At 38.2% G+C, this 288358-nt stretch overlaps 3 protein-coding genes and 1 long non-coding RNA gene across 13 annotated transcripts; 3 read left to right on the plus strand and 1 right to left on the minus strand.

Moving 5' to 3' along the window:
* The first annotated feature begins 244 nt into the window (after positions 1-244).
* JADE1 (jade family PHD finger 1) lies at positions 245-104865 on the plus strand. Of its 7 annotated transcripts, none has more exons than XM_056489091.1 (11): positions 245-263; positions 74779-74856; positions 86332-86414; positions 89786-89943; positions 92608-92795; positions 94626-94837; positions 95506-95673; positions 96197-96313; positions 98562-99092; positions 100640-100757; positions 101273-104865. In XM_056489091.1, the coding sequence occupies exons 2-11, from the start codon at positions 74805-74807 to the stop codon at positions 102172-102174; spliced, it is 2529 nt and encodes an 842-aa protein (XP_056345066.1). In that variant the 5' UTR covers positions 245-263; positions 74779-74804; the 3' UTR covers positions 102175-104865. The 7 variants fall into 7 exon arrangements, with proteins under 7 accessions (XP_056345066.1, XP_056345062.1, XP_056345063.1 ...); XM_056489087.1 differs by lacking the exon at positions 245-263 and adding an exon at positions 62667-65656; XM_056489088.1 differs by lacking the exon at positions 245-263 and adding an exon at positions 62667-65445.
* Positions 104866-107150: 2285 nt separating this feature from the next.
* On the minus strand, positions 107151-135318 carry SCLT1 (sodium channel and clathrin linker 1). Its single transcript, XM_056489095.1, has 21 exons — positions 134925-135318; positions 134240-134307; positions 133535-133587; positions 132612-132681; positions 131711-131766; positions 131246-131378; positions 130424-130546; positions 128681-128725; positions 127170-127240; positions 124646-124736; positions 124384-124475; positions 123588-123765; positions 122543-122641; positions 121963-122034; positions 121231-121305; positions 120598-120743; positions 120122-120314; positions 118576-118772; positions 110500-110578; positions 109303-109398; positions 107151-107407 (listed from the first exon to the last, which is right to left on the minus strand). Exons 1-21 carry the CDS (start codon positions 135316-135318, stop codon positions 107345-107347), a joined length of 2394 nt encoding a protein of 797 aa, XP_056345070.1. The 3' UTR covers positions 107151-107344.
* Positions 135242-144364, plus strand: C4H4orf33 (chromosome 4 C4orf33 homolog). Of its 4 annotated transcripts, none has more exons than XM_056489098.1 (6): positions 135242-135338; positions 136136-136325; positions 137681-137741; positions 137931-137982; positions 138086-138285; positions 139413-144364. In XM_056489098.1, exons 2-6 carry the CDS (start codon positions 136145-136147, stop codon positions 139510-139512), a joined length of 594 nt encoding a protein of 197 aa, XP_056345073.1. In that variant the 5' UTR covers positions 135242-135338; positions 136136-136144; the 3' UTR covers positions 139513-144364. The 4 variants fall into 4 exon arrangements, with proteins under 4 accessions (XP_056345073.1, XP_056345074.1, XP_056345071.1 ...); XM_056489099.1 differs by lacking the exon at positions 135242-135338 and adding an exon at positions 135465-135555; XM_056489096.1 differs by lacking the exon at positions 135242-135338 and adding an exon at positions 135479-135560.
* A 45746-nt stretch (positions 144365-190110) lies between these two features.
* Positions 190111-192401, plus strand: LOC130252485 (uncharacterized). Its single transcript, XR_008840371.1, has 3 exons — positions 190111-190961; positions 191452-191575; positions 192204-192401. It is a non-coding gene; the product is annotated as an uncharacterized LOC130252485 (long non-coding RNA).
* Positions 192402-288358: the final 95957 nt, after the last annotated feature.

Consider the following 288358-nt stretch of genomic DNA (forward strand, 5'->3'; position numbering starts at 1 on the left):
CTCTTGACCTTATTGCTGCATCTGAACAACTGATGGGAGGTACCTCATACCTTAAAATTTGTGGGTGCATACTGAATGTCAGCAGAACTCTTCTGGACAGAATGAAAATGTAACTGAAAGCATTTTCCTCTTGTTTCCAGGCTGAATTTGAAACCAACCTTTTATTCCTGCCTTAGCCATGCACTGAAAGAACATCTCATACCGCTCCTTCCATCTTGCTGTTGTGAATTAAGTTGCTTTTAGAAGTGATTGCTCTCGTGCAGGTAGGCACTTGTGTACCCCACATGTGTAGTCATTACAGACCATTCTCCTTGACTTGGTTGTAAAACTACTCCAATTCACATATATACTAAGGCTGTAGTTCTTCCAGTTTTATGAATACGCCTAAAATCTATTCATGTGAACATTCCCATTGATTTTTTAATATAATGTGAAACAGGCATGTGCAAAAATTGGAACTGAATTATTACTTTGTCCTCAGAGGATTAAAACCTTTAGAAATGTCTGTTTCGTTCCAAATGAGACATAAGATCCTGATTTACACCTTCATTATTCTATACATTGCAAGACAAAGGTATTTAAACAATAATATTGTACAATAATAAAATAAACAATATAATATTTTAAATAATATTATTTCCTCTAACATATAATGGTGGACTCTCATACTAAGTGGCCCACAGCTGTTGGATTAATATAGGTAAGGATTTTTAATTTATGTTTTAAATTATATAGCCCAGGATGGGCTGTTCATTTTTTATACATGTATATATGTGTGTGTGAGTGTATGAAGATTTGGATTGTAGTCAAAACTATATAAGAAATATTGCTTGTGTGGAAATTCTGAATGACCTCCTACAGTCATCATCATGCAGGCATTTTCCTTGTTTAATATCTACTACCCCTCGATGATATTTCCTGTAGGTAACTATTTCTGGCTCACATCACACTCAAAAATATTCCCTCTACAGCATGTCATCCACTAAGATTCATTTTAAATGAGGTAGTCACTATCCTCATCTAATGAATGATACAGTTCTTTGGCCAGTACAGTTTAAAAATTTGGAGGATTTATAGTTCAGCTGTCTGAACATAATACAAGATTTTTGACAGCGAAATAAGCATTTGAAATTCAAATTTTATAAATGGGTTCTTTAAAACTATTTGATGTTAAATCCCACTGAAAAAGAACTTTATTACACAAGTGGCTGTAAGACTTTTGAATGCTGTCTGTATTTATACCACACCAACGCAAGAGAAATTATCATTACTTACCAAAGAAATAAGCTCTCTTCTTTCTAGTTGGATTATATTTGAATCCTAAAAAATTTTTACAAAAGGTGAAGATGAAAGCAAAGGTCAGTGAAAGATTTAGTCCTGAAATAGTTGAAATGTGGTTTGTGGGATAAATGTTTTTTTATATTGACTGCATGTCAGCTTTGTATTAGATGTGAGCATGACAATAACTAATAAAACAATTTCCCTTCTTATATAAAAAAACAGATATTGCTGTTTGACCCATGCAAGGGTGGTGTTATTTAGTAACGTGGTGCTTCTCGTATACCTCATTCAAGGCACTTCAAGGCAAGTGCCTGTGTTGGTTGATTAGCCTTCCTAGAACACTCCAAAATTGCTGGAGGAAGAGATTTCTACCACCTAGAGGGCAATTCAGAAGAAGGATTCACCACAGGGAACAGAATTACTCTTCTAATGAGTCCCTCTCACCCTGCTGATGCACAGAATACCAACAGCATCCAAGTTCTTACTTTATTGTATAAACAGAAAAAAAGAATGACGTCAGGAATAAAAACCAACCAGGATAACTCTATAAGCTTCTAGTATGACACATGCAAAATAAGGGCACTTAAGGCCAAAATTAGAAACCTGAAAATGCCTGCTTATGTGGTACCAATTTCTAGGCTCAAAGTGTGCCAGGAATCTGGTGATACATCACCATTCATGTCTGGAACTGCTTGGGAAGTGATAGTGCTGGAGAGGCAGTGCACATTGTGCCTCAATGTGATCCACCTACAGAAACTAGATGTTCTCTCTCTTATAAGACAAATTCTTTTCTTTTCCTCTATTTTCATGTCAAGACTATTATTAATGATTTTAGTGGTTAAAACCATGGTTAAAAAGCACAGGCATAAAAAAATTTGAAGCTTTTACAGTTTGAAATTACCACTATGATTGCAATAGATGCTGCTCAGTAACAGAAGGAGGAAATAGTTCTCACCTGAAGCAATTGTATAATGTCATAAGATACAAAACCTGGTTTAGTTCAGAACAGCAGAAAAAGTTTAATCAGACTCAAGGAATTGGCAATGTCAGTGCTGTATTTATTCCATCACTGCAGCACAGGCTTGAAGTTTCTAGTGGAACTAAATTTTAAAAAAATATCATTATACTAATTTTTTTCACTTTTTTCTTTATTCCTAAGTGACATTAAAACAAGGCAAAAGCTAAGGAATTGTGTTTGCAGACTCAACAAATTGTATTTATCATTGGCAAAGGAAGAGTTAGGTTGTAACAGATGTCTTATCATTTATTTTATTTAATAATATCCAATAATAAAGAAATGCAGACAAGCCTGAGTGTTTAGAGATAGGACATCAGAAGATGCGTATACAACATGCTTGTTGAACAACTGGCCATTAATCAGAGCCTACATTAATTCCAGAAAGTGCACACAAGTGATATTCCTTGGCTCCATTTTCAAAGCTGCATTTGAAAAGTTATGCACACTAATTCTATAACAATTACAGGATTTGTGTTGCCAATGCAAGGATAGCTTTGAAAATGCAACCATAATGGTCCAATGCAGCAGTCAAAGTAATCCCTGGCCTTTTACCCTCTGAGAAATTTTGCAAAAAATTTTGTCACTAAACTAAAAATATATCCGATACTCTGGGGAATCCTCACATGAACATTCTCTTTCTGGCTGGAGGGATGTAAAATCATTAGGGAAATGGAGGAAAAAGAGCAGTTATTGAAGGAACCCAAGTCTGCTTCTTAACCTGTCTGAAAATCCCCAGTTTCCTCACCTTTCTACAAAAGTGTTATTCTAGAATGGTTTGGTTTGTAAGGGACCTTCAAAGTTCATCTAGTCCAACAGCAGGGACATCTTCCACTGTGCTCAGAGCTCCATCCAACCTGACCTTGAATATCTCCAGGGATGGGGCATCCACCACCTGTCTGGGGAGCCTGTGCCATTGTTTCATCATGATCATATGAAAAATGTCTTCCTTATATCTAGTCTGAATCTACTCTCTTTTAGTACAAAATCATTAATTAACGCTTGAGCTATTGCAACAGGTCCCACTAAGAAGGTTGTGACCTCAGAGAAGAGAAGTGAGTGGTGACTTTGAGTCCTGTATGATTTAAACTGATACAGATTTAAAGTTATAAAAGTAAATATACTAGTTTACTCTCTGTTGCCTGACAAGGTGTTGTCTGTTCTCCTGCAATTCCTATTGCCAGAGAATAAGACCTTTGGAAATTTTCAGAACTGGCATTTTTCCTTTTCTCCCTAGAATATGAGCTGCATGCAAATCTTACATGTGAATAGGAAGCTAAGTGAAATTCAGTAATTCATACAGAGGAGTAGCAAATGTGATCTTTTCATTCAGAACTCCTGTTGACTTCACAAAAATGCGAGGTGTGCATCTTTTTCACAGGAGGAAAATCAATCCCCTGTGTTTAAAATCTGTTGGACTGAGTGGATGTTGGTGATTTTTGTCTCATAATGAAAGCTGTCGATTTCTGAGGATATTGGTTTTCAGTCTTATGGTTCAGAGCAGGGTTATTGGTTGTTATTATTATTTTGACACCTAATTTAAAGAAGGACATATTTAATATATCTCCAGGATAACAATGTCTAAATGTTGCAGACAAAAAAATCAGTGTTGTTGCAAGTGTGAATAAAACTGCAATAATGTTTTTATTTCAAATAAATCAAGCACGAAGTCTTCTTAGCATTGTTAAAAAAGAAAATGGCCTAATAATCAAATACAACAAAAGATATTAAATATCCAATATCCAGATACCTCTAAGTTAAAAGAAGGGAGAGAGAATTTCCAAGAGAAGGATTTTATGAAAAAGGAAACAATGTTGTGCACTAATGAGGTTTTAAAAAATGTGGATAAGGATTTTTTTGAGGAAATGGCCAAGAGGTGGCAGCACACCCTGCACTGCTGAGTGCCTGGAGCCCTCAGAGCTACACAGTGCTCTTTCCCCAGGGCTCAGCAGCCACTTTGCTTCAAATGCGCCCAATAAGATGATGTCCTTAGAAAATAAATCCTTTTGTGGCTACATTTAGATTTTCTAGAATTTCACAGGAGCACCTGAAATTAAATATTTTAATAGGTCTGAAAATACTTTTTTGACACTCTGGGCTGCTGGTTCTTGCTGTAGACTCACATGGCATGTTGCTGTACCACAGAAGTCAGACATATATGCTTGTGGCTTAATTGGCATCAGTCTGGATCCATAACAAAATTTAACCAGATTAAGACTTGCTTGATCCTTCTGCTCAAGAAAACCCTCAAGAAAACTGAGGATACAGCTCATGTAGAATCATCTTATGTTTAGAAAAGTATCTGCGGGGCACCATTCAAAACATTGGTTCTTTATGCCCAGAGGAGTCACACAGTAATGGAAGTAAACCTGCAGATGTTAAGATGGGAACAGCTGTGGTTCTTTCCTGTGGCCATTATCCTCCCACAATCTTCAGACAAAGCCCAGCCAGTCCTGGACCCCTTTCTCATGCTTGAAAACAACATCTGAAGGATCCTTGCTATCAGCAGTGGGTAATTCAGCATATGGTGAGACATGGTAATAGTTCAGTTCAAAATGTACATGATACAGTTGCTGGCTCCTGCAGTGCCAGGATTGTATCTGTGGCACTCAACTTTGCTGTGCTCCGTCACAGCCTGCACAGTCTGGCTCTGAGCATAACAGCACCCCTATTGCCTTTTTCTTCTTCCCTTTCCCTTTGGCTTTCTCATAGGGCTGGGTTGATATTCTCCCTGTGGTTGTGTTTCTCTAGTGGAAATGTTCACCCTCCCTGCTCTGTGGCCAAAAGCAGTGCTGCTTTTCCCAAGGAAGAACACTGAGCCACCACACATTTGGTGGAAGTGGAGGCTTGTATGCCCTAGAAGGCAGTTCAGGGGATAAGGAGTTCAGTGAGAGGGCAGTGGGGCAGGGAGAGGAGCTCCTCCATCTCAGGAAATCCTCTGTAGTGATCTAAGCCCAAAAAGCACATTCTTAGCTGCATCTCCTCATTGATTGCTATCAGGGTTACAAAGGACACCGGTGATATTCTCTGCTGCTACTGCCTATCATGGTGCAGATTATTGCTTTCATTGCCAAGAAGATGGGTTTATCTTACTGAGAACTGCAGTTCTTTCCACATATACCCTTTATACCCAGAACATAAAAAACATGACAAGAGTTTCTCTGAAAAACTGTTAAATTTAGCTGTTTGGGCAAATATTACGGCCACTAGCCATAATATTACGTAATATTACGGCCACTAAGCCATTGGTTATTATCTTCAGTCAGAGGAAGGCTTTGTTCTTGTTCTGATGTTGAACTGGTTTAGTGGCTTGCAGTGCTGAAAGGGTCAACTCAATTTCCCCTTTCTCCTGGCCACATATTCTGGTTTGCTTCCTTGTTACTGATTGTGTATATTTGGTCCTATTATAATCTAGTTCCACTCACGAAACCGGAGAAAACTTGCCTAGCAAAAAAAGTGAATCATTCTCTGTGATTTGGAGGGAGCTGAAGCAGGAAGAAAGGAATGAATGAAAAAAGCAAGACAGCCCCTTCAGGTAGCAGAATGATGTTGTATTGGCTCAGAAAAGATAAAGAAGGGTCATTAGTAAGGTTTATTTTGCAAAAATAGGTAATTAATGAGCACCAAGGTATGCTGCCAGTGAAGTAACTAAACTCAGCTTTTTGAAAATACATGTAAGCTAAATGTGCAGGCCTGCCAGACACTGGTTTCCCCCATTAAAGCCAAATTAGGAAACTGTTTTTTTTCCCTAAATGGGTTGTTTCCATGTGTCTTGTGCTTAAATTGCCTGCCTCCTCAGATCTGTCAATATAGTGTTATTTAGGAAGTACAGTAAACTGGATCACTGAAATGACCTTTCTTAAAAATCTGTTTTGTGACTGGGAATGAAAGTCAGGGAAGAAGAGCAGGATCTTAATCTTGGGATGATACTATATTCTCATACTGACTCAAGCCAAACCAAGCATTTTCACCTTCATGCGCATCTCAAAATGTTTCACTGATGAAATAGAACCAGGTACAATAATGGCTGTACTAAACCTGGAGGCCTATAATGCTATTTTCTCATCTTTTTCCTGTTTTCTGCGTGTTGTGCATTAACAGTGTTTTTGTGTTACAATAACTGTGTATTGATTTATTTATTTGCAGCATTATGAAGTGTTCTGAACTCTGTTACTGGTGTTCTCAGGCAGCAGCAATCCTCTTTTTACAAAAAGTACCTACTCCAGTGCCAGTTTGCAGGGGTGTGTCTGCAGCCTAAATAGAGAGAGGCAGCAGTTGCTACCAGCCATTATTTTTGACATGACAATATCTCTTTCATTTCTGGCTCTCTGCTGTGGAAAATCCTAAAAATCTGTAATCTCTAAACCATACTTATTGAGGTGTCAAGGAAAATATTTCTATGATCAGCAGCAGACCCAAGGTAGTTAATCATCTGAGTGACTCTCTGAAGTAGATTGAGATGATGTAAATGAAGAAATTGTTTTCTGGTTTCCTTCTTCTTGGCTGAGACCAGCTACTTCCTTCTCCTAATAATAACTGAGATAATTATTAACTCAAAGGAACTTTCCCTTTTGTATGAGAGAACATTTTGGTATCTCCTATTGTCTACATGTATTCCTGTATTTACCCTTAATGCAACTTTACTCCTATTGCCTTCCTTCCTCCCTCCCTCCCCAGTACAGACAGGTTTGGAGCTTCTTTTGGAGGTTTTGTGCTCATGATCTTACACAAAATACCAAGCACACTCCACTGGATAAGACATAATTTCATTTAAACATAAAATTCCTCCCTAAATTCACACTATGAGAAGGCGTGATCAGTCACCTTTCCTAAGTCTTAAAGTGCCTAAAAGTAGGATTCTTAAACCTATTGTTGAACCTCCATAGGCATGAATCCTTCTGACAATCAAACAAAAATTAAACAAATTTAAAATAGGAAGAAATATTGCTTCTGCTCAGTTGTCATGTCTGTAGATGTTTGATAACTCCATGTTAGATTCTGTAAGAATTTGATGCTGATATACCTTTAAAATTAGATATTTCTAAAGGCATTTTGAAGTTATTATAACTTAAATAAGATTAGCTTCATCAATGACACATTAAGAACACATTTGAATATATTATTTCTATCTTAATGCTCTGTTTTGAAGTGTTACGGCTCTGCCATTTTCTTAAAAGTCTGCCATCCTCTGACTATCAACAGTGAGCAGTCAGGACTGTTATCAAATATTTAAAAAAACATGGAAAATGCAAAGTAAAATCTATATCGAGAGCAGTGATTAATACTGATTAATACTGATGATGGCCCCAGTTTGATCCTCTTATACCTGACAGTGTAGAATTTGCAATATTTTCCTGAACAAACAGACAGAATTGCTCATCTGCTTTCCTGAATTAGTTTAAGGAAGCATTTTAAAAGGTGTACTGTGATATTAAAGGCCATTTTTAATGCATGGTCGAGTTTTCCCTTGCCTGTGCTCGGAGGCACATAGATACTTGGGAAATCACTCTGTGATGATTCTTCTGAATTATGTGTAGCCCAAATCGGATGCAGAGCTGATGAAAGAGTACAGGATGTGTTAGCAGTCCTGCTTTGAGCCATGCTTATAAGTAAATAATATTAATCCCTTCAGAGCAATGTACTACCAAATTATTAAAGCTGGTTCCTGAGGAAACCTAGGCTATGGTGCTTAATAAAAATGTCATATTCCTTGAGTTATTAGTTCCTCCCACACTACTGAGAATAATTTTGAGCTTTTCTACTCTATCCAAGAATTTGTATCTTGTTAGGAAAATGAAGCCATAGTACTATCCAGACGTTAGCTGTTACTTCAGATGTGCTGTGACAGCAGAGCTTGTAGGAAACCCTTGGGAATACAAAGGGGATTTCTGAATGCCTCAGGTGAAAGAGGATTCTATGTTAAAGAAATAGTCCAAAGTGAGTTAACTCCAGAATCTGATTTTTCATGCCTGATTTTGCAGTTCAGCTTAAAAACACAACTATGTTATAAAGCAATATTAATCGTTTCTCTAAGAACTCTCATATCTGCATTTCCATATTACCCCCACGTGGTTATTGAAACAAAAGAAAACAAAAAGAACAAGGCTAGCTGCTCAGCTGGCAAAAAAACTGCTTCAATTGAGATTAGTGAACTAGTGAACTAGTTTGTATCTGTGGAGAAACTAGCCTACAGGTGTTAACAAGAATAATGAAATAATGTAATCACATAAATTTTCCATGGTGATTTTCTGTTTTTCTGTGTAACTAAGTGTAGGGAAGTGCAAAGAATTAAATTATATTTGTAGATTAACATATACCATTTTTAGGTGAAAATTAAACCTGTTATTCAAAAGTAATTAAGAGACAATAAATATGCAAATTCAGTGAAATGCTTCAGACAGATTATTTTTATAGATTTCCATTTTAATGGTGGTTTCTGCAATAATTACCAAATTGTTTATGCAGGTCATTTTTATGTGCGATTGCTCAGCAATTCCTGTTAGGTAGTTTTGCTTTCATTAATGCATGCTCTTTGAGTCACTAAGTCTTTACATTCTCCCTACAGATTAATATTTCTTTATTTTTAATTGAAAGGTGACAATTTTTCTAATATTTCCTGTCTCGAATTTTAACACATATGCTTTTCTCATGAAATACCTTCTACATCATTAATATTTTATGGTAGTCAGAAGAAATTAATTTAGAATAGAGCTTGACAGGACAGTGTTTCTTTCATGTGTCTGTCATAGTTAGGGGAAAATATCTATCTATGTGTGTGTCTATCTGTCTACTTATTTAAGCATAATCCACACATAGAAAAGTATAAAAAAATCTGCTCAGATAAAGTTCTTATCAGTGACATGCTGAAATAAAAAACATCCTCAGTGAGCAAAAATATCTAGGCCTGTATTCAACCATGCACTGAGGCACTCACCTAAATGTAAGTGCATCTATAAATTTATTCTGCTGTTCAAAACTCATGTTTGATTTTGAGCATGTATATCAGGGCTTTGGGAGATTAGAGCTTTGGCATTGTGTATTCCCATGGAAATCTCAGCACTGAAGTTCATCCTAACTTTGAGAAACACTACAGATAACACTCTCAGATACAATGTGAGAATCTGTCTGCTTGCCTGTGTGTAATACTTGTAAGTCATGAAAATAAAACAGGACTTACTCCAAACATTGAGGGCATCATTTTGCCACTAGTATAAGTAGTTTAAATTTACAGATGTCATGGCTTCTTTCAATAAAAATGCCAGATATCAATTTCTAAGGGATAAAATTTCATCTACTTCTTCATCACAAATAATTCTACCACACTTGTACAAGAACTCTTGGTGTTGTCTCTGTTATCAACAAATATAAAACAGCATAAAGCTGAGTTAGTTTTCTTACCATGCCCACAAAAAAATACATCTCAACGACTGATTGGAGGTACAGAGTCCACTGCTGGTGGCCCTGATCTCTAGAGCAAAGATTCCAGGTTCTACATAAATCTCAGAGCACCCAGAAAAGACCACTGAATTTAGAGCTTGCTTTTTGTGTGGAAATCTTGCTCTCTCTGCCGTATGGTTTGTGAGACAATCATGGTTGGGTTTTGTGCTTCCCCTGTTTTCTCCCCTCACTCTTGAAGTATTACTGTGTTTGTGGTTATTTGCATCTTAAGTGTCAACATTTTCAGGTCAGATACTTGGAACTCTGCTTTCCTGGAGTAAATTTGCTCATAACACAGTAGTCTTCCTCCCTTATGTTTGCACAAACTTCAATGGAATTAACACGTCTATAATCCTGTTCAGTGTGTAGCACCAAAAAGTGAAGAACTCTCTAGTGGGTTTAAGACACCTAACCATTTGGTAAATTAGACAGGATTTTTTAAACATTCAGGAAAAGCTTTTTCCATTAAAATATCTTCAATTTTCCTTTTGCAGTCTGAACTCTGCAATGCTTAGTTAATTGTAAGCCTGTTACTTTCACTGTCAGATAATAGCTGTCAGCATCTTTAATGGACTGCCTGAAACAAGCAGTGTTTTAGACATATTGGTAGTTTTCAGCATTAAATTAAATTTTGTTTGATTCTAACAGCCGAACCTGACTTTCCTGAATTGTGCCAAGGAGAAGGAATCTGCTATTTGTTTTGTAACCCACATAAAATTCTTATGATTAAGAAGATAAATGTCCATTCCCACAGATTAGTGCAAAACCCTTTCTAACTTTTATAAGAGATTTTTCTCTCAGGTAGCTACTTAAGATTATATTGAAGTTACCCACAATCTCAGCTAAATATACTGAGCTCCTGTAACTGGTAGATAGAAAATTTTTATAATAATAATTAAAAAAAGAAGCTAGAGGAATATAATTTCTCTGCTTCCAAAAGACCAACAATGAATACTCCCAACAATCTGTTCAGTAATGTGTAAAACCTTGGTAGAAATAGATTTTTTTAAAAGATGGAGAAGCTAATTTTCTGTTCCTTTTGGTTCTGAGTGTCTTTTTATATTAATCATAACTTTCAGAATTTGATGTTCTACACTGAAATTCCTTTCTTGGTGACTAACCTAATTCTTGCATTAGCCCAGAATAGTGCAACTAAGCATATCAACTTGAGAGACAGGGTAAAACATTGGTGCTTAAGAAATACAGATTCTGAAACACACAGATATACCAAAGGCCATATTTTCTTTTGGCTGAAGTGCTTAAGCACAGGATAGGCTTAGATTTATCACTTAGATTTACAGACAGCATAAAACAGTATTTTGTGTCATGAAAGCTCTTCACTATAAGATTAGTTTGCAACAAATGGGTGTTTGCCTGCTGAACTGTGAAAAAATGATGAAGAAAGCATTCTTTTTCTCCATCAAAATTAATCAAAAATTGAAGCATTATTTAGGGGTTAGGATGATTCATAAACCTGCTTTATGGGACAGGATGTTTGGCTGAGGTAATTAGGCATCGGGTTTTGGGCACAAAGTGCGGTAGCCTTGCTGCTTGCCTACTGTAATTGTAAACTTCCTGATCAAAAGCAGTCTTTCCAAGGACAGTATTTAATATACTTTCTTGAGCTGTCAATCACTCCTTTGTAGGATATAAGGGCAGAATTTCTTTTGATTTTATTTAGAAATCACCCCCTTATTAGAAATATGGGTCTTGGTAGTCTGAGGAATTTCTGAAGAAAGTATAATTACTGAGAATTCACCTATATAATTATTTAAAAATAAATAGCTACATTAAGAAATAAATAATCCTCTTATGAGAAGGAAAGTGGTGAATCAGTGCTGACTGACAAATTCCAAAGAAGCAATGTCAGACAATTTGTGACCTGGTGACTGACAGCTGCTCTGTGATCTGGATGGGGACAGAACTTTTAATGTCTCAAATACTGAGTACTTTGTCTTTTCAGCCATCTGCCTTATCTACCTTTTAACCACCCATTTCTCTTGTAAAGGAATTAATCAATCCAAACTTCTTGCAGTGACATTATTGAGATCTACTTAGGTTGACCTCTTCATGATGGTTATGTTGAGCTATGTTGTTCAATTTCAAACATTAATCAGCATCAGGGAGTGCTCTTAAAGCCCATATGCATAGTATTTCTGAAGGTCTCTCATCTTTTATAAGGAAATTACTAATCTACCTTAATTTAAAATGTTCCTTAAAGCACAGTTTCTGCAAAGCTTACCTTTGCAAATGATACCTTCAGTTTTAGTTTTCACTAGTACATCTCACTTACTATCACTGTTACACTAATAACCAAAAAATCCCCAAACCATCCTCTAATGGTTTCTGTTTGTGAATGAATTCTGGAAAATGAAGATACTTGGAGAGGTTAAAGAAGGCAAATGCTCTTGTCTACCTCACACAATGAAGAATGAAGATAATTGCATTAAACAAACTGTGATAGGTAGGACAATTAAAGAGACAGATCATGACGTTCTATAAAAGCTCAGTGACAAAGCCTAAAAATTTGTCATGAAATTTCCATTTATGTGTTTATCCAAGTAAACCTACAACTAATACTGTTGAGGTGCTGATGAAATTGATGAGAAGGGATCCTTTAAAAATAAGTTCAGATGAAACAAAAACCCCTTTCATTTGCAACAAGTGAATTGCATAGGGCTTGAAAATGAATTCTCTCAATTTAGAATCAGGTTTTTTCCTCTTCTAAAAAAACCTTCAAGATTTTAGTTGTAACCTTCTGTGACAGCTGCCTGTAATGTAATAACAGAAGGATTAACTGAGGACTGCATCTGTACTCACAGTGTCATTCTCCCTTATTGATTTGTAATCTAAAATATCTAATCCAGAATCTGTAGTTGGTAGTGTGCTTTGAGGGCTCTCCTCACTTCCAGGGTTGGATTCAGATGTAGAGGAGATTTTGTTTCCCATATTTTATAAGAGAGCAAAGTCCAGATGTGGATGCAACTGCCACTAAGGTCCTGAAGGGATGACATTATTTTCCTTAAAATTAAACTGAGAATCGGAAGTGTTGTTGGAAATCATTTGGCAATTCACATATGGAGTTGTCTAAGTGATGATTGCCTCTTACACTGATGTCTTATAAGAAAGATTGCTCTTGGGTTTTAGGTAAAAGAAACTTTCGAGATACATAACTGGAAGAAAAAAGAAAATAAGGATAGCTGAGAGTGCTGGGTAGCATAATCATTGTGAAGTATAAGCCTGGAATAATTTATTTAAAGTGTTTCTATTAATGAAGCCCTGGGAAAATCACCTTAATCTTGTAATCCAGCATTGCTTTCACTCTCATAGTATTTTCTCTTCTTTTAAAGACTATGTATATTTCATTTGCCAGTGATAACATAATAAGGCCACATGGAAATCCTATAAAGATTGGAGAGAAAAAAAAACTCTCATGAGAAGCAAAACAGATGCAAAGCTATAACCTTGCACCTGGAAGTCTTTCACATGGCAGTTGTGTGCATTCCCAACCACTCCGTAAGGACAGAAACAACAAAAGCAGCTGATAATGTGATTGTGAGGAATGTGTTGACCATAGTGATGACAGGGTGATACATTTACCCTCAAGAGCAGGAGTGCACCTGTGAAATATTAGACTGTGCTTTTTTGCTAGATCAGTTTAGAAATATTTAGGAGTAAGCTACAAGATGGAAGGAGAGAGAAGTTAAAAGAAGCTGGGAAGAGACATTTGGGAAAAGCAGAGTGTGCTTTCAGAACAGCTTATCACAGAGCTTTGGATGCTTTTTCCAGTCTCATTAAGAATAGATCCTATGGAGGCAAATGTCTATCAATGCAGCTAATTAAATACACTAGAATTAGTAAACAAGGAGAGAAAATTCCTGGTTTATAATGAAAGTACAGAAATTAACATGCAATTAGTGATGTGTATTTGAGAAAGTGAAAGGGAATGTTTCAGAAAGCTGATTTGATTGCACTGACTGTATTTCTAATTTATGTTTGATGTTAACACACCAAATGGCACAGAAAACATGACATGCGAGGAGAGCATCAAAACTGAAATTACTGTTGGTTTGGTATCTTCTGGGTTTCCTGAATTCTTGGCATTTTTTATTCCAAACTCATAAATAAAAAATGTTTGTGATTATATTTAAAGGAAACTCTGCATGCTAGTATTGCTGATTCCAAATGATCCTTTTCCATTTTGGAGTTCTCCTGTGGGATGAAAGAAAGATGGTGTACTTGTGGGTTTGTTTGTTGTTTAGGGTTTAGGGTTTGGTGTTTTTTGGGGGTTTTTTGATACTGTTTAATGCTGTCGTATGGAAAACTTAGCAAACCTTAAGCTGCCTTGTAAGTGATACCTGTGGATCAAGATGGGAAGATTCTTCCCAGCTAGCTGCTGTTGTGTCTGGGAGATGCTGAAATACATTGGTCAATTTACCTACTTTAATGTTTTGTTGAAGCTGGATGAAAATGTGTTATCTTATACAAAGGCTGATAAAAATAATGTAATGCCATCTGTATAAAATAGAGAGTGTGCCTTATGCAGGCTTGTGAACAGATGCTAGCTGACATGTTTTAGCCAAAAACTATGAAATTAATGATAAGATTTCCTGGGAAAAATATACTTCTGTGAGTATTTGAGGAAAGCATTTCTGAGCTTAAAATGTCCTCACAGTCGGTTGGATGAGGGCTGATTTGGCCTGCTGCTGAGGAGAAGTAGGTTGTTCACTGGCAGTACCTAAAAGAAAAGGCAAATGCTGAATACAGAGTTTAATGCTGAAGAAAATAACTGTCAGGAGCTCAGAGCCCAGCTTTCTAGTGTGAGGAAAAGGATACCAGGAGGCAGAAACAGTAGGGCACCTGGATGCAGAGTACATTTTTGGAGATGATAGATGAAATTTTCTAAATCTAACTGTTGGAATCAACCTTAGGAAGAGAAAACTGCCTGGAAAATGAATTAATATTTTGGCAGTCCGTCCAACATTACTTTGCTAGAGAAGAGGAGGAAATCAATACTAAATATATTTAGGAGTACATTATGCTGAGTTATGCTGACCTCATTAAATATATCACTAACAAATGGCTATGGTACAGTAAGTAGCAGGACAAAGTTGGAATCCTAGTCTGCTGAAGCTTTCTTTAATGTCAAAGACATGAAGTAACTCCTTCAGGATAGGGCTCAGTAAAGTTTAGCAGAGATTCTGAAGCTGGTTAGCTAGATCAGCTGCTGTCAGCTGAAGAAAGGAAAATAAACTAATTGAAATCTCAGCACAGCAGGAGTTTAGTAAATGTCAAATTTCCCAAGAGTCCTCCTGAATTTGCTAAAATGGGTCTGGTCACACTCTTCAAAATAATGGAGTAACGTGGTGAAAAATACTCTGAGACTCGCTGACCTTGTGCCTTCTGGGTATGGGATGGTCTGGAATAAAATCTCCCCTGGAATGACAGTCAAGTGGTAAACTGTGAGGTTTCTGTGAGCTGAGAGGGAAACTGCAAGTATTTGCAGGACAGTCATTCTGCAGGGTCTTGAGCAGTGTTATTGAGGGGAATTAAACCCCTCAGACTGAGGAATTCAACAGTTCCATGTTTTTTCTGAGTACGGCCTGGTAAGGCTCCTCGAGCTACTAGGTCATACTCATTTAAAAAGGTTCTCAGTTTCTCCTAATAAAAATAAAATGTGAAAAATATTGCAGTAGGAATTTATAATGATCTAACCTGTTTGAAAAGTTATACATGCGTATATGATAATAAACAAAACATTATTAGTCTAGTTTCTTAGGAAATGAGACTGAGATTGTAATTGCTGGTGCTTATCCCTCCCCTAATAATTTTTGAAGCCATTCTTGAATTGTGTTATTTCATTTCTTTCACTCAATTTCAGCCAAAGCTGATGATGGAGATCAGTCTTTAAGCCACTTGATTTCTACAAGCTTCATGAAAATATAATCCATCTCTCCTTTCCAGCTATCTATCAGTGCTCTCATTAGGACAGTGAGTGTCAGTTCAGCCCTTATCTGTTACCAGATAATCTGTAGGTGGCAGCAATGGTATGAATTGCCCTGATTGCTTCTGTCAGTTCAGTGTTTTTGTGGGCATGGGAGAATCCAGTGTGAGAGCTAAAGCTGCAGGAAGTCAGTCTTTTCTAATTCTGCTGTTCATATTTCAAATCAGTTTCACTTCAGGCACTAGTAAGAAGAAGCCATAAAGGTGATTAATATTTTGTAATGAAGCTATTGGCACCTAATAAGATATTCACTTCTGTAGATTCCTTACTAAAACTATTTAAAAACTTGAAGGTAAATGTGACATTCAATTTTGAATACATGCATTTGGATGCTAGGTCCTTTGTCTAAATGAATTAATTAGTATTGATTGATCAATTGCCTTCCAAAGAGATAATCAAGGAGTAATCTTGTTAAAGACAAATGGACTACTTAGCATGACTCAAAATGTCAAAGGGCCAAATCTCGGTGTGAGAGTGGAGAATAACCTTGTGGTTACATTGGGACTGTTAAAATGAGAAAGGCAAGAGGGACTCATTCCAAAAAGGAAGTGAGTTTTTTCCTAGATCTCTAAATCAGAGGAGCCTGCAGCTGGCTGATCCAACTTGGCTTTAAAAGACAGTGCAGAAGGGAGAGACTGTGCAGATAGGGGAGAGGATTAGGCCCATTTTGGTATTGTGCAACAAGAAGAGATAAGGTCACTTAAACTAAAGCTTATAACTGATTCCTCGTGTTAGTTTTCAAAGCGAAAATATTGTAAAAGGTTTTTAGCAAATGTTGGAATTAACTACATGGATAATTCCTAATAATGATTATGAATCAGCTTTGAAAAGGGTATTGCAAACTTTGTGTTTGAATATTTCATAATTGTCAGCTAAAAGTTTATGATATTAAGATGCAAACAGCATTTGGAAAATGTGCTGCTTCATATTATATTAGCACTATTAAAAATCTCCTAGATCTGACTACCAGCTGTGTGTTTATTCCATTTCTTTTCTGGGTTATCTTAATTTCCTTTTAAAGTACTAGATACAAAAGATAGTATCTGTAAGCATTGGACTCCAGATCTTCAAAGGCTTTTTTTTTAAGTGTCATAATTTCTACTGCTATAAATAGTAATAAACTTATGTTCAAACATACAGAAGACAGTGGAAAGAATGCTTTGTGAAACATCAATACTCTTGGTTCTCTTTAAGATACTCTTCCAGTCCCTGGAGTTCCATGGTACCATTTTCTAAAAGAGTATTTTGAACAGTGCACAGAAACCTACTGGACTTGGTGTGTGACCAGCTGCTAAGGAGACTAAACTCTAGAGTAGGAAACTCCTGGATCCTGGGAGCCTTTAGGCCTGGCAATAAGAGTGACCTGTGAATAAGAAGGACTGCAAGGTACCTTTTCAGTCCTCCTGGTAATGGAGGTAGTGCCTTCTGCAGACACATCACTGTTTGTTTATAGCTTGCTTGGTGTTTTCTCTTGCTCACTTTGTCAGGGGTAGAATATAGACAAGGACTCCTACATTAAGCAACAATTGCTGAGTGCCCAGGACATAATTCTCTACACACTTTAAAGTGCTACTTCAGAACTAGAACACTAGAATAAATAGTTTTTCAGTGTGCATACAGGGGCAGCTGCTGTGCTTCTTTCTTACTCCTAACTTGTTTGTCCTTTGCTTAGTAATATTTACTGGTGCTAGACTGATCCATTTTATAGGGATAGGCTGTAAACAGTTCTGCTAAAACAAAAATCTCTACCAAATGGTTTAAAAAAAAATATTTTAAGTTATCTTTTGAGTTATAGAAACCTAGGATGTACTTTATGACAATTTAATTTCAAACTGACTTGTATTTTTCGTTATCAGTGATGAAAAAATTAAAAATTCTAGCTTTTGCATTTATCAAGGTTCCATGTTTGTTGAACTCTGTGGCTTAATGGTTGATAATTTTGTATTTTTGAAGAAACATCTGTGACAAACCAGCTGGAGCTTATAAATTCATTCTTTGATAACTCATCCTACATATGTTCTGACGCTACGGTTAATCTCCTCTTCACCCTGATATACCAAGCTTTGTTTTTAAGCCTAGGCAACACATTGTACACTGATCTGCAAGGATTTCCAAGCAATATGGCAGACTAAAACACCTTACATTTAAGATTATTGTATAATATACATGCACATGTGTCATGGTTTAGGAATGGTGGTCTCCAATTTAGTACTCCCACTAAAAACCACACGCTGCTCCCCCATAGCTTCCAGTTAGAGACATGAAAAGCAAAGATCATGGGCTGAGATAAGAATAATTTACTGAGAACAACAGTGAGAAATGAACAGTAACGACAACAATAATAATAACAACAGGTATAAGAAAAGAAATGTTTCACATGGGGACACCCCTCTGATAACAGAAATACAGGATGACTTCCTCTGCCACATTTGTTTTCTCAAATGAATGGATCCCTTTCTTACTGGATAGAGTCTTTTTCCCTTGCTCCCAGCAATGGTGTGAGGTGGTACAGAATATCCTCTGTGTCCTGGCCATGCCCTCTCCTGGCTATTGCTAAAATTAACCCTGTCCTGGCTGAAATTATGGCACCATGACAAAAGTGCGGAATGACATAAATGTATTGCAAGGCTTAAAAAACCACAAATGTCTTTTGGAATATACAGAAGAGGGGTTTTGTTCGGTTTTTCTTTTTTGTCTTTGGTTCGTTGGTTGGTTTTTTGTTTGTTTTTTTTTTTTTTTGTGAAATGTTTTTCACAAAGCTTTCATTTCTATGCTCCAATGTCTACATTTGAGGTTGTCATCTTTCAGAAACTTGTATACAAAGTTTACCTAGGAATGCAGAATAAAGTATTCCACCTGCTTCATTTCCAAACCTCTGTTTCATAGAGTGGAAGCTCAGGATTATGCGTCGGTCATATGCTGGTACTTGAAGCATCAAAATTTATGTGGCTGAGGAATTGGTCCGAGTAGGCACATTTCATACAGACGACATCTTTTGTTACTGCTGTGCCAGGGGTTGGCATAATAAGGTTAAGCTTTCCCCTTTGACATGATCTGCACTGAGTATCAAGTCTGTTCTCAAGCAAGGGATTGTGCATAAATACTGTAGGACATTCAGACTCTGGCTGAGGTCTGTGTTTCAAACACAAGTTAATGCATGTGAAGTGGTCCCTTTCTTGTGGCATCAATGCTGAGGGATCCCTAATGATCAAACTGTTGTTCTTTGTGTCTTGATAAATACTTAGGACACACACAGCAACAGCAGTAACAGACAACCTGTGGCTTGGAGTTCAGATCTTGGCCAAGAAAGATTTTGGACTTATATGAACATCTAAATTACTGAGCTATTGAGCATGTTTCTTTCCAGGAATTCCAAGATGTAAGGATATCTTCGTTTTTCACCATTAAGAGCTTATTTGTAAAATCTTTGTGAACAGTCTTTTGTTTGTGATGTGTGTCTGTGTTTGTTTGGTTTGGTTTTTGTTTGTCCTTCTGAATTGTAAGTGAATGTTACATTGTTCAGCCTATGCCTCTGTCGTGATCTGCTTACCCTTACTTGTTCCAGGTGTTCAGGCTTTGGGATATCTGTGCAGTTGTCAGCTGGAGGTACAAAGACTGATCCTGAACTGACTGATAAGATTGACTCTAAGTGGTGACTTTGAGGGGATGGTCTAGGCTATATTAGCTGTGTCTTCCAGGACAGCATTCCTCTGATGTAAAATATATCTCCTGAATGTGTTTTTGTGAGCTGAATGATGATTTGCACAGAATGAACAGAGAATGTAGCTTTCAGGGTTCTCATGTGGCCTGTTTTTATCCATGTAGTTTTGTTCCTTCCTCCTGTTAAGACAACTTATATTTTCTGGATTTTAGGCAAGTGGCTCTAACACGGGATGTGCCAAAGCATACTGAAAAATTAGTCAGTGATTCTTGTCATTGATTTGGTTGGGATGAACTTGAAAGGTTTGATGGCTTTTTAGGCTCAGACAAATCTGCAAAGAAATATGAATTATATCTGGTGATGAATCTTTGTTTTTCTTCTATTACTGGCTGTAAGTGATTGTACTTGGCTGCCACCTTAGTGACCAAGGGCATGGCATTGAGCAAAATAGAATGAAGTGGCTTTGATTTGTTTCCAGATGTAAATGAAGTGTGTGCTTGTTTCTGGGCACAGCCTGATTAATCAGTGCATTGACTGGGATTCAAAAGAATGTGAGTTTTATTAGTGACTTTTCCAGCATCAAGTACAATGGCCCTGGCAGGTGAATTGGCTTTCTTTTGTAGATTGAAAAATTGAGACTTGGAGAAGCAAGTGACAATTACATCCTTTCTGTAAGCTATAAAAGTAAATCTGAGCTACATAAATATTTATAAAATAAGTGAAAATGACTGTTGATATTACCATAACATTTCCATCTCAAATTGTTCCAGAGTTCATAATGCAAGGATTTAAAACAGTTTTATTCCAGAGCTGCTTTTTGTGCTTTGTAGTGGTAGAGATCCCTTTCTTCTTTCCATCCTCTATCTGTGTCTTAAATACTATCCCTCAGACCCCTCCAAAAAATTCGGGTTGAGGTGGTATTTAGTTCTGATCTTTCCAGTAGATATCAGCTCCTTTTTTCACCTGTTGCCAGGATGCTTTTGTTTGTGTTTGTGTACGTGTGTGTGTTTTGAATCAGCAGTGTTTTCTTCTGAAGTGAGCTCTGCCATGAGTGAGATTTATGGCAACTTGTCCATTCCTTATGTATCAGTGTTACTCTGTGAGCTCCCAGCATCTCTGTCAGAGGAGGAACAGCTTCTCAGAGCAAGCCCACAGTATTATCTTTGAACATATGTTCTCTATTAAGTGAGATGAGGAAGTCACTTAATTTTCCTTCCATGTGGAGGTTAAAATGGAGGGCTTGTCTAAAAACAGATTGTTCTAAATTGGGGGTTTATTTGAACAGTATGTCAACATTATTAACTTGAAAATATATACTAAATTGATAGGTTTCCTTCAATTACCTCATCTTGAAGGCTGTTCTCAAAAAACAAGCAAGCAGTTCAAAAGTGATTTAATCTGCTTGAAATTGAGAAAGTCAGATGAAAGCATACAACACTTCTGTTTTAACGAGTGCTAGATAAACTATGTAATGTCTTTGGCCCATTTTACTTCTCCCTATTCAGAAGTAATAATAAATTTTTTTAAATTGTAGGTATCCAGGTTCTAGGGTTAACCTAGATGTGCTAACATTGTCCTAAGCTTTGGGCACAGACAACGCACTGGGTTGCAGAGGGAACAGCTTTTAGCCCTGACCATTTTGCAACAGGTTGCAAAGAGGGAATAACTTTTACCTCTGACCATTTTGCAACAGGTTATGTGACTGGGATCCTGGATCTCACGCTGTCACCTGGCTGCACTGACAGATGTGTAAGGTGGCAGTGTGAATGCTACATATGTGAAATGCATTACACAAATATCTATAAGACTCCCTTGCTTTTAGACCTTTTTTTGAAGATTTTAATGATGTTGTATATGCCAAGAAAGCCCACTTTCTTTAGCATTCCACATAATCATAGGCATTTCAGCAGCATTCACTCAGCAGTACTTATGTATGTGCCACCCTTTCAGACTCAAGAGCTAAAATTAGGGGCCTTCTATAATACCCTATTGCAAAGGAGAATCTGGGAATTTCTAGGGAAATTGCACTGTTAATGAGAAACATGTGCCAAGCCTGACTTTTTCAACACAGCACATAAACTGAGACAGTTTCACCATTTGGACCTTTAAAACTCTTTCTTTAAATAATCTATTTTAAGAATACACTTGTTTGTAAAACAAATGGAGAGCTCTGCTATTGAGTTCTGGTATGGACATGAGTGTCTACCCAGAGTTTCACCTGGAAGGAAACAGCTCCTTTACTGACCCATTCTGGTCAAGAACAAGTGCTGCCATAGCAGGAATTGATGATCATCCTGACCTAATTCACTGTTTCAGCTCTTGATAGTGTATGAAAGAAATACGACATTTTTGCATCTTCCAAACTGCTCATTTTCACCCTCTCCAGTGACTATATCCAGAAACATCAGCATACAGAAGCTGTGCTTTCTGACAAAATGAATGTAGGATGTCACTGTTCTAGGCAGGCACTAGCTGTCTGGTGAAGGAACAATGCAAATGTACCAGTCTTCGTCCTTTTACTTCAAAAAACAAAAACAGGACATCTTGACTTACATGAATATTGTGGTTTGAGTAGCTTCTGCAGAAGTTGATTAATCTGTTTTCTATTATTTCAAATACTACATCCAGTATATTATTGAATCTGCACCCTATTGTTAAAAAGATAGCTTTATTGTTGTACAAATGAATTAGAGTATAGCAATGAATCTAGCTGAGATTCCTAAGCATTTAGGCAAAGAATTCTAGTGATGGTGCATCATATAATCCTGGTTTGTCATGTAAGGTACAGACACCTTCGCAAGTGGAAGAGACTGCAGAGTGTTTCCTTCATCATTTGTTACTATGCAGAGCACACAGTGTGAGTGACTTCCTTAACTGCAGCTAAAGGATTCTGAGTATAAAGCTGTGATTGGCTTTGGGGATAGTGGTTTGGATACATAGGAATTCTGGACACTGTTATAAAACCTGGCAATTTTTATTTATTGTTATTTTTTGGGAAAAAATAGCTTGGCCAGTGAAGGGCTGGCACTGGGCTCATCTAATATCATTGACAGTGTATCTGGCCTGATAATGTGCAGAACACATCTAAAGTGCTTAAACTGCTGAACAGGGAATTGTTTAGAGATTATAGTTGGATGAATAAAAGGAAATTCTTCAAAATGCCTCTGGATTTTTGTGGTGCTGCATTCAATTTAAACAAATATGCTTAGAAATCCTGAGAGCCTGTGATCCTAATGTCAGTGGAAAAGAATTCACTAAAGCCAGGGCATCTTCTTTGCTTGAAACTGCTTTGGGATCTAGAAGGTGCAGAATTTGGGCTTGAATTAGCAGTTAAACAACATGTGACATGTCACAGACGTGCTTACAGTCCTGCTTACCAGGGTGTTGTGTTTCCAATAGGAAGCCATAAACTCACATCTCCTTCCCATATGCACAGTAAATGGGAATGTCTTTTCATCTTGCCAATTATTTTTCTTGCTTGGGGTTGGGCTACTCATCTTCAGCACCTCCTTGTTAGTCTGTGTGATTCATCAGTTTGCATTGTCCTGTTTTATGTGGCAGCTTGTCATTAAAGATCCCAGTGAGTGTCACTCAGTACCAACCCACCAGCCTCTGTTCTACATCCAAATTGCAGCTGAGCAGTCACAGCCTCCTTCACTCTGAAGTGTGAAGGAGCTGGGTGGCATCAAGCTTTTCCTCTTTATTCTTCTATCATTGCTTTGTAGTAGTTATGTCTCCCTCAAATGTTGCCACTCTGTATCCAGTAATTCACTCCTTGCTAAAAGTATGCAGAAAAACTGAGATGGAATCAACTGCTATGTTTGCTTATTTTCCTGTCTTAGGATTTATTGTTGGTAGCTTCATGCTATATAACACATGAAAATAAAGACAGATTTGTGTCTCAAAGAGCTTATTATGCTCCTTCTGCAGAAATGATTCACTGGGAAATCCTTTTGGTGTCTGCCTTTATCTGTGTTCTGGAAGTTGGTACATAAATTTAAACACAGAAATGTAAAAAAGAAATTACCATTGCAAGCAGAACTGAATCTATGAAAGTCTTTGTAACTTTACATGTGTACAGCTATGATGAATGTAAACTTATTTTGTTGTAAAATGAAGGCTCATCTTATGGCACATGCTGTATTATGCTTTTGTTAAAAACATTTATGCATGTGTTTGCTTCCCAAGCAGCAGAGTTGTAGCTAAAGACCACCTGATTAAAAGCCTTCATCCTGCAATTCCCAGTATTAGGATAAATCATAGAGCATTGTTTATATGACTCCTTGTGTTTCCCTGCCATGTATCCTCACATGCAGATGTTTTTAATAATTTATTGCTAATAGTGAGTATGTCTTAAAGTTTTCTATACTCATTTTTTGGCATTTGGTATGTTTAAACTTTGCCATTGTAGAATGGGGATGATTATGTACCTTGAGAGAAAAGAAACATCCTTAGGATAATTTTTGATTTGTTTTCTCTGCTTATGCAACAGCCTTTTGCTGTTGTAGAGAAAGGCAGAAACCTTTCACTGGACAAAATTTCTGCCTTGTGTTTCTGTATTAATAATGCAAGCAGAAGATACATGCCAAGTGTATTGGTTTTGTGTGACAAAGCCCTAAAAAAAGACCAGTGGAGAGCTCCTGGAAGCTTCCCCCATGTCCAACAGGCACTGCCAGCCAAGATGGACCCAAGGCCAAGCCCATCAGTGATGATGGTAGTGCCTCTGGGATAACAGATTTAAGGAAAGGAAAAAAGAAACCCTGTGAAACAGCAGCTGCAGCTGGACAGAGGAGGAGGAATGTGTGAGAGGAACAGCTCTGCAGACACCAAGGTCAATGCAGAAGGAGGAGCAGGATTTACTGCAGGCAGCAGAGGTGGTATTCCCCCTTCAAGCCACAGGAAGAGTAGCAGCATGAGAAAAAGTACTGACACACTGTGGGGCAGAGCTGGTTTGCTTAAGAACCAAGACAAAAGGGAAGTGATTTAGCTGTAACTCCATACCTGAAATCCTTTGTGTATTGGAAAGGGTTCCTTATCAAGAGCTTCAAAGGGAAAAGGCACAGGGAGTCAGATTTTTCAATTGTGTTAAGTGACTATAGGTACAGTGGTGCTGAATGGATGAAAAACTAACTGTATGTAGTTAACTGGTCTGAGCCATTTGGAGAGCTGGTTGAGAAGATATTTTTGAATGAGTAGTAGGGGAAGGATAAGGAAGATAGTTTGGAATACAAAATTCTGATTTTTTTTGCCCTGCTCCTTTTATTTGGAAAATAACTGTAGGCAACTGGTAAGAAGCCCTAGCTGAAAGCTTGATTTAAGGAAGGATTTTCAAAGTTGCTTCTCTTCAGAATAGGAAGCTAGCCAAAACACTTTTAACTGCTCTTACAGGAAGGGGAAAGACTGATGCCCAAGTAATGTTTTTCTTCAGCAGTTGCTCAAATTAGCAAGAACAAAAATCACCCTTCTTCAGGGTAATGGAAAGTCAAAATTAATGCTCAACACTTCTGTAAGTGTTCTGTGCCCTTTTGGCAGAAAATGGCTTTGTTGAGGTGGTGTGTGCATGTGTGTGTGTGTATGTGGGGTGGTGATGTTCCATTTTGTTTTCTCTACCACCATCTGAGTCAAGTAGGAACTATTTCTGACTTTCTGACTTCACAGCTGCTGCTCTTCTTCCTAGTGTGTTCAAAATAAGTTGTGAAGACTTTTAATGTCATACAGTGCAAAAAGGCTCCTAAATGCTAGAGGATCTTAACCTTCTCTCTTACCTATCAGTCCAAATGAATGTATGAACACATACCTGAGCTCCTTGTTGAAATTAATCTTAAAACCCTAAAAAAGGCAGAATCTAATTGTTTAAATTCCTGACTTCCAAAGAGATACTTGAGTATTTTATAAATAAGGTTTTGTTATGAAAAACAGCTGAAATGTCCTTGTGAGCTGTTTCTGGCATCCTTGAGAATTGAATTCTAAACTTTGAGCTTTCTTTTCTCTAGAGCTTGAAAAAGAAACAAAAAGTTATGTGAGTAAACCAACAGCACGTCTAGGATGGATCCATAGAGATAAGCAGGCTCAGAGTTAATGGTCTGCAGTTCTTCCAAATAAATAGTGCTCCCAAATGTGGACCACATTTAAAAAGCACTATCTGATTTTAGTAAATCCTGGAGCACTGTGTATAGCAGGAAATGTTGTATTGTGCTGAGGGATTAGAATTTAGGATTCTCCTGGATTTTGATGTTTTCAGAGCTACTCAATTGCCTTCATTAGTGCTTTCCTTTTCCAAATGCTTCCACAGCAGCAGGAACATGCCAGAGCCTCTCTTGTTTTTGCTGGTACAAGTAGTAACCTGATTCTGTCCTTACTCACTAAGGTGCTTTATTGTTGCAGTTCATGTGTTTTAATAAAAATCCCTTATAGTAAGCAATAAACTACCTAAGCTTCTGACTTATCTTCTTGTCAGTCCCTTCCTGGGCACAGGGAGGAGGTTGAGGAAGAAGGGTTTAAGTATACCTGCAGTCATACAGCAGCAGCATATAAAATGCTGCCAGCTGCAACAGATGTGCCTTACACCTGCTAAGCCCTTGCTAGCAAGCTGGCTTGGTACCCTCTGGTTGTGTAGCAGTCAGGAGTACAGTTTGATCACATTCTAATTTCAGCTTTAGGCAATCTCAGTTTTTATGAATGATATTTATTAAGTGAATGTCCTGATCAAACTGAGCATCCTGTTGTCTTTGCAGAGCAAAAGTCTCTGGTATCCAGACTTGTGACATGAAAGACAGAAAACCATTATGAGTGTAAATGTTTTGTGTATTCTACATTTGGAAACTATGTGAATTCTATATGTACTTCTTCAAACATCTGTACATATGTGTCCAACTCTCTATTCCCAGAAGAGTAAGGGACAATTGTTCTGCTCCATAATTTTTTTTTCTTGTTAGACTTCAGAGTGTTTGAGAATTAGTGGCAAAAGTCAAATAGGAAACACCACATAAAACTGTAGAAATGTCATCAGTAAATAATTGGCTGCTAGGACAGAGGAAAATAGATGAGATAAAATACGGATAGATCTGAGAAAATAACATGGAAAGGTGGAGGGAAGCACTTCTATGTGAAATTATCATACTGAATATCTTTGGATCATCTCATTTTTGAAGAAAACATCTGTGATACAATTTCACACTTATGACATTTTCTTCTATCTTTCAAACTGTTCTTAATTCCTCACTGCAAAAGGGAAGTTTCTTATTAGATGGAGTGAATTTAATTAATGCTTGTCTTTCATGAGAGCAGCCTGAGGTGTACTGCAAAAACAGAGCAGCCTCATCCAATTCAGCAGACCTACCGTGTGACCAGCTGCCAGAAGTTGGACTAGGGAGTCAAAGGGAAAGGCTTGTAATCAATTTAGAAAAGCATATAGCTGGGCAGGGAGAGAAGTGTTTCATTTTTAATTTCTACATGGTGATTTGAAGGACACAGAGATGATTCACGTGAAGGGAATTGATTTTTTTTTGCCCCCCTCTTCTAAACCTAAGTGAGCGGAGTTTAAAACTGTTGAAGGATTTTCTGTGAGATGTTCACGCAGCTCTGGTGGTGACAGTATCTTGGCTTCAGTTCTGAATTTTGTTCTAAATTTAGGATTCCTCTTTGCCTCTCTCTCGGAAATGTAGTTGTTCCCTTCCCTGCTTGGTATCAATAACAGTCTGCCTCCCTTTTAGCATTATTTCTGGACTCAGTAGTTGCACAGTGTGTGAATCTCTTTATATCTTCTGTGACTATCACCATGTTGTGGACATACATTCCTTTCGCTTTCACAGAAGCAATTTACAATAGATGAGTCCTTGTTGACATTTCTGGGCATGCAGAGAAAAGTTGAATCACAACAGTCTCAGCTCTGAATCAAAGAAATGTTGTCCTTACCACCTCCTACCACATTCTGGAAACTGTTTTGTTTGAGTTATCCATGTTTCCTATATTTTCGTGGTCAAAAGTAAACAAAAACCAAGTAGAAACCTGTCAGGAGGTCATGTCTGAAGGACAGATTGTTATTATTTTTAATTTCTGTAGTCTCCTATTAACATGTTGCTACAGATTTATATGTAGCTGCACCAGCACCAGCAGCATTCCTATTGTGTGAAATGGCTTGTCTGACTTCAAAAATTATGAAGAGACAGCAGGCAGAAAGACAATAGATTAGCCAGAGTGTCTACAGATGTTTTTAATCTGATGCTGTTATTTATACAGTGTCATAGGTATGCATGTTGTTTTATAGATACATAAAACCATGAGAGTTTCCTGTCCTGAGAGGCTTAGAACATGCAGGATTGTAAATTAAATCCTGCAAGATTTCTGGTCATCCTCTTCAGTGCCCAGTGTGTATAGCTAATAACAAATGCAATATGGAACATCTCCACCTCTCACTGACTGCATGTGTAAGGACAAGAAACACATGACAGAACTGGTAATGGATCTTCAGGGCCTTTAACAGAGAATTCCAGTGTATGAACAGAGTTAGGGTTTGCTTTTGTCCAGTTAGTTGCTGTGGAGGAGCTCAAAAACATTTCCAGTGTTTGTTTCAGCTGTGTGTGTCTTCATGTGGAGCACTGCAGGGTGAATTTAAGAACTGTGGAGAGGAGAGACAGCTGAATAATTTCCTTACTAATGAAATGAGATGACCATTTCAGAAGCCTATTCATAAGTGGGTTTTAAGGTCACAAAGTTATAAACCAATTACATACTTTTTACTATCATTTCACAGCTTCTGGTCTGATAGAATTCATACCTTCAGAATATGTCTGATGGAGATTTGTGCACTTTGCACTTCAGTCTTCCTTCTTTGTGCCATGAAATGTTGACTGGAAAATTTGACTGTGGAATTTATTCTTCCTTCAATCTAAGTTCTATGTCAGGAGTGCAATCAGAGCAGTGATTTTATGGCCTCTACTACGTGTTTAGGAAAATCTTGACTCCTGATAGATAAGGATAATTTTTCTAGTCCTGAATTCTGACCCTTAGAAGGGGCAGTATTGACCTAATTCTCTTGTTTTAGGCACAATTCCCATTTTTCTACTTGGAAGTGATTTATGTTCTTCAGAATGTCTCCATATGATACAGACCTTGAATTTTTTCAGTTATTTTTTGATTTGTGGAGGTCATAAAAATAATTGCCTGATATCTTTGACTATATAAATACCTCTCCTGCCCACCTTCACTTTTATTTTCCTTCTCCCATTCCTCATTTTCAAGATTTGAAAACAACTGTAGGACAGAGGGAAATGGGGAAAAAAATCTGGAAACTGGAAGCTCAGAAAATAGTTAAGTGGGGGTTTTCCTTGCTATAAAATTATTGGGCAGAAGCCAGGTGCACGAGAGCTAGAGAAGAGGAATTGCAGAAGTTGTTTCTCTGTGTGTTGTAGTCTGGAGGAGGAAAAACGAGTGGAGCTAAAACAGGGCACGACTCCAGGGAGAGAGCCTTTTATGACAGCTTTCTGAGAGAGTGGAAACTAGGAGAAAAGATGGCCAGAAGAATGTGCATGAAACATGTTTGTTTTACTTAGCTCAAACTGCTTCTTAAAAAATGTAAGCTAAGTTAATTAGCACTTGCAAAATGCTACTCGAAGTTGCCGAAATGCTTCCTGTCTTTGGGCTAGTTCATTTAGAAATAGCCAGTTCCAGGACGAGACTGCCAAATTTCTAACCCTGACTGAAAAAAAAACCAACAACCAAATAACCTGAGTTAATGGGCTCATAGCCATCTGAAACACCTCTGTGCCTCCCCTCCAAAACTCAGAGCACTTCTGATATTCACTTCCTCATTTCACACTGCAACAGGCAGCACCTCCTTAGGGCTGGGGAAAGCAAGGCTGTGAAGGGGACGGGACAGAAGACTGTAAAATCCTGAGTGCCATGGAAAAGGTGACTGAGGAGCAAGCAACCATGCTTCCTCATAACCCAAGGCTTGGAGGAGCCTCAAGTGATGCCGAGGCAGTGGCAAGCTGGAAATGTTGCAGAATGATGATCCTGGGGCACTTGTTGTTATGTGGTAGTACACATGCTTTTAGATAGGTTTGGACTCAGAAGTGATGAGGCAAATGAAATCTCATGAGGGTGTTTTGAAGGCAAAAATGTCTTCTCAGTTGCAGAAGGTACCTGAAAAACCAAGGGATATGTTGGCGTAGTATCGCTTTGTGCTCGCCCTCCTCTTGTGCTCTTCTTTATCAGATATTTGCTATGGCTGTTGTCACAGAGAGTCTGGCTAAGTGAGGCTATTCACATGGAACAGCAGGTCATAGGCAGCAAATATAATCTGAAATAATCACTTTAGGACAGTACAGATTTGCTTTTGGGTTCTCTTAGAGGGTGTAAATACTTTGGATGCTATTTGAATACAGTTGAATAGCAAAGTGGTTTTGCCTTTTAGAGCTTTCCTTCTTTTAAGCTGAAAGAGAGTAATTGCTAAAATCTAAGGCTATTCAGGCAAAATTTCATTGCTGAAAAGAAGGTTTATGCATGCAAATCTGCATGGTACACATGTTTGATTTGATGTCTAAGTAAGTTTCAAATATGTATCCAAATGTTAAGATGCTGGCAGAGATTCAACCAGGCTAATATCAAACTTCAGCTGTTGCTTCAACACACTGGATATGTATTTTGACTAATTTATGTTTGGTTCTAACAGTGGCAAACTGTGTTGCCCTAACTGTGGATTCAGAAAAAGCTGTAGTAGGTTTTTTTTTTCCTTCTGTTGTTTTGTTGTTCCAGAAAACAGTGAAGTTACTGTGAAGGCTCTGGTCTCCTTAAAAATTTTTTTTTTTTTTTATTTTTTAACATCTTTTTCTTTGGCTTTAGATTTATGGGTTTTGAGCATAAAATAGGGCCATTGAGTATGTTCATCTCTGGACTTGATTTTTGTGTTGACATCAGTAGTTTACTATACAGTGAAATACTTGACTGTGCCCATGTTGTTTTAAGATAGGGCTTGGACTAACATGACTTCTGCAAATGTAAATCGTGATGGTCACACCACATAACTTCATTTCAGGGGTTCCTTTTTCTTTAGGCTAGTGGAGAGAAAGATTACTGTAGAAATCCTGTGAACCATCTCTGAGAGGAGATTGAAATGGGACTATCCTCTCAGAAGTGTCTCATCTTACTTTGTATGTATAAGCACTTCTGCAGGAATATCACAAAATACTTCTTTCCTTTTAAAAATAAAATTCAAAATCCCATTGAGTAGGAAACTAGGTAGTAATTGGAGGCTTTTAGTGAAAATCTTTGTACTGTATAACTAAATTGTACACCATTGTAGCAGATTGCAGTTCTGCACCATAGTTCAGCTAACATTTGCATGAAGTTCACAGAATTGGAAATGTGTGTAAAATAAGAGTTTCTTCTTTTTCTTAATGGGAAGAGAGGAGGAAAATGTCCTAAAATATTTCTCATCAGGCACAGTAATCTTAAATCATTTGAATCTAAAATTAAAATCTGTCCTGGTTCTGCCCAGGGAATATTAAATTGGAGAATATCTTCCTAAACCATGAAAAAATCCTACAAGCCAGTGGGAAGGAAGGGAGATTATGAAATATACAAAACAAAATTTGAAGCACTAGGAGATTAGAACAGTGAAAATTGGAAGTCTCTGTGGTGTCTAATCTTTGCAGATTTGTTTCCATTCCTGGAACTGCAGAGAATGCCTTGACCGAAGACCACGATTAAGAGAAATGTAGATTCAGAAGGCATGTGGCTCACCACTTCCCCCAGGAAAGCTTAGTATCAGTAGAGGAAAAAAAAAAGATATTTCAATTGTATTTTGGAATAGAACATTCTGTTCTGTGATACAGTGCTGTGAAACCATGGTATCATGATAATCTGGGCTGGTGTTTAGTCTGCACTCTGCTGAAGACTCCCTTCTGTGTGAGAGAGAGTTCAAAACAAGTAGCTCCCATAATTTTGTGTCTTTAAAAAAACCAAGCAATTTGTGTTGTGGTTCATTGCTGTAAAGTAAGGAAAAAGATATGGAATGAATCCCTGAAAACTCAGGGTAATCAAAATGTCTGCCTTGCTAAATATTCACATCTATGATCTTAATGTCCAAGCCATTAGTAGCCATGGGAATTTCAGGTAGATACTCCAGACTAACATATGTTGTTTAGTTGTTTGCCTTTAAATGGCAAAATGGAAGAGCATGAGGGATTCCAAAATCAGGAACACATAAATCTGTTACATAGGACAAGTCATGGGTCAGATCCATGCATATTCTGAGGGTGACCACTGCTGATCTGAGGAATGGAGTGTAAAATCCAGTACATCTGTGAGAGTTGGTTTTTTGAGGGGGCAGGAGAGTGGGAAAAAGTGAAGAAGCAATGAGAGAGAACCTCTGTGAAATGGGTGTTAAATTATGTACACATATCACAGTATCAAGGTGCTGTGGGAGCAGCTTCATTTTAATAGGATTTGATACAGGGATGGCATCAGGGCTTGTGGCAGGCACACTTAGACTTCTTCCTTCCATATGTTTTCCGGGTGCTTTTTAGAGATTGTAGGTGTTTTCTGCAATTCAATTAAAGTTTTTTACGATTTCTTCATCATTACATATAGTCAGGGTAATGTTGAGGTGCCTTCTACCTGGAATTGCTTACCCTGGCACAAAGGAAATGCAATAGTAGTAGGAAGAAAAAGAGAAGAAAAGATTTAATCAATTTACTTGGTAAATGCTGTCTTCCATTAGTTCAAACAATTACTGAAGAGAGCAATTAAATGCCCACATATCCATGGCCAGTGTAGAGTCTTGTCTGTCCAGTTCTTCCTTTTGGGATTCCAAAATTTATGCTAGGCTTTGTCAATTAATATCTTTCTAGTGAGTGTGACAATTGCAACTGTTATTTCAAGAGAGAATGTCCCATAGCTATACATTGTTAATTCTCTTGTCCCAAATGGTCTCCCAAAGGGAACATGAAGTTAAAGGTGCACATCCATGACTGGAGAACAAACACTTTAGTATATTAATGTCAATAAACTGAAAGAAAGGCATGAGTAATCCATAAGACATGGAATTCACATTACTTATTGAGGTAGCTTTCTTTCCCAAAGTCTTCACAAAATCTTTGACATTATTCAGTATGTCTGCTAACACAGACAGGGTTGCAAAATTAAGTGCTTGAAAGTTAAAAAGTGACCAGATGACCTTAAACTGTCATCAGCGTTTGTGTTCTTTTCACAGATTTTGATAAATTGTACTTCTGAACTTTGGCTACAAATGTTGTACACTTCAAGTATACTATAGAAGAATGCTTCTTCCTTGTCAAATCTGGTAGGGTGGCTTTAATCCATGGCCTAATTCTAGGATAAACTTTCTCCAAAATCTACATAAATAAATATAAGGAAACACCACAAAGAGTGGACTTCTTCTACATCTGTAATTAAATAGTAAATCACAGGAGAACATTTCTGGTGTTTGATAAAAGAAGTGATGTTTAGCAGACTGATTATTACTGCTGTTTGTCAATAATACTATGTTCAATTTTTAGTTCAGCAAATCTGGATAAGAGACTGTGGTGCTAATTTGAGTTGAGTATTACTTGAATCATCAAAGGTGTTCTAAAACCAAATGAAGCTCAACAAATGGCTAAGTCTTGCTTATATATGGAGCAGGGAGGAGTGAGAGAAAACCTATCCACCTAATTATGAATTCATTGTTGTCCTCTTGCACAACTGCACATCAGGATGGAAAGCTTTAATTCATTTGTTAAACTGTCCTCTCAGTTACGGGGGAAAATGAGCTGCATGCAGTTCCCTAAAGCAGTATGTAGCATGAATTATTTACCCAAAGAATAACTCTGGCTCTACATTGTGCACACTGACAAAACTCTCAGTGCTGGATATTGCTGCTTATGGAATCACACTGCCTTTTGTGCAGCAACATGTGGTATTTTTCTCCAGCTCTACTGTTAAACTTAGTTATCAAACAAAACAATACCATGACCACATGAACAGACCAAGTAACTTTGTGACCAGCAGGTCCATAGCTAATGCAACAAATGTTTAGATCAAATGTGTTTCCAGCCTGCTCTGGTCAGACCTGTTGCTATGTCAGCCCTTTGAGCCTGTATTGGGCACCAAACAAGGCTGTTGTGGTGTAGGAATGGTATTCTCCAATTTAGTGCTCCCACTGAAACACTACTAATCACATGCCCCTTGCTCACTCCCTGTCTTTCCCCCCCTGAGGTGGAATGGAGAGGAGAATTGGAGTCAGGAAAAGCAAAGATCATTGGTTAAGATAGGCACAATTTACTGAAAACAGCAATGAAATAAGAAACAAACAGGAGCAGCAACAATTTTAATAACAAAGTCTAAAAGATGGGCAAACAATTCATATACGAGTGCTCACCACAGCCTCTCTGGTTGCCAAAACTAGAACAGTTTGATTTACAAGAAGATACTTTGGTTATTATAGATTTTAATTTCAATTTTTAAAATATTTCATATTAGTTTAGTCTTACCAACAAGAGTACTGAAATAACAGACCCAGGGAGAAATGACTGTGATGCAATTACAAAGGTTTTGCATCCATTTTCCCACTCTGTCCTCAGATCTGAGACATCTGGGTGAAGATAACCTGAAGAGGACATCTCTGTCACCTTATGCACTCTGTCATAATTGTCATGTGTTTAAATTATGTGGTATTTTTTTCACAAACTTTTATGTTGTGATTCGTGGATGGTTTGGAGAATGTTTTCCATAGGAGGAGTTTGTTCATCTTAAGTTGTCTTGCAGATGTGATGAATGCTGCCTTGTGTCTTCAAAGCACAGACAAATCTGAGGAATAAAGGAAGTTAGATTAACTAAATCAGATGATTTGATCTACTCAGGTATGTAAGTTAATCAAGTCACTCCACCAGTAGCAGAGTAGACCCTGGTTTCTTACAGGTGCCTGAGTAGCTGGAGTTTTTTGGTGTCTGGCAAGGTCTGAGATCCAGCTGATGCCTTTTTGCAGATAGGATGATTTCAACCCTGCTGCTATGTGGGCATTTTTGCCTGTCTAGGAAGGCTGGAACAAAAGTTACAGCCTTTCTCTCTGTTGAAATGTTAAGACTCTCTCTTCTCAGCTTAACTACATAGTATCGTAATGCTTGATGAAAATCACTGTCTTTGAAGAAATTATTTTATTAATTCAGAAATTACTGGTGAGAGAGAGAGAGAAGGATCATTTATTTGGGAAGTCTTGCTATAAAAAGTTATAAGGTAGTGAAGATCAAAGATAACTTTTTAGTGCAGTCTTACAAAATAATTATGTTTTTCTTCATCCCTTTATAATATAGGGAAATTCAAAATGATTAGGCATGTTTTGGGCCTGTTTTTGTTTGGTCTTTTGTTTTGGTTTGGGTTTTTTTTTGTTCTAGGTTTTGGTTCTGGTCTTTTTTTAAATTGTAGGTCACCTTTAAAATACATTGCTTTGCGTACACTGGAAGCTATAGCATCCATCAGGATATTCTTGTGATATGAAAATTGCATACTTTCATTCTTTTCATAAGGTGAAGGAAAATGGCTTTCCTTTTTCTAAGTGTCACACAGGCATTTTTTCTTGCATGTTACTTTGAAAAGGTCTTCCTTATTTGTCTTGAGCATTTTCCACTTTTTAAATAAATACTCGAAGAATTTTAATTGAACTGAATCAGTTCCAAATGACAAAAAAACTCCCAAAAATCCCAAAAACAACCCTCTTTAACTCTAAGCTCTTCTAAATGCTTCCCAAAATATGTAGCTCTGAATTAAAATCAGGACAAGGAAATGTACAATAGGGAGAGGGAAAGCCAGGGAAATAGCACCTCTCAATTTGTGTAAAGTAAATTAATTAGTGTAGTATGTAAGATAAGAGGGAAAGGCAAGTTCTTCCCTTTGACACTGGAACCTCAGGATAGAAACATCCTAAGGAGGAACTTTGTCTCAATTAATGCTGATAATTAATGCTCAAATTTTGCTGTTTCTTAGAAATTTATCTCCTCCTGTCTTGCATTAATCTTTCACTGAAATTTTGCTTCAGTAGGACTTTTAAGAATAAAGAGGGAATAAAAAACATTTCTTTTTTTTTTTTTTTTTTTTTTAGTTATAGTGTATCTGAAATAGCAACAATTATGCAACAGAAAACCCAATCTCAGTAATATGAATAACTGAATGAAGGCATTCTTAACACTGCTGAACTTAATTGCCATGTAAGAGCCTAATGTTAGCCAATTCCAATTTCTTCATCCAGCAAAAAGGATATATGCAGCTTTGTGTGGGAAGAGAATATAGAAACAGCCTAATTTATCTTGCAGTAGGAAAACCTGACTAGAAGTTGATTATGTCAGTCAATGCTAATGTTTCTGTTTCTGAAGACTAACTGTGAGCAAGAAATGATAGTGCAGAACCTAATTTGAAATCCAGTTTCCCTTTGTTGCCCCTTCATTTGTAGAAAGTGATGCTGTGCTGTGGACCTGTACTGAGTTTACTTCAACAGTTGGTTGCAGTGATTTGCATTAGATGGAGAGGTAACAGACTCCAGGATATTTCATCCATACATGATTCATAGGATTATATCTATTCTGGCTTCTTGATAGCATGTGACTTATAGGGAGCACTCCTGTGAAATTCTCTTTACAATTGTTGGAGAGTAGCATAAGCTGCTGCTTCCAGCCAATCCCATCTCTTGGCTGTCAGCTCTCCATTCCTTTCATCTCTAAACCCAAATTTTCCCAGCTTCTCTTTAGTGGTGAGTGCCTCTAAGAAACAATTTTTCTCAGTAAGAATTCCAGTGATAATTTGTAGTGACTTGTCTTGACTGAAAGGAGTTGGGGGAAATAACAGTTGTACCGTTTGCTTCACTCTTTCAAATATTAGCAGGGGAATTTTAAGGATGGCATGCACTGGATCAATACTTTATGTAGACTTCAGGCACATGCTGTTTGGTGCACATTTATATTACATAAGGTATAACATGCTTCCATCACATAGAAATAGATAACAGGGCAGACTTGCTCCATTTCCTGACAGGACACAAAACCAATAGAGATGTATGAGAGTCAAGGCTATAATTATATACATGAGGGTTTTCTTCAGACCCAAATACCTGAGAGCCTGTACTGATTCTGTTCCTGCTCTATCTATTCTGTGTCTATGTGCTCTCCATTCCTTGGCCTCCAGATCTATCAGTTTGTTTCTTTTCATAAAATTGACTCTGAATTTTTTTGATAGACAGTTAGCAAATATGCAAGTCTGTGAAACTGCACATTACAAATGAATGCAGATGGCTTTTTAGGTTTCTTTTTATCCAAGATTTATACATTGAAACAAAGTTAATATCCTTGCCATTGCTTATCATCATGAATAGTCTGCAGAAGACATTGTAAAATACTTTACATCACAAAACATTATGTGTCAGCTTTCATATTTTTTGCTTGGTACCAGGAAGTATTTGTTCTGTTGCCATGTTTTCTACATATTTTCCATGTTGGCATAATCCTATTAATCCCATGATACAGATATGAGCATCTTGGATCAATATAAACTGTATTTTTTTTTCTCTTTTTCATATCATGCTATGCAAAATGAAAATCAGAAGACTGAAAATAAAAGCAGTGGGGAGCTGTTGACAGACAAATAAAAGAAAGCATTTTTAGGTGATCCAGGTTGTATCAAAGAGGCCAAAACTTGGTGTGCAATTAAAAGCAATCATCTGAATTTTTTCCCCACTAAAGAAAGAGCTTGCTCTTAAAAATTACAGACTCATGCCTCACAATTAAAATAAAACAATTTAATTTCATCCTTAGATAATTCTGTCTTGGTTGTTAGTCATGTTTCTAATGTAATTGGTAGAACCCTCAGTCTTGTCAACTTTCAAAATCTTTTAATACAGTAGGAAAGCAGCTGACTCTTTCTGGAAGTAGGTAACTGAGTATTTGACCTATATGATCTTTACTGTACTCTTTGCATTAAAAAAAGCTGATTTTCATTTAGTTACTGAGGAATACCAGATGCAGAGCTTTGGTATGGTGAATGTCTTTAAAGAAAGGATGTCTCTAAGTTCAGAGTTTGGTTCTTTACTTCCACCTACCAAAACAGACAAGACCTTCTTACAGATCCTCATATAATTGTTTTTCAGGCATGCATTGTCTGCTTTCCACAAGTAAGAAGTACTGAGTAAATTTCTTCATTGGAACCACTTTTCCCTACAAGAATGAAAAATGGAGAATTTATTCATAGAGAATTCAAAATAGAGGTTTTCATTTTGAGCAAAACTCATAGTCTCAAGTATAATCATGGGAGGATGTAAGAAAATTGGTCAAACTCACTTATGTGAAGCTGCCCATTGTGACAACTGTTTTTCGTCAGTCTTGGAATATGTGTAAAGCAAACCAATGACATGGAATATTGTTCAGCTTGTAGAGTTTGAAGCTGTCACAGGTGTATGCTTGAGTGAGACCTTAAGAACACAAAGAACAGTAGGAGATCTCCTCCTAGGCTTTTTATTTCTCTCACACCTGCTGCTAACACCATCAAGTTCATTCCAGAGTAAATTGTTGTACAAGAGACACTCTTTTGCTTGTTTTTAGCAGGATCCCAGAAGTTCAGGCTGTCTTGGCAACAAAAATAATCTGGATATAGGTGAGATGGCTCAAGAATAAGGTGGTTAGATGTCTAGGAGCTATGCTGTGAGTTTGGAGGAGTTTGCAATACCAAATAGGAAGAAAATGAGAGTTGGAATCCTTGTTTAAAAATGATGTGTGCTTTTTAAACTTTCTTTCAAATATGCTTGAGTCTCATATTTCCCAACAGATATGGAGATCTTATGGCATATTTATATATAGACTTGCAGTTCTGGTTTTGTGTTACCACCAGAGACAAGGTTGCTGCAAACAGTGTTGGCAGAGAACCGGGTTGTAAAACAGAGAAGGCTCCTTTTCAGAAATTTAACCAAAATGAAGTAAAGCTGAGCAATTCTAATGAAGAGAACTTGTGAAAAGACTTGTAGAATTTTTATATTTCTTGGAATGATGCTAACAGGAAGGCTCCTAGATCATTCTAGAGCTTTCTCTGCCTTCCTCTGTGCAACTCATTGCTACTAAAGCTGTATTAAAGGAGTTATTTGAAACTAGTTCTGATTTAAGGAACAGACAAAGCTAAGATCCTTTTAAAAACATTTAATATTTGACAGACCATTTTGAGTATATACCTTATTTGGGGATTATAACTTGTAATTTATTTTTGCACATGGTATACTAAGTTTTTGTGAATTCATCACCAGTGAAGATGTGCATCATTGCACATTTAAGTCCAGTGGCTGGTGGTGCTGCTTTATTTTAGAGATTCTGATGCTTATTCCAAGTAAAAAAACAAATTCTGTGTTTTGTCAGCACTGGATATTTAAAGGTATCTTTGTTGGATTGTGGAAACTCAATTTTTATATAACTTAGTTTATCTTCTTTGGTTTGTAATGTTATGAAAGCCAGCATGTTTAATGGGGAGCACTCATACATTTGTCTGTATCTATTCTTTTTTCAGGGGTTTGTATTCAGGTACACAGTGCTGTTGTTTTCTCAGTCACACCCTTGCTCCTTTTGGGCTTACTATGCAAATAATTGTAAGAATGGGGCTTATACTTGATGTGAAGTGTATCCTTCCAGGTTAATTGTTAAAAAGAATTCAGCATGAGCAACATAAAATCCAGCATAATTCTGAATGAGAGTACCTACATGAGGATTTAGTAGTTTAAGTATTTTATTAGATTAATTTGGATTTCTGAGTGTACTTAGGTAATTGAGCTTTCCAACATATGCTATGAAATAATTTCCTGCTGATTTCAGTACTGTGTTGTAACTTGAAGATGTTTTTACTTTTTATTTCTTCTGCCCCTTAACCATACTACCAAATAAATTTTGATACTGTTGATGCTTCTCAAATCACTCCCATGTGAAACCTCTTAGCCACTGTATTTTAGTAGGGCAGAGATATTAATAAGCTTCAGCAATTTTGGTTTCCTCAAAATTTGTCTTAATGCTGCAAGTTCCTCTAAAATTTTGTTTCTTTATCAGAATGCCCTAAGTTTGCCACTGCAACAACTCAGCTGGGGTGTAAATGCTTTGACTGTACTGAAAAGTTGCTTTTATAAAATTTCTCTCTCCTCAGATGCTGTTAGCTAATGGGTAGCACCTGGGAGTGTTGTTGAACAGATATGCTCCTCGATTTTTGGTGGCTGTTTTCAGTTAGTGTTGACATGGCACAAAGGACATGACAAACGAGGTCTTTTTTTGTGCTTTTTGTGCTTTTGCATGCCAGTGCCCAAGGTAATGATTGGTAGGTTTCTAGAGGTTCAGCCAATTGTTTGGCTGCGATTCAAGGACTTCAGTGATGTGTTTTGGAAACACATTTCTCTAGCAGGCACGTGCTGAAAACAATCTCTTTCCCAGTACTGGTGCAGGGAAAGGAAATGAGTCACAGTGGCTTATTCTACAGATCTACTTACATCTAAGTTCTGCTGTGCTGGTTCATGCACAGGACTGTTCACAGAAGCATCTTTTGGCTTCTTTTTAAAAAAATCAACACATTTTCCCAAAGAATAGGGCTCTTTTGTTTATTTGTGCTCTGTATAAGCTTATGAGGGAACAAATGTACACATACTCTTTCCTGACAGCCAGGGCAGGTTGTCCCCAAAGAGGCAAACAGCTGAGCTAAAGACTGTAGCTGACACAGGAGAGCCACTGATGTGACAGCACCGTGGCTGTTAATGACAGGTTTACTGCTATTCTTGCTGCCCTGAAGGATTTTTTTGCTGAAGGTAGGAATACAGTGCAGGCAGTGAGAATTAGAGGGCTGCTGGTTCAGATTGCTGGCTTTGCTTGTAATACTGCTTGGCACAGCTTGTAAGGAGATCTTTTGTATAACCTGAAGTTTGTCTCTGTCAGCTCAGCTGCAACTCCCTTGTCTCTGCTGCAGTTCTTTATTTGGTACATGAAGAGCAGAGATTTGAATTATGGGAAGGAGGGGAGGGAGGGATGTGAGGCCTGGGGCAGGTGGAGTGAACTTGGTGCCAGCAACAAGGAATTATTATCCAGGTTTAATAATCTGAAATATTAGAGAAGTAGCCACTGCATCAGGTTCCAGAGAAAGGAAAAAAGGGTTGGCTTGAGACGTTTTTGAGCCACCAGACATATATTCAAAATGCCTTCAAAACATTGACTCCAATGCTCATTTGCTTCAGACTTTAAAATGTGGCTGTGGATGGGGGCTGGATGGGGGCTCTGGTTTGACTTGCAGAAGCAAAGGTTTATCTGTAAGCAGTGCTTTTTTTGGTGAGCTGTAATTTTCAAAAACTAATCCTTGAGGGACTGCCAGTGGAGAATTTGTTCAAAAGCCTTGGAGCAAAAGCTTTAAATGAATTGCAAAAAGAAGGAAGCCTTTTGATGTTTAAAGAAGTTTGTCAACATGCTCTCAATGTGTCAGGATGTGTGTCTCTCCTCCTTACCCTGCCTCTTGTTGAATGTCCTGTTGCTTGATCTTGTAAAATAATGCTGGGCTGTGCCTAGGACTAGGAATAAAGTTGGTTCTTCTGGGATAAAACATTTGTTTTTGTAAAAAGGTATATTCACATAAGAACAAAGAAGAAAATCTAAAAAAAGTCCTATGATAGCAGCTTTTGTGTATGAAAAGTGCTTAAAGGAATAACCAAGAACAAACTCCTTTTGTTGAGCCTGCTGAGAGGTGCCAAAAGAAAGCTGGAGATGAAGGGAGGAATATGAAGAAAACTTATTTTATGTTACATTTCTGTCAAGTTAAACCACCTATGACACTGAATGCAACTTGTCAGTTTGAATGTTGTAACAGACCAAACAGCAAAGCTACACTTGGGAGAGACAATATTCTAAATGGCATTTGCAAGGGCAGTCCCTTAAGCTCACAAGTTTTATACACATGCACACAGCTATCCAAGAGTGTCACAGTGGGCTTCTTGTTCGTGAGCAACCAGGAAGAAGTTTTAATTTTCTTTTTTCCCCTGTTCTGCTGGTGGTGCCACCTGAGAAAGTCTCTGGTCCTGCAGTGACCTCTTCTCCAGACAGGCTTTGACCATGGCATGGTACAAGTGTTTCCATTAAATTGAGCCAGACCCTTTGATCTCACAGGACCCAGATCCTGCTACTTTTCATGGAGGCAGTCCCTACTCATATTAGTCCTCATATTGGGGGACACAAAACATGTTCTGTTTTGCACACAAGTCCTGCTTTGTTGGTGTAGACCACTCCCTTAGCCTTCTTTCTCATCTCCTGCAGCTTCTCAGAATGGCCATGAGCCACACGTTCAGGGGTGTTATGGACTGAAAAACTATTGTTACCAGAATATGAATATCTATTTATAAAACAATTAAAGACAGTTGGATGCCCAAAACATTTGAATTTCAATTGGAAATATTCAGTCTTGTTAACTGAATGTAATATTTTGCCAGATTTCTTTTAAATGACAGAATGATAAAAGAACTCAACCTGTTTTCAAATGGCTGCATATTAATAGCTTTGAGCAGGTGCTGTGGAAATCAAGGGAGTCTGTGAAATTTCAGAATGCCCCCTCCTCCCATTGAAAGCTTATTTCTAAAAAGTGCACATGTCTTTAGTCTGATGTAGCAAATGTGTGAGACTATGATCTGTTTGTACTTCTGCTGTTTTGAGATTGGTATTTTTGTAAGGATTCATCTTGCATCTGTCTCAAGTGGAAATTCCACAAAAGCTTAGTCAAAGGACCTCTAAACCATACAATTTTAGGGTCCCCAAAGTGCAAAAACAGTTTGCATAATGCTTCCAGGAAGAAAAACACCAAAAAACAAGAAAAAGCCCTAATGTCTCTGAAATGTCTTTTGTCACCTGACCTGCAATTGCTCCAAAAAGCTGGCACAGAAAACTACAAAACTGCTTTTCATCTGCAGTTACAGACTGATAGATATTCTTTGTGGCTGACAGTAGGCAGTGAGGCATAATTCTTTTTTTTTTTTTTTTTTCCCTATGGCTGTTTAGCACAGTAAGTAAATTTAGGTCAGACTCTCAGTCATTTGATCATATGCCTGGAGATGTAATACATTTTGTCTAAAAGCCAGGGGAAATAGTCATTTAACCAAGTAATTGTTTCATTTCTTTAAGTGACTAATTTGATAGACAAGGCACAGTTCACAGGAAAACAATAGATCCTACAATAGGATGTTCTTAGGCTGACCTTTCTGCCCAGCTGGATACCAGTGGGGTTTGCTGGCATGGAGATGTTTGCCAGCTTGAGGGAAGGGTTTCAGCATCATACCTGCAATACAGTTACACAGTGCAGTGCATTGCATCATGTGTCTACTACAAATAATTTGCCTCTCTCTTTTTCTGCCACAAGGTTTCTGAAGTAGGGTACAAAGGAAGAACATTTAGTTAAAAGAAAAGCAAACAGTTTGCTTTACCTTAGTTTCAGAAGAGCAGGGTCTTGTGTATTTTTCACCCTTCTTGATCCTGAGCACCAAATTCAGCACTTTATTGCACAGCTAAAACAGCAGGTGGATTTAAAATGAAGGGACAGCTGTAAGGATGAGCTGCTGTATAAGCAGATTATAAAATATTCGGTTTGTAGAGGTGGAACTTATCTACCCTCAGTAAGGAACTCTCTGCTGGTTGTCGTTTGACAAGTTCAGCCATCATCTCTTGAAGATAAATGTTGGTATTGCCATTGTAGCTCTGATTAATTCCACATTGGCCTCTTTATCATCATGGTTTTGTCTCTTTGGAAAGGTTTAGTTTATAATGGAAATATATTTTGCTGGTCTACTTTAATCATTATAAACCGCCTATACTTGTAGTTTAGTGCTGTCAGCTGAGCATTTCTAATTATTCAGTACATCATGTTCTTCTCCAGTGACACAATTCCTTTCCATTCGGTGATGACCCAGGAGCGAATCTGCATTTATCTCTAAACCAAAAACCACCCGAATTATTGCTAAATTGCATACTTTTATATTCAGATTCAACTGAAAAAAGACCTTCCACTGCAATTTTTAATTTAGATGTGGAAAATAAGGCTGCACAGCTAGCTTTGCAAATTATTGTAGACATTTGTTCAGGCAGAGTAAGTGTTCTTGCTGTTTATACTTTTATATCATTGATGTGCCACCTTGAGGGAAGGTCTTTATTGATCTGGGATGAAAGTAAGTGGCAATTATCTTTTATTTTCTTCTTTCTTTAGACCATAGTATGTGCAGGATTTTGTCAAGTATATACCAGAAAATAAGCATATTTAAAATTATTAATCCAAAGACAGAAAAAAAAAAAAAAGTAATGTGTAAAATTCAGCTTCCAAAATCTTTGTTTTTAAACTCAAAATTTATTTCACTGTTAATTGTATTCCTTTCTTTCACTGCACTTTCACTTCATACAGGTTCTTAATGCTGTTGCTTTAAAAAACCTATTTTATGCTTCCTTTCTTTTGTAATTCATGAAGGTGTCATGATCCTATGTGTTAATTTGCCCATGGTTCCAAGTTGTGTGTTAGACTGCCTGTTTTATCTTCCTGCCTGGTCAAATCCAAAAAGTTGAGCAAATGGGATGTTCTGTGCAAGTGACTGCTGGGCAAGTGTGATTTGTATGTGCTATGCACCTCTGAAAATAAGGGAACTTTTTAATTTAGGCACCAGAATGGATTTTTTTATTTCTTTCCAACTAAATGTTTAGAAATTAAGTGTCCAGCTCTGTTTCTGATACACTTGAGGAATAGTTTTACACACAGGCTTCTCTGGAGAGTCTTCTCCCTCACGTTTCCTATTATTAACATCCAAATCACTGCTTTTGGAAGTGAGCATGGAGCCAATTTTATGATCTCTCACCAGGGTCCTCTTAGTCTCCTCCCAGCTAGGGAGAACAAATGGGCCTTTTAGTGTGCCCTAGAAATCAATAAACTAGAACTAGTTTGTAGAGGGTGGGGAGACAAGTCCCGGCTGGAGATGACAGCAGAGAGAGCACACCTCAGTGGCATTCCTGCTCTAGTGCTCAGCTGCTCACAGTCTGGTACAAAGAAGTTGTTGTTTGATTTGGTTTTGTAGATGCATGCTTTTCCCAAATACTTGTAAGGCAAATTTCCCAAATACTTTAATTGGCAAAAATAAGTGCCTTAAACACTGTGGCCAGAAGAGGTTGAAAAAAAGGATGAAAAATGTATTTGAAAAGAAATGGGATGCTGATGCTACCACACTTTGTGGGTGTTTTTTGAATTGGGCATATAGTAGTTCATCTGCAAGGGAGAAACTGTAGCTGAGAGCTGCAGGATGTAACCTCTGCCAGTCTAATGGCAGAGAAAAACTCTGATTAGGTTGAAGCTGTTACCATATTTCTGGTTTGGGGCAGAAATCCATTGGCTCCTTCTTTTCTACCCTTTAGATGCAAGTTTAAAATTCAATACAATATCACAATTTTCTCCCATTTTGTAATTTATTTACAAAGTTGCAAGGATTAAAGAAAGAAGGAAATGAATGTGCTAAAATTTATTGTGTGGATGTTACTGGAAGAAAAGACAAAAAGTGTGAAAGTAAAGCAATATTCCTATATCCTTAAAGGAGATGAAAGAGAGAGAAAGGCAGTAAAGTAGCTTAACAATAAAGACCATGTCCAAAGCAAATGTGTTTACTCTTAACAGCTGAGATTGATTAGGCAAGAGTAAATTACTTTGTTGCTTTACAAGCAAACAATGATAAGAACATACATCTGCTTTAAAATGGCACAGTTACAGTTCTGGTGTTAGACAGATTTCCTCTGAGCTCTGGAGTTATCAGATCAGGCCTTGAGGATGCTGCTGAGAGCACGAGAACAGGTCAGGGCAGGACAGGCTTGTCTTAGGCAAACAGATGTCAGATGGCTTTGTAAAACAAGGCTTTTCCATTTTGTGTCTGGCCAATGGTACCACAAGGGCTCTGCCAAACTTCTGGGGTGAATAGTTTTGAGGTGAGGTGTTTTTGAGTTTTGTTTTCCTTTTGAAAGAGAATTCCCTTCTATGTTTGTTTCCTAATAATGTCAGAAGTTCAAAATTTACAAGCTCTGGGGTCTAAGGACTTTTTCATTTCCTTTAAGTGTGAGTAACAGAGATGTTACACCCATACCACATACACAAAAGATATTTGCATCATATTATGTTAACATAAAGTTTTAGATGTCTCTTGAGAGCAAAGACAAAAGGCCTTGCTTGCATACTCATTTTTATATTGAAGTACATCTGCATTGAGATATTCTTCTTCTTCTACATAGTGTCTATATTTTCTCCAGAAAATTCTTTAGAAATTACAAGTTCTCAAGTACTGGGGTTTGCATTTGCAGAAAGAAAGGATTTCCATAGAGGTAAACCCATTTCTACCAGCAGCAATAATGTATTTTCAGGCTTTGCCTACCTGTGACAGATGAACCACCTACTGTGAAATCCCAAGGGAGGCAGGCTGTTGCTGTGGGGCATTTAAGGACAGGGTTCACTGTACTCATTTGTTCATGACTGACTATCTGGTTTGTTTAGTGATAAGACTAAGACTCTCTGTAGACTAGAAACTGTCTCTACTAGTGAATAAACAAAAGAAACCCATTTCTGGCAGTCAAGACAGAGCCATAATGTTCCAGATGGCTCACACTATTTGAAATAACTCTAATATTAAATAGATACAGTGTTTAAAAAACTGTTAATCCCTCGTAGTGCTTTTTGTTCCCTTATCTCTTATTTTTATTAAAAAAAATATTTGATGAAGACAATTGCTAGGGAAAAAATAGTAAAAATATGTGACATTTGACTCCCAAAGCTTAGGAGGCTGCAGAATAAACCAGACTTCGTGATAATTACTGGAAGGAACAACACCATTCTAATGTTTGTAAATTATACAGGCTTGTCTTTATAAGTGTGTGTGCTTCTCTTACAGTCCCATACCTTTTCCTGTGTGGTGTTCTAAACAATTTTTCAGATGCAGCTTAGTAGACATGCAGCATCTTAAGATAAAAAACTGCATTTTGCCAGATACAGTCTTCCTAAGTATGAACTGCAAATATGAATTTTCCCTTTAACAGTTATTCAGCAAGAAAGACAAACAATTAGGAACATGATGCAGATGACTGGGCAACTTACAATAACAATAGTAAAGTCCCAGGCAGTGCTGGAAGCAATGTATTTGCAAAGAAATTTATAGATTCCCAAATTAAGTGTAGGTAAGCAAATGAGAGAGTGCAGGAGAGCCAAAAGGTTAATTTGATTGATTCTTTAATTTTCCTTCAGAAAAAGGAAACCTGGGACTCGCTTAGGTCAGTGGAGAAGGTGTATTATTTAAAGTGAGCTGCTGGGAAAAGGAATTAAAACCACAGTCAATCTCTCCTTGGCTTGCAACAGAACTTGGAAAATACTGGTTTGAAACTAATTGTAGCTAGAAGTAGAGTCTATCAAAAATTAGCTCACTGAATTCGAGTGAACATGACTCTAAATTCTGGACAAAATAATAAGGTAAGGCTCATTTAGCATATTTTGGCCTGCACTGTGCTGGTTATGTAAATTACATTAGACCCCAAAATGATGATGAGCAGGGGATACCAGGCCACAGTGAGTTCTAGCTGATTGCATGAATACCATGATTTATTGGCATGAAAAGTAGCAGTGACCACAGCTTAGTGAACAGCAGTTAAAAAACTCCCTGTGGGACCAACATCAGTTAGAACTGACCTTGGGTACAGTTACAGTATCTCAAGGACACTGAAATTTATGTAAGCTTTTCAGCTTTATTAAGAGAATTATATTTTATTTGTATGTGTGTGTGTGTGTGTGTTCTTATTAGCTGCTGAATTGCAACTCACTGATTTCATTTTCCAGAGGCTCCTAAATCCAGTAGTAAGATCAGTAGTGCTTTGCAATTAAAGGTTTTCTCTGGTGTGCTGTGCACAAGAGCTATAGCCAATAATGTAGTTTTGGGAAGATTTGTACTTGGCAGGGAAATTCTATGGGGATGGTCCTTCTTTGCTCTTTTTCCAGAACCCCGTGCCCTTGGAAAGCTTTGGAGCATTTCCGTATGTGTATGTGGTGTGACTATGTAGGTCAAACATTGCACGTGACCCTTCCTTGCTCAACACCACAAAACTGAGGATGTACCTTAGACTTCACAGTCCTTAGGATTTACAGTGATTGATTTTAATTGTTTTATAATGAAACTTCAAGATGTTTTTTTCCCAAAAAGGGGGAAATAATCTTAATTTTTGTCTAAAATATGTATCCACAGGCAGCAATTTTACAGGTTTGCTTACACTCCCTAATACATTCACTTCAACCCTGACTCCAAGAACAAAGCAAAAAACTAACTTGTTCCACCCCCCTCCCCCAAACATTTGCAGGCATTTTTTTATTCTGGAAGCATGTGAAACTCCAAGAAATGGATATCCTATTTATCCAATGACTGGTACAAAGGGAGTGTAATCCTTAATTTAAGGCTTTACCTATTTTCAATAGAAACCATGATTTTTACATCAGATTATGTGTCTATTTAATCCTTAGACTATGAAGTTAAACAAGGATTTAGACACCTGTGGTGATGGGGAGGAGGGATGTTTCCTGGCTGGGCAACTGGTGTAGTTCATTTAGTGGTGGATAAAAACGTTTGTAGATGTCAAATACTGGGTTTTCCAGATCTGAGTACAAGAAAATAATTACACATTTGTAAATAAAAACAGAAGACAGAAAATACCTGGCCAAGGTTTAGAACAGTAATGGGAAGACTTAAACTGTGTCTATATTAGCAGCTGGATTTTAAATAAGAGTATGATTTTAAAGTGAAGCCCTTGATTGTCCCAATTTACTGCATATGTATTCAGGTCTCAAAGGGATCTAGAAACAACTAGATTCCTCTAGGAGGGATTTGACCTGGAAGTTCAGGTCCAAATATGCTCCAGTGTTGGAGTTCATTAGGGTCTCTCCTTCAGTTTGGGGTTTGCCACCATGAGGTTATCTTGGAAAACTAAATACGGAAGTGTCAAGATGAGGATCTCAAATGCTGATGGCTCTCACAGCATCCTGAAGAAACCTTCCTCATTCATCTGTACCTGTTTGGAATTGAAATCCTTTTCCTTCTGTAGCTGCCCATCTTTTTCCTTCTGTCTTCCCTTGCCAAATTCCTATTTTTCTTTGTTTCCACTTTGTATGATGCCTTCTCTACTTTGTTCACCACCTTCTGCCAAGTTTATAGTTGCCTGTTTTACCCCACGAAATACAGAAACCTGTAGCTTTGGGGGTCCCCAAAGACCTGACAGTCTTTGAACTGTGCAAGAATTGAGATTTTAGTGTCATCAGATATATCTGCTGTTGACCTGAAAGTCATTAATCTCATAATGGTTGTTGAAAGAGGATACTGGCAAGCAATGAGGAATTCAACGAGCTAAAAAATGAAGGTAGAGCCCTTTAAAGGCTCAAGAACAAGATGTAGAAGAGTCCAGAGAGTGGCAATTCTGGAGTTTGCTCCAGGATCCCAGTTCCAAATAGAAGGCTTCTGCAAGGACAGGCCAAGAAATACCTCCTTGTATGTTTCCAGCCAGTCCTGGAGTCAGTGACCCTTTGTGCCAGGGCCCTGAATCCCAGCCCCACAAAGTGAGCTACTTTATGTTGCTCTAGGAACAGCAGGAAATCAAGGCCTGACCTTTCTGGTAGGCTTACAGCTTTGGGCTCAGAGCCACGAGGAAGCTGTGCACTACTGCTCTGTTACCTTTGAAACACCTCTCTCAGAGCCATCAGCTGTGGAAAAATTCCTGCATGGAACAGCTATCTCAGAAATCCCTTCTCCAGTCCTTACTCTGAGTGAGTACCTAGCTTAGCCCCAGTATCAAGGAGCTGTGTTTAAAGCACAGCTTTCTGAGGCTCCTGTGTTGAGAGCCTCTAATGCAGCCCCCTTCTCACACTCACTGCCAGGATTTGCCTGCTCACAGAGCAGTAACTTTGTGGAGCTTGTCCCTGACCCACAAACACAAGATGAAGTACCAGTTTTCTGACATACAAAGCAGTTATTGGCTGAGGTGCTGATGGATTGCAGTAACCCTTCTCTCCTCTGCATGTCTCAACATCAGGAGTTGCTGTGTCACCCATACTGCGTCAGCCCCTGAAGGGGAGCCACAAGGATGTGGCCATCTGTAATTGTGACAGAATTCTGCAGAAATGCTGTGCAGGACAGAGTCATCCCCCTTGTTTCAGGAGGGTGGGAGCTGTGTTAGTTCCTAGTTTCAGTAAAGAGCTCACAGACAGGATAAATTGTAAGTCTCTTGGGGTGGGAAAGAGAGAAAGGGCTGTTGTGTGCAGTGCAGCTGAGCACCCATACAGCAGCTCACTTGGTTCCTCCCTCAGTAGGATGAGGGAGAGATTAGGAAGACCAAAAACAAACAAAAAAAATTTGGAATAAGATAAAGACAGCCTCATAAGTTAATTCCATCCCAGACAGACCCAGTACAAGAGTCCAGTGTAACAGGGGGTCCTGTAGCACATCCTGTGGTACCCATGGGTACCCAAGTGCTGCAAATGATCCTCTCTTTTCATTGTGCCTCTCTGCATTCATAAAGGAGGTTAATGTGGTGCTGAAGTACTTGTAAGAAGTGAGAAGACAGAGGGTGCTTGGAGAGACCTTTGGTTTGTGAAGCCCTGAAGGATAACTGCCCCTCAGAAAGTTTAGAGCAGTTTTGTGAAGATGCTTTGGCCCTCCTAAACCAAGGATGGAGATACGAGGTGTTTCAGCACCAATCTCATAGAGCTGCTGAACAGCTCACTTTAGGCTGAGAAATGATGAGAAATAACTTAAAAGCCAAGGTTCTCGCCCTCAGTCTTTTAAGCCATTTATTCTTCTTCCTCCAACTTGTTTTTTTTTTTTTTTTTTTTTTTTTTTTTTTTTTTTTTTTTGCAAAGAGCATCATCCTATTTCTGTATCTAAATACTCAGAAATGGATCTGTTGTGACTTGCGAAAATTACTCCAGTTTTAATTGAAAATCTCCATCCCACATCATGACTGTTCTCTTAATGAAGCAGCTGCGCAGATGTTGGGATCCCATTTATACTGACAGACTTTACCAAAGGGTGGGGGCCACTCTCAGTTTCCATTCTCAGGTTTGGTGTGACAGGTGTTGCTGTGTACTAGTGTACTAGATGCATCCTGAATTCCCTGATTCAGTACAGGCCATGAGCTGTACTTTCAAGGCTGTGATCGTGTCAGTGTTTTTACGGTAACAGGATTTGAGCAGTCACTATTTGCATGGAAGATGCCCTTGGAAAAACCAAAAGTGCTGAAGGAAGGTGGCCTGAATTTCTCGACGCTGGTGTCTCCTTGCCACTCAGTACTGCATCTGTGGTGTAGTTGGGAGGAGATATCCAAGTTCCTATCTTTTAAATGTCAGACTTTATTAAACTAGATGTGGTAATGCAATACCATAGTGACATTTACCACCAGCAAGGAGTGTTAGTCTGGGCATCCTAGCAGGCAAGAGATGAACTTTGAAAACTTGCCTCTTCAGGAGGTGCCAGTGACAACACACATGCTGATACTCCCATTGCAGCACTGATCTGTGCTAGGATAACATGAGCACACAGTAGCTTTCATAGCTATCGTTTGTTCTGTAGTCACAGAAGCAAATTTAAACCACAAATCCAGAGCTGACAAAATATTTAAAGTTAGAAACAATGCCAGTAAATCCAACTGTCTTTCCATGTGGCACTGTAGCTTCTTAGACAGCTCTGTGGGAGTGTTTCTGTCTCGTCCTGCTGGGTTTGGAGGTATGTTTGGGACAGAGATAGGATGTTTGCAGCTGAAAGGAAAAAGGGGTAGGGCTGGCTGTGTTGTCAGCCTTCAGAAATAAAACTGTGGGCATGGCAGAGGATCCAGAACTGTGCAGAGAAATCTAGGTAGAACTAGTAACTCTCCAGAACCTGAAGGAAGGAAGTATGTCCCCATGGGCTGAAACTGGCCTATCTGGAGAGATGCTTAAGAGAAACAGCCTATTTTAAAGAGAACTGACTTCCAAGAAAACCTAATTAATTTGAGCCATATGCAAGTACTCAGAATTCCTGGATATAATGAAATAAAAAGACTATTCCGTATTTCTCCTGTCTAAATATCAAGGATCAGTTATTAACAAATGACCCCTGCATCCGTGACTTTGATTTTTGCACACACTGAATCTTGAAATGCAGGCGTTTGCACACCTAATATCTAATTGATGCTTGAGTGATGGTGCACTCCTGAAATTAAAAGCAGAATCTATTTCTCATTCTTCTTGAGACAATCTAGACCTGTATAGAGATATGAAGTTCACTTAAGTACTCAGAGTCTGTATTTTAAAATATCAGGGTCCTAGTGCTACAACTTCTTTCAAAGGAAAAAAGTCTAAGAAATGCAACTTTTTATTCCAACTGTACTTTTTTTCTACCACTGTCCCATTTAAATTTCCTTAAAGTGCTTTAATACTAAATGGACATTTAGTATTAAATGGTCCTAAATGGTTACTCTACAGTTAGCAGGCTTTGTAATATTCCTGAAAAGCTACTAAGTTATTAAATCAAGGAGAGCTTTTAAGGATAAAACCCTAATGGAAAACATGCTGTTTCTCTATCCTTTTCTTCCCTAGTATTCTTCCATGGTTTTCTTAAATGGTTTCTCCCTCAAATATTTCTGCTGATCATCACAGGGTGCATATATGTTAATATGCTAGTTCTAAATTAAACTAAAACAAAAGGCAGGCAGCAGGACCATATATTTATAGTGCTTTAACTGCTATTGGTCATTCAGTGCAGGGCAGAGCCAGTATAAAGCATTTCTCCTTCTCTCCAGTAACATCTGTAAGCATGAGGTTTTAATTTGCACCTACACCTGTTTTGCTATTTAGACTTGCTCTAAGTGTGCTACATAACTTGCTAATCAAAGTATAGCCTTAATTATGCTGTATTCTTATCCACCTAAAATAAAAATACTAGAAGTGTGGTGTGAGTCCTAAAAATAGGCTTATGTATTTGCATTTTGGTGCTGTTTACAACAAAATAACATTTCCTACAGAAAAATGCAGGTCATCAATACAGTAGTTTGGTGTCTTAGTCTTTAAAGGATCTGTTTAATCCTGGTGTTTTCAGAGGCATATGACAGAATTTTAGTAGAAAATTCTCTTGATGGTTACCAGAGTGAAATAGATCTTATTTTTGCCACTAAAATAACCTCAAGGGGCTCTTATCTGTATAGAAGGAACACATTTCTGAAGTGCAGGAGGACTATCTCCTAATGCTGATGACTTTAATGGAAATGTACTTGCAGACCTGAATTTCACTCACTGGCATCATAAAACTCCCAGAGAGTTTTTCCAGAGAAAATCAGTCCTGTTTATTTGGGCTGTTTGTTTACATATGGTGTTTTTTTTTCCTTCTAAACAGTAAGAATATGGATAGCATGACACTGCTACAGCTCAAACCATGACATGGATGCTTTCAAAAAATGTGCCATTGTGGTTATCCTCTGAATGTTTGTTACTAACCAAAAAAACCAAAATTGATTCCTGCTGGTTTCTGTCTGTTTCTGCAGATGGCTTTTACAAGGAGATAGGCCTAAAGTATAAATAAACATCAGTATTTACCGATAAATTAGCAAACTCAATTTACTTTGTGAATTCTCTTTAATTCTCACCAAGTGTACAAATAATTGAGAAAATGCACTCTGAGAAATGCCAGCCTTATGAAGCAAAGGATAAGGTCACTTCAGCATTACTTCTATGAAGAGTTCCACGGCAGAAGTAGTGGTCAAACCAAAACCCTAAGCATTCTGTCAGGTAAACAGGTAATGGCTCAGCTGGCAGGTGAAGGAACATGAAGGCTTTGGTGAGTAATATCATGAATAGAAATCTGGATTTACAGTCTTTTGCCAGCTGAATTTGGGATGGTGAAAACAAGCACACTGAGAAGTGAGGAAAAGCTAATCCTTGGTGTGCCTTCTGTTTCAGAAAGCAGCTCTGTGTAGAATAGGGATAATTGTGTACTCAGAGGACTTTAATCTTACTCTTTTAGACTCTTCAGAGAATTAGATTGGAACCCACGTGAATGTATTTAGAATTTAAGAGACTTTTAAAAGCTAAATCTGAAAACTGCTTGTGGTTGCTAAAATAAGATATTTGCAAGCGATATGTTGCACACAGAGTTAAGGATCAGTTTGCTTCAGTAACCATGTGCTCCCTGAAAAAAAATGAGCTGGAAATTGGAGTGTCCTGAGGCACAGATGTAGAAAACAGCCTATTTTGGGGAAAGTTAGTGTTGGTTGATTTGGAACAGAATTGGGCTATGGTAAATTGCATGAAAAAGTGACTGATAGAGAGTTAGTGATGCTCTGGACATGTACCAAAGATGCCAAAGACAGAGAGAATACTTGAGCCTGATCCATCCAAGCAAGCCTAGACTCCCTAGACTGTGATGCTTTTGAGTGCTTTTGCAAGAGAATCCAAGTGCCAGGGCAGTTACTGGGAGGAATAGCTGCCAGGAATGGAAACAAAATAAAGGATATCCAAGAGGAACAGGAGAAGAGGAAATAAGTATTAAAGTGGAAGAAAAGGCTCAGGATATGTTCTCCTCAATTCACAGAAGAATTTTGAAGGGGAAACTTTGTATTGACTGCAGCAGAGTAACCTTTAAGGGAATATATAAGCTATTCTGGCAGACAGAGCTAGCCTGTGATTTCTGGTGAACAGATACTTTGAAAAGTGTCTACTTTCACCATGTAGATTATAAATATTTTGGTGAAATATGGTTATGCTTTAATTTCCTATTCCTAGGAAGGGATGGCTCATCAGATTTTGGGTTTAAGCTTGTGCACTTTCCAGTGCCTTGAAGTAAGAAACCAAATTGCAGATTGTTTTCTTAGATAGTTGGAGCTTGATATATCTTACAAGCAGTTTTCTCCTGAAAATGTTATTACTATGGTCTGTTTCAAGGGAATTCTTCAGTTTACTGCCTTTGCTGTTTATCAGAGGACTTTCTGTTCATTCAAGAAAGGTTTACTGTAATTATGGCATAGATTTGAACCTTGAAGTAAAACCACAATAAGGGTCTGGAGGATATTGAGTGAAAGAGTTCTTTTAGTTGTGTAGGATTTGTTTGATTTATTTGACCTTTCATTCAAAGTACAAATGCTGGTATCAATAAGTGGAGAAGGGCTTTGACCTTGTATCATGGGACATATTTAAGATTTCACAGAGTACTCCAAGAAGACTCTAAAAATCATGTCTCAAAATTGAGTTAAAAAATAAAAAAGTGTTTTAAAGCAGCATTTTATGTCTGCTTTCTTTCAGATCTGCTACTGTAATACTAGAACAGAAGAATTAGTCATTCCTAAGTCTGGCACTTAAAACATCAAAGAATAAGTTTGCTTCTCCCTATGAAATGTGGCAGTCAGCAGTTCTTCCAGTGATAAAAAAATAAGAAAAAAATGTTAGGAAGTGAGGACATTCCAAACTCAGGATCACATATTCTGCACACCACTAAGGGACACATTGTGGCTTATCATTTAGCACCAAATAGCTGTGGAATTGCTCTTGTGTATGTTTCCTTCTGATTTGGGCACATTTTGGGTTGGTTTGTTTTTTTTAATTTTTTTTTTTTTTCCTGTATGTAAAGATAGAAGATATGTCCTGTGCTCCTCAAATGTCCTTTGTACAGGAAAAAAAGAATGCCAAAAATGTATTTTTTTGTTAGTTTTTTGGTTTTTGTTGTTTTTTTTTAAATCTAAATAGAGCACCACAACTATCAGTAATTATTTTTGAAAGATGATTTTGAATCACCATGAAAAATCAGTATCTTTTAAAATTAACAGAAACGTGTATACATTTTAAATAAATGACTGTGGTGATATTTTACTCATTGCTTCTGTTGTCTGAGTGACACAAAATATACATATGCACACAATAGGCACAACATGGTTCAAGGACTGAATATATGTTCATTCCTGCACATGCTTATAAAGTTCTTCTCTTGGAGTTGTTTCACTAATTTCAATTCAATAGAAGTCTCTTGATTTCTGCTAGTGAGATTCCTGCTTTCATCCTTTTATGATTGTCTTTGCCACTGAAAGAAAATTGTGAGTGCTTCTGAATGCAAAAGCAGCAAATTGCTGGTGACACAGCCATTGGTTGCCCTGGGAGTACTTGCCGCATCCTTCAGTTTAATTTGCTTAATATATGTAATTAATTAGGCAACTGCAAAATGATAGAAATGTATTTGTGGATTCAGCCTCTGCAAATTAGTGATAAACAATTTGATACTGCAGGACGTTAGTGCTTTCTCTGTGGGACTAATGATGTCTAATGCCTCAGCACTCATTTGTGGAGCTCATCATGTTTACCTATTAAAATGAAGTCATTACATTTTGCTGTAGAAATCTTAGAATGCTTTTGGTACTACATGATGTGAATTTGGCTGTGAATTTCTGATCATGAATAGCACCTGAATCCAGATGGGCAAGACTCTGTCCACTAAAAGAAGTATTTTCCATAAAGGCAAAAAGAGGTCTCCTGAAGGGTGGAGATCATTTAAAATGCTTGGACTGAATAGCTGGAAGGTGTCTGCAGAGAGCTTTAGTGCAGCAGGTGCTGTGCCCACATTGTGTGCAGCTGGGCAGCTGCACATGCAGCTCCTGAGCCTGCCTGCACAAATGATAAATCTTTTGTACGTGAAAAGCTGTAGAAAAAACAAAAACAAAGGAGGCTCAACTGAAAGAATTTTCAAAATTAAGCTCAAGACCAAGCCTTCCATATTTTCTGTACAGAACCCTTGTTGTTTTTCTTCCCTTAGACTATTTAGGGGAAAGTGATAATTTAGCTAGAGTCCAGGCACATGGTTATGAATGTCATCTGTACCCAAGAGATAAGTGACATAACCTTGGTGCAAAGAAAAAAAAAATAAAAATTGCAACTTCATTTGTTTGCAAAAGTGGTTTTTTTTCCTTGAGGAAGTTCTTGTGGTTTTTTTCTTGTCAAGCAGCATAAGAAACTTAGGAACTTAATCATAGAATCAGGAGGGTTGGAAAAAACCTTTAGGATCATTGAGTCCAGTCAGGATGGCAATCAGATGGGACTCTGCTGGGATAAGCCTTTTAGAGCCTAGGGTCTTGTTTTAACTTGCTCCACCTGCCAAATCTATTACAAAATGGATTATTTGTTTATTTCTGCTAGCTGTGGCCTAAATATACAGGAGATTTTCCTGTGTATGACATGAAATGATTTCTCAATAAGGAACTGTAACATGAACATAGTGGAATTATTAATAGAGATTAGAGTACAAAAAAGTTAAGATATTCTAGCTGGTGTCCTATGTATGTAGTAAGTGAACAAAAGTGTTATTTTTCACAGGGTTGAAAGTGTCTGTTTTTCTGCTGTGAAGTGTGAACAGGGTTAGGATCAGCAAACACCTTGTTAAGCAGGATTTCATTTGGTGCTTACGTTGGAAATGACATGCAGCTTTTAAACCCTTTGTCAACTAATTCCTCACTGGATGTTGAGGTTGAGATGGTGGTGTTCAATCAGGGCACGATGTGTTGTGTGTGATACATCAGTTTATTAAGCAGTATCATACAGCTGGAATGGCTGTATAGAATTCTCTGTAATTATAAAACATAGGCCTGGGGAAAAGCCTAGCTCCACAAATGCTAATGGCATAAACACCCATTCACAAAGAAAAGAAACTTTCAAATCATGCTTTTGGTTTCAATGCTTGCCTACAAACTGCAAGTACATAGAAATAATTTTTAAAGTAAGACAAGTATCATTGTCTTCTTTCCTTAGCTGGGCTTGGAGACCTCCAGGCTTTGAGATACTTGTGAAAACAGAGCATGTGTGTGGAGCAGCAAAGGATTTTGTGTGTACGTTGTAGCTTGATGTTCTGGACTGCTATTTTTAATGGAGAAAAAAAAAATAGAATTCAGGATATTAGAGGGTCTTTGGCCACTTTAAGGGGATTTAAAACATTTAACCAGGTGATGTTAATTGCATTCTGAAGGACAACCAGCTTAGTTGGCTCCCTCACTGGGGCCAGTATTTTTAATACTTATTCCCTTCACCTGTACTGCTGGGGCTCACACAACCAGTCATCTTGGGCTCTCTTTACTTTGTCCGAAGTGGGGGACCTTTTTGCTTTCCCTAATTTCCTTCACTAAAGTCAAACTCCTGCCAACAAGTGATCTAAGATCTCTAAACCTTGTGTCAGGCACTACTGAGTGCACTATACTCACAATATTTTATTAAGGAAGGTGTGTAGGATGCTTACTTTCTTTAGAAAGAGAGACACCCCAAAGAACCCACAGGAGCAGCTCTTGCAGAAGATAAATATGTAAAGAAAAATAGAGACAAATTGAAGCGCTAGGCTACTGTCAACTTCCTGGGAGAAGAAAAATGCCTTTGATCTCTCTGTGGGCCTGTCCAGCCTGTCAGTCAATATGTGCTTTATTACACACGTCATCTAACCAAAGCTACACACCAGAGTGCCAGTACACTTTGTACTCTGGCATGGGGCTGGCTGCTCTGGGGCTGGCACTCTTTCAGCCTTCCCTGAACTTATCTTCTGTAAACTTTGTGTGCTGTGGCCTAACACTCTACCTTAAGTAGCTGGGCCCTTTCCCAAAAGAGATCTCAGGCTCTGTGGGCTCACCTTTAGCTTTAGCTGGGGGCAGAGATGCTGCTATGGCTGGATGAGTACTTGAGGAGCTCAGTAGGCTGGAACTGGGGTTTTGGCAGTTATGTAAGGATTTGTGTGCCCACAGCAGGATGTCCCTTCAGGGACACCACAGCACAGGCAGCTGGCACATTTACTTTGTCCCAGTTCTTACTCTTCCACATGAAGAAAGTAACCTGCCTCACATTGTCAGAGACATGAATGTGTGATGGTTTAAAAGCATGTCCTGGATGAAAGACAGAGAGAATCTTCTCTGACTTGTGCAATTTGAGGAGCAAACATGAGTGTTTACTCTGTGCCAAAATCTGCCCACATAAGCAGATCTTTTTTTCTTTTTTTAAAATGTTTTTCTGGAAGGTCAGAAACTATTTTTTGTTGTATTTTGGGTTTTGTTTTTTGTGGTTTTTTTTTTGTTTTTTTTTTTTTTTGTTTGTTTTTTGGCTTAGCAAAGCAAAGTTCACAGAAACCAGAGTAAAGATCTGTTTTCCAATTTTTCTTCATTCTTCCTGTTGTGCTTAGTTAAATGTAACTGTGTCAGTCTCACCTTTAAGCAAAGATGATGTAACTTCTAAATAAGCAATAAACTTCTTTGTCCATTAAAAAAAAAAAGTAACCTCAGAATTATGGGTATAAATGGCATGAAATTACTCGAGGGCTATTTACATCCTGAGCCCTGAAAATTAACCGTGCAACTGTTTGGGGTTCTGCCTCTGGACATCCTCATGCTCAAAAACTGTGTCACCTCCTTTAACTTAACTTAAACTGTGCCACCTCACTGCTCCTGTGGAGCCTGGAGCAGAAAATTGGTGTTAGACACATTCAGTGTGCAAATGCAGTGTTAAGGGTGGCTTCCCCCTCGTACTGTGTGTGTTTCAAACAGCACTGAAGGATTAGTCTGCTCTAACGTGTTAGGGCTGAATCATGAATTCGAGTCTCTGCTTTGCCAGAGGCAGTTTTTATTTGTATCTCTTTACAATTATGTCTCAGTATCTTATTTGCAAAAGAGATAATAATTCTCTCCCTGATAAAGGTACTGCTTATGTTGGGGGATTTTTCCCTGGGTGTGTATTCCTGATAAGCTCTCAGCAAAGTGCAAGTGTAACGGTGAGAACTGTGTTGGTTTGGGTCTGTGTTAATGACACTGTCAGCTCGGGCCAGTTTCTGCAAGGTTATGTGGCCCATGGCTATATGGCATAAACTGCCCTCTTTATCCCTATAGCTCCCCACCTCTTTGTGGGGGTGAGAGAGGGAGGGAGCTTAGATAAGGGTCAGCCTTCCCCTATTCTGTAAACATTCTTTCATGCTGAATATTCCAAAACTCTTGTTCCGAGTCCTGTTTGATACTGTCAAACCTCTGAACATAAACAGGAGTGAAATCTAAGTCCATGATGTAGCTTTTGTAACATTGATGTTGATTAAAACATCCCAAACTGTTTTTTGTGATTATTTACACAGTGGAGCTTGTAGAAAAGCTCAGCAATCAATAGTGCCACAAGAAAAAGATATTTAGTTTCGTTTTCTCAATAATTTTAACTTGTTAAACACTGAATAAATTAATTTCTATAAATATAATTGGTAAAGTAAAATAGCTGAAATAAACAACAGCTGTCTATTTGACTAGGATTTAATTTATCTAGTAGTTATCACTTCTTTACACCCTTTTATTTTGTCTATTACTGAGCTAAATTACTAATAGTCGAAGCAGGTTTCAGGACAACTGCATCTGAAATCAGTGGACCTCTGACTATTTAAGGAGAGAATTTGCCCTTTGTTGAAATCATGATTGCCACATCCCTTAAGAGGGATTTCAAGCATGGAAATGGAGGAGAGGAGCTTATTTATACCTATTGAGGGCAAACAGAATACCTCCTATGCATTGTAATTTATGGCTAATTGTCCTAGATTTGCTTTTTGCCATGGAGGATGCAGGATTTCTTGGCCCTTGTGGCAGACCTCAGTTTCATGGCCTACAAAGAGCTTTGAATGCAATGAACTGTGAGTCATTGCATTTGGAAGAAGTTGTCCCAGGAGACACCACAAATAGAAGTGACACCCTGGCAATTCCATCAAGTACCAAAGGGAACCCAAAAGGAAGGTTACTTCCAGGGCTTCTGCTCTTTGTAGACATGTTATCACAAACTGCTCAGAGCAATTGGAACAGCTGATCTTTTTTTTTTTTTTTTTTTTAGTTAATATTTTTCTGATTCCTAAAGATCCAGAGTTGCAAATTTTTTTTCAAAGTCATTTTGGCACTAAGTTGTTACTGAAAAAAAAAATTTGATTTTTTTTGTACTTCCATGATAAATTGGTACTACTACTCCACTTCTAGCAACCAGTTATCAGGTTGCACTCTGCAATCAGAAAATCTGTAATCAGATTCTTTTGAACTCTTCCACAAGTCTTGTCACAGCACCTTTCTTTCACTACGTGATTTCTGCCTGCACAAACACAATTTAAAGTTGAAGTTCATGTAGATTAGCTGTTGTAATGTTGCTTGATGAGCTGCCAGATAGGCACGTGTAGATACTTCAGCTGAGATTTGATCTGTTGCTGCTAAACTCTCACTTGCCTGAGGTTTTCATAATCCTTAGGGCATTACCTCGGCTGCTAATTACTTCTCTCATCATGTACAAAATTGTGTTATTTCCCTTAAAGGTGATGCATCATCCTCATGCAGCTTAACTTGCAGACCTGCAAGTCTGTTTCCAGTTGCTCCATTAAGTTTCTTGTTCTACTGGTTTCCTCTCCGCTTCTGCTTTTCAATTACAATAATTTGGAAACATGATTTCAGTACCTATACTTCTAGATTTTTTGATGTAGTTATGTTTACCTTTTGGGCATCCCTGTCCCTTCTTCCTTTTCAGATGAATGCACAATGTCAGCAGTTGCATATCCATGCAGAGATTGTGTCTGATTTAAAAAAAATTTTACGATATCTATGTGCAAAATGTCATGGAGGTATACTTTGTACTGTGTTCTGCGCTGTGGATCAGGCCAAAGGAGAGGATATGGTTTAATCATTAGAAACCTTGGACTGAGAGGCATTACTTCAGGTTTCTATTCTTGGTTTTAATGCTGACTTAACATGTGACTTGTGTGAGTGATATAACCTTTGCATGCCCCTGTTTACCCACAGATAAAATTAGTGTTATAATCTCTACTTCTCAAATTTTGTCATTAAAAAGAGTACACTGGTCTGTCTGCACAGCCCTACACAAGCCCTGTCTGAAACCTGCTAAATATAAAGCTCAGCTCTGAGGAATCATTATAATTCCTTTCCATCCTCATCCTTCACTGGTACAGCTTCTCCTTCCTGGGGTACTGGCCCATAACACCCAGTTAGTGATCTCTCACAAATTCATCTCAATAAGCCAAAGGAATGATAAACCAGAAGAATGAGGTTTGTGAGCACAAGAGAAATCACATCTTTGGTGTACAGCCTATGAATAAACAAATCACTCTCACAGCAATCCTGGTAGCTGTAAACCTCAGCTTCAGAGTCAAAGGCAATAATTTACTACCTGAGCTTAGCCTTTTTGACCTGCCTAATCCAGACCCATCAAATTTTGGTAGTAGTAGATAATGGGAAGGATAAAAAAGCCAGAGGACCAATGAGTGGGGGGGTTCTGTGTGTAACTTTGTGAAGCAATCAGGTGTCACGTTGCCATAAATGATGTATTTGGGCTGGACAAAACTACGTTCCTCTATGGCCCGTACAGGACCTGTGTTTGAGTAAGTTTTATTTCTGCAGGAGTTAAAAATATTGCACCTATGCAACTTGTAAGTGGTATAGATTTACATATGCATAAGTCAAAAATCTCTTTTTTCCCCTTGCTTGTGTGATTGGACCAGCTAGAGACAAAATGGACCTCAAAAAGAATTGGTCCAACTGTGCATCTGTCTTATGGCTCTGCTCTATAAAATACCTCTCACAGGAGATATGAAAGCTCTCTGGAAAATCCCTCTCTTTAAGTACAATCTAGTGTTGACAGTGCTGATTTGGATCTGTACTGTTCTTCTCCTTAAGTTTCTAATCTTCAAAATAAAAAAAGATAAAATGGAAGTTCCTGAAAGCTGGAGCCAAAAGAGCAGAAGAACAGTTTTGAGTTTTAAGTGATACTCTTGGGCTAAATTTATCAGTGAGGAGAAACAGCTTTGTTAGCTCCACCTTCATGTGTGAGGACTGCATGAATTAGTGGAAAAGATTTCAATTGGAAAAGGAGTATTATCAAAATAAAAAAAAAGGAGGAAGGGAGGGAGGGAGGGAGGGAGGGAGGAAGGAAGGAAGGAAGGAAGGAAGGAAGGAAGGAAGGAAGGAAGGAAGGAAGGAAGGAAGGAAGGAAGGAAGGAAGGAAGGAAGGAAGGAAGGAAGGAAGGAAGGAAGGAAGGAAGGAAGGAATTTTATTAGCCATTGCTACAGCAACAGACTTCCACAAAAGGGTAGAAATGAGTGCTGAAAAGCCACATAGTATTTTCTTGAATTTGTGCATCTGCTAAAACATTACCAATCCAAGAGGGATTATTAAGAAACTAATCAAACAACAAAAAAATTAAAATAAAGTTTAATATATGATTTGATGAAACAACTTGCAGAAGGGACTAGAAGTTCTGTATGCTAGCACAAAGCCTAACTCTAAGCCTGATACATATTCTCTGAGTGTTCCTGGAATAAATGATAACACTGATAGAAAGATAAGTGATAGAGGTACAGAGCCTTATGACATTATTTATTATAACAAAGTGCCTGCTTTGCTGAGAAGGTAAATACCTATTAGAGACAAAGGGTGATGTTAAAACTTCTACTGACTCTACTTAACAGCAGAATTTTCCTTGTCACCTTCACATTTAGACAGTGCAGGTAGCAGAATACTATTCTCTCTTGTTTGACCATAGAGATTCTGGTATACAACTTCATACCTGTAGTGCTGAAGTAGTAACCTTTCCTTTTTGTTTTCCAATCACTTCCAAAATTATTCTTCCAGCTGCTAGCCCTCTGATTTTTTTTTAATATTTCCTTTTAAAACATAGAAGTGTATTATTCCAGAGGAGTCTCTGTGGATACACTGTACTCAGAGACAAAATAGCATCTTTGTTCCAGTTGTGTTACCTTCTTGTAAAGACTGGGCTAGCTGCTTGTGGAGCACAGAGGACTCACATTCAGGGAGTTTTCTGCAGTAATGGAGATAGTTGGTATTTTTTAAAACACAGCCTATCATTCATGGTACCATGAAAACATTCATGTTATCTTAAATGCGAAAATGATCATGCTATCTTAAAGGTACAGCCTCACATGGCTTCCAAGAGAAATGCTTCCTAAAATACAAGTGTAATATAAACTTGGCTACAGATGTAGAGGAAAACTAATTACAGGAAAACAAAGATACTTCCTCAAATCCTAGGAGCTTGAGACAGGAAAGTTTCTGTCATTCCTCTTGAGAAATTAGAGCCCATTCACATTTAAGCTCTTCTCAGAAGCTTGTTCTGAACTTCTTGGAAAGAATTCAGGAAAGTGGAACAAATTGCATTTCTTGTGGTTCTTGAGTCTTTTACAATGTACAATATTATTTAAAATTATTTAGAAGAAAAATCATCATATTAACCCAGAAGTAGTGCATACCTCTGTATAATAAATACCAATTGACAGTAGTTTGGCTAACGATGATTACTTTTTATGAACTTAAGAGAAGTAGTCCCTGAGCTCCTGAGGGGCCTGCAGAGCACTGAGGGGAAAAAAAACCAACTCTGAGCTATTCTGGGGTTTTTGCCATAGCACAGCAACAGGTATATGCTGTTTAGGAAACACAGAACATCTAAATCTCCAGTCAGTATTGAAAATTAACTCCCCTGGAAGTTCAGGGGTAATGTGACAGGGGTGTGTCAGTAAGTTTATTATAATTATCAGGTACTATGATGGGGTGTGTTGCATGGATCATCATGAATGTTCCTAATTAGGCTGCTGATGTACAGAAAGCTATGCTAACAGGTATTTTTACAGGTCTGGATGCCAAAGCAAGTGTAGGATAAAAGTAGGGAATGCGTGACTTTTTGTATTTTCATGTAGTAGAAAATAAGGGAATCAAAGTCTTAGGCTCTAAAATCTGAAGGAGCTTCAGGGTGTTCTGTGAATAGAACCACGACTGTCTGATTTCCACAGTGAAAGAGTATCTCCAGAGGGGGGAGGATGTTTTTGTAGTAAAGTACAACTTTTTAGGATGTGCAGATTCAATGTAAGTACTGTTTCATTATTGGGTAGGTGGGTGGGCGAGACGGCAGAATAAATTACTCGGTTTGCACGGATGAGTAACGACCCAATTCCTCTGCTGAACTAAGGTGTGATTCTTTGGCAGACTGATATCACTGTGGAGGCTGCATTAATTTGTATTTGCATACTATGGGGATTACTTTGCACAGATCGCCTTAATTCTGTGTCTGAGCTTAAGCTCAATCTTCTCTGCGGTGTTTATTACCTCAGACTATATCTGCTCAGGAATTCTGCTCAAAAGGGGGAGTTTTTCACTCAGAGAGCACAGGTGTATGGAGTGAGGTAAAGCGATTTATGTAGAAAAATAAGGAAATCTGCATTCAAACACGCTTTTTAGGTAATGGGAAGTTTAGTGTGTCATTTGGTGCCAATTTAAGATAATTTCCTCTCCTGCTAGAGAGATGTGAACTGAACCGCAGATTGTGTTGGCTCTTTCTAGTCTTTGAGAAGTATCAAAGTTAACGAGCCAGAGGGATAACGCTGGGGGCTGAGAATAGGGAGCGTGCAGTTTTATTCTTGCCCCGGCAATTACGCGCTACGCATGTGGCCACAGCGTTTAACTCCTGGTACCCTCAGTTTCTCTGCTTGACAAATAGTGACTCATGCGTTCTGCACGGGGAGCCAGTGCAGCGCTAGAATTCCTGCTTGCGAAATCGGCTTAAATCTTTTGGAGAGAAGCGTTAATGGTTGCAGGGTAAGGCCAGCAGTGCCGCGGGCGGGATGCGGGTGCAGACACGTATCATTTCCCAGCTGCCAGCCGCACGGCGTTGCCTGCCATCTGCATTTTGCAGCCCGCCGGAACCCGGGCGGGAGCCGGGCGGCCGCGCTCCCCCGGGGCTCTGCGGGGAGGCGAGGGGCGGCGGGAGCGCCGCGCCGTGCGGCCGGGCCCGCCAAGAGTTAACGGCGGCTCCCCCGGGGCCGCGCCGCCGCCTCCCCACCCCGGCGCTGCATTATTATTATTATTGCTCCCCCCTTCCCTCGCCTTCCAGTTTTGGCAGGGGATTAAAGCAGCTCCCCCCTGTGGCAGCAGTGACCCAGAAACGAGTTTGATTCACGGAGTCCTTCCTCCATAACAAGTACAAACGTCAGTCAGAGGGAATCTGTGTGTGTGTGAGAGTGTGTGTGTGTGTGTGTGTGTGTGTGTGTGTGTGTGAGCGCGTGTGTGGCGCAGCCAGCCGCTCTCCGTGCCCGCTGCCCGGCGCCGCGCCGAACTCATGCGGCGGCCCCGAGCCCTCCGCGCAGGGGGAGCCCGGCCGCGCCGCCCGCCCTCGCCGCCGCCGCGCCGCCGCCAGCAGGTAACCGTGCCCGCCGCAGCGCCAGCCGCGGAGCCGCCAGCACAGCCATATTTGATGGGGTTTTTTTGTCGCTCCGGAGGCGGCGGGAGAGCAGTTTCGTGCCGAAGGTCGCTGCCTAGTGGAAATAAGATAGTACGTCATTAACATGGCGCCAAGAGCCGCGCCGCTCGGTACGGGGCGAGGGGAGGCGGCCGAGTTGCGGCTCCGCTATCCCACAAGCAACTTGTGCGGGGCTGGGGCGGGCGGAGGCGGGAGGGGAGGCAGCGCTGCCGCCCGGCGCGGCCGGTGCCGGCTCCGGCTCCCTTTTTGTTCCGCTGCGGGCAAGCGGGGAAAGCGCAGCTCTCCAGGTGCATCGGCCAAGCGAGCCACCGGTGTTCCGTGCCGTGCCTTGCTTTGCCGTGCCGCCGGCCCTGCGCCCCAGGCGTCGCTGCAGGCTGCGCCGCGGGGGCAGCGCCGGGTATCGCCCGCCGCGGAAAGTAGGAAGCGTTGGAGCAACTTGGTAGCCAGATGGCAATGGCAGAGCGCAAGTCCTGCTAAGATACTGATGTGTAGGAAGGGGGTGGGGGAGAGTCATGGCCACTGTGTGTCACCGTGTTATCCAGATGCCCACGAGACCCGTCGCTTCTCGCCGCGGGCGAGGAGCGGTGTGCGTGGGAGAGGAGGTGTTCGGTGTGCAGGAGCACCTTTGGTTCCCCCCCCATTTACCCCCCACCCCCAGTCGCACTTGGATTTAGTTTGTGGGGGGGGAAAAAAATGCTTGGAAAACATAAAAACTGCTCATCGGTGAAATTAAACAGAAGTTGCTGTTGGGAGCGGGAGAGCCGCAGCCGGTCAGCCGCCCGCTGGATGGGCACCGGTGGGTGCTCGGCTGGAGCCGCGGAGCGCCGGGCTGTCAGAGCTGGCCCTGTCCCCCCAGGCGGGCGCGGCGTGTCTCCTGCCGGAGAACAACTTGCCCGAGCCCCGAAGTGCACGTGTTTGAGAGTGGGAAAAGGCGGGGAAATGTGTGCGGCGCGGGGCGGCATCGGGGCAGCGGCCGGCAGGTGCACGGCGACCCCGCCGCGCCCGGCCCCCGCCCCGGCTCCGGCTGCGGGAGTGAAGCGGGAGCGGGGCGGGGGGCGCGCAGCCAACTTGGGCAGGACGCGGGGGGAACTCGGCCCCCTCCCGCCACTCGTGCCCGGCGCAGGCCGAGGGGCGAATCCGCGTGGCCGGGCCGGAGTTTGTGGGCGAGGGAGGGGAAAGGCGGCCGGCGGTGTCGGGGCGCGAACGCAACATCAGAGGGGGAGCGGCGGCGAGCGCCCCAACTCGCTCGGGCAGCAGTCGGGGCAGCTCCGCGGTTTGCCTCTTGCCTGCTCCGCTGCCTGGCGAGCGGGACGGAGCGGGGCTGCGGCGTTTCTGTGTAACGGGCCGCTCTCCCCGGGGAGGTGAGTGCGGCTCCAGCCATCATTCCACTTGTTCCTGTTAGACAAAGCCACCCTGCCCGGCCCTGGGCTCGCGCAGTCGCCTGCTCCCAGGAGAATTTTGGTTGTGATTTTTTTTTTTCTTTTTTTGGGTGGGGGGTGGACGTTTTGTTGTTTCGGTTTTATTTGTGGGATTTTTTTTATTATTATTTGCTTTTCCCTTCCCGTTCGCGCCCGCCCGTTCGTTCCCGATAGGATGATTTTGGGAAGGGTGGAGGCAAAGGGTGTTTGTTTGTTTGCACCGCCTGCTGGTTGGTTTCCTGTGACAAGAGGTGATAACACAGTTTCCAGAACTGTCTGGGAGTGGGAGGAGAGACGGACACAGAAAATGAGCTCGTCTCCGAGCTGCCGCTCGATCCGCCGTCCCGTCCACCCCCTACGCGGCAGCGCGGCCACGGGGGCGGGCGGGGAAGGTGCCGTGGCCGTTTTCGGCAGTGACAGGGCTCGGAGGGAGAGGCGGCGGAGCCGGGGGCACCAAGTTTGATTTGCAGCCGTGGCCGAGCGGATTGGTGCGGCCGGCGGCGGGGAGGAGCGGCAGCCGGGAGGGAGGAGAAGGAGGGGGCGAGCCGGGCTGCTTCCCATGGAAGCCGGCGGCCGTGCGGCTGGCCGGGAAGGTGCCACCCCCGCGGGGGAGGTGTAGCCCGGCGGCGCCCGGGCCGGGAGGTTGCTCCGTGACCTCAGCCGGCCGTGCCCCGGCGGCTGCCGCGAACCCGCGGGCGCGGTGCGGGGCCGGAGCCGAGATGGGATCGCTGCGGAAGGAGGATGAGGAGAGCCGCCCTGAGCGGCACCCGGCCGGGCTGGAGCTGGCGGTGGGCGTGAGTGCCGCTGTGGAAGTGACTCCCGAAGGCTCGGCTCTCACCCTGCGGGGAGGTGGCTCCGATCCCGCAGCCGTGGGCGCGGCGGCCGGGGCTCAGCGCACCTGCGAGCAGCGCCTGCAGCTGGCCAACTTCTCTCGGCTCTCTCCGGCTCCCCGGCTGATGGCCTTTTCTGAGAAAGTTTATTAGGTTCACCCGCAGGTGAGAGCCGGGGCATCCTCAGATCCTTCAGCCCCCACAGTAAAACAGGCTGTGGGTGACTGGGCTGAGTGGGTGCACGTAGCTGTGAAGGAGTATCCAAAATTCCAGTGGGATTTAGCAACACATTGTAGTTCATGTTTTAATGTCAAAGGTTGAAGATGCTTTTATGCCAGCCCCATTTTTTAGAGAAAAATTTAGCTGTTATTTGGAATAATTTCCTTTTTAAGCAAGTGCTGCCTTTTAACTGAGTCAGAAGCTGCCCACACTCACAAACCTAAACCCTTCATAAAAGTTATGCCAAAATATGCTTGTTATGATTCTATTTCTAGAGGTTTCTCACACTCAGTGGGATATTGTTGAAACAGCAAGGATTGTATGTTTTAGTGGCAGGAATTTCCCTCTGGCTTCAGATACCACTTGCTCCCTACTTTTGTGCTATATTTAATACATATGTCTAAATAAAATAATAATAATAATAAACTCCCCTTTCCTCTCACAGCTGCAGATTTCCCCTACAGCTTCTCTGGTTTCATTCCCAATTCACAGAACCTAGTAAAAAAAAAAACTTGCAGTCTTTCCTCAAATGTTTTCTCCATGTGGTTAGTACTGCTGCTTCGTGCTCCTGTTTTCAGCTGGAGATGACCAAGCTGGTACCATTTCCTAGGTGGAAGAGATGAACTGCAATAGGTGCAGGTTGGGTTGCATTAATTCATAGAGCCCAGTTTATGCATGGCTCAAGATTTTGGATGGCCAGTTTCACTCACTCCCACAGTTTGGGAATAATTTGCTGCCACTGCTCAGGTAGTAAGTTAACATTATGAGCTGTCTTGCACAGGTGCATAAATGAGCATGTGGGTTCCTGAGAAGTGTTGGGTTGATACAGCCAAATTGTCCTTCTCTCTTGCCTTGTGAGATTTTGAATAAGTATGCTGAATTGGGTAGAAATATTCCTTGTGGAGAACACTGTTGGCCTTGTTTGGCCAAGTAGTTTGTGTCGTGAGACTTGGAGGTTTTTTTTCCTCCAGGTTGAACGTTTGTGGCTTTTTGCACTGTGAATGGTGCTCCATAATACTGGAATATTTCATATCAGAACTCTCCTTGTATCTTTGTGACTATAAGATGTTGCTGTGAAAGCTTTTATGGAGTTTTAAAGTTTTAGGTGGATTTTAATAATGCATCTTGTTTCTGATGTGCTTCCTTGTTTGTTTGTTTGTTTTAGGCCTAGGGTAAAAGCAAAAAAGCTTCTGATGTCAGGTGTCAGTGAAGAAGATGTGGTGTTAAAAATAAGCTATTTTAAAAGATCCCAGTAATAGAAGCCAAATGTCTCCATCTTCTCTCCATTTTTATTAAGCAGTGTCACACTTCACTTCCATTTGTACAATAGGTGTTCTGAAGCAATTTCTTGTGTACTAGAGATAATGAGGTCTTCGTTTCATTGCAGTTAGTGGGTTACTTTCAGGAAAAGCCAGTTTTTCAGTTTGTCTTCAGGGTGTACATCTGTCATAACTCTGCTTTCTTCCCATTCTGTCTTTGCAGCTGTTCAGTGCAGTTTGTTATAGTGACACCCGTTAACATGGTTACAGTTAATTGTCTGTCAGAGTTTGAATTATACACTCTTTTACCCAGGGGTTTATACAGCCCTTGAAAATACTTCAGTAAGAATTGTGCTGTGGAAAACCTTTGACCTGAGGATGTAGATTTTTCCATGTATAATTTTTTTTTTACAATCTGGTTCTGTTTAGCTATTTGCATAACAAGGACTGACACACTTTACATCTTTCTCTTTGATTATCTCTCTACTTGAGGTCAAACTGAGTGAAGAACTATGTGGGGTTTTTGACTGTGCACGTGGTATGTGGCACATGGGTGTATGTGTGTGTATGCTGTTGTCCTAGTTTCATGGGGTAGTGTCTGGATTTCTGCTCTTTGCATTTTTTACACTCTTATCAGTGCAACTCCTGGGACTCCTGTGTGGGAGAAAAAAAGAAAGGTCTTGACATCACTGTCCAGTGGGGTCTTTGGGTTTTGTTGGTAATTTATCTCTTGGAGAGGTAAGGATGGAGTAGCATGGTAATGAACACTGCTGAAAATAGTGAATTTACTGTACTGTGTCTGGTTGCTGAGTCTAACCTATTGCACTGCGTCTGTCATCAAATACTGGGAGGCAAATCTACCTATGTATGCCTACCTGCAACTAGTTATTTGTGTAAATTTAGATGCTTGTTGCTCAGCTCCACAAGGATATGTAAATTCAAATGCTGTTTTGTAGCCTGACATTGATTATATTGGATTATTGTCTAGTCATTTCATTTGCACAGCATCTACAAGTATTTTGAAAAAGACTTCCCACACTCTCCAAAATACAAAAGCCAGTTGCAGGTGGTGTAATTTTACCTTCAAAAACAATTTGAGCTAAGGCATCATCAAAGTCCAGCATTGCAATCTTATGTTTAAAGTTTGTATCTAACCAGTGAGTAAAACCAAGAGTTTAACTTCCAGAGCAAGCACAACTAAAAAGGATGGAAAAGCGACTGGTGATGTGTTTGTGGAAAACAGAGCAGCACAGTAGGGTGTGTTGCAAGCTGTACTTGGCCTCACCAGTGCTGCCCTGGTGTGGCCAGCTCATCTGGGGGTGACTGGGGATATGAAGGCATGGTCTCTGTCCCATTTGTGCCATTTATCATGGTGGTGTGGTTGCATGAAGCTTGGATGCTTTGCTGCCTGTGGAACTGGAGTAACATTGCCAGCAGAGTTGTGGCTGTTTCTCGAAAGCTGGCAGTATCTGAGCCCAGTTTGATTCCTCCCCAATAAATGGGTAAATGTTATACTGGAGTGCTCAGGGGAAGACGTGATCAGCATGCCATGTTTGGTCTGACTGATTTCTGAAAGGATGGTTTTAACAAAAGGAAACAGTTGTCTTTTGAGGAAATGAAACGGAAAGTTTATATACAAAAGTTGCTGACTTATTAAGAATTCACAGGAGTCACTGAGAACTGATAGGTAGTGTGGCTTGATGATGCAGCCTTTGTCATCTTAGGGTTGTTGGACTCTGTGGCAGCTTTTGAAGTGCTGGGCTTTCTCTTCAGGTGAAAATTGTGTTGGGCAAACTCCCTTTTGGGGCTGGTGTAAAAATTTGGGGAAAAACAGGTGTAGAAATGCTGGATAGAAGGTCTCACTCACAAGCACTACTGGCTGACTGTGCCCTTGCTTCAGAGCACCATTTGTTCTGCGAAGGGCTTTGGGAGTGGTGCATGTGTGGGTGCAGTGGATGTTTTGTGGAAACTTCTGGGCTGGACAGCAATTACGTGATTGCATGCACTTGGGAATTGAGCTCAGTCATCTGGGTGTCTCTTCCTGCCCTGCAAGTGTTGCAGGCTGGGGTGCATTGCTTTTACTCCTGGTATGAAAGCTGGCCTCAAATGTTTTACTGTTTTTATGCTTACATGTGAATTCTCTTTGCTTACAGTTATAGTGATTGTAGTGTATGCCTGCTGGAGCAAAGAAAACTTGCAGTATCAGTCTGCATCTAACCATCACTATCCATAACCCATGTTTATTTTTAATGTGGACTTTTTAACGTGTTTCTTGTGTGACTTTGAGTCACCCACCACCTGACAGAAACCAGTAGCCTTTGAGGCAGAGGCACTGGGATACCCTTAAAACCAGAAGCATTTCAATCTGCATGGTTATAAGTCTTACTAGCTGCTCCAGTGTTATCTCTAGAACATGTGTTCTGAGCTGTGGATATGAGCATCTGGTGGCAGCAGTTAAAAATTATTTTAGAGGTTGGAAAAAGCTGTTCTTCTAATGATGAAAGTTCCAGGGGGTTAATCTTACGGGGTATGAGTCTTGCTCTAAGAAGCCAAATGCAGTTTTTATATCTGTGATTTAGCTCCCTATTAATTCAGGTTAGGTTCAAATATGGGAAAGTGAGATCTGAGTTTTAACCTTTTTTCCCCACCCCAAAATGGATCTAGAAAACAATCTCACAGGAGCTTCACCAAATGGGATATTCTTTTAATGTTACTGTTGAGAGCACAAGCTTTTCAGTGTGGCCAACTTCAGATGCCTGACTAGAGTGGACAAGGAAATTAGCTACTTTATTTAATACTCTTACTCAGGAAAGTCGCTTCTGCTCCGGCTTATTTCCTGAAAACCTCTGGAGAGTGCTTTAACTGGGAGGTGTGATTACCACTCTTTCCTTCAAACAGCAACCATAAAAGAGATGTTCAGTTTGTTTTTTAGAAATATTTGGTAGGAGGACAAAGGTTCCATCTCTTTCCTTATTTTTTTGAACTTGCAGGAAGTTTGTTAGAAGAACAACTGAAAATGCATTTGTCCAGAAGATGTGAAGGAGCAGAATTCCAAAGTTTCTTGTTTATTGCAAGTTCACAGGAATGTCTTAGTGTACATACACTCTGTTATTTTGGTTAACAGTGTATTATGCTTTTCAGACCATGTGGGAAATAAACCAGGAAGTGAGAATTTTGACCAGGAATATACAAATTACACTTAGGACAATTTTCCTGTATTTTCTTCCAAATTTTCTTTCCTTTGCTTATGAGAGATTTTTGCTAAATGAACATCTTCTTTTACATTGCTGTTGTTAATATGTGAATAGAAAAAGTACCTTACAGATGGATATTCATCCTCCTAGTTTTGGCCTTGTAAGAACTAATTGCTTTTTCAGTTGTGTCTTAGCCTGTTTTGGATCTGAATGTTGGCTTTCTGTCTTTCTAAGTGACTGTATAGGAACTTGGCTCTGGATCTCCTGCATTTATACCAGATCTGAATTCAGTGGGTTTTGATGGTCCTGGCTGGTCTGTGTATTTATGCACTGGCAGCATTTCCATCTCCCATACACACAAAGTTCTGGCCTGCTTCAAAGCAATTTTTGGAGAGAATCCTTCTAGCCCTGTAGGAGGCTGCTGTTGATGATTCTTTATTCTCTGGCATCAGACACTGTGTGAACTTTTACTCTATGAAATGATGACAAAAGGTCTGGGTGAGGTGAACCATTCAGCTCTGTAGTGAGCAAAGTGTGCAGTTCAAAACTGTTACCTGTTTCCATGACAGGTGTATTAAATCCCACTCTGAAAAGTCAGTCTGTGGAAGGGAGGCTTCCCCCTAACTCTGTTTGCACTTGTAATATGAAAAAGGAGGCAATCCTGCGATGCTCATGCTCTTAGATCTGTATTAAGTTCTCTAGAAGTGTAAAATAGAGTCTCAGGTTCTGCTTCTTGTGACTTGCTAGCAATGACAAAATGAATTCCCTCAAAAATGCTAATTTCTTTTTATATAAATCACTTCTGGAAGAGCAGATAGTTTTGTGCTCTATTGTAAATAGTGTCAGGCTTTGTTAGGCTTTTTGGGTTTTCTTATTTTGGGAATCAGTCTTATAGAAGTTAAAGGCATTATTGAATTTCTTACAATGAGCCATATTCTCAGTGAACAAAGTTGAAGTAGTTAATTCTTACACTGAAGGACCAATGGAAGGAGTTTGGTTGAGAGGTTTTGAGGGTGTCCAAACTCTCATGGAAATAAAGTTAGATTTCCTGCACTTAGCTAGAAGCAAAAGAATATTTTGGCATCTGATCTCCAAATCTTTGTGCAGAGGTAGGTGTGAGGGCTTTGCTGCCAGCAGAGTGCCCAGACCTTGTTGATACCATGATTGATATATGGTAAGCCAAGACTCAGGGGTTTTGATGTGCATCTAAAGTCCTTGTCAGTTTAACTTATGGTGGATATGCCTTTCTGGACTTGTCTTGTCATGTTTTTTTTTTCTGCTCTTCAACTTGCACTTTTTAATAGCTTTCTACATGTAAATACTAACTAGATATTTACAGCTTCCTTGTTTTTTCTGAATTTGGTTTTGTTCCACAGGGAATGCACGTGAAAATGTCAATGCCCTGAGAATAGCAGTTAAAAAGATGTGGAATTTTTGGCCTTTTTATCACAGGCCCATATGCCCATGACTTTGGTATTGGTAGGAATCTGGCAGTTTGGAGGAACTTCTGAATAATCATCTGAATAATCTTACTCCAAAAGAACAGTTAGTGTTAGGCATGGAACTAGAAATGTGCCTGCAGGAGGAAGTAACCCTCTCATCTTAGAGGGTGGTGCTTTCCAGGGCATAGATGATGCATGTTTTGTTAATCTGGGAAAACTGGGCTTGCTACTGCTGATGTTTCATTTTTTACGTGTAAGTGGATGACTTTAATCTCTGATTTCGTAAATCTGGCACTTTAAACAGGAATAAAATTGCTCCAAAAATATATTAGCCAAGGTAAATATTTACACAAGCAGTAAAAATGTTATTGTATTGCAAATCTAGTGTCAGAATAGGCAGGGTGAGTTAAGCACATTGGCTGCTGGTATTTAGTGATTTTAACACCTCTCAGGACAAAACAGTTTTTTGGTGGGGAGAAAGCATCAGTGGGATTGTCATTGCCACTTTCCAGCTCGTTCACCTGTTCATATGATAACAGCCTGATTAAGCATCTTTGAGAGGTCGACTGTTCATATTTCGGCTGCTGTTGGAGTTGTTTGTTTTCCTTTGTGTGCTGTAAATGCTCGCATGCCATCAGAAGCACAAGTTGATGACTGTGTGTTATTACCTGGGGTTAAGTGCTGTCTCATTGCTTCCCAGGCTGCCTGCTGTTTCCCGGGGAGATCATGAAACGACATCGGCTTCCTAGCAGCAGCGAGGACTCTGACGACAATGGCAGTAAGTGCTCCTTTGGTGTAGAGTGCAGGAGGTTACGAGTGGGAAAACGTGTTCTAATGCAGTGTTTCATGTGCCAGAGGCGTTTTGCATATTGGTTGAGCTGGTAGGAATGTGTGTTGTAAGGATCTAGTTTTGAACTCAGTCATTCTGAGCACAGGTGGACAGTAGATCCAGGATCCCCCCATTGAGCTGATGTATAGTTTTAGTGAGTAAGATAATGCAAGATTAAAAAGGTCAGTGGTCATCTTTGAAATCTTGGCAAGCAGCATAATTTATCATTATAAGGACAGAGTGAGCATGGAGACATCTACTGACACTACCCATAGAAGTTTGCATAAGGATTTTAAATTTGCTTCAGTCTTCCCATACCCTTATGCAGTGGGAAAGTATAGTGCTTTAAGCTTAAGCAGAAAAGATTAACAGAGCATGAAAGTTGTTCTTCATAGCATTTGAAGATTTTCTTTGAGGGATTGCTTACAAGAATTTGAATTCAGCAAATCACTAATTTGGATACAGAACATATTTATAGTTTTTAACTGTTTCTGTACTGATGTAACACTGTGCACACACTGTGGTATCTCTCTCTGTCTTGTGTTTGGATTTCATTGACTGATAATATTTCATTTAAGCAGAAAAAAGAAGGGATGGGGGGGAGAGACAAAATAGCAGTTTGGGGAATGTGCCTAGATGTCTTATTTGCCCAAACGAGCAACTACATTGCACTTGACAATACTGCAATTACAATTGACAATACTGCAGTTTAGCCAGTTGTCAGAGAGGTTTTCATGGTTTTAATTTGATCTATCTGGGTGCACATCTTCAAACCTGAGGGGTTTTTTTGTAAAATTTCAGTCTGAAAATGATCAGGGTGATTTCCTAGGTGCTTTTGAAAGCTTCACTCTGAGAATTTATCCCTGTAGTACACTGTGGCTCCGTGTAGGTGACTGCTTCACCTGCATTCATTTCTAAGGTGTGTCTTTGCTGCCTGGGAATCTGCTCAGGTATGGCCAAAGCTGCCTCTTTAAACAACCCTAGGCAAACTGTTGCAGAAATGAAGTAGTAAAGGTGAAGGGATTAGAGAAGGTAAGAACTAGCAGGCTGATTAGGAGTTAATCCAAATAAGAATTGAGCAAAATCTGTTAGAAGTGAGGAATTTGGCTTGATTTTGAAGAGCTACCTGCAGTTGGGGGATTTTGGAAAAAGAAACCCCAAACAAATCAGGCATGTTTTTATTGGCTAGAAGTTTAATTTAAGTTATTAAAATTGGAGTTAGTGTATTTCCTTAAAGGTTATGTGTATGTCTCAGAAACAAAAGTGTTTTTATTTGTAAAATAAACAAGTAGCAGCAAACATGATGTCTTCCATTTGAATTTAGCTTCACCCTTTTTTCATTCCTTTGTAAAATAGTGTTTCATTTTAATAATAGTCTTTATTTTCACTCAACTGTTTTTTTTTGAGCCTTGTGTGACAGCTTTTACCAAATAAACTATGAAGCATTTAATCTTGGAATTGAAGTTCTGAAATAGATACAATTGACTGACCTGTTGCTGATTACAGCGCTTGTTTGTAATGTTATTTGAGTTATCAACTTAGTAAATTATATTTTCCACAAAATCTGTTCCATAGATCATTATATAAGAAAATGAGTTTGGGAAAGAAAAGGAAACCTCTTGCTCTTTTATGATGTATCTATTTTAAAGCCTGGTTATTGCAAATAACTTCGCTGAATAAATTGCATGGCAAAGGTAGTGAAATTTGAAGTGTTTTCAAGTATTATTTGAAATATATACCACTTTCTTTGCATTACACTTGGTTTTTCCTTGATTTTTTTTTATTCATTCTATTACTATATACATGTTCAGAAGGATCAAGGGTTATTATCAGAAGCCCAGATAATGTTTAATGTGGGGTCAGCACTTCCAAGGTTTTTTGTCATTCAGACTTGCCTGAAAAGAATGACTGACTTAGCTTAGGTCCTTTCCACTTTTCCTGTTACAGGAGATACCAGTGGTTCCTTGCAACTACATTTGAATGTCAAGGGTGTCTCCTTACAGGTTTCACCTTCACAGGATCTCTCTTGCCTTTAGTAGAATTACTGATTACTCTTTACTATGTTTGTGTCTGTATTCTTACTTTGCCAGTAGTATCTTTGATCCACTCTACTTGCAGTATTCTTAGAAGGGTAAGCAAGTTTCCCCCCGCCCCGAAAAATATAACAATTTCTGTTGAGTTTTTGTGGTGTGTATTGAGGGCTACAAGTTTTTCACTAGCTTTGTTTCCTTCTCAGAGTTTCCAGAGGCTGACAACAATTACATTTGACTATTCTGGGTGTTTCAAAGAGACATCCTCTAATCGAAAAGTTGAAATTTTAATTTTTAATTAAATTTTATTTAATTAAATTTAAAATTTAATTTTTTTAAATGAAATTTTAACACCTTGCTGGAATGTTGTTGGCAAACACCTGTTTCCTTTTCAGTCAGGGGTGCCTGTTGACCCTCCAGTGGACTTGTTGCATCATTATGAGCTCTATGGTCTTTGAGCTTAGGGCTCAGCCTTGCTCTCCCTCATCCTGCAAAATGAGGATTGTGCCTCCAGCTGCTGCAGTTCTGCAGCTGAATTTGCATACTGTGCTTTATTAGACTGTGATCAGGCATCTCAGGTTCATAATGAGAATCACTGAGTAAATGCATTTGGGGTAGCCTGTATGATGATGCTTTTTGGGGCTAGGCTCCAGCATGTAGGCTTGTGCAACCTGAAAGATATTTTGGCATGAAAAAAAAATCTGCATTTTATTTTCTTGAGGTCAGGAACCTGAATATTTGGAATGTAATAGTAGTGATGCCACTAATAATGGAATTTATTAAAAAAAAAAAAAAGTTGTTTTGCATTGGATCACTGAGCTGAATCAGTTTCCTTGGTAGTCACAAGGAAACAAAGCTCATACTGAAGTGCTAAAAATACATTATTCTGGAGATACAGTAGTTCTTCAGAAGGAGAAAAAGGTGCTCTCATTTTGTGAGATGAAAGAAGGGAGAATGGCTCTCATTTAGGGGTGAAATACAGCAGAAAAGAAAGCTTAACAACATGGCTGCAATCCTAGAGTGTATACGTGCATTTACTGACTCATGTAAGATATTTTAGTGTGAGTGGTTATGTGTTTTTTGCAGTATTTTAAAGCCTTGCAGCTTAAAGGCAGCACCATTGCTTCCCTCATCACTTCTTCTTTGCCCTCTGACTTGATTCTTTTCCTAAAGCTAAGCTCCCAAAACTATTTATTTTATGTACTTCAACCTAACTACTAGAAATGGTTAAGCTGTGTCCCCTTAGAATCAAAATTCTAAATCCTCGCTTCAACACAAAGGTGAAATAGCGTATTTGAATCACTGGGCAAGAGGTGTCAGTGCCAGTTTTGCCTGGCAATTCTGCAGTTAGTCCCTGGATACCTGAGCATGTTCTCAGGGATTTCATTTTCTGAAATTAGAGGTCACTTTTGAACATCTTACCCGTGAAATATAATTGAATGAAAAATGACTACAGGCATTGCTCTGGATTTTGAACTTTTGTCTAAATACAGAGGAATGGTGTTGAGAGAGGCTTGGGGAAGCGCTTAAGAGTTTTTGCTCTTGAAAACTTTTCTTCTTTAGTCACCTGGCAGAGCTTGTTTGTTTCTGTGGCCTTCCAGATAGCATAGCAACTAAAATGGGCATTCCTATTATCCAGGCCCGTCATAAAAGCCTTGTGATGTACATGCTGCTTTCTTCAAGCCTGTAGAAAGGAAATCAGTAATGTTTGCCTCAAATCCATTACACTCCTGTTTTCTGGTGGCTGGCTGAGGTTTTGATAGTTTTTAAGCAAATTTTGTTACACTGCATTTCAGCTTGCTGCTCTGTTGCTAAACCTTTTTTATGTTTTGGGGTCTCACTCTAATGAAATGTTGGATACTGAAGCTGTTTTAGCTTTCCTGCTCAGTGTTTGACACCTGGCTTTTTAGCCTTATTGGTCTGTAAATCTGCAAAGGTGGTTTGTGCTGAATATCCTGTATGCTCTTTCCTGGGGAGATCAAGTTGTGCAGTGGAGGAGTTCCCATTTATAGCTTCAAGGCATTCCTTTTTGCATAAATTGGTTTGACATGTGGACAGCTTGTTTTTGAGAAAGGTCTGAAACTCATGGACATTTGTGTAAGGGAAATTGTGTGAAATCCAGGCACTCCTTGGTGTAAAAGAGAGTTTGTTCACTGTTTTCCATGAGCAAGGAATTCAAAGCATGATTTTAGTCAGACTTTACTTGCTTCCATGATGCTTTTTCTTTATTTTTGGGGGGGTTATCAATTTATCATAGTCCTACATGCAGAGTGTCCAAGAGAAGAACTGAAGACACTTGCAGGTGAAAAATGCTTCAAGATTTACAGAGTTTCACGTGAGTTCTGAGAAATGAAAGATTTAATACCTATGGATTATGGAATAGAGTTCTGTAATTTAGGCAGACTGTTATTCTATCATTGCTAAACAAATGTTATTTTAAAGTTAAACGAATTTTGCCAATATCCATTGCACTGGCTGAATGACAGGGATCTTAGATTTGGAAAGGGCTTTGAATCCCAGTGGATTCCTGTAGTGTTTGAGATGGATCCCAGGGTGCCTTTACAAAGGTTACTGAGTACATAACCTTGGGGGTGTGTGTCATTTACTGTAGAATTGCAGCCGCTGCTGGCCTGAAAGGCGGCGATTGCATGTGTGGAGCTTTGTGAAAAGGAAGTGAGGAACATTTTTTTGTTTCTCATTTGAACTGGCTGGGAGGTAAGGGATGGTGACTAAACAACAGAATGTAATGTAGTTACAGTGCTTAGAATCTGGGCAAGGCAGCAAGTGTAGTGGTCACTATGTGCCTTTGAAAAAGGGTTGGTGAGTGATGACAGATAAGAACAAGCATCTTACCTGAAGGTTCATCTCAAAGTGGGGCAGGGTGGCTTGTGAAGTTGCTAGAGCAATCTGGAGGAGTGATTTGAACAAGGCTTATCTTCACTGATACAGTATCACATCTGAGGAAGGGGCTTCCCATAATGATCACTGTCATTTGACAGGAATGGAAAAGATGATTTGTGGAGGTATTGAAAAACAGCTGCAGAATAATGCAACCAGCACTGGTCACAGCCAGCACAGCTTTGTGAGGGGACAGTCCTGCTTATTGAATCCTTCTATAGGGTGACCTATCTAGTTGATCTAGGAAAGCCAGTAGATGCAATCTTTTGGGACTTGAGCAAAGCTTTAGATACTGTCTCTCCCAGGATCCTGTTGGAGTCAGTGAGTTAGGGGTCTCTCTGAATTCTTCAGAGAGAAATCAAAGTGCAGGGATTGAATTAAAGCCTTTGGATGGATTGAAGTATATTAAGCTACTCATACATAAAGTAGACATTTAAGTATAAGTAAGTTAGTAATTTTAGGATAAGTTCTAATGCTTTTTGTAAGTGAAAGGGTTTAGATTTCACAGTAGCAGCACAAGTTCTAGTAAAGGCTGAAACATACTGATATCTTGGACATCAGGAAAAGTTTCTTCCCCAGAGGGTGGCTGGGTGCTGGCACAGGCTCCTCAGGGCAGTGGTCACAGCACCAACGCAACAGAGTTCACAAAGCATTTGAAAAATGCTCTCAGGCTCATGGTGTGACTTCTGGGTCTGGTCCTGTGCAGGGCCAGGAGCTGGACTCCAGGATCCTTCAGCACATTCTGTGATACCATGATTCATTTTTTGGAGAGGCTCATTCCTTATTCTTTTCAAGACTGCTAGATTGAGTACGCCTAAGTCCACTGGACTTTCAAGGCCTTGACAACAACATGTTATCAGCCTATGAATGGGAGGTGCTCAAATTGATTTTGATAGCCTGGAGTAAACTTGAGTTAAAACTGTTATGGTAGAACATGGCTACCATGGGACTTGGTCTGGGGAGCTCAAGTGGTACTTGGGTCTTGTGCTGAAAACCAAGATGAGGTCTAGGAATTCCTGACTGCTATAAGAGTGACATGTGCCTGTGCGTGGTTATGTGTGTGTTCTGTGAGATGATAAAACTTAAATACATGCTGCTGAGGAAAGGGGTGACAGGCAGGAACTTGTGTTAAAGTGGCAGGGAGCTACAGGGGTGGTTCATTATGTATGTCAAAGACTGAGCAATTGTGCTGTGGTGCTGTAAAGCACTGCAGAGATCATATGGATCGACGCATTGTTCAGCAGCTGCAACTGGGGAGTCGTCAACTGATAGTAAATTTCAAGTAGCATTGCTGTTGTCAAGAGATAAAAGGCTATTGCTTCTTCTGTTTTGATCTTGAATGAGATTATTGTGTAATAATATGCTATAAAGATAAGGAAGATGGATGGGCAGACCCTCCAGCAACAGAGAAGTCAGAAAGGAAATTTGGCTATGTGAAATGGTGTCTTAGGTTGTGTTTGCTTGCATGCTTCTTTCTCTGTGATAGGGCTTTAAGACTTCTGCCCAGCCAGCTCTGTCTGTACCTGATATATTGTTAACTGCCCACAGAACAGTTTGCTTCCTGTTTGCTTTGTGTTGGAATTTGAGTCCAAGCATGAAGATACTTCTAAGTGACATGGAGCCCCTGCTGGAAAGAGTTGTGGGCTAGGCACTAAATGGGGAGACTGAGCACCTCTGTTTTCTCCTCGGGCTGCAGATCTTTCTGACAGCATTGGCACCTAGTTGGTCTGAGAGTGGGCTGCAGAGCAGCATGGGCATCTGGAAAGGCTGGTGCTAAGCAGGAGTGACAGCCAGACATGGATCTGTGTCAGGGCTGCTTTGCTCTGTTGTGCTGCCCGCTGTAGCGGGGTAGCAGGAGTGTGTTTATGGTGGGAGAAGTGCTTGCAGTGATCCAAGCCTTTGAAGTGTTCAGAGGCTGTAGCAGCAGGTAGTTCTCCAGGGACACAGCTGGGTGCCTCACAGGTGGCTTTACAACAACCTTGTGTGTGATACCTAATAGCAGAGACTTCTCTGCTCATGCTGAGCAGTGTATTAGTTGTGGGGTAGAATTCCCCCAGGGTTTGAATTGTTTTATTGCTTCTAAGCAATTTTCTGTTTTGATTGGATTTCTTTTTTGGAATGAAAACGTATTCTTGACAGATCATTTAATAAAATGATGCAGTTAAAATTGATTAAGTTTTTCCTTTTGGGAAGAGTGCTCTTGCTCTTCACAAGTGGGGAAAAAGAATGCACACTCCTTGATTGCTTTCTTTTATTATCAGGAGGCATCTGTGTTACATACACCCTGTGGCGGTATTATAAGAACACTGTATTTACAGTGTGAAGTGTTCATAGCAGCCTTGGGGAACAGAAAAAATTCCTGTTTGAGTCTGAGAAGTCCTTTGCAGCACCAGTGGTGTATAAGAGCTTTGCCTCCCTTGCTGGGGATTATACCTTTTTTGTGGTTTGGGATTGCTTTTTTGCTTTTTGTCCTTAAGTAAATAAATGCAAAAGGAAAACTACGAGCATGTAATAGGAGTTTGATCCCTCTCCCGTTGTTCTCAGTGATGAAACCCTTTTAAAACACACAAACACCTTGGTCATCTGAAAGAATCTGAACTGTAAAAGAATCAAAATGATCTTGGTCTCTCTCCCAGAGTGATGATGCTCAGTAGGCTACTGTGTTCATCCTAGACTTGCCGTGATCATGTAACACTTAATAAGACACCTTTTATCTCTGATGTCTAATGATGATGGAAGTGCATGTTTTGGATGTGTTTATTTGGCTTCATGCCTTGGAGTTGTGTATTTTTCATATTTACTGTTTCTCACATGGCTTATGGTAGCATGGGCTCTCTTAACATCTCACTGTTTTTCCATCTGCTGTGAAACTCATTCTTCCCATGAGGTATATAATGGTATCTTATAGAACTTTTATATCTTCCAAATCCCAGTGATTCAGACTTGCCTTATGATTTTTTTTAAATTTTAATTTTATTTTAGCATAACTGAGTTTAACTCTTGTCTGGATCTTTAGTTTTTTTTTCTAGTCTTGGTGATGCTAGTCCAGTTTGGGGCTAGGGCTAGTACTCAGAAAACTTGATGAACACAGTGATTTTTGGATACTTAATGAAAGGGAATTATTTTGGTGAAGTGTCTGGAATCTGTCTGAAATACTGAACTAGGTTCATGTGCTTATTATAGTACAGAGGAGCTGTTTCGAACCCTGTGTTTTGTTTTGACCAGAGTAGGTTCTGCCTTCTGTATAATCCAGGGATGGTTCTTTCTTCATGCACTCAGATGTACAAATCAGATCATTAACCACTGAAGTAGGTGTAATGGGCTGTGAATTTTTGCTTTCAGTGAGGTCCCTTTTCTCAATTAGGCATGAAAATATGGAAAGGATGCTTAATAGACAAATAACATCCTTAGTTTTCCTCCTGCACTTTCACTGGTGTAGGCAGAGTGGGTGGATGGCTTATTAATGAGAGAGCTTTGGGAAATTCAGTGACTTGGGCTTGGCACTGGTGAAGACAGTGACATTTTGCCATTAGCTTTGATGGAAGCAGAGTTGAAACTCTCATTTGGGATTTCAGAAGTAGTTAGATTCAATACTGTTATGGGGTGGATATTTTGGTGTCATTTGGCTGGCTCCTTCAATTTCTTACCTTCTTGTCTAAGCAGTGGGGCTGGTTTGAATCTATGAATTCAAGGCTTATAGTCTGGCTTTGTTTATTCAGTGAGTAAATGTTTTCCCTATTGACGTGAAGCCCTTGCCAAAGGTCATCTGTTAGCTGCAGTGTGCAGTAAAACCTCAGTCCCATGAGGAATTCTTCCACCGTTTTCTTCTAGTATTATGGAGTTTACACTGCTCAGAAAAATCCAACAGCCACTTCAGTAACAGTGTTTCCACTGTGTGTTCTCCAATTTTGTGTGCAAGGAAGCTGCTATTGCAGAACTACCTGAGAAACTTTCTTTCCTCATCCAGTGTAGCGAGGTGGTTGGCGTGGAAAAAAACACTCATTATAATAGGTCCTGGGGAAGGCTGCCTGTGTTTGACTTGTCTCTTACGCATGGAAATGTTACATAGTGTGCTTTCATAGAGCACTTAAAACATCATTTAAAGTGAAGCTCCTGTAGCTCTGATGATAAGAGTTACCTTTTTGTGAAACTTGGAACAGTTAATTAATCCAGTGACCAAACCCTTGTGTACATGGACATAGAAGTGTGCATTTAAAACACTTGTTCTGATGTGTAAGATGACACAGTGATGAAATGGAGATGGGTGATATGCCAGGGATTGTCTTACTCCTCACCTTTGTAGGTGTTTATGTGGCATGAGAGGGACCTGGAAAAAGCTGCCCATATTCTTTTTTAAATTCAGTTTATGGTAAGTTGTCGCCAGAGCTGAATTAAAGAACAATGGTAGGGACCCAGAAGTACATCACACTGCCACTACATGCTTGCCTTACTTGGGAACAACTGTGTTAAAGCCTCCAGACTCATGAGCTCATCACTCGCAGAAATTTGAATCAAACGCTCCATGCCAATGCAGCTTGTTGTTCTTAATTCTTTCTCTTATGTGCAGGCCCTCTCTCCCAGGTCCAGCAGTGTATGCAACCACTCAGATCCACAAATGAATTGGAAATTTCCGGGTGCTGACTTGCTGGAACAAAGGTTTAACTCTCTGAACACCTCAGTGGCAGCTAGTTGGTGAGATATTAATGTCTTGCCAGTGGAAAATATCAGAAGCCATGAGAACTGAATACTAATCTGTGTGGCTGTGTATGTGGTCTGTGTCTTCTAGGGAGGCTGTTGATTAAAGAAATCACATCTATCTGAGTGTTAAGATGTTCATATTTACACTGCTGCATTACAGGAAACAAATCTGGATTTTTTTTGTCATGCATTTTAGCTGTATATCTCACAGTTTTTGTGAGGGATTTTACTTGCTCCCTTCTGACCTTAAGCAGAGTTTGGAGATGGTCTGATAGGCTCCTCACAAGAAGTTCATACTCCTGCTTGTGGTTTTTTTCAGTTTTCAAGGGAACATTTAAATGGTAGTTAAATGATCTTGGGAGTCTGGTTTTTTTCTCACAGATTAATAAATGGAAGTCAAGTTACTATTTTTCTTTCTTTTTCTTCTTTTTTTTTTTTTCCTTCATATAAAGAAGGAAGAGTGCCAATAACTTCACTATCTTTTATATTAGAACACTAACATTTGCTTAAAATGATCCTCTCTGTATTCTTACCTCAGGAGATATGATTTTTAGCTATTTGCTGGGCACATTGCTTCAATTTTGACCATTATGCATATTGTGTGTAATGTCTGCTATTCATTGCTGTATTCCAGAGAGGTTTTATTTGGGCAGATTCCTTAATGTATCGCTAACTGAAAAGAGAAAACAGATAACTAAAACATAATGAATTCAGTCATATCTTTCCATTAAAACCTTGGGCAGTTGCTTCACTTCTAAAATTATTTATTTGATTTTTAATAGAGAACTTATGCCATCCTGTGCTTTTGAACAGGGCTTTCTGATCCTCAGGAGGTTTCTGTAGTTTGATGTGAGGTGGTGCTGCTCTTACAGACTGAAGCCTTACCCTTTTTACTCCTACCATGTTTGTGCACAGACAGTTAAGGAATGAGCAGTGTGGGAAGGCCTTTGCATCAGTTTGCTTTCATTTGTCTACAATTAATGTCCAGATTTGCAAATTCTGAGTTAATGACATAGATCTTAGCTTCCCTGTCAGATAGACCTAGTACAAGTCCTTCATCTCTGCAACCCAGAAAGATTTACTGGTGCTTTTTTTTCCCCATTACTGGAAAATACCTGCTGTACCTGTAAATCTTACTTGTTGGAATTAGTTGATTTGCACGGGTATAATATATTCTGGTGTCAAAGCACTATCTTGTCAAAGGAGTGCAGATTCTTTCTCTTTTTCCTTTCCTCTTGTTACAATATTTCTGAAAGCTGACAGAGACTCTGTCAAATGGTTTCAAGGCAAAAAGGTATAATTTGTTTGGAATGTAGTGAATAATTATGCAGACAAAAATCATACAACCACACTGGGAGATTTTCTTGAGAGAAGAAACAACAGCTTGTTCTGTGGGCTCTGCTGTGTGTGTGTGTGGTAGTGTGCTTCATTTTGCAGAGGCTTATGCCAGCAGAAGTCAGGTGACCAGTGTAGGTATCTAGGACATTAACTTCAAAGAGTACATCCCAGGCTATTGGCAGAGCTCCTGGTCAGTTATTAATCTGCAGGAAGTCATTCATTGATGCTCATGGGGAAGGATGCTATGAAGTGGCTTTTTTCAAAGCCACTGGATGGAAGACAGGTAAGTGCAGTGCAGCTGGTACAGGCACACCTCAGTTAGGAAATGAGAAACAAAACAGACCCAGGAGAGTGATCACAGAAATTTAGGATTGAGTGGCTTTTATTTTCTGGTTCATTTTGGAAGAGTTTCCTGGAGGTTTGTCACAGAAGCCTGCAAATTATAATTTCTATGTCCTAGGTCTGTCTACCTGGTCCCAGCATTCCAGGTCTCAGCGTCGTAGGACTTCATGTTCCAGAGATGAAGATCGGAAACCTTCTGAGGTATTTCTGGAATTTGACTTGCATTTTGTTACATCTGTTAAAGTACCTGTACATACATGTTTTCTGATAATGGATCATTTTTTTCTAATTTACATTTTTTTTCTTTTTCTTTTTTCTTTCCCCTTCATTTTGACTGGCACATACCTCCCCTCCCTCATCCCTTCCTCCCCTCTCCCCCTGCCCTGAAGATTAGAAAGTTCAGCTGTTGGCACAGCTACTGCCAGCACCAGTTTCTATCTGTGAATTTTGTTGTAGTCTGACACCCATTCAGCATAGCTCCAGAGTCTTTCTTGTGCTATTTTAGGCATCAGGGTTTATTTGCAGCTTGATTTGTGAACAGTAGAAATTTATATTAGGTGCATTTATGTCATAGTTTGTATCAGGGCTTGATGTGTGTGATCTTTGCTAAAGTGCTTGTCAAACTAGAAATCTGCTTCCTGACAGTTCTGTCTCGTCTAGTGCTTTGAGGAAATACTATCAGGGGAGATAAAAATCTTTGAACTTTCCAGGCTGGATCAGCTGTTAGTAACACACAAAATGTGATCCATTTCTTTGGAAATGTTCTTGCTGAATCTTCCTGTCTTCAGGCAAAATACTACACTGCGGACTTTGTAGAAGCTGCAAAGAAAGGACTAGCTCTGGGAGATGGAATTTCATTTATTGTACTTGCCCAGTACATGTGTTCCTTACACATTAGTGAGTGGTGTTGAGGAAAAACTGGTTTATTAATCTCCATAATGACAGTGTACCTAAGTCTCAGAGAATTCCATTCATTATTCAGTGTGAACTATGCCCAGTACTGATGGTTTCCAAAGTCCTTTGTTGGCTATCAAAAACCTTTTTTTTTTTGTGAATGTGGAGATCCCTGGTGAATTTAGTCTTGTTAGCAATAGCTTGTTTTCCTTAGTTGCCTTTTGTGCATCCCTTAGAAGCAGCCCCTTATACCTGCTTTTGAGAAGTACCTTGTGAAAGGCTATCGAGAAATTATCTGAGATAATTAGGAGTCTCGCTGTTATTTTTTTTGTGTGCTTCTGTTTTCTTCTCTCCCTTACCTTGCTTCTGCTGTCAGAATCTTTAGAGTTGTGTGCTGTTCTCTCATGTTTTCTGAGTGTGGATGAAGTTTTCTTGTGCTTCCCTTTAACTCCGCTCCACAGCCTTTCCCCCGTGTTATCCCTGCTCGCTGCAGCAGAAGAAGCGCGCTGGCAGGAAAACGACACTCGGAACTCCCCGGGTGAAATCCTGGGCTCATTGAACTTGGTGGCAAAATTCCCACTGACTTCAGCGTGGCCAGGCTTTCACCCTTTAGCTTTGAAGTGTTCAGTGCTTCTGAGAGCCAGCAGTTCTGTAAGCTCTGCTTTCCTCCAGGCACTCTGATTGCATCAGCAGCTAGAGCAGAAAGAATGGTGTCATGGGGCCATTGGCCTGGGAAGGAGTTTCTTGGCTGTCAGGTGCTGCATTAGCTTTGCTTCTGAGGGAGTTTTGTGACAAATTTATCCAAGAGCCTGAGTTATTTTGGCTCTGAGATTGAGCAAGGTTTGTGTCCCATTTTATATTTTTAGTCTTCCTTTAATTTGACTTTTGATTGCTTTAAGTCAAATCACTTAAAAGTGCAGAATCCCCTGGCCAGTTGTACTTGTTTGTTTTGTGAGCCCATTTACTTTGTGGCTTACTTTTCATTTCGTGATTGAAGCCTCACAGGACTTGTAATTGAATTGTTTTAAACATTTCATTATATTTCATTACCAACATTCACCCTGTTCTTCATATGCCAATCTTTTTCTTTACTTTTTAATGTTGGCAGTTTTTCTGAACATGTCAAGACAAGTGTTAAGAAAAATGTCATGATTTTATGCTATTTTAGTGACAAAACCAGAGTAGAAACAGAAACATATGTAGACATTGGGACAGTATGTGTGTGTTGGGAGGGAGGAGAGGTTTTGAGATGTGTAGTGTGGCAAGGCAGATCACACTTGAGAACATTCTCAGAAGTGTAATTAGTCATCAGATACACTAAAATATTTCCCAAAAATCCTGGGGTTTTCAGGTGTGTGAGTAGTGGGTGGCAGAAGTGGCTGCCTGGGTAACTCTCTGTCTACATCTGGTTCTGCCTCAGCCACACAGCAGTGAGCTGGGGCTAAGCTAAGAGCATGACCATTGGTTTGGGGCTGGAAGGATGGGTCACTTTTCCCCTTAGCAGGCTCATAAGGGAGTCTAGGAGCACTGCCCTGAAAATCCAGAATCTTTTCTTCTCTAGTTGCATCATGGAGCTCTGTGGATGTTGGTTCTGACCACCACGGACTGGGAAGTCTGCAGGGAGCTCTACCTGTTGTCTTCTTGTCCTGGTGGTGCCTGTTTTCTGTCGCCTGGTTGCTTTTTAACCCTTTCCTTTGGATGAGGCATGGAGTAGTTAGAATTTAGTGTTGTGGAGGTGAGGAGGGCCTTGCCTTTTGTGGGAAGGGCTGGAACTAGTGTCAGCAAGTGCAGGCTTGTAGTTGGGATGCCTGTGATAGCAGCACTTGGCTTTCTACGATGCCAGCAGGCTGAAGCTGCAACAGCAGTGCCACAGCAGGCCTACCACAGAAGTGAATCCCTTTTTATTTCATTCTGTGGCTTGTTGAAGACAGCATGTCTGCTTGTTCATGGCTGCTAGCCCACAGGTTGCCAAGCATCCTGCTGGCTTTAGAGCTGGATGCCTTTGCAAAGGCAAAGGAAAATTACAACTGTGACACAGAGGTGCCTGTAGCTGATTAAATAAATACCTGTGCTGTACTGGGAGCTGCCTCCAGAATTCCAGTTTGGGGTTTTTTTTTTTTTTTTTTTTTTTTTTTAATGTTTTGGGTTATTTTTAAAAGTACTTGCACATAGAGTCATCTCCTTAGAATTTCCTCTTGCAGCTGGTCATGGCAGAATCACGCCTTGACTTCTACCACAGGGAATTTCTAGAATGTCTTGGTATGAGTCAGAGCTACAATAATTAAAAAAATAATAAAAAACATCCAAAAACCCTGGGAGCAAAAATGGATCTTCGTTGTGCTGCTGTTTTACAACTCGGAGCTCCTGCAGCTTTTATTGCACCAATATGGAGGTAAAAGTGGGTAACACCTTTAAGAATAAGCTTCCAGTGCAGGAGGAGTGCCAGGACCTGTAGTGCAGTTAGGTGAAAGTCATCCTGTCAGTATTTGTGTCTTCAGCCACCCCTTTCCCTGCCATGAAGCTAAACCCTGTTGTGCAGTGGGCTGGGCTAGTGCACTGGTGATACAGTGACCTTGTTCCACACTGTGCTCCATGGTTACCCTGAAGCTGTGAATCGTAGAGTGTCAATATCAAATGTCAGTGTCTCTATTTTTCTCTCTTGGTCACTCTCTTTGCAGGTGTTCAGAACGGACCTGATCACTGCCATGAAGTTACATGACTCCTTCCAGCTGAACCCTGATGAATACTATGTGCTGGCAGATCCCTGGAGGCAGGAGTGGGAAAAGGGAGTTCAGGTGCCAGTTAGCCCAGGGACCATCCCAGAACCAGTAGCCAGGTATAATTTGGAGGAATGTGAACAAATACACACACGTTTGTGCTAGCACCTTATGTGTACATTGCCTTGGCTTCCTGAGCTTTGTTGCACAGTGCCCGGCTAGGAAGGTCCTGATTCTCAGAGATGGAGAGCAACCTGCCTCACCTTTTGGAGTGGTCAGAGAGGTCAAGAGTGGGGCCTGTTCTGCCCATGCGAAATACAAATGTCAGAGAACTGTTTTTGGCAATGCATTAGCATAGAGTCTGATGACAGAACCTTAAAAATAGCTTCTATTTTTAAGCCAGACTTGAGCTCATTTATCATTGCTGGAAGAGCCCTTGTCTGGTGTTCCCTCTGCTTATTTCCAAGCCATAGGTTCTTTTCAAGGAACAGTTGGATGAACCAGGCTTAAGGGCTAGAGAAAACACAGCATTCATTTTGTTTTCGTACTTTTTTTTGTGGTTTCTTTTATTAACCTAAGAAATTGATTGTACAACATTTCAGCTGTTTTAAGAACCGTCCAGATGTTCATGTAACTAAATAATGTGAGATTTTGTAGCTCTTATCCAAAAACCCCGTATTTTCCTTGCCATGTTTGTTACACTTAGATACTATTTCCTGTTTCAAATTAAATGCTGCAGTTCTAAGGGCAGGAGTGTGCTGGAGCCCATTTTATGCTTACTAGGAATTGGAGAAAATAAGAGCAAGAATTTTACCGTTTAATCATTCTAGATCTCTTTGAGTCAGTCCAAGCTGGTCCATAAGGCATTACCAAATGACCCACCAGTGCTGGTGGGACCACAGCAGCTCAATCCTTGATACATAGCAAAAAATTTGTGATGATGGAACACTGACACCTGTGGATTTGAGCAGAGAGAAAACCTCCCAGGAGATCACCACCCTGTGTCTGTTTGGTGGCTATAACAGGTCCAGGTACTCACTTAGGAGAGAGCTGTTCTCTGCCAAAGGCCAACTAAGATGTTGCTCCAAATTTTAGATGGTAAAAGACAGGGAAAGAAGGCATTGTAGTTGTAGGTATTGGCACAGCAGGCACCACTCCTTGCTTTCTGCTGGGCTATCTTGTGTAGTCCTACTGCTGGTCAGAGGAGTCCATTGATGCCTAATTATTGTCCTCACAAAACACTCTGAGAGCCCTGCCCTGGTGCTGCTGGAGTACAGGAACTGCTCTGTGCTTGACTTTGGAAGGAAGGGGGGGTGTTCTGTACATGGAATAAGCAATAAACAGGTCTTAGCTGGTGTAGGATAGAAGCCAAGGCTGTACAGGGAGCTGGTGCTAGTAAGGAACATAACAGTGAATAAAAGGTGGTAGTGACTGATGAGGGCAGAGGAGCAGGAGAAAGGAGCAAGGCTGTGTGGAGATTCACTGTAAACACCTGGTCAGATGGACAATTTAGCTGAATGGCTTTCAGTGTGTAGTAAGAGTTGCCTTTTTTTACTTCTTTCTAGCACAGAAATAAAGCCAGGAAAGGGAGTTGTTTTGAGGTCAGAGTCACTGTGCTTGTTTCTTCTGTGCCACTACTGTGGCAGGGTGCTGCCCAGAGGTTATGATTTCCACAGAGCGGTACTCTGGAAGGAATTTATGATAAAGAAGATTTGGAGAGCAGTGCCAAGTTTAAAGTACATTCTCTGTGAAAAAGCAGTGGTCTGTAACATTTGAACACTGTGCAATATGACCAGAAACAGTTTGGGCAGTGCAGTTAGGCTGGCAAGGTCATTCACATTTGTATTTTTCACAGCACCTCAGAAGCTCCAAATTCAGCATTTGGCTCTTGCTCACCATTTCTTCTTGTCTGGAATAAGCTAGAAGAGGGGAACCTTTAGGGATGTGCAAGACTGAAATAGGTAGAGGATTTGCAGAGATCTGTTTGTGCAAAGACAGCAGCAGCAGATCAGGGTTTCTGCTAGGAGTTGACACGTTGGACCTCAGATGAGCAGAATAGAGTGGGATATGGAGGCTGTCCTGCTCCTTGTGGAGCTTAGGCTGTTCCCAGCAGAGAGTTGTGGCAACACAGTGTTGCAATCTCCTCCCTTGTAGCACTAGCACCCCAAAAAATCATCTCCAGTGGTAGTGCAGGAGCAGGCACTTGGCAGAGTGGCCTGTTGCTTTTGGAGGTACCAGGGTTTTGTTGTGAAGCAGGTTTCATCCAAGCTCAGTTTCAATGTGTGCTGTTAACTAAGAGAAAGGGCAATATCCTCTGCTGAGACAGCCAGAAATACTTCTTTTTCCCATGAACCACATGACCCATGTGGTCAGTATTTTAGTTAAACAGATTGATTTAAAAAAAATCTTAAACCAGAGTTTAATGTGTGTATATATATGGCAGCCACTATGTAAATACAGTGTCCCTGCTTTGGCTTTAAACAAGTGTGAATTTCAGGTAAGAGTTAGCACAGCTCTGTCCTCTAATATTTAATTTTATTTAGAATTCTGACAATGAATTGGATTTCTAGACAACTCCAGTTAAGTTCTTACAACACCACCAATCAGTTATGGAAGTGCATGGAGCTGTTTTCCCATCCCAGTGGTGCCAGGTGATTGCTGGGATGGTTAGGTGGCTGCTGCTGGTGCTTGTCAGTCACTTAGAGCAAAGCATTTTGAATTCTCTAGAGCTGAGCCTCTCAGCAGCCCGGCACTCCTCACAGCTGCCTGCCTGTCTGTTTCAGAGTGGTGTCAGAGACAAAAGCTGTCACCTTCACACGGCCCAGGAAATACATCGTGTCCTCGGGCGCGGAGCCCCCGGAGCTGGGCTACGTGGACATCCGGACCCTGGCAGACAGCATGTGCCGCTATGACCTCAATGACGTGGACGTAGCCTGGCTGCAGCTGGCCAATGAAGAGTTCAAAGAAATGGGTGAGCACTGAGCTTTCTTTTTAAAGCTTTATTTTCAAGAATAATTTCATAGAGGGAGGCAGTGGGAAGAAACAGTAGAGGTATGTGGAGATATGCAGAGGGAAGGAAATGCACCAGGCGGTGTGTTGGGGGTCTTGAAACATGTACATGGGTGCTTGGTCAGACACTGCACACTGCAGATACTAGAAATGAGCATTTGAGAAGTGAGCTACTTCCTGATCTGCACCTGGAGCACTTCCTTATAGTGTCCCTGGGGCCATGAATTCCCTGTATTTTCTTTGTAGGACTGCTTCAGGTACTGAGAACATCCAGTGGTTCTGTAAAAGAATGACTGTAAACATCTGAGCAGGAGCTGCAGCCCCTGCTTCCTTTCTGTGACCCTTGCTAACACAAAGGCAGTCAGTCACATCTCTAAGGGTCACTTACAAAGTGAGAGCAGATAGAATTCAGTTGCAAGCTGGTGTAAAACCTGCCATCATCTGCTTTGCTGGTGCTGCAGTTCTGGGTTGCAGGGCAAAATCCTTTCATCAGCAGGATTTTGGATGTTCCCTCTTGCTGCTTTTCAGCTGCTCAGTTTGGGTACCATGGGATGCCTTGATCCCTGCTGCAAGGATTTACCTGTCAGTAAGGGAAGCTGGGAGTACTTTTGTGGAGTGTTTGCCTTCTGATCTGGAGGAGTTAGAGAGATTTTTTTCTTCTTTCTTTTGTGGAATTTTTGGTTGCTTTTTACAGGGAGAGCTGAAAGAGTTTTCTTGTTAAAATTACCCATCCTGAGGTTGCCATCTCCTCTCTGTCTGTCCTGGTTTCAGTGAGGATAGAATTAATTTCTTCTCAGTAGCTGTTACAAGTGCTGTGTTTTTGATTTCTAATGAGAATGGTGTTGATAGCACACTATTCTGGGGTCTGTGGTTATCCTAAATCAGGGGCTTTTTTTCTGTTGTGGCATGCTCTGTCAGTGAGGAGGTGAGCAAAATAAACTGGGAGGGAGCATAGCCAGAACAGGTGACCCAAACTGACCAAAGGGATATTCCACTTGTTAGAAGGTCATTCCCAGGATATAAACTGGGGGAGTTACCTGAAAAGGGAGCCTTTCTATTTCAAAGCAAATCTGGATTATAAAATACCACAATATAAGAGGTCTGTAGCTGTGTGTCATGAATAGTTTTCTGATGGATGCTGTCAGAAAAGAGCAAATTTCAGATTAGATATTGCATTTAGTTGTTGTCCCAGATTTGATGTTGCATTTATTACAGCTATGTTTTTCACTTTTTAAAACTAATTAATTTATTGTAGCAGGGTCTGATGGAGACCTAAGTTGGGATTGCATCCTATTGGGCTGGAATTTGTGATAAACCAACAACTGTTGTTCAAAACTGCAGATTCACTCCAAGTATCATAGCAGGTTTTGTCATTGATTTTTCCCCCCCCTGCTCCATTGTTTTTTGTTCAAATTACTTCCAAGTCTTTCAGCAAAGAGTCAGCATCTGGGCGGCAAAATTGGAGCAAAAGCCATAGATGGTGCTATCTCAGAGAAAAAATGAGAACAAGACCAGAAAGCCAAAATCAGTCTTGGAAAGTTTTTCTTAGAATTTCAAGATTTGGAGACTCCACTTTTGTTAGCTTAATACAGTTATAAGACAACTTAGCCCCTTTTTTTTTACAGTGTCCCTGGTTTATGCTGGAACAGGCATGATTGCCTAGGAATGAAATGTGTCTATGTGGGGATTGGCTCTGTCTACTCAGCTGTTAGGAAAGAATGTGGAGCTGTTTGTGGTGATGGGCATCACTTTTTTCTCTAGCTACTGTTACTGAACAACTGCTGTTTTGCAGGGATGCTGGAGCTGGACGAGTACACCATGGAAAGGGTGATGGAGGAGTTTGAGCAGCGCTGCTACGATAACATGAACCACGCCATCGAGACGGAGGAGGGGCTGGGGATTGAGTACGATGAGGATGTCGTCTGTGACGTCTGCCAGTCTCCAGATGGAGAGGATGGCAATGAAATGGTGTTCTGTGACAAATGCAATATTTGTGTGCACCAGGTACGGCAGCAGCAGGGTGTGGGGTGGGTAACAGAGACTTATCCAAAGGGCAATCAGAAGGGATGCAGGTGGGGTTTCTTCCTGGTAATTTAACAGAGACCTGTGCTAAGGAAGCAGTATTGTGTGCCACCTTACTGTGGTACTTCAGAAGTTTTCTTAAGATAAAAGAAGAGATAGGCTAAAATTGTATCTGTTTCCATGGATGCTTCTTACTATGGCAGGTGCCTTCCCATCATCCTGTCCTTGCTTCCCAGCTTTAACAAGTTTCTGTTGTCATTCAGTGTTTGGAAAAACTTGTCTGGTGAGAAGGAAATGCATTTTTTGGCATGTGTTACTTAACTGCTTTTGTACTAATGATAAAAGACTAGGCCTGTGACAGCTCTAAGTACAAGTGTCTATCCCACAAGATACACAGAGTAAAGTCAGTACTTTCAGACCTGTAGGGTTTCTCTGATCACATTAAATCTGCAACTTAAGTGTGTTAAAACTGATATTATTGGGATAGAGGGCTCCATAAAGATGCAATCTTCTGCAAAATGTGCTCTTAATCGGCTGCTGTCCTGCACTTTTCCCTCTGAGTAAAACCAGCTTGGAGAGTTGTGTGAAATCAGCTAAGCAATAACGTGGTGTTGGCTTTGTTCCCTCTGCCCCTGCTGCCTGTGGTGCAGGCGTGCTACGGGATCCTGAAGGTGCCCGAGGGCAGCTGGCTGTGCCGGACCTGCGCGCTGGGCGTCCAGCCCAAGTGCCTCCTGTGCCCCAAGAAGGGCGGCGCCATGAAACCCACCCGCAGCGGCACCAAGTGGGTGCACGTCAGCTGTGCCCTCTGGATTCCAGAGGTGAGTGCTGCTCCTGGGGTTCTGGGAGAGGAAAAAACCTCCTAGAAATGAAGTATAAAAGCTTCTTGGTTCGGTAAAAAGTCTGGTGAGGGATGATGCTTCACCTGTAAAGAAACTAATTAAGTCCCCTTTGTCAGTCAGAATTAGGCTTTGGAAAATGAGGCCTTTGCTGCTGGCAAAGCTCACTTAACAAGGACACCAGATACCATTTTGCTTTGTAAACAGAACATTAAAGGTGAATCAGGAAGGTTTGAAGCTGACAGAATTCCTGTGGGTTCTCGTATGTTCATGCTGTATGATAATCTTAAATTGGTGGGCTTCACCTTGAAACTAATTTTTTTGTTCACAAAGTGAGAAACTTTTTTTTTAAAAGAATTTTAGATCCTTATAAACTGAGGAATTTGGGACACACTAAGTTGAATATACCCACAAGGAATTTGACTTCTTTAATAAAATACAATTGTTTTTCTTTTTGGTTAACACGGTCATAGTCACTCCAATTTTTTGATCATTTTTCTCTTAGGTGAGCATCGGAAGCCCCGAAAAAATGGAGCCCATCACAAAAGTTTCCCACATTCCCAGCAGTAGGTGGGCACTGGTGTGCAGCCTTTGTAATGAAAAAGTTGGAGCTTCTATACAGGTAATTTAACCATAAAAATAGCCATGTGTTTTCTTTTGTCAGGTTTTAGTAGATAGGAAAATGTGTTACTGGTTGTTACTATGGACTTAACTGAGCTGGTCTGCACAGAGCATTCTAGACTGGGCAGTGTTGTTTCACATGCATATTTATGTTGGGTTGTTAGCTGTAAGGCACCTCTAGATTCTTTAGAGTGGAAAACCACTCAGAAATGTTAAATAATCCTTTTAAGAAAAAAATTAAAATCTAGAAATACAGAGAAAACATATTACCAAACCTCAAGACACTGGGACAGCAGACAAGACTTTGTTCTCCTTTACCTGAGAATAAATGATGAGGGAATGTAAGGACAGGTGACCCATTTGGGGCAGTGTTGTTCTTGTGTAGAAAAAGAGAGTAAGACATGGCTTAGCATTGTGGTGATGCTCCTTATCCTCAGAGCACTTCCAGCAGCAAAGCAATCCTCGGGAAGCTCCCTGAGACAGAGAGGAATGATACTACAGTCTCATAAGGGGGCTGAAGTATCTGAAGCTAGCCTGGTGTTACAGGATCCATGGTGGACAGACTGTCAACATTAAGACACAAAAATTGCTCAAGTCCTACACTACTTTGAAATTAGTTTATGTCCATTTCCCTTTTCTCTTCTGCCCCAAGTTATTTGATTGAGGCTGCCAGGAAAAGCTGTAAACCAGCAATGCAGCAGTAGTTCCAGTGAAACCTATCACAGTCCACTTCTATGTGAGGAATGTATGAAATAATAAGTGTTAACTACAGAAAATAAATCTGTCCACAGCATATAAATTTGCAACCATAATCCCTCCTTGCAGAGCCATCCCCTTCCTCTTGGCTGCTGTTACATAGCTGAAGCTGTTTTTGTCTGTTCTCCAGGCCACCTTCTGATATAAGCACAACAATTAGGAAAAGTGGCAGCTGGAAGTGTGTGTCAGGCTGGTCAGGGAGCAGCTGCAATAAGCTGGGAAAAACAAGACTGCATATTCCCCCAGGTTCAGCCGATTTCCTCCCGGTGAGACAGGCTTTCCCCTCTTCTCCCCATAAAACATGAGCTGCAGTAAGGGCTAGTTATGGCTAAAGCATTTCTCTGTACTTCCCAGTGTTCCAGTTGGGATGCTCCTGGCCAGTTTTTTGGTAGGAGAGGAAAGGGCAAAAGATGCTTTGGTATTTCTGAATTCCTTTTATATGTTGCTTTTATTAAGGACTGCTCATTTGAAACCTGTGCAGTTTAAGCCCTACCATACCTTTATAAGCCATCTGGCTGCTGAGTCAACCTGAGCAGGAAAACCCAGAGGAGAGTGAGATTTGGCTCCTGTACAAAGCACTGTATAAACATCCCAGTGCACTGTGTTCCTTTTTCAGGGTCAGTGGCTTGAGTTAAGCATAGTTTTGTTTCCTAGTTAGAAGCACTAATGCTCATTTCCACTTTAAATCCTGCTCACCAGAGGTGTGAGTGGGTCCAAACACATATGTATGTGTGCTTGTGTATATATACATATTTATTGGTATTTAAGCCTTTCAGCTGATGGTTGGTGGTATATATGATAGCATTTTGCAAAAGGAAATTAGATGTAATGGAAATGAAGTGCTAATCTGGCTGAACTAGTGCCCATCACTCTATGATGGCTGGGTTCACTGGGTAGGAAGAAAAATTACAATATTTGAATTTCCTGTTCTCCTCCTCTCCAAGGTGAAGAGAAGGCTGTACTCAGTGAAGTAATAGTTGACAGCAATTTAATATTTGACATTATAAAATTGGGATAATGGGGGGAAAAATTCCCTCTGGTTGAGGCCTTTTGGATAGCATGGGTCCAGGTGCTGGGAAAGACTTGACTTGAATTAAGTCTCAGACTAGCCTGGAGCCACCACAATGTACTTTTACCCCTGGTGCTGGCACAGTCCAAAGGGGGAACACTTTACTTTGGGTAACAGTGCTGTACACAAGTGGCTCTGGTGTCAGTAGGAATGTTCCTCTTGTGGTTTTCTGTGCATGGAACAGTGTGGTGGGACTGGAGAGGGGGTAAACACTCCTGTCCCTCTGGGCCACTTGATCCTTGCCTGGCCTGAAAGCACTAAGTCATAACCCTAATTAAAGAGAGCAAGGAAGTACATGCAGCTTGAAGCAGAGTACAGTGACAGGCTTCTTCTTCCAAAGCAGCCCTGACTCCTCCAGTAGTTTTAGGCAGAGCAGCTTCTTAACTGCATGTTTATTTGGTTAATTGTAATTTGTTTTCTTTAGTGTTCAGTGAAAAACTGCAGAACAGCCTTTCACGTCACGTGCGCGTTTGACCGCGGCTTGGAGATGAAGACCATCTTGGCAGAGAACGACGAGGTGAAGTTCAAGTCCTACTGTCCCAAGCACAGCTCCACCAAGAAAGCAGATACTGAGACACTGAGTGAAAGCCCAGGTCAGGAGAACAGCAACGGGATTCAGGACACCTCTCTTCCTGCCCACATGGACCCTTTCCACAGCATGGATCAAAACCAGGAGGAGGCCCACAGGGTCAGCCTCCGCAAGCAAAAGCTGCAGCAGCTGGAGGACGAGTTCTACACGTTTGTTGAGTCTTTGGAAGTGGCCAAAGTGCTGCGGCTGCCTGAGGAGCCAGTGGAATTCCTTTACCAGTACTGGAAACTGAAGAGGAAATCCAATTTCAATAAGCCTTTGATTACCCCAAAGAAGGATGAGGAGGACAATCTGGCTAAACGGGAGCAGGATGTTCTGTTCAGGAGGCTGCAGCTTTTCACACACCTCCGGCAGGACCTGGAGCGGGTAAGCCCTGGCACTGCCTGTGCTAGCCAGTTGGGCAGGTTCCCGAGCTGCAGCTCAGCTCAGAGCTGTGCTGTCAAGCCAAGACCATTAACACTAAATTTCTCCAGGGCACAGCAATTGCCCTTTGCACACAGAGGTCAGTCACAGGGCCAGCAGGTCTTGGTGTGTAGCATTCAATCACCTGCAACCGGACTGTCGTGTTTTTGCTTGTGCTTTTTTACTGATTAACCCTGATGGCTGTGGACTGTACTGCAGCCCCCAGCTGAAGCCTTTTCAGCCTTTAAGGGCTTTCCATGCTCCTTTTTATCTGGTGAAAAGGATGATGAAGCTTACCTTGATTTGCAGCAGGTCTGGTTTTCATTGGCATACCAGGTTGATGTTTCTCTGGACTATCTGTGTGGGTTTGGGAGATAAATTCATTTTAGAGATTCATTTAGGTTTTGAATGTTTGAAGAAAATTTCAGTAGGATCAGTTTGGTGTTTCAATAAGTACATCTGATCCTGAATTCTTTTCTTTTTGGGTTAATTTAAGGGCTCTTAGAGCCAGAAAGAACACTGAAATTAGTTTTTCATGTTTCTACAGCACATGGCTCATGTAGGCCATGGATGAAAGCTGGCTCAGGAGGTCTTACCTCAGTAACCTGTAGGTGAATCAGAGCCTTTCTTTCATAAAACTGTCTAATCTTTAAATCAGGACAGCAGGTTCTCATGGATGTACTGCATCCTTTGTAAAGGATCCTGGTGCCTAATTACTCTTATAATGAATTGCTGTAGTTTTTCTTTTGATTTTTCTCCTAGTTTCAACTTCAGCCCATGGTCCTTCTGTAACTGTTCTGATGGTCCAGATCTTAGCTGTTACCTGGGATCTTTTCTTCCTGTTCCATTTGCTCAAGCTTTCTTGTTGTCATCTCTTTGATCAGCTTAATAATTAGAGTTTGTAACTATGTTCCCTGGATCTTAAATTATTCTCTGTGTATCCTTTCCATTCCTAAATGTGATGTCAAAACAGGATACATGATTTTAGTAATATTTTTAACATTTTACTACTCTGTTCCCACTGACTGTACATTCCAGGTTATTTGGATTTTTAAAAAGGAACCTTTGCAAAAACAAACACACTTGTTACATTTCTCCAGATCAGTCTACAAGGTTATAATTCACAGGGCACCACCTTGTACTGAGAGAGGAGCCTTGGAATCATCCACCTGTGATGTGGTGGTGATCAGTCTCTGTGATTCCCTCATCTGGGAAGTATTTAATACTGAGTATATTCAAGGATGTCCAACATTTTTGTGTGTGTGTGACTCAGGTGTTTGTAGAAGTTACCTCTGTGCTGTGGTTCTCCAGATCTGATGGAATAATCTGTCAATTAAACTGCCTGTCAATTCAGCATTCTGTTCTAGAAGAATTGTGTTGAAGGTGGTTAAATTAACTAGTGACTTGTTTAAATGGTGTGTGGTACTCCAGCTGAATTAATTCAAAGTGCAGATAGGGCAGTATCCTAGGAATACAATTCCTATAAAACCCATCCTCTTGCTGTCTTCCAGGTGCGTAACCTCACTTACATGGTGACACGGAGAGAAAAAATCAAGAGATCTGTTTGCAAAGTTCAGGAACAGATATTTAACAGCTACACAAAGCAGCTGGAACAAGAAAGAGTTTCAGGTAGGCCTTAGTGTTCCCTTCCTCATGTAAGACCACAGGGACAAGGTTTGCTTACAGGCTGTGAAGGACAAACAGTGCCTCATTTGTTCTAATTTCATTCCTCAGAAAGATGAATACCTTAAAAGTTACTGCAGTGGCCAGATTATCCTTTAACTGTTGAGTAATTAATAAACCATATTTTAGATGGCATCAGTGAGATCCACTTGCTGGTTGCTTTTTGCCTCTGTCTCTGAGGAGTGTCTTTGTCTTCGTGGACAGAGTAGTGCTAGGACTTGTGTTTGCTACAAGTGTAATTAGGTGCAGGTACAGGAAAACAAAACCACAGCAGCAGGATGTTGTGAAACCGTGACACAGCCACAGAGTTGTGACCAGAGAGTGCAGGACAGGCAGCCAGATACCCAGTTCTGACGTGAGCATGTCAAGCAGGAGGAGCAGATTTAAAACAGGTACATTGCAAACTGGTATTTGCACAGCTGTGGGACTGCTTGACTTGAATGTAGTTTGCTTCCATGCAGGTGTGCCTTCCTCATTCTCCTCCATGGAAAACACAGTGTTGTTCAACAGCCCGTCGCTGGGCCCCAACGCCCCCAAGATCGAGGACCTGAAGTGGCATTCTGCGTTCTTCAGGAAGCAGATGGGCACATCTCTGGCCCACTCCTTGAAAAAACCGCACAAGAGAGACAGGGTAAGGGACAGGTCTGGCAACGACAGCAAATCCCTGCTGGGGCAGCCCAGCCCCAGGGAAGGAGGCGCAGCTCCAGGCAGCTTCCTAAATTTTGACAAGACCTTTGCTGAGACACGGATTGTATCGGCACAGCAGAAAAACGGCGTTGTTATACCAGAGCACAGGAAAAGAAGAGACAATCGCCCACAGTGTGAGGTGGCGAAGGCAGAGCTGAAGGAAAAGACTTCTAAACACACCCACAAACTGCTGAGACCCACAGAACTCTCTCAGAGGCAACTGGAAAACAAAAGGGCTGTGAACCACTCCGGTGGTAGGTCAGCGCCTGGCACTCGGAGGGATATAGTGCCTAAATGTAACGGGGGTCTGGTCAAAGTAAACTCTAATCAGTCAGTCGTTAAAGTGCCTACCGCACCCACGAGCCCAGGGAAAAACTGGGGCGGATTCCGAATTCCAAAGAAGGGGGAGAGGCAGCAGCAGGGGGAGAGCCTGGAGGAGGCCTGCCGCCAGAACTCCGGCTACCCCTACCTGGGCGTGGGCAGAGTTGCAGCGAAGGAGAGGACAAAAAGCAAGTTAAAGCCTGACAGTGAGAACGATGGGTACGTCCCCGACGCTGAAATGAGCGACTCGGAGACGGAAGTGGCCGAAAAGAAGTGCAGGCAGCAGAGGCTCAGTCCAAACAGCAGCATCGGCAGGAGGACGGACATTATTCGGAGGAGCATCCTGGCCACCTGACCACACACAGGCACGGGGCAGTAGAGTCACTGCCTACAAGCCAACTTCACCTTACTCATCAGTGTGAGAGAGGAGCATTCTTAGAGCTACAGACCGACAAACCGAAAGCCCATTTTTTTCTGAGTTGTATAAATATGTTTACATGCACTTAAAGCTGTTTTAAGCGCTTTGGTTTTGTTTTTTTTTTTCTTTTTTTTTTTTTCTTTTTTTTCTTTTTTTTCCTCTGCCCCATCCACACCACTTCACCCTCCCCATTTCTGTGAGAAGTTTGAGTCTCCCTTATTTGCAACTTTCCTGAGTAAGCAGAAAAGTGACATCGCTACTAAAACAGGAGTTGAGATGCACACAACTCACAAAAATCTCTTAAAAGGAGCTAGAGTGGGTAGGAGAAATCAGGCTGTGTTCATCCCTTCTAGCTAAAAGGCACTGAAAATTTTACTTGCTTCCCCTGACTTCTGGAAAAGCACAAGCTCTTAATTTAACTGGTGTGTATTGAATGGAAGATGGTTGTTAGACCATGCTGCACTGCACTGGTAAATCCCATTACAACTGCTCCCTGTCCCTGGGCAGGGGCAGCTCTTTCTCCTCTCTTTGCATAATGTGTTGTGTTCAGTTTGAGCACAGGTGGCAGCTCAAACCCCTCCCTATGCTCCAGAGTTTACATGTAAATGATGACCAGGCACAGCCACGACGTTGCACTGGAGGAGGAAGAAGGGATAGGGCAGGGCTTTGAAAGATTGGGACTGACACAAAGGATGTTCCCAAATGGCTCAGTTCTGAGCAAGGGGCAGGTTTGGGGGTTCCAGCACTGCATGGACTAACCTGTCATCCATAGTCAGGCACCTGCCTTTGGGAGTGTGATGACAATTCCAGACAGAAGTTTTCAATGGCACTAGGCAGGAGGATTTCCCAAAGGCCACCACAGATGCACTAATGATACGTCCTGGGAGAGTCAGGCTTGTGACACTAAAAGGTTGCTTTAAATGGACACGAATATATATTTTTAAATAGGGTAAAATGCAAAGGCAATACATTGTGATTAGCTCTTTACAGTCAAACAAAGAAAAAACTATTTCATTCTATTAAGGACTAGATTTGATGGAAGAGGGAACTCATATTCTGATTGTGTACTTTTTTTAATAATTGCAAGTGGCAATAATGAGTAAGTTGTGAGCAATAATATGAACAGGTTGTGAGGATACTGTTCTGTACCAAGTGGAGCACACACACTGCAGTGGAGCATTAGGACTCTGTACTTTTTGGAATCTTTCCACAGATGTAGAAGAGGTAGGTACTGGTGAGGAAGTATTAGCAGAAATGTGTTAACAGAGAGACAGGCAGGAGAAGAACCTCCTTCTCCTCCCCCTTCCCACTCCCAGCCTGCTGTTATGGCATCCACTCACCTTGGACTGCCTGACCCTTGCCTCCCAAGGAGGGAACACTGACAACACAGAATTCCTCAGCCATAGGACTGAGGCTTCAGTCAGGAAATAAAAAAGGCTTAACACCCTGTCTTGCTATGCAAGTTAACATTATCAATTGAATATTTCACCAGAATGCATCCCTATTTTAAAACTCAGAAGTATTAACCTTTTGAGGAAGGAGAATTTTATGTAAGATGTTACACTTTCAAAATCCTGTTGCTGGTCCCAAGAAGTCAGAGTAATTACATGACTTAGAGGTGAAAGTCAGGCAGGGCACTGGTGATTGAGGTTACATTGTCACACTTGGGATGTGTTCAAAGTATAAACAGCAGAGAGAAAGGAAGACAGCAGACAAAAGGAAAAAGCCGAGAAGTTCTACTCAACATCTAGCAACAACATTCTCCAGACAGGCACTGGTATTTTCCATAAGAAAGAAGCTCATGACTACACACAGGAATTGTCAAGCCATAGATGGAATACCCTAAATTTGGATTCTGAGTAAACCTTTGACCTCACACCCCTTGGACAGAGGTACCTGTTAATTTGCACTATATTATGAACACTAACGTTGTGCAGAGTGAATGCCTTAGCTGCTTTGTCCCCTGGCACTGAGGACAAAAAGCTTTGTGAGGTTTCCAGTGGAACTGATCCCAAACCAAAAAGGCTGCGGTACGACCAGCTCTGTAGGTTAGTTTTGTCCCTGTGCTTAGCCCTCAGCAGGAGGTGTTGTAGGTACTGCAGTGACAAACCCACCCCTGTGTGTTTTACTGGGATTTGCTGGATTTCTGTTTCCAAGCGTGACCTTTCCTTGTGCTGACTGACCAAGAGATCTTTGATATGATCCGTGTGTTCTGTCCAACTGTAGGTAGTTAAACGTCTGTAGAGTTGCCTGGAATGCCATTTGTTAGGTTCTAAACTCACACAGATCTAAATGAAGGGTTCATGTTGTGTACAAATCTTGATTTCAGAAGTTTGAGACAATTGTGATGACATTTGTAAAACTTGTACAGATTTTTCACTATGTGCCTAGCTTTGGTGTCCATTCAGCTGAAATTAATTAAAACAAAAGGTGCATGAAGAAAAACAGAAATAAAGTATATGTAGAGATGACTATTTTATATTACATGGCCCAATCCTGTATTTATTTTCTCCCTTTTTTGAAGTATTTCTAAAGACCTAGTTGAAACAGCTGTATTTTTTGTTAAAATATTCCGTAGAATTGTGCCTTTTGTCCGTATGTGAATAAATGCTGTACATTTTTGCAGTATCCTTGCCAGCAGTGGTTCAGACCTCCCCATATTTGTATTTGGGTTCTTTCAAGAACACTTCACTGCAATGATCTGAACAGCTTTCATGGATTAGTACAGGTATCACCATGCACACTGCAGCAGCAAGATTTTGTACATTTTTAAGGCTTTTTTAGAACTGCTTGTTACTGACAGCTGTGCCCATCCCATCAACAGCACACTGTGTGGTTTTCCCCTTGGCATCCTCAAAGAGATGCTACTTACCTCAAAACATTTACATCTGTAGGCAGAGGATGTCCTTTGCAAAGTCCATGATCTCTGTACATGTTGCAATGGAAAAGGAACATGAGGTTTGAACCCATGAATCTTTGGGATAATTAGGCTGAAAGTTCATTGACACACTGAACTGGCTGGAGTCAAGCACTACTGGGAGATTTGCTTCTACAGCAGGATTTCCAGGAGATGAGGGTTCCTCTAAACTCCAGATGCAGAAATATGGAATGGACTTGGAACCGAGCAGGAAAAGGACCAGGCTGTGAAAGCACACACTGAGCAATCCCTCTTGAAAAAACCACATCTCCCAATTTGGGAGCAGCCTCCTCTGGCTACCCCAGGATAATGAAAGGAGCTGGTGGTGTATAATGAGCTCCATGTGACCATTTTCCTGATGGTGGTGCCATGAGGCAGACCAGGATGGAAACCTTTTCCTTTCCTGTGTCATCAGCTGGAATTGCTCTCCTGCCCCTTCCCTTCACTGGGAGGTGCTGCAGTTCCTGTTCTGGCAGACAACCTCCACATGGGAGCTGCACCCCAAGGGGAAATGAACATACCCATTGTTAACAGGGAAGCATGCAGGGGCCCTCCTGTGCCTCCAGGAACAAATACACAAATACTGAGAAACTGCCTGCCCCTTCCAGCCAGGCTTCACTTCACAGCCAGAGCCTGCCTTGGAGGAGTGAAGGGGATTAATGGCTCACACAAAATCTTCCAGGTGGCCTGTCATCATCTCAGCTGTGCATTATGCAAATGGAAACAAGGTGCCTGGTACTTGCCTGCCTCTATATCACACTGCTGATTGATGAAAATCTCACCCAAACAGACACCTGGAGCTTCTGAGAAATGTATCCATGTTGTTTTGGAGAATCTTCAACATCCTTTAACCAAAATTGAGATTTAGAGATTGCAGTGGATACACGCATCTATCAAAAAGAAAAAGCAACCACTGTAGGGAACTAGTGGCTTTCCCTGCAGCAAGCAGGAATTGTTTCAGAGGTTGTATCCATCTTCAGGCTAAACCTGAACAGCCAAGATTTCAGGAGGCAGCACAAAGACTTGCTTCCACAGGGGAATCAGCCCAGCTCCATCCTCTAAAATGCAAATTAGGTCCACTGCCATGGACACCCAGGTTTATCAATCCAAATGAGACATTTCGATCAAGCACTGGGCACTACCTATCAGGTCAATGAGAGGTTAGAAACCAGAATTACTCTTCACATTTAAGTGGAAGGACAAGCAACAATGGCAGTTAAGGCCAAGATGTGAACACTTCAAAATCAGTTAAACACCTATATCAAATGCTTGTAATGTATGCTAAAAGAGAAAATGGAGTTCAGCTGTAATTGTAGAATGACAGCTATGACATGTCTCAACTATCCAAAAAGCACCATGGACATGAGGATTCCCACATCCTGGCATGTGTAGAATTAAAACCCACTATTTCAAAAGGCATAAGGGCTGGATGACCTCCTTTGTGCAAATTGAAGTAAGAAAATCGAAGTGCCCAGATACCAAATCAGGGAAGTAGATCAATAGAAAAGCAAGGAATTGTAAAATAATTATAAAATTAATAGTATATTAGGAAGAAAAAACACACCTGCAGAAGATTACAGAACTTACAAATAAGTTGAGTGGCCATAGCAGCATTTTCATTATTACCTGTACCCTGGGGGCATCAAACCAAACCAAACTGAACTCTTTAAACCAGAAGGCAACGGAGGCAGCATGCAGCTTAAACACTGACCATCAAAACAGCAGCTCTTTGACATTCATGCTGTATTGAATCTAATTATAATTCATAAAGGATCTTCAAATTGCTCCCAAGTTACCTGCACTATAAAGAAAAATTAAAGATATTGACTGCACATGAGCAAAGCTGAGATGAATTTCAATACGAGTGTTACCTACTTGCTGTACACAATCTTGTCACAGTTGGAGCTAGTGGATTTTAGACCAAAAAACCATGAATGTGCCACAGCACTGTGTCAGATTTTTTCATTTGCTACATTAAAGGACTTGAATGACAACATTTTGCAGTCTTCTTCCAATCTTTATTTTGCATATAGAAACAGGATCTTCATCCACTCCCCTTCTTACCAGAAGGAACCAGAATCTGTTTCAAGTTTCACAAGCCTTGCTGTGCTCTTGACTGTAGTGCTCCAATATGAAGTTTCTCCAGCAACCCTCCTAACTCCCAACATGGTGTATGATAAAAACACGTCTTTAAATATTTTCCAGGTCCTTCAGGGATACAGCTTTTTTATTCTGTGTAGTTATCAGGCTGAGCTGTAATGAAACACAAGGAAATGACAGATTCTTAATAAATCTTTGTAGGATCAAAGTAACAGTAGCACTTCCATACAGTGTGTCATGACGGAGATGGAACAAGCACAGGCAGTGTGAATTTGGGATGAACAGCAGAATTTACAATGTACTCTGTGGATGACTACTGCTTTTGTCTTATTTCAAATACCAGAGAATACAAGGTGGTAGGTAGCAGGAATACACTTGAAAAGACACGAACAGGATAGATGTTTTAAACTTGTGCAAACATTATCCTGTACATTTGTTTCTTACTGAATAACTATTATTTCAGAATAAGCTAAGATTTACAGTCATTGAACTGACCACAATAAAAGTGTAATTTCTAAGCTCCCTCCTAGTCCAGCTCCAGTATATATTTGATAAAATTTTGCAGTGAAAGTGGATGATGTAATGAGAACACACCAGTCAGAAAGCAGCCCTCAGCCTACAGATAAGGAATAAAGAGAATCATCACTCTGAATCTGATGGAATTAACACATGAACATTCAGCCTTCTGGGGCCTATGAGAGAATAAATACTCAGATTCAGAAGAGGAGACATTCTTGCAGCACTGCTGGAGACCTTTGGCAGGGACAGTGCCAGTATGTGTTTTTTTGGGGTGGAGACAAAAAGGAAAGGGCTTAGCACAGCGGTTCTGAAGTCACTACAGAGCAGCCAGGCCTCTGCAGTAACCTCTGCCACAAGGGCAAGGCAGTTCTGAAGTCTGGCAACAGCATTTGGGCTGCACAACATCAAATCTCTTTGTTATCTTTCAGAGAGAGCCTGGTGAGGTGGAGCTAATTACCAACGTTTTCAGGAGCAGCAAGACCTCTTCCTCTGTGGGCACCGAGGCCATGAGTTTAGTCCCTTGAAATGTGACACAAGCATGTCTGGGTTTTTATGGGAAGACAGCATCTCAGAAGCATTAGAGCTATACAGATCCACATAACAAACAGGAGGTTAAAAAAAAATAATTCCTCTTTCACTGCAGATCTTCAGCAGCTGAATAGACCTTGTCATGACAGAGAGCATTTAGAGCCAGCAACCACAGCTTATGTTATGACAGCTTGGCAGCTATGCCCATTCATTCACTGCTGTTGGGAAAAAAAAAAAAGCCATTTGTCCTAACTGAGCAATTTAGGTCAGCCAAACATTTCCTCTCTGCAGCTCATATGGGGTCACCCACATTAACAAGCTGTAATTTGCAAATGGTTTTCCTAAATCACAGTTAAGAAAAAAAAAAAAAAAAAAAAAAAAAAAGAAAAAGGAGGCACAAAGACCATCTTCACTTAATAGCAGGCCAACTTGAGTAATGGACTTCCTTGGCAAAAAAAATGAATTCAGTGTACAAACCCCCATGGGATTTGCTTCAAGTTGTACAGCTTAAACACTATGGATAAATTGAATACTGAGAGGGATACACTCTCTCTCCTTTACCTTTCCAGTGGCCTGGAAGGAAACAAGCATTTCCTACTCTGTCTGCAGAATTGTTACCATTGCAGGAGCTGCTGCAGCTGTAACACACAGCCAGTGGTACCTGCAGTGGGTGCACTCCAACAGACCTGCTCCATGCAAACAGCAGCTACAGTGGTTTAAGGGTTTTTTTTGTCCTTGCTAACTTGCCTTTCCTAATGCCTGTGCACCTTCATTCACACATTTTGAACCATGCAGGTTTAATTCATATCAAACTGGTTTCCACAAACAAACCTAAGCTGTCAAATAAACATCCTGTCAGAAGGTGACATGTCCAAAATCTAAGCTGGTTAAAATTGTGTTGGTAATGCTCACAAATGATCACCTCTGCCTCAGGAATGATGTAAAGTGAGTACTTTTGCACATTCCATGTGCTTGGATCACACTTTCTGTGAGCTGGGTACCTGTTGGGATGCTGTGGCTGCTCTCTGTTCTGCCTGGCTCAGCCGCCTCTGGAGCCTGTCGATGTATTCCCGATATTCCATCATCAGCGTCTCATCCTGTGGAAACAGCATCTCTCACCACAATGCCAAATTCTTTTTTACTGAATCCACTCATTCTGTAGCAAAAAAAAAAAGCTAAACACAAAAGGAACGCCAGAAGTAGAACTGTTTTCCCCTTACAATCGGAGCCTGAGGACAAACTGCTGACACATCATAGAGAATTTCCAGCTCAAATGTGAGATCATCTGACTTTTCCAATCAATCAATCTGCAGGAGAACTTTTACTCATTTCACCATCTTGAAGCAAGATGCACAAAGGCTGACATTTTAATTCAGATTATTTAATCCACACAACCTTACAATGTAAATGTTTTAGCTACGCTCAGAAGAAAGAGGAATACAGTGGATAATACAAATGGGATGATAAAATTGCTACAGATCTCTGTTCCTTTCAAAGGGTCTGTAAAAAGCATTTCTTAAACAGCCTATACTCACAGAAATCTGTTCTTGCATCATTTTTCTCCTCTAAATAACACAGCATTACAAAAAAAAAACAAGACAGAAGGGCTTATCCTGGATAGAACTGGATGTTATCCCAGATTTATAAGGCTGACAGGAAAGCCCTTTTCTAAAGTGGCCATTAATTATTGAACAATGTACATTCCAAAACAACCCTGCCCTTAATCTTTAATGGATGACGCTTTTAGCTATATGCATATATGGATACAGAATGTAAATTCTGCATACACACAGCACATGGAGAACTTGGTGTCTCTGTATATGCCACATTATCTGTAATCCCAGAGTGCCTGCTCCTGTTTAGAGGCTTGCAGCAATTTACAGGGAGAAGTAAGCTCAGAAACATTCCCTGATATTTGTCCAGAATTGCTAGATCAGTCACTTAGAAAGATACAAAGACAATTTCTCCTTACACTTTCGTAATTTGAGAGTAAAGTTCATTTGTCTTCCTGCCATTGGAACATGTCAGTCAGCAAGAAAGAGTGAGGCTTCCCAATTGTTACTGACTATCCCTGTCAAAAATCCTTTATTTTCTCTAAACCAGCAACATAACTCACCTAAATAGGTTTCTGCTAAGCTCTTAGTGTATGCACATCAGGCTGTAAGTGAAAGTAGCTGTCACATCAGTCATTCTCTTACCTCAGTTACCTTCTCATTTGCTATTTCCAGCTGGGAAATGAGCTCCTGGCTACGGAGTTTTTGTTGACGCAGCTCACTTCTGGGAATCAGAAGAAAAGATGCTGATTAGCAAACAGTAGTACTTCAGTTATTGGAACCTAATTTCATAGATAGTTCTGTGAATTGTGGAGGCTTATGGTGGGTTTTAATTACAGGGTTACTCTTAAAACACCGATTTCAAAAGCACCACACAGCACTTCTTCATGCTGTGCATTCAAAACTGTAATGGCAGGGGAACAAGATGTATTTGTTGGAATCAGCAAGACTTTGTCAAGAGCACTTGACGTTTTACAGGGTTTTTTTCCTGTTTATTGAATCTTATTTTGGAGGCATGCTATCTAGTATGCAATAAATATAAGCTGCATTTTGCACAGTAAGTTCAATATTGAGATTAACATTCTAATTAGTGTTCCACAACCAGACCTCAAGGTAGGCGTTTTTAAAGGTGCTTTGAAGTACCTAAAAATAAATCATTCTCTACTTGTGAGACAGACAACAATGTGACACTTTGTGAGGAAAAGGAAAATACCACCTACTTCAAAGCAGTCTTTCTACTTTTATACTGAACGAGTTTTTGTGATCCTCAATTTACACAGTATTGAAGACAAAAAACATCTGGGTTGTGACAGACCATCTCTGAGCTAGTGCCTGAAGGAAAACAGTTCTTGCCTCCTGTCATCACAAGAAGAGGGATGACTGAAGACACAACTCCAGTAATTTTGGCTAGGGAAAGATGCAAACCTAAGTGAGCTGCTCAAACCTTTAACCAGTCTCTACCATCTCACGTTAAATGCTCTACCTGTTGCTGAGACTGCATGCACTGCAAGGCAAGCTAAAGCCTTTATAAGGTAGGAGATACTTGAACTTCAGATCTTCATCTTAAACTCTGCTATTTTTATGATGACAGTTCTCAATAATAATTTGCTTTTATGAACTTTTAACCTTAGTACTTCATAAAAGTTCGAAAAATGATATATGGCACTTGAAATACAAGGTTGCAATGCATCTGTACAATCAGGGCACCACTACATCTGGTGAGGAGTTTCCACTCACCTGTTCTCAACCCACCTTCTTAACCTCTTTCACCAGTCCCAGGTATGTATCACAAAAACAGTTCAACAACTTTGAATTTTCAAAGAAATAGGCAGATATTTCAATGATGTTAAACAGTTAAAATCACATATTGATTATAACTGTTATCACATGTAAGCACTTCTATATAAAGTAAGAATTAAAGATGGATTAAGATTGCAGGATCAAGACAGTATGCTAGTATGTATGTATTTTTGTAATTTGTCTTTTGTAATTAGTATTAAGCATCAAAGGAGGCATTTTCAATATAGGAGACCGAAGTTTAGATACCCTAAAAATTCTCAGTTACTGAAAGGAGCCTGTGTCCTGTGCTTGTACTGAGGTGTGGAATTAGCATGCTTAGCAGCACAGACCATAAACAGAGTTTACAGGCTCATACACAGCTGTGATCAAGAAATTATTTTTATAATGAGATCATACCGAACACATATTTAAAGGAAACAGTTTAACCTTGTAAGCATAAGGAAATGTGATGGCTATTGAGCTAGACAGTTGATTCATTCTGAGTGTTAACCCTCCCCCAAACACAACTTATGAGATCTCAATATTAGAACTGAGCAATAACTCCAACTGCTGGATAATTAAATCAGCCCCCACTGCACATTGTCTTTGCTAAGTGAGTAGGAAACAAAAGGTGAGCTGCTAGCATTTCAGCAGACGGGTGATAAATCCACCAGCTGCAGCAAGTACTTTCTGCAAAGCTCTCATGACAAATATAGCATGTGCCAGCTGTTTTTTTTTTTGGTTGAATTATACTATAATATGCTTCAGTTACTCTTAGTAATTATGAATTTTGTATACTGCCAGTACCTGCAGCTGTCTCTCATCCTGTTAATTTTTTTTCCTTTAATGAACATCTTAAAATAAGCAGCTATGGCTGCCAAACATTACACAAGTGCAGCCAAGAATAATGCTTCAGAAAAAGAGGCAACTTCCTCATCTCAAGATGCCATGCAATTCACTCCATGTACTGTACAGGATGCAGAGAAAAGGAGAAAGCATTCATGGCCAACACTTCATATATTGCCTCCAAAAAAGGTCATTCTTTAGAGGCAGATTTTTTCCAATCACAGAAAAGAGAAAAACTGAGACCTCCAAGCCCCACACATGCCTACTGATGAGTCAGTGACTCTATGACAAAGAAATGTGTCAGAGGCAAAAAATGGAACAAAGACACCCAAAATAGCTACAATTGCTTAAGGTAAGCAAAGTCTTTAAATATAAAAAACAATATAGCACGGATTCCGTCTTGTTAAGTACTGACAATTATAATGCAAGTGACTATTAAGGAAATTAAGCCATTCTGTATAGTTACTTAAATAATTTGGTTTATGCTACAAGTGTTTATTATTTCCCTCCCAAAAAGTTGTATCTTGCTACTAGACAATAATAACAGATGAACAGGATTATTAATTTATTAATTTGTTCATACTCTGCATTGTTACTGCATTTTATTACCTTTGTAATTAAAGAATTCAGATTTTAAAGCTCCTCCAGTGCAGTGTTTCATAGAAGCAAACTTACCCTTCTTTATTGTTTAAGCCAATGTTTATAAACTGTCACATGCACTGTTTTGTAGAAGAACAGATCTGTGTATACCCTATTGAAGCTAAACTGTCCCTAAACTGAGCAGTCATCCGTGTGTCTGACAGGCCAAAGCAATATCCATGGCAAAGTAGAGAGAACTGTCAGGTTTTCAAGTTAGAGAATTGACCTTTCTCCCTGTCTGCAGTTGTCCAGATTTAGCCCACTGAAGGACATTCTGTGATGATTCAGTCATTCAATTCAATATAAAACTTTATTTATCCATGTGAATTACATTCAACAAAAATAAGTTCTTGGTGTTGGCCACTGGTGCAAAGTCTGGCAAGGGTTTATCTGCTTACCTGCAAAATTCTCTATTTACCCCAACTCTTCATTCTCAGAATAAGGACATAAAAACCTACAAAAATACTGATATGCCAATGAGATGGGATTAACCATCCTTTGTATTCATGCATTTATCTACAGACTTGTAAAGGTGGGCTTTACAGAACAAATGAATCATCTGTCCTTATTTTTAAAACTTGCACATAGTCTGTCACTTTATTTCACTTGAGCAGATGCTGGCAGATTGAGTTACTCTGGTTTTGCCTCAATTTTACTGTCAAAATTGTCTCTCTCAACCCTTCCCATTCTACCCTCTGTTCTGTTTTTACTGAAGTTTATTTCCTTCCAATTTACAAATTTCCTAAACATTCCTTTAGCATTGCAGATTCCACTTTCTATGTGCTGTCATTTATTCTTCTCAGCTAAAATCTTAAAAACTACAGAGCTTTAGACTGATGTTGTAAGGTAACAAAGAGCAGTCTCAGCCAGTCTTTTCCCCCAAATGTGGCCAGAGGAACCATTCTTCTGGTTACAGTGCTCCAGTGAAAGTAAGGGCCTTTATAAACTTGTGCATGCTTTCCTCACTTCTTTCAAAAGTAAATTTTTTCAAATGAAGACAAGAAAAGTAAAAATCTGGAAGCACTTGATACTGATTTTTTTACCATGGCTGTCAAAAGGCAGATCACCTTAAATTTTTGAGACATTCAAACTCAGAGCCTAAAGCTTTGTGATTGGAAGCTCCACACCCTGTAGATCAGCAACAACAGCAACATGGATTGCTTTTAGTTCTTACGAAATTCTACATCCATTTGTGGAGAAGTGACACTGGAGATCAAAATAGCTTTTTCAACATTATGTCTGATTTGGTTGTTCAGATTACTTGGACAACATTCCACATATACAGGAGGAGGAGGGGAAATCAATTATTAACTCAAGTAACAGTTAAATTATTCACCAACATTTAAAAGCTGTTTTTGTGTTATGAAAGAAATTACGTTTTGAAATAAGTTTGACAAAATTTTATAAATCAGTTTTATAAAATTTCTATACTTCTGTTTTCTAATTTAACCCCTATAAAGAATATGAAAGATGACTTTTTTTTTTTACACAACTTTTTAGAGTGATCGCTCATTTTACTACTATTTTATAATCGTAAACATTTGCTGTCTAAGTTCCCTTCAGTACATATGATTAGAACTCAAAGTACATTTAAAATGGATGCAGTCAGGGGTCAGAGCAGCTTGGCTTCTGATTCTGCCAGAGCAGACACAGTGGGAATAAAGGGAATAAACTTGACAGTGAGTCGTTAGCCATGCTGCCAAGAGCAAAGTTTGTATTTGGAATGATGACCCGTGTCACAAGGAGCACTGACCTCCTTAGTTACCTTCAGGGTTGACTGGCACAAGGCTAGTGAAGCAAAACTGGCTCCTTGCCCTTCTGCAAGGTGAAGATGAGGTCTGTTAGCAATAAATTCTCCTTTAGATGCTTGCAGCATCTTAAGATGCTCAGAGGGAAGGAAGCTTTTCTCATAAATGAAGACTGTAATAGATTTGTATGAAGAAAATGGTGCAATTTAGTCTGCAAGTATTCAGTGCACTGCCTCCTGTTTCAGCACTGGTTGTGAATTCCAAGTTCAGTTTTATCAGCAACAGTTACATGTTTAACTTGAATGAGATCCAAAGGTCCAGAAAAACACAGAATAATTTTCAATGAAACCTGGAAGTATCTTTACTTATCAACACTTCTATCTACAGGTTTTTCACGGATGTACCAGATTCTTATGTTATTTAAAGTTCTACCATTACAGGTTGCAAAATTTACTTTTAATTCTTATTTTTTTTTCAGATCAGAAATCCCTTAACATTCCCTGATGTTGCTTCATTCCGTAGAATTACTTAATGATTCCTTTGTGCATGTGGACTGCACCTCACCAACACAACACTGCAGACTTAGAAAATGACAAATGAGCAGCACAGAACGTGGAAAAGGTAGCAGCTGCTGCTGGTAAGGTTAATAAAGAAGCCAAAATGTTTCAGACACCTTCCCATGGAAAATGAAAGCAATGAGGACAGAACTAGAAAACCACCATGACTTTCAGGGAAAGGAATGGGAAACACCTAGACTAACAAATGGGACACTAAGTCAGTGTTTATGGGAGCTGCACTAACAGCAACCTCCTGGTGAAATGCAATCTAAAATGCTTGCCCCCTACACATGGATAGGACTTGGTTAGGAAGTTTGTAACTTCCTAAAAAACCTCTCAGCTATAAAACACATTAGCATGCTGCAAGAGTAATGACTCTTATTAAAAACTGTATTTTTGTTAAAAAATTAAATTCTGCTACATGTCACCAACACATCCTCTGCATTTGCTCATGTGGATCCTCCTTTCTCTTGGACCCCACCACGAGGCTTGGTGAGAACATTTCTGGCATAGCCTCAAGAGAGCTTCCAAACAGAGCATTTAATTAGCAATAGATGAATTAATCTATTACCAGTATTAGTCTGTTGTTTTGTGTTCTTATTGAAACATCCCTGATAAATGCATTGGCTGCAAAATTATTTTGCTTTTTAAATAATCAGCAACTTGATTTTAGTTCCCAACAGTAAGAAGCAATTTGTTGCTCTGTACTTGCACTCATAATGTTATTGTGATAGATGAAAAGAAATATGATAATTATTCATTTATAGCATAAGCAAGGACTTTCATGCTGAATAACTACTACAGTGTAAATTCTGGAGCTAATTTTCATACCAACTGCAATCTGCACTACATTGCTGGGTGTCTGGCAATGCATGTAAGATGAAAAATAAGCGACTTTAAAATTTCCTGATAATACTGATAAGGTTCAGTTAGACTACTTGTCATCATGGTATCAGAGCATCACTGCACAGATTAAATACCAAATTCCTGATGCCAGTCTAAATGACAACCTTTCTGTTTCTACTGCCAGCTTCCTTGCCAGGTAGAGCAAATGCCTGATAAAGACTTCTATTTCTAGCTTATACAGTATGAAAAAGCACAACACACAAAACCATGTCATAAAGTAATTGACTTAGCTTTTAGACTTGCACCAAAATATCTACTGAAGTCACATAAATAGGGACATTTTCAAAATTTAATACCCATTTTTCATCCAGGTTCACAAAGCAAACTTGCTTGTATTTCCTATGTCAGCATTTTGCTGCAGTTAAATAAGGTCTAAATCTTTTGGTCTGCTGCAACAACATTTTAACATTGAACAGTAAAGGTTTTAGAGGGAAAACAGCTGTTTCACAGACAACTTCAATTATTTTGGAATGCAATTTTCCCCTTTTAATTGGAACTTGCTGAACCATATCCAGGATCTAGTGATGAACCTAGATGCTCAGCTGTGAAGTTTTGCATTTTGCTTTACAGAAAATAAACTACAAGTTTAAGAGCTAAAATTTACCTTAGCATGAAAGATTGCAAAATCATTTTCTTCTCCAGTTACTGCATTTACAAAAGAAGCTAAAAAGTTATCAGTAAGAGCCAGCTAATTACCCTACAGTGAAAGATTACCTACATCAAAACTGTCAGTGAATCAGCACAGCTCTCATTGTCTCACAAACATGCTCATTACCAATGTCTTCTGAAAGAGAATTTTCCTTTTTTTTTTAAAGAACTGTTTAACAATAATCTTTGCAAAATGCAATACATTTTAAGGGAAAATAAAGCCAGCCTGTATCTGAACAGATAAGGTAAAAAACCCTGTGTAACTGTTTACTTAGGGAAGGTAAAGATGAGCACATACTTCACTGCAAAGATGGATATGCAGGTTAACAGCAGTGGCAGGGTAGATTTTCTTGGCTTGTGTTTTAGAGAACTGTGTTCTAATTCCATTTACACCACTGACAGCCAAGAAATGCCAAGCTATGCTTTAGAAACTGTAAGTACAGAAATTGCATGGGATACTGGAAATATGATTGAAGCTGAGAATATGTAAAGCATTACATTAATAATAAAATATGAAAAAAACCCAAGACTACCCCAAAGGAAAGGAAAAGTAGAATTCCCAATTTTAACAGGGGAAAGCTTTGCTTCCATGTTAACATTGACAGTAAAGCAACTTCTAAAATCAGTCTGAGAAAAGAACCACGAGTGCATCACTTTAAGTGATTAAAGGGTTGCTTCAAATTTATCAAGTTAACAGAGCTGCATAACCTGAGTATTTGTTCTCAAACCCACTGAAATATATGCAATGTTATATTCCTTTCTAGCTACTTTAATTTTAAAGAAATTAGACTTATGAAATCAGGCTTCCTGGTTTAGCAGTTATTGTGGACCAGTGTGCCAACCTCATTCAATTTTCAATCAGTTTCAAAGAAGAGGAGATCTTGAGGACATGAACTTCTCTGCAGTTCTATAAAAATACCAGACAAATTTAATCTCAAATTAATAGTCTACTTGAGCTGACAGTGTTTCCTGTGCCTAGAAATGAAATAAAGCATAGGGACACCTGCAAAACTGAAAATATTCTTATATTCTGCACTACAAAATACAAGTATCAGCCTAGAAATATGGATGAATTAAGAGAAAATTTTATACCATATTTTTTCCTTAGGAGAATCACACAACCCATTTTTAATCTTCATTTATACTAGCAACTGCTCAGAAGAGAACATTAGATGTACATTCCAAGAGGTTTTTGTCCAGTTAATTTTAGAAGTCTGGAGACTCACTCCATAACTGATGTTATGGCTTTTCTGAAGAGGTATAGAAGTTCTCATAATCCAAAGTTAACATTGTCTAAACTGAGTGTGCTGTATCTTGAAACAGAAAATCAAAAGTAATATATTCCATTTACTTTTTACTTTTTATCATTACAACACCTCACACATTATCAACAAGATAATGAAACAGTAAAAGTTTTACTTCAGTGCCAACTTCAGAGACAGCATCACAGGCTCTGTTTAGATCATTCTTTGCTTTGCTGCAAGCACATCTTTGAGTCTGGATAGTTTGCTCTTCATGCTTTTTCACCACAGCTCTACTGCCCACACCAAGCAGTATCTGGAACACACTTTGCAGAAGGGGAAGAGAACTGCACTTACTTCAGCTTACTGATCCTGGCTTCTGTAGTTTCAGTGAGGATTTTTATTTCTTCTTTCCACCGGTTTGTTGCTTTTTGCTGAGCTGCTAAGAGACGTCTGAGCTCAGCAGTGGACTCGTGGCTGGTGTCCTCCATCTCCTTGAGTCGAGCTTCATACACATGTTCTTTCACTGCATGCTCATGCTCCATCGTGCTTATCTAAAAAACCCCACAAATCTGGTACAATCAGATCTCTCACTCTCACTCTTTATCTTTTTTTTTTTTATTATTTGTTTTACAATGCCTGAGTTAAATTTATAAACGTTTGTTGAAAGCATGTAACATATAATAATTAAACTTCTAATTATACACTCAGAGATATGTGTTCCCAAAGCCAATTTAAGCAAATAGGACAACTGACAATAAAGGATAATGAGCTGTGTATGCTTATTTTTGTAAGTAATCTTTATTCTTCTCCCTTGTGTTTCCTCCACAGAAACAAGTTCGTTCTTTTTCATCTAGTTAAATGTGTTAGGAGTTTCTTAACTGCATCTGCAACCCTTTGTACATTAGAGGAAAATGAAATCAAGCAGTAAATCTTATCTGTGACTATAATGGAAGCCTGTCTGATTAAAAATGGGACAGACAAAGATTTAGGATATATTTTCTATGCTTCATATCCACTACCTCTCTGTTACAGGATTCTGATCCTTTGTTTAAGCAAAGGGTTCTGGAGTTGGACAAGAGTCCCTGTTCAATTTCACAGCATTCTTTATCTTATAGTGCAAAGGGGAAGCCAGATTTCAACTGGCCCCCATTCACACCTTGTAAAATTAATTACTGAGGTTGTCTTCATTTCTCCAGATCCTCAGATCCCTTTTTTTTTGGTATCTTTACACTGCAGAAGGGAAAGTACCAGCTCTGTATCAAGGATGAAAGCTGTTGCTCCCTCCAGAAGCCACAGGTACTATGAATCTGCCGAGGTTACTACTGATTCCTTATCCCACCTGCAACCTGCTCAGGGGCATTTAATGGAACACGTCCAAAAAGAACAAACCAGCTTTCACCTAATGATCTTGCTTGCAGCTAAGCATAGAGAAGGATTTCCTCTGTCCAGAAAATAGGAGCCAATGCTTGATAGCCACACTATTAAACTATTTATTAGTGGCACACTGCCCTGACAACACGGTGGACACACAAGTAGAGGAACACTGAGCAGAAAGACAGAAAAAGATTTCTGACACATTAGAGACAGTAAAGAAATGAAGATCAGGAATCACAATATTATTTAATCTATTCATCTTATTTAAAGCAAAGAACATTTAGGGTCTTTTATCAAGGAGAATTTAATACACATTAAAATACAATTTAATTTGCAGAGATAGAGTTACCCCATGGATTCTGAGGATTCACAATGCAACAATAAAATTACTTTTAAGCAGCAACCAGGAAGCATCACCAAAACTCTCAATCTTAGTTTAAATATTTAATGCTTTTTATTTAAACTACTGCCTTACTAGGCAAATATTAGTCTTACATCACAAAAATAAAACCCAAATAAAACATACCTTTATTTTAGCTTTTTGTTGAGCCTCTACTGCCAGTTTCCTCAAACCGTCCATTTCGTTTTGCAGTTGTTCATTCTCTTGCTGAAGTTTTAGTCTTTGTTCACTGACAAAGGCACTCTTTTCTCTTTCTGAATCCAGAGTGCTTTGCAATTTACAGATAACTTCCTGGCAACGAGATTTCTCTTCCTCAGAGCTAAAAGAGAAGTAAAGTCTGGCTGCAGCTGAAGAATTGAACAACTCCTGAACCAGAGAACAAAAGACAGACTGGAAGCTTTGCACAAATCAGCAAAGAACTTGATCATGATGATGGAATTGATAAAACCAATCTTAGTTTCACAATTATGGCCTCTTGATACTATGCTACTGAATAAAAAGATTTGGCAAAGCCCTAACACATATTGAACAGTTTAAAGAGCCTCAAGTAATTTCCACTGCTTTCTCTTCTTACTTATGTAAACATCTCTACCATCACTTACTTCATTTCCAGTTGTTTCAGTTTATTTTGTGTCAGCTGTAGACTCCGCTGAAGGTCATCTTTGGCAGCTTCTGCAAGTAAATACCTCTGATGCAGCTGCTCGAGCTTTCTACTGTCAGATTCATGCTCTCTGTGCTCCCTGTAAATCTGAAGAGTAAACTTCTATGTCAGTTTACTCCCCATTGTATCCTGTTTTCCCATGATTTAAAATAAAACTGAATTTCTAACACTGGTGCTGCCTCTTGAAGAAGAGAAAGGTTTCCGAAGATCTGATCAGACATTTATTTTGTTTTTTCTCTACTGATCTTAACTGGAATATGTACCAGCATTCTTTTGGATTATGCTAAATATCTCTTTTACTTTTTACACCTTCAAAAGAACTTTCTTTTTTTAGTTTGGTGTTGCAGCCTTAAAAGACCTTCAGGATTTAAAAAAAAAAAATAATTCAAACAACCTTAAAGTAAATATATGAAAATTTACAATTAAGAAAATCCACTCAAAAAATAGAATAAGGAATTAAGGGAGAAATACATGAAAAATGGAAAAAAAATCTATGTATTTTTCCTTCTGTAAGGAGATTTTAAATGTGATGTAAAAATATATACATTTAAATGTGATGTAAAAATTGCCTTACCTTTTCAAGTTCTTCTTCCACTGCTCTCTTTTCTCTCATGGCTCGTTCAATTTGACTCTGTTTTTCTCCACATTCCTTTTTAAAAAAAGTCATTTTAAAGTAAGATTGAATAAAGCAAAAATTCAGGAAGAGCTGAAGCCAAACCCCACCCAGAGTAAATGTAGTTCTTGCTGCTGCCATTGATGCATTTGATTATATTTACCAGCTCATTATTTTCTCTATAGGATCATTCAGACCAAGACATATCAAATGAAACCTTTTTAAAATAAATTTAATGCATAAAGAGGTGCATAAGCACCAAATTCTTCTGATCATCTGCATAATTTATTACAAGCTCCTGATTCATTCAGAAATATGTCTGTGATCCACAGACTCTCTCTTAGGATACTTTCTCAGCTTTCATATCAGCTTTCCTTTCTACACACACAACTACAGATAAGCATGGAAGGCTGATTTTAGTGTTTCTCTAAAAGAAACACGGATATTCAAGAAGAGTCATCACATGGGAAATATTTTCTAGAGCACAGATCTCACTGTCAAAATGCCTGTAAACTCATCTCTGGAGAATGCAGGATGCAATGTGCTACACAGTAACAGAGGACTGTCCTACACAATTACTCATTAATCACATGTTGATTGACCTAAAATACTAAATTCTAGTGAAAGCATATGATCAGCAAAACCTAGGAGTCTTGAGTTTTGCTCTTGTATTTTTATCAATCAACTCCATACCATCTGAAGAGCTGAAACTTCTTCTGTTAGCCGAGAAACCTGCAGGTTGCATTGCTTCTTTGCAGTGTCTACCTGTGACCAAAACAAAACTACAAAATAAGTCCCACAAACTATTTTTCCATCTTGCTTTTTGATATATATATATATATGTGCATATATATATGTAGTCTATAGGTGGTGCATGTATATAAAGCATGAAAATGCCTAGGACTGCAATACTGGCAACTTATGGCATAAATGTAAGAACAATGATTATTATCAATCCATACTACTTGAACTGAGGGTGCTTAGGAGAAAAAAAAAAGCACAAATGAAGGCACTACAAGTGCAATTCATATCTTCACAGTGCAGCCTTCGCCATTCCATTGTCTGCAGAGACAGCAACTTTTGGTTCTTGTTCACAACACATATCTAGACAATAGATGCTGAAGAGGGTAGTGCTATCAGCATGCTGTCTTTCCACTTATATTATCCAAACTCTTGTGAGAAAACTGCTCGTAATGACCATGCACCAGCAGTAGCCTTTCACTCTGAGGAAAACCAAAAGATCTTCCCGTTCTTTCTAAACATCGTAACTTACTTCCTTTCTAATTCTTGCAGCAGTATTTTCTGCTAGTTGAGACATTTCATCCTGCAGTTTTTTTATCTCTTCTTCCTTTTGTTTCTCCCCAAAGAGTGCCTAGAAGAAAAGCAACAAAATGAAATCTGACTGATGTTTCAGTGTGATACTAAAATCACCAAGAGAAAAACCCACACCTGCTCAAAAGACGCCTTCTTTTCCTTTTTACTTCAGAGCAGCTGGCACTGAGACTCAATAACACTGACACTGAAAACAGGTTGCACTAAATGCACATTCTTGTAAGTCTGAACCACACAAATAGCTAGTGTCAGTAGATGCCTTTTTCTACTGGGACTTGGAGATTTTGGCTGAACATGGAATTATATAGAAGAAAGCACAGGAACTCAGAGCAAAATTTCTACCTCAATCTCCTACAGAGCGGGGAGAAAACAATTTAAAACACAGTGTTAACAGGTATGTATATTAATGTGCATTTTTTATTCTGTTCATTAATAGAACATTTTTTATTTCTTTCTTCTGTTAATGAAGTTTTTTTCTCAGTTTGAAAAATTCAGGATGTTTAAGCCAGAGCAGTACATTAAGAGTTGTCTGCTTTGTTTTGGCTCCTTGAGCCATGTTTTCGTATCAGTATTTTTGGCATAAATATTATTCTATGATGGCTTAATAACACATTGTATAGAAAAGTTTCTTTTAAGGCCTCTCCACATGTGTAGATTTCTTTGTTGATGACTCTGCACTTTGTTTCCTATGTCTTGCCTTTAACAGTTATAAATTCGTAACAGAACCTTCCCTTTTTCTTGTAACACCAGTATTTGGTAAGAAACTCTGAACTCTTGTCAAAAACTTTGGAAGGTTCATTTTTAGGTACAGTGTTACCACTTAGATGACTTTTATCCAAGCACTCAAAGTATGCTTTGAAGTTTATACTGTATGAAAAGTCTGAGAGATGTGTGGTCACATCCCAGTCTGCTCTCTATACATGACTAACTATAGCACAACAGATATGAAAGAACCTAGTTTGTGTATCCTAATTTCCAGGAAATACCTGACTTTTTTCCAGGTTAGCTTCTTCCAAGAGCTGTATGCAATCCTGGACTTTTGCAACAGCATCATATGTCTCATTTTCTAGGCTGGCACACTTGGCCTGAAGCTCTCTGATCTGTTCCTCCAGGGCTGCTTTTTCTGCTCTCAGCTGCTCAGCATCTTGAACAGTCACACACAACCTACAAGACAGCAGAAATGTAACAATGTTATGGTTAATTGGGACACTGATCCATTCAAACTGAGCTATTACTAAGTATCAGTTCATAAATTGCTCAAATTGCATTGTTTTTTGCTTGTTTTTGGAAAGAGTATTTTCAATTTGATGATCAATCAAGTCCTAGAAAGAAAAAGAATTATAGGAGTTAACTCAGATGTAATCTCAGAAGATCCTTAGAAGAATCCCAACAATATCCTGGGATACATCACTGAAAAGGTTCTATATTAAACCAGAATAGAACAGCCCCAGAAGAAATAAAGTTTTCCTCTGTGGAGGAAATGAAATAATTGGATGTGGGCAATGAAGTTGCAGCTATAGTTTTAGAAAGAAAAACCACTGGTAATTTCACAGCAGCTCAGGAATTCTTATTTTTTAACTATGATTGTCAGTATTGGCAGGCAGGAGAAAGGACAAGAGAGCCTCACAGAGATTGTCAAACATCTCTTTACTACCTAACATGTAAAAAACCATACAAAGACAGACATAAAACATACAAAGGCAGACAATCCCTCTATGTTTGTAGAACATGGTATAATTTTTGCCTGTATCCTGTTAGTAACACACAGGAAGCTCTCTTTACCTTATTTCTAACTGTTTTATATTAGACTGCATTTGCTGCAAGCGTTTGTCAGATGCTGTTTCTTTCTCCTGGGCAAATATCCTGTCTTCCTCCTGGAAAGAATGAAAGTATTATCCAGACCTGATCTGAATTAGCCTGAGCAAAATAAAGATATACTTACATAAAACAAGCTAGATAACAACTTGCAGTTAATTTAACAGCAGTATTCAGAAAATGACTGTTCATTCAGTTGCAACAGAAATTATTCCCTTCTCCAGAATACCTTTCTCTCCAATTGGCTCTGAAGCTTCTCTTTCAATGCCATCATTTCTTCAAGCTTAGCATTTGCTACTTGCCCATCTCTTTTGGCTTGCCTATATAAAAAACCAAAACCAGTAATTATAGAGGGGAAAAAAATTGGCTCATTTAAAACTTTGTCACAATAGCTGTGAAGAACAGAAAAATTCCAAAATATTGTTCTTACAGAGCAGAAGAGATTCCCCCCTTCTTCTCACTATGTGGCACAAAGAGAGGAATATTAAATTCCAAAAGTCCTGTGGAAATTACTTCACAGATTATGAGGAAGGTGTATGCATTGATTAAAGGAGGAGGGCTAGGCAATCAAAAACTTCTAGTGATTCAATAACTTGGGTATAACCAGTCACAGATATGTAACAGAGAAGTCTTTTGCAGATTTAGATTTCACTTTTTAAAGCCACAGGACTAGGAATTAAAACAATCATCATACACTTCTAAAGAATTTAGCTGATGTGCTTTGTAATCTGAATAGTTTCTGTGGGCTGGAGGAGCAGAGGAAAAAAAGGAATAGTTAGTGAATCATGTTAATGAATAGTGGCTCTTCATCCTCAGTAGAAAAGTCTGTTGAAAAAAACAACCCTCCCACTCCTCTGACTGGGGAACAGAAAGACACAGAGAGCCTTCACCTGGGGTGTAACCCAATTATTCAGGCTGCATATTAGGCTAAATTTAAAAACCAGTGATGACGCTATCATGAAGTTAAAAGAGAGCAAACATGCACTAGATTAGCTCATGCAAACTGCAGCACCAATAGGCGTGAAAGAAGCTGAAAAATATTTCATACTTCTAACAGTCAACTTCAAGCAAATATTTTTTCTAGAAATACTGATTTTGAATTAAGAGTATAAAAGTCAAGCATACTGTACCTACATTAAAATCACAAGCAAAATACAAACAAGTCAAGCAATTTTACAGCAAGTACTTTATTTCAGCCCAATTAATTGTAGAAGTTAATTTGGTTAGGATTTCTTTGAGAAGAAAAAACTACAATAAAAACTGTGTATTATTCCTCAACACACAATCTTCAGTATGGGTCCAAGATTTTGACCTTAGTCCATCTGAAACATTTAATCTTTCTCCTACAAGAAGTACTGTAAATTCAAGAGGACATTAAATTGCCTCCTGCAAAATATTTTAGAAGTGTTGTGAAACAAAATGAAAACTCAAAAGGCAGCGTAAGAAAGGTAAAGTAAAAAAAAAAAACCATAAAAATGTCATAAAAATCAGAACACCTGAAGTATTAAAAATGCATTTTAACAACCAAATTCAGATTCAGATTGAATTCAGAGGTCTGTATTTTACAGGCAACAAATTGATTCTCAAGATGCAGCTTTTATTCTTACTGTACAGTATATCTTTAACCTTATCTTGGCATGTTATCTCTGTTTAAGAACTTTTAAGATTCTGAAATGCAGATCCATGCCCTAGCTATGCCAAGTTTCTTAATTTGTGTGTTTTATCCAGGCCATAGAAACCTAATTTAAACCTCAATTCTTTAACACACATGCTATTTTTTTTTAAATCTACTTTTGCATTCCTGACTTAGTACTTTATTACCATAAATCATGGAAAACTACTAAAAACATCACAAATGATTAGAATTGTCTGCACCACATGCTATATAATCCATGCAGACTACATCTTCATGTTATAGAAGCAACTCATGAAAATATTCCAGATTTCTTGGAGAAACACTGCAGCACTTTTTAGGGCTAGATAGAGCTGCAGTCATTAACTCTGGAATAAAACATAGTTTTTAGGGGTGCAAGGACTTTAACAGATCTGAGAGGAAGGTGAGCATAATCAGTGTCTGTAGTTAGAGATGGATAATGAATCAATTTCTTGTTTTACTCTCAGTTCATAAATCTACTGCTGAATGAAATAAAATTTTAATTTTACATCAACCATCAGTAGTTAAAAGAGAAAGCAGACACAGTAAACTGGCATTGAATAGACTTCAGCTGTAAACTCAAATAATCATGAAATTGTGTCGCAGATACTATTTCTCTTTTTGCTTGATATACTTCAGGAATGTAATTAACACTTCTAACTTCCACAAAACCTATGGTTTAGAGCTCCTTATTGAAAGAGGGTGAAAGCAAATCTTACTAAAAACAATAAAACTTGGAAGCTTGTTTGAACATTCAGATTTCAGAACAATGAGTAACCATGTAACTGGCTTTTGAGCAAACTGTATTCTAATGAAAGCCTATCTTCAGAATGAATTGTGATAGATACTGACAATTTTTTTATTAATCAAAGGTCATATGTTGACTATTTCAGGGAAAAGCTGAACCAAACAACACTAACTGGAAATATGTTACCATAACACTAATGATGCCTAAAAACTTCAGAGACAGTTACTGAAACTAGTGCAACTATGAGGATGAAATTAGCTTGCAGTACAAACAAAGCCCATGACACAGCAGCAGGTCAGGAAAAACTACAAAAAAGATATTAATTATTTTTTTAATCTGCCTGGTTTATACCTCAGTTGTTTTCGTAGCTGCTCTAGTTCCACATCCTGTTCTGTCACAGTTTTCAGAAACTGCTGATTGGTCTGTGAAATAAAGAGATATTTGTAACATGTTCATCATAGTATTGAAAATGCTATACATGTACACATGCCTTACACTGGGATAGTAAAGATGGCAGGCAGCATTCAAAATGCACAATATTCTCCTTTTCTCTCCTCTCTCCTATTAATTGCTAATGTTCTTTCTGCTTTTTTGATTGTTGCTCAGAATTGTTTTCAGGCACTTCCTACTTCTAAAATATCTATTCTGGATCCTAACAGTACATTTCAAGACCATCACAGAGTACCCAAAGTAAAAACCCCTTCTTGCCCACATTTATTATTTTGGTTTCATTAATATCAACATAATGTTAGCAGATGAAATGAACTCAGAAAAATCAATGAGATCTTTATCCAAATTTCTGCAGTTTACTTCAGTTTTTACTACCCTAACTATTTTAACACAGTTTACAACAGTGAACACTTGCCTCAATACTGAATCTCATTTCCAGAGCATGCATAAATATGCTGAACAATTCCAACCTGAGCACATCTAGGAAACACAGCTGTTTCACCACAATAAAAAACGTGACTAATTAACGTGTCTCCTCACTTCCTATTTTTCAATTTGTTAGTTCAAAAAAGGGCTTTATGCATTATCCCATGACATCTTTATGCCTTTGGTAACAGATGGTGCCAAATGTTTTCTTGGATAATGCAAACAAATGGATTATCTTTATCTTAAATATTGTATTAACTCATCTGTGATGTGAGGAAAAAAGATTTCAGTGATAAAAACAAAAGTAAACTGTTAGAGTAGGTAAGGAGTTTTTTTGTACTGCCAGTGTTTAAAACAAACACTCAAAGAAAAAGTCATACAGGAATCAGAAGCAAAGCTGCTCAGTCAAAAATGTCACCCCATCTTTCACCCCCATTTTTCAACAAAAATACTACTTGACAGTTTCTATAAAAACTGTTTGTCAATTTTGGAAGGCCTAGGCTAAGCTTATTAACTGAGAATTCTCACAGTCTATGGATGTGGATAAAGCACTGGAAGTTTATTAGAGCTCAGAAAAATGTGCATAAAGGTGACAAAGACACTGAAAACAGCAGTACCAAAATAGGAATGGATAAAAATGTGCCAGAGTTAGAATATGCAAGAGGGCATAATTTAAAAAAATGTTTCCTTTGTGAAGATGTTTTTGAATGTGTGAAGTACCTCAGCCCCATGCTGTAATTCTGAGTGTTAGCTTACCACTGAAGTGTAAAAGAAACACAAAATGAAAAGCTGACCTCCCAACCACCTTGACCTGGTGTGTGGAGCTCAGGAATAAAGCCATCACTGCTTCCTGATGGCTGGAGAAGTTTGCAAATATGAGTGACACCAGGAGTGTGTGAAGGCCTTTTTGCTTTGGTTTTGTACTTTGAGGGTCTAGTAGGAAAATAAATAAATGACTAGTTCACTGTTCAGAAGGTTGTACTCACCATGTGCAGTTGGCGAGTCAGCTGCTGAAAGCCAGTCACTTGATCCTAAAAAGAGAATTTAAAATTTCCTATAATCATTACAGTCACAAAGAGTGAATACTTAGAAAGCTTAATAGTAAATTGAAAACATTTTAAAAAAACCTATACATGTAGTAGGAAATTCAGTGTGTCTACATAGATTTCAGCTAGACTGTTTTTAGCTGTTGACCTCATACCCCATAAAATTAGATTTATACTGAAGAATTTATCTAATTTTCCCTGGGTCATAAAGTGCCTCCTTCCAAAACTCACATGCAATTACTATCAAAATATGAAAGTACACATGAGCAGTAATTTAAAGAGCCACATAGACTGTGATGCTACTACAGGCATTTTTGCTAAGCAAAGTAAGACACATGTACCTGTTATTAAAAAATGCCTGTTATGAACATTTTAATTTGTTCTTTCCCATACAGGACGTCTTGTGTCCATAAAAAAAAAGCACTCAGTTAAGTTTCTTGAGTCTCTGAATGTGAACTCTCTGATTGTAGGAGAACTAGCTTAACTCAGAAAAACCATCTGCAGCATGCCAGGTGTCTTCAGAGCAGAGAGAGGACTGAAGTCCCTGAGCTGAAGTATTTTCTAATTGTGCTATCCAAAAATTTGCTAGAAACCTATTCCTGCCACTCCCTTACTTACTACGTACACTCCTTATGACATCCCCTCTCCTCCTTGCCTTCTGTCAATTCTAATTCTACTTGTTCTCACCTATTTCTATTTCCCTCTGACAGCTGTTTGCCCCTCCTCCATGGAAAGCTAAACCTAAAATAGAAGTTTATTTGACAGGAGAGCTGTTTTCTCTGGGAGACCAGTAGCATTTAAATAAAAGGCTGTTTAGCCTTTAGTCATGGTGGCACTAAAATGCACCAAAAATTTAGTTACTAATAAAAAATGGAATCTGGAAGCCCTAAACCCTCCAAGAGCCACCAATGACTCAATACTCTACTGGGTATGTTAGTAGTAACTGACAATACAACACAAGAAATAATCTAACAAAAGCAGAAAGGTGGAACTACACAAATATAAGAGTCCTCTTAACCATTCTTTGAAATAATTATGAAACTTGACAGAGTACAACAGCTGCACAGACTCTTATCTTGTTTCTCAGAAAATATCACATTGCCAAGATGAACTTAATACCACAAAAAACCAAAAATCAGTAAAAAATATTTCTGAGGTGAGCTGTAGATGCGCCCATAAGTCAATTGTGTTTGAAAATAGTGGAAATATTAAAATAATTTGTAGGTTCTCTCCTAGAAATACATGTAATAAGGTACATAAATACATCAAGTTTCTATCAGTTCTTCACACACTGAGCATCTTTACACAGCTCATCAGAGCAGAACAGCTTTTCTAAGAATTCCCTGGAAGGCCTTCCCCAGACTCAGCAGAAGAGAAACAGGCTGCCAATGCAAGCCAGCATTAGACAAAGACTAGTGAACTTGATTGTTCACCTGTTTACTTCTTTACTGAGGAACAGCAGGAAATGGTGACTACTTTTCCAGCTATTCAAACACAGGAGAACAGATAAAGAAAGACTTTCACCTCAGAATTCAGAAATCTAAACCAACTTCTTCAGATATTTTACTGTCCTAAAGATTTCCAACAATGCAATTCAAATACAGGACTATTTATATGCATGTGCATATTTTGTGTACATATATGTACATGAAAAATAAAAGGACAACAATAAATGAAAATTACATTCTGCTTTTTCCTTTCAGTGATGAGGATGTGTGTTTTAGTCACACGCTCCTGGTACTGCTGCTGAAGTCGATCGTGCTCCTGTGACAACGTCCGCCAGCGCTCAACTGCTTGGTCTTTCTCCTAATTTACAGAATAATATTTCATTATAGCACATTTATCTTCATCTATCATTGTCTAGAAAGACAGGTCTTCTATTTTGAAAAAAATGCCATTACCTATACTTTTCTCTGCACGTATTTTTAAAATTTAAATTCAAGTGCAGAAAAAGAGATACTTGGAAATTCAAATTCCACTTCTAGTCTTTTGCTTTTTTTTTTTTTGAAGAGCTCAAACTTTTATAGGTCTTTAAGGTAGGCCTACAGTATAGATACTATTCAAATACCAAATTAAATTTAATCATACACAACTATTGTAATACACAATATTATAATAAACTAAAGAAAATTCTATTTTCAGATTTTGATATTATTTTATATATCCCACACTTCTGTCCTCATATCATATTACAATATTTTTGATTAAAATGACAAGTTACTACAAAAAGCTTGAATTAAACAAAATATTTCATGGAGTTGTCGATCATGAATTCGACATACAGATCAAGTCAATTAGGTAAAATTACTGACACAAATTAATATTAAAAAAATTTTATCAGTCTAGGAAAGGAGTTTAATCAAGTCTTCAAGTTCAAAAGGGGCTCAAAACAGCCTCAAGGAACTCTGTCTAATGATTCCTGAATCAAGAAATAAAACAGCCTCCCCTAGTCTGCCAAAGCACAACAAGAGAAATAAAACAATATAAATGTTTAATCTCACACACTTGCTTTGCCAGCTGCAGCTGCTCTTGAAGGGTTCTCACCACACCTTGATCTGCAGGAATATCAGTTCCCAGATGCTCGAAAGGAAGAGCTTCCAGTTGCTTCTCAAGAGGCTCTATCAACTCTGCATACAGCCTGAAATTCAAAGAACTAAGTTCAGCAAGGTATTTCTTTAAAAGGGATTTTTTTAAAAACTGAAATACACTGTACCTTCCACCTATACATACTTCCTTCCAAGACAAATTTAAATCTATTAAGTTATATTCTATAAACAAAACTGACAGTTTGAAATCTAGTTCTTTTAGTGGCATGGTAAAATCTCCTATACTTGGTGCTTTAAACTCTAACATAAGGATCCTAAATTTACTTAGTAGAAGATTTTAAAGAAATCCTAGGGAAAAAAAAGCTTTTTAATGTTTAGAAATCATGAGAAACAGTAATGGCAACATGGAAGTGCTATTATTTACCTTTCATTTTCTTTGGTGACTTCTTCCAATTTTAGTGTCATCTCACCCATTTTTGCCTGACACAAAGACATGCAAGAGTAAGCACTCATTTAAGTTACACAAACTCTGGTAACACTGTCATCCTGTACTGTAAAAGTTGAACAGTTTAATTCAGCATAATACAGTAAATGAAAGTCAATTGCTTTTTCAAGGCAAGTCACAGGATGCCATTTGAATTTAAAAGCTGCCAAGTCCTATTACACCTCAGCATTTGGAAGTTATTATGGACATTAAACTTAACCTTTTGAAATTCTTATGGCTCTAACAGATTGATTTTTAATTAACTCAAGTTTTTAGGGCTAGAGTAGATAACTCAACTTTTATGCTGCAAGCATTTGATGGAAGTTTAGAAATTAACTGAAGAGAAACTCCAGTTATACGAATCAGACTGGCTGTTTTGTTTACTATTGCAAGAAAGCCATAGTGCTTCCATTGCCTCCAGAAACTGATCAAGCTGCAAGACTATTTGCAAAACCTTTCTGATAGACAGATCAAACAAATTAAGTGCATTAAACCAAAAACAGTGCTTAACTTCTGCACGAAGACCACAAGCAAAAATTGCTTTTCTGTATGCTGTAAGTTTTAATATCACTTATGCTTTCAGTCACGTTAGGACACATTAAAAGTTTGATTTTGTGCAGCTGAAAGGAGGATGGTTCCCTTTCACCTCAACCCCCAGGATGACACTGTGGCAATCTGGACAATCTCCAAACCTTTCCAAAGAAAGCTCTCCATTTATCCCCTTGAGGCAGCCTGCAGTCCAGCAGCTTTGAGAAGCACAACACAAATTGAGTTCCCTACATATTCACACCACTAAATGAAGATTCAGCCTGAAATGTTAGGAAAGCCCATACCTCCATACCTGATAAAACTGCAGCTGTTGTTTCATTTCCTCCACACGATTACCATACTCTGTGACTAGAGCTGACAAGCTAAAAAGTTGAAAAACATGCTCAGAATGAGTTCTGTAAATGCTGAAATGCTCTGGTAATAACTGGTTTTAAAGAATTCTTAATCTAGAGGCCAGGACAGAACAGTCACTTTTCTTGAGTGCCAAGCTTGACATCCCCCAGAATTAAATTAACAAATTTAATCATTGCTTCTAAATAATGATCATTAACAGCAATAGAAATAGAACATATAATGGGACACAATAAATTACCATTAATACAATACTAATATTTCATCAATTCAAACAGAACCCCAAATATTAAAAGACTAGACTTTATTATTGTATGTGAAAGCAACAATGAAGAACCCTATAAGACAATGCAGAAGTCTGTAGTTCTACCTCTATACTTTTCTCCTCCTAATATTTTCATAACTGATAGCAATTCTCTGAAAACTCTATATTAAAAGCTAACGAGAAAAGCTAGGTTATTTTTGTAAGAGAAAATTACAGTGATTATGGAACCGTTTAATGATAGACAAGTGTCAGTTGAAGTGTGCCAAAAAAACATTTTTAAAAACATCCCCAGTCTCAACAGACAGCAGTTACCTGTGTTACCTAGAGCAGCACAGTCTTACCAGAACTTCTATTTATTCTCTTAAAACTTAGACTAGAGAATTCCTTCATTAAACTCTCATAATTTATTTTAAAGATTGTGGAAAACAAAGTCAGTAATTTAATTTACACAATACCACCTAAAAACAACTTTTACAGTAACACCTCTACAGATGGGTACACAAGACCCAATTCACGTGGATATCTGCACTCCTCTGAGCACATGATAATTTCCTTCAAATACACTGCAGTATTCCCACTTATCACTTGGAATCAGTTACCTTTGGTCCATCATCCTGGATCCTGATGTGCCATCACCACCAAGGACATGTTCCTGCAATGGAATAATAATTTGCTCATTACTAATCGCACATAAACGTATGTAGTTTTAAACTTTTATATGAAACCCAAAACTGTACTGTAAGCTGTACACAATATGCCATAGAATCACTTTCAGGTTTATGTTCAAAGACCCTTGAGTGATGGCCTAATATGAAAAAAAGATTTTTTTTAAATTTTTTTTTTTGCTGGACCTGCTCTGATCTAAAGGATAATTACATCTAAGGGAAAACCAACTCCATCTTAAAAGAACAACCATGAGTTTGTGTAAGTGCTTGGTTTATTTCCAGGCATCTCATCATCAGGAAAATTCTGAAGCCCTAGCTTCTGCACAAGCCTTCAGACAGGCTTATGGCACCCTGCACAAAAAGTTACCTCAACATGAGGCCAATCTCTTAGGAACGTGAAGATATAAAAGTGAAAAAGTGTAATAAATTACAAATCAAGTGCTCTTTTCTTTAGAAATGCAGCAAAAACACCATAATTCATTGTTAGGGCAGTCTTTTTCTGCTGTTGCTGTGTTGTATGATGTACCCAAATGAGGGCCAGACAACATTGAAGCGAGCTGTGCTCCATATTTGGAAACCTATTTATGACAAAACACCATCAAAAAAATTCTTACTACTTCCATCCCTGGTTTCACATACCTGCTCAGCAGTGTTTCTCTGAACCTCATTGGTGTTGGAGTGCCCAAGTGCCATTTTTAGCCTCTGGTCTGAAAAACACCACATGTGAGAACCATGGCTATAGCACAGGCCTCCATCTACATAAACAACAGTCAGAAATATGTTTAACAATATAATGCTTTAGAGAAAAAAAAAAAAGCCTCTAAATTCTTCTATTTAGCACAACTGTTTAAAAAAAACAGGACTTGAAAAAACCGACAGGAACTGTAATGACAATAATAATAACAATAATAATAATAATAATAATAATAATGAATTCGTTTTCTTTAAGAAATACATTTGTTCTATTTTGTAAGAATCTGAGTAACAGTTTTGTAATACACAACTTCTTGCCTATTTTTCTTGATAGACATCCCATGTTTCTTTTATTAGCTCTAAGCTTCTAAAGGAGGATACAGGAAAAGGACAGTGGGGATAGAAAGGAACAGCAAAGGAACGCCAGGAAACAGGAAGAGGAAAGTTGCAACTAAAGAGGCATTGATACAAAAACGCAAGTGTTTTTGGCCATTATCCTCCTTAGCAGCTTTTAATTACTGGTGTTCAGCTGACTAAAAGTACAACCCATGCTGTTCAGCGAACACTGGGAAAGCTACGGAACATAAGCCCTCCCTGCTACCGAAAATAAACCCTCGCTACCGACACTCACCTGGCCGTGCCGTGCTCCCAGCTTTCCCCAGGCAAACTCCACGGAGCCCCGGGGCAAAAGCCGCTGCAAGGGAGCGGAGGGAAGGGAAGAGAAGCGAGCGCGGCGCCGGGGGAGCAGCAGCGGCGGCAGGGGCGGGACGCGCTCCCCTCACGGCCGGTACCGCGGGGCGGGGGCGGCTCTCAGCGCCGCCCCTGCGCTCCCTCCCCGCAACCCGGTGCCGGCACCGCCGCTCGGGAAGGAGGATAAAGGACACAAGACACAGCCCCGGTGCCAGGGGAGTCACAGCCGCCTCCAGGCCCCGCGGCAGAGCCTCACAATAGTCGAGGCCCGGGCGGGCCCGCCGCTGGCGCCCGCCCTCCCTCAGCGCCGCCCCCGTCACGTGGGGAGCGGACATGGCGCGGAGTTGAGGGGGAGGTATAAGAAATACGCCTCTTTAAACTTTCCGTGAGGCGATTGTGGGTTAAAGATAGGCCCTGAGGAACTTTCTTCAGGAAAAAAAAAAAAAAAAATCAGTTTGTGGCCAAAGTAGCAGAGCGGGAAAGCGGGAGCCCTGAGGGAGCTGCAGCCAAGCGGGGACCGGCCGCTGCTTCCCGGGAACCGGCGACAGCAGGAGAGGACACGTCTGGAGAGGGTCAGGTTGGACTTCTGGAATAATTTCTTTACTGAAAGGGTGATTAGACTTTGGCACGAGCTGCCAAAGTGGAGTCGCCGTCGCTGCAGGTGTTTAATTAAAGGCTGATTTGCAATAACTGCGAATGAAAGCTTTAGCGAGTTGCTTCATTTTCTTGAGTCTCAAGCGTTCAAGGATTCCTCCTCAGGTTGTTTTTCTGATGTTACCAGATCCTCTCAATTCATGTAGTGGAGACGGTTCTGTTTATTTGTTCTCCGTATAAATACTTCTGGTGGTTTTGGAAGGCATTTATTTAGATGTATGTTTGAAAAGCCTTAAGCTTACTGAGATTTCAGAGTCATTTGTAACCCTCCGGGTATAAAAACTGTGAGAAACAGCATTTATGTAACTGTTCATTTAGACTTTTTACAAAGCGAATTGGTTTCAGTTCTGATGTCTAAAAACATGATTTCATAATTGTCTGTATACCAAAGTGTGTGTTTTTTTTTTTTTTTTTTTTTTTTTCCTGGGCGACCACACAGCAATTCGTGCGAAGGAATCAGATCTTCTTTGACAGAACTTTCATTTGTCATTTGTGTAGTGCCTGAAGATGGAATTTAGAATTAAACACACGTGGGATGGTTTGCCCGTGAGCCACGAGCCGGTGACCATTGGGCTGAGGCCGGATAATGCAGGACTGCTGATGGAAGTTCATGCTCCTTTCTTTAATGACCCTTCAGCACCACCTGGAGAGCCAGGGAAACCTTTTGGGGGTCTGTGGGACTATGAGGGTAAGTGCAACTGTTCTCCTGCAGATACATCTGATTTCTGTAGACACTGGTGCTCCTCTGTATTTGATATGCCTGCTCTTTTTTTAGGAGTCTGTAATGTTTTTGTTTGTTTGTTTTTAAAAAAATAAACCCAAAACTGGAGTTCCATGATCTGGGTTGATTTCAGTAATTTTGAAGTTGACTGCCTGATCCTGTCAATAGTATATGCACTCAAACTTAGTTCTTGGGTTACTGATGTAACTTGTGAACTATAAGAGGCTTGACGTATTTGAATGGCAAAATAATTTTGTGGTATGTGTGTATTTAAATGCCCTTGCAGGAGAAGACGTGAAATTCTAAAGGTAGCTTCTGTTTTGCTTTTACAAATGTTTTAATGGTTTTTCCAAAAATTTCTTTGAGGTATAGGAAGGTGTGAAACAGAAATTACACCTCATGAAATGCAATTCAAAATTATACCTAAATGGAATGGAGAAAATTCTCATAATAGTGCTGGGTATTTTCTCCTTTCCTGTCCATACTGTCACTTTTACCCATTGCTTTGAGTAATGCAATAACTGAATATTTCCAACAGTTCTTTACTTCCTGATTATTGATCTATTCTCATTCAAGCTCTACTAAAATGGTATTAGCATCTCTTTGATGTGATTATAATAAATAAGCTTAGGTAAAAAGAAATAAAGATATCAGTCACAATTCTAACTAAAGTTTTCTAATAATGTTGCTGTGAGAAGCACCATTGTAATTTTATATGAGAAACACCATTGTAGTTCTACTTTATGTTCCTGAAGTGTGATTCAAATTTAATATGGTGCTTTCAAGTACGTCTGGAACGATAATTCCCAAATATCTATTTGCAGGGAAAGAACACTTAAGAGCTATTTTATTATTTCTGAGTTTTAACAGATGTTCAGTTATGGGGTGTGTGCCCTGCTCTGAATGTATGATCCTCTTTCCCTTATTTTCATGCTGCATCAAGGTGAGTATTTTCAAAACTGGAATTGGTAAAGCTAATAAAGTTAGTACAGTACTTTATAAGGCACTCTGTGATCATAGCAATTAAAAACAAGAGCTCCTGAAGTTGGAACTGTGGCACAACATTTTGAATATTTGGGTTATAGTTACTGTGTACATGTCAGTAGCAAGTCAGTTTCAGTCATGGCACAGACCAAAACCTGTGAAAATTGAGTTGTTGTAATGGGATATGAAAATCTCAGGATATTACCATAATATAAAATTAAAGTTAATATAAAATAACGACAGCTTGGTTTTGATTTTTTTTTTTGTTTGCTTTGTTTTGGTTTTTTTTTTTGTTTTTGTTTCATATTGGTTTGTTTGTTTGGTCTGTTTTTTTTCAGTTGTAGAAGCATTCTTTCTGAGTGACAGAACTGAGCAGTATTTAGAAGTTGAGCTTTGTCCGTAAGTACAGCACTGAAAAAATCCTAAAAGTTAACTTACACTTGCAGCTGTAATGCTTGTAAGATAAGTGTATGAGGGAGACTAGACACAGAAATTGTGTCAGTATGGGGAATGTACATATTTGTGGCAGTATAATGTACTGATAACTTGACATAATTGTAGGAAAACTGTGTTCTGATTCTTTGACAGCCATGGGCAGTACTTACTGCTGCTGCTTTCTGGCAGAAGAAAAGCATGGAAAGTAAGTGGTCAAGTGCATTCATAATGATTTTTATTTACCTAGTTTCTGATTAGAAGATGGCCAATACCTTTTTTTTTTTTGTCTTTTCCCCCTCCTTTAACAGGAAGACCTTCCTTTGGAGTTTGAGGTGACCAGAATGAAAACCAAGTGGGAGGGCAAAGCTTTTCTTCCTTGGAGTTATTTCCCACCATGCACAGACAAGTTCAATGCTTTTGCAATTCATGGCTCGGGAGAAGAGAGGAAATATGAAGCATTTTATCCTGTGCCTCCCCACGAACTGCAGGAAGGACAGGAACCAGATTTGTAAGTATAAAATGAGCTCTTCTGTTAGATGGTTGCACTGGTGCTGTACTTTGTATAAAGCACCATGGCACTGCAATTAGTGCTTGGTTTCCATGTTAGGTGCATAGAAAATTATGCATTCAGTACCACTGGTATCTGCTTTTATCACCTTTCTCATCTAAATCATGGGTAGATTGTTCTACTTTTCCTTCTTGACTTCAGCTCCTCCTAAAGTGCCATTTAGTGATAATTTCACCAGATGTATTTCCACTAAGTCCCTTCTGTTCCTGCCCTATTGGTCTGAAAGCTTTCACCTCTTCACATGGTTCCATGTTATGGAAGAAATTGAAAAGGCAGACTAAACTAAAAAAATATAATTAAAGGATACCCAGTATCAATAGAAAAACAAACAAACAGAGAATTCAGATATTTAAATTAGCAAGGAGTGGGAACAGCCTTGCCCCTTAAGTGTGCACAGCTCTGTCCAGTGAGGATGGGGTTATGAAAAAAAAATAAAAAAAATAGCTGGGCCAGAGGCAGCTGGAGTCTGTTGGCCATGAAGGAATTAGCCAGTTCTGCAGAAGGAAGAGAGAAAGAAGGAGAGGAGGAGTCAGTCTTGGTGGAGCTGCCTGTGGGAAGTTCACAGAGAGAAAGGTATGAGAGTTTTTTGAATAAAAAGAGACTGACATGTCAGCTGTGAGTCCATGGTTGACTGGTGCCCCATGTGAGGGGCAGTTGACAATACAATAGTTCTTATAAAACTTGTCACACAACATACAGTGATGGTGAGGTAGGGTACCTTTTAGATAAATTACCTTTTATTGCCTTTATTTAACAAAAAATTAGCTTATGTAACTGTATATTTAAAAACATTCTGAGCTGGTGCTAATAAAACATTTTTAGTGTTCTGTGAAAAATGGATATTTTTATTTCTCTGTATTAAACTGGAGAATGGCTGTAATACTTATTAAGAGGAATTCTTTGTCTAGTACCCCTTTAAAAAAATAAAGACCTTGTCTTTTTCCAGTGTTGGTAACAGATGGAATTATGTGATGACACTGTTCCTTGCTGCTTTCATTACTCTGTTTCTTTACTCTTACAGATTACTACAAAAGTTAGGACTTTGTCTATTTCTCTTTTGTTTGCAGTCATCGTTTGGAATTTTTCAAAGACTTGAACCTGAAAGAACTAACAGGAGAAGACTGGAAGCAGCCTGATTCAGATATATGGAGATCACTCACTAAATGAATGGGTTGAGGCATAAATTTTTATCGTGTTGAAGTTGGCTGAAGCTGTATAGAAACAACTTCCTCATTGCAGAGTTTGTAGATATCAGATTAGCAGGGCTTTCCTTGACACCAAAATCATGGGTCAGTCTGAAAGCAACTACAGAGCATGTGAATCTGTTGATTCTATATGAATGGTTTGTGTTTCAATCCATCAGGGTATGGAGTTTTTCATCTGTGCAAGAGATGAATCTGCTGCTTCTAGTGAGGGAGGAAAAATGTGCTAAAATTATAGCTGTGTTTTTGTGAGAGCTGTGATACCTGGATTGAAATTTTTTGATTTCTAATAGTTGCTGCATTGCTGCTGTATTTTCACTGCTGCTTGTTTGTTTTGTTTGTTGACTGTTGAATGAGATCCTTAGGTGCCTAGATTTTTTGCTTACAATCAGGAGGAAGAATGTCTTGTTCAGGAGCAGAGCAGACTGTAGCTATCATGAGTTTTGGAGGCTCAGTACCTGCCCTGCAGGAGGTATAACAATGCCCTTTCCTATATATTCCTGTGTCTGAGGTTTTCCCTTGCTTAATGCCAGAGGGGGAACTTATTCTGTCTCTCAGACCTCTGTGTGGAGTTTCTAATGGTGTTTAGGTGCAGAGGATAGAGCTTTATGTATTTCAGGTGAAGTTTCTAGGACAAATCATGCTTAGTAAAATCTTTTGGTATAGTTGTGTGTGTGCAAAAGTGTTTTTTTTTTTTTTAAGACTTGTCACATCACTTTAAGAATTTACCTCAGATGTCTGAGAAGTCTTTTTTGCATGCCACTGAGGGCTGGAGATATTCTAGGTGTATATTTTCTACATATGGGCCTGAGTCGTTTTAGTAATCGTGAGTGTTCTTAGGTGGCAACATCTAATCTGTGAGCTCTCAAAAGATTTACAAGTTATATGTTCTTTTTTTTTTTTCCCTTTTTTTTTCTTTTTTCTTTTTTTTTTTTTTGTCTAGCATAGCAGTTGCTGCTTGATTGTGGCTGCTGATTTAATCTTATATAAATCAGCTTAGAAAATGTGAAGCTTGCCCACTAACCAGATCTTTCCTAGTATGCAGTAATAAACACATTCTGGTGGTCCTATTTTCTTTGCTATCTTTCAGCTGAAGTCTAGCTGTAAGCTCTGCCTGAGAAGCAAAGAAGGTGGGAATATCCCACTTTTGTGAAGAACGTCTCAGTGTGGTTAATATCTGAGACAGAATGTTAGTTCACAGTTTTTGTTTAGCTTTAGATTACCTCTTTGTACTTCCAGTTTTATAGAGCTGTGCTTTCAAATTTGAAGGTATTAGGCTTTTTCTGTGGCAGCCTTTGGCATGTCAGTGCACTCAGCCATCCAATTGCTTTTGCTCTGTTTCAATTAGACAAAATAGGTTCCTTGCTGTAAAGTGCCATCTGTTGAAAATTGTAAGTATTTTACATTGTTGTTGGCTTCTTTCCTACCTTGTATCCATGTACGGTTTTCTAAAGAATAACATCAGGCTGAAATATTGAATAATTCAATAAATGTTGATTAAAATATCATCTAGACATTGATACTGTAAAGCTGCTTTGAAAATTTTAGTCAAAACCAAAATGGCATTTCATGAAACTTTTAGACTTTATTTTAAAAAGTTTGCCAAAAAAGTGTATGCAAAGATTCAAAATGGATCTAGAGTTTTTTTTTCTCACAAAGTTTTCATATGAGGAATGATACTTTGTATGTAAAGGACAGTAAACAAATTTTTTTATTCGTCTCATGTTTATTCCTACTTCAAACTGGCTGGTTCAAATTTGACTTTGGATGTAAATGATGAACTTGGAGGGAAATAGATTCCTTTTCCTAATTAAGTAATTTTAAAGTAAAACCATTGTCTTGCAGTTCACAATGCAATGCTAGGTGCTCCAGAAAATGGAAATTCTTATTTGGTTCACTTGTGTGTTTCTGAGCTTCAGATGTCTGTCTGAACTCTTAAGTACTGGGGGCCAGTTGTAGCCTGTCTTTCCTGAACTGCCTTTATTTTTTTTTTCCTTTGTTTTTTTAAATTTTTTTATTACAGGAGGAAGATGCCAAAACAAGCTCTGTTCTGCATGATAGTGATAGTATGTTCATTACTTGTGAACTTAAACACGAGAACCAGAATTGTACACGGCTCAATCCTCCTTGTGGTGTCTGTGAATCTCTTTAGAGTTGGTGTTTGAAAACATGTTGCGTTTACACTCCCAAAGATCTTGTTCTTTATGCTTTTTGCCACTAGGTGGGAGAAGAAGGTTGTCTAAACTGTGCCTTGGTGCTGCCAGCCTAGTTATCCTTAACCAGATCCATTCCTTCTTGCTGTATCCTTGATTTTAGAAAAAGGATATTGCAGTCAAGCTGATGGTGGCTTATTTTGGTTTATTTGAGACATCTTTGTTGTAAGAAACACTTGTCATGCTCTGTAGTTGTAATTGCTTTCCTGCAGGGCTATTTTCAAAAATAATTTGAGACAAAATCAACTGAAGATAAATTTCACAAGGTATCAGTCAATCTGTAGTATAAAAGTAGTTTTGTGATGTTCAAATGATCTAAATGTTACTGTGGATTTTATTTTTTGCAAATATCTTGGATAGTCTCTGGCAAACTTGCCAAAAAGGCTGTTTTGAATTTGGCAGGAATTGATTTAATGCAGCTTGATTTGTGAGAGGTGGTGCACCCTGTCAAGAGTGAGGCTTGAGTGGTTTGAACAACCTGAAGTGAAGTTGCAACAGCATAAAAACTGTGGCTTAAGAGGGACATAAAATTATTTTCCTTCAATACAGTAATGCAAAAAAAAAATTATATTGAGAACTTGAATGATAATGTGTGCTACTGGTAGAAGTGATTTGTACCTTAAATACAAAGCTGGAGCGACTTAGGCTGTCAGGTGTAGTACCTAATATTTTATGTAATGATCCTGCACAGTGGGGCTTTTTTTGGATGCAAAGCTCTTAATAGGAGTAAAATTTTGCTCATGTCTTTGTACTCTTAAATATTTTTTCTGATATGCCAGATCAGATATTAGAGCTAGGAAGCTCTAATTTCATTCAGGACTATATATATTTGACTGCTATGGCTGATACAGGTAGTGCATTATCTGTTGTATTTACTAGATACATGAGTGAGTTAGTATTTGTACTGCCCAGCACCATGATGATAAGCTACTGCTGAATGTGATATTAAGTACTATGTTGCTTGCAGCTGCTTTTTTACAGGCTGTTTTGTGCCTCTGAAAGGCACAGCACAGAATGTTTTGCTGTGTTTTAAATTCTGACCATGTAAAAATCCTTTGGAAATGTAAATGGCACAGTGCATAATTTACTGCATGTAAAATTTAAAAGTATTCTTTCCTGGTACCAGAGCAGTCTCTAAAGTAGAATTCATTACATTTAATTATGGTACATTTAGAATAATGCTGCTGAAATTTGATAGTTAACCTGCATTTATTTAGTTGGTGATTCCTGTGCTTTTGCTTTTGGTGAGTGCTTTAGTTTACTGCAGTGTCTCTGAGCAGTGCTTCAGCAAAAGTACAGGGAAGTGCTTTAAGCCTGATTTATTTGCACAGGTTGTATAAACAGCTCTGCACGTGCTCATACAAACAGCCTCAGTGAGATCAATCCAACACTTATCATAAACTGTGTTGCAGTTATGCCTTTTTCCATCTACTTGTCTGCCTGTTGAAATTAGTATTGTCAGGAGAATTCAGTTCTATCCAAGCTTGGTGCTGCTTGTTTTCATTATTCTGTTTCTAAACAAGTAAAAGCCTTTGCTGCAGGGGGTCTGTGGGAGGTTTCCATTGTTTGTATCTGCACCAGCTAGGAAGATATCAAAATATGTGCCTGTTTCATTTTCAGGATTTATGCTGTAGACTATCATGAAGTATGTGTGTGAATACTCTCTGCCAGTTATGTAGTGTATTTGCAAATACAAATGTATTTTTAAATGTGATAGACCAGAACTGACTAAATAGTGTTAGAATAGCTGAAGTAGATGTTACTGAAGTAAAATTAAATTACTGTGTCCTCCCTGCTGTTTTAAAACCAACCCAGCCAGGCTAGTCCAGTGGCTTTCTTGGAATATGAACAGATTCTTGTGGGGTTGGGGAAGGAGTTTTCAGATGTTACCTTTTTAAAATACAGAAATTCCTTCCATAGGGCACATTTGTTGCCAATTTAATCTTGTCTTGAGTTAGTTTTCTTGAACTTAGTCTCTGCAGGCAATGAAATTTATATCTTGGTGCCAGTAGTAGCTGTCATAAAATTATTCATCTCTAATTCTAGGCAAAGTAATTGGTTCACTTCTTACTGCTGAGTTTGCTTCCTTCAGCAAATGAAACAGTTTGGAAACTGGTACTTTCTTAGTGTTTTATAGCTTATACAAGCCATGGTATTTATATTTAATTGTGTCAGGAACTTTAAAGAACTGGTTCTTGTTTTAAAATTGCATATTACTTTGCTAAATATTAACAGCATGGGCTACAACCTCTTACGTCAAGTATCTGCTTTAAATCTTTTTAATTTTGGCAAAATATTTAGCGGTTTCAGAGGAAGGGGTAGTTCATGATGTCAGAAGACAGAACTGCAGTCTTGTACCTCCTTAAATTGTTATGACTTCTACAATGAAGTGTTGGTGAGAGGTCCAGGAGTCTTTTGTAATTTCTGTGAAACAGCTTCTCAGAAGCCTCAGAAGAGCGCAGCTGGAGAGGTGAATTCTCTGCAGCTTCTGCTGAGAGTGGGAATCCACCCCTGGCAGGTGGAATTGCCAGGGTTTGACTTTTTCAGTGGGAAGTGTTCTTTCTGCCTGGCAGGGACAGGTGATGTGCTGGGGAATGCCCTTTGATTGGGAGCACCTGCTGTTAAGGCTGTGGCTGTCTTCAGCCACACTCAGAGCAGAGGAAGGTGATATTTCCCTTAACACTCTGCTGCCACTGTGTGCTTGAGAGGGTTCTATGGACTCAGTGGGAGACTGACTGGAAAAGGTACATGGAAGAAAGATCAAGTGATGGGTTGAAAGTATATAAAATCAGATTAAAGAAATCCTCTCAGCATAAAATAACTTGAGAGTTTAGGAGTGTAATAGAATAGGTGTATGCTTTCTTACTCTTTTTTGAGACATCTACCTGTGTAAAAGGGTCACTGCTGGATGAATTGTTGGCTGGGAGCACTTCAGCTGTTCTTGTAGTTGGAAACCCAACTGAAGGAATTTTTTTGTGATTCCCTGCTGGTGTCCTCAAAAATCTCTTGCTGAGCAAAGGTAGTGAGAATTAGAAGAAAGCTGCCAGAATTCAGGGAATTTGGAATCTCTGACTTTGCTGTTGTGGGCTAAGTGTGAACCATAAATGAAGAGGGAATGGGAAATTACACAAGTCGTGCTGGTAACAGATTCCATTGTCTTTATCCTCTCTATAAGGTTAAGTAAGAGTACAGCATAAATCATAGAATTTTTAAGATTGGAAAAGACCTCCAAAGTTGAGTCCAGCTGTTAACCTAACACTGCTGTGTGCACCACTAACCTGTGTCCCCAGGTGCCACATTCACACATTTTGTGTACACTTCTAGGGATGGTTCTGATTCCACCACTTTCCTGGACAGCTTGTTGCAGTTTCTTGAACTGGACGGACAGTTCTGGTTCCTGTCTGATCACCCTTTCAGTGGAGTTCACATGATAGATGTTGTTCAGTGCAGTGTAGGATCATATAGTCATAGGCTAGAAACTATAAAATGTTTGAGGCTGCAGAACTCTTGAGTAATTGATGCAACAGTGCTTTTCTATGCTGCTTTATATTCTTGGATGGATCCCTTCAATCCCCTCTGCAGGCTCTTTTGTCCTGAAGACAATAAGTGAAGTGCTACCAGCCTGTATATCACAAATCACTGTTCAAGCTAATGTTAATCATATTTCCTTATGTTCTTGAATAGGTCTGACTATCTTACTTTGTTTTTAAATTGTTGATAAAATCTGTGTACAGGGGAAGACAGTCAAGTCTTCCTTGAAGGGTTCTCATACATCAAACTCTGTCAGATTATTGTAGTAATATTGTTCTTTGAGTAGGAAGTGGGGACTATATTTTATCTGTTCAGATATTATTGATGAGGTGGTCATTAGTGAAGTCTTTGGCATGAAGGATGGTTTTAGATTTTAAGTGCAGGCTGCTGCCTAAAAGGAGACCTCTTTATCTTGCCAATGCTTTTGGCTTGACATGTCTTTGTGAGCTCACAGTGGAATTTTTCAAGTCACAAAGTGAGTTGCTATAGGCAAGGGGAATTTTTAAAACATACTGGAATATCCTTCAAACCTGAGTCCATTTCCACATGCTGCACCACTGAAGTGTCAAGACTTACTGAGATTTAACATTTAGGATTGGAAAAGAATGAACTAATGCGAAGTGAATTTTTTTTCTTCTTATTTCTGCGCCTGTTTAGGTATAATAGAGAAGTAAATGGACTGCTTCCCATATCAGTTAGTCTGTGTATTTGATGCTTGTGTGAGGCTCTCCAGATTAATTAGCAGGTTTAGTAAATGATACAGGAAACACTAATCACATTCTGCATGTGTTAGCTTCACAGTGCCAAGTCTTTACTTTCATCCTCCTGAGTCTACAATGCCTGAGGGGCTTTAAATCCTGATAGCCTTGCTTATAAGATGTGCAATTTATCTGTCAAAATGAGGGCTGTTGCACAGGTTCTGTATCACATGCACTGACTGACTGCTTTGTGTTCCCTGTAATTCAGTATGCTGAGTAAATAACCTCTTTGGTTATTAACACCTTTTCCCTCTATGATTCATAGATGTATTCTGAAAGTCCTCTTTAGTTTTCAACAATGTCTGAGGTTTTTTTTTTTGTTTTTTTTTTTTTTATGAAATATTTTTTCCTGATTAGCAAGACCACAAAAACCTCCTAAGAGAAGACCTTTGTCCGAAGATCTGTGCAACTTCTCTCCTGTCTTCAGCTTATGTGTCAACATTTACACCTCAAAATGTTGGTTTAGCCAATACAGCCCTTAAAAATTGCATTTTAGACAGAAGAATTCTCTGTTCCATATAAACTTAATGAAACATCTGGTGGTTTTTTTTTTTTTTTTTGCTCCAGTTGAGGAAAGATCATTTAATTAAAAATTCATAGTCCTAATTGACATATGTGATGATTCCTTTAAACTATTAAATATGCTGCTATTAAAATTAGTCATTTCCAAGTACAAGTTAATGGCTAATTTATTAGAACTACTAATTGTCTACTTTTTCAGCAGATGTAATGAATCTAATTATGGTCATAAAGACTAGATTGTTTAAAATGCAGGCATTATGCAAGATGAGGGTTTTTTTTGTTTTCAGTAGCGGGAGACACTTTAGTGAATGTGTAAAAAGTAAGGAATGTTTTTCCATTACTTTTTCAAAGATTAAGGTTTGAAAGTTAGTGTTAAACTGCCTCTGTCTTTTCTGGCTTAGCTGTCATGTTCCCTAAGCCATATCAAGAGTAGAATTAATTGTGGATAATTGTGTGTCTCTTCAGCATCTAATTAGAACATACTAATTAAAAGCTGCTTTGTAAAGCCTGGTTTCCATTGGATTTGTGTTCCATGTTCCCTGAGCCCTTCTAATGCATTAGAAATCACCGAAGAATCTCAGGTCTTGTTAGAAGAGTTTGTAATTGCTGTCAGACTCTGATTCTGCTGATTATCCATCACAAGCTTCACACAAATGGAGACAACAGGACTATGTTGAGGGTTTCTTTTTTTAAGAATAACTTTCTTTGCTTGTGTGCATATTGTCACCTTTCAGTACCTCTGTGTGCTTGCATTTGATATCTTAGCAGGTTTTCTGAACCAGAAGACAGTCTGAGGCTTTTCACATTTGCTTAAGCTCCATTAGCACTGATATTGAAGGCTATTTTGATACCTCCTGGTGAAAGGTTGGCAAAGTCTCAAGTGATGTGTGGATCTGAAAGGCTGAGTGTTAAAAGCCATTGCACACTGGAAGAGCTCTAATTTTGAGAAAACAAATGATGCCACCTGTTACCCAATCTGCAATGTTAATACTTGTGATTGGGTCTGCCAGGCCCTAAGTTGCAGTGAGCCCCCTGTAAAGCACAGCCCTCTGGAATCAAGTTGAATTTGAAAATTAAAACCAGAAAAGTCACAGTAGATTTTGCAAGGGGCACGGGAGGGAATCTAAGGTAGATGATGAGATTGTAATTTCAAATGTCCATTCTGGCTCTGTTAAATCAGCTCTGTTGTTCCCAGAAAATTACCTTGCTATAATGATTTGCATATTGATTGGATTTAAAGTCTACAAGCATTTAGACTGAATCAGGTTTGGGCCAAATTCTGAGACTTGCTGGGTATCATCTGTATTATCTTGTGATTAGTAAGAAGTACAACTTAGCATTGTAGTAATTGTAAACTTTTAATTATGTAAAAATAAATGAGGACTATAATGGTAACCTTAAATTTCTTTAATATCTCTTAATGTTTTTCCTGTACAGAGAGATTTTTCAGCTGACTATTGTTCTTTTCAACATCTTCACCTCTGTGATCTTTATTTCCTTCTGGTTTCTAAAACCTGTAGATTTCATTTAATTTGTTTTACTGTGCTAAAATTAAGCACTGAAATGATGCTCTTTGAGTAATAACAGGATGCCTCTGTACCCCTTGTAAATTGGCTCAGGTTATCTGCTAAACCAGAAAACTGTTTTGTGAATCTCTCTTTTATATTCAAGTTTACACTTAAGCTCTAAGAAATACAGAGCTGATTATCCCCTATTGTCAGGAAGTTCAGCCTCACTGTTTTTGCAGTATAGCTCAGACTTTTCAGTTAATGTTTTTAGAATAATAGAATGCCTTTTCCAACAAAGTACTTGATCTCATCTAAAGGATTTTTTTTTGTATCCTTTAATCCTAGATTAGTGTGGAGGTACTTTTATGCATGTCTGCAGCATCTTGTCTGTGCAAGCACATTAAATGGATAGAAGTGAAGCCCATTGCTCTTATAAGCACATAAATGCTCTTTGGCACCCACCACTTTCTGTTGCAGGTATTGGTAACACCTATCCATGCAGTAGCCAAGGCTAAAGAAGAGAATAATTTTCTTGATTATCTTGATTTATATTTGTCTGTGGTTAGACAACATGGTTGGACAACTTCATGATGGTCCTTTTTTTTAATGAGAATTTGAGAGAGCTGTAGAAGAAAAAAGATATTCCCTTTATCAGCATTGTCCACTGTAAGAGTGAATTAAACATTTAAAAGCACTTATCTTTCAGGGTGGTAGTGGTTAAGAAATTATTGTCTTGACCCAAAATGTCCACACAAAAACTGTTTTGTAAGTTTAATACATAGAAACTAATTTATACCCTTGCATCAGTGTTTGATTGAAAAATCAGTGGTTTTCACTTTGAAAAGTTCAAATGGAAATGAAAAACGAGAAAACTGATGGTACCACTTAGTGCTTTGATAGAAAGCCTGCACTTCTCAGTTTATATACAGACAGGGCAAAGTTAGATTAAATGGAAGGAAGGAAAGAAGAAATTCTTCAGTGAGAAGTGGTGAGACACTAGAATAGGTTGCCTGAAGAAGTTCTGGGTGCCCCAGCCCTGGAAGTGTTCAAGGCTGTGTGGGACTGGGCTTTGAGCAACCTGTTTGTGACAGAGGTGTTGGAAAAAGATGGTCTCTAAGATCCCTCACAACCCAAATTATTCTGTGATTCTATTTTTCATTTTTTTTCATTCAAAGCATCTGCCACCTAAGAAGAATGCATTCTACAGTATTTAATATGAGTGGAAGAATATATAACCATTTTGTCCAGTACTTAAAGAAGAGATTAAACTGATTCAGGGACCTAATTTGTGAGCAGGCTGTTTGGTTTTGTCAATAAAGCAAGACTGGGCTTTAAGGCCAAGGTAAGTTTCTTTGGTTGCTTGCTTGGTTTTGGTTTTGGTGGTGTGGTTTTTTTTTGGTTTTTTTTTTTTTTTTTTTTTCCTCCTTTGCACTTGAATGTGTTTCAGGTTAAATTAGAATGGAATGTCATCTGCAATGAGAATATGGAGCATCTTTTGCAAGTTGATTATTTGCATACAATTAGAAGGAATTAATGTTTTGGAGGAAATACAGAAGGTACATGAAAACAACTGGCAGAGAATATATATTTAACTGCATTCCTTACATGGGGGAACCCTTTGACTTCAAAGGCTCAGGGCTTGGTGATTCCATAGTACGTCAGAATTTTCTGGCTGCTTGAAGGACTCTAGGTGGTCTCTGGTTAACTCTGTTAGAACACCATTTCCTACTCAGTCCCAGACAAAAAAACATGTTTATGCTGCTTAAAAAAAAAGTATTTTGATCTGTAGCTACGTGATTGGTGGGACTATAATAGCATTCACATTTTTAATGTTACACAATATTGCTATACAATTGTTATTTTACAATACTGGTTTGGTTAATGCCAATAAACTCCTTAGAATTACTTGCTACATTAACTTAAAACCTCATTGCATTTAGAGCAAAATCGAATTTTGCTGCCCTGAACTGTGTGTTCAATACACAGCACTTCCAAGTGGCTTCATGTGAAAGCCAGAAACTGAATTCTGGTTTCATCACATCTAAGAGAATTTTTAAGTGGAAATTCTTAGTGAAACTCACAGCATTTACTTGCAGAATGTTTTCCTGTTCCATGTTTTCATCACTAGTTACCATTTGATGTATTTGAAAATGTTAAGTCAAAAAATGGAATCTGGGAGAGATCTGGGACCCAACTTCCTTACTGTTGTGGATGTAGGTAAATCAGTTCCTACTGTCAAGTAATGACTAAAACTATGAAAATAAACATCTAGTCCAGCTTATTAAATTGTGTTGTCTCATGGTGAAAAATCACAGTCAGGCAAATGTTCAAGTTCTAAGGGGATACACTTGAATACTTCTTGTGTTTTGCATTGATTGTTATAAATTCTGACTGTGGAGGGATAAGTGGAGCTTTAAACTTCTCTTCTTGGGCACAAAGAGCTTTCCTGAAACATTCCCTTAGTGGAAAATATTTATTTTCCCCAATCTTCTAAGTAGTGATTGTATTAATAGTAAAAAGCTATAGCTTCATCTCTCCAATTCAGAGATGTGGTAGTTTGTGTTCTGTTACTACCATCTCTAAAACCACAATTTTTGTGAGAATTTTGAGCATTTCTTTATATATAAAATAACTTCTACCAGCTTACTCTTTCTTTGACTATGGAGTAAAATCATTTTCCAGAACATCAGATTGTTTTGCCAAACAGGATTTTTGGTTTTCAGTAGTTAAAAAAACTGCTATGACTTCTCCCCTTGTTGGAAAGGACTCAGACCTTTATAACAGCTACAGTTTAATTATAGCCACGGTGTACCTGTTCCTTTTTGATAGAGATTTTGACTTTGCAGATTTTCATGCAGTGTGTTGCAGGATGGCTCTTGGGAGTGATCTTTTGACACTGCTGAATTGGATTATTTCCAGTGGCCAAAATGGAATTCTCTTTAATGAGCTTTTCAGAATCATGGAGAGACTGCACAGATTCCTCATTGTTTGTATTATGCAGGTAGGAATATAATGGAAAATAGGATGACAGTGTTTATTCTGGACAGTCCATACTTAGGGTTCATGGTCGTAAGTTAATTTTTCTTATCCATATGAATTTTATACAATTATATATTCTGTCTTTGCTCTAAATAGAACCTTTAGGATGAAAATCAATAAAGAATAAACTGATCCATAAACCATAAAATATTTCTCCCTGTTGTGATGTAGGAATAGTACTCTGCAATTTAGTGCACCCTCTGAGACTCTCCAGACCAAAGGCCACTCACTCCTCACTCCTCTCATGTTTTTATTAACTTGGCTTTAGGGAATGATTTTTGTAGGTGGCTGAAAAGAGTGGTTAATATTTGGGCTTCTTTCAATTAGAACCAAAAGACCTGTTTAAAATCGAGCTCATTGTTGCTGGGTGTTACTCTATCAAGAAATCAGACATTGGTATTATTACAGGTAATGACACAACTGATGGTCCTCTGTTTAGCACCTGCTCACTGTGTTTTTCATCTCTCTCTGCATTTGAGAACCCTGTCCTGGTAATGGAGTTATTGCAATGTTGTAGGTCACTTCCAAGAGAACCCTAAAATGGTAACATATTTAGACACATTACTGCATTGTCTTGTGCAGTGTGGTTTGGACTAAACCTTGGTGTGGATTCAGCACACCTGTTTTTAAATCAGCTGTGTGGCTGAGGGTATCTTGAAATCTTTGAAAGTATTCTCTGAAATTCTGTATAGTGCCACTTTAAATGTAAGTTTAGGAACTTTAAATGAAAGTGTGTGAAGTTTTCTTTTGCATAGTGCTATTTAACTAGAGGGATTCTGGATTAATTTAGCAGCCAGGTCTGTTCTTTCAGCCATAAGCCATGCTGTCAGGGAAACTTAATTACACTTTAAGTGGGATGCAAATGAGTTGTGACACTACATCATTTCACATGAAAGGTTCATTACTTACATTAACTGCACAATACTCTCTGCTAAGCATAGGGCTCATTGCAATTTCTCTATTTTTTAACATGGTTACATCTGACTGTGGCTTTTACTTTTAATGTGTCTTTTCCTACTACGTGTCCTTACTTTAATTGTTTAAGCTTTAAGCTGTTGAATTTATTAAATGACTTGAACCTGAGTAGCATAGAAGATACTAAAATAAGGCCTTTAATGCTTTCCAAAACTCTTACTTTGAATTTATTTGTCCTCTTCTGAGTTTTCAAGTGTAGCATATACCTTGATATGACACATGCCTTTGGTAGGGATGTACATTTCTTCCTTCTTTCGTAGAAAAATTAGAAGAAAATAGATGCCATTATTCTTAGCAGTTCACTGTATTTGTCAAGTCACAGTAAATAATGATGATGGAATGAAATGTCTTTCTAATGACTCAAAATTATGGAACTTTGATTCATGGTTGGTCATTCTCAAGTGAGAAAATAAGATCTGGTGGTATGTCTTAAACTCCTAGACCAGCTCCATAGTTCCTTGGCAGGTTTCTGCCATCTACCAAATGTTCCTGTACTAGTTGGAAAAGTTGATGGGACAGCAGGTGGAAGGAGTCTTGAGTGGTCTTGGGGCTTATTCTATTATTAATAAATTTTATTTGCCAATTCATGCTAAACTAGATTCTAGTTAGACCCTTTGTTGCTGCTTAGATAGGGTCTTGGAGGCAAGACTCTCAGGTACTATCAACACTACCCTGCTAATTTCATAATTGCCAATTCTTTTAGTGAACCCTATTCCATCTCACTGAATTTAGTGCTTGTGAAAAATGCTAAGATAATACCCTTGAAGATACCTGGCAAGCATATCTGTTGCTAATTCCTGTGGGTTCCTGGGGAACACAATGCATCCCTGGCTGTGGAGGATAAACTCATGATTCTATATCAATGCTTAAACAGGCTGCTGCCAAAAGCTGAGCTTCAGCTAAGCCTTTGGTAGCATCTCTCAAGCAGTAGGGTCACTATGAAATAGAGTGGGACTCTTCCATGAAATCAGTGGGCCTTCCCTCAGTCTTAGTTTCAGTATGACATTGGGAAAAGTGATACCTGAATAAGTTCTAATGAAAGATTTATTAGGTCTGCAGTGTACCTCAGTCCTAATTTTATGCACCTCTGAAGTATGGCTCATTAAGTGCACTGCTGCAGTTTTAGGAAGGGTATCCAAGTTCACAAATGCTTTTTGGCATGCTGCTGTGGCCCCAGCAACAAAATAACTTGCATTTCCTTAGGGAGACTTTGGGTATCATCATGCATCTCTTAATTTCTTCTCTTTCCCTCCTGTTAAATTAGAACGGAAAGGAGATCTTATTACCTTCCTACTAAGTTTGAAACTGTGGTTTTGTGAAACTTGTGAGAAGGATTACCTAAAATTCATGTGCTGCATTGTTTTAAAGTATAAATGCACCCACGCCTAATTTCCGGGCTGAAAACTGGTTTATATATAACTATGCCCATACCAGCAACAAATTCTGATCTTGCTGCTGCTTTGAAAATTTATCATTCTATGAATATCCCTTTAGTTTTAAAAGGTAGAACACATTAGAAAATGAAAACAAGACTTTGCTGAGGTATTTACTCTCTCAGGTTAGGTTGTATTTGTGGATGCACATATTCCCACACCCATCAAGAGGACAGGTTTAGCAGTCTTAAATTAAGCTGAGTGGAGAATATGATGTTATAAACTCAGTACTTATGACTTAGAACTTGTTCTTCACAAAAGTAACACATGATGCACAGTGTGACTTATCCAGGCCAAGGAAAAATCTGAATCAGAAGCTATGTTGAAATGTTCCACAGATTTTATTTGGGTTTTATAAGGGAGAATGGAGATCTGCAGCTGCAGTCAGCTAAGGTTCAGGGCTTGTGACACCAACTCCTTCCTGCAGTGCAGAGTTCATAGGGAATCACCAAATTAAAAAAAAAAGCAAAATGGGATTTTTAGTTTATAGAGAACTTGCTTCTCACAACTGCACAATGTTTTGGTATTTGTGGTGAACTGGAGTTTTGAAAGTTTCACTTTTTTTAGGTTGATGCATTTTTCAGAAATTTGAGAGCTTACTTAAATGACATGAAACTTCAGTTTCCTTTAATAACAGCTCTTAAGAGCTGATACATTTGGAAATACCAAAATTTGCATTTAGAAGCTTTCCAGAGATTACCTGTCTTTTTGCAGTGGAAAGGGAATTATGCTTGATGGTTATTTAACTTTTTGATGTTATCTAGAATCTTCTTATCTTTAAATGATAATCAACGAGTTTGAAACCAGAATGCTGTTTACTATGCATTCCCATTTCTGGGAGCAACCTGGCTTGAATGGTATGTAGCAGGCTGGACTGAAAAAGGGGTTGTCTCAAGTCTGTAGTTTTCCCCTGATGTAAGAAGGAGAAGAACAGAAGAGAATTAGGCAGAGGCATAAGAAGTAACTATGAAACCTGGTGCTTTTGGGGAATATTTTTTTACTTCCCCTTCCTCTCCCTTCCCATTAAAGCAGTTCAGTTGTTGAATTCTGTTTTGTAATAAATTTAGATTTTAAATTACACATCAGATTATTATTTAGTTGTGGTTAAGGTAGTTAAAATGCCTTGCCAATATCTGTGAAAACTGAGCTGTTCCAGACAGTGCAACTTGCCCAGTGCATTAACAATACTTGGATGTAAAACATTTGCCCCATTACCTATTATTTCTGTGCAAATCATGAGAATTTCTGAGCTGCCATGGAATGATAATTGGAAAAAACTTTTGGAAAAAAAATGTTGATAGTTTCAAAAATGACTGGGAAATAGGTTGCAATAATCTTGCATCTCTAAACTTGTTTGCTTTTATTCAGCTAGATAGTGTCCTAGAGGCTGTCTGAAATGTTTTGGCCTGTTTTATATGCTAAACTGCAAAATATTGATAGATAAGTATTCCAGTCTCATTTGAGTTTGTGTAATTTTAAAAGGGGAAGAAGACACAAGTAGAACATCCACTATGAAGAATGAAATTCAAGACTTGGAGATCAGCTGTAAAAATATTCCTAAGGAAGCACATATTGGGGAGAAAAGGGACTGTTGTAACAGAACACTAACAGAAAAGGATATCTAGCACTGCTGTTCAAACATAAAATTGCACAGAATTAGAAACTCAATGCAGTTGTGGAGAAGTGTAACACCTAAACAAGTTCTGGGGAATAAAAAGCATGACAATAACTCACTTGCCATTGTAGGTAATTGAATTCTGGATCATTTTCTCTCAGCTAAAGTACAGGTTCTACAAAAACTGCTTTCTCAAACAGTGATCTTACAGAAATATTCAGCATTGACTTCAATGTTTGCTGAGGGCCAGGATCTAGGGAGTAAGGGATCCTCAGTGCACACTCCTGTGTGATTCTTTTTCTCAGCTGTCTTGTGTCTATTGCTTTTGCTGGGTGAGGTGAGTTAGCAGAAGTAGGTAATGACACTTAAATTTTAGCTTTTGCTGTACTGGCCATTCTATCTCACGCTGGGTAGGGTAGGCATGAGTAAAGGGGTGGCAAATGGGAAGAACCTGTTACTGATAAAGATCTTGATAGAAAAATACAGCAAGGAAATGATTACAATTATTTCAGCCACAGCAGTATATGTATTGGCCAATTTATTTACAATGTGCTTTTGAGTTTGAAGTATTTTCCCTTTTCCTGCAGTTGTTATAATTTCTGAAAAAGATGCTGTATTATTTAGTAGCAGTAATAACATTTGAAAGACAATGAATTATGAACTAATGGGAAAAAATTACTTTCCTTGAAAAAATAAAATGACTGTAAATATTGTTCAAAGTCTTCTACTGCAAATATTATTCAAAATGTTCTGACTAAAGGAAGTGTGGTAAATGAATAGCATCTCTTGTTTTGAATAGTAAGCTGTTAAAATCACAAATATTTACATTTCAATAGAAGCACTAGGGTACCTCAATGTCTTTACAACTAATTGTCTGTAACTGGAAATGCTATTTTAAAGTAGCCTTTATAACTATTATTTTTTCTGCTGTGAAATCGCACAGAAGGTGGGGAACGTTACAGATTAAAAGCAAATTGCAGGAGACAGTTGAGACTAGATATTGCCACCATTATATTGAGCTGTGTTTTATGCTAAATTAGTTTAAATAGGACTGTCTTGGGACTCTGATTTCAATGAGATTTAGCCTGAAATAGAAGTCACACTATGCTCACAGTGGTCACTAATTTAATTTTTTTCCTTTGTGGCTTATCTTGATCTGGATTTTTTTTCCCCGTGTTCTTTGACATCATGAATTTTATGCCTGTATTCATGAATTTAGAGACTCTGACCACCTTTTGCTGCAGTGGTGTGAAATTATAAATTATACCCTCCTGGGTTTTCTGGAGCTGCTGTACTCTTATGAACGTTATTTATAAAGCAAGGCTAAGGAAGTATTAACTCCTCCTTTGAGCACAAAGCAATACTGTTTCCACTCAACCTCGTGTGATGAGGACAAGGTTTAAATTAAAGGTGTCAGAAACTGGGACTAACTCTCCACACAGGAGACTGGAACTCTTCCTCTTATCTATGTTACTAGTGTAATTAGCAGTCCCATCACAACAGCAAAACCATACATAAAACAACCATAAAAAAAAAAAAAAAGGTTATGTTTTTCGTATTTTACCAAATGAGACAAGGCTTGCCTGAAAAAGAGGGTCCTGATGGTACTACATGGTAATGGAGTGTATAAACTCTGATAGGGCCAGATATTCCAGAGAGCCTGTTACCCTTTAATCAGGATGGCAAAAGCATCTTGATATCCTTAGAGGATGTACTTGCCTTTTGCTCTTCCAGCCATGGACACTCATCTCATGGTGTGCCCGTTTTGAGCAGTTCATTGAATCTGTATTGTGAGTCACTGACAATACCCTCTCCCTCCTAGAGGTGTGAGTGTAAGCACAAGGAATCAATGAAGCTAACAAATAAACAGCATGTGGCTGATGTCAGTCAGAGTGTGCAGGTCATATTGATGGCTTTTGGTGAGGAATATTGGCAGCAGGAGTCTGTGATCAACTTCTAATTGGGATTATGTTTACATGGGAAACCATAGCAAGTTTACAGTAGTGAGGAAAAAAAGTGATCCAGCTTGCTGCTGTGAGGAAAAAATGATAAAATATTGTAGCAGGAATGGAGTTAATAATGTGTTCTAGAAACCTGTTTTAAAACAACTCCACAGGCTATATGAGCCTTTTATATCTGTTCTGTATAGGAAAAAAGTTGATGTGAGTAACAGAAAATTGTCTGTTCTTTGGAAATCTGTTTATTTACTGTTTTCGTTTTAATTTCTGCATTTTCTCGATTTACAGGTTTTATTTTTTTTTTCTGATGTAAATTCTAACTTAGCATGTAAAAGGCAAACAAAAAAAGCCAGAGGAAAATGATCCCAAAACTCCCTTGTTATGACATGAATGAAATTTCATTTAGCAGACACACCCTTTTCCCAATGTGCCATATTAATGAGGTGCTAATATGCTGTGAATTAGCACAGATTTTCCTTTTGAGTAAAATAAATAAATGTTAAATTTTAGTATCTTCAAAGTGTTAGTCTTTTAAAAGAGGTATTCAGGAAATGATCATGTTAGTCCAAGGTCCCAGAGCAGTATTTCAGTATAGGCTACTGTGGATTGATTTTCCAGACAGCTGAGTTCTTACTCTGAGTGCAGTTCTTTTATTTATTTTTTTTTTAATAACTTCTGTGGTAGTTCTGAAATATTCTGTAATATTGATATAGAATGGTCTGTTTTCTGGACTGAGGGTCAAATTTCATCAGGTTATATGCAAATATGCCACTTAATTTTTAATATTTTCTTCCTCTCACACTGCTTTCCTCTACTATAAAGGAATATTACATTTGTACTGTGTACAAATTAATAGCTATTTCAAATTCTGGTCACATTGGTAAGCAATGACCAGAAGTCTATCTAAAATGGAAGAAAAACCATTGAGCCTTTTGATTTCTAAAAGGTAGGTATAGTTCAGCATTGTTGTGAACTCCAGTGAGAACCTATTCTATGCATTTTTTTGCTCTGACGAATTTGTGATGATGGGTACAGGAAATCAATGGAACTAATATTAAATACTTTTTCTGGTAGGATTATTGCAAAGCAATTTTAAAAGAACCCAGTGAACACATGCCTCCTCTTAAGCAACAGAGTTCTTTATTTAATAAATGTAAGAATAAAGTAAAAGTGGAGACAGCTTGCCCTAAATACATAATTTTTAATGATGTTTGGCATAGTGCTTGAGCTACACCATGGAAATGTTTGTGTTTCCATTGCAGCTTGCCATCTCCACATGCTTTGGCAAAAACCAGGGAAAATGTAGTTTGTGCTGGTAAGGTAAACTCTGCAAAAGTCTAATGAATTACAGACCCTGCTTAAGTGTCACTGAACTTGTTTGGTATCTTCTATGGTGTAAAGTACCTGTGCTTATCTTCTCTGCAGAGAGAGAATGTGGCAATGCCTAATCCAGTGAGTGGCACAGCCCAAATCTGTCAAGGTGTGTGATATTTTAATTTCCCCCTTGCTACATTTAATCAGACACAGAAGAACCGGACTATAGATGTTAGACTGGAATTCATCCTATACTTTTGAGATAGAAAGGTTCTTAATAATAATGAAAGCCTCAGTAGAGTATGACCTAGCTTTCACTGAATCTTGTTTTTAAATTAAAATTAATTAATCACTTTGAGTTTTCCTTCAGGATCTTCCTGAATCCCAAGATCTTATGTGTTAGAGGATACCGAAAGATAAAGTAGATGTTATTTCTGGAACCAGTCTGTATCATTAGCCTTAGCAACTTCTGAATCCTTTTACATTGCTTATATCAAGTAGATATTACTAATTGTATAGTGTCTTAAAAGGATTTCCTCTAGTCTAATGTTAGTCTTAATTTTAGGACAAATTTTCCACAGTCCATTGTGTACTGCTCTGCACTGTGACACCTCATTATGGCTTTTGGAACAATGAATTTCTTGATGATGCCTGATACTCCATCCACTTGAACCTGATCCTCTCATTAATAAAAGAGGAGAAAGACAGGGCTACTACCTTCTCATTGTAGAGGATTTTGAACCTTTTTAAAATTGCAATTATTGCCTGCTTCTAAGGGGGGTAGGAGTGTGCCTTGAATGGCCTAACACAGCTTTAAAAAAGGAAAAATTAAAAAAAAAAATCTCAACCTTATAAAATACTTCCAGTTAAAAACTGTCTATTTTTTCTTGTCCTGGAATTAGAGGCCATAATAATCACAAAAGACTCTGCAATGAGTGTATGACATATAAATTTATTTTTATAGGGTTTCCTGTGTAATTGATCATGATGCTAAACAGGCTATTATTTTAAAGCACCATTTTACTTTTCTAATGAAGAAGCATCTGTAAGCTCTGCTAACACCTGTGCTTGTGAATGGCATCTGCAAACAGTTTTTTAGTGGTTTCCTTTTTAAATGAATCCATACCCATGCTTACAGTTCGAAATATTGCACCTCAGAGCAAAATACCTTCTGGTTGGTGACAGGGTTTTTAAACTTCCAGGCTAAAATCTGGTATATCCTGGAGGTGGCAGCAAAGTACAGGCAAGGGAAGTAAGGAGGCCACTAAAGCATAAACTAGTGAGGGATTGACGATGCTCTGCAGCACTGCTGATGACTTTGACTAACTTCATCAGCCTCTTCCAGCTTCAAATGACAGTGCAGGTAAATAGAGGGTTGATGTATTTATCTGTTATTTTTTAGATTATATTGGGTTTACTCCAAGTGCACTGAATTCCCACTTCAGCATATCCATTTTTAGCAGAAGATGGAAGTTTGCATATTTTTCCCTTTCTTTTCCAGTATCATTACGAGCAACTAAGACAAAAAGCCCTTTTGATTAAAATTTTTCAGTTTTGCGTGCCAATCTGGCACTGCTCAAAAACCTATATTCACCAGTCTGCCTGCATTTTTTTTTTTTTAAAGAGCTTTCCTTAATCTGGAAATATAGGTATTTCAATCCCTCCTGGTTTTTTGTGCCTTCAGCATTCATAATGGTGTGATTAACTGGCAAGGTGATTCATACTCTAATAATGGATTGCAAAGGACATGGTATTAGACGTCCTGCGAGGCCTCTTTACTCCAAAGCATACACACAATAACGCCCCAGAGACATGAGTTATGGCTGCTGCAGCTGCAATAACAAGAACTGTGAGTGCTGAGCAGAAGCAATATTAAAATGAAAAGCAGAAAAGCCGTGGCTGCCAAATTGCAGCTGTTGGTTTCAATGTTAAACTAGTTTGTCAAAATGCTGTTTCGTGGAATTGATAAAAGCCACGGCCAGAAAGTTCTACAGGGTAGCAGCCCAAAGCAGGAAAGTTCATTTTAGATCTGTCTAAATGTTTAAGGGTTTTTTTTTTTGTTTTTTTTTTTTTTTTTTTTTTGTAAACTTTTTGCAATGCACAGCTGTGGGTTTTGTTTTCTTTTTTTTTTTTCTTTTTGGCTTACAAAAAAGGCCTGGCAGCATGGAGCCGTTTATTCACAACACAGGCAGAGATGGAGCAACTTCTTAGCTCCCACTTCATCTGTGTGTCTAAATTCCAGTTTGTGTGATAGGCTTCAGTGGATCAGAAGATGTGATGTACAGGAGAAATTTGATGGTTGGTCTCTGTGAAACAGTAAGCACACTAAAACTTTGTATTAAGTGCTTGCTGGGAGAGGGAAAGAGGGATGCATCTGCCTTACATGAAAAAACAAGCTTTGAGGCCTTGCTTCCCTCCTTTGGTTTCAGTGGTGAGAATGCAGGAATAATACCTTCATGGAAGCAGTGAGTGGAGTCAGCACAGGTGAGTGTGACAGGGAAAGGTAGTGTGCCCTACAACTGTGACCTCTGTTCTGGAGCTTCTGTGAAAATTTGTAAGGAAGCCTGAGAGCAGAGCCTATTCCCTGCAATGTAGGGGCTCAGTGTCCTTTTTAACACATCCAAGGATATTCCTAACTCTTGTTGGAAGAGGAAGGAAGCAGGAAGCCTGTCAGCTTTCTATGGTTATTAGGAATGTGTGATGGAAAGGCTGAGCAGTTGTGGAAGTTTTTGCTAGGCATTGTTTCTTTCCTGCTGAGTTAAAGAACATGCAGCAAAGTTGAATTGTACCTCTACTCTCTTGATTTTTTGCCCTGTGTGTGTGGCAGCAGCAATGACAGTGTGATTCTAAGCTGTCCCTCTTGTGGCAGGTGTGACCGAAGTAGCATCTCTGCTACTCTTTCCCCATGCACAGCTTTTTGCACTATTTCCTGTTTCATCCACCCACTGTTTGACCCGAAAATGTATTTTTGTCAAATAAAGGAATCACAAACATCAGTAATACTATTTTTACATATCCATTATATTTGATAGAATGACTATCATAGTTTAACATGTAATAATGTTGTAGCTAGTGTGCATGAGCAGTAAGAAATCCCTGTATTTTAAAATACCAAGGTAAAGCCTTTAGAAAAGTATTTTAGATCTCCTTAGAAAATTTTAATTTTTATTGTTTAGGTGATGTCATGGGTGGAGTGATAGCTTCAGATAAAGTTTATTGAAGTCCTGCTGCTGAGTCATGAGGTGCTGAGAAGTTGCCCTCACTTAAGGGGTTTAAGGTGGCCTAAGGTTTGTTTTCAGCTTTGTCTTGCAAGTTATAGTAATGGCAAGTCAGATATATTTATAAAAGATGAATTACTTCTCATGGTAAGTGAACAGACAGAAGATCTTTATTGGAATTACTTACTACACAGTATAAAAGCTAAAGCCACCATAACATAAAATGGCAGAGGGCACTTTATTGAAGCAATAACCTTAAAGCAAGAATATATTAAAGTTAGCAAAAGACACTCTGAGTGGAGGTTTTGATGTATCTCACCACACTCCATTTCATGGAATACATCTTGATTATGCTGTTGTCTTCATAATAAACTGTTAATCTGTGTTTTAAAAAAACTAACAACCAAACACATTTTTTTCCTGAAATATTTATTTCAACTAAATTGCTCATCTCAGGGAGACCTGCCTTGAAGTCCTTAAAAGTGTTATTTATAATTACCATTTAGTTTATGTGAGGTTTAAGATCACCTAGAGCTTTTATATTAAGTGGTTCACATCACTTTTACTAAACCCACTTGGAAGTAAGATTCAAATTAATCCCAGGCAATATTTTATGGAAGATTAAAAGATATTTTCTGTCTAGCATTGAAAAAGAGGGAAAGATAATTTAGCAAATTTGTCTCAGATGTAAAGTCATGCTGTTTAACAATATTGATTAAATAGAACTGAAAAATGTGTTCAACAAACTAGAAATGTTTGTGCAGGATTTCTCTTTGTTACTGGAGGCTATTCTTGTATTCAGGTTTTTTTCCATTGGTTTAAAGCTGAACTTAATGGTAGAGTTCAGCTTCAAATGCTTTCAAATCCACTGAGTTAACTCACACCTCTTAATATTTGTGGAAGACAGCTTTTGTGTCTTTTCCTTTTGAAATTTTCCTGGCACCAGTATGTGCCAGAATTATCTTAATGATTTCCGTGTTGGAATTTGAGATGCAGCCCATGAAGTTAGTTTGTTTCAGATACATCTGCATACTATGAAGACCCTGTGACACTGCTCCTTGCTGATACATCTCATCATTATTTTGAAATCCATCAGATTTGATTCCTCTCTTAATTTCTTGGCAATGAAAGTTCACTGTAGTTTTATTGCTCATTCTGTTGATATGTCATGCCACTTGGGAGGGTCAAGGAATATTGAGAAGGTGATGTGTTCCAGAGCAAATGAGATGCATAAGGAATTCAGATGGCTGCAGCAAATCTTTCCTTGTGCCAATCACTGGTATTTGTACCATCATTCTAAGCGACATGGCATGTGGCAAAAATATGTCTTGGTGATAGTTTGGAGCATATTATCTACCCAGCTTTCCTTCAATGAAATAAGTTCACTCAAAAAATTTCTTCCTCCAGTTTCCATGACTATCAATCAAAGTCACTGCTTCTTGATTATCTGTGCACCCTCTGAGTAGAGTAATTTTTAATTACTGTTAAGTGCTTGCCAAGCATGGACATAGGAGGGGGAAAAAAATTCAATCAGTCAAGTGCAGTGCTGGTGTAGACAATGAACTGTAATCAGAGGACACTTGAGAAAGGTAAATGAAATAAAATAAAATTAGTTAGTTAGAAAAGCAGAGGTGGGAAAGAGGGTTTGAGAGGAGAGCAGAGACTGCTTTATGGTCCTGTGTGCAAGCTCTTTTACATCATGTGGTCTGATAGCCGTGCCTGTAATTGCACTGATGGTGTGTCAGGAAGGCCTACCAATAAAATGGTTTTTAAGTTACTTCATTTTGGAACCTTATGGTTTCAAATGAACACAGTTTCCCAGACTCTGCTTTTCATTACTGTTCTTTGCTCTTTTCAGGTTTAAGTACCTTGGGTTGCCTAAATAGGACCAGATTGAGGCAAAAGCTGGGTTTAAACCAAAATATATTTTTTGTGCGTTGTGGTTTTATTTTGCCTTTTAAAATTATTTATTTAATATATTTATTAAATAAATTTATTTGTTTAATAAGAAATTACGGAAATACTTGGAAACAAGGAAAACAGGTCAAGTTTGTATTTAAGGTTCTTACATCTAAAATACTTTTGCTACAGCATTTACCCCTTGAATTAAGTCCTGCAACACATCCCTATCTGTAACAGAGTTGGATTTTAATCTCCTGTTTGAGAGAAGTTGATTTCCATCATCTACCTCCTTTGCTGCCACGAGGAAAGCCATGGGATACATAGATATGGATTCTGGGGATGTGTGACATTTCACCCTTAGCTGTGTTTCACATGCAGGTTTTAGGATTTTTTACTTCTTTTTTTTCTGTTTAACTTCTGTGTCTAAACATTTAACTTAAATTGGATGGCTAGATGCTCAAAAGAATTGGAAAAATAAATCCTAAATGAAGTTATAGGAAAGCAGCAAAAATGGACAAGATGTTTACTGAAAACAAAAATATTTCCCCATTCCTAGAATGCTGCTGAGGTAGCTGTGGAGTGATGCAATTAACTAAGTTATACTTCTTGTTGAGAAAGAGATATTAAATGTAATTGAAAAATAACTGAGAGGCATTTGAGACTTTGCTCTTTTGCAGTTTGGAGCAAAATCAGATTTTGAGTTGTAAAAGAAGTCCATAAGCATAATTCACTGATCTGAGAGGGTGATAAAAGACCTTTTGCTTTCTTTTTTCTAGGATAAATTGCACTCAAACATACAGGAATGTCCTTTTCTAGTTTGAGAGTAAATGGATTTGTATAATAAACATTTCTGTAACATTCAGCTACTTTATCCCAGACAGCTTAATTAGGGCTGTGCAGTAAAATACAGCTTCTGTGCACTTTGTGAGCACTTAATGTGACTGAATGCCTGTTAGCAAAGAAATCTCATACAAAATAGGTCCTGTCAAGTGTTTAAGGAAATTGAATTGCCATATATTTAACTCATAGATCTCGAAAGTAAGAGAGATTTCTGGATGCTTAGTAATTTAATTATTTTGTCTTATTTGACTTCTCCCATTAGAGCCTCCTTTATTCATTATTTTTAATATATTAAAAGCCATGCAAAAGGGGATGGAAGATACTCACTCAAGCTGACAAAAAAATAAAATTAGGCTTGACACAATTTTTTTACTTTAATAGTTATCCATAAAACCCAGTCTCTCAGGTAGGTGATGTGCTAATGCTTTTCAGCCACGTTTTTGAAAAAGAGCCCATTTTCCTTCATAAAGCTTTTGAAAAGTGTTCTGACCATAGAGAAAAATACTTTATTACCTTTATATAGCATTTTATCTTTAGCAGAATGTAAATATCTGTGCTATAGTTATACTTAATCATAATATAGTCTTTATTTTTTCTCTAAAACACTCTAGCTGTTGATGTACAATTAGGCCAGGAATTACTGTTTTGCTGTAGCCACCACTCCACAAATGCAGGTTGAGGTTTGCTTTTATTGATGTATTACAGGGTTTGCTTTGGGCAGAGACACTCTCTGAGATGCCTTCCTCATCTTTAGTTATCTGACAAAGAGCATCTATTCCATTTATTCAGTGGTGAACAGATAGGTGACTGCAATTCTCTATTGTGACATTTCTTGTGGAATGGGATGGAGTGCCCTCTGGAGATGGATGTTTCTCAATACTGGCTCCAAGGACTGCCTAGAAGTCTTGCTTAGACACTTGATCTAAGTTCTGGCAGTCCAAGTGAGAAAGATCAGCCCTCTCTTTTCATCATGAAAACCTCAAGATTTGATGTGGAAAATACAGATAATGCTGAAGAGATGCTTTCAGGGATAGCCAAGGATTTGGGCTCTCATTTATGAAGTGTTTCAGAATATGAGTCAGATTGAACCTTTAAAAGAAAATAAACTATATCATGCTACCAATCCTAGGAAGAGTGCATTGCCTAGTACAGTTATTTCCCTGGTGGAGATGAAGATGAGATTCATGATTTGGTACCGGTTGCATGCCTGGTAGGTGGGGGACAGAAAATGTGATGAATTTTTGTGTAACCTGGTTAAATTAAATGGATATTTAATTCTGAAGAAAGTTTTGGGCAGGCAGGCTATCATTATTATTTTAGATGAGATTTCTTCCAAACATTCTGAATGATAAAAAGGGAGTGATATTTTGCAGTATCCTTATCACTGTGTATGGTGATGGTTTGCTATCAAGAGACGACATAGTTAAAGAGATGAGATACCTGTTATCTGTCTTCCATAGATTTACCCCAGTGAAAGTAGAAACAAGAGAACTCATTTTTGTAAGGAATCAAAGAGCCATCTGCAGGCAGCCCTAGCTCTTACGTGCTGGGAGCTGTGTCTAACATGAGATGGATGCTCAGCAAGTGCTGATGATAGTTCATGCTAGGACAGTTTGAGCACACCAGATCTGTCTTGTCACGGTGAGAAATTGCTGTTGGCTCTAGGGCAGAAGGCAGACAGGAAAATCAAAGTTGGAGATGCTGTTTCAAACCAGTAGCACTTCCAAATGTGTTTGCTATTTACATTTTCTATTTCACAAACAATGGGAATACAGAGAATATTTTGGCAGATATAATTTTTTAGAAAGAAGATCAAGTGATTATGAATGCACTTATAATTTTTCTTTTACTGCACAGCAGGGAAACCATCAGCAATTCTGAGTGCAAGTAAATATTGAAATGCTGCAATTTGCTTTTGAAGAACCAGACAAATATTTGCTGTTGTATGTAGTGCCTGGTTTTCCATTACTTGCCTCATTTATTGAATGCTTCAATTATACATCGAGGAAGGTGATTTTGTGTTACAGTAAGCAGTTTAAACCTTGTACTGTTGCAAGTAGTAGTTGAAGTTTCAAAGAAAGGGATTTTAAAACAGGATCAAATAAGCTAGCCTGATGTCTGGTGGTGCTGCTCTTTTGCTAATGGAGCCTGGTTGATTTACAATAATCATTCTGTTTCCTTACAAGGGTGTGGACACACCACCACTTTTTCTTCTTAATGAGTCCACTTCACTATGAACATCAAGTGGCATTAATGATTGTAATGATTTTATTACAGTTAACTACCTTTGATCTTGTTCAGCATGTTCCTGAATAAACACTTGGGCAAAGTCATTCCTTCCTTTCCATGCATGTGCTATGGGTAAAAGTTTTAAGGGAAATCAAGGAGGCCTTTTTACTGCTGAGCCTTTATATCCAGATGCAGGTATTTAAGTGAAGTTAGGAATAATTGTGTAATAGAACAATTGTATAACTTATGATGAGCTCTGCAAAGGGAATGGGAGCTGAAAATGAGGTTAGGATAAACAGTTGTTGGCTGTTGTACAGTTGATAGCTCTTTTACATGCAAATGGTATCAATTAGCTGGGTAAGGTTCTTATATTTGATCTCCTGATATGTTTGATGCTGAGAGAGAAATGTGTGTAGCCATGTTATTTTTATCTACTGGAGCAGCATTTGACAGGAAGAGCTTGGACCTTCCTGCTACTTAAGTTTCAGCCCTAGGCTGATATGCCCAACATGAGAACATTATTTTGTCAGCATCTGTCTGTAGTCACTCAGAGGAGGTGAACACACTCCAAAAATCATTCATTCCTTTGAAAACCTGAATTGCTTTCTGCCAGTGATCTCTAAGGATTACAGAGGGACCTTATGGTTACTGCACCTACCTTTGCTGCCTTGGTTGAGTGTGTTTAATCTCAACCTTAACACTGTAGGATTTGCACAGAATGATAGTCTTCTCTCTAAATGTAACCTGAGAATCTTTGGAAATGCATAGTATTTCCCAGAGCTTGATGAAGATGCTGGCAGAATTTGCAAAGTAGTTTTGATTTGAGACTTAATTTTGTGGTTAATCGAGTAAAGGCTCCAACCCATTCTAGTAAAGACTCAATACCCTGAAGCATTTCCAGGAAGTCATTATGGATCTTGCAGTTGAGATACTGTACATTCCTTGGAGAAGCTATGAAAGGAATTGGTTTCTTAGAGTTTCAGAATGTAATAAAGGCATTGCTTCTTTTATTTATAAATTTATGAATATAAACTGATGTACAGGTCATTGAAAGGGAAAGAATCCCCTAATTTCTCTAATAGGATTCAGCTCGTAGAGAGCTGGTCCCATAATGAGAACAATGAAGAAATAAAATTTCACAATTGAAGCAGATAATGATGTAGCAATAGAAACATAGGGAATTTCTTGAGGAGGAAAGTAAAGTTACATAGATTTGGTCCATTATTAAAGGAATGAGAGGAGTATTCAGTGCAGATATCCCTCTTCTGTGCTTATAGTGTGTTTCTTAAGGTATTCTAAACATTTATTCCTTAGAATTCTAAGGAATTCTAAAATTCACACTACAAAAAAAGCTTAAACCCCAAGCACCAAGTATTGTGCCTTCCTAACAACATTCCCTGTTGACCCTGCAGATTTCTTGGCAGGAAGCTAATGGAGAACTAAAGCTGCTTTTGGAATAGCACTGACTGCCCTCACTTGCCCTCCTTTCTTGGAAAACCATGCCAGTGGGGGCTGAGGGATGAGGGAGAGCAGTGGGAGACTGACCTGCTTCTGTGCCAACTCCTTTGTGCCACGAGGGCAGAGTTCCTGTTCATAATTCAAGCCCTGCTAAGGTGGCTGCTGGAGCATAAACCCTTCTGTAGCTTTCACAGAGCCTAGTCACAATGGTTTTGCATATAACTGATTTCTCTGATGTTTTTCAAAAGGCAGTGTTCAAGTAAACACTCATTCTGTGGAAACAAGTAGAACAGCCAGGGAGAGAGTTTTCTGTAAATATGTATGAAGATGGTGCTGCTTGATAATACCAGATAACTGATAATTTTGCACATAATCAATGCTGTCACAGAGCTAAAAAAAGACCTTCAGAAATTAGATGAGCAACTGCTTCATCATATCAGGAAATGTTGTTGAAATATGAGTGGTAAAGAAGGCTGTGATTTTAAAGAGAATGTTCTATTAGACCACTTATGTAGATGCATTGGAAACCTAACCATCCAGATGGAGCTGTGTCACTCACAATTGTGTGTTAAGAAACTTGATTTTGAAAGCAAACTGCTCTGTTTAAATTAACAATCTTTCCTTAAATATGATTGTTGAGAAAGAGTGCTTGAGATTGCCAACAAACCTTTTCATGCTGTCACTTAATATTAAATTCCTTTTTTTGCTGAGACCCTTGCCAGTCATTCTTTAAGCAATGTTCACTCTGCTACTTACTAGAGGGTCAAGGCACACTGAGGGAAAAAGCAAGACATGAAGTCCAGTCAGTCAGTCCGAGCAGCAATAAACAGAAAACTATCTGTGTGTGTTTAGATGCATGTGACAAAAGCAGAGAAAGGGCAGGGATAAAAGGGGACATGGCCTGACACCAGGCTTAACAGCACTCAGCAGTACTTAAGTTGTAAATTAAAATTTAATAGATAATTTAATAAAATAGTTGAACTTAAAAACGTGTAGCTCAGCTTATAACTTAAGCTAAACTTACTTACAGGCCTAACTTTAGATATCTGAGAGAGCAGCATTTCTCCCATGTTTGCCATAGCAAATGCACATGTGTGTGCACACAGTCTCTGCAAGGTACCTGTGATGCACCCCCACAATAATATGCATGATTTACAAACCTTTGGAATTCATAGTGTTTTAAAGTGATTGAAGTGTCTTTATAAAGTTGTGTCAATGAAAAATAAGTCTCCTAGGATTATTTTTACCTTTTTCTTTAGGAGAGCTAGCAGCATGTGTGAGTGTGTTTCCAAGGCTATAGCATCTCAGAAGAAAGATTGGAAAGGACCTCAAAGCAGGTCTGTCTAAAGGACCTTCCTCTCTTCCTAAATGAGAGCTGGATTCAAGGTAATGTTTTTCTGACTCATAGTGCAGATTATTTATGGCAATATGTAATTTATAGTTCTTATGTTATATGAAACATGAACTTCCTTTTTTTTAGTTATTGAGGAACACTTAAATTCATAAAGAAGCAAAGATTTTTTTTTTTTTTTTCCCCAAAAGCATTTATTTGTTTTCTGAACTGGATGAGCCAGTTCTCTTGACATCACTCAAGCTGGCTTGAAATAGAATATTGAAAACAAAACCTCCAGGATTCCATGTGCCAGGATTAAAGGCAAAACAAATAATGCATAGTGCAATCAATATTAGAAGGAAGTGTTTGTCTTGAGACTGGGCCAACTGCAGACAGAGTTCAATGTACAGAAATGTAAGCTTATTAAAAGTAGAAGAAACTAAATAATCTGGGGAATACCTGCTAAGTGGAACAGTCATTCAGCACACTGATCAAGAAAAAGGCTTAGGGATTATTGTGGAAAAAAGGTTGAAAACATGATCTTATTGAACTCAGTTTCAGTAAAATAGACAAATTGTATATTAGGTTGTATTAGAAAAAGGAGAAAGCAGAAGATCAAGGAAGGTTGCTGTGACCACTTAATATAAGCTTCCAATGTTGCTGAAAACTTTTTATAATAAAACCTCCTTGTGACAGTGAAATTATTTAATAAGGTGGCCAAGCAGGTTGTTGAACCCTCCTTTGGTAAGTCTGTCAGTTTAATTTGTTTTGTCATCCAAACTGGGGATTTGTTCTTCCAGTGATTTTTGCTGCAGGAAAGTGCATTAGGCTTGTTGCTGTTTTCCACTCATAGCTGTATGAATAAGGATTTAATTACGTTGTTGGTTTTAATTTTTAATTATTAAATTATTCTGCATTTTAATCTGGATGCCAAATTAGGTGTACCCTGAAAGTGTAATTTCAGTGTTTTACCATGAATGGGTCTGGTTAATTGGTCCTACCTAGTCACTTGTGCTTAGTTCCACTTCTGGGAAAATCTCTGCAGGATAATAGCTGCAGAGGAGATGAATGTTGTAAACTTCATTCCTCCTCTGTCAATGTGTAGTAGGAAATAGATACAGAAAAACACCTAATTCTATTTCTCTGTTATGCAGTTGCATTAGATGTTTGAAAAAAATACATGCATGTACATTTCTTCACTTATTTCAGGCTGGCAGCTCTTACTATATTAGATGTCGAGCACCCCCTGTTTTGTCCTTGTCTCTATTTGACATTCTGTGATATGGCTCTAGAAGCATTCAGAAATGAATAAATGAATATATTATTATTTTGATACAGATAGCATCAGTCTTAAGGAAAGGGGAAACGAGTCAAACAGAACAATTTACAAATAGGCAAGGAAAACAAGAAAAAAAATTACAAAAACTCCCTGAAGTTCCCAAATAGTGTCTGGGCTGACCCCCAGCAGAGGATGCTCAGCAAGACCTTGCATTGCATCTTCGTTTAACTGCTGTTGCCAGTGCCATTCTGCAGAGCCAAACCGGCTTTCAAACAAATTGCAAAAGATCACAAATGGATTTCTGACTCAGGGAGGTTTGTGCAGATGTTGCCAGAGGATGTTCTGTGAAGGAAATTAATTACAGGTGTTTAATTTCTCATCTTCCCTTCTCATGAACAGCTTTGCATTATGGCCTTTGCATTATTGTCATATGGCAAACTCTGTGCTTTCCCATGGCTTTGGAACAGCACCTGCTTCTGTATCAGCCATTAGCAAATGTGAAACTCAGCAGACAGGAGAGGTAAGGCATTTTAGCTTTGTAGCATATTTTTGCATCTTTGAGGGAGATGACAATAATGTGGTCTCTTTCACCTATTCAGGCAAGACATTGCCTGAGTGAGGGGAAAAAAAAAGCAAATTGAAAAAATAGACATTGAGGGAGCAGTGATTGCTGTAGTATTTATGCATGGAACAGACTTTTTATCTCTAAGTCTTATACCCAGGAAATTCTGAATTATGCAAGAGAAACTTCAACTGTGGGAACATTGCCTTAGCCCAGATTGAATCCAGAGTTTTCTGAAATGATGTTATGGGCCATACAGGCCAATATCAAATACAGTTAAAACTCACTCTGTTCCTTGCATCCTCAAAAAATAACATTTTTTCAAGGGGCTGATTCTATTCTAGAAAAATACTGGCAAACTAATGCAATCAGGACATTACTGTTGTTTTTGTAACACCAGGAATTGTATTGTCCTTTAGAGACAAAAGAGGAAAAATGGTAATGTTCCTTCCTTGAGGGATTGATTACTGATAAATATGAAGCAGAATACAAGTTACTGAAAGAGGATAAGATGTTGAGGGTTTATGTGCAGAGGTCTGCAGGCAGCCTGGGATGGAGGGACAGAAAGAAAGATGTTTTCCGTAAGGGCTCAGAGGGATGACTGGAATCAGTCACCCAGAGATATTTCCTGCTTTTTTTTGGCCTGACTATGGGGCTGAGGGCAGAGTTAAGGATGGGAGAGGATTTACCAGCTCACCCTGGCTCACCCTGTGTCTGTCCATCCTAATACAGGGGTAGCCTTTTGCCATTTTAAAAGCCTGGCATATATATATATACTTTTTTTTTTTTTTATTTTTATTTTTTTTGTTTTGTTTTGTTTTGTTTTGTTAATAAGATTTTTGCTTCTCTTGCAGAGTTCCTGGCACTTCCAGTCTCAGGAAGAGTAGCCCCCAGTTGCCCAGCTCCCTGACCCCGACCACATTTGCCTTTTGCCACTGTTCAGGGCATCTTGCTGCCTCATTTCAGTGGCAAAGTCCTCAATATTCCCTTCTGCTGAACTTGGAGCTCTGCAAGGACAGTGCCACAAGCAGCAGGTAAAAGCAGGCATGGTAAGGAATAGTGTTTAGATTGCAAACAATGAGGGAGAGTGTTCCTAAGGAAATTCCTAAGGAAGGACAGGGAATGGAAATGTAAGGATTAGAGAAGGCAAAAGGGATGGTGCAGAGACATGTTTTATCCTGGGGTGCTTCTGGGATGGAGATTAGGCATATACTTTTAATAGACACAGCCTCTGACTGCACCCTTATTTATTTGTAATGTTTTATTCAAAGACATGTTTTCAGGGCTTATCCTCTTGAATCCCAGTGACTGTTCTTGGGATGAAGAAAAAGCTTCTGTGTTTCCCATATTTCACAAGAGAAGTACTGTCTTTACAGATATTGTTTGTAAGACTTGAAAAACTGCACAGGCTGGGGGAGCATGGAAATAAAGAAGATGGGCTTTGCCCTTTTAAAGTGCATCCAATGCCATTTTTTTTTATATTGAGTCTCATAGAAAAAGTGGAAATCTCATACTCCATATACCTCCCACTGCTACTAGAATCTGTTTTTACTGAGCTACATGAGAATGGGGTCATGCCATACTGTGTTTAACAAACTAGGATGCTATTTTGAGAAAATTCTTCCTGACTCCCTCCTAGGATTCATTTTACATAGTGATAGATGGAATTGACACGTCCCTATAAATACTGTCTCTTACTGAGACACAAAAAAATCTGGTGATACTCCAAATTTATTTTCCTTTAGTGCTGAGTTCCACTGGTTATTCCTGAAACTTCACAGTTTTACTTCTAATGTCCAGTGTGGATTTACTTAAGTTTATATGTTTTTTTGTTTTGTTTTGCTTTTTTTTTTTCGCTGGATGGTTTCCATTCATATATCTCAACCAACACTCCTAATGTCTGCAGTGCATGGCTAGTATGTACTTCTTGCAGCAGAATTAGAAGTTATCCTTTAGCATAAAATATCCATTAGTCAAAGGCAATTGTATATAATGCTTTTTTTGTACCAAGTTATAGCAGGCCCTTGACACTTATTAGTTGTTAATGTGATTTAGGAGAGTAGTACCATCCATTTTCAAAATCATTCCTTATTTTTAAATTTTTTTACTAGGGTAATTCAGTTTTTGAAAAATCCTTGAGTGTCTGATTGCATATGTTTTGAGCTCTTTTTCTGTGTGGAAAGGGTTTTAGCTTCTGTAGCAGAGCATGGAATGAATAAAAAAGGCAATGACTTGTTATGTATTATATTATATGCAGAGGCTTAGAAACTATCCTCAATGTTATTTAAAATCATATAATAATGTCATTGTAATGTTTGGTGCTATCAAAGAAAGTACTATGGGAACAGATTTCCCCTGTTTTTTTTAGCAGAGGAAAATGGAGAGAGGGACTTGAGTAACATTTGGGTCTTAAAATTCTGATTCTTCTTCTAGGCCAACCTGAAAATTATGTGACCAACCTTGCATTGGATTTTATGATGTCATGTTTGTGAGATTTTTTTTCTCAAGATAACATATGTGCTATTTACAACTTTTTGACAGAAGCTAAGGTATTTTTTCTCCTTCTGATTGTATGTTCACGTATTGTGTTTCCTCTAGCATGTATTTTTTGGCCCTCATACACTCAGCTGGTAGGGGAAATGATCTCCCTTCCTGTAGGTGCTTGGTTCTAGGTCTGATTCTGCAGGATTTCTGCAAGACATGGTATGTTGGTAGTGCAGCCAATAACACATGAACATCACAAATTATAATAACCCCATTCTTGTCCATTAATTTTCTATTTTTCAGGAAACTGGAGCTTCTGATATTATTTTGTACTCAGCTTTGTGAACAGCTGTAATTAGACGTTTGGAAAATGCAGCATTTTGCTTTCCCTCATTGCTCAAAAGAACAGGTGACCGTAAAAAAGGACTCCCTTGTAATGGCTCTGAATTACATTTAAGAGTTACTTTCCTGTTTAATTCTTCTCAATCTGGTCTTGTTACTTTTATTATTTTTGTGTGCTTACTTGGGTTCAGTTTGATGGATATTATTACATAGGTGTGTCTGATTGTTCTGGCTTCAAATCACAGTTATTTATAAACTCCTAAATTTTCAGTGTTGTCATGTAAACATACATGCTATATAAGTCCATATCTGTTTCCATGCTATGCATGTGGAGCTGAAATGGATTTGGTGTCTTTTGTACCCCGAGTACTTCCTTTGCCTTTTAATCTCCCTCTTCAGGATTTACAGTGGAATTTCAGTTTCATGAGGCATTGTGAGTAACTGCCATTAAAAAAAAAAAAAGGCTCAGAAGAAACTCGTTTTTATGATCCTCTTTTTCCCCATGTGAAGCTCCACCTCATCCCTGACAGACAGCTTCTTATTTTGCCAGAGATACTCCATGGCTGGAGAAGCCTGTGCAGGGCACTGAATACCTGCATTAGGTTAGGGAATGTGTAATAGCTGAGTTTCTACAGTGCCCAATGGAGAAATCTCCCTTTAAATTTCCATTCTGGAGTACAAAAGTATAGAATTCAGGATACCAGCCATAATATGTGATCTTAAAACATGCTTTCCTGAAGTTTAGAAAAGTTATTTTGTTCCTTTTTATGAAGTTTTCTCTATAAATCCAGCCTTTGTAGGGCAAAAGTAGTGCACATTTATTGTGAGTAGTGCACATTTATTGTGAGTAGTGCACATTTATTGTGAGTAGTGCACATTTATTGCATGGCAATAAATCTCTTCTCTCAAAAGCAATGATTTACAGGAAGAGCTGAAAAAATGAAGATGCCTTGGCTCTTCCTGCAGCTCATCACTGCAGTTGTCTGGGACATTTTATTTAGAAAATCCACATTTAGTCTCTACATTTTTTGAGCAAACTATTCATATTTAAAAAGCATAGATGGAAGTCCAGAGTATGAAGACCACTTCAGCTATAGAGTAGATGTGACTAAGATTAAAATAATAGCATTTCTGTTTGGATGCAGCAGCACAAGACCTTAACATTGTGCTGCTTCCAGTAACATAATTGGATCATGAGAATTTTGGAGGGAAGAAATTCTAATAAGAAAATCCAAAATAAATCCATGTATTTAAAATACTGAAAATATTTTCTTTTTCTTTTCCGAAACTTTCATTGATGGACTTCAACTTTCCTCCATGCATTAGAAGAAATTTGGGTTTATTTAATCCCAAGTAATTTTTTGGCATCTATCACAAAGATAAATGAAGAGTTTGTAGTGTTGCATGCTCTCTGCATAATATGTAAGTGGGAAATGACAGTGTCTATTAGAATAACTTAAAACTGTCAAAACAAAATAAATTGATATTGTCTCCTACATCTTAAAAACATGTTTGGTATATATTGAAAATACAAAATTAAAAATATATGATTGAATTAGTTTTAAAATTAAATGGAAAATAGATAAAAATATATTAGGTAAATGTATTTTACTCTTATATTTAAAATATATTCACAGAATTAAATCCTATTTTCTTGCTCCTGGGAGAATTTAACTTTTAAAATAACGGTGCCAAAGGATCATTGATAAGCTTTCATCTATTGCTAGTATTGTTAAAGGCAGTCACTGAGATAGGGATTTGATAATTTTAGAGAGTAATGACATGCAGTTTTAAAAAATGCAAATTCTTCCCATGGTAACAGCTTTAATAATAACTCAAGAATATGCTGAAAACCTTAAGTCCTCTGTACTGCATGTCTGCGACAAAAATTATAGTTTGCCTTTTTTTTTTTAGTGTACAAAACTGAATTTACACTTAAGATCCTAGGCCACTGAAGCTGTCCTTGCAACCTCAGAAAACAGTGCACGTGTTGCAGCTGTCCTTAGACTGGATATAGGCCTGTAATTAATTCCAGGGCCTTTTTTATATATCTCATACATCCAGAAAGAGCTTTTATTGACTTCTGAGGAGCAGCAGATTGCAGAGGGTTAATCCAGTTTGATGGACTCTCCAAGGTCACTTCTAAAAATGAAGATATTAAAGCTGAAATGAAACTATACCAAAATTTGTAAATCAGAAAAGTTTTGATATTTTTTTTGTAGTGGAGCAGCAGGATTATTTATATGCAATAGTTCTCATTTTAAATGAGTAGTTTAAATATCTGTGCCTTTTAATTTGATTTACATGACTTAATTATTTGCTTGCCAAAAAAAAAAATTCTGAATAGACTGAAAAGTAAAAGTTGTGTAGCTTTCAAAAGTTTTTTTTTTTTTTAAATTTTTTTTTTTCCTCAGGGTTTTTTTTTACTAACTCAATAAAATGTCTTTCTCAAGATATGCGGTAGGACTACATGAATTGCTGGATGAAATCTGTAGAACTCAGTTTTCTCCATAGTGTGTATAGTTTGACTGTATCTTACACAATGTATGGAATAAGTACTTTCATTTTCACCTCCTGCTGGACTGTCTGTAAGAAAGCAGATATCACAAAAGCAAAGATTTAAGGACAGAACATGCTCTGGTGAGAATTTAGGGAGCAGCATCACTCTGATGCAGACCTGGAGGTGCAATCACTCCTAAAGTCTCATTTCAGTCCTCCAAAAGGTCTCCTATGACAGTTGCTAGAAACAGACTCACTTGGCAGCAGTTTTTCACAGCCCAAGAAGGAAAGGGCGAAGAACTGTTCTGTTTTCTTTACTTTTCTGTTTTTTCTGTTGCAAAAAAACCCGAAAACCTGTGAGTCACTTGTGGGTCACACCTCTAAGGATGCCGTGTGTGCAAGCAACGTGTGCAGTGGGATCCCAGTGAGCTGCAGCAAGTACTTGGGTTTACTCCTACAAGGAGCTGAATCCAAAGATATTACACAGCTTGTCCCCCTGCCCTCAAATCAGCTTAGAGTATTTAAAAAAGTTTCTCAGGGATATACAATGAGTAACAAGATTTAATAAAAGAAGGTCAGCTGAATATGAGGAGTATATATTCTTTTTTTATTCCTATGTAGTATCAGATAATAGTGAGAAAGTGATTACATTTTAACTAAAGGAATTAAACAAAGCTCCAAAAACATAAATTAGAATTTAACTATGCCATTAAACCCCAATTTAATTAGCAAGCCATCATTACTAGATAATAAAGACCTAATACAAAATGCACAACAATTTCTTGTATACACAGGAAAAAAAAAATGCAAGCAGTAAATTTCATTGAGCAGATGACTTTCTATTGCATTAGTAGAGGGAAAAAAATGCTGAATGGATGTTTTAGTATGTAATGAGGATGAGGAATTAATAGAACAGTTGGACAGCCCAATTTTAGGCATAAATGATTTTATAGTTAAAGGAAGACCTAGGGAATACTAGAAAAAAATGTATGCACTTGATTTTCTTGGCATGAAATTTTTGTGGGCCAAAAGAGCCAATGAATTTATAGCATCTTTAAGTTAACATGCTTTAGAATTTACTCATAATTTCAGAAGAAAACAGTGAGTTGAAGACTTATGTGGAGATGCATAAGAATACACAGCATGAGTGTATATTAAAAGGTGGAGGAAAAATACTCTTCAGGCTGATTAATATATTTTTATTTTGCTGGATTTATGTGCTAGCAGGGTAGAACCTGCCTCAAGTTTTGCAGACATTTGGTCTGCAGTTTGCTGCTGCTTTTGGTTTTGTGTCAAAACTTCAGCTTGTCCCTGCTATGTCAGGAATGCTCAGTCTTTACACTTCTCGATGCATTTTAATATCGCTGCTGTAGGCAGGACTTGCCCTGGTGGTGCAGCCCAGTGCGGGTTTTTGGCACGGTACCAGCGGCAGGCACGCCAAGAGCCGAGTCCTGCAGGAGCCACCTAAATCACATTTCATTGCTGTTTGCTCCTCGCTGCGATGCCACTGGTGCCAGTAGATGGCAGTCCGGTACTTTGCTTCTCATCTGCCGGCAGTCAGGTGACGAAATTATCCTTTTAATTTGGATGCAATGAATGCTAGAGCTCAAATGAATGCTTTTAGCTTGATAATTCCCACGGGTTTGGTTCTTCTGTGCCCTCATTATCAAGGTGCTGGCATGAAGTCCACCCCTCTGCCTTCTCCTCTGCCTGATGCCAAGATTCCAGCTTTCACCTTCCAACCACGTCCGTGTGAAACTGAGAGCAGGTGTATGGAACTTGCTGTGTAGCCTGTCCCCGTGGCACTGGCAAGACTATATAATTTATAAGCTTCATATTTTAAAACTCATTCCATCTGAGTGATTTTAATCACCCTACCTGCAATTCTCCCAGTAGTATCATGAGGTCAGGCACTCTCTCGCCTGAGTGGCTGCGTTGTGGTGATGTCTGAGGATGAAACAGTTCCATGCTCAATCACAGAAGCATAAGGAATGTAATTTGTTGTTCAGGCCCAACTCTTACAAGCTGCTAGGCACATGCACAACTTCAGGCAAGTGAGTTGGAGATACTCATGGATTTAGTTGTGTCTAGACGTAGAGGGTGGTTTAGCAGGACTGGGGCCTTGATCTGTAGAACTCTCCACCATATTTCAATTACTATGGATACACAGTGTTACTGTATTAACACACGTGATTGCTTGTGGGGGAAGAAGATATTAATATCTTAAATCTTTTTCTAATACCACTTCCCATTCTGTCTAGATGTGACTTTGGACTGGAGTAAAAGCTGGTGATATGCATTAGTTATATACTCTGAGTAAAATTTTATTTACATGGAAGTGCTGCTTCTGAAACCAGATGGTCAACACCAGAGACCAGTAGCAAAACTTACCTGATGAACTGATATAATCAAGGTACAGGTTTGCCTGCTTGTTTTTGGCTTTACCCCTCCCTGAGCTGCTTTAACTTGTAACTTTAGTTGGCATTGAACTACCACTTCTGTGTTTTCTGAAAGGTTAAGAAAAAGCTAAATGTGGGCTTAAAGAAGACACTGATAGGTTTTAATATATCCACAAAATGATGCTTAGAGATTAAGCTTCATAACACCAGTAAATCCTCTATTTAATGTTGGGTTGGATGAGAATGTGCATAGATTCTGCTGTACCATTCTTTCACTGTTGCTGTGAAAGCATCTTAATCTGAAAAAGCAGTAAGATCAACTGCCCTTGAATTATAACTAACCCTGTAATTAGTGGTTTGGAAACCAAATGGACTTCAGTGTGCAAAAAACATGGGAATATTTTATCTCAAAATTAAGGTATTGTGCAACATATTCTTGCTGGTAAGATGCCTTTACTGGTGTAACTGGAGGAAGTATTTGTACTGTTTGTGTGGCTGCAAATGCTGCTGCAGAATTAGTCACTAATTGTTGTAGCATGTCAGGCCTGGGCAGTTGCTGTCATGCACAGCTATAATACAAATGCTGATTAAAAAACAAGTGACCACCCATAGTGCTAATGGGCTCTTGCCACACAAAAGAAATACCAATTAAGATTTTTATGAATTATTTATACATTATTACACACCCCCACACCCCTCCAGTTAGATTCTAAATCGAGTGTTAGCTTTAGGTCAGTTTTATGTGGAGATCTGTAACCTTTCTGAGCTGCTAGCTGCAGGCACATTTGCACATGTGCTGGATTTCTCTCCTATAGCTGCCAGTCTATTAAATAAAGACCAGGTTCCATCCTCAAAGCCCTGCTGCTGTGTTGCCTCCTACAGGAATGTGCTTTCTTTATCTTTCTAAAAGCTGTCTTAGCTCAAGGATTCTCTCTCAGGTTTGAGGAAATGGCCAGCTGTCAAATTAACAGCGACGAGGGCTGCTTTTTATTTTACTTTGATTTCAGGCAATTAGTATTCAGCCTCTAGCAGTAGTCTTATTATCCACAAAATTTAAAAGAAATTTGCAATACTCCATGTGTGTGTGCACTGCCAAGATCTTCTGGCTGTGTGAAAAAAAATGAGCAGCCTTTTTGGCCAAGTTTCACTGGTTCTTTCTGTTATGTGCTGCTGAAGACATTACAAAGACATTGGAGACGTTAGGATCTGTTTGACTGTAATGGCCTGTGGGAAAATAAAAACCAAACACAGCAAACAATTGCTAGTAATATTTAGCTATTAAATGGAAATGTCTCATAAAGTGTTTTTGGTCCAAACAAGCTTTATATTGTTTGAAGTAAAAACAGAACCTGCCTTTGCATGAAAAGTGACCTAAAAAACCATTGGAGAGCAAAGTGCTCTGCTTTTTCTCAAAATAACTGAAGAGCAGAGGAAAGCCTTCATTAGCTTTTTCTTCCTCAAATATTTCTGTTTGGTACCTTACTAGGGTCTTTTATTTGTTAATAATTTTTGGATTTCTATTAGAAGTTTAGTTGCACTGTTGAGATTTCAGGATGTGATCTTGTGTGCCTCTTTCAGTGGGAGAGGGAAAACATGTTCAAGTATTCCTGCACTCTGTGGGTAGTCTTACTGGTTTGACAGCCAGAGGAATGTTAGTTCTCTTTTTCTTAGCAAATTCTGGAGGGTCTTTTTCCTTTTTAACCTTTCTAAATTAGATGAAGGAGTGGGAAACTCGGGAGGCAGAAAGGCTACAATGGAAAGTTAATCAGAAATCAATCTCATGACAATTATAACTGTACTACTGATCAGTAAAATATTCAGAAATAACAGATTCTCACTATTACTGGCATGGCACAGAAAGTTTGGGGTCAAAGTGGTGCTACCAGTGCTTGAGAGCTCTCAGTAGTACAAAAGTTGCTGATATAATCCTGACAGCTCTGGGATTTTGCATTCCTTAGTAAATCCTGTCTCAGATGTCAGGGTTTGGATTTTATTTTTCCCTTTTCCTCTTAACAGAATGTTTACAGGATTCACAACAATATCTCAGGATTTGTTCTTCTTGTAAAGCTGGTAAGAGTGATGTGGTTAATCTTCTTCAGTGCGTTTCAAATGTATGCCCTGTTCCTCAGACTTTCTAAGTTAAGTATTTGGTATTAACAAATATACATCTCCTTGTTGTCTTCTTTGCATCCTACTTTCCCAATTCTGTTTCTTTCTACTGTTTCACAGTAGATACATGCATTATGGATGTCACTTTTATAGTACCTAATCTAGTGTGGTATTAGCATAATCTCCTTTAATTTTTATGTTCTTAAATATTTTTTTCCTTCTTTTTTTAATATGAACAAGACCAAATTGGACAAAAGTTGAAGAAATTCACATATGCTTTTTAGTTCTCTCTTCTGGCTAGTATCTTACAATACAGCAGCAGTTGCTGAAAAAGAACTGCTGGCAGAAAGGCAGCTTTTTTTAGAGAAACCTGAGTTTACTGCACACAGTTTTCTCTATTGAAATGTTAAAAAGCAGAGCTTTTCAGCAGTCACTTCGCTGTCCATTGAAAATAAAGTTCCCTTTTCCTGGTACTTTATCCATAGATCAGTATCTTACCTTTTTTCAAATTGAATTTCGTAAGCTACTTATCTGCTCCTGATTTTAGTTTAGCCAAATCCATGAGAATTTCATTGCTTCCCTATTGTGTGTTTGTTGACTCACCCATTCTGTGTGATCAGCACATTTCATCACTTTACTGCATTTTCCCCCTTTCATGTTGATAAAGTAAACAAAATCAATACTAATATTACAGTACTCCACAAGTCAGCTTCTTCCACTTGGGTCTGCCTATAGTCAATAAGTACATTTTGGCTCTGATGTACTCACTGGTTTTTATGTTCCCAAGCACCTCATCTCTTATGTCTCACATATTAAAGTGAATGCAGGGCAATAATTTGCAGCAATCATGAGAAGTTGTATGCTGCTTAGAGTCAGGTCTCCAAAAGGCTGAACAAAAGGTTGTGGCAGCTCTTTAAAAAGCAGAGAAATTTAGAGAGATTATCCCTAGAGTTTACTTGTAAAGAACAGAAGAGCATACTGTTCCCTATTTATTTATTCTTGTCTCTAGTCTTGTCTTGAGACTCTTCTTTATAGCATATATATATGATAGGACATGATGATATTGGCTATTCCTGAGTATGATTATTTGATTTTAATATAAATTGTCATGATTACATGCCTCCATTATGATATTTTGTCAAAATCAAGCTGAAGATACTCTATACTAAGAAAACAGGTTCCTGACATTTGTGAGAGAACAACAACTTTTCAATTCAAGTAAGTTATAGACTTGTGGTTAGTCTTGTATTGATCACTGAAGAAAATAGGCAAACAACATCCAACTGCTGCTTTTGCTTTTTACAGAGCAGACCCAGCCTATTCTTCAAAATATTTAAAGTCAGTACAAAAATGTCTTACAAATCATAAATTATTACATTGCAGCAATGTAATCATGTTTTACCTGGCATTTAATAAGAAGGCTACTTAATTCAAGCTCCAGCTCAAATAAGTATTATCAGTCAATGAATCTTTGAGTAAAGAGCTTGTGAAAGGAGAAAGATTTATGTATGCCTTTCTTTTTGGTAAAATGAATGCAAATATCTAGCATGAATGAGTATGTTCTAGGAATTCCATTTTTGAGCGAGGATGGACCTTGACATGGCAGTTACCTTTAAGGAGGGTGTTTGGTCTTATTGCACCAGTCATTTAAAAAAAAAAAAAAATAGTGGGGCAGAGTCTACTCTTAGAAATAAAGAGTTTTGGTATAGGAGAGAAAGTCTGGAAGCCAGGGGAAGGAAGTATCAAGATGTGACATAAATTGATTACAGTCATACTGTAAAGGAGTTTTATGAATGTCCCTTGAAATACAATATTTTATGACAGCCTTGAGAAAAGGCTGAGAGATCCATATCTTCATGAAGCCTATCCTATTATATCCTGTTGCAAGTACAAATCAAACAGAATTTCTACAATGCCCTTTGAACTCCACAATAAGTTCTAGAAACAGAAGAGATGCTATCTTTTAATTTTCACAATATGGATGTTCTCTTCCCATCTATGACAAGCTGATGTACTTTTTGTCTGATAGCAACAAGCCTGTCTATTGGAAATAATGCCTAAAATAACTTCTAGTGTAAAATATACTGGATGAGGTGCTGGTTTTCATGTTGCAAGCATTATGGGCTGAATTTATTTGCCTCCAATAAAAGAAGAAAGTGAAGAAACCTGTACTTATGTTCACCAGAAGCAGTTCTCTGTCTAAAACTCTCTTGGTTTTGATGTTTATCCCATTCAGTTTTAATGCATTATTGCTATGGGGTGGGCTGTTATTCTTTCTCATTATTTCAGGACTGTCTTCAAGGTCTCTGGACCAGGTAAGAAACAGGTTAACAGCAAAAAGCCCAGTCTAGCCTTGTATAAATGTTTGCACTTCCACAGTTACTATTATGCCTATCATTCTCTCCCTGAACTGCCCAGCTTAATTGTGTTTGTCACCAACAAACAAACAAACAACAAAAAAAAATTGTTTTTTAAAGTTGCATTTGGGTTTTTCCTCAGGACAAGCCTCTTGGCTGTACTCACTGGCAGAAATGCCTCCTGCATTTTACATCACATTTGGACTGGGAGATCCATCCAGTCAGGCATCTGATTCAGTATTCTGTGCCCTGTTTCCTAATACTTGATTGAAGTGTTGGATTCCCTCTCTTCATAAACCCATCATTCACAACTACTGTGTTCTTCCATCCAGGAATCATCAGTGTCAGCATTGATAGGAGCAAGACGACTGACAGTCACCTCACTGAAAGCAGTTCTTGGCTTAGTATACCTAAGTGTGTTCAGTGTATTTCAGTGAAAATGAATACAGTTTCCCTGATAAACCTGTTTTGAGGTGCTGCATTTAGTCAGGAAATAAGATTAAAAATAATTCAGATACTGTCCCTCATAATTGCATAATTCATCACGTTTTACATATATTTAACCGAATTTTAGCTTTTATGCACTATTAAGTCACTACAGCTGCCAAAGTGGGTAAATACCTTGCACAGTGCACCTAACCAGCTAACTAAAGGATATAACCACAAACCAGCTTCCTGCTTTGTGTATCTTCAGATATTTCAGTCCAACAGAATTTCTCAAAGGAAGAAAACACAAACTATGCTGGAATATGAGAAATATCCTGGCTGCCTCTTTAACAGTGGCAGACTAGCAGTCCTCAAACTCTTGGTTTTGAAATTTTCAGAGCCAGTAGACAGATGATTGCTGTTCAAAGTCCCACTGCTCTTTAACCAGAAGGTAAACCCATAAGTGATGGAGACCAAGAGCACCACAAGTCACTTGTAGTTTTGTGACACAGCAGTAACGAACCCTCCATTTTAAGGTTCATTAATGACACAGTTGCATTAGTTGCTGGCTGTATTTAAAATAATTCCTTTTGTTCCAGATGCATTTAGCCAGGTTGTGTCAGCTACTTTGAGATTGTAATTGGATTAGCTGCTCCCAGTGAGGGACACTTCTCCAGTTTTTATAGCAGCTGACCTGTCTGATACACTGAATGGAGTCCCATGGCTTTTTGGTCAGAGACAGTAAATTAAATCAGTCAGGTTAAAATAGACTCTTACAAGTAACCTGTTCTATGGGTGCCTCCTGATCTCATATAAAGCATGAAGAAAATAAAATTTTATATACTTGAAGGAGAAAAAAAAAAAAATCTTACCCTATATAGCACATTCTGTTTTTCTCTCTTTCTTACTGACAAGCAGTATCATAAAGGCAGCTGCCAAGGACATAACATATCCTTTAAAATGTAAATTGTTTGGGAATGAAGTACCTTTCTACAAAGATACTTACCTCTTCAAAGAAGCTTTTTTGAAACAAAACTATGCAGATACCACACATAGTTTCAGGGGAGCTTATAAGTGAGCCTTTAAAGCTTTCTCCCATGATTTCCATAGAATTCGTGGTAGATTATATTGCAGGATATTACTAAAAATTGGTGAAAAAAATATAGATACAGTGTACCTGAGTGGAGTTCCTACCTCCCCCAACATCAGAATGGAAATACTTTGACTAACAATCTCTCTTTCAGAAAATTGGCTGGTGCAGATTTTCTCTAGATGGCAGTGGAGCTCTTTTAATAATGATTCTACTTCCTTCCCCCACCCTCTTTCCATTTCTTCTGGAGACTCATTTTCAGCTGTATTGCTCTATGATTTAACAGGGCTTTGATGCTGTGAGATGTTGGCGGGCACAAATCAGACTTTCTTTGCTAAAAGGATAATATACTGCTTTTTCAAAGTCAATTAACACTTAGGGCAAATGAAATGGGGAGAGCTAAAGGTCAATTACTAAAGGATGGCCACAAAAATTTTTCTGGTTTACACAGCATTCATCCAGGGATTGCAGATCAGTGGGGAAAGAAATGAAATAGTAATTAGTTCATTTGATTTCTTGATGGTTACCAACAAGATAGTTAAATACAGCTTATCTCTTTTATTATTATCAAGTGTGACCAGTGCTAATAATCATTCTGACCAGCTCCAGACTGTGTTTTTTCAAGGCATTGTACTTCCATCACAGTAGCTGCGAGGTTGTTGTGTCAATTTGTGCACTAGGCAAAGGTTAGCAGAGAGAATAGCTTTAATACTTCAGGTTTGGAGTGGAGTTAGTAAGGTTTGTGTGTAAAAGAAGTATTGTAGCTGGCCAGTCCAGATATTAAACAAAGAAGGGCATTAAAGGAAGGGAGACTGAGTGTCTTTTCCACTGTCATTTATCATCTTGTTTAAAACAAGTAGGTAAGTTAAAACTTGGCCTTTGGAGGTCTGTGGTGCACTTTCATTGGCTAACCACCAGCTTAGTTTTCATGTCATGACTGTGATGCTGTTTCACAGGTGAACCACTATAGATCTAAAGATTTAATCAGACAAGACTCCAGCTGCTTAGATTTATCTGTCTTCATGTTGCTCATCTGAATCACTCTAGCATAAGTGATGCAACTGAGTAGTGTAAACCACAAACATTAAATGATTTTGAGATGTATGCCTTGTTTAGAAAAGGGAGGTTTGTGTCAAGAGAGCCTGCAGCTTAAAGGATCCCTCCATAAAAGTAACAGTAACCCCAAATGTAAAGGACCATTCATAACAAAGTGAAGTAACAAATGACTCTCTTGTCAGCTTAATGGTGACTGCACATGAAAATGGCCAGCCTTGAATCTGTGCTCTCTGCTTGCCTTTTGTGTGTCAAACTGCTTTCCAGTCAAGACTCACACTTAAGATTGCAGTCAAAGTTCATTTCTGTCTCTTTTAGAATAACTGCTGAGTTTAATAACCTTTTCCTTTGTGAATAAGGAAAAGTTTTCAGTTACATGAAAAGAAAAAAGGCCAATGTTACAGGCAGCAGGAGATTATTTCAGGCCTGACTATTCAGAGGGCTTTGCAAGACCATGAGGGCCAGGCAAAGCACATAATGAGCAAATTCTTTTGATGCAAGTTATTATTTGGGATTCTGAAAGGGTCTTTAACTTGTGTGGGAAAATACCCTGTGTGTTGCACTTGACTTGCATGTAGGTAGCAACTTACCTGCTAGCTGTCAGCAGTGTTCATTTCAGCGTCTGAGACAGCAGGAGAGCTAATACAAAGTGCTGGACCTGGAAGTCGTGCTCTCTTGTTTTCTGGTGTGTCAGAGAGGCAAACCTCTCGCAGCAATGAGTATGTGTGGGCAGTGTACTGTCTGCCCTCACTACCTGCAGCCAGCAAGCTCCAGCCTTTTGTTTTCAAAGCTCAGCAGCTCCAGCCTCAGGCACAGCGGCACGGCGCCAAATTTGTTTCCTTGAGTTTCCAAAGGGAGGATCAAAGGGGGATCTCTCTTCTTCCCACAGCTACGAGCTATATCCCACTTGAAGGACATATGTGAAGTTTTGTCGTGGCAGTGGCTGCTGTTTTGTTGATGCCTGAGCTAGCTGGAGAGCACAGAGGCTGCACGTTGGCTTGCCTTGCTCAGTCCAGTTCAAAGAGAGACATTTTCCTGGCAAACATGCACACTGCTGCCTGGGTGCAGTGTTTTCCCTGGACAGACATGCTGTTGGAAAGTTGGCAGGCAGGTACTGTGCCTGTGGAGCTGCAGGGCTATTTTGGCAGTGTGTCTGCATGCAGCAGACGCTTGACCAAATTTCTGGGCAGGTTTTATAGCTCATGTAATCTAAGTGCATCTGTGGTATGTCTTACTCTGATTTCCTGTTTCTCTTGTCATCTCTACTTACCTTGCAAAATTGGTTTATTTGAGGCAGACAACATGATATTTTTGGACTGCTGAGTGCCCAGGAAACCAGGGCAGGTTCACTGAGCATATTCAGGTCAGTTGTACTGTGTCTACAACTGATCTGCACATGTAACAGAACACAGTGCAAGAGACACACATTGTGAAGAAATCACATTTGTCTTACTGTCCTGGAAAAACACCAGCTTTGCTGAGATGGCCTCAGGGTTGTCACTGTAATGACCCTAGAACAATTTTGGGGAGCAGCCTTCCATGTATGAAGCATGTTACCTCAGTATCTGTTCTACTGGAGAGCAAGAAATTCCAGCAGTGTGCCTGTAGGGTTACATACAGGGATGTACTCTTTCCCACAGTGAGAGAGTTGTGAGACTGACTCTCCTTCCTCCCTTTTATGAACTTACTTCTGTTCTTCAGTGAATGAGACAGCATCTATCCTGCACTATTAAAGAAAAAAGAAATTTAGATGCAACTTTTGTATTCGCAGCTTTGAATTAGTACAATTCTGAGAACAGCTGTTCTTTACTTCAGCAAAATCAGGAAATGCAGCGATGAGCAACAATAAAAAAATCCAAAACTAAAAACAAGCAAACCCTGGGTGATCAAAAACAGTCCCTAAAGCTTTGTGTATAATGTCTTTCCATCTGAGCCAGCATCCATTGAAATAAATGATAGCTCCTTTTCTCTATTGTCGACAGAAACAGCTCCAGGCAAAATTGGCAAAGTATGTTAGACCACAGTTTCCCAAGTGTGTAATGTTTTAGGGAACTCACTCTCCCACCCAGCATATAGAGGGTAAAATCCACTGTTTTACATAGAGTAAGCAAGTGAGAAATAGATAAACTACAAGCTTTTACATTATTGGTATTGATGTGTATAGCAAGAATTAAAACATGAAATCTTTCCTTATGAGCTGATGCCATGATTGACTTCAGGCAATCTACCTTAATAGATGCATAAAACCCAGGATGGTTTATGGCCATTACCATTTATGACTCTTCACAGTCCTTCTTGTGACTCGCTCAGATCAGAATCTTTCAGAAAACATGTTTTATTCTGGAATCCAAATAGTCATGTAGATGTAGAAAAATGATTTGTGATTAAAAAAAAAGTCTGCAAAAAGGCAGTAAGTAATGGATTTGCACTCCTTGTCTCTTTGATCCCTGGAAATAGGGAAATAGACCTGAGCCATGAATGTGTGTTCACGGGATATTTCTTATATTTCAGTATTTACACTGGACTGTAAGGAAAATGAGTTTTAAATAACAAAATTAATATTTCATTTCTCTTAATTTGATAGAGGGGTTTTTTTGAGCCTGACAAGGCTCACCAATTAGTTTGCTCTTGTGGCTGGAAAATATTTTTCCATTTTTATTCAGGCTATGAAAGAAACAGCATTTTTGTTCTTTTGAATATGCTCCATGGTGTCTCTTGCCTCTTATAAATAGGATTATTGGAAAAGGATACCAGTGGATTATTTGAAGTTATTGCCTGTGTGTTTTGGTGGATATTGGGCTACTATGGTAAAGTCAGTAGGAATTGAGAAAGCACACAGAACTCATTGAACATACTTTTTTTTTTGCCACGTAGAAGGACCCTGAAGGGTGGTTCTTTGGGAAGATGCACCTACAGGAAACTGAAGCAATACAGCTTTGAGGATGGAGGTAGAGAATATCAAGGACTGATCATGTTTATGGAGAAGGCTTTTGGTAGTTTCATTTCCTTGGATACATCTAAAAGACAGCAAGATGAGACTTTTTTTTCTCCCCCCCCCCTCCCCATTCTGGTTTTGTAGACAAACCTGAAAAAGAGAAGGGAAGAAGTTTAAACGGGAAATTTCATGGGAATATTTCATCATCCTCACATGATGCAACTGCCAGCGGACTGTTCTTTTCTGTAATGAATGTGAGTGTGTAGCAGGGAACTGAAGACCCTTATCTGCTATAAAGTAAGATTTGAATAAAAATGAGCTTCATCTTTCATTGAAGTCAGCCCAAGAAATGGTTTTTAACCCATGTGGAAAAAACTCTTGACGTATTTATATGATCTGTAGCCAAGAGAACATAAAATACTATTGGAATTTGGAGCAGTTCATTAATTACTCATAAAATTGAGTTCACTGTGAGCTATATATCGAATGATGCTGGATTTATCTTATGTAATTCATGTAGGGTTTGTATCACATTTCCTATGGAATGAGTGTTAAGCAAGGGAGTTAAGCATACCTTCCTTGTCAAGCAGATACAAGTTAGTTTCAGGGGGTGAAATATTGTATTCCCACGCTGTTGAAGGAGAGATCAGCAGCCTTCTTCCTTGACAAACTAGAAAATCTGTGAGATAGTTCATTTGTGTTACTCTATTACTCTTAGCCAAGTGTTGCATATTCCATCATGTATTTGAAAAAATTTTTGCAAGGGAGTAGCTTTTTTTCTTCCTTTTTTTTTTTTTTTTTTTTTATAAATACCATAAAGAATGATATGTAAGAGAACATAGATTGTGTCAGAGTACTTCAAGATTCAAAATTTCAATATTTTCTTCTGCTACAGTGGTTTCATTTAGAGGAGTCTTCTTTTGGTAAGGGATTTGTATCTCTTTAATGAAACTGAAGAGCATGAAATGTGGTTTCCCTTCTTTTAAATGAGGCCAATTTTAGAGAAATAAAATGAGACATGAATAAATTGTTGAAGTCACAGTGCATGAAATTAAGAGAGCCCTTGACTAGATTGGCAAAAAGTTTTCTCTCTAGTGTTTTGATGACCATATAGCTAAGTGGTTGTGGGCTAATTGTGAAGTGTTGTTTTTTTTTTTGTTTGTGGATTTTTTTGTTGTTGCCATTTTGGTTCCTATGTCTTTGACAGATGTATTGGCTTCAAGTTATTTTGCAGATTCTGTGGTCCTGATCCCACAGGTGTTTTGAGGCAGGTGGAACCTCCTGGCTCCAGGCAGGTTTTCTGTGTATGGAAGCACGTGCTTTTTGATTTAAATATCCTTCCTTGCAGGCAGGTATGTTGAAATCAGCAGGGCTCTGCACAGCCCCATGTCTTTTCCTGGGCACAAAGAACTGGAGACTCAGAGCTGCTTGTCAGGATTTTTTTTAAATTTTCACTGCAGTTGCGAGTTCCTTGTCCTCTCTGTGTGGTCTAGTGCAATGCAGTAGGGTGAGGTAACCTTGGTGAAGGACAAACACCCATCCAGTCTCTCTCTCACTCCACTTCCTCAGCAGGGCAGCAAGAAAAAAAAAAAAATTAGGATGAGAAAGCTGATGGGTCAAGCTAAAGACAGGGAGACCACTTAGGAGTTAGTATTGCAAGGAAAAGAAACTTTAACAGATGCATTACTAGGATTACTATTTATTTCTAATTTAAATAGATTTGTTAAAAAATAAAATAAAGATAAATATTACTACAACACCTGTCCTTCCGTATTTCCCAAGGTCATCTTTGTTTCTTTATTTCTCTACCTCCTGCACAAGGAGGTATATCAGGTCCTGAAAATTTTCCTTTGAGAATTATTCCCAAGAAGAGCCCTGCTTTTTCTGAAGTAAATCACAGAACACCCTCAGTATCCTCTTGCAAATTTTCCACTCTTCCATGTCTTCTGGATATTCAAGAATGACAAATCTGCAGGAAAAGAAGAAAGAGAAATTAAAAGGATTTTTTTAAAAGGAGAGGCTTTAAAAACTGGGTGAGTAAAATCAAGCAAATTCAAATAAATTCAATGGAGTGAACAGTGAGAAAGGAAAATTAAACTTTCTAAGAACTGAAAACAAAGATACAGTAAATTTCAAAATTCTACCTTTTTGGACTATTTTGGATATATTTTTTGAAATGGAAAAGAAGTCCTGATTTTCTGCCACCATAAAAGGGGGGAGAAAGAAACCAAGAGATGCTTTAATGAATAGAGCACTAATTTTGAATGAGTACTCATCAGAACACAAGAGAATTCTAGCATTTTTTGCAAAATAGGACATTTCTGCTTTAAAGAACATTAACAGGTGTCAGGTTTTTTTGAATTATGTCATTTCCTCATTTAAACCTGGGTGTGTCTGAGCTCTGTTTCAGAAAACTAAGAGAAAAGTTTCATATTCTTAAATACAGTAAATTTGTGATTTAGGAATCCATTGTTATTAGCACTATATTAGCAACATAAAACTGCTGTTGAACTTCACTTACAGACCCACTGACTTCAATGGGATTGCAGTGCTGTGCTGGTTTGGGATTTAAATCACAATCTCCCTGAAAGCAAAGGGAATATATTGATTTAACCAACTGAAGATCTGGCCTCACATGCACACAACTGTATGTATTTAAATCAAAATTCAGTGTCTCTTGTGGAATTCTGATTGTTTTAGAGATGTATCTCCAGCCATGGTTACATGACCACACATTTGTCTCGGTGTTCAGCATAAGAAATTCTTCAAATTGAAATTGTTCATAAGCTCGGTCTATATTGTTTTAGTGGAGAGGATGGGAAAACACTAATTTTTCTTGGTGAGAGTGAAGTGGGAATCTTTCAGGTATGTAAAGAGCGTGGCAGAGAAGAATATAATTTGTTCCTCCAGCTTAAACATCTATCAGTGTAAGCCTGACTGTAATGTGGTAACTAAATGGCAAATCAGAAACTCCTGTCAAAAATGCTCAGTCTTGGAAATTAAGTATCACTTCATGTAAGAGAAAAATGATGGTAGATCAGAAATACTGATGCATAAGAATGGAAATAATTGTGATTTCCATGAGAGGATTGCCAGTTTGCAGGATTTAAATTGCATGCAAACTGGATTTTACATCTCTAATTGAAGATGTGTTGCCTTAGAGGCTTGACTTGACATTGACAAACTTCAACAGAATACAAAGACAGGAAAATGGGCTTTTGTTTGCCTTGCAAGTGATTAACAAACTCACACTGTGATGTTCCTTTTATTCCTAGGAATGCCAGTGGGATGATAAGGTTACTTCTGTGGGAGATTAAAGGTGCCAGTTACACAGCAGTGGTAAGAGGTACTGAAACACAAACAGGCCACACAGAAAGACTCTGATTTCCCAGAGAAAAACCTCTTATTTTCTAAGATTATAACAACTGCAAAGGAGGATTTTGGAGTGCTTATATTCATGGGGTTTTCTTTTTAATGAATAAAATTCATTAAATTCATTAAATTCTAGGGAAGAGAGAAGACGTCTGATTGATTTTATTATTTAGAACTTTTTTACTTATTAAGTTAGAAGTTTTGCATGCATTTGGGAGAGCTTCATCTTGCATATACTTGATATGGGAATCGTATATTTTTTGAGACCATATAGCAATGTTTGTTACTCATATCTATTCAAATATGGTAGATATTGCTGATTTATTGGCATTTTATGCTTGTTTTTCTTCTTTCAAGGACCCTGTATTTTTTCCTGTCTCAAACTTGTACATAATGCTGGGCTTTTGTTAATATTCAAAGGGCAGATTTCTTCCACATCTGGTAGGATCACTTTTTTTTTCAAAGGAATCATTGCTAGGTAATACAAGATGATTTAACTTCTAGAGGATGAACACTTTGTCAATAAATTTAAGGCATGATATAAGAAGATAAAAAAGATAATGTGAATTCTAAAAGCAGGGTGCTGTTAGGTCAAGGACATTGTCCTTTTGATATGGGTATGCCAGTGCTGAGTTGCCTTTCCTGAAGCTGGTTTTGAACAGTCAAATTTTTGGTCTTTGTCTTTAGATGCATGTGAAAGAGTATCTTACTAATTTTTATTAATTTATTATATATTTATTTTTATTGCAGAACTATCCTTTGGTATTATTTTGCTACTGCTTTATATAGAAAAGAAAATTACAGAAACTTTTTCAAGAAAAGGGAACCATGCTAAGAGAAGCACAGTCTCTCCTAGCCTGGGGACTGGAGATGCAAGAATTCCTTTCTGTTCTGAGTCACACACTCAGTTTCTTCTGTTTATTTTAGAAAGGCAGGAAATCAGCCAGAAATTGCAAGGTAACCCAGATTTTCAAGTGGCAGTTTTGAGAAATGAACAACAGTAATGTATCTTAGAGACTATGAGATGATACCATGAGGTCTAGAGTCTAGAGGGTTTTCTAGAGGCTTTTTTGTAATAAAGATGTGTTTCCTGACTGTAATCCTGAGATTTTTGTTGATGGTTTCATCACCTTGTCTTGTCCCCCTACTGGACAAGGAGAGAGATATTTGTAGATAGAGCAGACCTGTAACAAAAAATAGGGCATGGCTGGTTGCTCAGTACATGCATTTTCACCTGTTTGTAGCCAAGGATGAATGAGTGGGTTATTTGTGCCCTGTCTACAGCAAATTTGCATTTATGAAGTGGCAGAAACAGACATATTCCCAGCATGACTGTTCATCTGTGGGGTGCACCAACAAGGGCTTCAGCAACTGAGCTGTCCACGGATCTTATTAAATCCTAAGGACTAAAAAGGCTCAAAGAACTCTGTCATAGTTTATGAAGATCACATTTTTTTTTTATCTTTACCTAAACTGTGTGTAATCCTGTGATTTCTCAGTTTGCTGAGCCTCAAGTATGAGTAACCCTGAGGTTAAACATACATTATTATTATAGGCTGAGCTCCACTGAATTATTTCACTTAACTATAAATAAGGAAGAAAAGAAGAAAAAATTCTGGAGCAGCATGCCTTGCTTTGTTAGGGCAGCACGTTGTGTACACATCTGTTACTGTTATTAAGCCAAATAGAAAAGTCAGTGCAATAATATTGGGAGTTTAAAAAAAATTCTGAAGTTGTTCAATATGCATATAAAGATTATGTGGTTGTATTCTGTTGTTGCATGCTGCAAGAACTTACTGTAAGTGCAAGCACTATTAGAAAAGGCACTTGCTAGCTGCATAAAAACAAAAAAGTTATGTTAAAAAATAAGATGCAAATAGATGGTCTGCCAGGGATGACTGTATAATGTCAGGGCAAGGAAGAAGGAATTTGTTGGGAAGAAGACATGGCCAAAGAATTATTGATTTTAAGAATCTCATTAAAAAATCATACTAAATTTTATCTCTGGTTTGCCAAATAAACCAGAACCTAAATATTTTTTTCAGTATATTTTTACTAATACCAAAACTACACAAATGCATTTCTTGCAAAACAACATCAGTGAATGTCTATGATGTACCTAAAATTATAGTCTATAGACACTCAGAAAAGAAAGAAACATTCAGAAGAGAGTTGGAATTTTTCTTATATATTAAGGCTATCAAAGAGGACACAAATTTTTAAAGGGTTTATTTTAGTTTCTTAAATAAGTAAAATGTGTAAGTATAGAAGGATATAATTTAAGAAATTACTGTATATCTTATTAGATTATTTAACGTCTGTATTAGATATAACAATGTCACTGAAAATTGTTCCATAAACCAAGCTCTTTAAGAATATGGCCATTTGGCTGTTCATTATGTCAAGCTTGTTTAAACTACATTACTCATTTTTGACTTTTCTTTTTCCATCATATTGTGTGAAGCACACCCTGTTTATGGCTGGGGAAGGTCAGAATGAGAGGTACATGACCAGAGGTATTACATAAATCCATGAAACTTCCTTGCAGCCAGCTACAACAGAGAAAATAAATGCTGAAGTGGTTGCAGCGAGTTTGGAGGTAAGAGGACAAACAGGGAATAAGTGCTGTTTCCAAATTTTGATATTCTACTGTATAGTAATTAGTAACACCAATCTTGGTAATCACATCCTGTCAAAATCAAGTACGCAATTTATTACTTTATCTTCAGCCCAAAGAAGGACACATTTCCAATATTTTAAATCTGTTTCACTGCTTTGTTCACCTGTTCAGATTCTGTTATCTGGAAATCTTGCATTAAAAAAAGCCAAGTTACTCTTTCACCATCATAACTCAAGAACAGTATATTCTGCCTCGGTTGCTGTGAAAGCATATCTCTGAGAAATTCAGAAAGCATTAGAAATCTGGGTTCATGTTCTCATTAGAATAAACCACACTTTGTGCTTCAGCTTATAAGAAGAAAACCCAAGCATTTTCTTGAGAAGGCCCTGGTGCTTTTGAAATGTGTACTGATTAGTAGTGGTGTGTCACCAGCTGGAACTACTTGAACTAGAGTGCACTTTTTATTTTTCCACTCTCCTTTGGTAATTGGCAAGTATATTTTCTGCTTGTAATCAATGACTTTTCTTTCCAAGTAATATTTTTAAGTAAGAAGAAATATTATAGCAGCTAGAGAAGATATTGATTTTAAGTAGAAAATACCCTTTCCAAATGCCACTCTAGATGACTGAAATAAAAAGAATATCTGTGACATCACTAATATGGCCAATAGACCTGTCACTTGGGAAAATAATGAACATGAGTAAATGTGGTTCTTAATTTATCTTCTGTATGAACCATGGCACACAGACAAGGGTAGGATCAAAGGAGGCATCACATAGAAAGACCAGGCTCCTAAGCTAGCAAGTGGAAAAATCCTGACTGGATATTGCACAACAGGGCATCAGGAGTTCTGCTTTGTTTTAGGAAGAGAAGTGGAATGACAAATATAATTTTTACTGTCCTGAAGGCAAACAGGTAGTTAACAGCTTGATAAATATATGTGTTGCTGTACAGTTCTAGTACATCACAGCTGATGTTACTTCAGGATATCCACTACAGTATTGCTGGGCACCATAACCTGTATTTCAAGTGATCCTTGTCAAGAATACATTCTTTTAGCTACTAATGGAAATAAAAGATGAAGAGTAATGGGAGCAAACTTCTTGGAGGTACTGTATCCAGCTGAGAGCCTGCTCAGTTTCTTAAAGGTCAAGAGAAGAGCCAGGTCTGTTCTGGTTACTTCATATTTGTCATAAGTGCTATCTAGCTGTAATGTATCTTTATTATCCAGAAGAACTAAATAGAATTTTTTTTCCCTGTTTACAAACTTTGCTTTGTGAAAGCTCTGACAAAAGGAAGACAAATGAAAGATTTAAATTCTTTTTACTGATATATGGCAAGTTTGGAAATATCTTTGCATTCTTGAGGAAAAAGCTACTTTCTAAACTGATGGACAGCAGTTTCTAGACTAGTAATGTGAACTTGCCCAGTAACAGCCTTATTGTTCTTACAAATTCCAAAAATCTTAGGGAAGCTTATTATGAGATATCTCACTTACTGAAAATTATGAAGCTCAACACCTAGATTTTAATTAAAGGCTTAAGTAGGCCTTGAAATCTGCTTACCAACAAAAACACCGAAGTGATAGCTTAGCACTCTACCATATCCACAGCCTGGTTGCTGCATTTTGAAATACTTGAAACACAAAAGTCTCACGTCCCATTTCATTCCTAGGATTTGTACACCCTGTAGCTGAATCTAGAAGCTATGGATGTAGGAACATCCTAGGAAGAGCTGGTGAATGCATGACCTCCCAGTTCTCTCTAAAAGATGTTTCTGTAAGATTTTAGAATTGTCATAAAAGATTTTTTCTGTAGCTCCAACCCTCTATTTAAAAATTGCTGCTGCCTAAATTTTATAGGAGGGAGATCCATGAGAACTGTCCTTGTTTCCCTCTCTGCAGGTGGCTCTGTGCTCCTGCTGAATATTTTATGAATGATAAACAGGAAAAGAAATACACTAAGTATTTACAGTGAAGGAGCTGCTACATCAGCCTCTCTCCATTCCCTAAAAAAAAAAGTAAAATATAAACTGCAGCCTAATGCCAGGCATTATTATAAATTTTAACTTGTGATGCATAACTGAATTTCACAAGAAGAAATCTGTTGCTATGTCAGTGATTTTCTGCATGAACAGCAAAGGTGAGATTTCTAGTTAGCATTGTCTGCCCAGCTGGAACCAAATGACTGACAAGGGAAGATGGAGCATGCATGACCAATGATGTTTTGTGATCTGCAAAGGTTAGTAAATCTCTTGTAACTACTGAGCAAAACCTCTGTTTGCTGTTGAGCAGCTTCGATGTGCCTGCTCCTGTGCTTGGCAAAGATCTTGTCCTCTAATCACATGAACATTTCTGGTTTTCTTTTATTTCTGTAAGCCTTAATCTGAGGCTGGTTTCTAGGAAGACTGCAGATGAGATCTGTTTCATTAGAACACCCTTGAGTGGCTTTGTGCTCTAGGAAAATTACACAGGTGCTGCTTACCATGATTTAACCTTATTTTGAAAACATTTTTGGTCTAGAATTTGCATAGTACCAGAGGAAGACAGGCCCCCAAATATTTAGGAGACTCAAAATATTAAGACATAAGAAAGTGAAATCTCCTGCCTTTCTTCTTTGGCTCTCAGTATTAGGGCCTTTGCAATGAAGTTCAAATAACTCAGTAAAGTAAAGCTGGCTCATGACATTTCTTTGCACTTTGTTGGAAGCAAAAGGCTGATGAACATTTGAATATGTGACCATCTTGGATATGTAAGTTTTAGAGCAAAGAATTAATGATGTTTTATAACCTCAGTGGAAAGAAGCTTCAGTAGGCTGTGTTGAAAAACCCTCTTTTGATATTTGAAAATGGAACAGCCAAAGACAGATTTAAAAAAAATATATATGCTACAGGCTTCATCTTGCAAGCTTTCATAAAAAGGTGAGATGAAAGAGAGGAGATGGATTTATCTTTTTGCTTAGCAGCAAAACTACAAATCATATTCATATAAACAGATCTCTCAGCCAAATATAGCTTGACAGTAATTCTATAAGATTTATCAAGTCAAGGGAAGTGATTGGGTCTGGTGTCAAATGATATGAAAATAGGCTATCTCATGTGATTTCAGTATTCCAGAGTTGAGTCCATTAAATACAACTTTCTGATGAAAATGCTATCCTGTGTTGCAAAAAATGTTCATATATTTTCCACATTGCTTCAAAATTCTTACACCATTCAAATTCTCATTTTCAGTAATCTTGAATATTACTGAAATACTTTTTGGAGTGCAGATAATATTGTGACTTTGATTTTTTTGTTTAATGGTCAAGAGAAATTTTAAGCTTTTGAGACAGTTTTCTTGGATATAAATCCAAAAAGGTCTGTTTTACACGTTAAGTATACAATACTCTATTGAAATTCAAAAGCTTCAGACAGGACACATGGTGTAAGATATTAAATAAGATGCATCACAGTTTTGCCTTCATCTTTCTATAACAACCAAAAGTAGGTCTGCAATGCCATAAAAAAATTGAGGCATTTCCTGTTATGATAGATATAATTAATTCTAATGAAATCTCTCACAGCCTCTAAAATGGCAAATTTCTATTTATTGAGTTCTACAAACCCTCTGTGCAAATGAAACAAAATGGCAAAATCAGTAGTGCAGATTTTTATTTAAAAGGAAATGATGCAGTAAAGAGAGAGAGAAGCAAATTTCCATGGTTTATATTTGCTCAGGTTCAGGAGGGAACACTCAAGTATCTCCCCTGGGGTGGGGAGTTTCACACAGGGATGTAATGCTGTGAATCAGGAGACACTTCAGGAATATTTGATGGTCCATGACACTTCCTAAGACACCACAGCTGCCTTTCATGTTAGCAGTTGAGGCAATTATGTCCTATCAGCAGATATTAATGACTCCAAATATCTCACAGGAATTCTTAATGCTTTCTAGGTTTTGTACCAAGGAGTAAGGTGATCCATTGTGCATCTACTTGAAGATACCTGGTTTTTGTTGGTTTATGACATATTGGAAAGACTAGGGTAAAATCATGATGTTAATTGCTATTATGTCTTGAGAGAAGACAGAGCCTTTCAGCCAAGACTAGGAATATTTGAACACAAATTTACCAAATTACTCAGTGACACAATCTTCTTGCTTTGTGGTGTAGGTATAAAAGAATTTGAAAAACTAATGCTGTTTTTTTTTCTTAAGTACCTTCAATAGTGCTTAGAAATGTAGGAGATTTGTCACTTTCAGAAGGCTTGAAACGTAAATGAGTGACAAATGATCTTAGTAGAGTTTATAAAGGAATAATTAATGGTGCAATATGCTGAAATGAATATGCGTGTCAGGCTGCAGATGCATTCATGGAACTATCTTTTATCTTCAGGAATGTCTTTCATGGTGTTCTGAATATGGATGATGAGTACTTAGATCAATCTATTTTGTTGAAATTTATACTGCACTTTTGTTTTCTTTTTTCCTATTTTTTTTTAAGATATGATATAATCATTAAATTAATTTCCCTTTTAAGAGAATTCTTACGAATCTCGTTTTTGTGCATGCCATAATTATTTTCTGGAGATCAAAGACTGTGATCATTAGTTAAAAGTCTTTAAGGCTTTGTGAATTCCAGATCGTGGAAACAGTAAATGAGGAAGTGTTGGTATTTGTCAGTGAATTCTTGGCATTACAATATATTGTCCTGGACTTACATTGCTGTAGAGTCTCCTGAATTGTAAATGACCAATTTGATTTAATAATACCTAACAGCAGATATTTAATAATACCTAACAAAGATAAACAGCTGTGCTGATAGAAAATTTTACTTTACATATTGATCTCTTAGAAGCTCATGTAACCAAACCATTAATAATTTATTTTCTGTCTGCAATATAGAAACCAGACTTTGAGTATCTGTGTTGCAGCACAGTGACTTTGCAGTACCAGCAAGTGGGTTACCTACCTTTGCTTTTTTCTTATTTTATGCTCATGCTATTCTTTCCAGTTGTCATAGAAGAATGTGTTTCTCTTTTTACATCCCCTGCAGTAATCTGTTAATAACAAAACCAAAAAGTAGGCCTGCTGTTGGTTTACTGTATTATGTGAAAGTAGCTGTTGACAGGATACACATCTGCTGCCTAAAATGGCATTTTTTTGGCAGTCTGACAGCTCTTTAATTCTTGTCTCCTTAAGCAGTACTGAGGTCCTCTGTGCACTACAGAAACATTACATATCAGCCAAGTTTTGAATACTTACAATATGTTGTTTAACATGCCCGTGGTGTCTTTTGTCAACTATTTATTTAATTTGGGGATTTTAGTTTTAATTTTAATACTGCTTTAGAGCATTTTCAGAACTTGAACGAGCAAAATCATTATCCAGAGCTTGGTTAACATACATGTGTTGCCATGGAAGGTACCATCAAATATATGATCTTTCAGGCATTTCTGTTGATAGTCAGAAGCTAATTCATGTTACAGAAAATTTGATGGTCTAGCAATGTGTTGGTCTGTCAAGATGGTTTCTGCTGTGAAGCTTTACTCAGAATTAATCTGTCTATAAATGCCTTTTCTGTGAATATATAAATTCACCTTCTATTTACGTTTCCTAACAGAGGTTGAAAAGGATCTAAAAATAAATAGCTGGGTTTTTTGCATTTATTTGCTTCCCTTTTTCAGTTGTGCTCTTTAATTTGTATCTTTTCACTAAGCTTCAGAGCTTCCCAGTGTTTACTTGAGAGAGATCGATATATTGATCTATGGTATTTTGTAAAGCTGCCTTTTCTACTCTGCTTATTTTTACTCTTTAAAAACTGTATGTTTGGGTCTCACCTTGACTCTAGGTGTGCTGAGAGGACATAGATTCATGGATTCAGCAGGGTGGAATGAAAGATAGCTGCTAATTTCCGAGTGATGCCAGGTACTTAAGTTGTCTTTTTCTTGCCTAGGTGGTTTTGCATATTAGAAGGACAACAGTTTTGACTAAATGTATGAAAAGAATTTCCACAGCAGTGATTAATATTAGGAAAATTCGTCAAGTCTAGTTAACAGGTCTGTTTCTCTAAGGTCACTTTTTGGTTTTCATTGATTTATTATAACAGATGCAGAAGAAAGGGCAGAGGAAACGTAATCTGATGTGGCAAGATCCTTTTGGAAGAGAGTGAAACTGATTTTTTAGCATAAAGGAAACGTAGCTCTGTGGAAAGTTTTGCATACAGTAGTAGCTTGAACAGATCTAGTTTTGCTGCTGCTGGCATCTCTGTTGAAGTATAAGGCAGCTTAAAAAAAAAACAAAACTCGATTTTTGTCTCAGTGGAAATCAGTATGTTGAAAGTAGATGGCAATGTAATCTGCAGTCTGACAGATATTTTGACTCAGTGAAGATCTTTAGAGTGAAGAAGTGCAAGAACTTAAGGAGCCAGTGTGTCTCCCTCCCCACATGGCATTATGAAAGAAAGGAGGATAATTTTGAAGTGGCCTACAGTGGTAATTGTATGATATATCTCAACAGATTGAGATGTCATGTAGCAGCTCTGCTGAATTTAAATTGTTGGTATTGCGTGCAAGTTTTTGCCTTTCCTTGGAGTATGAAGAGTGAAAATGTGATGGCTAGGTGTCTAAATCACATAAATGACTATTTTCTATGTCACTGTTGCAGATAAAAGCCAGTAACAGCAAATAAAATAAATGACCTAAAATACAATTTTTAAATCAAATAACTTAATATTTTTTATCCTAACTGATGACAGTTTATTAAGAACACTAAAATAACATGCAGCTACCTATTGAAGCATGTTTTCACAGCAGTACAATAGGGAATGCCTTGCCCTTTCCCCTTTACTGCTACCAGAATTAAAAAAATTACCCTGCATCTTTTACTTTGGGAAATTTAGCCCATGGAGTCTTAACCATTTGAGGAAACAAGGGATATCTGCAAACTGTAGCCAGAGAAACAGCTGACAAAGGAAAGTGTTCAGCTGCAAGAATTTATCTTTAAAAAAAAAAAAAATAAAAAAGGCTTTCTTGCTGCTCAAAGAATTAGTTCTATTCCCCTTAAATAGGATTTCTTTGATGAGATATTTTCTTGTCAAGTGTGCACTAGCCAGAGAAATTAAGCTGTATTCACACTTCTGACCTTGTATCTGCTGTTTGAAAGGTGCAAGTTAAAAGAAAAGCTTACACTTGCAAAGTTTTTAAAAGTTTGAGAAGTACCAAAGTGCAAATAATTTATTTTCAGTGCTTAGCATATCTATCTCTACTAATTGATACAGTGAAGCAAATGCTGTTTAGTATCCTTTAGTGATGCAGGCCCAAAGTGTTTGCTCTTTATCAGTCTTTTGATCCCTCCTGATCTCCTTTCCCACATACTCTTCCTGTTAATACTACACTTCACATCCAAGAGAACTATTTGGGAGTTTTTGACAGAATGGTATTTAGCACAATACAAATTTATGAAGCTTAGCTATGAAAATGCATTTTGTTAAATGCAAATGCTTGACATTTATGTTAGGAATGAAAGGTCTGTTCTAGAAAACAGAGCATCATTTTGTGTCTTATGTGTCTGCATATGGCAGCATGCCTTCTCTCATGGAAAAGGCTCCTTATGAGGACATGTTTTTAAATTCACATTGCTTTGATTATTTGGCAATAGCTTTGAGTAGCTGTACCTTGAATTAGTGAGGCTGGTGTCTTGCTGTTCATCGTTTGGCACAAACATCTTTTAATGAAGAGTATAGTTTGCCTGAAACTTTCATTAAAAAATATTTCGATTTTTGCAGAGTTGGTTGCTTGGCAAAATGTCAGCATGAAATCAGACATTTAGGCATATAAAATAGCCTGTTTAAAGCCAGTGGTGTACAATGGGTCACATTTAGCAATGGCTTAGCTCTAATTGATTCCCTGGAAGTTCATTTAAGTTTCAGTTGGCTCATTATTTTAATCTAAACCTGTGTTATTTGCATAGAGAGCATGGTTAGGGTTTGGGGGCATGTAACTGCTGTATCACAGTTAATGAATGATGTAGAATGAGGTTCACTTGCCAAGGGTTTTTTGTTTTTTCCCTTTTTAAGTTCTTCCCTTAGGGAATATTTGCTAACTGTGTTGGAGCTTTAAAGCCCAACTCTTTTATTTGAAATTCCTGGGCATCCCAATAGTGTTCAGATTGTGTTTTATCAATATTTCTTTAGTTTCAGGAGGTGGCTTTGGTACAGTCCCAAAAATTTAACTATGATCTGTGTGGGAAAGCATATAGAGGGACATGGTTGGAAATCCATAGCACAAGGCCTATGCTTTAAGATTCCTTCTCAAGTCATAAGGTGATTAAGAGCATGGTTACTCTGTGACACTTACCAGCATTAAAGACATTTAATTTCAAATCAGTAGTATTATATAAAATGAGAAGGATTAAGTGTTTGTACAGCTACTGTGGTATGTTTTTGGTGCTCATTCCCAGTATTACTAAGTTTTTTTTGTTTTTGTTTTTTTTTTTGTTTTTTTTTTTTTTTTAATTTTATATGACAATGTATCTGTCTTTGTAGCTTTAAATGACATGTTCTTTGAAAAACTGTAGCTTAAAGTATTGCTGATACTTTCATCAGGGCCACCAAAATCATGTTACAGATAAATAGCACTTAAGATCTTTTTGGGTGGGCTTTAATAGTGTTTTAAACTGGAAAGAATTTCACCAATAAATGAGTAAAGATCAGATACAAGTTCTGTACCCTACTGTGGTGATGGGTGAGGAAATGGAACTGCCTGTCAACCTGCAAGTGTTCTCCTGCCTTGAGCTGGGGCACCTCACCTGCTGCTCTCTCTACTGAAATAAATTATTTCTCAGGCTAATGGTCCTTGCTTTATATGAGCAGAACCAAAAATAAAGAAACAACAATAATGTAGAGATGTTTAATAGCACTGCAAAATCATGAGAAGCTCTTGCAAACATGCATGGCAACCCAAGCATTTATCAGAAAGAGAGGAGTGCCTGCCTACAGTGCACAGAATTCTGGGGAAGAATAGAAGTACAAATTTAATAGACTCCTAATTAACTTTGCTTGTGTGTAGTATATAGATAACACTTTTTTTTCTGATAATTGCTCTTAACACTTTAATAAATAGAAAATGCAATAGGATAGAACCATTTCATTGATGTCTTTTGATTTAAGAGAGAAAAATTCCGAAATGCACAGTTATGATAGCTGACAAAAAATGAATAAAAATGCTTGTGTTTACTTTTTGACCCTCTTGGGTTGATATGAATCATTCAAAATATTGGCAACATCAACAAGTCCTGACTTCTTGAAATTTCTATTTGAAAATATCTACTGAGGGAAGGAGAAGAGAAGTTTATTAGGTGTTCTGTGGATTCTGCTTATCAGGTTCAGAGAAATCATCCATTTCCTTTTCCTCCTGTGTCCTGTCATATGAGTTCTTAGCCATCCATTGGCTCTAGAATTAAACTGTGTGCTTTTCATCTGTGCCTTGTGTTGCAGCTGTTCCATGCTGTGTAGAGTGGGAATTAAGCCCATAGATGTTACTGAAACAAAACTAGATAACAAGGATGCTGGAGGGCGAAAAAAAAGACCCCTCATGCTTCATGCAGTATGCCTTAGAGTTGACACATGAAAGTGAACTGCTCCCTTATGTTCTGATTGAATGATTGGCAAATGATATTAAAAATGTAAATTGAAGAGGTTTCAGGAAACCTACACATCCTTGTAAGGAGAAAAGCAATGCAGAAGCATTGAGTGTCTGGCATTGTGTCCTTTATGCCAGATAGTTTAGTATCTAAGCATTTAAAATAAATGCTTAGTAAAAAAGTAAAACAAATGGTATGAAGAAAGGGAATTTGTTTGTTTCAATCATGTTTGACTGTTAGAGTTCTTTAAATCCTTTATCCTACTTAAAATATATAATCTTTTGTTTTCTAGCTTAGGGAACACGTAAAATCACGAGAGCTTCTTGTAATTTCTAATGATTTGCTGCTCATTTAGCTATAGTATAATTAAAAATGGTGTTTGAACTCTCTTTCTTATGCTCTCAGTAAGGACACGAATTTGGAGCAAAATTTGCATAATAACATTTGCTTTTGTCGATGTTCAGAGCAGTAATATAATTAAAAAGGTGAAGGGCTTAAGAGATGACGGTTCATAATGTACTTATTAAAACTCTGATTAAAATAAAATGTCTGGGAAAAAAGGATTAACTAGCTTTGGTGTTTCATTTTTGATTTTTCTCATTCTGTGTACAGTAGCAGATGACTCAACAGTGCTGTAAGAGAAAAGGCACTATAAGCTACTGCTGCTTGGGCAAACCTTTCAGCTGGAGTTTTTAACAGCTGTTCCCAAGCTTCATTAAGGCTCATTATAAGTTGTCATGTAGCAGAGAACTTATATTTTCAGATGATCTGTGCACAGCAGTAAAGATAAAAGTCTGTCTTAAGGCAGCACTAAACAGAACAGAAGATGGTACATATTAAAAATAGATTACTGAAATTCCCTAATTAGCTAGCACAGACCTATAAAAGCAAAGCACAATCAGTGAGTTTTAAAGAGGGATGGGGAGGAATGTCTCATCTATAGATGGACTCTCAGGCTTCAGTCTGATAAGCTTATTAATAAAAATGATTTACCAATTATCCTTTAATAATATATGCATCCTTAATCACATGTTCATGTTCTTTTATTTCCCCCAAAACAAAATGCCTTGATGGCCTGTTAAGAATTGTTGTCACCTCTGTCTTGTCTGACAGCAGAAAGGGCAGTCTAATACTGGTATGTTATCTGGTATAATAAATAGATTGTTCTCACTAAGGAGAGATCATCTAATGGGCAGAATGATGTCTTTCAGGGCAAGAGTGAGATGCATCATAGTACCTTCAGACAATAAAGGCTATTAAAAACCAGAGCTACCAGTGTCAGCTTCCTTTGCATGGAACTTTGCCCAAAATTGTAATATTCAGTGAGTCAAATGGGGGGAAAAAATCCTGAAGTACTCTTTTCCTTCTGTGCAACTAAAGCTGGAGGCAAACAGGTTCCTTTCGTTTTGTAAATGATAAATGATGGAAAGTCTTTCAATGAGAAAAATATCTGAAGGAGATGGAGGTGCTGAAGCAGCAACCTGACAGCTGCAGAGAGCATAGGATTGCAAGACACAAAAGTTGGAAGTGCTCTGTGGAGGCCTGAAAAGGCCTGTAGGAGAGGAGTAGAAATTTCCAGCAGGAGGATAAAAGGACACAGGGAATAAGAAACCACCAAGTCAGAGGAAGGACTATATACAAATACCATCAAGGAAACTTTTATCAAAGATTACATGAGATGGGGAAGGCTGGAAGGGAGAAAATATGAGAGAAGAGACAAAGACAAAACAAATATTTTGTTGTTCTTGAAAATATGTTCAGACAGAAGTTGCTTCATTTATAAAGAATCTTCTCCAGGCAGTTAATTAGCTTTGTCAGTCAGCTGTCGTAAACCAGATTATTGAACTGTTTCATATTTGAAATTCTTTAAACTAACGTCTTGACATTGCCAGTAGGTGTGTTAATAATCTGAAGACATGAGAAGAATTTATTAGCTTTGGTGTGCCTGTCTGTGAAATGTAGTAGAGAGTTAACTTCATATTATCCAAACACAACTTGAGCTTTTTCCTGAAAGGTTCTAATTGCATTTTGAAAATGCTCTTAGCTTACTTTGAGGTGGCAAATAGCAATGTGGTGGTGTGGGAGGCTCTGTGTACATAATAATGCATCCTAGTGGAGCAAATGGCAGCTTCATGAGTGCCACACTGCTAAAGAGAAGTATGAAAAAGGGAATTTGTATTACTATTTTCAGCTAGCAGATCCTAGCATTTTCTGACATGATTTGGGGGCAGTCTTAAGTTGTTTTGATTGCTGTCTAAAGGCTGAATTGGGCTGAAAATCTGTTGTAAATGTTCATATGGATTTATCTGCTTGGCATGGTGGGTTTTTATCCTCACAAAGTCTTTATTCACAATAGCCCTCTTGATTTCAACAATATGTATATTTTACAGAAATATCTCTGTGTGTGGGTGCATCATTATTTACTGTTTAATTGCTATTTCCCCTAATTTCCCTTTTCTCCAAATGAATCAGCATGTAGTCACTGTTTTTTATTTTAAACTTTCTCATCGCCATGTGCATTTCTAGTAATTAAAAAAACCCAACCTTATCGTGTCTCACATGAAATGTCTATGCCATCCAAATTGAAGTTTGTGAGTTTTTTCATTATTTAGGAAGTAGTGTCCCATCCTATCTCCCTTTCAGTCTATTGACTTAGTCTTCTTGTTTCCTGTGCCTACTGCCAACTGCTTTGGCCTTTAGTCTCTTTACTAAATTCATCTTTAAAAAAAAAAAAAATTAACTTTCATTTGCTGCATTTTATTCCATTCCATTCATGCAGTCATGTGGTTAATGTTTAAGTCTTGTCTCATCTATTTTCTAAATCTTACTAATTCCCCTGTTCTGCTGATTTCTTCATGAAAAAAGCCAAACCAAAGAGAACTTGTGGATGAGGATGAGGATGCAAAACAAATGGAAACCCTTCTTAGATCCTTAGATCCCTCACTCTTTACGGAATTTAACTCAAATAATGAGATTAACTGAGATCACACTGTATCATGTACAAAGTGATGTTTTTATGATGACTTATAGGTTGCCCAAATTGACATTTCTCAACCTGCTGGCCCTGCAGTGGTCACAGCGCCAGAGTACACCGTGACCCAGATTTTCTCCATTCTCATCTAATATCATTCTTTCTTGTATTTCCAGTGAAATATTTTGTCATACTCTAACCAGTTTTATAGTGTCTGATTCTTGAAGAATGTAAAAATGGTACCAAGTTTTCCTTTCATGATGTCTCACTTTGCCTGGCAGATTGTAGTATTGCCTGTAGATCATGCATTACAAAGCAAGCAGTGCACAGCTCTACCAGCTTTATCACACTTTACTTCATACTCATCTCTGGCCAACTTTGTACAGCCACTTGTAATTAATAGTCTCAAAGTCTCAGCTGTGCATCTAACATTCCAGACTTCAATCTCTCTTATCATCCATCTTACCTCTGCTTACCTTGCATGATTAACCTCTCATTTTCTCCTTTTCACCCCCTTTTGACAAAGCCACTTATCTTCTATCTTCTATCTTTTGGGGTTTTTTTCTGTTTTTTTTTTTTTTTTTTTTTTTTTTTTTTTGAGAATTTTTGTAAAATTTCCTTGTCCTCCTCCCAAGTTTTCTCTACACATATCTGTCTTGTGTCTTGCCTGCATGCCTCATTAACTTTTGGACTCTGACCAAAGATCTGCTCAGTTCATAGTTGTCATTATAACTGTCATTATAATTTTTGCAGTATTACCAATTTAATTTTCACATAATCAAACTTTATAATTACCAAGTATGTCAGCCTTTAGCACTGGATGTTGCGCATTGAAAAATATCAAACATTTTGAATATTTCATTTTGAGGGGAAAAATAATAAAAATCTGTGCTGTAGAAAATGAATCTTAGAATACATGTAAAAATATCTGCAAGAATTACACTGATATTTCCTTGCAAACTGAAGGTTTGTAGTCATAGTGTTTGGGAAAAAGGACCACCAATTGCTACTTGGTCCTATGAATTGTCATGCAGATTTTATTAGAAACTTCAAGGAGTCTAAGATTTTATTCCATATGTTTTAAAGGGATTTTCAATATCTTCTGTCACTTTGCATGTCAGCCTGGATGATAAGTGATAGTATTGTTCTGCAGAAAAGAAATTCCCCTGAATTTCTTCTTCTGGCTAGAATTTTAAGGAAAAATTAAGATAAAACAAATTTTTAGGTTTCACTTTGTAAAGCTGCCTGGAGTTCTGATTGCCCAAGTTTAATGTTAATAATTTGAAAAGCTTGGTCTCTCTTTTCTCTGGTCTTGGGGTTACAGCAGTACTGGTCACTGTTACTATTGGTTTATTTGTAGTTCCACCAGTGTTCCTGCTCTTTCTGTTAGCAGACTGTGATGTTAATGTCACATACTAATTTAATGTTCAAAAAAATGCCAAACAACAATCCATTGTGTTCTTTATAGACTGGGCATATTTGAATAGTGGGAAAGTTGCATGGCATTGGAAAGCAAGTTGAGAGTTCATGTTACTTGGTCACTTTTCAGAAAATTTGCTTGCTAATAAAAAAGGAAAATGTGCTGCCTATAACTTGCAAGGTCTCATAGAAGAATCTGAAGGAAAGATGGGCATCAGTTAAGAATAAATAAACAGAAAATTCCCAAACCAAAAGAACCTAAAAAAGATGTTTATCTTGTATGGTGTTTCTTTGTTAATGTTAATTCCTTTAGGAATGAATAATTATCACTAATAAGCACTAATCCAGCAATGCATTAATTAATTAAACTTTGTTGCCTGATGTCAGTTTTTTTTGGGAATTACTTTATATTAATTCTTGGCCTTCAACTAATAGCTTGGACTTCTTGACAGGAAGAACCACTTCAGAATTAACTGGGCTTTTAAAATGATTTTGATATTATGATCCCAAGTATAGTTTATATATTTTTGTAGCAGCCAGTATATATATTTTTTATGGTCAAAATTGGTAAGCTTTGCCAATGTAGGCCAAAGTTCTCTGTTTTCAAGTGGTAAATCCCAGAAGCTGAGTAACTTAAATATGAGTCTCTCATGTGAGAACTTCATCTTGCAGGTAAGATCAAATGAATCTTAACCTGAACAGAAGAAAACAGAATGATTTGCAAATAGGGATCTACAATGATCTTACCACCTTTCACTATGCTTTGGCATTTGGATTTATCATCAGCAAACCAGTCACGTTAGCATTACTGATTGATAACTCAGAAAATCTACATGTTTTAAGTTGCACATGTTCTTAAATAGAGTTAGGTACCGAAGGAAATAGAAAGATGTTTTGGGGGCTGGCAAAATTATAAAACTGGTGTAAATTCAGAGCACTAGGTACTGAAGGGCAGTTGTAGTAAATTAGGGTCTAAATTTATAGATGGAGTATAGTATAGGTAAAGAACTTTTTCTAGTGCACAGGTAAGGGTACATTAATAAGTAATAAATATGTGAAGGCCCAGGCACATCCTCTGGCAGGGAGAAGTTTGACACATGCTCTTGCAGCAGCCTCTGGCTCTGTTGTGTGAGGGATGTGTGTTCACGGGGAGTCGAGGCACGGAGAGGCTCCCAGGAGCACGGCCCACATGGGCCCAGCTCAACCCAGGCTTCGCGAGGGGTTGGTGAGGGGAACGCACCTCCTGACAAACCTCCCCATCTCAGCACTCGCTCTTCCTCATCCTCGCACAGCTCGAGGAGGCTGACTCCGTCCCACTCATCCTCCTCTCGCGGCGAGCGCTGGGCCCCGATGCTCTGTTCCCAGATGTCCTGCCCGGGGTCTTGGTGGCTGTCATTCTCCCAGCTGGATTGCACTGAGGGTCTCTTGTCACTCCCACAGGACACCTCCTGCTCAATGCTGTCATACTTCTCTGGGAGCTCTTGGTCTATGGTCTCTTCCCAGTCCGATGGCTCTTGGTAGGTGCTGACACCTCTGTGGAAGAGCTCATGTTCGCTGTATTCTTCCCAGTCAGACAAAGTGAGGGAGCCACCGACTTGTCCTTGGCTAAGGCCTTGCTCTGAGCATTCTTCCCAGTCTGACAATTCTTGGTTGCTCTGACATGACTGTGGGACAGCTCTTCCCGCTTGCATCCATCCCAATTGGATGGCTTGTGGTAGCAACCAGCTTCTTCTGGGGACAGCTTCTGCTCAATGCAGGCTTCCTCTTGTGTCTCTTCCAGGTAGCTGCTGGTTTCTGCTGGGGACAGCTCCTGCTCAATGCAGGCTTCGCCTTTGGACTCATCCTGGTAGCTGCTGGTTTAGTCTGGGGACAGGTCCTGTCCAATGCAGGCTTCCCCTTGGAATTCTTCATGGTCGTTGCTGGTTTCTTCTGGGGACATCTGCTCAGCGCAGGCTTCGCCTTTGGACTCATCCTGGTAGCTGCTGGCTTCTTTTGAGGGCAGCTCCCACTCAATGCAGGCCTCCCCTTGGGAGACGTCATGGTGGCGACTGGATTCTACTTGGGCCACTGCCTGCTCAGTGCAGGCTACCCCTTGGGACCCTCCCTGGTAGCTATTGCCTTCTTCTAGGGACAGCTCTTGCTCACTGCAAGCTTCCCTGTGGGAAGCCTTCCTGGCAGCTACCAGTTTCTGCTTGGGAAAGCTCCTGCTCAATGCAGGCTTCTTTTTGGCACCCTTCCTGGTGGCTAACTGGGGCCGCACCTGCTCACTGTAGGCTTTCCCTTGGGACCCTTCCAGGTAGATCCTGGGTTCTACAGGAGCTAATTCCTACTCGGTGCAGGGCTCCCCTTGGGGTCCCTTGCTGTGGCAGCGGCACTGTCCCCAGAGTGTGTGGGAGGAAGTTTGCTGAGTCGCTGCTGCACGAGCGCAGGAATAAAAACCACGCAGTGCTCCGAGAGGCGGAGTCAGAGCTGAACAAAAGGCGCATAGGAGAGGTTTGGGGTGACCAACTAAACAGAAAAGAGGTGACCGAACTCGAAGAGAGCATTGCTTCAGCAGATAGAAGTACTGAAATTGCAGGAGACAAAAGCAACAGAAACTGAAAAAGGAACAAGAGAATTTGTTAAAGCAGCAGATAAAGGAGCTGGAGACAGAGTAGTGGTATTATGTTTATTTGCTGATGAAACATATGTATTGTATTTATGAATTGCAGCTAGTAAATTCTTGTTAATATTCCATAGGCATAGGTGCAAAGACTTTGATTATATGTTGTGTTTTCATTGTGTTGTGTTTGCTAATATTCCATAGGCGTAGGTGTAAGGACTGATTATGTGTTGTGCTTGTTAATATTCCATAGGCATAGGTGTAAATACTTGGATGATATGGGGTCTGTGAATCTGGGTAATAAACGAGGGTCAATTCACAGATGCATTCCAGAGCTAATGGAAATTATGTAAGAGCTGCTTGTACCATATTTACTATACTTTCTGCAAAGGGCCCTGCAGAGAAATGGTAAACATGGCATTTGTGATTTAAAACAAAAGAGGGGGAATTGTAGGATAACAGATTGCGGGAGATTAGGAATGGGGCTGTGGCCGAGCCTCATCTGTGATGGACTGCAGCTGTGATAGGTGAATAGCACCGAAGAAGCCTGGAATGCTGATGTATACTGACCAATCACAGAAGAGTAAAAGTGGACTGAGGTTTTATGCATGTGAGAAAGAAAGGTAAAAAGGGTTAGGAGGACAGAGGAAAAAAGAAAGAAGAGAAAGTTTGCTGGCTGTACTGTGAGGAGGAAGAGTTAGGATGTTGTGCGAGGGAAAGAGAGGGTTAGGTGCTTGTGTTAGGGACAGGAAGGAGTTCGCTGGTCACATAGAAGGAAGAGGAAAGGAGAGAAGGAGTCAATGTTGTGTGGAGTAGCCCATGAAGTTTACAGAGAAAATGTATGAATGCTTTTACTATAGGATAATAAACTGATGGTGTTGGTCAGTTTGAGATCACTGATGCTGACGTCTGCTAATTGCTGCCTTTGCTGGATTCGTCTTGGGTTGTTGAGTCCTCATCAGTGCTGGCTTGGGACTCTTCTGGGGTTTTGCTGTTTTCTTTTTCAGATAGCTCTTTGCTCCTTGCCTTGTCAGCCTCCTCCTGCTGCTGACTGACCGCCTGGGCTCCTGGTTGGGGGGGTGGGGCAGGGTTTGAGCCCTCTTCCTTTTCTTCTGGAGCTGCTCCTTCCGGTTTCGAAGCCGTGCTTTTTTCCAGGTCCTTCTGTTCCTGGCCAGATGCCTCACGCACAGCCTTGTTCACCACCTCAGAGCTGATGTTCCCTGCTAAGTCCTGCAGAGTCAGGCTGTTGTCCATGCAGTTGCATGATGAGTCCTCAGCCAGCGGACCCTCGCTGATCTCTAGGCAGTTGCATGAGTCTTCTGCAGGAGTCAGAGGCTGAAACGACTCCTCACCTTCCCGGCTGATGTCCAGTGGACACTCACTGATGTCTAGGCAGCTGCATGAGTCTGGTTCAGGAAGCAGAGGCAGCAGGGGATCGCTTATGTCTAGGCAGCTACATGAATCTTCTTCAGGAATCAGAGGCTGCATGGAGTCATCACCAGTTTCAGCCAGAGCAGCAGCAGCTGCTCGCCTGATGTCAGAGCTGATGTTCCTCGCTAAGTCATACAGAGCCTGGCTCCTGTCTAGGCGGCAGCATGGGTCGTCATCAGGAATCAGAGGTATCAGGTTTTCCTCAGCAGCTTCAGCCAGAGCAACAGCAGCTGCCAGCCTGGCCGCAGCGTCACACTGCGCAGCAGGAGGCCTGTTGGGCGTCGGGGTGACCGTGCACCTGCATCTGGGAGGCACTGGCACGGTACAACCCTGGCCGCCCCCGTCCCTCCTTGGCCGCCAGGGTTTGTTAGTGATCTCGTCACTGTCTTTCCGTCGGGGTGGCCTTTTGTCGCTGTCACTTCCTTCCCATTCGGGCAGGATTTCATCAGGGTCTTTGTCGCTGTCATTTCCCCATGGGAGTATGTGCAGAGGACATTTGCATTTGCCGGGGCGCTGTGGTGGCTTATTGTCAGGACGTGGCACTTTGCCTGAAGGTGACACAGGGCATGGAGTTGGCACATGGCACGGACGTGGCACACGGCACGGACGTGGCACAGGGCACGGACGTGGCACATGGCAGGGACGTCGCACATTGCATGGACGTGGCACATTGCAGGGACGTGGAACATTGCCCGAAGGTGGCACGTTGCCGGGAGGTGGCACGTTGCTGGGAGGTGGCACATTGCCGGGAGGTGGCACGTTGCCAGGAGGTGGCACATTGCCGGGAGGTGGCACGTTGCCAGGAGGTGGCACATTGCCAGGAGGTGGTACATTGCCAGGAGGTGGTACAGGGCACGGAGGTGGTATATTGCATGGAGGTGGTACAGGGCACGGAGGTGGCACATTGCATGGGGGTGGCACATGGCATGGAGGTGGCACATCGTCCGAAGGAGGCGGATCCTGATACCCGTCCCCATCACACAGGCAGGGGTATCTTGGATCGTCCAAGTGGGGCAGCTCCGGGCATATGTCATGCTCTTCATCGCAGTGGAAGGGCTCCGTCACGCTTTCTTCCCAGCGGTACAGCTCCACATCTTGCTCTGTGCCGTCTTCCCACTGGACTCTCACACCTGCCTCCCCCTGACGCCACTTTTGGTGTCTCACAGCTCCGCATGGAGCAAATTCTTTGATTGTCATTTCTTCTTGCCATTGGTAAAACTCTTGGACTTCCACCTCATCCCAAAGGCAAAGCTCCTGGCCACAAGCATCTTCCCAAAGGCAAAGCTCCTGGCCGCAAACATCTCCCCAGTGGCAAAGATCTCGATCTATGTCACATTCCCAGTCTTCCTCCATATTGTCAAAGGCCCCCTCCTCCTCAGTGTTTTACAAGGGCAGACCTGAGCTGTCGCCTGCCCCCAGCCACTGTCCGCTGAGGGCCTGTTCTTCCAGCCAGGCAGGCAAGGGGCTGGCTGCCTGGGAGTTGGGCTTCACCTTGTCCTCCTACATGTCCGATGTTGCCTGGCATGCAGGGATCCCGGGAGCTGCTTCCTGGTGAGCGAGCGGCGCTCCTGGGACTGGGCAGCGCAGGGCCCTGTGCCCCTTTTATACCCTGCAGGGTGTGGCTGTGCCATGTCACAAGGGCCCCTGGCACCTCCATGTTCCACATCACCCAGGGGATGATAGAACGCTGCTGTGTCACAAAGGGCCAGGCCTGGCACCCCCTCAGCAGCCCAACCCCCTGGACGTGGCGTGGAGCAGCAACGGGACTGGAGGGCTTCCAGCCCCCTGTTCTGATCCACTGATTAAAATGATCTGAAATGGCTGATTTTTCAGGTGTTCTTCATCTGTTTGAAACTATTAATCTGTGTGTCGAAATTAAAATTTGTTTTGCTAAGTGACTAGGCAATGATGTGCATATGAAGAGCGTACTGCTTTTTAAGTCTGAACATCTTACAAAGATGCTGAAATATAGCTGTTCAGAGACAAGGCTGGTGTTAAGCACTTGCTGGAGTGCCTATCTGAACCATAACATGGAGGCAGCACTTAAGATATAGCTGGTATTGAAATTTTCCTGTCTGGTTAAAAATTTGGATATAGGTTGGTCAGAGATCTTTGTGTATGGCAGTCGTTTGTTCTCTCTTTTCTCTTGGCCAGCCAGGAGACAAAGATGTATCTACACTTTCTATCTAACTTAGGTAAAAGACTGAAAGTGAGTAGAGATGAAAAGTGACCCTTCATTTGGAAATGCCAGATGTGAAAAGAAGGTTGTGATGTTTACTCAAAGGATTTTCTCCTTGCCAAAAGATACTTAGACTTTGAAGATTAGATGTCCCAGCAGCATATGATTAGAATTTGTGATGACATTTGGATGTCCCTTCTAGACTTAAAAAATTTAATGTTGCCTCTGGCTTCTGCGTCATAAAATTTAAATTAAAATCTCTAATTCTTTCAGAGTGCCAGAAATATTTTGTAAACAGTTTTTTGCAGTAAAAATCTGGGCTTTTGGGATTTTGAGAGGAGTTCTTTTTAGACGATAGTCTATGTCTAAGTTAATCTTTGAGTAGGATATAGAAAAAAATGGAGGGAATGCCTCCTTAACAAGTGAATTCTGTCATATTAAATAGACTGTAGCGAAGATGAGTAAGACCCATTGCCGTTAAACAGAATTCTCAGGCTGTTAAGTGTAGAATTGTCTACTCATAAGTTAATATGAAACTATTTGTTCAAATGCATACTAGCCTTCAGTTTCAGGTTCATCAATTTGATGCATTTGGCAGTAAAAGTAATTTTTTGATTGTGAAAAATTCCAAAAGGTTTTTACTGCCTTGCCTTCTCACAAAGCAACCTCACAGACTTACAGAATGGCCTGAGTTGAAAGGGACCCTAAAGGTCATGTATCCTGGTGAGCTCCATTAGGAATCCATCAAAATTAAGCTAAACCAAAATCATAGTTCATGACTGCAGCTAGTTTAAAAACTGGTAGGATAACTCCTGACTATTTCTAAAACCTTTTTTCTGTTTTTCTGCTTAAGAATGGAATACTGTTGTTTGCTAACATTAACATTAAAAGCAATTAGAATATCTGTTCACAATTTTTTATCAGAATTTCAACAAAAACTTAGATTTGGTTGGGCTTATTTTGTTTCTTCTCATTGTTCTTTATAACTAAAATACCTTTCTTTTTTTGACATCGAGTAACATATACAGGTATATTTCTGTTCATATTGTATGGCTTTATTTTATGTAGTTCATATAAAGTTCCTTATAGGCTGCACACTGTCTTCTCTGGTGAGCAGAGGTAATTCCCAGTTGTAAGGGATGACTGATTTTTTTATGCCAACTAGGGGAAAAAAATTATTCTTCTCGGAAAAGGAAAAAAAAGCAAACTAAAAGGAAAGGTAGAAATTATTTTCAACTGAAAAAACTGTTGAACTGAAAAAAAATTGGATAATTTGGCAATACATTGTAATGAGATGAGTAAAGCATGCTCCTCTGAAGAGGGAAGATGGGTTCAAAATTAAGCACCAGAATAGGTGTAAATGATGACTTTTCTTTAGTGGAAGTGCAATCCAGTCTCCTTATTTTAAAAATTCAGCTTTGTTGATGTGTTTTCTGGATAACATTTTGTGACAGAATGGCTTCTATGCAGGGATAGTTAAGTAAGTTTAGAGGGGCTTAAAGACATTTTCCCTGGGGTAAAAGAAGTATGTGCAGTAAAGAGTGTGTTTCTGTATGAATGTTATGTAAAATCATCTCCTTTATATGTAGTGCCCACTGTAAAATTATAATTGTGTGTTTAAAAAAATGCTTTCTTGAAAGAAGACATACTGCTTTAACCCCAGGAAATTTAATAATGAAGGTAAGTCTGCAATCAATAAATCCAGTGTGTATATATATGTTAAAAAACACTTGGGACAACAGTAAACTTAAAAACCTCCTTTGTTATGTTTGGGCTTCTTAACTGAAACTTGAGTATATTAAAATTTGTTCTCTCCACATATGGCTTGAAAATGCAATGAGAGAGAAAAGCTAAAATGAAGCAGGAGAAGAGGGTTTCAAAAACATCCCCCCAAAAGACACAAAGAAGCAGCTCTCTTCCCTAGACTCAGGTGCTGAGAAGGCTGACCTCACAAGTTGGGTTCCTGTTTGTCATTACTGCTAACTGATTACAAAAATTTACTTTAAGCATTTATGTATTCTGCAGTTGCTGTTTAGGTCATAACCTTGTACCAATGACTTTCACAGACTAACTGCTGTATATAAGGGAAGAAGGGAAGATAAAGAGGAGTTTTGAATTTTTTTTAAGGTTTTTCTGACTGGGCCTCTTTTTCAAGAAAAGGTCTGTAGAAATTAAAAAAAAAAAATGTTTTAAGTCAGTTTCTTATATTTCTTCAAGAAGTTATTTCTTGCCCTGTCACTTGGATATAGGGACTAAGCACATCTAATCACATCTTTTGCTTGTTTCTGAAATAATCAGCTATCATCTGTTCCATTTTGAAATAAAGACCCTTGAAGTGAACACAACATACCACTTGAATACTAATTTGGTTTCTATGATGACTTTATGCAATCTTTCACTTTATTCTACTCCCTTTCTTATGTAGATTAGCAGTGTATTGCTTTTTTAACTATTACAGTATATCGAACAGCATACTGTTCTTTCAGAAGCTTTTCATTTGAGATTCAGACATTTCCAGAGCTCCAAGTGTCTTTAACATGATAATGTTTCATGTATAAATGCTGCTTCTCTGCAACTGGTACTCTTTTATTTCTTCCACTAAGTTGTTTTCAACGGTCTTTTCAGTATCTTGAAAATGTAGGAAGTGTCTCATACTTCATTTCGTGTGGTAAACATAATTTTACAGATAGGATTTTTCCCTGATCTAGTCAAGAGTCCTCTGAGAAATCCTACAGGACAGAATTTCTGGACTCATGCTGTTCTATATGTGTATTGCTTTTAAGTTGTCATTGTGCAAAAATACAACTCCAACTAGTTATTTGGGGCGATGATCTTTTTCCATCTGAGCTGACACCAGGGAAGCAATTTCTGGCTTGATTAGGTGCTTACCATGACTTTCAAGTTGGTTGCTTGAGGATGACCTGTATTTATCTTGTGAGGAAACAGAGTTGATTTTCAGCTGAAACCCCCTGCCTTCTAAATAGTGCTCTGGGCTCTGTACTCTTCATGGATGGCATCCTGAAGCAGCCCAATATCGTGGTGCAACACCTCTTAGTCATTTGAGGTTCTGAAATCCCGTTCAGTTATCTTCCTGTTTTGGGCAGATGAACCCTACCCTGTTATTTGTAGATCCCTAATGGGGTTGATGGGAGGGGTGAGCTTGGTCAGCCATGCCCTGGTAAGTCTGTGAGTGATGTGACACGAGGAGGAAAGAATTTTGTAAAAGGAAAAGTAAAATGCAGCTGGGGGCTGCTTTGTACCTGCTGCTGATGGAAACATTCTCCAGATCAGCTGCTGCCCTCCTGAAGCCAAGTGCTGCTGGTAAGGCAGCCCGTAGAACCTTTGTCCTTTGGGATTTTTCCAAAGAAAGAGGATTCACTCACAACCTGATGTTTGATTTCCTATGGCCTGCAGATAGTTCTGAACTGGTGGGCTTGCTTGGGTTCAGCAGGAGGGCAAGACTGATAAATGAATTAGTACAACTGGATAGCTGAAGGTTGCATGCCAGAATTCTGATTATTGTGTGTCCACATTAAGTACGCAGTTGAAGCCTGAAAAGAGAAGCCCTTTAGTAAATCCACAGGGAAAAAGGGAAGTGGTGATAGAAGTAATCCATTCAAGATTTTGCACTTCTATTGTGTTCAAAATGATACTTTAGGAATCTGATGAAAAGTTTTTTTTATCTCTATAGTTCTGGTACTAAACTTTTTTTTTCCTTCGTAGTGGAATTTTTAACTTCTATATTTTTGCTCATGGATATTGAGGAGGGTGGGTTTTTAGGGATATTAAGTGGTCGTTACCCTAATGTTGCATAAATCTGTGACACAGGATACAGCATAATTTCTTCTGAGGTGTACACAATTTTTATAAAGCCTTTTAAGGAAAGAAGTCTACTGATTGCATTCTATAACTATGAAATGTCTTGCATAAAATATCATAAACATGGAAACTTCTTGCATTAAAAGATGGTAATATATGCAGTTGCCTCTAGTGAAGGACACAGCTATGCCAATGGCATAAATACTACTTTAGTAAGTGTTAGAAGCATACTTTGAAAAACATAGGAGCTGACTAGCAATATATTTTTTTTACTAGTTTTTTTGATGTAGGAAAACATTTATAGCAACTAAGTGTGAAACTTGAGCGGGGGGAATGAAATTTCACTGTCTATTGAGGTGTTGACAAAAGTCAAGAGAAATAAATTCTTGTTGCTTTTAATCAAAATGGGAGTTTGACTGGCATGATTGTATTAGGGGAACCTCCACATTTTCTGCCTGTACAAGGGGCAGTAGATTTGTATTTATCTATTTTTAAGGTCCTCTTTCAATAACTTTTTGATGGCTTCTTGTCAGGTTGTCTAGTTTTATGACCAAACTTGTATTCTGCACAGACTCAGCACTTTGTTAAGTTTTTTCCCTGTGCAGGAAGTAAAGGCCAGAGTTCTCAGTATCATGTACTAGCTGTGACACTGGGAAAGCTTCAAGGGCACAAAGTGAGGTACTTAGGCACCATGGGGAATAATTTAAACAAATATATCTTTATCTTCAGAATACCTATTGCTACTTTAATATTAGGTAAGTGATTTTTAAATTACTTTGAAGGGTTTGGATTGTTTGGAGAGGCTCTGTCATTGACAGGTCCACAGATTTATGTTTTCCTTGCTTATCTTTAAATCCCACAAAGAGAACTTAAAATCGCTCTCTATTTAGCTATATTTGGTGTACCTATTGATTCTTCACACCCTGCCTGCTTTTAGGAAGCTAGGCTTTGTTTGAACACCTGGTCCATCCAATTTCCTGCAGCTCCTGATTGCTTTTTCCTCTGTTGGTTGACCTGGGTAAACCTTAAAGGCTACATAATATGAGTCTGGCACAGATAAGGGTTAGATGTTTTAATGTTTGGTTGAACTGTACAAAGGTGTGGTGAAACTCTGAGGGGAAAAGGAAGTGTGTCTGTTCCTAAGTGTCATGGTACTTTATCTGCTTCACTTGACCCTGCAAGCCTTTTCTCTTCAAAGAGCATTCTCCCCTGAGCTTCCACCGTGCTGGCCAGGAGCCTTCATAGATGCAGTCATAGGTCAGAGCATTGGTCCCATTGAAAATTGTGTTGTGAACCATGGCCAAGACACATTCAGGTCACTTCTAGGTGACTTGGTAACCATCTCTCACTTGCAGAATAGTTTAATGTGTTTAAAAGTCCCTGGACAGGCCAATAAAAAGATGAAAGTGCAGTTGTATGGGTAGCGAAGTCAGCCAAAAAAAGTAATTATATGGTTCTGTTGCTTCCTCTTCTACTCCTTGTGTAGTGCTCCTTGAAGGATGGTAAACAGGTTCATCATACAATTATGGATAAAGAATGCTGGAATCTCTGCTGAATGAGCTAACTTTATTTTGAAGCTAGATACTTAATTCAGCTGAATGTCTTACTGAATATTCTTAAATATAAATACTGAAACTGGCCGAAACTTGGCACAGTGTTTTTGAAAGTGTCATTTATTTTTTCTAATTTTGACCAATTGGCAAACAAGCCTTTAACTTAGTGGCTAAATTTAGCAAAATTCTGTTTTATTTCAGTTTAGTGAATTTATTTTCTGTCCTATGAGGCTTTGATTTGCTAGTCTTTGATTATTTTTTCCTTTATTTCTTTTCCTCTGGTTAATGGATTGATTTGGATGGGTTTGTTAATGGGCTGTGTTTGATTTGTGTTTTTTGTGTCAGTGGAAATTTTGATACCCAAAGCCGATATATGGTTTGTGTCTACAGGGAAAAAAAATAGAAATTTGCTGTATTTGAGGTTTGGGTTATTGGTGATGTTGGCCATCAATCTTAATACTATCATAACTCCAATTTTAATAAAAGAAATACTTTCATTCTCTTGGAATGGTTGCAAAACCAATTACAGAAATGTCAGAATTTCCACAGGTAGGTAACCTTCCTCTTAGCAGTATCAGGTGAACAAAACAAACTAATAGTGATTAAAGTGTCAGGATATAATTGCATTTTCTTTCAAATAAACCATCAACTCTAAAATAATTAAAACAAGTCATGTTCCTCAAGATGCTGCAGTTGAGTATCTTTTATTAAGAAGTGCTAGGAGACATTATTAGGTTTTTTTAATGATAATTTTTTTCTTAATGTCAGATTTCATTACTTTGCTGTTCTTTGGGGTATATTTTTTTTCCCCAGGTTTACTGAGAGAGCATAACTTATGTCACAGACTGTAATGAGATATATTCTCCATGATGATTTTACAAGGAACATGTGAACCTAGACTTAGGAATGGCAAGAAAATTTTAAAGCCAGTGTCCCAAGAGCTATAACATGTCTATGTAGAGCTTTGACGTATAAATTAAAGAGTGTCTTTCTCTTTTCTTTTCCCCCAATATTTTCTCTAGCTAATTGCTTACTCTCTGCTGTCTTAATACGACATTCAGTTTTAATAAATGACATAAAACCCAGAGGGACAAAGGAGCCATGCGAGTGGACTGTGTTCTGCTCATTGGTGATGATGAAACATGAACTAGTTTAAAGGTTTTTTGACTTGAAGAATCCATTTTGTGGGACTGATGGGTTGTGATGTTCTTAAACTTCTGACTGTGTTATCAAACATAGTAAATTATTTACCAGAGAGTTGCTTTATTATTATTCGGGGTAGAAGCAGAGATTTAAAAATTGTGATGTTAATATTTTTCACTTAAGCCTCCAGTTTTTTTTTCTGGGCTAGTGCTTTGCATTTTTTTTGGCTCTGGTCCAAGCTAGTTGCACAATCTTCTTTGTAAATGACAGAAACTGTTGAAAAGATAATTTTTTTATCTCCAGAAACTGAAGTTTTAACATGAACCTTAATTTTTCATTTTGCCTAATTAAAACTTGTCGTCTGATTAGATCTCCAAAACAAGTATAAATGAAATGAAAACTGAATAAAATATTCTGTAAGACAAGTAATTAGCAAGAAGTTGTCAAATCTTGTTGCTGTTATGAATAAGCACATAAGTTTCTTTGAGATTTCAAACTAACTAAAGGTTTTTGGTTAGACTATGCTGGACATGGTTCCCTATGTAATACAAATTTTAAATGGGAGTTGATCTAATACTTGGATTTATAAAGGTGTGTAAGAAAAAAAGAACCCAAAATTCTTCCAGCTTTTGCTGTTTTTGTGAAGGTGTACATACAGAATTTACAGAGTCTTAAGCCTGGGGTGCAATGGTCTTGTATAAATGCAACAAACAATTTAAAAAATAACAAATGGGGCCAATGTGTTCAAAACACTCTCTGTAAATGAAAGCTGTTGCCTTTCTTTTCCAAACCACAACTTAATTGTGCATTCTCACACTAGTACTTCATCTTTAGATGCTGTGAGATAAACTAGATGTTCTCCTTGGAAACTCTTCTACTTTCATTAAGTTTTAGGAAAGTATAGTGGATGCTTGTGATCAATGCACAACATGTGATACCAATGACTCTTCTACTTCTAAATCCCTTTTATGATGTAGTAGCCTAGTAATATCTACTGCTCTGAGCGTGACAGGTTTGTTCCTCTTGAGTGTAAAGGTTTGCTAAACATTCATGGTTTACTGAAACTAGCAGAGTTTTAATTTCAGCTAATGTTTTCCTCATAAGTCACACCAAAGACTTGACTGGATCTCAGAGCTGACGTCATTGGTAAAAAAATAAACCAACTTGACGCTTTGATGGACTCTACATCTTCATGTTTTAGTCTGCCTGTAGTTCTGTACTTTCATATAAAGCCTTATAAATTGTTTGAACATTGCAGCAATGAAGCTTGAAGCTTGAAGAAAATGCCCTGTTCAGGTCTACAGAGATGTTTCAGCAGGATGTGTGTTTGTGATTCTTTTGCACAAAACTGTTTTCCAGGTCTTTGTTATCACTGAAACAAAATTACAGAAACAGACAGGACTCAACCAATCAGCAGCAGTTTTCCCAAGTACTGATCTCACCTTGATCAAATCCCAGCTCTGTACAGCAGGCTGTGGAACTGGAAGTGCCTTGCAGCATGCCCTACAGCTCTGGTAATGAAGTCTAATTCCCACTGAGGAGCAGATGACAGTAATCTTCAGAACAGAAATGTTCCTCACCACATTTAATTTATCCTGTATTGGAGCTTTTAGGAGCTAGGCAAAAAGGAGCTGCAAGAAGGTCCTAAATAATACAAGCATGTTCCTGATGGTTTTAATTCACTTTTGCTAAACCCAAGTAATCTTGACTATCCCTACCCCGGGATGCTATTGCCAGACCTCTTGTCAAGTGTATATTCTCCACATCTGCCCTCCTCTAGTAATGCTTCCTGCTCTGAGATTTTCTTTTTCTACCTTTTCCTCTCTTTTTTTTTTGCTCTTCCTACTGGAGCCCACTTTTGTCAGCTTTTTCTCCTCTCACTCCATCTTCAACAGATTTTAATTTTTTTTTTTTTTTTTTTTTCTTTTCCTTCCTGATTAACAGTTCTTGTGCCTTTAACCACCATAATTCTCTATCAGTTGTTAGGAAATTTATCAGCATTATTATGAACCTTTTCTTTACTTTCTTTCTTTTCTCCAGAAAGCAACCTCATTTCTGGATTTTTAGAATATATCTGCTTATCGATATATTTGTCTGTAAACTAAATCAAGTGTCTTTAACAAGAAATATTTAATTCAATTAAATGGTGTGAAGATCTAAGTATCTACATTGTGACATTGGGTGAATTACATAATTTTAACTGCTTCTGGGTTTTTTCCCCTAGGCTGTTTAGAGTTAGGCGTTATTGTAAAGGACCATTTGCCTGATTGTGGCATACAAGAGCAGCTGAATGGTTCTTTGGGTGCAAGTGTGTGGTAATCCAAGAGCTCTGTACTAAATTATGAACTGCCTAAAAATGAAATATAAGAGTGAGATTTAAAGCCCTTTGTTCTCTGGTAGCTTGGATATTGAAACTGTTCTCTTTGAGCCTATGAACTTTTTTTCGTTTTAAAGAATGTAACACTAATTGTACCTCTAATATTCTCTCACAAAGAAGCCAGCAATGAGACTGCTTGGAAAGTTTACACTTTTGATCATGATGTTTTAATTGCTTTCTGCCTCTAGGACTGTATGAGTGTCTCCTTATAGCAAAACAAGTCTAGGGATCACAGGGTCAGTGAGCAAGCAGAATGGAGCAAGACATTTGGCTCTGAAGCTGAGAACAAAAAAAAAAAGAAACAAAAACAAACCCTAGCAAAACCCAAACAAATTAAAAGAAAGTGCCTCCAAATAACTATCAAGAAAAAGTAAAACTCCTCAGCTCACCAAATTTAAAATCCACAAACAAAACAAATAGGAAATGGGCATCTGATTTTTCTTATTTTCACAGGACCTAAATTTTCAACTTGCAGCAACTAAGTTTGTCGTAACGAGTTGTGTGTAAATAGATTAATTGGAAGGACTAATATCAGAGAAAACAGAAAGGTGACTCTTGGACTAGGCAATTACATAATTTTTTGGACTGGCTTGAAATTCATCAATGTGGCAAACACCAAAAATCTAGTGGATTATATTTTTATTTTTTATGCCTGCTTTTCATCTTGTCAATCTTTTCCTCTAATGGCTTTTTGTATTGTCAATTGAAGGATACTTTCTAAACCAATGTATGCTGTGGCATCACACATGATCTGCAAGGAAGACCAAACTCTTTATCCATATCTAACTGAAGGATTTTAAACTGAAAGGCTGAAGTAAAATATTTGGAACCCTCCCCATGCAAATATATAATGATTTTGTGAGTTACTAATCTCTGCCACAATAAATCACTTCTTAATAAGAATTTAAAAAATAAGTAATCATTGCTCAGAGGCAGTTTATCCACTCTTGAAAATTAGCTGGCAAGCCTTCAAGGCATATATTTGTCTTTGCCTAGGTCATCTTCAGAACACTTTTCTGTGTTCAATCCTACATATTTTGATCAATCTAGCAGAACACCCAAGCTATATTTTTTTTCTGTGATCTCTCTTTCGTTTTCCCCTGATCCATCTGACAGTTCTCACACCTACTGACATGTAATTGTACTGGCTTAATGGCTGTGATTAAATTCATGATTTAAGAAGACTCCCACTGAAATCTTATTCTTGACATCTGAAAAGGAGTTTTTGTTTGATTCTTGTTCCTAATCACAATGCTGCTAGTGATAGCTTGCAGTGGTCCAGGGATGGAGAATTCATCAGGGGTGTGGATATTGTTTTGAAAATGTGTGTGACTTGTCCTTCAGCTTATTATTTGCAGAAAAGGTTTCTTAGTGATATATTTACACTGGAATAAATTACAAGACACTCGGTAATGCCAAATGATTTCTGAGAAATTGGCATGACATCTTTTGTATTGACTGAAGGAGTAAAATGTGTGTTCTGATAAACCTGAAGTGATGCTTATGTGTGTTCCTATTTTAATGTTTCCTGGGTGGAAAACTTAGGAAGTGTTGAAGCCAACAATATTCTTGTTGCCAGTTACTTGGGCTGCCAACTGCAGTGCAGATTCTCTGAATAGACATAACAAATGGTACAGGATGTAAGTGATTTCCAACAGAGAACAACCTACAGAGGTTCCTGCAGAATCAATTACCAAAATCCCATACCAAATGTGGTAACAGCTTCAAGAGCTCTTCTAAGCTGGAAGCCATCCTCACCTGCTATCTCATGGCTTTGCTTTACAAGGTTTTACACATTTTAGAGATGCTGTTAACTGCAGCTAGGAATATAATGTTGTGGTTTTGATTTGAGACACTGTTTAAGCTATAATAATCTCTTGTTAGATTGATCGTAGCACTCTGGCAAGGGCCCTATTGAGAGAAAAGATGTGTGTATATTCATTACCTGTACATTATAGACATTGTTAAATTTAGACTGATTGTGGACATAATCTTGGAACACCTTCACAAAGTAGTGTTTAGTCATTCAGATAATCTTATCCAAGTGGCTGCACTCAATTCCTTAGTGTTCTGAAATTCTTTCAGAAAAGCTTACTATAAATTATGTTTTCTTTGTACTTGCAGTCATTCCTTATTGCAAATCTTTGTTTCAGAAGTTAAAATGGTCTTATTGTGTAAAAGGATTTTGCCTGTGAAAATTATTTGCTTGTATGAAAACACTTCAAACATCTTATTAAAAAAACATTACAGTTCAAGAGGGCTTTAGCCCAATAAGCTGTTTAATAATGTTCAAGGCCACAGTATCTTTGACTTAGTAACAAAGAAAAACAGTCTGATACATAGTGATAAAAAGGAGATGTTCAATTAAAATTTACGCCTATGTTGTTTAAGAGTTGAAAATTTATATAATGGTATTGTGTTTTAAAATTTTATTTATTTCCTATAACTATATAAATACTTTTTAGATTTATGCTCATGTGAAAATGTTACTGTTTTCTTTCTTCCTTTTATCCTTAACAGCTTATTCCTAAACAGTTTTACTAAATCAGGTAAAAAACTTAACTGTTTCACTCTTTTGGTTTCACTATTTATTTTACATTCTTGTGCTTGGAGAACTCCTTTCAACATGGCAGCTAGTGTGCAATATAATATTTACTTAAACTACATCAAATCAAGAGATAAATACTCTGCTTAATTAACTCACCATTGTCAATGTTTTAATAGAAAGTTAAAAGAATTTGTATCTTCAGAGACTATTGTTGTCTTTAACTTTTCTAGATGATTAGAGTATTCGAGTCAATATTGCTCAGTTAATTTTAGTAATAGACTCAGTGGTCTGGAAGCAATACCTTTTTGTTTACTTATTTAGGTCACGCTCATATGATAAAATTCTTGAACCTACAGCAGCTCTTGGCAGTTTGAAAATTAGTGTTAATTAAGTTCTCTTCTTATATTCCTTCAAGCTAAAGTGCAGTTGATGAGTTATCATGGAAATACAATAAATCCTGAAGCTGTTTCATAAACACAGTAGTTTAGCCTGAATTAAATGCTTCATCAATGGAGACAAATGAATTCTTTACAACCATATTATTTGGTGTTTGGAAATACATCAGAATTCTTAGATATGCATGTGTAATTTTGGGAAGTAGAGAATCGGGAGTGAGATGAGAAGACCTGATGCACATATAGATCTTTACAGAAATGGATGTGTCTGCTAACCTAGTCCTGCAACTGGGGAATCAGGGACTGATATAATGCCAGTATTCTGGGTATTTTAGTATTTTTCTCCCTTCTTAAATCTGCATGTTATTTATATTGAACATTTTGCTTGAACTGAGAAGAGAATTTTTCAATTTAATGTGATTTATTGGAGTTATTTGCAAAGGATTGAAATATATTGAAATACTGAATGTATTTCCCCCAAAGTAAGAACAGTAGTTACCTGTTGTAGAGTTTAATAGAATGCTTAATTTATGCTTCAGAAAGCAGTTTGTTCTCACCAGAGAACTACTGGTTGAAGATTTAAAAGTAATGTTTTTTCCTCTGATCTTGGATAACCATGGCTGTTCAGATGGGAACAGCTGTTCCTATCCTTTCAAAGTCTGAACTGTGCTCTTTTCTTTTCCTGGGAGGGAGAACAAAAACAATCCTGATCACTTCATGGTATTGACCACTCAGGGTTCTTATTCCAAGGGGAGTATTTTCTGCATTTAGGAAATGAGTAGTGAAAGATGTACTTAATAGCTTGAACATCACAGCCTTTGCACACAAAAATGCAACAATGAGAATCTGAAATCTGGCCCTGGGGAACATGATCTTGTGCAAACTGATGCTGTTTTACCTCCAGACTCTCAGTGTTCTCAAAGCAAGCCTGTTCAAATTCACTGAGCAGAATGCTGTGTGGGAATAATTCCAGGTGTTCTCAGAAATCTGTGTATCACTTTCTACCTCACCCTCTATCTTTGGAGTAACTGAGAGCTGCTACTCTATGTGCTTGTGATTTGGAGAGGGCAGGTTAAAATTTAGTGGGTTTTTTTTCCCCCTCACAATTTTTAGTGTGAGATAGAAATGGCTCTTTGACTTCAGCTTTTATTGGACTAATATAGACCGTGAAGCTCAAAATCCAAAAAAGGACCTGAATCCAAAGTCCAAAATTTTACTTAGTGTAATCTAAGGAAAATTATTGTGCTGGCATGGACAGAACTGATATTAATTTGATATAACTTGGAGTAGTTGACTCCCAAATAAATATGCCTCTCTCTCTCTTATTGATTAGATGAGTGTAAAAAAGACAATTTTAAGGTGACTCTTTGGTAGCAATTAGAAATGAAAAAGAATCATATGTTTTACAGAATAATGATGATGATGACAAGAGTTTTTTAGGACTTTTCAGTAAAATATAAAACATGGAGTACTGTCTTTTCTCTTGAGGACATTGTGTTTTCCAGCACTTCAGTGATTTTTCTAATACTGACAATGTGGCTGCCACAACATTTAAATGTGAAACTAGAGTTTGAAGGGGCTGATGAGGCTCTGTGAGGCTACTTAGATGTTTCTGATGGAGATTTTGTCTCAGCCCCCAGACTGCTCAAAGTGTAAATGAGTGAGGCTAGGTAGAAGGAAATGGAATATCAGAGACTGCAGCACCAGATTGTGATGGGAAATATGGAATAACCCATTAAATAAAGACAAGGATTATCCCAACCTCTGTGAACTATTACCAGCTAGGCAGATACTTCTAGACAATTTGCTGCTGTTGCCCCATGTTCACAGTGGACCGTGCTGGCCCAGTTTCCTTGAAATTCACATTTGAGTTATCAACAGATATGGCTGGAGTGTGTTCGGGGTCTGGGTTCAGTAGCAGAGTGGGTTTTTTACATGATTTTGCAGCATAAGTACTTAAGAGTTAAACCTCCTCTGATGTTTAGATTAATAAACCAAAGAACCAAGACCCTCTTATCTCTGACAGCAATATAAAGGATATTTCTGTCATCATAAATGTTTGCAATTATCTCTTGAAGTCACAATTCCCATAATTTTGTTTTGCATGATGATTCCTTATGAAAAAAATTTAAAATTAAATCAAAACCAAAAATCATGCCATGTTGCTTTAAAATCAGATATTGTTAATGTCTTGGAATGTTATGTTTTGATAATAAAATTAAATAATCTCTTTGCATGAAGAATGAATTGAAAACTCCATTAAAAATCCTTTTTTTTCTGTGAAGCTCTTGGAATTAATTTAAATAACTGTTTTTCAGAGTCAAAATTCATGTAACTTTCATAAGTATTGTCCTTATGCTTTTCTTTAATCATTTGCAAACACATATTTCCGTTGCAGTAATTTTTTTGACAGCTGTAACAGCTAGGATAATTTGTATCTTGAACAATTTGTAAATAATGGAGAACTTAAAGACAGAAGTTTCTGTAACCAAGGGGCTTATGCTGTACAACAGAGATACAAGAGCTTAAAGAAACAGATCTCTCTGATATGTGGTGGAAAGGTATACCAGATATTAAGACAATTGAAAAATCTGGTCTGGAATTTTATTTATGGCGTGTACAGATTTGGAATTATTTGAGATGAAACAGGCTAAATTTAATTCCTTTCTCTTTGTAAACTACTGCTGGTTAGCTTGGTTTCTTTTAAAATAGAGTTTCTATTTATTGTTGGTGGTTTTTCAACATAGACTTTTAAAAGCAATCCACAGGAATTGCATGCCAAACTCTCATTTAATTCAGAGATTTGAGCATCTTACTACTTTAGTATCCTTTGAACTTTCCAACTTTGTGTATGCTTTTGAGAGTCATGGGTTAGCAGCTGCTTAGTTTAAGAGTGTTTTCTGTTCACACTGGTTATCTTAGTGAGGCATGACACATTTATACTAATAACTAATAAGAGAACAATGTTTTATTTTCCATTTTGAAAGAAGAAAATGCATTGATCTTGCCTAAGGGGTTTTACAAAGTGCCAGGCCTTTTGTAAAGTTAAATGGGTCAAAGGAAATTCATGTGTTTTATGAATTTGATAACTTAATCCGATTTCTTTCTTCAGATTTCTCTCCAAGAGAAATCAGCTCTCTGGGCTGAGGATTTTGAAAGATGCAGAATTTTAAGCTGATCCATTTGGCTACATGTATCTTATATCTGCCAACAGTTTTGCACCAGCAAATACTATATGTTCTCTTAATTTCTACCTGTTTCCCCTTGAAATTGACCCTTTTCCTCTGGAGATGCTGGGGAAGCTGAAAACGACCCAAAGCTGTATGTAATTCTACTGGGTCTTGGGTTTGGAAGCAAATATTTTTTTCTGTTTAAACATCATCAGATTTATTGAGTGTGTATGAATGTATACATTTGTTCCTCAGTTTTTCTTGTATCTCATGGTGCTAGGTATGGATATTTCCAGCCTATGAAGAGTGAAGTATTTAGAAGTGGTTTTAAACTGCATGCTGAATTTTTTGGTCTGCTGCAGTTGTTACCACCTGCATGACCTAATGCCTATCAGATTTCACAGCCCTCCACTTGTAGTTGGCTGAGTGCCTTTTCCTGCTGCTGCATGGGGTGAAAGGCAGCAAGTGTCTTGCCTGGTATCTACAAGTGGAGATAGAGGATCCTTACATGTGACAATTGATTAAAAAAGCAGCAGTTTCTCTGAGCAGTAGATGGCTGAATTTTCAATGTGTGCATGTTTTGAACTAATTTTCTTGCTTTTATGCAGTTTACTCCTGTAATAGAGTAGTTTCTGGTACTGTTTTATAACATATATCCATATAGCTGCTCTGACTGGGTAGAAAACTTGTTAGACATGAATAAAAGTTACAAAAACTGTTAAAAAAAAAGTAAAGTGAGTTTGTGTTACACTTAGATGGATTTTTTTTTCCTCCAGCAATTTTGCAATCAAATATCTAATATTTGCAAATCAATGCATGTTAACAGCTCCTGCTGTATTTTTTGTGAATAGTTGATGGCTTCATTGGGGATAAGAAGAATTTAAGGAACTTTTAGGATTTTATATTATGTTAATCTATGTTATTGACTTCCTTTTTTAAAATTTTTTTCTTCTCAAGGAGGGAGATGGGGAAGTTTGCTGGAATAAGGCTTTTAGAAAGCCTTTAGAACAGCATCCAAGAACTTCTATGTGCTCTTTAGACATACATTCTGCACTCTACAGGAGGGCCCTGCAGTGTATTCACCCAAAGTGGAAACTTCACCTGAAATAAAGTATATGTGGCTGTACACTAAATATTTGCTACAACTAAATACAGACTTTTTTTTTTTTAAATTATTCATAAATGTTTTAGTATTCATATATATATATATATACATATAAATCTCTTTTAGGTTCTCTAAATGATAGTGGCTGCTAAGCACAGATGTGTGTTCTGGTAATGAAATGTCTGCTGCCTGTCACACAGCTCTGGGTTCCTTGGAGCCCAGCTCCATGCTTCCTTTTCCACCCTTGGCAATTCTTCCTGAGTATTGTGAGAAGGGCAATTGGGGAAGAGTTTCAGTGTGACAAGAAATGTTTCTGCTCTCCAGATTTAAAACATACTAATTCCAGATATTATTGCGGGGACATTTTCATTTAAAAAGTAAGTTTAGTAAAGTAGAATCTGTGAATGCATGAAAGAACAGTAAAATATAAGAAATTTTTATGGTGGAACTCAGTATTTAGGAGGCAGACTGGAAAGGTGACTGGCATCCTCTGCTGCTAAAAGTATACCCCTTCAGTTTGGGTGATGAAGACAAAATTGTTAGTAAATTAAAGCATTTGGTTACTGCTTTAACAGCAAAGCACTGAGTAATTTAAATGTGATTTAAACATCACATGCAGTGATGGAGACAAGTGTGCTGGAAAAAAAAATGCAGCTAAGAGAAAAAAAAAAATTGTCATCTCAGGATTTTTAGCCATCCATAGTAGACAATATTCCCAGAAAATTGACCAACTTCCTGTTAGGCAAATACATAGGAATAGAAGGCGCAGTTGTTACTCATTTGTATAGCTTAGCCAAAGGAGAATATACAAAATTTCTGTCCTGACCATCACTGCTAATATAAAATTCTCTTCAGATGACTGGTTGCTTATTTTTTGCTTCTTTGCAGTTGAGGTCATCACCTTGGAAACTCTCAAAGAAATCCTGAAACTTATTGATTAGCACAGAAATGAGTGGTATATATCTAATTTTTCTTCACTTATTGTTAACCTCAGAAGTGTGTTCTTGTTTCCTTGGGATTTTCCTACTGCTGTTTTCCCCCCTTTGTGTGCTCTCCATTGTTATACATCTGGTTATTTACAGATCCTGCATTTAGCATCCTACTTATTTTAATAATACCCTTTTTGCATATGCCATAAAATACCTTTTTTTTCCTTCTAGAACAGGTTTCAAGCACACAAGTTTCTGTGTTGAGTAAGCTGAACATTTTTCCTCCCTTCAGACTTCCTTTTTATTTAATTTTCATTTGCTCTTTCACCTGTGCCCATGTTGCCACCCTTTACAACAGAACAGTGAATTTTCTCCCTTTTATTTAATCAATGCACCTTTCTCTTTTGAGTCCATATTGTTTTTTGTTGCCAGAATTTTCTGGCTTTTATTTCTGGGCTTAACACTTAAACCAGTGGATGGATGGGTAGGTCAGAAGTCCCTGTACATTGCAAGTAAAGTATCATCTGTCTCCCATATGCCAAATCTCAGTGCAGAGTTTGAAAATGCCTTGAAGGCTTTTGGTTTAATAAGAAGATATTCACAGGAATTCATTCCAAAGTACAGGGCAGAAGCACTAAAATGACCAAAACAAACTAACAGACTTTAAATTGGCACATGTGCTTCACTAATATCTCTCTATTGCCTTCCTAGGTTTCAGTATTTAGTAATTGTCCAGTCTCTTAAGCAGGAATAAAAGATGGTGATAACAGCCCCAGTAAGTTATTTCCCAATAAATAGGAATGAGTTTTTTGATTAAAGAATAGTAATTGGCTTTTGTATGTTAACAGTATGGCCTGGAGCAATTTTACAATAACATTCTAAGTGCTTGCAAAAAACCACGAAAAACTGAAAAACAAAAAAGCCCCAGCCAAACAAAAACTCAGTCAACTGACACACCAAAAAAATCTCCTAATAACATTGTTGTTTTCAACAAATGCAGTTACTGTATTTCTTAATTAATGTTTAGTGAGCTGTCAATAAATATTAGTCCATTAAATGCAGAATTTAATGAGCTGGGATTATGATTTACGTGATTTCTGACTTGCTTGCTATTTGCAATTTCTAGTTAATGTTGCCCTTGGCAAAATAAGCATACTTAATTTATAGCCTGTGGGTGAGCAATTATTTGTGATTTTGGTGTCACTAAATGTCACTAAAATTCTGTCTGTTTTAAGGGTAGGAATGCACTGTTCTGTTGCCAAAGTTTGCAAATGTGTTTGTGTTGGTTTTGGCTGTGGTAGGGTTAATTTTCTTTGCAGTGTCTGTTATGGGACTATGTTTTGTATTTGTGCTGTAAAGTGTGTTGATAATTTAGGGATGTTTTTGCTATTGCTGAGCAGCTCTTGATGCAGGGTCAAGGTCTTTTCTGCTCCTCAGACTGCCTTAACAGTGACAAGATTGGGTGTGATAAGAATTTGGAGGGGACACAACCGGAAGGGGACAGAACTCTCTTTACTTTTTATATTTGCAAGGACTTTGATGGAGAAAAGTAAAGAACTGAAGGAAAAGGGATAAAAGCTGTTACAGACTGTTATGGAAGAAGAAGGCCTGGGAGCATATTTTTGCCCCCAGTTTTTCAGGCATCATGACATGACTACCATTGTACCAGCCAAGGTCTTTTCATCCCAGAGTATCTCTGATGCAAGTTGGCTCTGTAAAGACAAGTGTTTTTGTGGCACTCCTGCTTACTCTGCTCACTTAGTAAGCAGATACATGCAGTCTTTCAGTGAGATGTAAAAAAGTGGAGCTGTGCAAATCCTGGTGATACTGAAGGAGACCAGAATGTATCTGCACTAGTTTGACATTAACCTATAGTTTGCTGATCTGACAGATGCACCAGTAGAGTGCAACCTGCAAGGTTTTGTACTTGGGTGACATTCAGGAAAGCACATCTGTCATTTAAGACAGTAGTGAGAGTTTGCTTTCATATATGTCCATAATTCACACTGAATGGTCTGTCATTTTCTTCTAGCCTTCAATTAAAAAAGGTGTTATTCTAAATAGGCCCAGCTGTGCTAGCAGAGCAATTAAAATTCTGTTCTAAACTGAATGCTGGGTCAAAATGAAAATCAGAGATATTTTACTTTGTTGTTTCGTAAGTCTGCTAAAACTTGCAGTGTTCTATTCACAGAGAGGCCAAATCACTGAACATTTCCATAGTACTGTCTATGAAGTATGTTCAAATAGTGACAAACTTATGCTCAAGAAGTGCTGTTAATCAAATGAAAGTAAGAGTTTGAGAGGCAGTCTTGTCTTGATATGTGTGTTCATGCTTAGCCACTTTGAGCCCAGGCTTATACATGTTGCAAGTTTTGTGCTTTGGATCCTCATTGAATTACTAGTGCTGGTATGAATATGTAATTATTGTATATAATGTTATTGGGTATCACACTTATTAATATGGGGGAAAAAGAAAATGATTTCCTGAAAGCATTGTGCATGCAAAATTACAGATGGAGGAAAAGATCTTGATGCTGACTCAGCCCAGTTCTCTCTGTGTTTATGCTGTTGTCACTGGGCACATGTTGTACTACGCCCTTGTTTAGTCTAAGCCTATGTGTGAACCCAGGTGAGCTGGGGGAATTGTCACACCCGGTGGTGATTTGCTCTCTGTGCCTCAGGATGAAGGGAAAGGGGATGGATTAGAAAATTATAGTTACATTCCTTTACACTGGAATTCCCAGAAGTCTTTCCTTGCCTATGGAAGCAGTGGACACTTTTATCTGGGTATTGCTCTCCAAAAAACTTCCACAAAACACAGAAATGTCCACTGCATTGGAAAAAGCAGAAAAGGCTAAGAGGTATGGCAGAAGGACATGCTCAACTTTGGGACAATGGGATATGAGAGAAGGGCAGCCCAGTAATATTCCCAAGAATATTATGAGCAGAATCCAGTGACTAGCAATTTAACTGTTATCATTGTATGTCAGGACAATGAATCCTATGGAGTATTTTTAATGTAATTACAGGTAGTGTTTATTGGGGACACTTTCTGATATGGAGGGACCAAGAAAAAACAAATTTAAAACCTTATAACTGCAGGGGCTTGTCTCATAGACCCTTTTACTCCTGGAATTAAAACATAAGTAAATCACTCTTTTCTTCTTACATTTTTTTTTCCCTTAAACATTAGAGATAAAGTTAGACATAAAGCTATTGTGCTGCAAAATGATAAAGCAGTAATATAATGTTTTTCTGAAGTGGTGTGCATGTTTGCAAACAAAAGCTCCTTTGCGGGATTAAATATGAAACTGAAAATCTATATATAAATGAGAAAATGCCATAAGCATTTATGTAAACAGGTAAATATTAAATGCTTGTAATATATTTTTGTTCTATATATATAAACATTGTAAAGTTATAGTAGGATATTAGTACAGGCTTCTAGCAAGAAATTTTAAGAAAAAAAATCAGTTTGTGAGAGATAACAGATAATTTTGTACAAGTTTTAAAAAGACTTATATGACACAGAGAAATAAAAAAAATCAGAAGAGCAAGTAAAATAATTACAGTATCTAAGGTATCTGTCCACTTGTTTGAAATTATGAAGGAAAAAATTTCTTAGCTGTATCATAAACTACTATGTAGATGCATGTGAAAGATAAAACAATTAAATTAATAGACATAAGTGTCCATGGATCTTCATTTCACAGGACACTGAAATAAATTTGAACTGCTGCCTTGATAGATTTATTTGTTATGATCATTCATGAATGAGCCCTCCTCTCCTGGAAGGGAGTACGGATTTTTATAACAGCCAAAAGTGAGAGAGTTTGACTAACTGCATATGGTAAAGGTCTGTGTCATGAATGAATGCTGACAGAGGGATTTTGGCACTGTGGAATCAGATAAACTAGAAAGACATGCAGGTGGATGTATACACTTGGATCAGCTGGGAATTATTCTAGGCAAACTGTTTGCAAATAGTATTATGAAAGCCCTGGCCCTTGTGTAAACAAGGTGTAAGTAAGTTAGTAAATAAGGCATAAGTCGGGCTTAGTAAGTTAATGGATGCAGAATAGATGTTTGTTTGGACAGAAGGACAATATATGTAAAGCATCTTAGGCAGGCAGAAGCTTTGGAAATGGATTTGACAGTGATGAGGAGTAGATCTGGTCCAAGGGCTCAGCTTGTGAGCTGCAGGATGAGATGTAGGTTGACATGCAGATTGAGCTCTGGGTGGGAGCCAAGACAAGAGGCAATGAACTGCCAACCTTTGGGGTGACAAAGGGCAGGAAAGATGGGTAACAGCAGCCAAAGAATGGAGATTTTTTTCCTTATTGGCAAATTTATTGCAGAAAGGGTTGGCCCATAAAAATAAGCAATGGAAGACAAGGAGAGGCAAGAGAGAAGCTGGAACAATGGAGAGAGGAGTGGAAATCTGTATACTTATTAATACAAAATATACAGACAACATTGCTGGTTATGACTGTCTCTGGCAAGATGTGAACATGTACTGTCAGATAACTTATTTATGGATGAAATGTGTTTGAATGCTTTTAAGAAGCCTATAAGAAATGAATCATAATAATAACTCTTGAACTGAATGGCAATAACCCATTTGAGTTGTAGTTGTGTTTATTGGAATGTTTTAAGAGTGCTTCTCTGCATTGTGCTGCATTACTCACATTTGGAAAGTAACATCTCTCCTCTGTTCAGTAGTATGTATTCTCTTTATGTGTTTAGTAAAGGTGAAAGGTCACCAATTCCATTCTGTCTTTTGTGTTTATAATTTTGATTGATATTTTTGTATTTTACTATGTTTTTCATAACTGAGATTTTTTTTGTCCTTCATAGGTTGCCTTTCATTATATTACTTCTTATGACTTCCTCCACTGAATTCTAACATGTTCCCTATACATTTATTTATGTTGAATTTTACATGGTCAGATAGAGTTTGAAAAGAAGCAGACACAGCCCTCATTCTTCCTTTGATTAGACATGTGCCTGTCTTTCTGGTAAGGTAATAATTTTAAAATATGCCTTGCTCTTAAATATCTTTGTTGCATCATGGTTGGTAAAGGTTGGAGAATAAGTTCCATCTTAGATCCTAAATGATCAAAGTGATTTTTGCAGCGCTAACAAACTTGAACTACCTTAGTGAGAAAAATCAGGTGAATGTCATCAAAATATTAATTTTACAGAATAAATTTATTCTGAACTCACTGCATGCAGAGATGAAGCCTTAGATGGGAGCAGCTTCTGTTTCCTAGTTCAGTAGACCAAAACTCATCTAATCAGCTTGGTTTGTGTTTTTCTTCTCATTCTGAAAGAGCAGGTGTTTGCTCTAACTGGAGTGTGTCGTTGCAGTCAAAAGAGTTGGAATGTCTGGCCTTCTTGTGCCTGTTCCTGTGTGCTTTTACAGACACTGGACAGGAAAAAGTCATGTTAATTTGGAGTATCAGATCTTCTCTGCCTGCCTACTATACTGTTTAGTATACAAAACCTATCATCTCTCTTTAAAATTGAAAGACAATGAACTTCAGAGACTTGGCTTCCTTGTAGTGAAGAAGGACCCTACAGAGAAATTAAAATGTAAAGCACCTCAAGACTGTTTTCTCAGGGTTTTCTAATTGGAGGGGGGATGAGCTGAGGCAGATGTCAAGAGAAGTGCATTTTACACCTCAAAAACTGTCACAGCAGAAGTGCTAGCCTGTGGTTCAGTCATGGAATATGAAGATGGCAGATGGTGCCATAACAGAGATATCTGTCAGAACAGGGTTGGAAGAGCAGAAAGCTTCAAGTAAGTAACAGTTTTGACTGTGTAGGTTTTAGAAGTGAGCCAGGGAACGGCAAAATCAATATGCCACACTGGAGACATTCAGTGAAAAATGCACAGTGGGTTTAACATCATCCTAACAGATCAATCAGCAAATGCTACCAGCCAGGGTAGCATTCTGCTTGCAAGCCAAAGGAAAGGCCAGTTCAACATTCCCTTCCTCAGTACCTCCTGTTACCAAAAAACAAAAACAAAACCAAAAAATAACCCAAAAGAATTCCATCAGATTTGCCCCTGTGTTTTTGAGTATATGTGCCACTGCCAAAAGTGTGTTGAAACAAGATAGAAAAGGAAAGGTTTTTTTGTAGTATGTGTAGCTCATCCTTTTTTGAAGAAGAGTTGCAACCCCCCGAAAGCCCCCCAAAACAAAAAAATATCAAAAACAAAACCAACCCCAACCTTATGATTCTTCATATTGCTTTGTGCTTCTGAGTGGACCTCTGGAATATATAGAGAAAAAGATGAGAGAAGTACCTAAACTGAACCAGAAGTAAGATTAATTTTTCCTCCACCCTGAAGACTAAAACCTAAACACCACTTTTGTTGGTGTTTCACTTTCTCTAATAACAAATTTGTCCTGATAACTTCCATACTTGAGAGTGAGGTACCAAGATTGTGGTTGGACTTGGCGAATCATTAGCTTTTTCAAACATGCCTTATGAGATATTAGAATGAATTTAAATATTATTTTGAATGTAATTTAAAGATTGTAATTATGATTATGGATAATATTACTCCCTGAACTGTCCCAGAGTAGATGATTGTTGTAGGTCTCTTCCAACAGAGCTGTTCTATCTGGTATATTAATGTCAGAAGGGGCAAGGCAATAAACCCTGTGTTAGAGACCCCAACATTGTTGTGCATTGCTGTGTCTTGCACATCTCTGAAATGCCATACAAGATTGGTAGGTATTCCAGTTTTCATTTTAATCTCTCTGAAAACAAGTTGCAGGAAATTTATGTATAATTTTTATGAATTAAATGAGCAAATGTGTATCTAAAACCTGAAAGAGATTAATTATGACTTTGGTCAGTACAATGTAAAGCTTAAAAAATAACAGTACCCAAGATGCTGTTTTCAGATGAATGTCACCAGAAAGTCAAAAGAGGTTTCTTTTTTCCCCACTTGCATTCTTGGTTTGTTCCCATGGGAATGTGTAGTTTAGACCTTGTGGAAGACTTGCTGTGTAAATTATCCCACAATATTAATAATTTATTCCCTCCTCTCATTTATATCAATCTTTTATCCTTCAACAGACCTTCTAGAGAAAACCTTGTCCAAAAAGAAAATAAAATTAACAATAATGCATTTTTCTAACCTCTAAGTATAGCATAATATAAAGGTCAATATATTTGTCATTGTAATACTTAAATATAAAAGCTGTAATTTACTTTTCTGACTGCTACAGGTTATAATTCTTTATTATGCTAATAAGACTAGATAACTAACCTCTATTATGTTTTAAATGGGGTAAAATTAGAAATGGATTGAACTAAAAAATACAACAAGGTTATTTTAAAATGCAGCACTTAACCTCCTTATTTTCAAAGTCATTGTTCCCAACTGCTGCTGTTTTCCAGTGATTAATCAAAAGCTTTGAAATACCTAATCAAGGTTTAAAACTGGATTGGTTTGTTAGGTTTGTACTGCATGTATTGAGGTGTGTGTCTGGTTTTAGTTAAGAAGGATTTGGTACAGAATAACTGTAGCAATAATAATAATGTGTAGCAAAATGTGCAGGGGTGAGAGAATTTAATAAGGAGAATTAGAACATCCCACTCTTTTTGCAGTTGTGTGGGTTTTTTAAAGATCTTAAAAAGATGGTGAACCGTTTGTGTACATGGGCCAGAAATGTGCCTGTGTAACAGAGAAAGTTTAGCAGCCTGGCTGGATACAGGAGTATTGCCAGCAGGTGGAGGAAGTTGATCCCTCTTCTCCAGAAAGAGCTGGTGAAATGCATCTGGAGTGCTGGCACCAGGCTTGGGCCCTACAGAAGAAACATGGGGATACTGGAGCGAGTCCAGTGTAGGACAAAGTTGAAGGCATGAGAGAATCAGATCTATTGGAGAGAGGCTGGGAGCTGCTAATGCTTAGCCTGGAGAAAAAAAGGTTTGCAGGGATCTTTCAATATCTGTAATTAGATCAGGAGGAGTGAAGAATACTGAGCTAAACATATCAGTGTGTCTTGTGACATGCAAGAGACGATGGGCACAAATTGAAAAACAGGAAATCCATATACATGCAAAAAAACCCACCATTTTTTTCTTCCTCTCTGGTCAAGGACTGCAGCACCTTGGCCAGAGATTTTGTGGAGTCGCCATCCTTGGAGGTATTTAAGATTCAGTCTGCATGTGTCCCTGAGTAACCCGGTCTAGGTGATGCTTGAACAGGGTGGTTGGCCGAGGTGATCCTAAGGGGTGCCTGCCAGATTCAGCTTCTGTGATTCTTTGAGTTTCAGTTTCTAGTGCTGCTGATAAACTGCTGCAAAATCCTACGTTAGAAAGTTTAGGCACATGTAAGTCTACTTATCTGGATGTCTCTGACCATTATAATGAAGTATTTAACATAAAAAACACAGAGTTCTCTGCTTCACACACATTCGCAAACACAAAAACCTTGGGGAGTTTTTGCAAATATTTGTAGAATCTTTGCTTACTTGTGTCTTTCATGCTGTAGATGCATTGCAACAGCAACAAAATACTGATGCCCAAGAGACTGTCAACTGAATTGAAAATCAGATTGAAATATAAGTCACATACACACTTACTCATATTCTCCACCCAAACTGCACCTTGTCACCTCTACTTTGCAATATTTTTTTTTAATTCTTTTTTTTTTTTTTTTTTTTTTTTCTGGAGAAAATAGAATCATTGGTGTAATCCATACCAGAAATCTGCCAAGGATGCTGACAGAGACCCTCTCCTTTTCTGCTCTTGGTATGGATACTGTCTAATTGTTTGGAGCTATTATTTTATTACTTCTTCCCTATAATTAATATGTTCTGCCAAGGCATTTTTCATGATAGGCTGAAAATGATTCATCTTCCCTGAGCTTTATTTATTGCTGTACCTAACTGAGAAAAGCAACTGTATTTTCTTCTGAGTATGGTAAAGTTTTATTCCCTAGTGCTTGTTGAGCATCAAGGATCATTATGTTTATAACAGAGAAGGAAAATACACACAGTGGCATGCCTGTAGAAAGAAAACACCGTACTCATCCTTTCCAAAAAGAAGCCCCAAAACCCTGAAGAAGCCAAAAACAACAGAAAGGGCAGTGGACCTAAAAAATCCATATTTGATGGAAATTTTATTTAATAGAACATTTTAAAGTATGAGGATTTTGTTTGCTGGTGGTCCAAGAAACAGTTGAGTAGTTAGTGAACATTTTTGGGTTCTACGTACCCTAGTGGAGAACTAGTTGCTGACTACATTTATTAGATACTTTCTATCTTTGTGTTTGACAGTAGTGCATCACTGTAACCAGTTCAAATGAGAAAAGAACAGAGAGAATTTCCAATATGCATTTGTCTTTCTCTGTAATAAAATGCAAACAGCTTTGTTTTCCATGAGGCTATTTGTGACTTGCTTTTATTCAAACAGAGTGTGCTTGTTAATTCACAGAGCTGCCTCTTGGGCTGTCCAATGTGCTTATTATTGATATTGTTATGAGAAGGGTGTGAGAGTATAGTACTGCAGATATTCACAGTTAATATGAAAACACTCTCTCTGGGTTATTTGCATGAAGATATGATGACCTGAGATCAAAGTCAGAGCCCCTTGGAACTCAGGATTCCAAGGTAGTCTAATTCTGAGATGTCTGCTGAAATCTTTCAAAAATGAAATACAAACTACTTTAATGGGCTATCAAAACTGTCAAGCTGGCTCAGCAGAATGAGTGATATGTTTAAGTCTGATCACTTTCAAAAGCTCCATGAAACTAGAATAGTTTCATCCAAATGGCCAAAAGCCACTTCTGTATCCCATTATCAAAACCAAGCTTAAAAAAAGCTGTCGAGTGCTGAATTGTGTTTTGGAATCGTGCTGTACAGTGATAAAATGATTACCCTTAAAGAGAACTTTCCATCTAGATTAATAAACATTTTTTCTACTTAACAGATCTAAAGCAGTAATTAAATATCAAAAGGAAGCAATTCTATTTTTAGCTCTTGAATATACCCAAAGTTTAATTGTTACTTTTGTCTACATTTTTCCAACAATTCTGTAAAGTGTGCAAGCACAAAAGGTGAGGATTTAACATTTAGCAAAGTCTCACACGCTGTAAATTCTCACAAAGCTGCCCTTGTAGAAAAACACTGATTATATAAAATTAATTAATTTAATTGTAATCATTGATTCTCTCTGAGTTTAACTGGAATTAGTAATCAGCTACTCTTTGTATTTTTAAATATATGCTTCTGACTTTACTGTGTGCATTAAAAATAGAGCTAAAAGAGTTTTTTAGGGAGCCTTGCTTCAAGCTCTTATCTCTTTAAAAATAAAATAAAGTCAAGAGAAGCTTATGAGAAGAAATGTAATTAAAGTCACAGATGAAATTTAAAGAGGGTGGGAGAAATGAGGACACTGAAGATTTTTCTCTTCTCTCTCCTTTAGAATCCAAAGTACTGAGGGGTAAAGAAATTGAGAAATAGAGGGGAAAAAACTCAAACCAGTTCGTTTCTAGTTCATAGAAAAGTACCTTAAAATGTTCAATTCAATTGAAATTTCCATTTCCCAGGCCTTTTGGAGCTCTGCTGAGACTAGGTCTCTCTCATCTCCATCTTTTAGCCAAGAATAACTTAGACACAGAAGCATGAAGATAGAAAAATGTGGTTAACATAGATTTCTGTTACAGGCACTTTGGTCCTATGTTGGAAGCATTTTTAGACTGCTAATGAGTTTTGTGGGAACTTGCTGTTTTTCTTGTTGAAGTTGATAGGGATAGTTGATTCACCTTGAGGGAAAAAAAATAAGGATTTTTTTTTTTATCTTTTAAGCAGACAGATTAAAGTTGAAAATAGAAGTGAGTCTATCCTGCTGGAAACCAGGGGTTGAATGAAAGAAATCTACACCATATAGTTTTAAAATGCTCTTGTGGAGTGTGATAAATCTTTAATAAGAGAAAGCAGATGACTTCTTGTTTAAATTATTTCAGGAAAATTAATAAAAAACAAAACAAAAACTAGCTGGTTTTGGGGCCCTCTTTTGAAAGTGATGCAGCTTGTTATTGAGAAGAATTCAGCATAAGCAAATCTTTATTTTAGCAGAAATATTTTACTGTATGTCTATATAGTGAGATACTTCATTATTTTAGTATTTCATTTGCTCTTGAAATTTGATTTCTGGAAGACTGAATAAATTATGTCTCATATTTAAAAGCTAAGATCAGCAGTTCAAAGCTATTTATTTGCTTTTATTTTACTGTTTTGAGTCTTCAGTGTTTTCTGGAACTAGCAGGTAAAGGCAGGTTAACTTGTGATTTTCCAACTTCTATATTTGTGTTTTCTCAGCCAAGACAGAAAATAGTGCACATATTAGAAGCAGGTAATGCTTTTCTGTATCTTTATGCCATGAATTGATTTTTCATACTCTTAAGTGTTAGGAGTCCTTTAACATTTGGACTTCAGAGAATTTCTCTATAAGTAGTCTCTTAATTTTTACCCTTCTTCAGAGACTTTACTTAAATGTCTCTAATCCAATCTGCCTGTTAAATTTTTCTTTCCGTGATCATCTTTTTTTTGAGAAAATGATCAATATTTTTGACAAGTTGAGTTTCTAAACTAGGAGATAATATTCCATACTTTTTCAGAGAGAAGTAGTCAGAATAGAGGGCAGGTTTGTGTCAGCAGGAAGATTTTTTTGTTGTTGATTTTTTTTTTTTTGTTTTATGATTTCTGGTGTTAAAAGTGTTGATAGTGCTGATTTAAAAAGTGGCAGACAAAGAAGAGGTGAAGGCTTTTAAATGCCAAGACTAGAATGCAAAGCATTCATAAGTATTTAGAAGTGAATTTTCTCAGTCACACAGTAGTACCTTCAAGGAACATCATGCTTTGGGTTTTGTGGGGAATTCTGCTTGTACTGGGGAAGTTTGAGGTGGCTTTGAGATAATCCAATAGTTTCAGGCTGAAAAGTCCTTAAAGTGTTATGGATCAAACTCTGGCCAGTGGAAACTTGAAATACATCCCTGGGCAAACATATGTAAGTGTTCTGTATTGTTGAATTGGAGATCAGAGGAAGCAGTAAATATTTATTATAAATTCTGACAAAGGATTTGACTGTGATATTTGTGAACTCCCTGAGAGTCTGGTTGGAATAAAGGCATTCATTCACATTATGCACACACTATTTCATGTTTTTATTAACTGCTAAAGTCTTGCCCAGACTTCTGGAGTAGAAGTGGTGTCAGTCTGCATTTGCTGAAATTTATAAATGTCTAAAGAATACATCCAGTGTTGGTATTTTAGATCTCGGCTTATCTCATTTTTTTTGTCTTACTGCATGTTTCTTATTTACTACTTGCAATAATTTTGCTTTTAGGAGCTTCACTGCTTCTCCAATGTTTATCAGTAGATAGCAATTCATGGTTTATAGTGGAAATTACATCATAGGGATAAATCACATGTCAACTTCATTGCCTCTCCAATCACAGATTGAGCCAGGCTAAAGGATGATTAACCTTTTTTAACACTTTGTAGCTTTGCATTTTGTTATTTAGGTATATTTTTGTTTCATTTATTAAAACAAACGGAATCTGAACATTTTTTGAAAGACATTTCCTAAGACATCTGTGCCTTGTATTCTATGTGTAAATTCTGAGTTATACAGCTAAGAACTCTTCCCTTGGAAAAACTGTCATCAAGGGAAGGTATTTTGATCAAAAAAATTTTAGTAGGTCATATGAAGAAAATATCTGTTTTTAGAGAAGTTTGATTTGTTGAAGCAAATAAATATAAATAGAAAATGCTTTGACAGAAGAAAAGATAAAATTCCTACAGTTCTATTTGGCAACAGCTGTTACTTATTGAAGTAGCAGAAATTAAATGAAAGAAATGGATTGTATTAAATTACCATGCTCTGATGAGGTGTCATGAAGAAATATAATGGTAAGAAAAATAAAGCAGGTAAAATTTCAAATTGAAGCCTAACATTAGATTTTCATAAGTATCTGCAGTAGAAAAATGTAAGGCTTCAAAATATCTATTCTGTTTGCTTTAGAATGAAAAAGATGTTAGAAACAAAAAATGTTTACCATGACTAATATAGGAGTGTGGGTTTTTTCTTCTGTGAAGAAGAACATGAGCCAACTGTATTTTAAATAGCATAGCAACTAAATTCAGTCTGAAATCCCAAGCTGTAGTAGTGCTCTGTTTGCAGTGATTCCAAATTGCTTCATTAAAAAAAAAAAAGTTACAATATGATTTTTTCTCCTATTTGTATGAAATAATTCTGTATTTCCTATAAGGAAAAGCCTTTTTCTTGGAAGAAAAGGAAGTTGTGTTATAAGACATCTCTAAAGACCTGTGACAACACAAGGCCAATGTTGAATATCTGGATAATTTTTCATGCTTCTGTGATATTCCTGTTTTCAGTTCTGTCTGCCAATTAAGCATGTGTCTTAGGAAATAATTTAAATCTGTGCCTTGGGCCAACTGACTGTAAACTTAGGAAAGACCTTTCTGAAACATCACACACTGCAGGTAGTTATTCTCCCTCTTGGTGCTTCATGCAATATTATGTTGGTAGACACTTGAGTTGTGATGCTGAAAAACATGGGATAGTGGTCAGTAAGATGATAAAGCTGGTTATTTTTGATGGCTTGTTCCTTAATAAGTTTTTCTGGTATAATATCAGCTTGGGAGTGAATTTTTGTTTTAACTAATTTATTCTGATTTGTTGCTTTATAAAAGCATGTTTTGCTACATTGTGACTAAATGCCCTTGAACAAAAAAAATATATCTCATAAAAGCTCAAATGTTTTGGATGTGTAGAGGACCCCTAAAGAACAGTTAGGGTTTTTTTAAACTCTTCACCTCCACTATCTGCCACTTTTAAACCCAAACTGGTGGCTTCGCTGGTATTCTGAATGAATCAGGTTTTCTTGTATGATCAGAAATTGTAAATGCAAGTGAGCTATGTGGTAATTACTTCCAGCTCTGGAAAAAGGGTTCCAGTGTGAAAACATGATACAAGTACTTTGAAACTAATGCCAAGTGACTGTTCTGACTTATTTTTGCTCCATATCTTCATTGTTCTTAATTAAAATAAAATCTTCCTCTTGGCACTTGGATGTATTCTGGCAAATGTTGTTTTATTGTTTGTTTGGTTTTTTTCCCCATTTCTTAAATTCTCTTGTCTTCATGATATTTTTCTTGCATTTTGAGGGAAAATTCCGTAGAACAGAAAGTTGGGGGGTTGTTTGTTTTTGTGGTTTTTTGTTTGTTTGTTTTTAATGGAGGTGAAGTTGTTTGTTTGTTTTAATTGTAACTGTACTGCATAAAGCTCAGTGAAGAATGCTGTTAGTTGATCAGAGCTTTTTTTTGCAACTAAGACAGACAATTGCAATAACAATTGTACAGTTCTGGAACATTTCTGACCTGACATAGAACACGCTTCATCTTTGTTCTCTTTCTAGTTCTGCATCTCTTTTAAAAGCACCTGCCATGTTGAAAAATTAAAAAATAGAAAAGAAAATAAAAGGAACCAACACAGGGTTTAGCAGCACTGAGAGGAATGCTAATATGAACTTTTGCAAACATTATTCTGAAAATGCCATTCTAAATAGACATACCTCTATGAACAGTAACCTGACATTTATGACTGCACTAAATAATGCAACAAAAGAATTTTCAAGGTTCATGTGAACCTTTCCACATGCAGACTTTGCAGTATCTTAAATTATTTACTGTATTTAGAAACCATCTCAGTGAATCAGATTTTTGAAACACAAAGCAAATATTAACTATTGAGTTACATGAGAATTTAGAGTTTGTGTCAGAAGAAGGATGATGGTAATCTTATGACTTGCAGTTTTACAAAATAGTGAGGCAAACTATTGCATTTCTACCAGTACAAACACATGCAATGAATCTAATTTTTGTAAGGCAATATGCAACTTTAAACATTTCTACACTGATTTGGAATATCATGGTAATATTTTTGTAACAGAGAGAAATGAATTGCTGATTCTCTAAGTCTTATGCACCTAAATAAATTCTGACTTCTTTGAGGAAGAATTTGACCATGCTGGTGACCTCACACTGGAACACATTGCCCAGAGAGGGTGTGGAGTCTCCATCCCTTTGGATATTTCAGAACCAGCAGGACACAATCCTGTGCCACATGCTCTGGGTTGACTCTGCTTGACCAGGGAGCTTGGCCCAGATGACCACTGTGCTCACTTCCAAATGTAACCATTCTGTCTTCTTTCATTTGGTGTTTAGCAATATGACTTCTGTGTACCACAGCAAATTTACTAATGTCACATGGAGTTACTAATTTAACACATCATTTAATAGTACAGGAGCTGCTGATACTTACCAAGATACAATTTAATTTTCAGATTTTTAAATTTCTCCTTAATGGGTGATAAAGTGTTTCATTCATTGTAGTTTTAAAGTATATTTATTTTCTGCTTTAATTTTACATGGACTTGGTAATATGGGTCCCGTCCAACATGAGATGTTCCAAGATTCCATGAACTTTTAGCAGTATGAATATTTGGGAAGAATTTCTGGAATATTCAGGAGTTTCTGGTCTGTTGTGGGCTTTTTCATATGCAGTGGAATGAATACAGGAGTGCAAAACCTAGGAAACTGTCCCTTCTAGCATAAATTCGAGTGTAGATGCTAGTAAGTATTGGAAATGTTCTTTATAATTTCTTTGAAAGTGTCAGTATCCCTGGGGAAGATATAATTTCTAATGGAAAAAACAGTAATATTTATCTCAGACCCTTGTCATCTCAATAGTTAGTCTTTATAATGGAAGTATTAATGCATGTATGCTAAGGCTTAGTGTCAAGGATTAAAATTTAGTTGTACAAACACTTCCTTCCTCATATTTCAGGGATTTGTACTACAAGGCTGGTTTGCTTACACAGATTTGTTCTCAAAATGAGCTGTTCTGGAAATTAAACTAACTTAAGAAATAACCAGATTTTCAGCTGGTGCAGTCGTGTAACCTCAGGTAATTTATTTAAATCGGAAACAGGTGTCAGGACTCCTGGAGCTGACTGCCAAATTTGGGTCTCTGTAAACATAGCTATTGTACAACTAAGGCAACAAACCATGAAATTTGCTTTGGAAATGAATACTTAAAATACTTAAATTGTCTTGTTGCTCTGTATTATAGTGGATAAAGAAAAAAAATACTATTCTGTTTAGGACCACTTTTAAGGGTGGGGGGGGTTTAAGCAATGGTTGCAAAATAATTTTTTTGATAATAGGTGAAAGTTAAGAAAGGAAAACTAAATCCATGCACCAAAACCCAAACAACTCTGTTGCTTTCCCTACGTCAGACTGTATTTTGAAATAGGATGAACTTGAAATTTCTCTTAACTGATGATTGTGTAATTTTTAAAAATGAAAAGTAGGGAGCTAAAATAGTTTATATCAGAGTTTAAAGCATTCAGTTCGCACTAAAAGATGTAAGATGTCACAATGACCTCCTGAGATTTCTTGGGTTTTTTTTCAGGGAATTAATTTTCTTCAGGATTAGTTCAGATACTGCAGTGCAGGCTGTGTCAGATTCTCAGTGTATTTGCCTGATAGCTATACATACTCTAAATAGGCAAACAAAAAAAACCAAACCCAAAACATGACAATCAGTTTGTGAAATGTCAGTTTTAATTTCTTGATTGGCTCACCAAACTCTGCTCTCCCAAGAAAGGATAGGAAGGGAAAAGCAACAGTTATTTTTGACATGCCCCTAGGTGATTATATTCTTCTTCACGAGACAAGAATGTGTATGCTTGACTGCACAATCCAGAAATTAAAAGCTGCTGCACTCATTTGTAAGGCATGTTTTCTTTTGGGGTTTGTGCCACCATTTAGAATAATCTTTGTCTCATTTTAGCTGTGATCCTCTCTTGGGGAATCAAGAGGAGGATGTTTTTATCTGTATTGATGAAGATATAGCTGATCAAAAATACAGTAATGTGTTTCTTTATGCAAGACTGAAAGGAACTTTTGGTGGGCTTTCGATTAAAATTTTCTTGTTATTTAATAGTGCAGAGAGAGGAGAAGCACACATGGCAAAAGATCCTACTGGAGTAATTTGCTTTTTAGAGCACACTGACTCAAGTGAGTTCACCTTTCACTGGTGAGCACAGTGTTGCAAGTGGGGTGAAGGTCAGACCTTGTCCCTGCTGTATTATAAATATCACCTTGCATGTGCCCTGGGGAGCTGCCTGATGCTAGACTGAGGCAGGAACCCCGAGACTGACCTTGGTCACCATCCCATAGGAAGGTGGGATAAGAGCCTGTTCTTAAAGGGGAGCTGGAAGTCTCCTCCTCTTCCTTCCTCAAGTTTGAATGCCTTGTCTTTACCTTCAAGACACTGGCAGTGTTCATGGGGAGCAGCTCTGCTCCTAAATCATCCTCATGGTGTGTAACTTCTCCCCAGAGTGTGGCAGAGGACATAATTGCTATCTCCTATGGGATAGCATATCTCTCCTGTTTTTCATGCTGGAAGATGGATGTGGACCAAATTCATCAAACACAGATGCCTGACATCAAACTCAAATTTAGGAATTTAAATCAAAAAATTGCTTTGTTTTCTGGGCACTGAACTTGTAGCAGCTGTGCATTTTGTGGGTGCTTACCTGATTTTTGTGGTTTAAGCCCAGCAGGTAACACTCTGCACAGAGTAGCCCTCTGGCCTGTTCAGGTCAGCTTTTCTGGCCATGTTCCCTCCCAGCTTCTTGTGCTTTTCCTCACTTCTCAGGGTAAGGGAAACTAGAGTTCTTGATTTGGGGTAAGTACTACTGAGCAACAGCTGAAACATCAGTGTATTATCAATCTTTTAAATCCAAATAAAGAGTTAATTTTCTTTCTAGCAGCTGGCACGGTGTTCTCTCATCCAAAAGCAGGACACTGACTTTAAAATGACAGTGGTACGGTTTAAGTGCTGAATATACATCTTTACAATTAATTTCTTAGTATTAAGATTGGAAAATTCTAGTTGAGACTGTCTATGCAGTAAGTTTTTCCTTACTTCATTTTGTATTTGCATGGTTATGTTAATTAGGGAATTAACAAAATAAATCGTGATAATAAACTACTCCAATTCAGGCATGTGGTACCTAATTCCTGGTTCTCATCTATTTCTGCTTCATTATACTGACCAAATTAATATCAGATGCTGTTTCTGAATAGTTTTTCCATTTTGAACTTGATAGAGATAGTTAAGTTTTGTGGTTATTTGTGGAGGTTTGGAGGTTTTTAGTTTTTTTTTTAATTTTTAAGGAAAATTAATATAATCTTTGTAGTTCACTAGTTTGCTAATCTTGAAAGCCATATTATCACCACCTTAATATAAACGATGTGCTGATTGATTGACTGACAGGCAGAAGTTTTTCTCATTTGGCTGGAAATACATTTGCCAGAAATAAGCCAATTTTTTGCCAGCCATTTCTTTTCTGAGCATTTTATTCCACTTGAATGTTAAAATATTTGTCTCTGTACCATTATACAGAAATAGTTTAATACTGCTTTCCCCGTATTAAAATGCTGTATGTGCAGAAGTGCTTGGACAGAATGATTATGAATATATGTTCAGAGCTGCATATTGACTATTGTATTTGAAGTCAGACCCAGATATGTGCAGAATAAAGCTTTCTGCCTGTGTCATGGTCTTATCATTTATCTGCTCTCCACATAGCAAGCTTTGCAAATAAGATAATTTTGTAGCAGACTACAGCCAAATATTAACAGCTGTCTTTCTGTTGTGCTCAGACTCAGATCTGAGCTTTTAATGCTGCTCCTCTTCTAGAATGCCCTTTATCATCAGGGGAAGGGGAGAGACAGCTGCTTTGCATTTTTCAGATGTAATGTGGTTTGGGGTTTTACCAGGACTCAAGTCTCTTGATAGCAGCAAAGCATACAAGAGTGAAGAGGAGAAAGCTTAATATTAAATAGTAAATAAAACTACAGATAACCTTTGGAAAGGAACACCTGAATCACATGTAAAATAATATCTTTAAAAATATTACATTTTATTTTTGCTCTTGCTGAATTGCACCAGTTTATGCCTTTAAGCCTTATGAGATATATGTCTGCTCAGCAGGTGTGAGAAATAGTTTCATCACCTACAGGTAGAAAATTGATTTTTACTTAGTGTAAGGAGATGTGTACTATTTCTTTAAATTTATGGTTGGAAGCAGAACACATCCCCTCATGCTGTACAAAAATCAATTTACCAGAGCAGAAGGAAACTTAAGTGTGTTCTAAACTGTGAAGCAGAGTGGAAACAAACAGTTATGGAGATAGCACTTACTCCTGACTGCATTAAGGTTTACTCTACAGCTGTAGAGGAAGGCAGCCTTTTTTTTTTTTTTTTTTTTTCCCCTCAGTTCTTTTCATTGTTAGTCCTTGTCTTTCAGGCTTTGTAGTGCAAAACAGCCACTCAGTGGTTTGTTTTGCTTTTCCCTCCTAAATCGTTAATCTGAGGATTTTGCTTTTTACAGCCAGGAATGCTTTGGTGTCTGGATATTCTGATATCAGCTTAAAACAACAGGCAAGGCATCACTTACTTCCAGTGGTCTTTTTTCCTGAGATTTTGGGTCACTGAGATAAGTGGTGCCCTCAGGCACCTGAGTGATAGAAACTACCAGGAGTGTGACCTCTGCTACTTGCTCCCATGGTGGCAGCTGGTGGGAGGTTAGTGCCACCAGAGTCAGGGAGCCAAAGGCTACAGCCAGAGGCAGAGCTGCAATTTCAGCTTTTGCAGAGGCAGTTACCTCTCTTTAGCCAGTGCAGAAATGAGGGCAATTGCAGCAGTGAGACCCTCACTTGCAGATTGTGCACTTCCAGTTCAAAGAGATCACGTGGAAACTGAATTTGGTCCACAAACCCCGATAATCAGACCTTGCTTGGATAGGGCAACAAGAATTGTAGGCACATTTTTGGATTCTGGTTTAGAAAAATTCACGTTATACTGACAGCAAAGCAAGGAGAGCAAATTGACCTTTAACCATTGCTAAAAGTCTGGTGAACCACTTAAACCCAATGACAGCTACTGATAATGATACATGACAATCCTTCACACCAGAATTTCAGAGAAGTCATGAAATCAGGAAACCCTGTACTTGTTGGTGCTGGCCAGGTAAATGCTCCCTTAAGTTACAATATGAAGAAAAAATATTTTTTTCCATCTGAATTAGTAATTGAGCATACCTCTACCAAAATTAATAATGTAATTAATTTTATATGTGCTGGTAGAGTGGGCTGAAGAGACAGTAAATTGATGAACAGCATGAAAAGCCACAATGATGCCTGCTTCTCATCCAGTTGTATTTCAGTTGGTTATGCATTTCTACATGTGTGTTCTCTGAACAGTGCTTAATTATATCTGGATTTTAACCTTGTAAGAAATCCATATTGTGAGCCTTATTCCCACGTTAGATGGTGGGATTTGGGAATTGTCCAGGATAGTTACCTTAAATATAACATTTTATTATCTTTTCCCTGGGGAGATTTTTCCTTTTAAAGAAATCCATCAGATCAACCCAAATAATTTAATAGGATGTGTTATCACTGCACATCACATGAATTGGCTTCATGTAAGCCTTGTTGGAACAATTTGGCTGATTGTGTGTGTGTGTGTACAGATAGCCTTCCAGGTTGTGATCTGTGCATGTTCAGCATGAGCTGCAGAGTATGCGTTTTTGACAGCTTGGTCATCTCTGAATTCAGAGAATTGTCATGAGAGAGATTGAAAAATGTGACATTTAATCTTTTCAATGAGAATTCCTTGTGCAATACCTTTGAGGACACACTGGGCAAGTTTCAGAGTAACATAATGTTATTTAAATTTGATAGCCTGAATCCACCTGCAATAAAAATACACAACTTTAAGTTGTGAAAGTAACACTCTACAGCTACTTGATCTACCTAAGAAATGGCATTTTAAATGAATGTTTGATAAATAAAGAACCTGTGGCTATACCATTCAGCCACTTCTTCTTGCAAATTAAAGCCTGTAGTTAAATCTTCAGTCTGCCTTTTTACCATATCCAATCCTAGGGATAATACCCATCCCCTATACCATCAAAACCTAAGTCATAGCACCAGGATTACTGAATGGTGTCTTCTTGGTCAGTGCTTTGTTGTTCAGAATTATCAAGTTTTACTGTGCTGTGATTCCATCTATTAAGCACAGTTTGCATTGGAAAGTAGGTGCTTGTTGGTATGCAGTATCTTTATCCATATTTGTAAAGCATGATCAGGAAACTAAATCATAGCATGTCAGTAAAAAATCAAAAGTTTAGATTTGAGACTGATTATGATAGTAAAATTTCTGCTTTGCCTGGATTTTTGCCCTTCTCTTGCTGTATTCAAGCTGTGTCTTTATTGCTGAGCAGGAGAGCTACTTTCATTGTTTGATTTTATTTAAAACCATCACAAATGCTAAATTTATGTACTGATTCCTGAGTTCAGCTTTCCTGCTGAAAGTGAAATCCAGCCTGTAAACCAAGGATGCAGGACTTAAATCAATTGTCATGATTTTATATTAGTATGACAGAATTATAGAAAAACACGACTACCTGAAGTCCTGATAGTAAATCCTATAAAAATGGTAACAAAATGAAGGATGTTGAAATTGACAGCTTGGTATTGAACTGTTGTTTTTTTTCTACTTTCCTATGACAATAGTAGTTGTGTGTTGATATTGATAAATATTGATAGTCTGTAGATAGGAAAGCGTTGCTGGGATTAGTAATGCCAGTTTGGGTCAGGATGTGTGTGTGTGTCAGCACAGGGCCAGGAAGCAGGGCTTTATAGGCTGGGATTTGGTGCTCTGAGAACATGGCAGTGGTACTTTTTGGGCTTCAAAGTGTAGACTGATTTGTTTGGGACTCAGTTTGGAGATCTCTGTGCTGCAGCCTTTGTGCTGCTGTCTAGATATGAGATAAGGTGTTTTCTGGGGAAATACAATAACAATCTTTACAGAAAAAAAAGTCCAGTCCTTCATGACCATCTGCATTTGTAAAAATGGAATTCCACGCCGAGATAATTTTTCTTTTTTTTTGGTGCTATATTTTTGTACTAAGATTGTGTATATATAATATTGTGTATTATATATACTGGACAATCTTGCAATCTTATATATACTGGACACAGTTGTGAAGGCTCATTGGCTCATACCTAATGTCATTCCTTATCTTTCAAAATTAATGAAAACATAGTTAATGTTGTCTTCCACATCATATAATCTGCTCTATCTGCTCTTTAGATTTGGAAGATACCAAAGGCAATGAAATATTTTAATTTGTAAATAAGTTGTGTCCATATTAAGAAATGCTTCTAAGACATTTCTCACCTTGATTTATAGACTTGATTTCTGCCTTCTTGCTGAAATGTTTGATTTTCCAGTCTCCTGTTCATCCTTATTTGATTAAAGCTTTTTCTCATATTTCCACATTACTCTTGCTTTTGAAATTTAGTCTCCACATAATAAAGAACAAAGCCATATTTTTGATCCACAACAGCAACTTAAATGAAAACATCCCTTTGAGGGAAGCCTTTATAAGGGTTCAGTTTATCTACTTTCTTAAGGTTCAGTGCCCTTTCTCATAAATGATACAATATTTCTTAAGAGGTTTACCTTGTCAAACATTGTTAAAATGTAAATAAAATAAATAAAATTGATCTGAAACCACAGGGTTCCTTTAATAGCATTTTGGCCCAGATGTGAAAAAATATGAACTCAATATAAACAGCAGATGCCTTTGAGATTGCAGATAATGATGGTTACATTCCTGTGCTGTTCACTGTAGCTTTGTCTGGCTTTAATTTTTAGTGTCAAGGGGCAAAAAGTCATACCTATGGATTTTGTGTTAAGAGGTTCATAAATTATGGATGAAGAGTGACAGTTATTGGTATTTAAAGACATGATTCTTTTAGATGAATATTAATAGGGACAAAAACCTGAAGGAACTCTGAATAAAACCTTTCTGACATATAGCAACTGAGGAAAGGTTGCACAATTAACAAAATAATGCCATTGATACAGAAATGGTGAATCATTGAGCAGTGGATCTAGGAGTATGGGTCCAGCTTATGCCTGCTCTTTATAGAGGAGTGAATCCTTGTAGAACAACTCCTTAACTGCTAAGCCAGTCTTCAAAATTAATTTTCAAAGCAACATGAATTAAACCTTTGGGTCTTTAATTTGTGCTCTGTGTGTGAGACAGGTTTATGCAATACTTGGCCAACAAGCAACCAGAACTAGGCAAAAATATACATGTTTGACCAACCAGTTGTTAGACACGTTTTATCTCTAATGAAAGAAATAAGTAATATCCAGTCTCAAAAGTTTGCATAAAATCATTTACATTTCACAGATGCTTAAAAACTGTTTTTACATTTTTTTTCCACTTCATTTTCTTATTGAGGAAGAGCATATGAAAATATTCCTGATAAAATAAATATGCAACTTGCTAAGAAAGGACAGTGTGGAAATGCAGAGAGCACATACAAGGTGACAGTGAAAGTCAAGAGAAGAAAACTTAACACACACATAATTTATGGACTTAAGGTGGGCAAGTCTAGTTGGACCTGGTATCGATTTCTGTTACTTTTTCTCTCCCTGTCCTTGTGAAATAACTAATGGTTCTATAGCTGCCCAGTCCAAAATGGGAGCTCTGGCTAGATCTTATCCCCTGTCTTGATACAGGGCTTTGTTTACTCATTTTACACAGAATGCTAGGAAAATATCTGTTCTCTTATGCTTCTTTTTTAGGTTATTTTGTTGCACTGCTGTAGCTTTCTACAGGATGTGGGAGGGATGTATATGCTACTGCACAAGGATTTCATGAATTTGCAAAGAAATTGCCAGGTTTACCCTTTATTCCTAAACCTTAGTGAAATAATTATAATTGATCATTTTAGAATAATTCTGGTTTTGTTCTCAAAGAGTATTTGCTTTGAAAAATGTATTCCTATGTAAATCAGCTATTTGTTTTTAATTTTGGGTGAATCTTGCACAGTATATTAGAGATCTGATGTGCAGAGGCTTGAACAGTAATTACAGAGTCACTGTGTGGAGCCTTGTGAGATGATGCCCTTACTGTAAAGCATTCTGTTTTGTCAATAAGCTTACATCAATACTTGGCAGGTCATTTATGCAGCTTTAATGTTTCAGAATATAAACTAGACAAAGTGACTAATATAAAATTGAAATTGCTTTGCATCTGCAATTGACAAATCCTATTTTGAAAGCATGCATGAACATGAGGATCAAACTTAGCTTTTATCATTTACATTTTTTTCCAATGGGGAAGTGTCTGATCCACTTCTAATTTACCTGTTGTTGATCTCCTCCTTCTTTCCTAATCCCTTGAAGTGGAGATGTCCTCACTATTGGGGAAGAAATTAACAAAATCCCTGACTGGATTGTATGAGGCATCCATTAGGGAAATGTAAAAGGTTAACCTAAATCCTAGCACACAGAGATGTCAGACGAAAACAAATCAGCATGGGTAACTACCTGGAGGTGGCACAAGGTTAAGGTGGAGCATATATGTATCATAGGAAGTTTGTTTCTTCCTAGCAGAATTAATTTTTCTGGATGAGAATGTCAAACAGGCAGAAATGCAAATGTCCACAGATCCATGATGAGCAGTAGTGTAGTAGTGTAGAAATTACAGGATTATTGTCCTCTCTGGATGGATGTACCCTTATCAGTCACTTATATTTTAAGCTCATTTTCATCCAAATATATTCTGGAATAGTTTCAACAGATTGGTCAAATTGATTCTGAGGAAGGCTGTTCCCTCTTTCCTAACTATCCTTCAAATTGGAGTCAATTCAGCCAATTCCAAATTCAGCATGTGGTGGCACAAGAGCATTTTACAGTATGTGTATTAACTGTCTAATTTCCAGATCTAAATACTGTGGGCTTTATGATTGCTGTGTCTGAGAAACAAGTGTCTTAAATAAATGATATATATGTGTGTGTATATATCTATATAATAATAACTGTAAAATAGTGGGAACATTCAGCTTGGATCGCGGTATGACATAAACATGGCATTGTTCTTCTGCCTCTCTTACTCAAGATGGATATATATTCCCATCCCTGGAAGTGTTCAAGGCCAGGTTGACTGGGGTTTGGGCAGCCTGACCTGGTGGAAGATGTCCCTGCACTTGGCAGGGAGGCAGAACCAGGTAATCTTTAAGGTGCCTTTCAACCCAAATCATTCTAGTGTTCTCTATTATCACATGCTTCTAGCTGTTTCCTAGGGTAAAAGTTTTACTCCAGGACACTTGGGTGTTCTCCAAAGGATTTGCACTGGTGTGTGATTTTGTCTAAAATCTTTTTTGAAGTCATTCTATTTTGTGCTCAACATTTGCATGTACATTTTTAATATGTAAACCGTCCTGCATTAGCCGGATGCGTGCTAGTGCTGCTGGAGCTGGCACAACAAAATGTGAATTTGCTGAAAGGAACTCAGGAAAAAAATCCCTATCAAAAGAGATTGGAGATTTGAAGAGACCAATTAGTGGGAGAAGATTAAATGGTCTCATTGTACCCCTTTCATGCAGGCAAAATTCAATGGAAGATTATGTATTTGGTTTTTGGAGGGAGGGAGGAGCCCCAACCAAAAAAGGAGGCATAATCAGAGACATAGTAACTGAAGGGATACTATAACCATCTCAAATGCTTGAATAGAGAAGAAATTTAAAATGGAGCTCGGAGAAAAAAAAAAAAAAAAAAAAAAAGGAAAATGAAAAGGGTAAATTAATTACAAAAAAGTAATTAAAAAAAAAAAAAAAAGAAGAAATGACAATAGCAGTAAAAGGAGAATTTAAATGTTTGACTTAAGAATGCCTACAAGGTGGAAATGCAAGATTTTGCCCTCATTCTTTTTCTGTTGCTCTGTATTTTATTCATATAGTCAGGTACTCCATGCACTTCAGCTCACTTTCAGTTGGCTTTTCAGTAAGAAACCATTCCATTTCCAGACACGTCCCGGCCAGGCAACTTTGAGCTTTCACTGCTAAATTGTTCTCCCATACATAGAATTACAAACATGCCAAGCTTGAAATATTTAAAGAAGTTTTGCTATTATTTTTCCTTTATAGTTTTTTGGTTAGGCTGGTTCAGTTTTGTGTGTGTGTGTGTCTTCTAGTAATCTGAAAAGAATTTTTGTTTGCAATGTGTTATTGAAGTTTTAATCTCTACTCACCAAAAAACATGGCAGAAAGTACTTTCTGTGACCTTGGTTATGTGAGCTGTTTGCTTTTACTACCCTATGATGTGTTTACTTCTTCATGTAAGTCTTTGATGGCGCTAGGAATTTTTAGATGTTTTACTTCATTTTAAATACTGCCTGTAGATAGTTCTTTCTACCAGAAAATGCAAATTTCCCTCTTGGATCAACGACAAGAAAGTCAGCATCAATAATACAGTAACTGGTTATTAGATTTGCATACCTACTCATGGGTTTTTGAGGCTTTAGATTCATTCACTCCTTCTGCCTCTTTCCTGAAGGTTGACCTTTTGTTTAGACAGCCTTGTTTACCACTGCTAATGCATCCCATGACTGATGGAATCACCTTACCAACCTTTCTGATTTGGCTTTTTCCCATTTCCTTTAGGGTGTTCCTGCCTTTTAGAAAGGGGCTATGGGGGGAAATCAGAACTAGTGCAGAACTCTGAGTGCTTTGTTCCTGTTCAAAGCTGGGTGGAAATGCCATTTTCAGTCCATGAAATTACCCTGTGAACTGTCACCTTTTCTCTGTCTGTATAGAACAGCTTCCTCAGATACATACATGTTGCTACATTTAGACAAAAAAAGAAGTATATTTTGGCAAAGAGGCAGATTTGATTTTTAAAATGATCATGCTTTAAAATTTACTTGCTGCTGCTCTGTATATGAAGGGTAAGGTTTCAAATTCAAATGTTCTGGAATTCTGTAATGGGATGCATCTGATTTTTAATATACTATGAGCAAAATTTTTATCTTTTCTTCATCTATGACAGCATCTGCAATTTTCCAAGGGAAAAAAAATACCTATCAACAAAATGCCACCCCAGAACAATCAGGTACCCTCTCCCACTTCTCTAAACACAGGGTGTGCAAATTCCATAAGTGGGATAAGGGACAAAGAACCCTTGGAAAAGTAAAGATAGTCAACTGATTTGAAATATAACTGAACTGTGGCTAAACAACTTAGCTGAAAATTCATACTTTGATAGGTTTTTCTAAAAGCCTGCTTATTTGATGCCTGTTAGTCTTAGCATCCTTTAAAATAAAAGCTGATTTATTAATACACTGCTAAAATTGGTTTTCTATATTGTCCTTGCTCTTTTCAATTGCTGACTTGTGATTGAAAGGTTTTAATGATTGGAGTGTTTATTTCAGATTTGTTTCATTATTTCGGTATTTTCATATCCAGATCAAAAGTTTGTGCTAGACACTGATGAGGAACAGATGAACCTTTGTTTTATAATCCTGGTCTGTTACCTCGTGTTCCCAGAGACATCAGGCCATACAGCTTAGCAGTTGATTCTGTTTGTGCTTGCACCTACTGCCATGTGAAGAACATCTGTTATAAAAAGCAGCCTGAGAAAGAAAGTGTCAGGAAGGGAAACACTGTAAGAATTAAAATTGGCGCTGTCTTTCATCAATGTTGAGACTGTCAGAAGTTGCATGAGCCCTAACTATCCACAGCAGGCAATCTGATGGCAGCCTGCTGTTAAACAACCAACATTTAACAAGAAATAGCATGTAGATGTAATGTGTGGCTTAAAACATTGTGTTAAGCATCATTAAAACAAGTCTCCTCAGAGTCTTGTTAAAAAAGTCCTTTCTCTCTCTGTAATAAAACATTTCTCTCTGACTGTTTCAATTAAGGTTCTAACAATACAAACACAGGGCCTCCTAATTCAGTATCACCTTGGAGAACCACTGTTACTGTCAATCTGTAAAGGCAAATAGAGCCAGCTATCTTCACAAACCCCTGTCTAGCCAGCAAATAAGAGACAGAAGATAGCTCTATTTTCCTGGTTTTCTTCAGTCTATTTTCCCTGTTAAGTCTTATATTTGCAAATATTTCAGTGCCCTTGGTTCAGTGTTTGTGTCAGCTGCAATCTCCTGTATGTAACTTGTTGGCACCATGGTTTAGGGCTCACAGAAACTGAGATGCTGAGTTTGTCCTGCTCAGTCTGTTGGATTAAGTGATGTTCAGTTGTGACATTGATGGTGTGACACATTCACTTGCCTGGGGAAAAATAAATAGTACAGATATGTTTGAGTACAAGCAGCCTCATTGTGTTTGGATTGAATCAATTCATCCCAACACTTTTTGGATCAGTTTCAGAAATATATTCCTCCAGCACAATGTCTGCCCATGTGGAGTCCCACAGACCTCCTTCTCATTGATGAAGCATGCAGCACTGGAAACTTCGTCATTTGATACATTAGCCAAAATGAACAAGCCCAGTTGCATTATCCTGGATGTCAGGTATTAAATTATAACACAGAGAAATTCAATTAGTATGTTAGGATATTCGGAGTTTTAAGACAACCTTGACAGATGAGAATTTTGAAGAGCTTCTAGTTCTCTTGGACCCTGAAAGTCCTAAAAGTGGGGATAAAACATTTGGTGCAAGCAAGTAAAACACCTACACACTTGATTTGGTGTACTTGAAAGGAAGAAAAAAAAATTGGAAGCAAAGAGATATTTTCTTATACTGTAAATCAAAAATAAATGTTGTGAGTATGATAAAGCCCTTTCAACAGTGGGTGCTAATTGTTTGTAGCAGGGGAAGGCTGTAATGTTGTAATCAGTGAAATAATTATTGTTCTTCAAACTATTTTGTTTTAATTTTACCTTCAGAAAATTTTTTTTAAAGCTGGATGAGATACTACCAGTTACTACTGATGAATTTATGAGTTTTTAGCTTTTAAAACAGAATAACCCCCAAAGCCACAGTTTCACACAGGAACTCTACAGAATTAAGCCATTATGTTTCTCTGAGTTTCAGCCCAGCTCTTGTGAGAATAATAAAGACTAAGGAGAATTTAAAATAAAACCAAACATAAATTACTTATGAAAGGCTTTGGCATTGGTGGTTCAGGAATGGTGATGTGTGTTGGCCTAACAGATCCCAGTTTTTAAAGAGTGCTGCCCTCTCTCCTGGAGGCATAATGCTTCTGAAAGAGCTCCTCCTGCTGAGCTTAATGCTCAGGGGAAAATTACATCGAAAAATGTAAATATGTAGCAGTGGGTCTTCTCAGAATAGGGTATCAACAGGTCCCATAAGCATCTGTGGAATGTGTTATTTGTCATTTTTATAGACTGAAGTCAATGGCATCCTATTACACAACCTTTTATGCTACTGCAAGCTGGTGATTGTACAATATTTTATGCAGATTTTGGTGACTATATATTTTTTCTTTATTATGAAAAAATATGTTAAAAGAACTTTTTGGGCTTTTTAATATATATAATTTTCATTTTAGGCAGTGTAGCATAGGCTTAATTACAGTTGCACTGAAGTCTTTGCTTGTGTCTGTTAAAATGGAAGTAATATTGTTGTGAGAATGAAAGGCATCATATACCCACAGCAGATTTCACTGCAGACTATAGCAAGTGGTTTAGATCATGTTATTAAAAGCTGAAAGTATATTGATTTCTCCTGGTCTCAGAAGGGCCATGCATTTTCTCCTGTTCTAAGTAAAAATAAACCAATAAATGGCTGCATTAATGATGCTATCACTGGGTAGCAGCAGTATGTTTCTTAATGTCTTAGGCCTCAAACATGCAATCTCTTACTCATATGTTTTACTCTAGGCAGCTTCACAGAGCCATTAGACTCAATTGGGTCATTTGTCTCAGAAATGAATTCCCTAAAATCAGACTTGGTTGGAGTCACACATTCACTTCTGAATGGATGTGAATTTGCTGTGTGCTATGAAAGCCTAACCTGGAGGAAGATATTTAAAACTATTGCAAGCAGTGCAAATTGCTGTACAGTGCCTCACTCCCAGTGAATTTAAGACTGTCTTCATTATTAAGAAGATTTATTTTTCATCTTTTACAGCAAGATAGGTGATATGTGCCAACACTGCAAAAATCACGGCACAGGTAAAAGTAAGTAGTTTCTTCCATTAGTTCTTAGTCTGTCATAGCCATATATTTCACTCACTCTCTCCATATCTGTGACCTTGTTTAGTCTTCCTTGTAAAAAACTGGAGCATTGTGCCTCCCTTGGGATTTCATAATGGGGCAGATAACATTTCTTTGGCACTGAAGATAAGTGATTAGAAGTGTCTAAGAGAAACTGGAGTCAGTTGTGAAGATTATTTTTATAAATTTATTTAAATTTATTTTGGTGTCACTCAATTTATGTGAAAAGGTCTCAAAACGTGTATGGAAACAATCTGTTTTCACTTTTTGGACCCTTAACTATAGAAATATGCAGTGCCATTTTTGCTTGTATCAGTCCATACTGTGATATAAATAGTAAGATCTACACAGGGAGGCTGCAAATTCATTTATAGCTTTTTATTTTACTCCAATATACTTTCCAAATTACCTGGCAGTATTGCATCAAGGATGCTGTAATAGTTCTTGGTTTATTAAGAAGCTTTTGGTGGGGGTGTGTGTGTGTAGGTCAAAACCCCTTTTAGTAGACCCCATATAGGTCTACCAAAGGATCTTGATTAGAATTCCCAAAATTGGGAATTGGAGAATAGACAGGCAGAATTACTAGCTATGCAGGATATATTCCTTCCTGCCTCAGACTGTGACCAGGCAATTTATCGACTGATGAAGGTTTCTAACCTACCAGTGTGACTGGAACTCTCCCACTTTGCAGTAATCAAAATCTACATCTCGGATAAGACCTCTGGATGCCAAATGGTGCTTTGCTGATCTTATTACATGGGTAAAAAAGAAGGAATCACCTCTAGATTCCAGAGCTGCCAGAAAGAGCAATTCCTCCCATCATGAGTGTCAGCACAAGAGTTGAACTCCCTGCTCAGAAAGTGTTGAACATAACAGATGTGTTTTGTGTGTGCAGAAGCAGAAAGGAGATGAGCTTCTTCCCTCAGATGCAGAAAGAAAAGATGTGATGAGGAAAGAAAGGAAAGTTTACCATACTGAGCATTCCCTTAGGTATTTACAGACAAGAGATCTCTGTGACCCTTGAGCTCCAAGCCCACCAAAATTACACTCTGATTAGTGAAAAGATAAGAGAGGAGACAAATGTTTGTTTTAAGTAGGCTTGCATCTCAAATAACACCTTAGGAATTGTGCTTTGGAGCTAGGAATGATCTCAGCACAGGTGCACTGGGCATTTGGTTGCCTGTGCATTCAATAGTTAAGGTGCAGCTTAGTTTCTGCAGATGAAATAGTGTTAAAATCATGTGGCGTTCTTCCTGGATATCCTTTTGTTCTTACTGAGCTTGTTCCCTCTATAAGTGGAAGAATGATAGGAGTAAAAACCACCTGGACAATTCCTGTTGCCTTTGTTTGGGCTGCTGAATGTCTGTGCTCATTAGTGCATCTTAGCCATACTAAGGGTGTCATCAACAACCAGTTGAAGGCTGAACCTGTTATTTCTTTTCTAGCCCTGATGGTTGGTGGCAGGTGAGTAGGAGTATGCATAAGTCTCACCTGTACTCCATCTTCCTCCTGTAACCAATATTGTCTGAGCTTGCAGTTAACAATGCAGAAATGGCCTCTATTTACTGATTTGCTGATGATCTGAATGCTCACAATTGAAATGTCTTAAAATAAATCTTACAGCCTAGTCACAAGAAAAACCAAAAGGGAAGCTTGAATGTATATGCCCTTAATTAAGACTTTCCAGATGAAAAGATGTTTTAGAATGAAAGGCAAACCATATTTTAATTTTCTAATTCATGTTTAGTTATTCAGGGTTAAAAAAAATGTTTTTAAGGGGCTACAGGCATGGATATAAATTATAAAAAATGACATCTTAATAATTAAATTCTTAATTTAAAATTAAAATTAAAAATACTGTACTTAAGAATTTGTCAAACAGGTCCATGAACTTTAGTGTCCACTTACAGTTAGCAGGAGTTATGCACAGATTTATTGTAAACAATAAGGATTTCTGAAAGAGTACAGGACAGTGCTATCATAATCAATATGGAAGCAGTTCCCAAAAATCAATACCTTGAATTTCTGGTAAGTTTTCCCAGCTACTTTATAAATTATTTTCTTAGGTAATGTGTATTTTCAATAACAGTATTGTACATGGAGATACTGCCATGAAGGCTTTCCAATATGAAATAAAATTCACAATATGTCTCCTAGAACAATGAGGAGCAAAGTAACCATACAAGAAAACTAATGTGATATGTAGCTGCTAGAGGGACAGCACACTAATGGCTGCACAGAAATTAATTAGAAGTTAGTTAATTAGCAGGTTGAGTTCATTATCAGGTTTGCACAACAGCAGCAGAAAGATCATAAATATTCTACAAATATTCTACTTGCATGGCTTTTACCTTCCATGTGGAGTTTGACAATAGTGATCAAAATAGTTTATGGTGGATGTTAAATGGTGACTTCGTCAAAACTTTAAATGGGACACAGAAATCCTCCTTACATATTCTCTTTAGATGTTCATTTGTTGATTGACTGAGACATTTTCAGAAGTGTCCCTACTTTGCTGTGTCAGCCAGAGGTTCAATGAAAAGCTAAGCTAAAAACAGTCTTGCCAGAAAGTGTCATATTAACTCCTCACTAACTTACTAAGTGAGGTTCTTAAAGAGATGTTTTTATCCAACAAAAAACTTTCTCCACCTGAATTATTTTGTGCATAAATCTACTTTTATGGAAACAAAAAGAGTAATTTTTTAAAATTTTTTTTAAAGGTTGTCCTCAGTGCTTCTTTAGGTTAGATAAAGAAAGGAAACCTGCAGCTGTCCCCACTCATTCTGCTTTGGTTTATGTTATGCAGTGGTATTTGCCTGCCAGAACTGGATTCCTTTGGGATGAACCTAAATGGGAAGATGCAGTCCATCTAGCATGCCACAACCACTAAGGGGCATTCAGTCCATGGAAACAAGTTAGAGGTAGTCTGGAGGAAAAAAAAGAGCCAAATAAAAAAAAATCTGCTGCTAAAAACACAAAGCAAAATAAAATGAGTACTTACTGATCTTCCCTTCAGAAATTATTTTTCTGGACTTTACTGTTTGCTGATATGGTGAGGGCTATTGATGGCTGAAAGGATTTACTGCATATGACAGCTCTGTGATCAGTTTATTTTCATACCAAAACTACCACTAAAAGAGAAGTTCAGCCTGAACTGGAGTTTCTGTCTTGAGCTGACATGGTCATGGCATTTGGAAGCTGTGGCAAAGGAAGGGTAGCAGGAATGCGTGTGTGTGAAACCAGCATTACACTTTCTGTTTGCTTGCCTTCAGCTCTGTGAAAGTATCTGTAAAATCCTTGATGGTTCTACAACAACTTTTAAAAAATATTTGTTCACCTGACATACTTTGTTCCATTTACATTGCCTTCAACTGAGAAATGTAATTTTAAGTGCTGTCCTAAAGAAGAAGGATTGCTCTTGGTGGAGGAGATTGTATCAGTCAACAGCAATTTTCTCACAGATAAAATTTTCTAAACCAATCTTACACAAATTTTCTTTCATTGTAAGAAAAATATCTGATGGAAAAAAGTATTCCTTGAGACAACATAATTATCCTATGGCAAAATGGTATGTACATGATTTATGCAATGATTGCACATAACATCATTTTGTTTTTTCTTTAACGAATGGAGACATAAAATGTCATATTTATGAAAGAATATTTTAAAACACTCTTGGTATCAGTTCAGTATTAGTTTGCTCAGTATATATAGGCCATGTTTTCCCTTAAGCATGTCAGTCACTATCAGAAACAAAACCAGGAAGATTGCTATGGACACATTTCAAGAGCAGATCATTTAAAACTCAAAAAAGAAAAGTCAACAAAACAAATCCACACCTCCCACTTGTTTTAAAAATGTCTCTTTAAAGTATATTTTTATAAATGTAACTTTTGAGGAGAAAACAAATTTCTCACAGACAGATGGTCTAATTTGTGAGTGACTGGAGTGATTGATAGCTCAAAATATTTCATGTGTGTGTGTGAGGGGAAGGGGCAGGTTGGATCTTGCTCTGGTGAGGAGATGCTCTGGTCCATACAGCTCCCCATGCCCAGAGCCTGATCCCAGCCTGGCAGGGGCTGCCCATCCCTGGCACAGCACAGACAATGCTCCACACCCACACCTGGAGCCCCAGCCCAGCTCCTGAGTGACCAAATGACCCAAAATCCCACCTGGGGAAGGGGCCAGGAAGGTCAAGGGGTGTTAAAGCAGAACATGGGCAGGCACATGTTTTGACCCAACCTCCTCTTGGAATTTCTATCAGCTGAACACTGCTGGAAACCAGGACTGGTAGTTATGTTTCTTCTTTTATATCTCTCTTCTGTCTTTTTCTCCTAATTCTCTCTCAGAATTCTGAGTAACTTAAAATCGAACTGACTTAGAGTGTGCAGTATTGAATGGGTTAAATTAAATGCTTTAAGAAATATTTCATGTTGTTTGAATGCTGCTCTAAACCTTTTGACAAAGTTCTCTGATTTTCTTGGGTTGCCAGTAAAGTTTTTTGTTGTTTTGACTCCCTGAGAATATCTTGTTGGTATTTTTCTAGTGTGTCTAACTCAGAGTACATGAACAACTGTAACACCCTTTTAGGTTTCATTGAGTGACTTTTTTGGGACCTTTCACAAATATGGAGGAAGTTAAAGCTATACCTGCTTAAATATATTGTGGTTTATTTATTTTTTATTTTATGACCATAAGCTAAACTGAGACTAGAAATAGTATCTGTATATCTTAGTAGTAGTAGTCAGGCACACTCTCATCCACACTTATTCCTGTGCTAGGGCTTGTTGCTCCATTCTCCTTAGGATTACCTTCTAGGAATGCATGGTTGTGCAGCTCTTGGATTGAAATTACTATGAGCAACCTGATAATACCTTTCTGAGACTTTTTTAGAAAGTAATATTTTAGTACAGGTTCATGGAATGTTAAATCTCAGACAAAGAATAAAAAGTTAACAAATAAGATGTTATTTCCCGGAATTACAGATGGAAAGAAATTCTTCCCAACTGTGGTGAAGCATTGTTGTCTTCCCTGGAGAGACAATTATCATCTTTTTTTTTTGTGTTGTTTGTTTAAAAGAGAAATGCAAGAATTTTCTTTTACAGCAATTAGTGGTGATGCATGGAGTGAGCTGCTAAGTACTCATGACTTATCTGGATAGACAGGGCTGTCCCCTGCTAATCACATTGAATATTGGCCTGTCCATAAAGAGCAAGGAGTGATATCAAAGAGAACAGTCAGCTATTACCAGGGCAAACTCCTGGCCATGAGCTTCTGCAGATGGTAATATGAAAAGACAGAGATGAAATTAAAAGCAGTGTTAACTACCCAGGAGGCAGAAAAACATACAATTGCTTCTTTGCATTACTTGTCTGTTGTACTTGTGCATTGAGATGATATTTTTCAGTATTATTATATGCATTTTTTTGCATATAATGCAGAAAATGCTGTGGAATTGTTTTTATATGGTAGCAAATGAATGAAATAACTGGCTCCAGCAACACAGAGAACAGTCACTACATTGAGTATATGTGGGAGTTTTTTAAAGCTGTATAGTAATTTGCTTTAGTATGTAAAATTATCTTCCTTTTGCTAAGGTATAACCAGTGGTTATGTCCTCCAGAGGAGGTGTTGCAATGTGCAGACTTTTTCTTTCTTGTTAGTCAGTGGAATCTCACTTGCCCTTACCAAGAAATTCCCTTGTAAAGGAGGTTGAATGCCAAGGTTGAGTGTGTGAGGTTTCTGTTTTCACACAAATTCCTCTGATACTGTGGAAGCTGTTGAGAGCTTGCTCCTTCCTTATTGATGTTACTGTGCTGTGGAGAGCATTAGAGAAAAATTCCTGACCTCTGCACAGATCCTCAGGGATCCATTTTGGTTTAGGGAATTAATTGCCTTTTTTTCTCTGAGGGGACTTTTTTACAGGTACAGTTTCTTGAAGTAAATCTGCATTGGAGTCCTACTGTGACTTGCTCCTTCATAAGGGCTGAACTTGCCTTAAAAAAGCAGCTTTTTTTTTTTTTTTTTTTTTGTTGTGTGTTTTTTTTTGGTGGTGTGTGTGTGTGTTTTTTTTTTTTTTTTTTGCCAATGCAGAAAGCAAACAGCCTGAGCATGGGCAGCTGAGTATTGCAACCTGTGCTGAATTTTTTTATTCACAGAGGCTCTGCTAGCAGAACCCCAGCTGGCTTGGAGTAACTGGTTTAGGGATGTCTGTAGTACCATAATTACAGTGTAGGTGTGTCTCAAGGAGTAGCCTGTCAGATGAGGGGTATTAAATTTGGAGGAAGAGCTGCTGCTGGGTAAAGGTTAAAAGGATGTAATAGTTTACTAGATCACAGAATCTTAGAATGATTTGGATTGGAATGGTTCTTTTTATCCTGAATTTTTACAAAAAATAAAGTTAAAATTAGGTCTGTGGGCCACTTGTGGATATTGAGATATGCAAGGGCTCAGGATCTGGCCCACAAATCCAGAACACTGTATCTGTGTTTTCTAACTCAACAAATATTTTCCCTCTGCAAACCTGTAAGTTCATGCAACTGACTTGTGAATGCTAACATAGTAATGTAAGCAGACAACCCACTTTTTGACCACGTTTTTTGAGAACAGTTGTTCTATTAAATGAAGTTTATTAAAAGTGAGTGATTTGCCAGAAGTTGTCTTCTTCTGGCAAACAAGAGCCATAAGCACAGAAAGCCAGCAGCACATCTGTAACTCCTTTGACCCTCACCAGTTACTAAACCAGTGTGTCTTCTTCAGGCTATCTTATCCTTTCAATTTGATTTAAGCCTGTAATGTCACTGACATATGTCTACATATCATGCTATTTGAAAGAAAGTGATTTCAGGAGAAAAGATGTTTTGCTGTGGTTAAGAGGCTGTGTTCATATTTCAGAGGACAGTTTGTTCGTCTCTAGTCTTGTGGACTTAATTCTTGCACTTGACTGGATCCTTAATGATATTTTTGGTTTTGTCCTCAGATACAAGAAGTCTGCTGAAATTAGAAATTCTTACTATGAGCAGCTCCAAAGCTTTGTTTATTTTCACTTATTTTATTTTCATTTTATTTATCAGAAAGCCATGAATCACAAACCAAACTTCAGTATGTGTCTACTGGGGGCTAAAAAAAAAAAAAGCCAGAACCAGAAAGTACTTGAGTGAAAAAGGTATCTGCGTATTGCTTCTGCTTTTGGCCTCCCTCATGAAAAGCAGAAGCTGCAGTTGCTGCCAGATGCAGATGTTTGTTCTCGCCTGCTGGATGAGAGTTTGCTGCAGGATGGAGCAAACCCATTATCTCCTTGTGGCAGGGGGGGATGGAGAAGCTCCAGGCAGGAAGGAAGCTGTGCACCTACCAGTGTCCACTGATAATGGACACAGGAATCTGCATTTGTGTAGGGGCATGAGCAGAGTCAGTCAAACTGGGCACATTTTGCTGCTTTCCTTTCAAGCCTAAAAACTCTTTAGGCATCTCTAGAGAAGAGAGTGGCCCCTGAGGAAGGTGTGACTGGGACAAGCAATAGCAGATCTGGGAAAAGAGCCTTCCAGCATGCTGGCCAGTGACCCCTCCTTAAGTACCCCTGCTGTTCTTCTTTCCTTCCCCCCACCCTTGCTCCCTTATCAGGCTGTGTGAACTTAAGGTGAGAGAGCTCAGAAGGGGTACATTTTTCTGCCACTGAAGATTTATTATAAGGCAGTTGAAATAGAATTGTACAAATATAAGAGCTGGTTGAGTTTTTCTGAAGACATGTAGAATGATAAGCTGGTACACCTGCTTATTCTGGACTGTGCTTTTTCTCTGTCCTAATTAAACCAAAATGAATTCAGAAAAAAATGCCCTGGTTTATATGATTCAATGGCAGAGATCAATTTGCAGCTGCTTTAAGATGGAGGCTGTCACTTCATCTGGAATACAGCATGCAGAAGGGCTGCATATAAATAGTGCTGCACCCAGACAATGTTTTACAAAAGCAAGTGCTCCAAAATATCAATGCACGATTCCAATTTTTCACTAGGCAGCTGGCTCCAATCAGAGTGGCAATTTGTTACCTATTAGAAAAGTCATCTTGCTGCTGGCTGTCCTATAAAGAGAGCTGGTCTGGTTCTCCTTTAGAAATAGCAGTTATTGCTGCCCTCTTTTATAGATAATGCAATATATGGTGGTAATAGCTCCTTGGGACATTTTTGATCCCTTGTCCTAATTGTGGCTATAAGAAAAAAAGCAAAAACAAACTGAAGTCAGCTGGGAATTGGTGAAAGGAAATGAAGTAGCATCCATTTTAGGCCAGGTCTGAATTTGTGGTGCTACTGTATGCAAAATACTATCAACATGAAAGTGATGAAGAAATTCCTGCTTAGATCTTTTCAAAACAGTTAAATAGGAAATCTTTACTCGGTAGGAATGACTAATGGATCACATGGATCACCTGAGAACAGAAAAGTGTCTTATGAGAGTATAATCCCTTATTCCTCAGCATTTCCTGGAGATGACTTGCTAAGACTGTTTTTTTTTTTTTTTTTTTTTTCTGAGCAATGCCTGAATAGAAACTGATTGAATTGACATTCTTCCTTACAGTGATAATTATTTCTTTTTCCTGTGGATGCTACATCTGTTTCTTTTTGAGGAATATCTCAGCTTTCTTTGGTCCAGCTCTTAGGAAAGCCTGAAGTGATTGATACAAACATGGTTTAATAAATGTGTATGAGCTCACAGGAGTGAGGAAATGGCTCTTCATGAGTAGATGCATGAAAAATTTCAGAGCCAAAAAGGAGTGACCTAAATAATTGGTAGAAAGTAGGCTTTGCATTCCTGGATTGCTGTGGCATTGAAAGCACAGCAGTATTTTCCCTCAAGAGGGTGATTATAGGCTATTTCCCAAGCTAGCTAGCTGTTTTTGGGAAGGGATCCTCCTTCTGAATGTGTGAGATAAGCAAGACCTTAGACTGGTGAAAAATCTGAAGTATGTTTGCAGTAAGGACTTGTTCTTAGACCTCGTTTACAAAGTTCCTTCCTCAGACCAGTTAAAATAGCAAGTTCTAGGCAGTGCTTGCCTCTTGCCAAAACTGAGATCTTATCTGTGCTGTTCCAGTCGTGAGAAGTGTGTGACTGTCAGGGCACTTGAATTTCTACCTGAATCCTTGTGTGAGATCATGCTGAGTCAAACACTGTGAGCCTCATGGAGTCCTGCAATCTGGAGAGAGCAAGAGCCAACAAAATGTCTTTGTCCATGGTTTTATGTGGTTTTGGGGTTTTTTAAATGAAGTCTTTCATATATAGCTGTTCTGGTAAGTGGTGGATTACTCTCTCTGTGAAGGGATGCCTTCTCACTTTTGTTTTGATGAGGACTGTGCAAGCATGCAGCAGAGCAGTGCTGGATCCTCTTTCTCAGCCCACCACTGAAGTGGGAGATGTCAAAGCCAGCAGAGCCTTGCTCTTAAACATCCACCACAAATCCCAAACATCATTCTGTCTGGTGTCACAACTGATTCAGCTGTGTTGATGATACCAAAAATGTTCAGAGTAAAATGAGGCTTTGTGTCAGAGTACGTGCTCCAATTCCTTAATTGGTTTGCAGAATCTTCTCTCCTTTTCATTAAAATGCAGGGAGAATTAAAGTTAAATTTGTTTATAAAGTATGCTTCTCTAAACACATTTGCTTCTGTGGCAGAATTTTTTTTTGCCTGTTTCCCAGTGACAGAAAAAGAGGCTACTTTGGATGAAACATAAAAGACTACAGACTGGCTGTAGTTTATTCCTCAGTGCTTGAAGCTGCTTTTTATTATTCATTTATATCCTTTTAGTCCTCCAAGTCATGATCCAAGCTTTGGTGTCTATGAATTTGTCTAATTCCTTTTCAAACTGTCTGATAGTGTCTTCCTCTACAATTTCATCTAACAACAAATCCCAGAATTTTAGGGTCCACTGTGGGAAGAAGTACTTTAGCTTTTTAAGATGAATCCCCTTTTGTTTCACCAAGTACCTCCCAGCTGTGGTGTTGCAAGAAGATGAGGAAATGGAGTTCTTTACATTTCTTGCGTGATTTGGTAAATCTTTCTCTTTCCTTTGGGTTTCCTCTCCAGCCTTTTCCATTCTCCTCTCTTAAGGAAGCTGCTCCAACCCTTTGAACATTATAATTACCTCCTGTGTATTTTCACAGCTCTGATACACCCTTCTGAACTGACTTTGACCAGCATAGAAATCTCTATCTCAATAAAATTTGTGGAGACCTGGATCCCTTTGTCTCCTTCTTCACAGCATTTCTAATAATGCTCAAAGTCTCCCAGTTTTGGCCCCTTCTGCACATTGGGTTGGTGTATCTGGAGAGAATAATTTGGCAAGGGCGACTTCTAGATCTCCCACCTGAGCTTTGACTCCCATTTCTGAGGTGAACATGTGTAAACAGAGCTTGGAATATTTTCCCTGAACACATTCCTCTGTGATGAATGAACTGGTTTCCAACTTTTCTGCCCACTTGCTTGTGCTTGCCTTCTAAAGTTTAACACCTTTGTTTATCTCCTGCATCCCTTCTTGGCTTTGTCTGATGTATTTTCACACATTTTACTCTGTTTGAAAGCTTTTTATGAGGCACTCCTTCAAATTTCTTTATTTCTCCTAATTTCCACTTTAGGTTGGTCCTCTCATCTTGTACAGGCATTCATATTTACCTTAATCCAGAAAGCTTTCAATTCCTTAAGTGCCAACTTTTTCTGTAAAATGGCATCTGTAATGTTATTTCCAACTGAGGCTTGCTTGGATTTGATTCTATATGCAGGGTTTATTTATTTTTTATTTATTCCAATTGCAAAAATCCTTTTAAGCATGCTCTGCAGTTATGTAATAGATGTTGATTTTCCATGCTGCTTTATATTTTTAGTTAATATGCATTCTTGATCAGTTATTTTTAAAGTCATCCTCAGATTAACTTGTTTTCTGTTGCTTAGTTTGAATCGTATCATGATCTTTCTGTATTTGAGTCTCATTAGTTACACTATCATGTTTTTCTGAAAAGCTAGCCTCAAAAACTAGGCTAGAAATCCTGTCCAGTGACTTCCCTGATTTTACTGAGTTGATTATTTAACTTATGGGATTAGTTCTAGTCTTCCCCTTCTGTGGATACACAGCAGCAATTCTATTTTTCGCTTTTACATTTATTAACTAGTCACTTCAATGTATTTTGTTATTTGTGCATGGCATGGTGGTAGATTCATCTAGTCATTGCAGAAAAAAAAAGAAGCATGTTTGAATAGTGGGGTTTTTTTTCAAAGGTCAGATTTTTTTTACAGTTGACAAGTAATAAGATTTATGCTTATTCTGTCTCTCTATCACTTAATTAAGACAGAGATTGTCTTCTTCCTCATACAGAATCCTTGACCTGCTAAAATTCCTAAGAATTTTACAACCAGGGGGATGAAGTTTAGCCTGTTGCCTTATTATAACTTCAGAATAATGCAGCCACCTTTCTCAGTTTACTGTCCTATCTCACACAATCATGCTTATCCCATTTAGGGATTTTGGCCTTACACTCAGGTAGTAATTTCAACTGTGTGTTCCTCCTGTTTATTGTAAATGTATATTATTATAGTTGAGTGTGTATTTCTGAAACCCTGAATATCTACTACAGAACAAATGCCAGCTACCATTTTATCTAAACTTTATAATTTTTCCATTTGCATGTTTTTTCTTACCTTATGCTCTCTGCCCTTTTCCCAAATGCTAGCTAAAATATCTGTACCTGAATTGGAATGAGATTGCTTATTGGAAAACATAGCAGAAAATTCTCATTGCTCTTCAGACATTTTCCTTGTTGACAGTAGATTTTTCTGTCATCACACAGCTCTTATTTTTCCACGTCCCAGCAACTTCTGTTTTCCTACTGAGCCTTCTGAATACACAGGCAGAAAATGCAACATTCAAATACCAGTGAATAAAATTACAAGGTTTAGCAAACAATCCACCAGAGAGGCATTGGGTTATATATTTACCTTAGCTCTACCTTCATTACTTCTGTGCTTCCCTGCACCAGTAATAAAATGTGTTCACTGGGCTTTTTGTATGCAGTAAGAATTTGAATTTACTCTAGGAGGAAGAGCTAGTTCATAACTCAATAGAACTGACTGGACTCATAAGTTATTTAGTTCAGCTCCTTGAGATAAAATCTGGACACGACACCATTTATTGTGTTTTTTCTGCCCTCTCAGCCCTGTACATTGACTCAGAGCTAAACAACTGAAGTGGCAAATGGATTTGTTTGCAATGCAAATGGGAGCCTGATCGGAAATAATGCAAAAGGCATAACCAATTACATGTTTCATAGCATAAGATAGCCTGAAATGAAAAAGATTGAACTGATCTGTGCTCAGGGATGCTGTACAGTTACTGAGCCATGACTGCCTTGTGGTTCTCAGTGGCTGCAAAGGATCTGATGCTGCTTTCTTCAGGACTGCTCAGGCACATGCTCTGAGAAAATAGACTTGCTACACATTTGTCTTTACTTCTTTGCTGTTAGTACAGTGGGTAATGCAGAGGAGAAATTTCCACATCTAAATTTTGAGGAGAACAAAAAACAATTCTATGTCTGAGATAAACAGTCTATGTGTCTGTGTATGTGTAAATTGGGAATTTTGTTTAGTTGAAGAAAAATGAAAGGGAAATAGGGCTCTAAAAAGAAGAAAGAAATAGTCTAAGTAAATATATTATTATATAATATCAAATGATATTACATATCATAGATAATATCATAAGGAATATAATTTTCCTTGCAAAGTCTTTGTGCAAAATATGAGGGAAACAGTCTTCCAAAGTTAAACTGTCAACAAAGCAATTAATTAGTCAGTGTTTGTCCTTGTTTGAGGCTATGTTTCAGAAACACACAGTAAAGGCTCAGCACATGGCAGGGAACGTGTTACAGTTTCCCTGAAACAGTCTTGGAAGCCTTGAGGTGAAGTTGATTCTCATGTAAAACTGTTTTCTTCCTTGTCTTTGCAATCAAGTTTCCCCCACCCCACCAACAGGAATCTGTCCTCTGGGGGAATTTGAGACCACATCTCAGTGATCTGACTTCAGGTTTACCTTTTCATACCATTATGAGATATTTAGATTCTTCTTCCTTTTTGTTGTGTCCTTATTCTCATTGTAGAGAATAAATATTTAGAGGCAAAGGTAACTCAACAACTCTTTTTTTGAAGAAGCATTGTTTTCATGAATACAAAATCATAATAACTTTATGCTGGTCACATATCAAAGCTAGTTTTAGCACTCAGCACACAGCAGTGGCAAGCAAGGTCCATTTAATCAGAAAGCAGCTATTTAACGTGTGCATCACATTTCTGAAAGCTTGCTGCAGTGCTTGGAGGCCGTGCTTGCTTGTTGGCTTTGCAGAAACAGTTGTTTCAGTTCTTAGGGATGCATATTACTGAACGATGTGCCTTTTGAAAGAGCAAACAAAAATATGTAAGTAATCTGTCATTTGGAGTTGGGCACTGGAGGAAATCTGAACAGATACATGGATGTGTATGTTTGGTAGGTGAAAATGTCTTAATATTGAGTAAATACCTGGGAAGATGCAAGCTATTTGCTCCTGTATCATTGTTGCTGCTTGGCTTACCTCTTAAAATAATTTTGACAAACAATGAATTGTCAGATATGATGGATTCCATATAAAAAAATACAGCCTAAGGGACTCTACGAATGTTGATTGCTATAATTTTGTGTTAAAGTGTGAATTAATTTAAAACAATTGTCTCCCTTTGTAGTAGAATGACTTATATTTTGGTAGTAATTCTTGGTCTCCTATGCAAATAATGGTACTGGAGCATATGATACAAATTTAAAAATCATCTTCAAAGTAAAATGGGATCAAAATATCAGAAATGTAGATCAAAACCATCAAATGCTCACATATATAAATTTATATAACTATTTATTTTAATAGAGAGTTCAAAGGAATATTATGAACACTATCTTCTTGATTTCATTAATGGCAAAGCAAAGCTTATAAATCAGTGTTCAAGTTTCATCGTGATGAGGACAGTTGAGAGTAAGAAAGAAAGATGTTTCAAATTTTGTTAGAATAATAACCTCCAACTCCCTAAAATGCTGAAAATATTAAAACAATTCCCACAGGAAAAACTTTTACCTTAAATAGGGAATCATTACCAAATCTGTTGATTGGAAGAACAGTTTTTGTAAATGAAGTAAGTTTGCTGTGCTGATACTACTCTTCTCTATAAACTGTAATGTTGAAGATAAAATTGATTGCACAGAGGGGCTCAGTTTCTATGGTTGCAGTAGTTTTCTGAAGTGTGCATTTATAAAACAAGAGTCTTCAAATATTCTTCTTGTAGGAAGTGAGGGTGTATGAGAAGTTGTAAATATCAAATTCTACTGGTTGTTTGCTTCTTTACTTGATTATGTTCAAGTGTTTGGAGACTTCACCTCCTTCTGTGGTAAATACCTGAATAAGACTTATCAGAAAGCTTTCACCATTTTAGTATTTTAATGGTATATGCCTCTGCTTAGCTCTCTGTACTTGAAAAACCATTCATACTTTTCTAGCTGTCTTGTGTTTCCCTTCAAGTTTGTGTGCCAAATTAATCACAGACAGCTTTCAGCAAATTCCCAAAAGTTCTGCTTTGCTATAAAAATCACCCATTTTCTTGAATGCTTTTGTTCTAAATAGAAGGATAAAATTAAAAACAGTGTTTATTCAAGTAAAAAATCATAAATTAGAAAACTAATGTCCTCATCAACTTTTGCTTTCCAATTTATATGACATGTTATTATTGGAACAAAATCCCATAATAATATTGATAGATTCATTACAAAAAAATGCTTAATAATAGCATGCATTTGTATTACTTATTTTTCTACTAATGATTTTCAAGATATTAATTCTATCTATTTTTGTGGCTGTTCTAGTCTGACATTTGTTCATATTTATTTCATTAGTTGCCATGTTTAATGTACCAGCATATCAAATCCACTCTAAATTTCAACATAGTTGCAATGGGAATAGTTTTCATTATGTTCATTATTTGCAGTGAAGAACTATTCTCTGTTTATTTTTATATAAAATGACCAGTGATTTGCGGAATGTTGACCAGCTAGAAATTCTGATATGATAGGTTAGTTCTACAGGTTTACAAACTTTGATGCAATAAAGTGTCTATGTATAAATCTGAATTACAACAATCCCTCAGAACATTCTTACTGATCATTAAATAAGCCATTAAATGTTGATGTGCAGATGTTGGAGCAGAAATAATTAAAAGCTGTTGTTTACTAAGGCTTAAGGAAATCAGCTTTGCCAGATTTGGCATGATGGGGATGAGTAAAGCTTTCCTTGCAAGTAATAGAAAGTGGTGGGACCAAGCTCCAAAATTTGTAAGTAGGTAATACAAGATAAAACACAGAAGTGAATTATAGGCTGTGTAATGATCCAGGAGAGTTTTTCTCTTGAGGAGATACATAAACATCCTATATAGCAGGAAAAGTTTTAGCTCTTCATTTCTAACCTTGGTCACAGCTCACCACTCATGATGCAGCCAGCTTTTTGCATCATCATGGCTAAAATCAAATCACTGACATTGTGTGTTTAAGGAAATAGTATCTCCCTTCCCAATCCTCTAAATTGTTGGTACCTCCCCTGTCCACAGTTTGTGCCAGCGTTGGAACCAATTTGGTCCTTTGCTTGAGCTGTATCCATTTGCAGTTTCCTTGGCTGAGCTGAGCTTTTCTGTTGTGCTCCGCAGGTGTTTTTGGCTCATGGAGGAATCTAGTGTTAAAACTGTTGTTAAGTAAAGGAAGGAGGAGACTGAAAGGTGTGGGAACAGTGCTTCTTCCCAGTAGTCACTCAGCTGACTCAGTCCTCTCCTAATAAAATGCAGTCTGAACGTTTGCTCTGGAATTAAGATGATGTTAAATGTCAAAGAAGAAAAGGAAGACAGCTGCAAACAAAATATCCAGCAGTCTAAGTGGTGCATGGGGTATTAGATATGTGCAGACAAGGAAGTGCAAGATGGCTGAGACAATGCTGCTTCCTCTCAGCACACCAGCAGTCTCCCACTTGCCAGCAGTAAGTTGTGAGGAGAAGAGTGGGGCACTTTTGTTTTTTTTTCAGAAAGCAACTTCTGTTACATTGATGAAGTGCCAGAAAGAAATAATAGAAGTAACAGATTAGTTTTATCTATATAACTATTAGAAATTAAATTACTTATTTTTGTAAGTAATTAATTTGGAATATTTTTTCTTCTTTGCACTGCAGGGTAGACTATTCATGGAGATATATTTTTGGGTCACTGACATAAAATTATGAACAGAGACACTCCAATCTGGATCTTGAATTATAAAGCAAACGAATAAAAAGATCAAACGCTTCCCCCTTTGTCCCCTCCAAAAAAGAAAAGAAACACAACCAAAATGAACTCATCCCAGTGTTAATCCTGAACCAGTCCTTGTCACTACATTTGACACTAGCTATTCAAATTTGTGAAAAAGTCTCTTTGTCATTGCTCATTCAAAAAGCTCTTCAGACATTTCTAGCACTTAGGATCTGATACTCAGCTAGAATAAATGAGTCTGTTGCTACTGGAGATCACTGCTCATTACAGAATAGCTGTTTTTGGAAAGAGGGTTATAGGCTGTTGGGTCAAAAACCAGAAGCTGTTGCTCTGTGCAGCATTACTATCTAACTGACATCTAAACTCTCCCTAAGTATCCAAACTCTAAGAGAGAACAAAAATCTAAACTTATTTAGTATTTCAGAACTATTGATTTGTATTCTGTTCTATGGTTTTAATGATTTTTTTAAATATTTATTTCATTGTCTCTAACATTGCATTCTCCTATTGGGCTGTGCCACTTACTGCTTGTTCTTGAACGGCCTGAAGAGCACTCCACTGATGTAACATGCCACTTCTTATTCCTCTCTAAGTTCATAAATGTAATGTATTCAGGAAGAAATGCTTGTAGAGAAATGTTGCAGGAAATCTGACAGCAGCCTTTTATGGAAAGGTGGCTGTTTTCATGTGCTCAGGGTGTGAAGAGGCAGCACTCAGCCCAGCACGGTTCAGTTTTGGGATCAGCCAAATGTTGCCTGTTGATCTCACAGCAAATGGCAGCAAGATGGGCTTTGATGACTTTTGCTCTCTGCTGCATAAGTTAAGTGCTCACTAAAGTAAAGTATTATTTGCTGCACTCTTTCAGATCTGGCTGATGGCTCTTCACTTCCTGTCAGAACAATGTGGAGAAAAATGTCTTGGTAAAGCAGGCAACTTCTGTGAACTTTGGTTTAGTTCTGATGGATGGAGCTGTGTCTTTCTTCTTGATATTTCTAGAGCAACATCAGTCAGTGGCTCATGGATATTTCCCTGATATATATCGACTCTGCCTTTAACACATGAAGTTTTTTTTGACAGAGTGATACAACAACAAGTTTTCTCGGTTCAGAATAGATCTCCTCTGTCAGTTGGGAAGCTCAATAATGCACCAGTAAATTGAGTTTCTCTTTAAACACTACTGTCTGAAAGAAAACTAATCCAAAAGAAAAGGGTGTCCCTTCACAGCCAGATGTAGAAGACCAGTAAGATAACTTGGGGTAGGGAAAAAACATCAGAGAAGTCCAACACCTTTGTAGTGAACCATGCTTTGCCTGAGCATTATTGCTGTGTTTTCTTTAGCTGAAGCTGAGGTCTGGCTCTAAGGTAGATCTTGTCATCTAATGCCTATTGCTTCTTCATTTTACCATCTGCTTGTAGGTTTGGATATCTAAAATACTGTTTTTTTTTCTCCTGTAGTTTGAATTCTTTTCTATATTTTAACACCTGCTGTGCATATGTATCCAGGGATATTCAGTTGTTGCTCCTGCAGTTGTTGTACTATCATTTGCCCAGACAAGGAGAATGCAGGAATGTACTTGTTTATAATTGCATGAAAACCAGAAAACTGTCAGACTCTGTTTCATGCAGGTTCATTGAAACATTGAGCTCAGCATGGTTTGTGTTTCAATAGCTTCCAAAAGATGGCCTACAAGCTGCTGTTTTCTTCCAACACATTTTTTTTTTTAAATTTGCTGGTACTCCTTTGGCATCTAAAATTCCCTTGCTATGGAAAGTTTACTTTCCAGTGTATCAGTAGTGTCTAGTTGAGTTATTTTTCTCTCTGCTCTCACTTCCCCACAGAAAAATTTAGAAACAGTGCTTGAAGTGTGAGTATTGAATGCATGTTTGAAGGAATTTACTTGTCAATTTTTTTCCTTTTAGGGGAGAAAGAGTTGGCATGCAGTGATTTTACCTGTTTATGCATTTATGTGTAGTAAAAAACATAAGAGCAATTTAGCTAAGTAAGCTATCTGTGTTTTTAACAGAATGCAAGGCAGTCAGAAATTTGGGTTTTAACTGTTTATTTCTGTTCTAAGTAGTGGGTACTCCAAAAGATGTAAGAGGGCTTTTAAGCTGACAGCTGTGTTTTATTAGAAGATAAACTTGAATAACTAACTCACTAAACACAGAAATCTTGAAGTGATGTGAAAAAGAGACACACAGATCAAGCACCTTAAATGTAAAGTGTTCATGTAGAAGAATATCAAGTTGATACTGATAACCTGAAGTGCAGAAGCCACACTCATAGTCCTGTTTTTCAGTTTGCCCCCGTGGGTGACAGGACAAGGGTGACGGAGAAGGGCTTCAAAGGGAATGCAGAGACCCTGCTCACCATTAGCTTGGATGTGCATCCCTCCTCCCACTGCTGCCACTTTACAGCTCTAACCTGGCTGTGGAGGTTCTCTCTCATTGGGATCTGCTGCCAGAAGGGGGAAACTGGAATCTTTGGTTTTAGTAATTTGGTTTTGATTTCCTTACTTCTCTACTGCATGTTTGAACTTGGCCTCTAGTAAATGCTTGCAGATAACTGTCCTTTTCATTCTAAAAGAAATTGTAAAGACAGCTGAAGATACACTCAGAAGGCTGCCATTTTAACAGCACTTAATGCTGGAGAACTTCATAAGTTTCAGAATGCAGCAGAAACAAGAGATTCTCAGTAGAGGAGCACCATAGTCTGTAGTGTCATTGACGCTTTGGCTGAACTTGAAAGTTGCAGAAATTGCTCTATCCATTGTGGTTTCCAGGACAGTAAAATCTAATTTCTTTAAAGACAGATTTTATAATGCATAGAAAGTCCGAATGCCAAATACTTAGAGGAAAGAGAATTCTTTTTTTTAAAAAAAGTTTTTTTAGTTTTTTTTTTTTTTTTAAAATTTGTTTAAAAATTGCATAGCTTCATCTTTTATTCACACTTTCAAATATATCATATTTGAACTTTGCTCTTTGCTCTTTTTACCCATATTTATTTTTCTGTGCTGCCATTTATGCTTGAAAATCCTTAAGTGAACTCTGTACTCAAGTCCTGTTCTTTGCTTCAAGCCCTACCTCAGAAGGTATCAGTTGTATGTGATTTAACCTGATTTAAAATAAATGTGTTTAAAAATAGAAAACCATCAGTCTGTGAAAAACTGTGATCATGTTGTCCTCATACTCAATCTGTTCCATTTAGCATTTCCTATTTATATGAGCTGTATCTGTATTATGCTAGATATGGGAAATTTGCTATTATTGGTAAGTGCCTAAATTTATACTGACCTAAAAAATGTAGGTTTTCAGAATTTGCTTGGGATGTTCTTGATTGAGTCTCAGAACTTATTTTTAGCCCTGAATGGTGATCTACAGAAATTTGGTGCTGTTTTAATGAATAATTTGGGTACTAAATATTCCAGAAAGTTTACAGGATATAAATGTAGGATTATTGTTATTTTTAAATGGAGTATTTTCAAATATACTCAGAAAGCAGAATAGGACAGTAAGGCAAATATCTCACAATGTTCAAGCTAGGGTTTTTTCCCTGAGGAGTGCAGGAAGCAATGAACTCTTTAATACAGGAGAATATAAGAAAAATTTTTTCTTAAGAAAAAATAAACAAGCAAAGGCAAGACTTTCATGTTTTCAGTGGTACAGGACTAAATAATCCAAAATGAATGGATGAGAGAAAACCTTTAGCTTCACTAGCTTGACTTTTTTTGGAAAGAATCAGTTGAACCCACGGTGCTTAGGCATTACCCATCATGTTCAATTTAAATAACTTTGCAGTCTTTTGTCTCTGCTAGTTAATTACACATCACTTTTAAAATACTCATAGCCAAGTCATTTCAAGGAATAAAATTCTACATGCTCCTTCACTGCTTATAAAGTTACTTCATGATTTTTTTTTTTTATTTTTATTGTAGGTACAGGAACATTTGCCAAACAGACCAATACAAAATGTGCTGAAAACAATGAGCATTATTTTTACCACTATGCACAAAGTCCCTCTTTAATTGAATAAAGTAGTGTAAATTGAGTTAATCTAGTGGACAATGTTGGAGTTAATTATCATCCTATATTTTATGGTAGCTATGAGGTACAGTATTTGCATCCAAAATAAAGGCAGCTAGTTAGAAATTCAGATGATCTGTGTGAAGAAACTTTGGCTGATTATTGATACACAAGGGGGTATGTTTGTGTGGCAGAACTATCTCAGCCAGGAAGCAGAGACAATCCCTCTAAATGGAGAAGGAATGTTTCATTTAACCTGAGCAGTTGCAAGCAGTGTTCTTCCAAGACAAATCTTTGGAATGGGATGAATCAAAGAGTTCTGATGCTGTGAGAGGTAATTGTCTCAGTTCACTTCCACTGCATACAAAGAGGAACTTGATACATCCTTGTAAACAAGTATTTTGTACCAGAATTCTGATTCAACCTTCTGCTTCTGACTGATAACAAATCACAAAATCCTGATTTTTGGATTTGAGGTTATAGGAGTTACCACTGTGCATTAGTTGGACTTTTAGAAGCTAATATTTTGGTTTTTCTCAATGTTTTACTCTGATAATTACTATGAGATTTTGTAAAGATCTGTCTTGTCATATTGATGCAGCTCTTCAGTCTTCAGAGACTGTCAGTGTGACAGAACTCACTGACAGCCTAGAAAGATGCCTGGCTGGTTCTTTTAAAACCCTTCAGTTATCTGGATCTGATTTTAAAAATGTCAGACTTCAAAAGCTGCTAGCTAACATATTCCTGACTCAATACAGGAAAGTGTTTCATCAATCCTGAGGCACACACCTTTGTCTCCGAAGTATGCAGCAGAAATATTTATTTGGCACTCCTGTCTTTTCTGAATTGCAATTAATCATAATATTTCTACCATATTTAAACAGGCCACTGTTGTCACTTGGTTTCTTTTTGCTACTGAACACTTACAAATGTTGAATTCGATAGAATTTTTGATTGGAAATAACCCATAATTATTCTGAAACATGCCTTCCAAATGCAGTGCTTTTTCTCCACCACAAAGCACAGCATGGAAAGGAAGTGGACTTTTGAAAAGTTAGAGGTAGTATTTTGAAAGAGCAGATTTGGCACATGAAACTGAAACATCTGGAAGCATAAGAGGGTAAACATGTCTGTACTTCATATTTGTTGTGCATCTTGTTTCTTGGCATGGCTTGAAATGGAGTGCAAAACAAAGTTGTCTGTGATTTCATAGAAATAAATGGGAAGGAAACACTTTCTTTCCAGGGCAGGTATTTGTGGGCAATCTTTTGATATTTTGACACCGAACATATTCACACCCCAATGTTTTTAATTCCTTGGGTAGAAAATTGGTTCTGGTTACAGTTGCTCTCACTGGCTTCAGGACGAGGGCACAAATGAGCACATTATGCTGTCTGCCTGTTACATCTTTCCACCTCCAGTTCTGGGATGCAGTGTTTGGCAGGATGATTCTTTATGTGTCAGTCTAATGTATTCTTTTTCTCCTTCCCACTGACAGGCATAGCATTATTTCATTAAAAACTTGTCATAAGGACTATCAGTGCTCCCAAGCACTCGAGCTGTAAGATGCATGATTTCTGTGTTGGCAGATGTGTTACGTGTTACAGATTTGCTCTGGGTGTTCTATGCAGCTGAGAAGGTGCAGGAATGCAAAATTAGACCTTTGTCTAATACTTAGATTTGTTAGGTATTCAGTGTTCTCAAGTTAGGGCTTAGATTTGTATATGAGTCATTTGCAATCGTGATGCTTCCTGCCTTGCTGAAGGACATATTCATAATGCCATGAATTTTCGTGAGTTTTAATAAATTGTGATTGATACCACTTGGGTACCAGAGTGAACATAAGATGATGAATTAAATCAGTTTACAATTTTTCCCCTCTTTATGACTAAAGTGTTGTAGCTTATTCAGTAAACCCATCACTGTGAATTTTGTCCCTTTTGTCATTTACAACTCTTGTTCTTATGCCTTTGTGAATGCTGTCTGCTCTGCAGCGTCTTAGAGCAAAAAAGAGCAGTAAATTCTTTTAGAGGACACCTTTGGTCATACAATCACACCTCTTTCTCTAAACTTTGAATAAGATGGTTATAAAAATATGTTAAGACTAAGTTTTTCAGCATGGAAGTACTTTCTAAGCAGTTGAGCAAAAACATTTAGGTATTTGCTAGATCAATTTCTATATTAAAAAAGTGAGGCTGATTTTCCTGCTAAATAATTAGTGCTGAAATAATTGCAATTATTGTATGCAATACATTTTAAAATTAATAGAATATTTGGGTTTGAAAATTTGTGTAGAAAGTTTTCTAGAACTTTGTTTCATTACTTTAGCTACTCAATATGCAATGTTTCCATTGAACAATGAGATCAGGCATAGATTTTGCTGAGATCCCTTGGCAGGCCAGTATTTTGCTTTTCTGTGGAGCTTTATTACTTTAGACCTTCAAAACAACAAAAAAAGAGCCTGTGACAGCTAATATTTGTCTGTGCTAATGAACCCTTAATACAATGCAAATATCTTGACCTTGCAGACAATCAAAACAAGTTTGATTTCCTCAATGACAATGCCTTTTGATTTTCCTATCTTTTCTTAAAGTGTCTTGTCACTTACTGCAGCCTTCAAAGGCATTTTGTTCTGGCCACTGGTGTTATAAGACATTCATGATGACAGCTACACCCTGTATTGTCTCTTGTGCCTTCAGATCACTGCCAAAGGCATTTCATATGTTGCCTGGATGAGTCTGAAAGCAAGTAACTTTATTTCGTGATTGTGTAGGTGAATATAATATTATTTTTTAAAATTCTCTCTTTTGTATTGTTTGATAATGCAAAATCAGGTGCTAAAGGCACACAAACCTTTTCTTTCATTTTGAAACTTTAAATAATATTTTTGGAAAAATATTCTTTAAGTCTTAATTGTGCAAAGTTCTTTGTTTTAAGCACGGACAATGATCAAGGAATTTTTCAGAAATAGGAGCACAAGCACCTCAGGGCTGCATCATTCTTACACACTCTCCAAACTTCTATTTTCTGCTGTTGGTGGCTTTGAAACCTTGAGACTTTTAAATCAGTTTTTAATGAGTTACAGGTACTAAAAGACCAAACTCTTAATTCAGAGGCTCTCCCAGGATACTTTACTGAATGACATGACCTTCTGCACTGCAGAAGTGACACTTCTGACACCACAGAATTTGCTGGCTTTTTTAACCATATAGAAATTATTCTAAAATTAAACAGCTGAGAGAGGCTCTCTCATATAAGTCACAGAAGTTGGTTTCTATCATCATTAACTCTTTTCTTTCTTCATTCAGCCATGACTTGCATGTAAGTATATTTTTATGAGTTTTTCTGTGGCCAGCAGAAACAGTGGAAAACACAAATATATCAGCTTGTGGTTCCTCCTGTGATGGACATTTTCCTCCTTGTTCTTTCTACCTTCTTACTTGTCAAAGCAAAAGAAATCAACCCCTTAAAATTTTAAAAAAGGAAAACAATAGCAGTGACTCTTTGAGAGTATTATTTTTCTAGCTTCTCCAAAGCCATGCAAGTCCTACAGGTATCTGGATTACCCTGTTCTTTTCAGTGTGAGTGATGTGTAGATCAAAGGCCAGATCTCAGCCCTGCAGGCTGTGTGCAGCAGATGCTGTTACAATGTTAAAGCAATAATTTATCACTGCTCTGTGTTCGCTGCATTACAAACAAAGTGATTCCACTTCTGAACGGTGCTAATTGATTGATTGTGTTCCTTGCAAACTGCTTGGGCTCTTCAGCTCCTCAGCCTCTCCCACAACATGGTGAGTGGTGAACTCTGATGTGACTCTGAGGAAATTTGCCCAAAACCTTTCCAACACCAGTTGCAAAATCCATATTTGAGCTGTTTAAGAGAAGAAATATTGCACTTGTCCAAAGTTTTGATAGTTTATCTCCTTGTGCTTCTGAGTCAAAATTCTAGTGAAATTAACTGTTCTAGTTTTCCCACTGAGATTATATGATTTTTGCTCAAAAATAGATTTCTATTTAAATTTGGAAGTTGTTGTTTTGTTTGTTTTTGTTTGTTTATTTGTTTGTTTTTCTCAATAGTAAAAGTGCTCGTCCTCATTCTTTAAGAAGAAGAGTTGAGAAGATGGTTTCATTTAAGGAAAACTTGTGAAATTTGATGCTGACCTTGAGTTTTAGGGTAGCAGGTATCTTACTGTGGACATGCCAGTTTTGATTTTTGTTTTGTTATTTAAGGAAATTATTTTTTCCTTAGATAGTTTTGTTCTGTGGGGTGCCTCCTTCTCTGGGCTCTTCTGTATGGCAAGAAAATTTCTCAGAAAAGACAAAACACTGGAATATGCTCAAATGAGTTAGAAATAAAAAAACCCCTGAAGTCTTAAATTTGGAGCTTTAGAAACTCTTTTGTGAATGGCAGATTTGGAGGCATGAAAAAGTGGGCACAAGTACTGTAGACAAGATCTGATCGATTTCTTTGTTGTTTTATTTTCTTCTTTCAGACTTGAATGTTAGAATTAAGAGGCAAGGGTGAAGAAAAATCACATTATGCCATGGGTCAGCATGCAGAAATTCTTAGCAGGAAATAAAACACTGAGAATCTAAGGAAGGCCTTGAGTTAGTACAGGGTATAAACATGCTGGTTGGGTTACAGCCAGGAAATCCCAGCTTGCTTCCATGGAAGAGCACTGCATCACCTCATTTACAGGTCATTTTTAGGATCCATTGACCTAAAATCAATGGATCCTGGCTTGCAGGAAGGTAGGACAGCTATGAGACCTACATTGAGTTTTAAAGTGCAATTACATGTTGCTGGTTTAATTACTAGGGCATTAAGTCTTGGGCCAAAATGTACTTCAGTATAGGAATGAGAAAAGATTTTTAATATGCAGGTACATCAGCAACACTGTAGTCTATATGATTTGTCCTTAACATGAAATCCATTTTTCACATAATAAAATAAAAACTGTGGTTTCCAATGATTGGTATTATGATTGGTATTATATGCAGTGAAATAAATGCTGTTATTAAGGAAATCCTATTAGCAGGTCCCTACGTACTGTGCACATAGTCCAGATTTATTAACATACCCTTCTGTAGTTACTTTCTTGAAAACAGTTTTACCTCCTGTGAAATACTGAGCAATAATGCCATTAATAAACGTGTCTAATTGCAGTATGTAACTGTGAAAGCCTGAATGGATTCAGATGGATTCGAACAGAAGCAGGATTATTGCAGTGGGATGTACCAAACAACATATATTGTATGTCCCTAATTTTTGTGCTACTGTTATGTCAAGAGAAAGAGTATTAAGTATATAGTCAGGCAGCTAATAAAAACTCTAAGCCTTTTCATAAAGAGCTGTCAGTAGATGGCAATGTGACTATTTTATACAGACTTTTTATTCCATATGAGGCTTAAGTCTTATAATCATCTGCCATTGCTGTTTAAATTACTGTGGTTTTTTTAAACCTCTAAGAACCTTTTAAAACTGTTCTTTAAATAATTGATAGTTACAAATGGAAATCTTAGCCCAGAACCTCCAAAAGTGATCAAAGTTGTTTTAATTTTCCAATAGTTGGGGTTGAGTAAAAATAATGTTGCATAACACACCATCAGTAAACAGGAGATTATTGCAC

The sequence above is a fragment of the Oenanthe melanoleuca genome, chromosome 4 (assembly GCF_029582105.1).
Source record: "Oenanthe melanoleuca isolate GR-GAL-2019-014 chromosome 4, OMel1.0, whole genome shotgun sequence".
NCBI lineage: Eukaryota > Metazoa > Chordata > Aves > Passeriformes > Muscicapidae > Oenanthe > Oenanthe melanoleuca.

Excerpts from the sequence above, each read along its gene's own strand:
- SCLT1 (XM_056489095.1), bottom strand. The coding sequence starts at position 135,318 with ATGTCCGCTCCCCACGTGACGGGGGCGGCGCTGAGGGAGGGCGGGCGC. Across the intron at positions 120,744-121,230 it reads TGGAAGAAGAACTTGAAAAG|ATTTACAGGGAGCACAGAGA; the intron begins GTAAGGCAATTT and ends TTTACTCTTCAG. Across the intron at positions 118,773-120,121 it reads AACAAAAAGCTAAAATAAAG|ATAAGCACGATGGAGCATGA; the intron begins GTATGTTTTATT and ends GGGGTTTTTTAG.
- JADE1 (XM_056489093.1), top strand. The coding sequence starts at position 69,302 with ATGCATCTTGTTTCTGATGTGCTTCCTTGTTTGTTTGTTTGTTTTAGG. Across the intron at positions 89,944-92,607 it reads ATCCCAGAACCAGTAGCCAG|AGTGGTGTCAGAGACAAAAG; the intron begins GTATAATTTGGA and ends TGTCTGTTTCAG. Across the intron at positions 95,674-96,196 it reads GTGCCCTCTGGATTCCAGAG|GTGAGCATCGGAAGCCCCGA; the intron begins GTGAGTGCTGCT and ends TTTTTCTCTTAG.
- C4H4orf33 (XM_056489098.1), top strand. The coding sequence starts at position 136,145 with ATGGAATTTAGAATTAAACACACGTGGGATGGTTTGCCCGTGAGCCAC. Across the intron at positions 136,326-137,680 it reads GGGTCTGTGGGACTATGAGG|TTGTAGAAGCATTCTTTCTG; the intron begins GTAAGTGCAACT and ends GTTTTTTTTCAG. Across the intron at positions 138,286-139,412 it reads GAAGGACAGGAACCAGATTT|TCATCGTTTGGAATTTTTCA; the intron begins GTAAGTATAAAA and ends TTTTGTTTGCAG.